Source organism: Scyliorhinus torazame, chromosome 22 (assembly GCF_047496885.1).
Source record: "Scyliorhinus torazame isolate Kashiwa2021f chromosome 22, sScyTor2.1, whole genome shotgun sequence".
Taxonomy (NCBI): Eukaryota; Metazoa; Chordata; class Chondrichthyes; order Carcharhiniformes; family Scyliorhinidae; genus Scyliorhinus; species Scyliorhinus torazame.
The window spans coordinates 40,398,209-40,669,592 of record NC_092728.1 but is presented as its reverse complement, the minus strand read 5'-3'; the positions used below and the strand labels follow the sequence as shown (position 1 = coordinate 40,669,592).

General features: G+C 50.3%; 1 protein-coding gene and 2 long non-coding RNA genes across 4 annotated transcripts; 2 read left to right on the top strand and 1 right to left on the bottom strand.

Moving 5' to 3' along the window:
- The first annotated feature begins 16,318 nt into the window (after positions 1–16,318).
- On the top strand, positions 16,319–65,053 carry sapcd2 (suppressor APC domain containing 2). 2 transcript variants are annotated; one of them, XM_072488088.1, is made up of 7 exons: positions 16,319–16,678; positions 20,080–20,424; positions 42,507–42,634; positions 43,668–43,811; positions 51,815–51,916; positions 56,319–56,444; positions 64,343–65,053. In XM_072488088.1, the coding sequence occupies exons 1-7, from the start codon at positions 16,339–16,341 to the stop codon at positions 64,469–64,471; spliced, it is 1,314 nt and encodes a 437-aa protein (XP_072344189.1). In that variant the 5' UTR covers positions 16,319–16,338; the 3' UTR covers positions 64,472–65,053. The 2 variants fall into 2 exon arrangements, with proteins under 2 accessions (XP_072344189.1, XP_072344190.1); XM_072488089.1 differs by lacking the exon at positions 56,319–56,444.
- A 13,395-nt stretch (positions 65,054–78,448) lies between these two features.
- Positions 78,449–185,676, bottom strand: LOC140399027 (uncharacterized). The gene is made up of 3 exons (XR_011937609.1): positions 185,419–185,676; positions 91,940–92,037; positions 78,449–80,860 (listed from the first exon to the last, which is right to left on the bottom strand). It is a non-coding gene; the product is annotated as an uncharacterized lncRNA (long non-coding RNA).
- LOC140399028 (uncharacterized) lies at positions 181,220–186,557 on the top strand. Its single transcript, XR_011937610.1, has 2 exons — positions 181,220–181,315; positions 185,289–186,557. It is a non-coding gene; the product is annotated as an uncharacterized lncRNA (long non-coding RNA).
- The last annotated feature ends 84,827 nt before the right edge of the window (positions 186,558–271,384 follow it).

Sequence of the window (271,384 nt, the reverse complement as noted above, 5' to 3'; positions counted from 1 at the left end):
GGCCGCCTTGGAGAACGCTTACCCGGAGATCAGAGGCTGAATGCCCTTGACTGCTGAAGTGTTCCCCGACTGGAAGGGAACATTCCTGCCTGGTGATTGTCGCGCGATGTCCGTTCATTCGTTGTCGCAGCGTCTGCATGGTCTCGCCAATGTACCACGCTTCGGGACATCCTTTCCTGCAGCGTATGTGGTAGACAACGTTGGTTGAGTCGCACGAGTATGTACCGCGTACCTGGTGGGTGGCGTTCTCACGTGTAATGGTGGTATCCATGTCGATGATCTGGCACGTCTTGCAGAGATTGCCATGGCAGGGTTGTGTGGTGTCGTGGTCACTGTTCTGAAGACTGGGTAGTTTGCTGCAAACAATGGTTTGTTTGAGGTTGCGCGGTTGTTTGAAGGCAAGTAGGGGGGGTGTGGGGATGACCTTGGCAAGATGTTCATCTTCATCAATGACGTGTTGAAGGCTGTGAAGAAGATGACGTAGTTTCTCCGCTCCGGGGAAGTACTGGACGACGAAGGGTATTCTGTCGGTTGTGTCCCATGTTTGTCTTCTGAGGAGGTCGGTGCGGTTTTTCGCTGTGGCGCGTTGGAACTGTCGATCGATGAGTCGAGTGCCATATCCCGTTCGTACGAGGGCATCCTTCAACGTCTGTAGATGTCTGTTACGCTCCTCCTCGTCTGAGCAGATCCTGTGTATACGGAGAGCTTGTCCATAGGGGATGGCTTCTTTAATGTGTTTAGGGTGGAAGCTGGAGAAGTGGAGCATTGTGAGGTTATCCGTGGGTTTGTGGTAAAGCGAAGTGCTGAGGTGACCGTCCTTGATGGAGACGAGTGTGTCCAAGAATGCAACTGATTTTGGAGAGTAGTCCATGGTGAGTCTGATGGTTGGATGGAACTTATTAATGTCATCGTGTAGTCGTTTCAGTGATTCTTCGCCGCGGGTCCAAATGAAAAAAATGTCATCGATGTATCTGGTGTATAATGTCGGTTGAAGGTCCTGTGCGGTGAGTAGGTCCTGTTCAAACTTGTGTATGAAGATGTTGGCGTATTGGGGTGCGAATTTGGTCCCCATGGCTGTTCCGTGCGTCTGGATGAAGAACTTGTTGTCGAAGGTGAAGACGTTGTGATCCAGAATGAAGCGGATGAGTTGCAGAATTGCGTCTGGAGATTGGCAGTTGTCGGTGTTGAGTACTGAGGCTGTTGCAGCAATGCCGTCGTCATGGTGGATGCTGGTGTAGAGTGCCGAGACGTCCATTGTGACGAGGAATGTTCCTGGTTCAACTGGTCCATGGTTGCTGAGTTCCTGTAGGAAGTCCGTCATGTCGCGACAGAAGCTGGGCGTACCTTGTACGATGGGTTTCAAGATGCCCTCGATGTAGCCAGAGAGGTTCTCACACAGGGTCCCATTGCCTGAAACGATAGGGCGGCCTGGTGTGTTGGCCTTATGTATTTTCGGGAGGCAGTAGAGATCTCCAATGCGGGGAGTACGTGGGATGAGCGCACGTAAGGTGCTCTGAAGATCTGGATCCAAGGTCTTGATCAGTCTGTTAAGTTGGCGGATGTGTTCCTTGGTCGGATCTGCGGGTAACTGTCTGTAGTGTTCTTGGTTGTTCAGTTGTCGGTATACTTTGCAGTAGTCCGCTCTGTTCAGTACGACAGCCCCTCCTTTGTCTGCTGGTTTGATGACGATGCTGCGGTTGGTCTTGAGAGCGTGGATGGCATTGCGTTGTGCTCGGGTGACGTTCGGGGCTGTCTTGTGAATGCGACTGATGAATCTGACATTGATGCGACTCCTGACGGCTTGAGCATACATGTCGAGTCTAAGGCAGCGGCCTTCCGGAGGGGTCCAATTCGACTCTTTGGGACACAGGGACACAACCGACAGAATACCCTTCGTCGTCCAGTACGTCCCCGGAGCGGAGAAACTACGTCATCTTCTTCACAGCCTTCAACACGTCATTGATGAAGATGAACATGAAGGGTGCTTTTCTGATTGGAGGGCTGTGAATAATGGTGTTCCGCAGGGATCAGTGCTGGGACCTTTGCTGCTCGCAGTATATCTAAATGATTTGGAGGAAAATTTAACTGGTTTGATTAGTAAATTTGCGGACGACACAAAGGTTGGTGGAATTGTGGATAGCGATGAGGACTGTCAGAGGATACAGCAGGATTTAGATCGTTTGGAGACCTGGGTGGAGAGATGACAGATGGAGTTTAATCCGGACAAGTGTGAGGTAATGCATTTTGGAAGGTCTAATGCAGGTAGGGAATATACAGTGAATGGTAGAACCCTCATGAGTATTGACAGTCAGAGAGATCTAGGTGTACAAGTCCACAGGTCACTGAAAGGGGCAACACAGGTGGAGAAGGTAGTCAAGAAGGCATACGGCATGCTTGCTTTCATTGGCCGGGGCACTGAGTATAAGAATTGGCAAGTCATGTTGCAGCTGTATAGAACCTTAATTAGGCCACACTTGGAGTATAGTGTTCAATTCTGGTCTCCACACCACCAGAAGGATGTGGAGGCTTTAGAGAGGGTGCAGAAGAGATTTACCAGAATGTTGCCTGGTATGGAGGGCATTAGCTATGAGGAGAGGTTGAATAAACTCGGTTTGTTCTCACTGGAACGACGGAGGTTGAGGGGTGACCTGATAGAGGTTTACAAAATTATGAGGGACATAGACAGGATGGATAGTCAGAGACTTTTTCCCAGGGTAGAGGGGTCAATTACTAGAGGGCATAGGTTTAAGGTGCGAGGGGCAAGGTTTAGAGGAGATGTACGAGGCAAGTTTTTTACACAGAGGGTAGTGGGTGCTTGGAACTCGCTGCCGGAGGAGGTGATGGAAGCAGGCACGATAGTGATGTTTCAGGGGCATCTTGACAAATACATGAATAGGATGAGAATAGAGGGATACGGACACCGGAAGTGTAGAAGATTTTAGTTTAGACGGGCAGCATGGTCGGCACAGGCTAGGAGGGCCGAAGGGCCTGTTCCTGCAAAACTGACCACGGCCCCGATCTTAGCTTTCTTTGATCCAGCAAAGGAGACCAAAATTTCGACCAATGCCAGTCAATCCGGCATTGGGGCAGTGCTCCTTCAACGTGATGAGGCCTCATCATGGGCCCCCGTTGCATATGCGTCACGTGCGATGACCCCCACGGAGCAGCGCTACGCACAGATCGAAAAGGAGTGCCTGGGCCTTCTGACCGGTGTTGTTAAGTTTCACGATTATGTCTACGGACTTCCTCAATTCACCGTTGAGACCGACCATCGCCCGCTGGTCAATATAATACAGAAAGACTTGAACGACGTGACGCCTCGCCTCCAGCGTATTCTTCTCAAGCTCCGGCAATACGACTTCCAGCTGGTATACACCCCAGGCAAAGACCTCATCATTGCTGATGCTGTCTCCAGGGCAGTCAACACTCCATGTGACCCAGCGGGATTTGTCTGCCAGGTTGACGCCCATGTGGCATTCGCGGCCTCCAATCTACCTGCCATGGATGAACGCCTCGTCCAAATTCGTCGCGAGACGGCGGCTCACCCCTTGCTACAGCGTCATGCACCACCTAACGGACGGGGGCTCAAGGGCCAATGCCCTCAATTCTATAATGTCAGAGATGATCTGGCGGTAGTAGACGGGGTTCTTCTAAAACTGGACCGCATTGTCATCCTGCATCCTAGCATGCGCCAGCTTGTCCTGGAACAACTACACGATGGCCACCTTGGCGTGGACAAGTGCCACCGACGGGCCCGAGAGGCAGTGTACTGGCCCGGCATCAATGAGGACATAGCCAACACAGTGCTCAACTGCCCCACTTGTCAGCGCTTCCAGCCGGCCCAACCACGTGAGACCCTGCAGCCCCATGAGTTGGTCACGTCACCATGGACCAAGGTGGGCATCGACCTGTTCCACACGCTGGGTAGTGTAGCCACCTGGGTTGGCCACTTTCCGACTTAAAATGGAGAACCGCAAAGGCTGAAGGGAAATTCAGCCAACACAGGCAAAGACTAGAAAGTGCAGAAATCATGTGTATTGAAACCTGCAAAACAACCAGACAGCACTGAAACCAGCAGCCATCTGCATAGTAATGTGCGATTCCAAGGCACAATTGCAACAGTTAAGGCGAATAAAGCCAAGCCAGACTCCTCGGCGCCAGCAGGAGCCAAGACAAAGGAAGGCCAATGGATATTTCGGGACACATCCAGTATTGGAGAAATCGATCCAAGTGATAGGACCGCAGTCCAATCACTTGGAACCAGGTACGGGGTCCGCTCCATAGGGCGGGAAGCCCCTGGGGATTATAAAGCAAAGCCCCCAAGTTCAAATCATCCTTCTTGGCAGGGTCACTCAGCAACTTGAATCAACCTGTGAGAGTGACCTGTCCAAGCTGCCGCATCAACCTAGTAACTCTCCAGTCAACGCTCGCTACGAGATAGGCGCTCCTAGCTACCAGTCCATACCAGCTTTTGAATCCTGCAGACTCAGGACCTGAACGAAAGGCCATTTGTTCCCCTGACCTGGTGGGCCAATTCCGAAGCTAAGTATAGGCCTTTTAGTGATAGGGAATAGTCTAGAAAGTAGAGTTTATGCATGAGTAGTGATTTACTGTGTATAATAAATGTGTTTTGATTTGAATCTTACTAATCGATGTGTTGAGTTACTGATCATTACTTGAACTTGAACCTCGTGGCGGTATCATAAAGATACCTGGTGACTCTAGAGCAAAGGTTAAACAAACAGAGCAAATTACGAATTAAGAGCCAACCAAAAGTTAGCAACAGTAGAGACTATGTCCTGATCGTGGACTACTTTTCGAATTACCCGAAGATGATCCGTTGAACAACCTCACCTCGTCTGCAGTCATTCGTGCATGTAAAGAAACCTTTGCTCGACACGGCACCCCGCTCACGGTTATGTCAGACAATGGCCTCTGCTTCACCAGCCAAGAATGGTCCAACTTTGCCAGGCGGTACAATTTTGCCCATGTGATGTCCAGTCCCCGGCATCCCCAATCCAAATGCAAAGCGGAGAAGGGAGTACATATCGTCAAACGGCTCCTATGCAAGGTTGCCGATGCTGGGTCTGATTTCTACCTTGGCTTGCTGGCCTATCGCTCTGCCCCACTATCCACTGGCCTGTCGCCAGCCCAGTTACTCATGAGTCGCACCCTGAGGACGACAGTGCCGTCCATCCATGTCCCAGGCCTCGACCACGTTCTGGTCCTTCGCCGGATGCAGCTGTCCCGTGCACAGCACAGGGCGGCTCATGACTCCCGTGCAGCTGATCTCCGTGCTCTGGCTCCAGGTGACACCGTCCGCGTCCATCTTCCGGATGGTGGCTGGTCTGCAACCGCTGTTGTCCTTCGGCAGGTGGTCCCCCGCTCGTTCCTGGTTCGTCTACCGGATGGCTCTATTCTGCGCCGCAATCGACGCTCCCTTTGTCTCATTCCACGCTCGCCACATGATCCTCCAGTGTCGCCTCGCCCTCCTGCTGACCCTGCCATGGACTATGCAGAGCTCCTTGTCACTCTGCCTCCCCCTGACTTTGACGCAGTCCAGCCCGCTCCTGAACCGACGGCTCTCGACCCACCCTTGAGGCGGTCAACCAGAATTTGTCGCCCACCTCAGAGACTAAATTTATGAACTTTTCGAATTTATGGACTCTCTGAATTGTTTTGTTGCTTTGTTTGATCGTTTCCCTGGTTTGTATATAGTGTTGATCTCGTTATTCTTGTTGCATACTGCTTCTCTGCACCAGGCACCTTCCCATGTAAATAGCTTAGTTCTCATGTACATAGTCCTGTAAATATGTCTTCGCACCCCACACGTAGTTAGGAACATTCTCACCACACATTATTTATTGCCACACACATACATTCTTTTATAAAAGGGGGGGGTGTCATGATATACACCAGTATATCATGGTGCAGACACACACACTGATGGACACACAGCAAGACCAATCAACACACACAACACCGCAGCCAATCACCAGTTAGAGCACACACACTATAAAGACAGGGGGCATCAGAGTTCCCGCTCATTCGGGATGCAGCCTCTCAGAAGGACAGAGCTTACAGCTTACAGCACAGATCTTCACCATGTGCTGAGTGCATAGACTGGTTAGGACAGGCAAAGGTCTTTAGTTTAATCCAACATCGTGTTAACCCACAGTGAAAGTATGTTCAACAGTTTCTAACTTAATACTATTTTAAGTGTTGGTGGCCTGTATGTGTTCCACGGATCCAGAGCACCCAACACATTAGTTTGAAGGCCATGGGGCAGTGGGGAAGGGGGAGTTCCATGAGGGGGCGTATGAGATCGGGGTCGGGCCCTAGAACTCCGTTCTGAACCACATAGCCGAGGATGGCTAATCGGTTTGTGCTGAACACACACTTCTCCTTGTTCGAGGTTAGGTTGAGGAGTTTGGCGGTATGGAGAAATTTGGAAAGGTTAGCGTCGTGGTCCTGCTGGTCGTGGCCGCAGATGGTGATGTTATCCAGGTACGGGAAAGTGGCCCGCAGTCCGTACCGGTCAACCATTCAGTCCATCTCCCGTTGGAAGACCGAGACCCCGTTAGTCACCCCGAAGGGAACCCTAAGGAAATGGTAAAGGCGGCCATCCGCTTCAAATGCGGTGTAGGGGTGGTCCACCTTGCGAATGGGGAGCTGGTGGTAGGCAGATTTCAGGTCCACTGTCGAGAAGACCCGGTACTATGCAATCTGATTGACCATATCAGGTATGCGTGGGAGGGGGTACGCGTCGAGCTGCGTGTAACGATTGATGGTCTGACTGCAGTCAACGACCATCCTGTTTTTCTTCCCCGTTTTCACCACTACCACTTGGGCTCTCCAGGGGCTGTTGCTGGCCTTGATGATACCTTCCTGCAGCAGCTGCTGGACATCAGACCTGATGAAGGTCCTGTCCTGGGCGCTGTACCGTCTGCTCCTGGTGGCGACGGGTTTGCAATCCGGGGTGAGGTTTGCAAACAGAGAAGGCGGGTCGACCTTAAGGGTCGTGAGGCCGCAAACAGTAAGGGGTGGTAGGGGCCCGCCAAATTTCACGGTTAGGCTCTGGAGGTTGCACTGGAAGTCCAGGCCGAGTAGCAGGGCAGCGCAGAGGTTGGGGAGGACGTAGAGCCGGAAGCCGCTGAACTCTATGCCCTGAATGGTGAGGCTGACGATGCAGAACCCCCGGATTGCCATGGATTTGGATCCAGAGGCCAGGGAGATTCTTTGCTTAATGGGGTGCACCGGGAGGGAGCAGCGCTTTACTGTATCGGGGTGGATGAAGCTCTCAGTGCTCCCGGAGTCCAGAATCTCATGCCCGTCGACCTTCACCTTTGTCGACGAGGTTGTGCGGTCAGGACTGGTCGATTGTGACGGAGGCGAGACGCGGCTGGTTGTCGGCGGTTGCAAGCGATGAGCGGCCCGATGAGGTGCCCGACAGGCAGGGGTTCTGAGGCGGGGAAGATGGCGGCGCCCTCGGGCCGCACGTGTCCTGGGGCAGGCAAGATGGCTCTGCCCATTGGTGGTGAGGCAAGACAGATGGCAGCGCCCACGGGCCACACGTGTTGTGAGGGGAGCAAGATGGCGGCGCCCATGGGCTGCACGTGGTCTGAGGCGAGGAAGATGGCGGCGCCCACTGGCCGCACGCGGGGAGTGCAGGGACAATAGCGGCGATTGAGCAGGCCTGGCACACTGCAGCAAAATGTCCTTTCTTCCCGCAGGCCTTGCAGAGCACGCTCCGCGCCGGGTCTGCAGAAGTAGCACTTGGGTCCCCCGGGGTTGGTTGGCTGCCGCGCGGTGCAGGCGTGGGGTTGGCTGTGGGTGGTCGCTGATGGGGTCCATGATGGGGTGGCCGCTGGCGGGGTCCATGATGCCCAGGAGGGGTGGGCAGTGCGGTCGGGGGCATACACCTGTACATTGCGTGAGGCGACTGTGAGCGAGAGCGCTAGTTTCTTGGTCGTCGTGAGGTCAAGCGCAGCCCCTTCGAAGAGGTGCTGGTGGATGTAGGCCGACCCTATGCCCGTAATGAACGCGTCTCTCATTAGCAGGTTAGAATGTTCAGCTGCCGAAACGGCCTGGCAATCACAGTCTCTCACCAGGGCTAGCAGGGCACGCCAGAAATATTCCACAGACCCACCGGGAAGTTGGTGCCACATGGACAGGAGGTGCCTGGCGTAAATCTTGTTGGTCTGCTGAGCGGAATTCTCCTTCAGTAGCGCCATGGCCTCTGCGTAGGTAGGCGCGTCCTGGATGAGGGTAAAGTCATCGGAGCTCAGCTGTGTGTACAGAATCCGGAGCTTCTGTGCTGGGATTGGGTCTGTCGCAGATCTGATGTATGCTTCAAAGCAAGCTAGCCAATGTGCGAAGTCCTTTTTGGCGTTGTCTGCTTGAGGGTGCAGCTGCAGGCGATCCGGCTTGATGCGGAGGTCCATCGTTGTAAAATCTCTGTGTAATAAATTGATGCACTATCAATTACGACGAGATGAGAGTAGAATGTAATCGAGGTTTTATTACACAGAGATGTGTGGCCTCCTACAGCTGCTGCCAAAATGGCTGCAGTTCGGAGAGCACACACATTTATACTCCGCCTACTGGGCGGAGCCAGCAGGCAGGGATCTACCCCCGTACCTGTAGTACAGGTGCCTTACCGTAATACCCATACATACAATATAATACAACAGTGGTGACTACCACAAGCCTATCAGGGGGAAACAACAGCAGCCAGAACAGTGGCACCACAACTGGCTCTGTTGCTCAGCAGAGGAGGGCAAAGTGCAGGAGAGCAATAGTTACAGGGGACTCTATAGAAAGGGGCACAGATAGGTGCTTCTGTGGATGTGAAAGAGACTCCAGGATGGTATGTTGCCTCCCTGGTGCCAGGGTTAAGGATGTCTCTGAACAAACACAGGGCATCCTGAAGGGGGGGGGGGTGGCGAACAGCCAGAGGTCATTGTACACATAGGTACTAACGACATAGACAGGAAGAGTGATGAAATCCTGCAGAAGGAGTTCAGGGAGTTAGGCAGTGAGCTAAAAAGCAGGACCTCTAGGGTTGTAATCTCAGGATTACTCCCTGTGCCACGTGCCAGTGAGGCTAGAAATAGGAGGATAATGCAGCTAAACACGTGGCTAAACCAGTGATGTAGGAGGGAGAGTTTCTCTTCCGGAGCAGGTGGGACCTGCACACAAAGGACGGGTTGCATCTAAACTGGAGGGACACTGATATCCTGGCTGGGAGGTTTGCTAGAGTCACTCGGGAGGATTGAAACTAGTATGGCAGAGGGGTTGGGAACCAGAGCGTCAGCTTAGAAGGTGGAATAACTGAAGGGAAAATAGAAAACAAAAATAAGACAACAATATCACCCTCAGGCAGAGCAAAAAAGGTGACAAGTGTGAAAAGGGAGATGGTCAATGCAGAACTGCGGGGTTGTACCTAAATGTGCCCAGTATACGGAACAAGATAAATGAGCTTGTTGCGCACATTGAAATTGGTCGGTATGATGTTGTGGGCATCACAGAGACATAGCTGCATTTAGGATCTAAATATACAAGGATATGTGTCCTATCGAAAGGACAGGCAGATGGGCAAAGGGGGATGGTTGCATTGTTAGTCAAAGATGAAGTTAAATCGATAGCAAGGAGCGAGAAAGGATCAGAAGGCATAGAATCTCTGTGGGGAGAGTTGAGGAATCGCAAAGGTAAAAACACCCTGATGGGAGTTATGTACAGGCCCCCAAGCAGTAGTCAGGATGTGCGGCAGAAAATAAATCAGGAGATAGAAAAGGCATGTAAAAAAGGCAATATCACAATAATCATGGGGACGTCAATATGCAGGTGGACTGGACAGCACGGTGGTGCAGTGGTTAGCACTGCAGCTTCACGGCGCCGAGGTCCCAGGTTCGATCCTGGCTCTGGGTCACTGTCCGTGTGGAGTTTGCACATTCTCCTCGTGTTTGCATGGGTTTCACCCCCACAACCCAAAGATGTGCAGGGTAGGTGGATTGGCCACGCTAAATTACCCCTTAATTAGAAAGAATGAATTGGGTACTCTAAATTTATTTTTAAAAATATGCAGGTGGACTGGGAAAATCAGGTTGATCGTGGATCCCAAGAAAAGGAATTTGTTAAATGTCTAAGCGATGTTTTTTTGGAGCAACTTGTGACAGAGCCTACTAGGGAACAGGCAATTCTGAATTTGGTGATGTGTAATGAGGTAGACTTGATTAGGGAACTTAAAGAACAAAGAAAAGTACAGCCCTCCAAGCCTGTGCCGACCATGCTGTCCATCTAAACTAAAATCTTCTATACTTCCGGGGTCCGTATCCCTCTATTGCCATCCTATTCATGTTGTTGCTTTCTTTGGTTGGCTCTGAATATGGCGGTCAATGTGGTCGCCTTCCTTAACTCTAATTACGTTTGCTCTAGAGTCGCCAGGTATCTTTCGATACCACCACAAGGTTCAAACCCGAATACTGATCAAAGACTCGATACACCAGTTAGTTAATTCAAAGTCAATACTTATTTATTTACACACACAGTTAAATATACTCATGCACGAAACTCTACAGACTAAATCACTACTGCTAAAGCCTATACTTAGCTTCGGGCGCCCACTCAGTCAGAGGAACAATGGCCGTTGTTCGGTTCTGAGGCTGCTGGGGTTGAACTGGTAAAGGGGATCAGCAAAGGACGTCTGTCTGGTAGTGTGCATTGACCTTGTTTCTGGTGCAGCTGGTGGACAGGTCTCTCCTCGGTGAGAGCCGGGTCCAAGAGAACGATTCTCTTTTGGGGGCTCCTTCTTATACCCAAAGGGGCTTCGCGCTCTTTTGGGCAGGCCTTGAACTTGGCCCCAATCAATTGGGCCATTTCTTGATCATTCATATTGATCTCGTCCAATAAAGGGGTGGGTGCCCTGATGGCTGGGCGTGTCCTAGGTGGCCGTTGGCCTGCTTTGTTTCGGTCTCCTCTGGCGCCGGGGTGTCTGCCTTAGTATCGGTTACTCAGATGTTACTCTTTTGTTCCCGGAGGTGGGCCATTAGTATGCTAATGGGCCTACAGTTTCGGTCTTGTCTGGGAGCTGCGGCTCCAATATAGAGACAAACCCTGAACCTGCTTGTTTTCTCAGTATTGTCCATTTTCCCTGCAATCTTTGCAAAGTGTCCATTTTGTAATCGGGAAGTGGCCATCCCAGATGGCTACAATGTATTTGTCAAGGTGCCCCTTAAATGTCACTATCGTCCCTGCTTCCACCACCTCCTCCGGCAGCGAGTTCCAGGCACCCACTACCCTCTGTGTAAAAAGCTTGCCTCATACATCTCCTCTAAACCTTGCCCCTCGCACCTTAAACCTATGCCCCCTAGTAATTGAACCCTCTACCCTGAAAGAAAGCCTCTGACTATGCTCCAAGAGTGGTCTAACTAAGGTTCTATACAGCTGGAACATGACTTGCCAACTCTTATACTCAATGCCCCGGCCAATGAAGGCAAGCATGCCGTATGCCTTCTTGACTACCTTCTCCACCTGTGTTGCTCCTTTCAGTGACCTGTGGACCTGTACACCTAGATCTCTCAGACTGTCAATACTCTTGAGGGTTCTACCATTCACTGTATATTCCCTACCTGCATTAGACCTTCCAAAATGCATTACCTCACATTTGTCCGGATTAAACTCCATCTGCCATCTCTCCGCCCAAGTCTCCAAACGATCTAAGTCCTGCTGTCTCCTCTGACAGTCCTCATCGCTATCCGCAATTCCACCAACCTTTGTGTCGTCTGCAAACTTACTAATCAGACCAGTTACATTTTCCTCCAAATCATTTATATATACTGTCATGTGAGAGTACCTTTAAGACAACAGGGATGTCAGAGAGTGGGTGGGGCTGAGCTCAGGTCAGCCATTTTGCAGTTTTGTTTTGCAGTTTTAAAAACAGCTTGTGTGTGTCTGTGTTTGCAGTGAGCTGTGATCTCTGCCATAAAAGACAATCTCTGGATCATTTGGGTGATTTAAACTCATAATAGTAAAACCTTTAACCTGATGTGATTTTGTTGAAAGGTGTTAAGTCTCTTGGAAGTTTGAAGGAACATTTTGAGGAATTATTTACTGTTGCAATATATTTTCTGAGTTATCTTTGAAGTAAGGGGTGTTAAGAGATCCAATGTTTATTTAAGATGTTAAGTTGGGTTCATGGAATAAACAGTGTTTTGTGTTTAAAAACCCACGTGTCCATAATTGTAATCCCACACCTAGGGAAAAAGCCGTGTGTTAGGAAAAGCAACAAATCCATTAAAGGGGGAGGTTGGTTGAACTCCATGATACATTTTGGGGTTCTGAAAACGCCTCGCCCATAACAATACTACGAACAGCAAAGGTCCCAGCACTGGTCCCTGCAGAACACCACTAGTCACAGCCCTCCAATCAGAAAAGCACCCTTCCATTGCTACTCTCTGCCTTCTATGATCTTGCCAGTTCTGTATCCATCTTGCCAGCTCACCCCTGATCCCGTGTGACTTCACCTTTTGTACCAGTCTGTCATGAGGGACCTTGTCAAAGGCCTTACTGAAGTCCATATAGCCAACATCCACTGCCCGCCCTGCATCAATCATCTTTGTGAAGGTGAAGGAACCCTTAGGGAGCCGTGACCACAATATGATAGAATTTACCCTGCAGTTTGAGAGGGAGAAGCTGGAATCAGATGTAACAGTATTACAATTAAATAACGGTAACTACAAAGGGCAGCACGGTAGCACAAGTAGCTAGCATTGTGGCTTCACAGCGCCAGGTTCGATTCCCCGCTGGGTCGCTGTCTGTGAGGAGTCTGCATGTTCTCCCCGTGTCTGCGTGGGTTTCCTCCGGGTGCTCCGGTTTCCTCCCACAGTCCAAAGACGTGCAGTTTAGGTGGATTGGCCATGCCAAATTGCCCTTAGTGTCCAAAAATAAAAGGTTAGGAGGGGTTATTGGGTTATGGGGATGGGGTGAAAGTGAGGGATTAAGTGGGTCGATGCAGACTCGATGGGCCGAATAGCCTCCTTCTGCACTGTACGTTCTATGTTCTATGAGGGAGGAGCTGGCCAGAGTTGATTGGAAAAGGAGCCTAGTAGGGGAGACAGTGGAACAGCAATGGCAGGAGTTTTGGGGAGTTATTCGGGAGGCACAACAGAAATTCATCCCAAGGAGGAGGAAACAGGGGAGGACAAGGCATCCATGGCTGACGAGGAAGTCAAGGACAGCATAAAAGCAAAAGAAAAAGCATACAAAATGGCAAGGATTAGTGGGAAGCCAGAAGATTGGAAAGCCTTAAAACGCATGCAGAGGACAACTAAAAAAGCAATAAAAGGGGAGAAGATGAAATATGAGTGCAAGCTAGCTAGTAATATAAAAGAAGATAGGAAGAGTTTGGACGTTAACCTTAAGAGAATCATGAACAAGGACTCCCAAGTCCTTTTGTGTTTCTGATTTCCTAAGCATTTCCCCATTTAGAAAATAGTCTGTGCCTTCATTTCTCCTTCCAAAGTGCATAAGCTCACACTTTTCCACATTGTATTTCATTTGCCACTTCATTGCCCACTCTCCTAGCTTGTCCAAATCCTTCTGCAGCCCCCTTGCTTCCTCAATACTACCTGTCCCTCTACAGATCTTTGTATCATCTGCAAACGTAGCAACAGTGCCTTCAGTACCTTCTTCCAGATCATTAATGTATACTGTGAAAAGTTGTGGTCCCAGCGCCGACCCCTGAGATACACCACTAGCCACCGGCTGCCATCCTGAAAAAGACCCCTTTATCCCCACTCTCTGCCTTCTGCCAGTCAGCCAATCCTCTATTCATGCAAGGATCTTACCCTTAACACCATGGGCTCTTAACTTATACACTGAACAATACTTTTCACTGCACCTTGGTACATGTGGCAATAAATGTTTATAGCCCCTTTCACTGCCTAATGGCATCTCAAAGTTCTTTACTTCTGAAGGGTTGTAAGATAAGAAACACAACACAAAAACTGCAGCAGTTCAAGAAGAGCAACCATAAGAGCCACCACCTTCTCAAGGGCAACTAGGGATGGACAATAGCTGCTGACCTGGCCAGTGACATCCACATCCCATGAACCAATTTTGAAAGATCAATTTGCGCAGCAAGGTCCCGACACAGTCATGTGATAGTGATCAGATTTTAGTAGATGTTGGCCAGGGGATAAATATTGGGTAGGACTTCAGAAAGGACTGTCCTGCTCTTTGTGGAAGTAGTGGCGTAGATATCACACAGCCACGAGAGGGCAGATGAGGTCTCAGGTGAGCGAAAGCACCTCTGAAGTGCATCACTCCCTCAGTGTTAGACTGGACCTCCTGACAGTGCAGCACTCCCTCAGTGTTAGACTGGACCTCTGACAGTGCAGCACTCCCTCAGTGTTAGACTGGACCCCTGACAGTGCAGCACTCCCTCAATGTTAGACTGGACCTTCTGACAGTGCAGCACTCCCTCAATGTTAGACTGGACCTTCTGACAGTACAGCACTCCCTCGGTGTTAGACTGGACGTTCTGACAGCGCAGCGCTCCCTCAGTGTTAGACTGGACCTTCTGACAGCGCAGCGCTCCCTCAGTGTTAGACTGGACCTTCTGACAGTGCAGCGCATGTAGAAGTGCACTGAAACGGCTGGTGATTTCAGTAAGATTGGGTTCGAAAGTTGAAAATTAGTCATGAACCACAGAGCAGGAATTGAATCTGTGACATTCTGCTTTACACAGCTCAGTTTAACTGAGCTGCCAGGATGGTGGCTGTGATGATGAGGAGTATGTTTGCAGCTTCCCGCTGCAGGTTCACAGGATGGAGTGGAGGAAGATACAGAGTTCCATTCTGTACTGGGCCGATGTCCATGTTTGTGTTTGTGGTTTTATGGACTGAAGTAATTCTCAGAGCTTCATCTGGCAGCCAACACACCTCCCAAATGAAAGGTCTGTTTGTTTGTGAAGGTGGCCTCCCAGGAAAGGCTCATTCCAGGGCATCTCCAGCTCCAGGGAACAGCGTACAAACATCAGAGAGCACAGTAGAGAGGGAAGAGGAGGATAAGCTCCGGTCCTTGTGGTTACCTCACTCAAATTCACAATAACTTCACTGCAGTGTTAATGTAAGCCTACTTGTGACACTAATAACGATTATTATTAAAACCCCCACCCCTCCTGAAGGTAGGAGACCTTGCTGTGGCATTTTGTTGCCTTGCACAATGAGGGGGCGGGCACGCAGGCAATCTCCATGTGTGTGTTGGAGTGCTATTTGACCACAAGAGGCATCACTGTGGAGCCATGCCCTAGCCTTGTCCAACTTCCAGCTGTGCAATTTTCAGCAAAGTTGTTGGATTGTGATCTGAAACAGATACCGTGCTTCATTTTACCCCTCCCCAATCCCAGGGGTCCCGAGTCAATCCCCCCGGAGCCCGTCTGTCGGTCTGGGCTGAGCTGTGCAGGGAGCTGAGCTGACCGGGGCTGGGAGCTGAGCTGAGCTGACCGGGGCTGGGAGCTGAGCTGAGCTGAGCTGACCGGGGCGGCGCTTGGGGACCGGGGGGGGGGGGGGGGACTGCTTCTTGTCCAGCTTCTTTTTGCCTCTTTCACGACAAACACGGAATCGATTTTTTAATTTAGGTTCCACCAATCACATTGCACGATTTAGCTCAGCAGCCAATCAGAGGGGAGGTGGCCGAGGCGGGAAAGGTTTTTGTTACAAAGTGAAACTAACCGGAAACTGAATGAAAAATGTGTGAACGACATAGGGGGAGTGAGGGGTAAGAGAGAGACCCCCCAGACAGGGGGAGTGAGGGGTAAGAGAGAGACCCCCAGACAGGAGGAGTGAGGGGTAAGAGAGAGACCCCCAGACAGGGGGAGTGAGGGGTAAGAGAGAGACCCCCCAGACAGGGGGAGTGAGGGGTAAGAGAGAGACCCCCCAGACAGGGGGAGTGAGGGGTAAGAGAGAGACCACCCCAGACAGGGGGAGTGAGGGGTAAGAGAGAGACCCCCAGACAGGGGGAGTGAGGGGTAAGAGAGAGACCCCCCAGACAGGGGGAGTGAGGGGTAAGAGAGAGACCCCCCAGACAGGGGGAGTGAGGGGTAAGAGAGAGGCCCCCCAGACAGGGGGAGTGAGGGGTAAGAGCGAGATCCCCAGACAGGGGGAGTGAGGGGTAAGAGAGAGACCCCCCAGACAGGGGGAGTGAGGGGTAAGAGTGTGAGGGGGGATAGGGGGGTGTGAGGGGGGATAGGGGGTGTGAGGGGGGATAGGGGGGTGTGAGGGGGGATAGGGGGGTGTGAGGGGGGATAGGGGGGATAGGGGGAGCGGCCGTGGGTTGATGGAGCTGCTGGTCCCGGGCGCTGGGCAGGCGGAGCCCGGGACTGGGCCTCTCCCCCCGGAGCTGCCCCGGGGTTTCCTGCACAGTCTCCGGACCCTGTTCGATATCCTGGACGATGAGCGGAGGGGTTCGGTTCACATCCTGGAGATCGAGTCCCGCTGGCAGGACGGCTCTGGCCGGGCACTACCCCCGGGGGTGCTGCAGTGCCTGCGGAGAGTGGCACCGGCCTCCGGGTATCTCACCTTCCACAGCTTCGTGTCCGGACTCCGCTCATCCCTGCTCAGCCCCGGGAACAACCGCTACCCGGGCCACAGCGGAGAGGCTGACAAACACCGAGAGGGTGAGTGAAGGGAGGGGGGAGTGAGGGACCGAACGACCCCCTTACCCTCATGCCCCCCTTACCCGCATACCCCCATACCCCTTACCTGCATGCCCCCATGCCCCCTTACCCGCATGCCCCCCTTACCCGCATGCCCCCTTACCCGCATGCCCCCCTTACCCGCATGCCCCCCTTACCCGCATGCCCCCCTTACCCGCATGCCCCCCTTACCCGCATGCCCCCCTTACCCGCATGCCCCCCTTACCCGCATGCCCCCCTTACCCGCATGCCCCCCTTACCCGCATGCCCCCCTTACCCGCATGCCCCCCTTACCCGCATGCCCCCCTTACCCGCATGCCCCCCTTACCCGCATGCCCCCCTTACCCGCATGCCCCCCTTACCCGCATGCCCCCCTTACCCGCATGCCCCCCTTACCCGCATGCCCCCCTTACCCGCATGCCCCCCTTACCCGCATGCCCCCCTTACCCGCATGCCCCCCTTACCCGCATGCCCCCCTTACCCGCATGCCCCCCTTACCCGCATGCCCCCCTTACCCGCATGCCCCCCTTACCCGCATGCCCCCCTTACCCGCATGCCCCCTTACCCGCATGCCCCCTTACCCGCATGCCCCCCTTACCCGCATGCCCCCCTTACCCGCATGCCCCCCTTACCCGCATGCCCCCCTTACCCGCATGCCCCCCTTACCCGCATGCCCCCCTTACCCGCATGCCCCCCTTACCCGCATGCCCCCCTTACCCGCATGCCCCCCTTACCCGCATGCCCCCCTTACCCGCATGCCCCCCTTACCCGCATGCCCCCTTACCCGCATGCCCCCTTACCCGCATGCCCCCTTACCCGCATGCCCCCTTACCCGCATGCCCCCTTACCCGCATGCCCCCTTACCCGCATGCCCCCTTACCCGCATGCCCCCTTACCCGCATGCCCCCTTACCCGCATGCCCCCTTACCCGCATGCCCCCTTACCCGCATGCCCCCTTACCCGCATGCCCCCCTTACCCGCATGGCCCCCGCCCCTCATGCCCCCTGCCCCCCCTTGCCCCCTGCCCCCCTGCCCCCCTTGCCCACCTGCCCCCCTTACCCACCTGCCCCCCTTACCCACCTGCCCCCCTGTAGCATCCTGGCCCCCCTTAGCCTCCTGCCCACCTCTCACCCCCATGCCAACCCTTCACCCGCATGCAGTACCTTTCCTGGAGTGTTTGATGGGGACAGTGTAGAGGGAGCTTTTCTCTGTATCTAACCCTGTGCTGTACCTATCCTGGGAGAATTTGATGGGGACAGTGTAGAGGGAGCTTTACTCTATATCTAGCCCCGTGCTGTACCTGTCCTGAGACTGTTTGATGGGGATAGTGTAGAGGGAGCTTTACTCTGTATGTAACCCTGTGCTGTACCTATCCTGGGAGAATTTGATGGGGACAGTGTAGAGGGAGCTTTACTCTATATCTAGCCCCGTGCTGTACCTGTCCTGAGACTGTTTGATGGGGATAGTGTAGAGGGAGCTTTACTCTGTATGTAACCCTGTGCTGTACCTGTCCTGGGAGTGTTTGATGGGGACAGTGTAGAGGGAACTTTACTATGTATCTAACCCCGTGCTGTACCTGATCTAGCTGCATTTGACCAAGTGTGGCATCAGGGAGCCCTAGCAAACTACGGTAGCACTATAGTTAGCATTGTGGCTTTACAGTGCCAGGGTCCCCGATTCGCTGCCCGGCTTGGGTCTCTGTCTATGCGGAGTCTGCACGTTCTCCCCGTGTCTGCGTGGGTTTCCTCCGGGTGCTCCGGTTTCCTCCCACAAGTCCCGAAAGACGTGCTTGTTAAGTGAATTGGACATTCTGAAATCTCCCATCTGTGTACCTGAAGAGGTGCCGGAATGTGGCGACTGGGGGATTTTCACAGTAACCTCATTGCAACCTAAGCCTACTTGTGACTATAAAGATTATTATTGTCAACCGGAGTCATTGGCAATCAGGGGGAAATTCTTCACTGATAGGTGTCATACCTGGCACAAAGGACAATAGATGGTTCTGGTTATTGAAAATCAATCATCCTCAGCCCCATGGAATTCCTACAATCCATTCGGATCATCGAGTCAGCACTGACCCTCCAAAAGAGGATTCTACAGAGGCCCACTTCCCCCATCTTATCCCCGTAACCCATTGACGGGGTTAACCATTGACCATGGCTAATCCACCTAACTTGCTCATCTTTGGAGGAAACCGGAGCACCCGGATGAAACCCACGCAAAGTGCAAACTCCAAACTCCACATAGACAGTCACTCGAGAGTCAAACCCGGGTCCCTGGCACTGTGGGGGCAGCAGTGCTGAACACTGCCACTGCTGCTTCATCAGTGACCTTCCCACCATCAATAAGGTTAGAAGTGGGGATGTTCTCTTGTTCAGTTCTGTTTGCGACTCCAGGGATACTTAAGCAGTTAATGTCCAAATGCAGCAAGACCTGGACAATATCCAGGTTTGGGCTGACCAGTGGCAAGTAACGTTCATGCCACACCAGTGCTAGGCAATGAACATCCCAATAAGAGAGAATCAAAACATCACCCCTTGACATTCAATGGCGTTACCATCACTGAATCCCCCACTATCAACAACTTGGGGGTTAACATTAACCAAAAACTGAATTGGACTAGCCATTATATACTATGGCTACCAGAGCAGGTCAGAGGCTAGCAAATCTGCGGCGAGTAACTCCCCTCCAGACCTCTTTCCCCCCCCGCCCGCCCACCTCCTCAAACCCTATCAACCACCTACAAGGCACATGCCAGGAATATCATGAACACTTTCCACTTGCCTGGATATGTGCAGCTTCAACAACACTCCAGAAGCTTGACACCATCCAGGCCAAAGCAGCCCACTTGATTTGCTCCCCTTCCACAAACCTTCACTCCATCCATGCACAGTGACAGCCCTGTTAACCTTCTCCAAGATGCACTGCAGGAACTTGCCAAGGCTCCTTAAGCAGCACCTTCCAAACCCACGACCACTACCATTTAAAAGGACAAGAGGAGCAGATACCCGGGAACCCCACATCCTGGATGTTACCCTCCAAATTACTCACTACCCTGACTTAGAAATATATCGCCGTTCCTTCACTGTCACTGGGTCAAAATCCTAGAACTCCTTCCCTAACAGCACGGAGGGTGTACCTGCACCTATGGACTACAGCTCAGGAAGGTTTCTCACCACCTTCTCGAGGGCAATTAGTGATGGGCCATAAATGCTGGCCGAGCCAGTGATGCCCACATCCCATGAATGAATATAGAAAGCTGCAGTTTCTGAGACTGAGCTGCAAGGTGTTGAGTTGTCATGTCTCTCAGTAATTGTGACCTGTGATGTTTGGTGAATCTCAGTGCTGCCTTGTGTAAACCCAGCTCTGTTGATGTGTTACAGTGTGGAAGAGAAATAAGACTGACCCAGGGAGGAGGAATGGACAGCAGCCATGCTCGAGAGGATCCAGTGTGTTGAAGCGGACGCAGCCAGTGATGATACATCACTGTCCGAAGTCAGATGTATATCGGGGTCATGGGGATCGGGCGAAGTCACCCCTGAGGATCAGATCCATGAACATTCCTGAGACGCGGACAGAGCTGGATGGCAGCCCACAGAAGCAGGGCGAGTGCAAACCTGCTGAAATTGGCAGGGAGCTGCGAGTGCAAGAGAGAAAAGCGAATGCAGATCCGCGGCTCCAAGTCATTGAGTCTCTTGCATTGGAGGGGCAGAGATATCTCAAAGCAGGTGAGGTCTGAGTTTACAGCACAGACACACCACCCACGACCCTGCTCACTGGCCCCTGGCAAGTCCACTGCCCCACTCACTCGCTATAGCCCTGTATCAAACCCAAACTAATCCCACTGCCCCGCTCACTCCCTATAGCCCTGTATCAATCCCAAACTAATCCCACTGCCCCACTCATTCCCCATAGTCCTGTATCAATCCCAAACTAATCCCACTGCCCCACTCACTCCCTATAGCCCTGTATCAATCTCAAACTAATCCCACTGCCCCACTCTCTCCCCATAGCCCTGCATCAATCCCAAACTAATCCCATTGCCCCACTCTCTCCCATAGTCCTGTACTAATCCCAATGCCCCACTCTCTCCCATAGCCCTGTATCAATCCCAAACTAATATTATGGGCCAGGGTTTAGAGAACCCCAAAGTATATCATGTAGTTCACGTGACCCACAACTGTTAATAGATTTTGGTTATATGAAACACAAGGGCCCACTTTACAGGTGTGATGTAACAGAGATCTAAGAAGTGTTTTTAAAACAAAGCAATGTTTATTCTATGAATCCAGTTAACATTTTATAAACACACAGTAAACAGTTTATCAACTACCAAACACACGTAACTCCACAGATAGAATACTCTATAGATAACCCTTAATAATTTCCCAAACAACATCCATAAGTTAAAATCTTTTTAAACAAAGACAGCAGGTTTCAATTCACTACAGAAACGGTATTACTTTGAAATCATCAATGAGCTGAAGACATTCTTTAGCTTGTAGCGAGAAAGATCATTTTACATATCTGCTTGCTTTGAATACAGCTCTCCAAATCTGAAAACGAAACTTAACACAGACTGCAGCTCCGAGCTCAAAACGAAAGTGAAAGTCAGACAACCCAGCTCCACCCATACACTGACATTTCTGCAGTTATTTGATAAACACCCATTTCTGAAAGATACTCTCACCTGACACTAATCCCACTGCCCCACTTTCTCTCATAGCCCTGTATCAATCCCAAACTAATCCCCCTGTCCCGCTCTCTCCCATAGCCCAGTATCAATCGTAAATTAATCCCACTGCCCTGCTCTCCCCCCATAGCCCTGTATCAATCCCAAACTAATACCTCTGCTCTACTCTCTCCCCGTAGCCTGGTATCAATCCCACTGCACCACTCTCCCCATAGCCCTGTATCAATCCCAAACTAATCCCACTGCCCCACTCTCTCCCCATAGCCCTGTATCAATCCCAAACCAATCCCACTACCCCACTCTCTCCTCAGCTCTGTATCAATCCCAAACTAATCGCAGTGCTCTGCTCTCTCCGCATAGCCCGGTATTAATCCTTAATTAATCCCACTGCCCCACTTTCTCCCCATATCCCAGTATCAATCCCAATTTAATTTCACTGCCTCACCCTCACCCCATAGCCCTGTATCAATCCCAAACTAACGCCACTGCCCGCTCTCTCCCATTTCCCAATATCAATCCCAATCTAATGTCACTGCCCCACTTTCTCCCCAGAGACCTGTATCATTCCCAAACAAATCTCATTGCCCCACTCTCTTCTCCATAGACTTTTATCAATCCCAGTCTAATACCACTGCCCCCCTTGCTCCCCATAGCCCTGTATCAATATCCACAGTTCCGTTTCAGCCCCAACTTTATTGCACTTCCTCATCTCTCCACATAGCCCTGTAACAATCCCGAAGCTAATCTCGTTTCCCCCAACATTCGCCCCATAGCCCTGATCCATTCCCAAACTAATCTCACTGCCCGCTGACTCCCTGTAGCCCTGTATTAATCCAAAACTTGTCCCACTGCCCTGCTCTCTCCCCTCGCCCCTGTATCAATCCCAAACTAATCCCACTGACCTCTCTCCCCATAGCCCTGGATCAATCCCAAACTAACCCCACTGACCTCTCTTCCCATAGCCCTGGATCAATCCCAAACTAATCCCACTGCCCCGCTCTCTCCTCCTAGACCTGTATCAATCCCAAACTAATCCCACTGCCCCGCTCTCTCCCCATAGCCCTGTATCAATCCCAAACTAATCCCACTGCCCTGCTCTCTCCCCCTAGACCTGTATCAATCTCAAACTAATCCCACTGCCCCACTCTCTGCCCATAGCCCTGGATCAATCCCAAACTAATCCCACTGCCCTGCTCTCTTCCCCCCTAGACCTGTATCAATCCCAAACTAATCCCACTGCCCCACTCTCTCCCCATAGCCCTGTATCAATCTCAAACTAATCCCACTGACCTGCTCTCTCCCCATAGCCCTGTATCATTCCCCAAATAATCCCACTGCCTCGCTCTCTTGCCATAGCCCTGTATCAATCCCAAACTAATCCCACTGCCCTGCTCTCCCCCTATACCTGTATCAATCCCCAACTAATCCCACTGCCCCGCTCTCTCCCCATAGCCCTGTATCAATCCCAAACTAATCCCACTGCCCCGCTCTCCTCCCATAGCCCTGTATCAATCTCAAACTAATCCCACTGCCCCACTCTCTCCCCATAGCTCTGTATCAATCCCAAACTAATCCCACTGCCCTGCTCTCGCCCTAGACCTGTATCAATCTCAAACTAATCCCACTGCCCCACTCTCCCCATAGCCCTGTATCAATCTCAAACTAATCCCATTGCCCCACTCTCTCCCCATAGCCCTGTGTCAATCCCAAACTAATCCCACTGCAGTGCTCTCTCCTCCTAGACCTGTATCAATCCCAAACTAATCCCACTGCCCCGCTCTCTCCCCAGAGCCCTGTATCAATCGCAAACTAATCCCATTGCCCTGCTCTCTCCCCCTAGACCTGTATCAATCCCAAACTAATCCCACTGTCCCGCTCTCTCCCCATAGCCCTGTATCAATCTCAAACTAATCCCACTGCCCCACTCTCTCCCCATAGCCCTGTATCAATCCCAAACTAATCCCACTGCCCTGCTCTCTCCCCCTCGACCTGTATCAATCTCAAACTAATCCCACTGCCCCACTCTCTCCCCATAGCCCTGTATCAATCCCAAACTACTCCCACTGCCCCACTCTCTGCCCATAGCCCTGTATCAATCCCAAACTAATCCCACTGCCCTGCTCTCTTCCCCCCTAGACCTGTATCAATCCCAAACTAAATCCACTGCCCCGCTCTCCCCATAGCCTTGCATCAATTCCAAACTAATCCCACTGCCCCACTCTTTGCCCCGAGACCTGTATCAATCCCAAACTAAATCCACTGCCCCGCTCTCTTCCCCCTAGACTTTTATTAATCCCAAACTAATCCCACTGCCCACTCTCTCCCCATAGCCCTGTATCAATCCCAAACTAATCCCACTGCCCCGTATCAATACCAAACTAATCACACTGCCCCACTCTCTCCCCATAGCCCTGTATCAATCCCAAACTAATCCCACTGCCTTGCTCTCTCCCCATAGCCCTGTATCAATCCCAAACTAATCCCACTGCCCTGCTCTCTCCCCATAGCCCTGCATCAATCTCAAACTAACCCCACTGCCCCACTCTCTCCCCATAGCGCTGTATCAATCCCAAACTAATCCCACTGCCCCGCACTCTTCCCATTGCCCTGTATCAATCCCAAACTAATCCGACTGCCCCACTCTCTTACCATAGCCCTGTATCAATCCCAAACTAATCCCACTGCCCTGCTCTCTCCCCATAGCCCTGCATCAATCTCAAACTAATCCCACTGCCCCACTCTCTCCCCATAGCGTTGTATCAATCCCAAACTAATCCCACTGCTTCATTCTCCCGATAGCCCTTCATCATTCCTTAAATAATCCCACAGCCCTACTCTTTTTGTCCCCCCCCATAGCCTTGTATTAATCCCAAACTAAATCCACTGCCCCGCTCTCCCCATAGCCCTGTATCAATCCCAAACTAATCCCACTGCCCCACTCTCTCCCCCTAGCCCTGTATCAATCCCAAACTAATCCCACTGCCCCGCTCTCCTCCCATAGCCCTGTATCAATCTCAAACTAATCCCACTGCCCCACTCTCTCCCCATAGCTCTGTATCAATCCCAAACTAAGCCCACTGCCCCGCTCTCTTCCCATAAACCCTGTATCAGGCTCAAACTAATCCCACTACGCCCTGCTCTCTCCCCATAGCCCTGTATCGATCCCAAACTAATCCCACTGCCCCACTCTCTTCCCATAGCCCTGTATCAATCCCAAACTAAGCCCAATGCCCCGCTCTCTCCCCATAGCCCTGTATCAATCGCAAACTAATCCCATTGCCCTGCTCTCTCACCCTAGACCTGTATCAATCCCAAACTAATCCCACTGTCCAGCTCTCTCCCCATAGCCCTGTATCAATCTCAAACTAATCCCACTGCCCCACTCTCTCCCCATAGCCCTGTATCAATCCCAAACTAATCCCACTGCCCTGCTCTCTCCCCCTAGACCTGTATCAATCTCAAACTAATCCCACTGCCCCACTCTCTCCCCATAGCCCTGTATCAATCCCAAACTACTCCCACTGCCCCACTCTCTGCCCATAGCCCTGTATCAATCCCAAACTAATCCCACTGCCCTGCTCTCTTCCCCCCTAGACCTGTATCAATCACAAACTAAATCCACTGCCCCGCTCTCCCCATAGCCCTGCATCAATTCCAAACTAATCCCACTGCCCCACTCTTTGCCCCGAGACCTGTATCAATCCCAAACTAATCCCACTGCCCCGCTCTCTCCCCATAGCCCTGTATCAATACAAAACTAATCCCACTGCCCCACTCTCTCCCCATAGCCCTGTATCAATCCCAAACTAATCCCACTGCCCTGCTCTCTCCCCATAGCCCTGTATCAATCCAAAACTAATCCGACTGCCCCACACTCTTACCATAGCCCTGTATCAATCCCAAACTAATCCCACTGCCCTGCTCTCTCCCCATAGCCCTGCATCAATCTCAAACTAACCCCACTGCCCCACTCTCTCCCCATAGCGCTGTATCAATCCCAAACTAATCCCACTGCCCGCACTCTTCCCATTGCCCTGTATCAATCCCAAACTAATCCGACTGCCCCACTCTCTACCATAGCCCTGTATCAATCCCAAACTAATCCCACTGCCCTGCTCTCTCCCCATAGCCCTGCATCAATCTCAAACTAATCCCACTGCCCCACTCTCTCCCCATAGCGCTGTATCAATCCCAAACTAATCCCACTGCCCCACGCTCTTCCCATAGCCCTGTATCAATCCCAAACTAATCCCACTGCCCCGCACTCTTCCCATTGCCCTGTATCAATCCCAAACTAATCCCACTGCTTCATTCTCCCGATAGCCCTTCATCATTCCTTAAATAATCCCACAGCCCTACTCTTTTTGTCCCCCCCCCATAGTCTTGTATGAATCCCAAACTAAATCCACTGCCCCGCTCTCCCCATAGCCCTGTATCAATCCCAAACTAATCCCACTGCCCCACTCTCTCCCCCTATACCTGTATCAATCCCCAACTAATCCCACTACGCCCTGCTCTCTCCCCATAGCCCTGTATCAATCCCAAACTAATCCCACTGCCCTGCTCTCTTCCCCCCTAGACCTGTATCAATCACAAACTAAATCCACTGCCCCGCTCTCCCCATAGCCCTGCATCAATTCCAAACTAATACCACTGCCCCACTCTTTGCCCCGAGACCTGTATCAATCCCAAACTAATCCCACTGCCCACTCTCTCCCCACTGCCCCGTATCAATCCCAAACTAATCCCACTGCCCCGCTCTCTCCCCATAGCCCTGTATCAATACCAAACTAATCCCACTGCCCCACTCTCTCCCCATAGCCCTGTATCAATCGCAAACTAATCCCACTGCCCTGCTCTCTCCCCATAGCCCTGTATCAATCCAAAACTAATCCGACTGCCCCACACTCTTACCATAGCCCTGTATCAATCCCAAACTAATCCCACTGCCCTGCTCTCTCCCCATAGCCCTGCATCAATCTCAAACTAACCCCACTGCCCCACTCTCTCCCCATAGCGCTGTATCAATCCCAAACTAATCCCACTGCCCGCACACTTCCCATTGCCCTGTATCAATCCCAAACTAATCCGACTGCCCCACTCTCTTACCATAGCCCTGTATCAATCCCAAACTAATCCCACTGCCCCGCTCTCTTACCATAGCCCTGTATCAATCCCAAACTAATCCCACTGCCCTGCTCTCTCCCCATAGCCCTGCATCAATCTCAAACTAATCCCACTGCCCCACTCTCTCCCCATAGCGCTGTATCAATCCCAAACTAATCCCACTGCCCCACGCTCTTCCCATAGCCCTGTATCAATCCCAAACTAATCCCACTGCACCGCACTCTTCCCATTGCCCTGTATCAATCCCAAACTAATCCCACTGCTTCATTCTCCCGATAGCCCTTCATCATTCCTTAAATAATCCCACAGCCCTACTCTTTTTGTCCCCCCCTATAGTCTTGTATTAATCCCAAACTAAATCCACTGCCCCGCTCTCCCCATAGCCCTGTATCAATCCCAAACTAATCCCACTGCCCCACTCTCTCCCCCTATACCTGTATCAATCCCCAACTAATCCCACTACGCCCTGCTCTCTCCCCATAGCCCTGTATCGATCCCAAACTAATCCCACTGCCCCACTCTCTTCCCATAGCCCTGTATCAATCCCAAACTAAGCCCACTGCCCGCTCTCTCCCCATAGCCCTGTATCAATCCCAAACTAATCCCACTGCCCCGCTCTCTCCCATAGCCCTGTATCAGTCCCAAACTAATCCCACTGCCGTGCTCTCTCCCCATAGCCCAGTATCAATCCCAAATTAATCCTGCTGTCCCACTCTTTCTGCCCTCCCCATAGCCCTGTATCAATCCCAAACTAACCCCACTGCCCTGCTCTCCTCCCCTAGCCCTGTATCAATCTCAAACTAATCCCACTGCCCCGCTCTCACCCCATAGCCCTGTAGCAATCCCAAACTAATCCCACTGACCTGCTCTCTCCCCATAGCCCTGTATCATTCCCCAAATAATCCCACTGCCTCGCTCTCTTGCCATAGCCCTGTATCAATCCCAAACTAATCCCACTGCCCTGCTCTCCCCCTAGACCTGTATCAATCTCAAACTAATCCCACTGCCCCACTCTCCCCATAGCCCTGTATCCATCTCAAACTAATCCCATTGCCCCTCTCACTCCCCATAACCCTGTGTCAATCCCAAACTAATCCCACTGCAGTGCTCTCTCCTCCTAGACCTGTATCAATCCCAAACTAATCCCACTGTCCCGCTCTCTCCCCATAGCCCTGTATCAATCTCAAACTAATCCCACTGCCCCACTCTCTCCCCATAGCCCTGTATCAATCCCAAACTAATCCTACTGCCCTGCTCTCTCCCCCTAGACCTGTATCAATCTCAAACTAATCCCACTGCCCCACTCTCTCCCCATAGCCCTGTATCAATCCCAAACTACTCCCACTGCCCCACTCTCTGCCCATAGCCCTGTATCAATCCCAAACTAATCCCACTGCCCTGCTCTCTTCCCCCCTAGACCTGTATCAATCCCAAACTAAATCCACTGCCCCGCTCTCCCCATAGCCCTGCATCAATTCCAAACTAATCCCACTGCCCCACTCTTTGCCCCGAGACCTGTATCAATCCCAAACTAAATCCACTGCCCCGCTCTCTTCCCCTAGACTTTTATTAATCCCAAACTAATCCCACTGCCCACTCTCTCCCCATAGCCCTGTATCAATCCCAAACTAATCCGACTGCCCCACTCTCTTACCATAGCCCTGTATCAATCCCAAACTAATCCCACTGCCCCGTATCAATCCCAAACTAATCCCACTGCCCCGCTCTCTCCCCATAGCCCTGTATCAATCCCAAACTAATCCGACTGCCCCACACTCTTACCATAGCCCTGTATCAATCCCAAACTAATCCCACTGCCCTGCTCTCTCCCCATAGCCCTGCATCAATCCCAAACTAATCCCACTGCCCCGCACTCTTCCCATTGCCCTGTATCAATCCCAAACTAATCCCACTGCTTCATTCTCCCGATAGCCCTTCATCATTCCTTAAATAATCCCACAGCCCTACTCTTTTTGTCCCCCCCATAGCCTTGTATTAATCCCAAACTAAATCCACTGCCCCGCTCTCCCCATCGCCCTGTATCAATCCCAAACTAATCCCACTGCCCCACTCTCTCCCCCTATACCTGTATCAATCCCCAACTAATCCCACTGCCCCGCTCTCTCCCCATAGCCCTGTATCAATCCCAAACTAATCCCACTGCCCCGCTCTCCTCCCATAGCCCTGTATCAATCTCAAACTAATCCCACTGCCCCACTCTCTCCCTATAGCTCTGTATCAATCCCAAACTAAGCCCACTGCCCCGCTCTCTTCCCATAGCCCTGTATCAATCTCAAACTAATCCCACTGCCCCGCTCTCTTCCCATAAACCCTGTATCAGGCTCAAACTAATCCCACTACGCCCTCCTCTCTCCCCATAGCCCTGTATCGATCCCAAACTAATCCCACTGCCCCACTCTCTTCCCATAGCCCTGTATCAATCCCAAACTAAGCCCACTGCCCGCTCTCTCCCCATAGCCCTGTATCAATCCCAAACTGATCCCACTGCCCCGCTCTCTCCCATAGCCCTGTATCAGTCCCAAACTAATCCCACTGCCCTGCTCTCTCCCCATAGCCCAGTATCAATCCCAAATTAATCCTGCTGCCCCACTCTTTCTGCCCTCCCCATAGCCCTGTATCAATCCCAATCTAACCCCACTGCCCTGCTCTCTCCCCATAGCCCTGTATCAATCTCAAACTAATCCCACTGCCCGCTCTCTCCCGAGAGTTTTCAGAATGTTGCAGTGGAGAGATCTGGGTGTCCTTGTGTGTGAATCACAAAAAGTCAATATGCAGATAGAGCAAGTGATTAGAAAGGCTGAGGAACGCTGGCCTTTATTGGAAGGGAGGATGAGGTATAAAAGTCGGAAGTCTCGCTCCAACTATACTGGCATTGGTGAGACCACATCTGGATACTGTGTACAATTCTGATCTCCTTACCCGAGGAGGGACGGAGTCGCATTGGAAACAGTTCAGAGAAGGTTCACGAAGCTGATTCCTGGGATGAAGGGATTGTTTTATGGGAAAGGTTCAGCAGGCTGGGGCCCGTACTCATTGGAGACTTTTATTGATTGAAAATTATAAAATACTGAGAGATTCGACAGGGCAGATTCTGAGAGGATGTTTCCTATTGTGGAGAAATCTAGAACAGTTTAGAACAAAGAACAATACAGCACAGGGACAGGCCCTTCGGCCCTCCAAACCTGTGCCGACCAGGGTACCTGCCTAAACTAAAACCGTACGCACTTAGGCAGTCCATATCCTTCCATTCCCACCCTATTCATTTTTGTCTAGATGCCTGTTAAATGCTGCTATCGTACCTGCTCCCACCACCTCCCCTGGCAGCGCGTTCCATATATTTACCACCCTCTGTGTTAAAAAAAAAAAAAAAAAAAAAGTTCCCTCGCACATCTGTTCTAAACTTTTCCCCACACTCTTTAAACCTAGTACTTGACTCCGACCCGAGGAAAGAGTATTTGACTATCCACTCTGTCCATGCCACTCATAATCTTGTAGACCTCTATCATATCGCCTCTCAATCTCTGCCTTTCCAGTGAGAACAGACCGAGTTTAACTAACCTGTCCTCCTAGCTAATGCCTTCCATACCAGGCAACATCCTATGTCTATGAGGAACGGTTGAGGATTCTGGGTCTCTACTCATTGGAGTTTAGAAGGATGAGGGGGGGATCTTATTGAATCATACAGGATACTGCTATGCCTGGATAGAGTGGACGTGGAGAGGATGTTTCCACTTGTAGGAAAAACTAGAACCAGAGGACACCATCTCAGACTAAAGGGATGATCCTTTAAAACAGAGATGAGGAGGAATTTCTTCAGCCAGAGGGTGGTGAATCTGTGGAACTCTTTGCCGCAGAAGGCTGTGGAGGTCAAATTACTGAGTGTCTTTAAGACAGAGATAGATAAGTTCTTGATTAATAAGGAAATCAGGGGTTATGGGGAGAAGGCAGGAGAATGGGGATGAGAAAATATCAGCCATGATTGAATGGTGGAGCAGACTCGATGGGCCGAGTGGCCTAATTCTGCTCCCATGTCTTATGGTCTTATGGTCTAAACTGCTTCTGTACCCTCTCCAAAGCATCCACATCCTTCTGGTAGTGTGGCAACCAGAATTGTACACAATATTCAAAGTGAGGCCTAGCTATGGTCTTGTACAGATGCAACATGATTTGCCAATTTTTATATTCAATGGTCCGACCGATGAAGGCCAGCATGCAGTATGCCTTCTTGACCACCTTATCCACATGCATTGCCTCTTTCAGTGATCGGTGGACAAGCACGCCCAGATCTCTCTGCCTGTCAGTACTTGCAAGAGTTCTACCATTTATTTATTTATTCATTTTTCTTTTTTTTTCTATAACTTTAGAGTACCCAATTCATTTTCTCCAATTAAGGAGCAATTTAGCGTGGCCAATCCACCTACCCTGCACATCTTTGGGTTGTGGGGGCGAAACCCACGCAGACACGGGGAGAATGTGCAAACTCCACAGAGACAGTGCCCCAGAGCCAGGACCGAACCAGGGTCCTCGGTGCTGTGAGGCAGCAGTGCTAACCACTGTGCCGCCCTTGTTCTACCATTTATTATGTAATTCCTACATGCATTGGACCTTCCAAAGTGCATTACCTCACACTTGTCCAGATTAAACTCCACCTGCCATTTCTCTGCCCAAGACTCCACCAATTGTTGTGTCGTCTGCGAACTTATTAATCAGACCAGCTACATTTTCTTCCAAATCATTTATATACACCACAAACAACAAAGGCCCCAGAACTGATCCCTGTGGAACACCGCCAGTCACAGCCTTCCAATCAGAAAAGCATCCTTCTACTGCTACCCTCTGTCTTCTGTGCCAAAGCCAGTTCTGTATCCAACTTGCCAGCTCTCCGCTGACCCCATGTGACTTCACCTTTTGTACCAGTCTACCACGGGGTACCTTGTCAAAGGCTTTACTGAAGTCCATGTATACAACATCTACTGCCAGGTCAGCATGGTGGCGCAGTGGTTAGCACTGCTGCCTCAGGTCCCAGGTCCGATCCCGGCTCTGGGTCATTGTCCCTGTGGAGTTTTCACATTCTCCCCGTGTTTGCATGGGTTTCGCCCCCACAACCCAAAAATGAACAGGGTCGGTGGATTGGTCACGCTAAATTGCACTTTAATTGGAAAAAATGAATTGGATATTCTCAAGTTATAAAAAAAAACATATACTGCCTTTCCCGCCTCTGTCATCTTTGTCACTTCCTCGGAAAACACGATCAAATTCGTGTGGCACGACTTCCCAGCATGATCGCAAAACCATGCTGTCTGTCACTAATAAGTCAAATTGTTTCCAAATGTGAGTAAATCCTGTCTTTTAGAATCTTTTCCAATAAGTTCCCCACCACTGACGTTAGGCGCACCGCCCTATAATTTCCTGGATTATCCCTGCTGCCCTTCTTAAACAACATTGGCTACTCTCCAGTCCTCTGGAACTTCAACTGGATCCTTCAATGAGGTTACAAAGATTACTGTCAAGACCCCAGCAATGTCCTCCCTTGCCTCCCGCAGTATTCTGGGGTAGATCCCATCAGGCCCTGGGGACTTATCTACTTTAATGCTTTTTAAGATGCCCAACACCACCTCTTTATTATTATCAATATGACTCAGAATATAGAACATAGAGTGCAGAAGGAGGCCATTTGGCCCATTGCGTCTGCACCGACCCACTTAAGTTCTCACTTCCACCCTATCCCCGTAGCCCAATAACCCCTCCTAATCTTTTTGGTCACTAAGGGCAATTTATCATGGCCAATCCACCTAACCTGCACATCTTTGGACTGTCGGAGGAAACCGGAGCACCCGGAGGAAACCCACGCAAGACACTGGGAGAACGTGCAGACTCCCCAGACAGTGACCCAGCGGGGAATTGAACCTGGGATCCTGGCGCTGTGAAGCAACTATGCTAGCCACTTGTGCTACCCTCCACACTCTACCCTATCTATACACTCTACCCTATACTCCTCATCGACCAAGTCCTCCGTTTTGGTGAATGCTGAGGCAAAGTATTCATTTAGTATCTCTGCCATTTCCTCTGGTTCCATACATAGATTCCCTCCAATATCTTGAATTATAGAATTTACAGAGCAGAAGGAGGCCATTCGGGACATCGAGTTTGTACCGATCCTTTGAAAGAGCAACCTACATAAGCCCACACCACCACCCTATCCCCGTAACCCAGTAACCCCACTTAACCTTTTTGGACACTAAGGGAAATTTTGCATGGCCAATCCACCTGACCCGCACATCTTTGGACTGTGTTAGGAAACCGGAGCACCCGGAGGAAACCCACGCAGACATGGGGAGAACAAGACACAGACAGTGACCCAAGCTGGGAATCAAACCTGGGACCCTGGAGCCGTGAAGCAACTGTGCTAACCCCAACCCTTTCTCTGGCTACCCTCTTGCTCTTTACATATGTATAAAACGCCATGGGATTTTCCTTAATCCTGTTTGCCAATGACATTTCATGACCCCTATTAGCCTTCCTAACTCCTACCTTAAGTTCCTTCCTACTTGCTTTATATTCTTCAAGGGCTTCATCTGTCCTAAGTCTTTTAGACCTTACGAATGCTTCTTTTTTCTTTTCGACAAGATTGATAATATCCCTCGTTACCCAGGGTTCCCTGTACTTGCCACGCTTATCTTTCGTCCTCACAGGTACATGCCGTTCCTGAATTCTAATCAACTGACATTTGAAGGCCTCCCACATGCCGGATGCTGATTTTCCCTCAAACAGCCTCGCCCAGTCGACACTCTCCAGATTCTGCCTAATGCTGTTGTAATTAGCCTCCCCCAGTCTAACACCTTCACCTGAGGACTATTCTTTTCCTTTTCCATAAGCAGCTAAAAACTTACAGAATTACGATCATTGTTCCCAAAATGATCTCCTACTGAAACTTCGATCACCTGTCGGAGGGAAGATGCTGGAATCTATCATTAAGGAAGAAATAGCGAGGCATCTGGATGGAAATTGTCCCATTGGGCAGAAGCAGCATGGGTTCCTAAAGGGCAGGTCGTGCCAAACTAATTTAGTGGAATTTTTTGAGGACATTACCAGTGCGGTAGATAACGGGGAGCCAATGGATGTGGTGTATCTGGATTTCCAGAAAGCTTTTGACAAGGTGCCACACAAAAGGTTGCTGCATAAGATAAAGATACATGGCATTAAGGGTAAAGTAGGTGCATGGATAGAGGATTGGTTAATTAATAGAAAACAAAGAGTACGGATTAATGGGTGTTTCTCTGGTTGGCAATCAGTAGCTAGTGGTGTCCCTCAGGGATCAGTGTTGGGCCCACAATTGTTCACAATTTACATAGATGATTTGGAGTTGGGGACCAAGGGCAATGTGTCCAAGTTTGCAGACGACACTAAGATAAGTGGTAAAGCAAAAAGTGCAGAGGATACTGGAAGTCTGCAGAGGGATTTGGATAGGCTAAGTGAATGGGCTAGGGTCTGGCAGATGGAATACAATGTTGACAAATGTGAGGTTATCCATTTTGGTAGGAATAACATCAAAAGGGATTATTATTTAAATGATAAAATATTAAAACATGCTGCTGTGCAGAGAGACCTGGGTGTGCTAGTGCATGAACAAAGAACAAAGAAATGTACAGCACAGGAACAGGCCCTTCGGCCCTCCAAGCCCGTGCCGACCATGCTACCCGACTAAACTACAATCTTCTACACTTCCTGGGTCCATATCCCTCTATTCCCATCCTATTCATGTATTTGTCAAGATGCCCCTTAAATGTCACTATCGTTCCTACTTCAACCACCTCCTCCGGTAGCGAGTTCCAGGCACCCACTATCCTCTCTGTAAAAAAAACTTGCCTCGTACATCTACTCTAAACCTTGCCCCTCTCACCTTAAACCTGTGCCTCCTAGTAATTGACCCCTTCTACCCTGGGGAAAAGCCTCTGACTATCCACTCTGTCTATGCCCCTCATAATTTTGTAGACCTCTATCAGGTCGCCCCTCAACCTCCGTCGTTCCAGTGCAAACAAACCAAGTTTATTCAACCGCTCCTCGTAGCTAATGCCCTCCATACCAGGCAACATTCTGGTAAATCTCTTCTGTAACCTCTCTAAATCCTCCACATCCTTCTGGTAGTGTGGCGACCAGAATTGAACACTATACTCCAGTGTGGCCTAATTAAGGTTCTATACAGCTGCAACATGACTTGCCAATTCTTATACTCAATGCCCCGGCCAATGAAGGCAAGCATGCCGTATGTCTTCTTGACTACCTTCTCCACCTGTGTTGCCCCTTTCAGTGACCTGTGGACCTGTACTCCTAGATCTCTCTATCTCTCTGTCTGTCAATACTCTTGAGGGTTCTACCATTCACTGTATATTCCCTACCTGCATTAGACCTTCCAAAATGTATTACCTCACATTTGTCCGGATTAAACTCCATCTGCCATCTCTCCGCCCAAGTCTCCAAACAATCTAAATCCTGCTGTATCCTCTGACAGTCCTCATCGCTATCCGCAATTCCACTAACCTTTGTGTCGTCAGCAAACATACTAATCAGACCAGTTACATTTTCCTCCAAATCATTTATATATACTACAAACAACAAGGGTCCCAGCACTGATCCCTGTGGAACACCACTGGTCACAGCCCTCCAATTAGAAAAGGATCCTTCCATTGCTCTTACTCTCTGCCTTCTATGACCTAGCCAGTTCTGTATCCACCTTGCCAGCTCACCCCTGATCCCGTGTGACGTCACCTTTTTGTACTAGTCTACCATGAGGGACCTTGTCAAAGGCCTTACTGAAATCCATATAGACAACATCCACTGCCCTACCTGCCTCAATCATCTTAGTGACCTCCTCGAAAAACTCTATCAAGTTAGTGAGACACGACCTCCCCTTCACAAAACCATGCTGCCTCTCACTCATACGTCCATTTGCTTCCAAATGGGAGTAGATCCTGTCTCGAAGAATTCTCTCCAGTAATTTCCCTACCACTGAAGTAAGGCTCACCGGCCTGTAGTTCCCTGGATTATCCTTGCGTTGCAAAAAATTGGTTTACAGGTGCAACAGGTGATTAAGAAGGCAAATGGAATTTTGTCCTTCATTGCTAGAGAGATGGAGTTTAAGACTAGGGAGATTATGCTGCAATTGTATAAGGTGTTAGTGAGGCCACACCTGGAGTATTGTGTTCAGTTTTGGTCTCCTTACTTGAGAAAGGACGTACTGGCACTGGAGGGTCTACAGAGGAGATTCACTAACTAAGAACAAAGAAAAGTACAGCACAGGAACAGGCCCTTCGGCCCTCCAAGCCTGTTCCGACCATGCTGCCCGTCTAAACTAAAATCTTCTATACTTCCTGGGTCCGTTTTCCTCTATTCCCATCCTATTCATGTATTTGTCAAGATCCCCTTAAATGTCACTATCGTCCCTGCTTCCACCACCTCCTCCGGCAGCGAGTTCCAGGCATCCACTACTCTCTGGGGAAAAAACCTTGCCCCTCGGACCTTAAACCTATGCCCCCTAGTAATTGACCCCTATACCCTTGGAAAAAGCCTCTGACTATCCACTCTGTCTATGCCCAATATAATTTTGTAGACCTAGGTTAATCCCAGAGCTGAAGGGGTTGGATTACGAGGAGAGGTTGAGTAGACTGTGACTGTACTCGTTGGAATTTAGAAGGATGCGGGGGGATCTTTTAGAAACATATAAAATTATGAAGGGAATAGATAGGATAGATGCGGGCAGGTTGTTTCCACTGGCGGGTGAAAGCTGAACTAGGGGGCATAGCCTCAAAATAAGGGGAAGTAGATTTAGGACTGAGTTTAGGAAGAACTTCTTCACCCAAAGGGTTGTGAATCTATGGAATTCCCTGCCCAATGAAGCAGTTGAGGCTCCTTCGTTAAATGTTTTTAAGATAAAGATAGATAGTTTTTTGAAGAATAAAGGGATTAAGGGTTATGGTGTTCGGGCCGGAAAGTGGAGCTGAGTCCACAAAAGATCAGCCATGATCTCATTGAATGGCGGAGCAGGCTCGAGGGGCCAGATGGCCTACTCCTGCTCCTAGTTCTTATGTTCTTATGATCACTTGGCCGGGCTCATTTCCCAGTACCAGGTCTAATATGGCCCCTTCCCGAGTTGGGCTATTTCCATATTGTTTCAAAAAACTTTCCTGGACGCTCCCTACAGATTCTGCTCCATCCATGTCTCTTAGCAGTAAGTGTATCCCAGTCAATATAGGGAAAGTTAAAATCATCCACCACGACAACCCTGTTGTTTATGCATCTTTCCAAGATCTGTCTGCATATCTGCTCCTCTATCTCCCCCTGTCTGTTACGAGGTCTGTAGTAGACTCCAACATTGTGACAGCACCCTTCCTATTCCTGACCTCTACCCAGATTGCCTCGCTGCCTGAACCCTCCAAGGTGCCTCGCTCAGCACAGCTGTGATATTCTCCTTAACCAATAATGCAACTCCCCCACCCCTTTTGCATCCCCCTCTATCCTGTCTGCAGCATTTACATCCTGTAATATTTAGCTGCCAATCCTGTCCCTCTTTCAACCAAGTTTCTGTAATAGCAACAACATCATAATTCCACGTACTAATCAAGCTCGAAGTTAATCTGTTTTACCTGAAATACTCCTCACATTGAAACCCCGCTGTGTTGACCAACCACACCCTGCCTGCTCTTCCTCTTAATCTTACTGGCCTTAGTCTGTAGCTCTCCCTCAGTTTCTCCCGCTGACCTTTTTGCTCTGGTTCCCACCCCCCTGCCTTACTCGGCAGTTCAATCTGTTTCTCTGCCTTCCACTGTTCTCCTTACCAGCTTTTGCTTCTGCCTTCTCTTTACTACCCTCGAACTTCCTGCATTGGCTGCCATCCCTCTGCCACATTAATTTAAACCCTCCCCAACAGCGCTAGCAAACAACCCCCCTCGGACATTTGTTCCAGTCCTGCCCAGCTGCAGACTGTCCGATTTGTAATGGTCCCACCTCTCCCAGAACTGGTTCCAATGTCCCAAAAATCTGAATCCCTCCCTCCTGCACCATCTCTCAAGCCACGCATTCATCCTGTCTATCCTGTCATTCCTACACGGACTGGCATGTGGCACTGGTAGCAATCCATATAAAAAAATAAAATAATTTGCAGTGCCTAATTCATTTTTCCCAATTAAGGGGCAATTTAGTGTGGCCAATCCACCTACCCTGCACATCTTTGGGTTGTGGGGGCGAAACCCACGCAAACACGGGGAGAATGTGCAAACTCCACACGGACAGTGACCCAGAGCCGGGATCGAACCTGGGACCTCGGCACCGTGAGGCGAGAGGGCGAACCCACTGCGTCACCGTGCTGCACCACTGGTAGCAATCCTGAGATTACTACCTTTTGAGATCCGACTTTTTAATTTATCTCCTAACTGAAATAAGGAATCTCCCGTTTAAGACTGAGATGAGGTGGAATTTGTTCTTGAGGGTCCTTTGTGTTTGGAATTCTCTTCCCAAGCGAGTGGTGTGGGCTGCGTCATTGAATATATTCAAGACTGAGTTGGACAGGTTTTGACTGACGTGAGTGAAGGGTTGTGGAGGAAGAGATCAGCCGTGATAGAACATAGAACAGTACAGCACAGTACAGGCCCTTCGGCCCTCGATGTTGTGCCAACCATTTATCCTAATTGAAGATCAACCGAACCCCCTTCAATTTACTGCTGTCCATGTGCCTGTCTAAGAGTCGCTTAAATGTCCCTAATGACTCTGACTCCACCACCTCTGCTGGCAGTGCATTCACCACACCCACCACTCTCTGTGTAAAGAACCTACCTCTGACATCTCCCCTATACCTTCCTCCAATCACCTTAAAATTATGTCCCCTCGTGACAGCCATTTCTGCCCTGGGGAAAAATCTCTGGCTATCCATTCTATCCATGCCTCTCATCACCTTGTACACCTCTATCAAGTCACCTCTCTGCCTTCTTAGCTCCAGTGAGAAAAGCCCTAGCTTCCCCAACCTTTCTTCATAAGCCATGCCCTCCATTCCAGGCAGCATCCTGGTAAACCTCCTCTGCACCCTCTCCAAAGCATCCACATCCTTCCTGTAATGAGGCGACCAGAACTGGACACAATATTCCAAGTGTGGTCTAACCAGGGTTTTATAAAGCTGCAGCAAAACCTCGCGGCTCTTAAACTCAATCCCCCTGTTAATGAAAGCCAACACACCATACGCCTTCTTAACAACCCTCTCAACCTGGGTGGCAACTTTGAGGGATCTATGTATGTGGACCCCAAGATCCCTCTGTTCCTCCACACTTCCAAGAATCCTGCCTTTAACCCTGTATTCCGCATTCAAATTCGACCTTCCAAAATGAATCACTTCACATTTTTCAAGGTTGAACTCCATCTGCCACTTCTCAGCCCAGCTCTGCATCCTGTCAATGTCCTGCTGTAACCTGCAACAATCCTCAACACTATCTACAACTCCCCCAATCTTCGTGTCATCGGCAAACTTACTAACCCACCCTTCCACTTCCTCAACCAAGTCACTTATAAAAACCACAAAGAGCAGAGGTCCCAGAACAGATCCTTGCGGGACACCACTGGTCACCGACCTCCAGGCGGAATACTTTCCATCCACTACCACTTGCTGTCTTCTTTCGGCCAGCCAATTCTGTATCCAGACAATAAAATTTCCCAGTATCCCATGCCCCCTAACTTTCTGAATGAGCCTACCATGGGGAACCTTATCAAATGCCTTACTGAAATCCGTATACACCACATCCACTGCCCGACCTTCATCATTGTGTCTCGTCACATCCTCAAAGAATTTAATGAGGGTTGTGAGGCAAGACCTGCCCCTCACAAAGCCATGCTGACTATCTTTAATCAAACTATGTTTTTCTAAATAATCATAAATCCTATCTCTCAGAATCCTTTCCAATATTTTGCTCACCACAGATGTAAGACTGATGGGTCTGTAATTCCCAGGGATTTCCCTATTCTCTTTCATGAACAGGGGAACAACATTTGCCTCCCTCCAATCATCCGGTACTACTCCAGTGGAGAGTGAGGACGCAAAGATCATCTCCAACGGCGCAGCCATCTCCTCCCTCGATTCCCGTAGTAACCTTGGGAATACCCCGTCAGGCCCAGGGGACTTATCTATCCTGATGCTTTTCAAAATTTCCAGCACATCCTCCTTAATATCAACCTGTTCGAGTCTATTAACCTGGTTCACACTGTTCTCATGAGCAACAAGGTCCCTCTCTCTAGTGAATACTGAAGCAAAATATTCATTGAAGGTCTCCCCCATCTCCTCAGACTCTAGGTACAAGTTCCCTCCAATCTCCCTGATTAGCCCTACTCTCACTCTGATCATCCTCTTATTTCTCATATAAGTGTAGAACGCCTTGGGCTTTTCCCTAACCCTTCCCGCTAGGGCTTTTTCATGCCCCCTTCTAGCTCTCCACAGTCCATTTTTGAGTTCCTTCCTGGCTGCCTTGTAACCCTCTAGGGCCGAGTCAGATCCTTGCTTCCTCAACCTTACGTCAGCTCCACTTGTCTTGTCAACCAAGGCTCCTTCACCTTACCATTCCTTTCTTGTCTCAGTGGGACAAAACTATCCGAAATGAAAATGAAAATCGCTTATTGTCACAAGTAGGCTTCAAATGAAGTTACTGTGAAAAGCCCCTAGTCGCCACATTCCGGCACCTGTTCGGGGAGGCTGTTACGGGAATCCAGCACTCGCAGCAAGTGTTCCTTAAACAACCCCCACATTACTGTTGTGCATTTCCCCAAGAACAATTGTTCCCACTTTATGCTCCTCAGCTCCTGTCTAATAGCAGTATAATTTCCCTTTCCCCAATTAAATACCTCCCATACTGTCTGTTCCTATCCCTCTCCATGACTATGGTAAAGGTCAAGGAGTTGTGGTCACTGTCACCGAAATGCTCTCCCATCTGACACCTGGTCTGGTTCGTTGCTGAGCACCAAGTCCAATATGGCCTCCCCCCTAGTTGGCCTATCTACATATTGAGCCAGGAATCCTTCCTGTACACACCTGACAAAATCTGCTCCATCCAAACCATTTGCACTAAGGAGGTTCCAGTCAATATTAGGGAAGTTGAAGTCACCCATGACAACAACTCTGTTACTTCTGCACTTTTCCAAGATCTGCCGCCCAATCTGTCCCTCTATCTCTCAGCTGCTCTTGGGAAGTCTATAGTAAACTCCCAATAAAGTGACTGCTCCTTTCTTGTTACTGACTTCCACCCATAATGACTCAGTAGACAAACCCTCTTCAACTACCTCCTTTTCTGCAGCTGTGGGACACTCCCTAATTAACAGTGCCGTTCCCCCTCCTCATTTACCTCCCTCCCTATTCTTCTGAAAACATCTAAACCCCAGAATATCTAAAAACCATTCCGGCCCCTGTGAAATCCATGTCTCCGTAAAGGCCACAACATCGTAGTTCCAAGTACTGATCCATGCTCTAAGTTCATCTCCCGTATTCCTGACCCTTTGCATTGAAACAGACACACCTTAACCCATTCCACTGAGTGCAACTTTGCCCTCTCAACTGTCTATCCTTCCTCACAGACCTGCTGCATACTACTTCTGCCTGTTCAACAGCTACCCTATCCTCTGATCCATAGCTCTGGTTTCCATCCCCCTGCCAAACTAGTTTAAACCCTCCCGAAGAGCTCTAGCAAACCTCCAGTTTAGGTGCAATTCGTCCTTCATGTACAGGTCCCACCTTCCCCAGAAGATATCCCAATGATCCACATATCTGAAGCCTTCCCTCCTCACCAGCCCTGTAGCCACGTGTTTAGCTGCACTCGCTCTCTGTTCCTTGCCTCACTTGCACGTGGCACCGGCAACAATCCTGAGATTACTACTCTGCTTGTCCTGCTCTTTAGCTTCTAACCTAACTCCCTAAAATCACTTTTTAGATCCTCATCCCTTTTCTTAGCTATGTCGTGTGCCAATGTGCACCACAACTTCCGGTTGCTCCCCCTCCCCCTTAAGAATCCTGTAGACACGATCCGAAACATCCCTGGCCCTGGCACCTGGGAGGCAACATACCTTCCCGGAGTCTCGCTCGCGACCACAGAATCTCCTATCCATTCCCCTAACCATAGTCTCCTATCACTATTACTTATCTATTCTTCCCTTCTGAGCCACAGAGCCAGACTCAGTGCCAGAGACCTGGCCACTAGGGCCTTCCCCGGTAGGTCATCCGAAATGGTATACTTGTTTTGAAGGGGAACGGCCATGAGGGATCCCTGCACTGTCTGCCCGTTCGTTTTCTTTCCCCTGACTGTAACCCAACTACTCTTGTCTTGTACCTTGGGTGTGGCTACCTCCCTGTAACTCTTAATGTGAGTTAAGGGAGGTAGCCACACCCGGGAGGGTTTGTCTGCTGAGTGATCTTAATGAACAGACTCGATCAGTGGAACTGCCTACTCATCCTATTTCTTATGACCGCACAAAAGTCTTAACTGTTTCCTTTGGCATTATTTGTTCTTTCCAGTTCCTGTCCAGTCTGTCTAATGTCCTTTCCCACCTGCCCACTCCCTCTGACTACTTCTGGCACTGCTTGCCCTCACTTTCTCACGTGCCTACATTTTAAGTTTCTTTATTTAATCTGTTCATCCAGCAAACTCCATTCTTTTGAGCATGTCCTTTTTACTCGTGGTGAGTGACTTGGAGGGGAACCTCCAGGTGGTGGGGTTCCCAGGTATCTGCTGCTCTTGTCCTTCTAGATGGTATCGGTGGTGGGTTTGGAAGGTGCTGACTAAGGAACCTTGGCGAGTTACTGCAGTGCCTCTTTTAGCTGGTACACACGGTTGCCACTGTGCATTGGTGTTGGAGGATTGACCTGTGGCAACCCGAGGAGATGTGGGCGCGGAGTGTTGGCACCTTGGACTTTGTGATAGTTTTAATTTGATCATCTTTCCACACCTGCAGATGGGAGGCCCATGGGCCGCTACCAAAGCGAGACCACCTGTGGCGGAATAACGTCGAGCCGGCGACAGGCCCGAAATCGGAGTGAGCTCAGGCGTCACACTATAACCAGTGGGGTCGATTATGACAGGGTGAGTCACAGCCCAGTCAGGGCTATCATCTCTCATCGTTATTCAGCTGCAACAGCCATGTACCTGGGTGTGGGGGAGGGGTCTGCAAGGGGCGGGCAGGCCCTCAGCCCAAGGATCTCACTGCTGGCTTCACTGCTGCATTCCCAAAATAACGTTTGTTATACTTGCAGCACCAAATTGGTTGTTAAAGAATTTGGGATGTCCTAAGAAATAGTTGCAGGGACAGGCCTCGAGCCTGCTCTGCTATTCATTATGACTGTGGCTCATTGTCTGCCTCAATTCACTTTCCCACCTGATCCCCATATCCCATGTTCCTCTGAGAGATGACACATCTGTCCATCCCAGCCGAGAATACAGCTGTGACAGAGAATTCCAAAGCGACTGAGTGAAGACATTTCTCCATCTCAATCTGAAGCAGTCAGCCCGTAATCCTGAGACTGTGCCCTCATGTTCTAAACCTCCAGCCAGGGCAACCCCCTGGGGTCTCCCCTTTCCAGGCCCTTGAAGGGAATGTGAAAGGTTCTATACGAATGTAAGTGGCTATATTCATTCACTGTCCCTGTCCCATAACTGACAGATATTTTATTTTCATTTAATACTCTGCTGTGATTGGCTGGTTTGGGGTACGGTTCCTGTGCTATGATTGGCTGGTTTGCGGTACGGTTCCTATGCTGTGATTGGCTGGTTGGTGGTACAGTTCCTGGGCTGTGCTGTGATTGGCCGGTTAAGTGGGTAGCACTGTTGCTTCACAGTGCCAGGGTCCCAGGTTCAATTCCCGGCTTGGGTCACTGGCTGTGCGGAGTCTGCACGTTTTCTGCGTGGGTTTCCTCCGGGTGCTCCGGTTTCCTCCCACAAGTCCCGAAAGATGTCCTGTTAGGTAATTTGGACATTCTCAATTCTGCCTCCCTGTATCTGAACAGGCGCCGGAATGTGGCGACTATGGGCTTTTCACAGTAACTTCATTACTTACTTGTGAGAATAAAGATTATTTAAATAAAAAAATATTCCTGACACTGTTTTGATGCTTCTGCAGCTCAAATGCATGAAGGAGCTGGAACGAGAGAAGGATGCCTTGCTGCAGGGTTTAGAGATGGTGGATTCTGCCCGAGGCTGGTACATCCAACAGATCCAGGAAACCTGGGAACGCCAGAGGAACATCAAGTCACCCGCTGGAAGTGTGAGTAGGTCCTGGATCTCTGTGCAGTGACTGAAGCACAGTGACGCAAACCAAACTCCTGGCACATTTCCTGCTCTTTGTATAAACTTTGAGGAATCTATTTTCTGCTTTGAGTACAATTAGCAAATCATTCTGCTGGTTTGAGATGTGTTTTTTCTCGTCTCCCCATCTTTCTCTAAATCTATCATCGAACCCTCCTCCTGCCTGTAACCTCCCTTAAATACATCAATAATATTCACTTCAGACGCTCCCTGTGGGAGGGGGGTTCCACATTCTCACCGTTCTCCGCATAAAGTGGTTTCTCCGGGATTCTACATACGAACGTATGAGCTCGGAGCACCAGGCCCCTCGAGCCTGCTCCGCCATTCAATAAGGTCATGTCTGATCTGATTGTGACCTCAACTCCACATTCCTGCCAATCCCCGATAATCTTTCACCCTATTGTTAATTAAGACTCTATCCAGTTCTGCCTTAAAAATATTTAAAGACTCTGCTTCCACTGCCTTTTGAGGAAGAGAGTTCCAGAGACTCACTACCCTCTGGGAGAAATGTCCTCATTTACATTTTAAATGGGTGACCCCTCATTTTTAAACAGTGACCCCTGGTTCTAGATTCTCGAACAAGAGGAAACATCCTCTCCGCATCCATCCTATCAATACCCCTCAGCATCTTAAAGGTTTCAATCAAGTCGCCTCTGACTCTGATAAACTCCAGTGGATACAAACTTAAACTCTCCAACCTTTCCTCACAAGACAACCCGCCCTTTCCTGGTATTAGTCAAAGAAAGTAAAGTCGCCAAAGTCCCAGATGACCATAGGCTGCTTTCCCCCTTGAGAGGGAGAGCCGATAGGTGATGATTAAACCGGAGGGTCAACACGCCTCCGGTGAGGGTCAAGGTTGAAAAGGCGTGGCCTTCATGAAAAACCTGAGCCGGTACGGGGATTGAACTCCCACTGTTGGCCTCATTCTGCATCAGAAGCCAGCTAACCATCCAACTGAGCGAAACCGACCCCCTGATTAGTAAACCGTCTATGAACGCCTTCTAACGCATTTATATATTTCCTTGAATAAGGAGACCAATACTGTACACAATACTCCAGATGGGAGGCATGGTGGCACAATGGCTAGCACTGCTGCCTCACAGCGCCAGGGACATGGGTTCAATTCTAGCCTTGGGTGACTGTCTTTGTGGAGTTTGCATGTTCTCCCCGTGTCTGCGAGGGTTTCCTCCCACAATCCAAAGATGTGCAGGTTTGGTTGATTGCCCATTCTAAGTTCTCCCTTATAAATGTTAGGTGGAGTTGTGGGGTTACAGGGATAGGGCAGGGGAGTGGGCTTGGGTAGGGTGCTCTTTCAGAGAGATTGAGTACATTTGATGGGCCGAATGGCCTCCTTCTGTACTTCTGTAGCAATTCTATGTGGTCTCACCAATACCCTGTACAACTGAACCATAACCTCCCTTACTTTTGTAATCAATTCCCTTTGCAGTAAACAATGACATTCTATTAGCTTTCCTAATCACTTGTTGTACCTGCATACCAGCTTTTAGTGATTCATGAGCTAGGACACCCAGATCCCTCTGCATCTCAGAGCACTGCATTCTCTCACCATTTAGATGCTATGCTTTTTGTATTCTTCCTGCCAAAATGGACACTTTCACATTTTCCCACATCGTTCTCCATTTGCCAGATTTTTGCCCTATTACGATCCTGGAACATTCCCCAACAGTGGCTAGGAGACCGGACAGAAACCCCAATATTTTATTTTCATTTTGTAAGACTGTGAGGAAAGGGATACCCCACTCCAGGAGTGATTTCACACAAAATAGGGATATGGACATTAAAACAAACTTTATTGCTGACACACTATTAAAATCTTTAACATCACACCAGAAAATAGCTTACAATTACCACTTAAACAATACTACTCAACACTGAATACAATACCCTTAATTGCTATCTTTATTCCCACTTAAACAACAAGAAAATAGACCATCTCAGCTCTCAATCCACCTTAAATACCAATGATACAGAGGAATACTTGCTTTACAGAGTTACTGTTTGAGAAACAGATCTCTTGACAATGCTTTAACGAATAGATCTGACTCCGGTCTGACAAGTCTGCATTGCTTTAAATACCGTTAATCTCTTTTAACTAACCTACAGTGAGAACAAACTGCCTTACTTGCTCTCCGTTTCAGCCAGATCAGACCTGAAAAAAGCTTTCTCAAAATACTTGATGCCTTAGTTCCACCCAGCAATTACATCATGTCACTCAATAATTACCTCCCAGGGAATCCCCTTAATCAAAGCACAATTGCATCTTCCCAAGTTTTTACGATAGTTAATTGTGCCTCAGGCTCCGAAAAGCTTTGTCGTCTTTCAAACCAAGATTACTTTAGAAACATGAATGCAGCAGTCAAACACACTGACCCAGGCTTTTAACCCTTCACTTCACCAAATACTTGCAAAACAGTATATCCAAAATCCTACCTTCATCACAGTCCACTCACTTCACCTCTCTATCTTGTTATGGGCCAGGGTTTAGAGACTCCAAAGTGTGTCATGGAGTTCACCTGACCGACAACTTTTAATAGATTGTGGTATGGGGAGCACACGGCACACTCTACAGGTGTGGTACAGCAGAAATGGAAAAGTATTTTTTTAAAGCAAAACAATGCTTATTCTATGAACTCAAGTTAACCATGTTAAAACATACAGTGAACATCTTAGCAACCATTAATTCAAATATTCAAATACAACCCCCAAAGAATACAACACTAAGTAATCCTTTAAGCTTTCCTTTTAACATCCATAAGACGTAAAACACCTTATACCAGAAGCACATCAGGTTAAAGTCACTACTGTTATTAGTTTTAAATCACCAGGATCGATTTACAGATTTTAGATTACAGAGAGACTCTAATACACCTTCTGGCTGTGACTGCAGCTATCCAGCTCTGAAAACGAAACTAAAACACACCCTGCAGCAAACAGCCTAAAACGAAAGTAAAAAGCTGACAGACAGCCCAGCTCCACCCACTCTCTGACATCACTGCAGTAATAAACACCCATTTCTTAAAGATACTCTCACTACAGATACTTATACACACACCCATTTATAACCCCCCATTTCCTAAAGGCACTCTCACATGACAATCTCCCTTTGTAGCCAACCTTTTTCGCAACTTACTTTCCTACCTGCTATTTGTGATTTTTATCGATGACTTGGATGATGGAGTTGAAGGTTGGGTTACTAAATTTGCTGATGACATCAAGATTGGTGGAGTAGTGGATAATATGGAGAGCTGTTGTAGGCTGCAAAGAGACATTGATAAGATGCTGAAAAGTGGCGGATGGAGTTTAACCCTGATAAGTGTGAGGTGATTCATTTTGGTAGGACAAATGTGAATGCGGATTACAGGGTTAACGGCAGGGTTCTGAAGAATGTGGCGGAGCAGAGAGATCTCGGAGTTCATGTCCATAGATCTCTCAAAGTTGCCACCCAAGTGGATAGAGCCGTGAAGAAAGCCTATAGTGTGTTAGCATTTATTAACGGGGGGATTGAGTTTAAGAGCCGTGAGGTTATGCTGCAACTATGTCTTTTGGTCTTATTCGAGGAATTAAGGGCTATGGAGAGAGAGCGGGTAAATGGAGTTGAAATCAGCCATGATTGAATGGTGGAGTGGACTCGATGGGCCGAATGGCCTTACTTCCGCTCCTATGTCTTATGGTCTAACTGTACAAGACCCTGGTTAGACCACATTTGGGGTATTGTGTGCAGTTCTGGTCACCTCATTATAGGATAGGAAGGATGTGGAAGCATTGGAAAGGGTGCAAAGGAGATTTACCAGGATGCTGCCTGGATTGGAGGGTAGGTCTTATGAGGAAAGGTTGCGGGAGCTAGGGCTTTTCTCATTGGAGCAAAGGAGGATGAGAGGTGACTTAATTGAGGTGTATAAGATGATGAGAAGGAGAGTTAGAGTGGACGTTCAGTGATTTTTTCCTCGGGTGGATGTAGCTGTTACAAGGGGGCATAAGTATAAGGTCCAGCGGAGATTCACACGGATGTCCCCAGGAATGGTAGGCCTAACATACGATGAACGTCTGAGGATCCTGGGATTATATTCATTGGAGTTTAGGAGGTTGAGGGGAGATCTAATAGAAACTTACAAGATAATGAATGGCTTAGATAGGGTGGATGTAGGGAAGTTGTTTCCATTAGCAGGGGAGATTAGGACCCGGGGGCAGAGCCTTAGAATAAAAGGGAGTCACTTTAGAACAGAGATGAGGAGAAATTTCTTCAGCCAGAGAGTGGTGGGTCTGTGGAATTCATTGCCACAGAGGGCGGTGGAGGCCGGGACGTTGAGTGTCTTTAAGACAAAAGTTGATAAATTCTTGATTTCTCGAGGAATTAAGGGCTATGGAGAGAGAGCGGGTAAATGGAGTTGAAATCAGCCATGATTGAATGGTGGCGGGGACTCGATGGGCCGAATGACCTTACTTCCGCTCCTATGTCTTATGGTCATATGGTTCATGGTGGAAGATGATAGGAGGGATGTCAGAGGTAGGTTCTTTACTCAGAGTGGTTGGGGTGTGGAACGCACTCCCAGCTATGGTAGTTGTCGTATTAGGTACACTGGTATAACACTGGCTGCAACTGGATGCAGCTTAGATCAAAAAGATTCTCCAGACCTTGAAATTAGTTCAATCAGGTTTATTGAACTAATAGCACAGTTCTCTGTGAGTTCGACTCTGCTAACTTAAGTGTGGTTACTCTGAACCAGACTAGCTCTTAGCCACGTGGTGGGGGTGTGAGATTGTAACAACACCCTTGACTGACACTCTAGATGTTCATCAATGGAAAGAGGCAGAGTGTGAGTGCCTCGTGTCTTTTATAGTCAGATCCCACCCCTGAGTGTCCTGCCTGCTTATTGGTCATGTCCTGTTCACTGTGTCCATTAGCTGCTTGTTTGTGCCTGCCTGTATATCATTATGTGTGCGTCTGCATATCATGACATCTCCCCTTTTTTTATGTTTGGATGACATATGTGAGTGTATTTACAAGAATAGGCCAATATTGCATATGTACATGTAAAAACCGCTGTCTAATGCGAGAACATAGAACATAACAAACAAAACAAATGTTCATAAGTCCAGTCTCTGTGGCTTGCATCTGATCCTGGTCGACCGCCGGAGAGGTGGTGGTGGGGACGACAGCGCCTTGATGGGTGGGATTGAAGCCCATCGTGAGTCGAGGTACCAGGAGGTGGCAAAACAACAGAAGGAAACGGAGAAGAATGTGGTTGCGGGCAGGCAACTTTGAGTGCAGTGCCCGTCTGTTTCGTCACACAACAGAACCATCAGCCAGACACACAGAGCGGGGGAGCAGCCTGTCGAACAGGTTCGATTCCTGGCTCGGGTCACTGTCTGTGCGGAGTCTGCACATCCTCCCCGTGTCTGCGTGGGTTTCCTCCGGGTGCTCCGGTTTCCTCCCACAGTCCAAAGATGTGCAGGTTAGGTGGATTGACCATGGTCAATTGCCATCCGTGTACTGGGTTACGGGGATAAGGTGAAGGTGTGGGCTTAAGTAGGCTGCTCTTTCCAAGGGCCGGCGCAGACTCGATGGGCCAAATGGCCTCCTCTTGCCCTTCTGAATCCACCTAACCTGCACATCTTTGGACTGTGGGAGGAAACCGACACAGACACGGGGAGAATGTGCAAACTCCACACAGACGATCACTCAAGGTCAGAATTGAACCCAAGTCCCTGTCGCTGTGAGGCAGCAGTGCTAACCACTGTGACACCGGGCCACAATGTAGTCTGAACTTAACTTTAATCTTTATCTAACTGGTGCTGAAACTACATGTTTGCAGCGAAGAAGAGGCCATTCAGCTCTTCGTGTCCATGCTGTCTCTCTTCAAGAGCAACTTGGTTAATCACATACCCCCGCTCTTCCCCAGTGGCCCTTCAGTTTTTCCCTTTAGCTAATTATCCAATTCTCTCTGAAAGCCACAACTAGCTTTGTCCGTCCAGTGTCTCAACTGGCTCCTCAGTCACTATGACTTCAGCAGCATCTTCCTGAATAAGACACGCAAAGCATTCTTTTAATGCCTCCAACATTCTTCCTTTTCCACACACACATCCCCCCCCTTTTTAGTCCATAATCAGCCGCCGCCGCCTCTGACAAGATCCTGTTACTATTGAAATACGGACAGAAAACTTTTCAATCCGTTTTTATGTCAGCTGCCAGTCTCTTCCCGTACTCTTACTTTGCTTCTCAATTCCATTTACCTTTCATGTTTCCCCTCTGAACTTTCTATAACCAGGCTGGTTTCACCTCTGTTCTCATCTTGACATCTGTTCTATGCATCTTTTCCTGTTCCACCGCAGTCTCTCACGTCATCCAGGGAACTCTGGATTTGTTTGCCCTACCTCCCTCACTGCAATATTCCTCGATTGTACCCAAGTAATCTTTTTTTATAAGGACAGCCCATCAATCTTTGATTCCAGTTTAATTGGGTAAAATACGTCCTCATCCCATTGACATCGGCTCTGACCGAAGGAATCATTTTTCCTTGTCCTGCACCGAGCCAACCGAAACTAAAACAAACCGCCCCTGACGTGTCCCCCCCCTTGACATTTAATCTATTTGATCCATTACATTCCCCAGAACCAGATCCCGAAATCTTCTTTTATCATTGGGCGGGAGACACATTGATGTAGAAAATTCTTCTGAACGGTCCTGGGAATGTTTGATGGGGACAGTGTAGAGGGAGCTTTACTCTGTATCTAACCCCATGCTGTACCTGTCCTGGGAGTGTTTGAAGAGGACAGTGTAGAGGGAGCTTTACTCTGTATTTAACCCGTACTGTACCTGTCCTTGGAGTGTTTGATGGGGACAGTGTGTAGAGGGAGCTTTACTCTGTATCTAACCCCGTGCTGTACCTGTCCTGGGAGTGTTTGATGGGGACAGTGTACACGGAGCTTATCTATGTCCCTCTGTAACTTGTAACATCCTTTCGCACTGTCCACAACTCCACTGACTTTAGTGTCATCTGCAAATTTACTCTCCCATCCTTCTACGCCCTCCTCCAGGTCATTTATAAAAATGACAAACAGCAGTGGCCCCAAAACAGATCCTTGTGGTACACCACTAGTAACTGGACTCCAGCCTGAACACTTCCCATCAACCACCACCCTTTGTCTCCTTCCAGCTAGCCAATTTCTGATCCAAACTGCTAAATCTCCCTGAATCCCATGCTTCCGTATTTTCTGCAGTAGCCTACTGTGGGGAACCTTATCAAACACTTTACTGAAATCCATATACACCACATCAACTGCTTTACCCTCATCCACCTGTTTAGTCACCTTCTCAAAGAACTCAATAAGGTTTGTGAGTCACGACCTACCCTTCACGAAACCGTGTTGATTATGTCTAATCAAATTATTCCTTTCCAGATAATTATACACCCTATCTCTTATAAACCTTTCCAAGATTTTGCCCACAACAGAAGTAAGGCTAACTGGTCTATAGTTACCGGGTTGTCTCTACTCCCTTTCTTGAACAAGGGGACAACATTTGCTATCCTCCAGTCTTCTGGCACTATTCCTGTTGACAAAGATGACTTAAAGATCAAAGCCAAAGGCTCAGCAATCTCCTCCCTAACTTCCCAAAGAATCCTAGGATAAATCCCATCCGGCCCAGGGGACTTATCTATTTTCACCCTTTCCAGAATTGTTAACACCTCCTCCTTATGAACCTCAAGCCCTTCTAGTCTAGTAGCCTGAATCTCATGTGCCACTGTCCTCACTGTGCCCGTTGCCCTGACAATGGAGTTGTCCGTGGAGTGTTTGCAAGGTTACAGCTCCTCTGAGTAGGATGAGATGGATTGTCAGTTCAGGCTGCCTTTGGTGTTTCTCTGCCGAGAGCTGAATCTCGAGTTGTGGATTGAGGACTTGAGTGCAGAGCAGGGATCACTTTTTCTTCATCTCCTCCTGCAGGGCGCCGATGCTGAGGGAAACTCGGTCCGATTGGAGCAATTACTGTCCAAGCTGCAGGAAGTGAAACGCTGCCTTGCTGACCTGACTTCCTGTTCTGCTAAGGTCAGTTCTGGTGAAATAATCCTCCCTGCCCCCACCTCACCCTCGCCCTGACCCTCCCTCCTGCTTCCTACCCCCCTAACCCTCCCATCACCAATCCCTGGATCTGTGCTCTGTCCCTGAGCCGCAGATTATCTCTGCATTGACTGTATCTGTGTCGCAGCAAAGCTCTCCCTCCCCTTCCAATTGCTCACTTCCCCAGGGTGCTGAGGTTAACTGCTAAGTTTAGCTGCTGCATCGTGTCTTCGTGCACCTTGCCCACTTAGAACCCATCTGAGAATCTAACTGATGAGTGATGGCTAACTATTTGACTACTAGCATCCCTGTGCGACCTACTCCATTCACCAGTGAGGAGATAGCGGAATGGGCTCTCAGAAGAAATAGTACAGGACGTGGTGAAGATTCACAGGATATGTTGGAATGGAAATCAGCTGGATATGATATGAATAGGTTTGAGGGGTGGTGGCAGCCGAGGTTTAATGTAACACATAAACCTCCCTGTTTGATCCTTCCCAATCACGTTGGAGTCCCAAAAGGAGGTATATGCTTTAAGAAACAGAAAACAAATGTGACTCATCCAGTAGGTGCGAGTCAGTGTAATCAGACCTTGAATTGGCAACCCCCCATAAACAACATCACAGCTAAAGGAATATTCACCTTTGATTGGTCAGGAATTGAAAACCAAACTAGTGGAGGCTCCTGGAAAGGGGAACCAACTAGACTAATGATGACTGATAGAAAAGGAAACCTGACTGCATATAATGGCACACCTTTTATCTATGGCCATAAGGCGTATCCTTGGTTACCAGAAAATTGGCATGGCTCCTGTTATTTGGGATACGTAGTCCCTTATGTGCATCATGTCCAGCAATTACAAGATCATCCCCATCACAAGACAAAACAATGGGCACAAATGATGGGAAACTCAGAAAAAATCGATAATCTGGTAGATCACATTCATTGGGCAGCACGGTAGCATAGTGGTTAGCACAATTGCTTCACAGCTCCAGGGTCCCAGGTTCGATTCCCCACTGGGTCACTGTCTGTGCGGAGTCTGCACGTTCTCCCCGTGTGCGCGTGGGTTTTACTCCGGGTGCTCCGGTTTCCTCCCACAGTCCAAAGATGTGCAGGTTAGGTGGATTGGCCATGCTAAATTGCCCTTAGTGTCCAAAATTGCCCTTAGTGTTGGGTGGGGTCACTGGGTTATGGGGATGGGGTGGGAGTGTGGGCTTGGGTAGGGTGCTCTTTCAAAGAGCCGGTGCAGACTCGATGGGCCGAATGGCCTCCTTCTGCCCTGTAAATTCTACTACAGGCATTGCAGCAGTGCTGACCTTTCTGTCTCAGTGAGCTGTTGTCAGTGAGCTCTGGGTTGTATGGGCCTCTGATACTTTTCCGTGTGCACTCGGCGGTTGTTTCCGTCCGACACAGATGCTTTGGGCCCCTCAACTCCCGAGTGTTTGAGTCCGAGAATCGCTGAGTGCCCCTGGGAATGCCGCGCACCCATGTTGAGCAGAGCGTTCAACAGCGAAGTGCCCGGTGACTGCGGTGGCGGCAGGTGGCAGCAGTGGGTCAATTCGCCACACCTCCGGGCCCAGGAAAGGAATCGAGGACCGTGGGATGGTGCTGACCGATTGGTGAAGAAATTGCAATCTCTCTCAGCTGAAACGTTAAACTGAACTCCCCCACCTGCCCGGTTGGGTGTAAAGGATCCCATGGCAATATGTCAAAGAAGAGCAGGCAAGCAATCCCTCGTGTCCTGGTCAATATTTATCCCTGAATCATCAGCTATCTGTGGTTCTGTGGGAGGTAGCTGAACGATTGAATGTTGTGTTTTCTGCATGTGAAGAGTGACTAACAGCAAAAATAATTCACTGCTCCAGAACCTTTACAAGGTGCTGAGCTTGTGAAAGGTGCGATGGAGAATGTTAGTCCATTCACCAGAGTCCAGATCCCTGTGGGTAAATGCTGATGAAAGGAGCCCACCCCCAGATGACCAGCCTCCATTCGAAGTGTTGCTGAAAGACTGGGTTAACAAGAAATAGTTCTTCCATGTTTACGGTTAAGATACTCGGCAAGAAATTCATTCTTTCTCCTTTTCTTGAGATGGACTGGGTAGACGGGACAGTGTAAGGTGAGCTTCGCTCTGTCTCTAACCCCGTGCTGTACCTGCCCTGGGAGTGTTTGATGGGGACAGTGTAAGGTGAGCTTCGCTCTGTCTCTAACCCCGTGCTCTACCTGTCCTGGAAGTGTTTGATGGGGACAGTGTAGAGGGAGCTTTACTCTGTACCTAACCCCGTACAATACCTGTCCTGGGAGTGTTTGACGGGGACAGTGTAAGGTGAGCTTCCCTCTGTATCTAACCCCGTGCTGTACATGTCCTGGGAGTGTTTGATGGGGGAAGATCTTATGAGGAAAGGCTGAGGGACTTGAGGCTGTTTTCGTCAGAGAGAAGAAGGTTAAGAGGTGACTTAATTGAGGCATACAGGATGATCAGAGGATTAGATAGGGTGGAATGTGAGAGCCTTTTTCCTCGGATGGTGATGTCTAGCACGAGGGGACATAGCTTTAAATTGAAGGGAGATAGATATAGGACAGATGTCAGAGGTAGGTTCTTTACTCAGAGTAGTAAGGGCGTAGAATGTCCTGCCTGCAACAGTAGTGGACTCGCCAACACTAAGGGTATTCAAATGGTCATTGGATAGACATATGGACGATAAGGGAATAGTGTAGATGGGCTTTAGAGTGGTTTCAGAGGTCGGCGCAACATCGAGGGCCAAAGGGCCTGTACTGCGCTGTTATGTTCTATGACAGAGTAAGGTAAGCTTCCCTCCGTATCAAACCCGTGCTGTACCTGCCCTGGGAGTGTTTGATGGGGACAGTGTAGAGGGAGTTTTACTCTGTATCTAACCCCGTGCTGTCCCTGTCCTGGGAGTGTTTGATGGGGACAGTGTAGAGGGAGTTTTACTCTGTATCTAACCCCGTGCTGTCCCTGTCCTGGGAGTGTTTGATGGGGACAGTGTAGAGGGAGCTTTACTCTGTATCTAACCCCGTGCTGAACCTGTCCTGGGACTGTTTGATGGGGACAGTGTAGAGGGAGCTTTACTCTGTATCTAACCCCGTGCTGAACCTGTCCTGGGAGTGTTTGATGGGGACAGTGTAGAGGGAGCTTTACTCTGTATCTAACCCCATGCTGTACCTGTCCTGGGAGTGTTTGATGGGGCCAGTGTAGAGGGAGCTTTACTCTGTATCTAACCCCGTGCTGAACCTGTCCTGGGAGTGTTTGATGGGGACAGTGTAGAGGGAGCTTTACTCTGTATCTAACCCCGTGCTGAACCTGTCCTGGGAGTGTTTGATGGGGACAGTGTAGAGGGAGCTTTACTCTGTATCTAACCCGTGCTGTACCTGTCCTGGGAGTGTGTGATGGGGACAGTGTAGAGGGAGCTTTACTCTGTATCTAACCCCGTGCTGAACCTGTCCTGGGAGTGTTTGATGGGGACAGTGTAGAGGGGGCTTTACTCTGTATCTAACCCGTGCTGTACCTGTCCTGGGAGTGTGTGATGGGGACAGCGTAGAGGGAGCTTTACTCTGTATCTAACCCCGTGCTGTACCTGTCCTGGGTGTGTTTGATGGGGACAGTGCAGAGGCAGCTTTACTCTGTATCTAACCCCGTGCTGTACCTGTCCTGGGAGTGTGTGATGGGGACAGTGTAGAGGGAGCATTACTCTGTATCTAACCCCGTGCTGTACCTGTCCTGGGAGTGTGTGATGGGGACAGTGTAGAGGGAGCTTTACTCTGTATCTAACCCCGTGCTGTACCTGTCCTGGGAGTGTGTGATGGGGACAGTGTAGAGGGAGTTTTACTCTGTATCTAACCCCGTGCTGTACCTGTCCTGGGAGTGTTTGATGGGGACAGTGTAGAGGGAGCTTTACTCTGTATCTAACCCCGTGCTGTCCCTGTTCTGGGAGTGTTTGATGGGGACAGTGTAGAGGGAGCTTTACTCTGAATCTAACCCCGTGCTGTACCTGTCCTGGGAGTGTTTGATGGGGACAGTGTAGAGGGAGATTTACTCTGTATCTAACCCCGTGCTGTACCTGTCCTGGGAGTGTTTGATGGTGACAGTGTAGAGGGAGCTTTACTCTGTATCTAACCCCGTGCTGTCCCTGTCCTGGGAGTGTTTGATGGGGACAGTGCAGAGGGACAATGTCTGTAATTTCTTGCGATTGTGTTTGATTGACGAGCATGCTGTTTGCTGTGAATTGGGAAGTTGTGGGAAGTGCGACTTGTCCAGTTTGTGTGATCCTGTGACAGCTTTCCCCTCTCTCTCTCTCTGATGGTTGGATGGTGACCGTAATCTCTCGTTCTGTAGTGTCTGTGTGGTTTCAAACACTGATCTCCTGTTTGACAGAGATTGGCGAGATCGTCCACCGCAGTAAATGTGCCCGAGTGCCATGCCCAATGCAGCATTCCGGCTCGCGGGAACACTCCACAGGTGGTCCTCATGCTGAAAGAGCAAAACCGGCAGCTCACCCAGGTAAAGTGTCAGCATCGGGAAGTGGGCCATTCAGCCCCTTGAGGCTACTCTCCGTTTCAGCTGGATTTGGGCGGATCCGTATCTTGCCTCATATACTTTCACACCCTCATTAACATCCGCCAATCGCTGATGTGAAATCTCCAACTGCCCTTCGCCTTCACAGCTTTTGGGGGACAGAACAGCTTGGGTCACTGTCTGTGCCGAGTCTGTACGATCTCCCAGTGTCTGCGTGGATTTCCTCCGGGTGCTCCGGTTTCCTCCCATAATCCGAAGATGTGCAGGTTAGGTGGATTGGCCATGCTAAATTGCCCTTGGTGTCCAAAACAAAAAGGTTGGGTGGGGTTATGGGGATAGGGTGGAGACATGGGGTGCTCTTCCAATGGCCGGTGCAGACTCGTTGGGCCGAATGGCCTCCTTCTGCACTGTAACTTCTATGATTGCCACTCGGGTATCGCCTCCAGTCCCCCCTGAATAGGGCCTGACTCTCATTTCAGGTTCTGCCCCTCCCCCTCCGTTAGCCTCTTTCATTATTATTTTTGTCGCTGCTGAATTGGTGAGGTTTAAACCAGAGCTCTATACAACTGGGACATAACTTACACCCTGTGTATCGCAGCCTGTTGAGATCAAAGCTAACATTCCCTGAGCTTCTCCAATTATTAATTTTGTACCTGCTCAATTGTTGTTGTTTTTTTTTCTTTACTTAGGCCTGTAAATCATTGCTCATCCACAGTCCAGCTTCTCCCCACTCAGAACAATTCCCTGCTCCATCTCTTATTGTTCAAAATGAATGAGCTCACACTTTGACCCAATAAACCCCGGCTCCCACAGTTAGACCCAGTCCCTTTGTAACCTGCTGTTCTCGTCCACACCAATTACTGACTCCTAACTTAGCGCTGTCAACAAACGTCAATATACAACTCTCTGTATCGACAGACAACTCTCTGTATCGCCAGACAACTCTCTGTATCGCCAGACAACTCTCTGTATCGCCAGACAACTCTCTGTATCGCCAGACAACTCTCTGTATCGCCAGACAACTCTCTGTATCGCCAGACAACTCTCTGTATCGCCAGACAACTCTCTGTATCGCCAGACAACTCTCTGTATCGCCAGACAACTCTCTGTATCGCCAGACCACTCTCTGTATCGACAGACAACTCTCTGTATCGACAGACAACTCTCTGTATCGACAGACAACTCTCTGTATCGACAGACAACTCTCTGTATCGACAGACAACTCTCTGTATCGACAGACAACTCTCTGTTTCGACAGACAACTCTCTGTTTCGACAGACAACTCTCTGTATCGACAGACAACTCTCTGTATCGACAGACAACTCTCTGTATCGACAGACAACTCTCTGTATCGACAGACAACTCTCTGTATCGACAGACAACTCTCTGTATCGACAGACAACTCTCTGTATCGACAGACAACTCTCTGTATCGACAGACAACTCTCTGTATCGACAGACAACTCTCTGTATCGACAGACAACTCTCTGTATCGACAGACAACTCTCTGTGTCGACAGACGACTCTCTGTGTCGACGGACAACGCTCCAGTCCGACATACAAATCATTTATAAATACAGTGAAACCCTACAGCTCCTGATACCTCGGGAACACCACTATTCCCATCTTGCCTACATGAAAACATCCTCATTAACCCTACACTCTGTCTCCATATGGGAACCAATTCCATTTTTATAAATTTAGAGTACCCAACTCATTTCCAATTAAGGGGCAATTTAGTGTGTTCAATCCACCGAGCCTGCACATCTTTGGGCTGTGGGGGCAAAACCCACACAAACATGGGGAGAATGTGCAAACTCCACACGGACAGTGACCCAGAACCGGGATCGAACCTGGGACATCAGCGCCATGAGGCAGCAGTGCTAACCCGCTGCGCCACCGTGCTGCCCCCTACCTAGGAATCAATTTCTGATCCAAACCAACAGGCTGCCTCCAATTCTATCCATTCTCATTTTTGACTTCAGTCTCCTAAATGGAAATTTGTAGAATGTCTTCTGGAAGTCCACATAAATAACATTGAAAAGACATTCCTTTATTTACCATAACATTTACCTCCTCAAAAAAATTTGAATGGTTCACTGGACATGAGTTACAAATCCACTCGCTCTCTCTGATCAAATTATATAGTTCCGTCGCTCTGTCCTTAATAACAAATTCCAGTAACTGCCCCAGAATTGACCTTTTGGATATAAGGCGCCTCATTTCCCAGTTTCCCTCTTCTGGTTCAGCTGAAGTTTATGGTGTATGATTATGGAGATGTCAGGCGAGTTTTTGGAGAATTGGAATAATTGACTGTGGCGTTTATAGAGACAGAGGAGATGGTTGATGTGATAGGTGGAGGGAGGTGATGGTGGGGAGCCGGAGCGCTGTGGCTGCGTCTAGCCGGGGCTCAGTGGCTGCGTCTAGCCGGGGCTCAGTGGCTGCGTCTAGCCGGGGCGCCTGGCTGCGTCTAGCCGGGGCGCCCTGGCTGCGTCTAGCCGGGGGGCCCTGGCTGCGTCGAGCCGGGGGGCCCTGGCTGCGTCGAGCCGGGTGGCCCTGGCTGCGTCTAGCCGGGGGGCCCTGGCTGCGTCTAGCCGGGGGGCCCTGGCTGCGTCTAGCCGGGGGGCCCTGGCTGCGTCTAGCCGGGGGGCCCTGGCTGCGTCTAGCCGGGGGGCCCTGAATGCGTCTAGCCGGGGGGCCCTGGCTGCGTCTAGCCGGGGGGCCCTGGCTGCGTCTAGCCGGGGGGCCCTGGCTGCGTCTAGCCGGGGGGCGGCACGCTCTGGCTGCGTCTAGCCGGGGAGCTCTGGCTGCGTCTAGCCGGGGAGCCGTGGCTGCGTCTAGCCGGGGCTGCGTCTAGCCGGGGAGCCCTGGCTGCGTCTAGCCGGGGAGCCCTGGCTGCGTCTAGCCGGGGAGCCCTGGCTGCGTCTAGCCGGGGAGCCCTGGCTGCGTCTAGCCGGGGCGCCTTGGCTGCGTCTAGCCGGGGCGCCCTGGCTGCATCTAGCCGGGGGGCGGCACGCTCTGGCTGCGTCTAGCCGGGGAGCCCTGGCTGCGTCTAGCCGGGGAGCCCTGGCTGCGTCTAGCCGGGGAGCCCTGGCTGCGTCTAGCCGGGGAGCCCTGGCTGCGTCTAGCCGGGGAGCCCTGGCTGCGTCTAGCCGGGGGGCGGCACGCTCTGGCTGCGTCTAGCCGGGGGGCGGCACGCTCTGGCTGCGTCTAGCCGGGGAGCTCTGGCTGCGTCTAGCCGGGGAGCTCTGGCTGCGTCTAGCCGGGGGGCGGCACGCTCTGGCTGCGTCTAGCCGGGGAGCCCTGGCTGCGTCTAGCCGGGGAGCCCTGGCTGCGTCTAGCCGGGGAGCCCTGGCTGCGTCTAGCCGGGGCGCCCTGGCTGCGTCTAGCCGGGGAGCCCTGGCTGCGTCTAGCCGGGGAGCCCTGGCTGCGTCTAGCCGGGGCGCCGTGGCTGCGTCTAGCCGGGGCGCCGTGGCTGCGTCTAGCCGGGGCGCCGTGGCTGCGTCTAGCCGGGGCGCCGTGGCTGCGTCTAGCCGGGGCGCCGTGGCTGCGTCTAGCCGGGGCGCCCTGGCTGCGTCTAGCCGGGGGGCCCTGGCTGCGTCTAGCCGGGGCGCCCTGGCTGCGTCTAGCCGGGGCGCCCTGGCTGCGTCTAGCCGGGGAGCCCTGGCTGCGTCTAGCCGGGGAGCCCTGGCTGCGTCTAGCCGGGGAGCCCTGGCTGCGTCTAGCCGGGGAGCCCTGGCTGCGTCTAGCCGGGGAGCCCTGGCTGCGTCTAGCCGGGGAGCCCTGGCTGCGTCTAGCCGGGGAGCCCTGGCTGCGTCTAGCCGGGGAGCCCTGGCTGCGTCTAGCCGGGGAGCCCTGGCTGCGTCTAGCCGGGGAGCCCTGGCTGCGTCTAGCCGGGGAGCCCTGGCTGCGTCTAGCCGGGGAGCCCTGGCTGCGTCTAGCCGGGGAGCCCTGGCTGCGTCTAGCCGGGGGGCGGCACGCATTGGCTGCGTCTAGCCGGGGAGCTCTGGCTGCGTCTAGCCGGGGAACTCTGGCTGCGTCTAGCCGGGGAGCCCTGGCTGCGTCTAGCCGGGGAGCCCTGGCTGCGTCTAGCCGGGGAGCCCTGGCTGCGTCTAGCCGGGGAGCCCTGGCTGCGTCTAGCCGGGGGGCGGCACGCATTGGCTGCGTCTAGCCGGGGAGCTCTGGCTGCGTCTAGCCGGGGAACTCTGGCTGCGTCTAGCCGGGGAGCCCTGGCTGCGTCTAGCCGGGGAGCCCTGGCTGCGTCTAGCCGGGGAGCCCTGGCTGCGTCTAGCCGGGGAGCCCTGGCTGCGTCTAGCCGGGGAGCCCTGGCTGCGTCTAGCCGGGGAGCCCTGGCTGCGTCTAGCCGGGGAGCCCTGGCTGCGTCTAGCCGGGGAGCCCTGGCTGCGTCTAGCCGGGGGGCGGCACGCTCTGTCTGCGTCTAGCCGGGGAGCCCTGGCTGCGTCTAGCCGGGGGGGCGGCACGCTCTGGCTGCGTCTAGCCGGGGAGCTCTGGCTGCGTCTAGCCGGGGAGCTCTGGCTGCGTCTAGCCGGGGAGCCCTGGCTGCGTCTAGCCGGGGAGCCCTGGCTGCGTCTAGCCGGGGAGCCCTGGCTGCGTCTAGCCGGGGAGCCCTGGCTGCGTCTAGCCGGGGCGCCTTGGCTGCGTCTAGCCGGGGCGCCCTGGCTGCATCTAGCCGGGGGGCGGCACGCTCTGGCTGCGTCTAGCCGGGGAGCCCTGGCTGCGTCTAGCCGGGGAGCCCTGGCTGCGTCTAGCTGGGGAGCCCTGGCTGCGTCTAGCCGGGGAGCCCTGGCTGCGTCTAGCCGGGGAGCCCTGGCTGCGTCTAGCCGGGGGGCGGCACGCTCTGGCTGCGTCTAGCCGGGGGGCGGCACGCTCTGGCTGCGTCTAGCCGGGGAGCTCTGGCTGCGTCTAGCCGGGGAGCTCTGGCTGCGTCTAGCCGGGGGGCGGCACGCTCTGGCTGCGTCTAGCCGGGGAGCCCTGGCTGCGTCTAGCCGGGGAGCCCTGGCTGCGTCTAGCCGGGGAGCCCTGGCTGCGTCTAGCCGGGGCGCCCTGGCTGCGTCTAGCCGGGGAGCCCTGGCTGCGTCTAGCCGGGGAGCCCTGGCTGCGTCTAGCCGGGGCGCCGTGGCTGCGTCTAGCCGGGGCGCCGTGGCTGCGTCTAGCCGGGGCGCCGTGGCTGCGTCTAGCCGGGGCGCCGTGGCTGCGTCTAGCCGGGGCGCCGTGGCTGCGTCTAGCCGGGGCGCCCTGGCTGCGTCTAGCCGGGGGGCCCTGGCTGCGTCTAGCCGGGGCGCCCTGGCTGCGTCTAGCCGGGGCGCCCTGGCTGCGTCTAGCCGGGGAGCCCTGGCTGCGTCTAGCCGGGGAGCCCTGGCTGCGTCTAGCCGGGGAGCCCTGGCTGCGTCTAGCCGGGGAGCCCTGGCTGCGTCTAGCCGGGGAGCCCTGGCTGCGTCTAGCCGGGGAGCCCTGGCTGCGTCTAGCCGGGGAGCCCTGGCTGCGTCTAGCCGGGGAGCCCTGGCTGCGTCTAGCCGGGGAGCCCTGGCTGCGTCTAGCCGGGGAGCCCTGGCTGCGTCTAGCCGGGGAGCCCTGGCTGCGTCTAGCCGGGGAGCCCTGGCTGCGTCTAGCCGGGGAGCCCTGGCTGCGTCTAGCCGGGGAGCCCTGGCTGCGTCTAGCCGGGGAGCCCTGGCTGCGTCTAGCCGGGGAGCCCTGGCTGCGTCTAGCCGGGGGGCGGCACGCATTGGCTGCGTCTAGCCGGGGAGCTCTGGCTGCGTCTAGCCGGGGAGCCCTGGCTGCGTCTAGCCGGGGAGCCCTGGCTGCGTCTAGCCGGGGAGCCCTGGCTGCGTCTAGCCGGGGGGCGGCACGCATTGGCTGCGTCTAGCCGGGGAGCTCTGGCTGCGTCTAGCCGGGGAACTCTGGCTGCGTCTAGCCGGGGAGCCCTGGCTGCGTCTAGCCGGGGAGCCCTGGCTGCGTCTAGCCGGGGAGCCCTGGCTGCGTCTAGCCGGGGAGCCCTGGCTGCGTCTAGCCGGGGAGCCCTGGCTGCGTCTAGCCGGGGAGCCCTGGCTGCGTCTAGCCGGGGAGCCCTGGCTGCGTCTAGCCGGGGGGCGGCACGCTCTGTCTGCGTCTAGCCGGGGAGCCCTGGCTGCGTCTAGCCGGGGGGGCGGCACGCTCTGGCTGCGTCTAGCCGGGGAGCTCTGGCTGCGTCTAGCCGGGGAGCTCTGGCTGCGTCTAGCCGGGGAGCCCTGGCTGCGTCTAGCCGGGGCGCCCTGGCTGCGTCTAGCCGGGGGGCGGCACGCTCTGGCTGCGTCTAGCCGGGGAGCTCTGGCTGCATCTAGCCGTGGGGGGCGGCACGCTCTGGCTGCGTCTAGCCGGGGAGCTCTGGCTGCGTCTAGCCGGGGAGCCCTGGCTGCGTCTAGCTGGGGCGCCCTGGCTGCGTCTAGCCGGGGGGGCGGCACGCTCTGGCTGCGTCTAGCCGGGGAGCCCTGGCTGCGTCTAGCCGGGGAGCCCTGGCTGCGTCTAGCCGGGGAGCCCTGGCTGCGTCTAGCCGGGGAGCCCTGGCTGCGTCTAGCCGGGGAGCTCTGGCTGCGTCTAGCCGGGGAGCCCTGGCTGCGTCTAGCCGGGGAGCCCTGGCTGCGTCTAGCCGGGGAGCCCTGGCTGCGTCTAGCCGGGGGGCGGCACGCTCTGTCTGCGTCTAGCCGGGGAGCCCTGGCTGCGTCTAGCCGGGGGGGCGGCACGCTCTGGCTGCGTCTAGCCGGGGAGCTCTGGCTGCGTCTAGCCGGGGAGCTCTGGCTGCGTCTAGCCGGGGAGCCCTGGCTGCGTCTAGCCGGGGCGCCCTGGCTGCGTCTAGCCGGGGGGCGGCACGCTCTGGCTGCGTCTAGCCGGGGAGCTCTGGCTGCATCTAGCCGTGGGGGGCGGCACGCTCTGGCTGCGTCTAGCCGGGGAGCTCTGGCTGCGTCTAGCCGGGGAGCCCTGGCTGCGTCTAGCTGGGGCGCCCTGGCTGCGTCTAGCCGGGGGGGCGGCACGCTCTGGCTGCGTCTAGCCGGGGAGCCCTGGCTGCGTCTAGCCGGGGAGCCCTGGCTGCGTCTAGCCGGGGCGCCCTGGCTGCGTCTAGCCGGGGGGCGGCACGCTCTGGCTGCGTCTAGCCGGGGAGCTCTGGCTGCATCTAGCCGTGGGGGGCGGCACGCTCTGGCTGCGTCTAGCCGGGGAGCTCTGGCTGCGTCTAGCCGGGGAGCCCTGGCTGCGTCTAGCTGGGGCGCCCTGGCTGCGTCTAGCCGGGGGGGCGGCACGCTCTGGCTGCGTCTAGCCGGGGAGCCCTGGCTGCGTCTAGCCGGGGAGCCCTGGCTGCGTCTAGCCGGGGAGCCCTGGCTGCGTCTAGCCGGGGAGCCCTGGCTGCGTCTAGCCGGGGAGCTCTGGCTGCGTCTAGCCGGGGAGCCCTGGCTGCGTCTAGCCGGGGAGCCCTGGCTGCGTCTAGCCGGGGAGCCCTGGCTGCGTCTAGCCGGGGAGCCCTGGCTGCGTCTAGCCGGGGAGCCCTGGCTGCGTCTAGCCGGCGAGCCGTGGCTGCGTCTAGCCGGGGAGCCCTGGCTGCGTCTAGCCGGGGAGCCCTGGCTGCGTCTAGCCGGGGAGCCCTGGCTGCGTCTAGCCGGGGAGCCCTGGCTGCGTCTAGCCGGGGAGCCCTGGCTGCGTCTAGCCGGGGAGCCCTGGCTGCGTCTAGCCGGGGAGCCCTGGCTGCGTCTAGCCGGGGAGCCCTGGCTGCGTCTAGCCGGGGAGCCCTGGCTGCGTCTAGCCGGGGAGCCCTGGCTGCGTCTAGCCGGGGAGCCCTGGCTGCGTCTAGCCGGGGGGCAGCACGCTCTGGCTGTGGTCTAATCATTTGTCTTGTTGCAGGAGGTGAGTGTGAAGAGTGACCGTATTACTCAGCTGGAGCAGGAGAAGTCCGCTCTCATCAAACAGCTCTTTACTGCTCGATCACGCAACCATCACGAAAGCAGCCAGCTCGACTCCACTTTCATCTGACACAAACCAAATTCTGTCTGGGTATGGGCTTCCCCCAGGAGAGCTGCCTGACTGACACTCCCGAGCTACAATCAGCCTCACTCACTCCAGCTTCAGCTAGTCCGGATGGACTGAGAGCAGCCGGCACTTTACAGGCAAGTCCCTTCCTGACTGTCAGTTCACACCTGGACTGGGCCTTCTGTACAAGGCCATCAAAACTGAACCCCACACTTGGTTTGACAGGGTACAAGGAGGTTCTGTCTGTCCATGGTACAGGAGAGGGATGGAGATTGGCTGTGATCCAATCCCTCTCTCTTTCGCTCTGTGTCTTTGTGAAGCCCAGACATTGTTTACACGCACATTTCTGAATGTCTCCACATTGTAGCCTCTCTCTACCTCTCTCTCTATCTCTCTCTCTCTCTCTAAGGCAGGTGATCACAACACTGCCGCGATACACTCCCCCGTTTTGAGTTTACGTTTTGTTATTGTTGTTAGAAACGGTACTGGACGAAACCTCCATCTCCTCATTGGTTGGAGAGACCTCAGGTGGAGATCCTATTGTAATGATCATCTGATTGATAATAAAGTTCCCCTTCCTATCTCTGTGTGTTTGTCAGTATAGATTATTCAGTGGAAACACGCTGCTTCCAGCTTTGGTGCCCGAGGTGCCTGGATTCATGTTGCTGTCAGTTCTGGAATGTCAGAATCCAGATTGAATCCAGTGCAGTAACGAGAGAGCTTTGCCCTGTTGTGGGGCAGTGCCCAGGGTGTGCGGCTCTGCGGAGGGGGCAGTGGCGTGGAAGCTCCGAGGAGGGGGGGACAAATTGTCTGGGACATTGGCACAGCAGAGGGATAGGCCCAGCCCTGCCTCATGTCAGGGTCTCTGGGAGAAGTGGTGTTTTATTATTGTAGGAAATAATTGTTATGGGAATGTTCATCGTGTGGTGGCCTGTTCACTGTCACTTTGCAATTGTGCTGTGTCGATGCGTCAGTCACGCGTCGAGCTGCAAGAAATGCTCCTGATGAAGCTCCAGAATTTTGAGTCCAAAGTGTGATTATTTCAAACTTGTGGGAATGAGAAGACACGACATGGTGGCCGTGGGGTTGTCTGTGAGTAAAAGCCCAACATTTTAAACCAACTGCTGAATTGGATCGAAAAATCAACCCAAAAGAAATAAAACTTTTTGCAGAAATAGTGAAAACCAAATGGAACGCTGCAGTGATAAGCCACCAGTTCGGTTCCTCACGAAGTGCGAGACTAGCGATGCTGTACAGCCGTTTCAGATGTTTAAACAAAAGTGCAGACTGACATTCAGTGAAGAGAAAATGTGGGCAGGAGAGAAAGGGTTAAATTAGTTTAACTGCAGATGAGTGAGAATGATGGTGATAACCATCTTGAAAAGAGCACGGGAGGAGCTGGGCGATTTTAAAAGAGCACAAGAGGATCCCTGACCTGTCTTGGAGTAAGCACACTCTGCCCCCTTCTGGAGTGGAGTAAGCACACTCTGCCCCCCTTCTGGAGTGGAGTAAGCACACTCTGCCCCCCTTCTGGACTGGAGTAAGCACACACTGCCCCCTACTGGAGTGGAGTAAGCTCACTCTGCCCCCCCCCTTCTGGAGTGGAGTAAGCACACACTGCCCCCTACTGGAGTGGAGTAAGCACAAACTGCCCCCTACTGGAGTTGAGTAAGCTCACTCTGCCCCCCCTTCTGGAGTGGAGTAAGCACACTCTGTCCCCTACTGGAGTGGAGTAAGCACACTCTGCCCCCCCCACTTCTGGAGTGGAGTAAGCACACACTGCCCCCTACTGGAGTGGGGTAAGCACACACTGCCCCCTACTGGAGTGGAGTAAGCACACACTGCCCCGTACTGGAGTTGAGTAAGCACACTGCCCATTGCTGGAGTGGAGTATGCACACACTGCCCCCTACTGGAGTGGAGTAAACGCACACTGCCCCCTACTGGAGTGGAGTAAGCACACTCTGCCCATTGCTGGAGTGGAATAAGCACACTCTGCCCCCCCCTTCTGGAGTGGAGTAAGCACACTCTGCCCTCTACTGGAGTGGAGTAAGCACACACTGCCCCCTACTGGAGTGGAGTAAGCACACACTGCCCCGTACTGGAGTAAGCACACTGCCCATTGCTGGAGTGGAGTATGCACACACTGCTCCCTACTGGAGTGGAGTAAGCACACTGCCCATTGCTGGAGTGGAGTAAGCACACTGCCCATTGCTGGAGTGGAGTATGCACACACTCACACGCTGACCCCCTTCTGGAGTGGAGTAAGCACACACTGCCCCCCTTCTGGAGAGGAGTAAGCACACTCTGCCCCCCTTCTGGAGTGGAGTAAGCACACACTGCCACCTACTGGAGTGGAGTAAGCTCACTCTGCCCCCCCTTCTGGAGTGGAGTAAGCACACACTGCCCCCTACTGGAGTGGAGTAAGCACACACTGCCCCCGACTGGAGTGGAGTAAGCTCACTCTGCCCCCCCTTCTGGAGTGGAGTAAGCACACACTGCCCCCTACTGGAGTGGAGTAAGCACACACTGCCCCCTACTGGAGTTGAGTAAGCTCACTCTGCCCCCCCTTCTGGAGTGGAGTAAGCACACTCTGTCCCCTACTGGAGTGGAGTAAGCACACTCTGCCCCCCCTTCTGGAGTGGAGTAAGCACACACTGCCCCCTACTGGAGTGGGGTAAGCACACACTGCCCCCTTCTGGAGTGGAGTAAGCACACACTGCCCCGTACTGGAGTTGAGTAAGCACACTGCCCATTGCTGGAGTGGAGTATGCACACACTGCCCCCTACTGGAGTGGAGTAAACGCACACTGCCCCCTACTGGAGTGGAGTAAGCACACTCTGCCCATTGCTGGAGTGGAATAAGCACACTCTGCCCCCCTTCTGGAGTGGAGTAAGCACACTCTGCCCTCTACTGGAGTGGAGTAAGCACACACTGCCCCCTACTGGAGTGGAGTAAGCACACACTGCCCCGTACTGGAGTAAGCACACTGCCCATTGCTGGAGTGGAGTATGCACACACTGCCCCCTACTGGAGTGGAGTAAGCACACTGCCCATTGCTGGAGTGGAGTAAGCACACTGCCCATTGTTGGAGTGGAGTATGCACACACTCACACGCTGACCCCCTTCTGGAGTGGAGTAAGCACACACTGCCCCCTACTGGAGTGGGGTAAGCACACTGCCCCCCTTCTGGAGTGGAGTAAGCACACACTGCCCCCTACTGGAGTGGAGTAAGCCCATTGCTGGAGAGGAGTAAGCATACTCTGCCCCCTACTGGAGTGGAGTAAGCACACCCTGTTGGAGCAGTGCAAGCATAGGCTGACCTCTGCTGGAGTGGAGGAAGCACACATCACTAAGCAGTAACAAAAGTAAAAATAAGTTTTCCACTCGCATCACTCGTGTTTCTTTGTATATAAAAAGAACCAATTTATTTTTCTAAAGTGCAACATGATCCCTTACAGTTTTCTCTGGATGCTACAGATGTGACCCGAGCATGTAAGATCCCTGATGGATAATTCACACTGCACCTCTGCCCTCCTATCTAACGGGTTGTTTTTAAACCAGTAGCGTAAAAATGCCACTTTTTGGGGGGAAATATCACCCCACTGCCATGTGAAAGTTGGTCCTTCCCCTGTCATCCGTTCCAAAAAATTAAAACCAAGTTCCTGAATCTGATGCAATAATATCACATTTCACCTGCACCGTGTGAACCCACTAGAAAAGGAGTCACTTGTGAGAATGGTTAATGACCCCCCCCCCCTCAAACAGTAATCGCATGGTAGGACATGTAGGGTATGAAAGAAGAAGTAAAGAGAGCTTGTCAGAAAGGAAGGGGAATTTTAATCTACATATAAATTAATTCCTACAGTGCAGAAGGAAGCCATTCGGTCCACTGAGCCTGCATCAACCCTCTGAAAAGTCATCCCCACCCTACCCTGACACCCAGTAACCCCACCTATGGACAATTTAGCATAGCCAAACAACCTAACCTGCACATCTTTGGACTGTGGGAGGAAACCCAAACAGACACGAGGAAGATGTGCAAACTCCACACAGACAGTGACCCAAGGCCGGAATCAAACCCCGGTCCCTGGTGCTGTGAGGCAGCAGTGCTACCCACTCTGCTACCATGCTGCCCTTAATTAATTGATTAATTTACAATTAATTAATATATTAATTAATTTCCAATTAAGGGGCAATTTAATGCAGCACGGTAGCACAGTGGTTAGCACTGTTGCTTCACAGCCTCAGGGTCCCGGGTTCGATTCCCGGCTTGGGTCACTGTCTGTGCGGAGTCTACACGTTCTCCCCGTGTCTGCGTGGGTTTCCTCCGGGTGCTCCGGTTTCCTCCCACAAGTCCCGAAAGACGTGCTGTTGGGTAATTTGGACATTCTGAATTATCCCTCTGTGTACCCGAACAGGCGCTGGAATGTGGCAACGAGGGGCCTTTCACAGTAACTTCATTGCTGTGTTAATGTGAGCCTACTTCTGACAAAGATTATTATTATTACACTACATCTGTGGGCTGTGGGTGTGAGACCCACGCAGACACTGGGAGAAGGTGCAAACTCCACAGGGCCAGTGACCCGGGGCCGGGATCGAACCCAGGTCCTCGGCGCCGTGAGGCAGCTGTGCTAGACGTGGATTATTACTGACCTCATAGCGAAGAGACCCAGAGATAGAAATGATCCTAATATTTTACATTTAGATTGAGAGAGAGTAAAGTAGGTCTAAGACTCGTATCTTAAACATAAACAAGGGCAATTATGAGGACATGAAAGCAGAGCTAGCGAGTGTACCAGCAAATGAGGCTGAGGGAAAGGTGATGCTCAAATACTCAAAGGGATATTTTAGAATACTCGGAAAAGAAAAATTCCAAGGGAGAAGCCACCACCAGTGGTTAACTGAAAAAGTTAAAGATAGTATCACATTGGCTGATTTTGGAGCAGCAAAGCTCTATCCATTCTGGAATGGAGAAATAAAATCCTGCCCCCTGCTGCAGTTGAGCCAGCACACACTACCCTTGTTGGAGCAGGGTAAGCGCACACTGTCCCCTGCTGGAGCAGGGTAAGCACACACTGGCCCCTGTTGGAGCAGGGTAAGTACACACTGCCCCCTGTTGGAGCAGGGTAAGCACACACTGGCCCCTGCTGAGCAGGGTAAGCACACACTACCCCCTGTTGGAGCAGGGTAAGTACACACTGCCCCCTGTTGGAGCAGGGTAAGCACACACTGGCCCCTGCTGAGCAGGGTAAGCACACACTGCCCCCTGTTGGAGCAAGGTAAGCACACACTGGCCCCTGCTGAGCAGGGTAAGCACACACTGCCCCCTGTTGGAGCAGGGTAAGTACACACTGCCCCCTGTTGGAGCAGGGTAAGCACACACTGCCCCTGTTGGAGCAGGGTAAGCACACACTGCCCCTGTTGGAGCAGGGTAAGCACACACTGCCCCTGTTGGAGCAGGGTAAGCACACACTGCCCCTGTTGGAGCAGGGTAAGCACACACTGCCCCTGTTGGAGCAGGGTAAGCACACACTGCCCCCTGTTGGAGCAGGGTAAGCACACACTGCCCCTGTTGGAGCAGGGTAAGCACACACTGCCCCTGTTGGAGCAGGGTAAGCACACACTGCCCCTGTTGGAGCAGGGTAAGCACACACTGCCCCCTGTTGGAGCAGGGTAAGCACACACTGCCCCTGTTGGAGCAGGGTAAGCACACACTGCCCCCTGTTGGAGCAGGGTAAGCACACACTGCCCCTGTTGGAGCAGGGTAAGCACACACTGCCCCTGTTGGAGCAGGGTAAGCATACACTGCCCCTGTTGGAGCAGGGTAAGCACACACTGCCCCTGTTTGAGCAGGGTAAGCACACACTGCCCCCTGTTGGAGCAGGGTAAGCACACACTGCCCCTGTTTGAGCAGGGTAAGCACACACTGCCCCTGTTTGAGCAGGGCAAGCACACACTGCCCCTGTTGGAGCAGGGTAAGCACACACTGCCCCTGTTGGAGCAGGGTAAGCACACACTGCCCCTGTTTGAGCAGGGTAAGCACACACTGCCCCCTGTTGGAGCAGGGTAAGCACACACTGCCCCTGTTTGAGCAGGGTAAGCACACACTGCCCCTGTTTGAGCAGGGTAAGCACACACTGCCCCCTGTTGGAGACCTCCCCATTCTGGTTGTTGGTAACATGCTGCTCTATGGCCTGTGATATCCATTCACAGAATGTCTTATCGGCCAGGAGGGCCGTGTCCAGACTCCGTGTAGTGTGGAGCGTGGTCAGTGATTACTATTGTGGAGTACTCGGCTCCTACCACACCTGGAATTGCTCCTTTTCCCGCTACAAAGAAGGCAATTCTAGTATATACCCTGTGCACCTGGGAGAAGAGTGGGAACTCCTTCTCCTCTGGCTGTGTGAACCTCCATGGGTCCACCGCCCCCATTTGTTCCATGAAAACATTCAATTCCTTTGCCATGTTTGACTTTTTTTCCGACTTAGAACATAGAACATAGAACAATAGGGCAGCACGGTAGCATGGTGGTTAGCACAATTGCTTCACAGCTCCAGGGTCCCAGGTTCGATTCCCCGCTGGGTCACTGTCTGTGCGGAGTTTGCACGTTCTCCCCGTGTCTGCGTGGGTTTCCTCCGGGTGCTCCGGTTTCCTCCCACAGTCCAAAGATGTGCAGGTTAGGTGGATTGGCTATGCTAAATTGCCCTTAGTGTCCAAAATTGCCCTTAGTGCTGGGTGGGGTTTCTGGGTTATGGGGATGGGGTGGAGGTGTGGACTTGGGTAGGGTGCTCTTTCCAAGAGCCGGTGCAGACTCGATGGGCCGAATGGCCTCCTTCTGCACTGTAAATTCTATGTAATACAGCGCAGAACAGGCCCTTCAGCCCACAATGTTGCACCGAAACAAAAGCCATCTAACCTACACTATGCCATTATCATCCATATGTTTATCTAATAAACTTTTAAATGCCCTCAATGTTGGAGAGTTCACTACTGTAGCAGGTAGGGCATTCCACGGCCTCACTACTCTTTGCGTAAAGAACCTACCTCTGACCTCTGTCCTATATCTATTACCCCTCAGTTTAAAGCTATGTCCCCTCGTGCCAGCCATTTCCATCCGCGGGAGAAGACTCTCACTGTCCACCCTATCCAACCCCCTGATCATTTTGTATGCCTCTATTAAGTCTCCTCTTAACCTTCTTCTCTCCAACGAAAACAACCTCAAGTCCATCAGCCTTTCCTCATAAGATTTTCCCTCCATACCAGGCAACATCCTGGTAAATCTCCTCTGCACCCGCTCCAAAGCCTCCACGTCCTTCCTATAATGCGGTGACCAGAACTGTACGCAATACTCCAAATGCGGCCGTACCAGAGTTCTGTACAGCTGCAACATGACCTCCTGGCTCCGGAACTCAATCCCTCTACCAATAAAGGCCAACACTCCATAGGCCTTCTTCACAACCCTATCAACCTGGGCGGCAACTTTCAGGGATCTATGTACATGGACACCTAGATCCCTCTGCTCATCCACACTTTCAAGAACTTTTCCATTAGCCAAATATTCCGCATTCCTGTTATTCCTTCCAAAGTGAATCACCTTACACTTCTCTACATTAAACTCCATTTGCCACCTCTCAGCCCAGCTCTGCAGCTTATCTATATCCCTCTGTAACCTGCTACATCCTTCCACACTATCGACAACACCACCGACTTTAGTATCGTCTGCAAATTTACTCACCCACCCTTCTGCGCCTTCCTCTAGGTCATTGATAAAAATGACAAACAGCAACGGCCCCAGAACAGATCCTTGTGGTACTCCACTTGTAACTGAACTCCATTCTGAACATTTCCCATCAACCACCACCCTCTGTCTTCTTTCAGCTAGCTAATTTCTGATCCACATCTCTAAATCACCCTCAATCCCCAGCCTCCGTATTTTCTGCAATAGCCTACCATAGGGAACCTTATCAAACGCTTTGCTGAAATCCATATACACCACATCAACTGCTCTACCCTCGTCCACCTGTTCAGTCACCTTTTCAAAGAACTCGATAAGGTTTGTGAGGCATGACCTACCCTTCACAAAGCCATGCTGACTATCCCTGATCATATTATTCCTATCTAGATGATTATAAATCTTGTCTCTTATAATCCCCTCCAAGACTTTACCCACTACAGACGTGAGGCTCACCGGTCTATAGTTGCTGGGGTTGTCTCTGCTCCCCTTTTTGAACAAAGGGACCACATTTGCTATCCTCCAGTCCTCTGGCACTATTCCTGTAGCCAATGATGACATGAAAATCAAAGCCAAAGGTCCAGCAATCTCTTCCCTGGCCTCCCAGAGAATCCTAGGATAAATCCCATCGGGCCCCGGGGACTTATCTATTTTCAGCCTGTCCAGAATTGCCAACACCTCTTCCCTCCGTACCTCAATGCCATCTATTCTATTAGCCTGGGTCTCAGCATTCTCCTCCACAACATTATCTTTTTCCTGAGTGAATACTGATGAAAAATATTCATTTAGTATCTCGCCTTTCTCTTCAGACTCCACACACAACTTCCCATCCCTGTCCTTGACTGGTCCTACTCTTTCCCTAGTCATTCGCTTATTCCTGACATACCTATAGAAAGCTTTTGGGTTTTCCTTGATCCTACCTGCCAAATACTTCTCATGTCCCCTCCTTGCTCGTCTTAGCTCTCTCTTTAGATCCTTCCTCGCTACCTTGTAACTATCCATCGCCCCAACTGAAACTTCACACCTCATCTTCACAAAGGCCTCATTCATCCTCTTAACAAGAGATTCCACTTCTTTGGTAAACCACGGTTCCCTCGCTCGACGCCTTCCTCCCTGCCTGACCGGTACATACTTATCAAGAACACGCAGTAGCTGATCCTTGAACAAGCTCCATTATCCAGTGTGCCCAACACTTGCAGCCTACTTCTCCACCTTATCCCCCCCAAGTCACGTCTAATGGCATCATAATTGCCCTTCCCCCAGCTATAACTCTTGCTCTGCAGTGTATACTTATCCCTGGGCAAGAGTTATAGCTGGGGGAAGGGCAATTATGATGTGTTTGATCTGTCTCTCCATGGGTCCTGTACACAGTTAAGTTCCCCCTCCCAAAATGAGTCGGTGTGAGTCTATGTCGGGAATTTCCTTTTAACAAACATTTAGAGTACCCAATTAATTTTTTCCAATTTAGGGGCAATTTAGCGTGGCTAATCCACCTACCCTGCACATCTTTGGGTTGTGGGGGCGAAACCCACGCAAACACAGGGCGAATGTGCAAACTCCACACGACAGTGACCCAGAGCCGGGATCGAACCTGGAACCTCGACGGCGAGAGGTAGCAATGCTAACCACTGAGGCACGATCAAAGTACAGTGAAAAAAAAATGTCTCTGGTCATCCAGCGGGTCGGTCAGAGGTTCAGCCAGTCCGGCACCTTGATTGTCCTCTGGGATCGACGAAGTGGAGCCGGCGATGTTGGTTCTGTCGTGGTCGAAGTTGACTCCGGGAGCGTGCCGAAATACTCTCCGTCAACGGGGGTGGGCAGGGGGAGGACGGAGAGTCCTAGGGGGGGTGATGGGGGCGGCAGGGGGGTGGGGGGGGGGAGGGGGTGCCGGGGGTGTTGTGGGGGCGGAACCTGCTGGTGCCAGGTCCCTGGGGGAGACGGTATCCTGGCGGCCATCGGGGAACGCCACGTAGGCGTACTGTGGGTTTGCGTGGAGCAGGTGCACCCTTTCCACCAACGGGTCCGCCTTGTGGAGCCGCACATATTTACGGAGAAGCACGGTTCCCGGAGCTGTGAGCCAAGTTGGGAGTGATACCCCGGATGTGGACTTCCTGAGGAAGGCAAAAAGACATTCATGCGGTGTACTGTTAGTAGCAGTGCAAAGTAATGAGCAAATGGAATGTGGTGCATCAGGGAGGACCTCTTGCCAGCGGGAGGCCAGGAGATGTCTGGACCGTAGGGCCAGCTGGACGGCCCTCCATACCATCCTATTCTCCCTTTCTACCTGTCCGTTTCCCCGGGGGTTGTAGCTCGTCATTCTGCTGGAGGCGATACCCCTGCTGAGCAGGAACTGATGTAGCTCATCACTCATTGAGGGTCCCCCGTCACTGTGGATGTAGGCTGGGAAGCTGAACAGAGTGAAGATAGAATTAAGGGCTTTAATCTCTGTGGCAGACGTCATGTCGGGGCATGGGATGGCAAAGGGAAACCGGGCGTGTTCATCGATCACACTGAGGAAATACGTGTGTCGGTTGGAGGAAGGGAAGGGGCCTTTGAAATCCACGCTGAGGCGTTCAAAGGGGCGTGAGGCCTTCACCAGGTGCGCGCGGTCCGGCCAGTAGAAGTGCGGGTTGCACTCCGCACAGACTTGGCAGTCCTTGGTGATCGTCCACTTCCTCGGCGGAGTAGGGCAAATTTTGTGCCTTAATGAAGTGGTACAACCGAGTGACCCCTGGGTGACAAAGGCTGTCGTGCAGGGCCCGGAGTCGGTCTACCTGTGCGCTGGCACATGTACCTCGGGATAGGGCGTCTGGGGGCTCGTTGAGTTTGCCAGGGCGATACTTAATCTCGTAGTTATACGTGGAGAGCTCGATTCTCCATCGCAAGATTTTGTCATTTTTGATCTTGCCCCGCTGTGTGTTGTTGAACATGAAGGCAACCGACCGTTGGTCAGTGAGGAGAGTGAATCTACTGCCGGCCAGGTAATGCCTCCAATGTCGCACAGCTTCAACGATAGCCTGGGCCTCCTTTTCGACAGATGAGTGCCGAATTTCAGAGGCATGGAGGGTGCGGGAAAAGAATGCCACGGGCCTGCCTGCCTGGTTGAGGGTGACGGAAAGGGCGACGTCCGATGCGTCGCTTTCTACTTGGAAAGGAAGTGTTTTGTCTACAGCGTGCATTCCAGCTTTGGCAATATCAGCTCTGATCCGGGCGAAGGCCTGTTGGGCCTCGGGGAAATGAGTGGACTGTATGAGTGGGCGGGCCTTGTCCGCATAGTTTGGGACCCACTGAGCGTAATACGAGAAGAACCGCAGGCAGCGTTTGAGGGCCTTGGGGCAGTGGGGGAGGGGAAGCTCCATGAGGGGGCACATGGGGTCGGGATCGGGCCCCAGAACTCCATTCTGGACCACGTAGCCGAGGATGGCTAAGCGGTCAGAACACACACTTCTCCTTGTTATACGTGAGGTTGAGGAGAGTGGCGGTGCGGAGAAATTTAGCGAGGTTGGCGTCGTGGTCCTGCTGATCATGGCCGCAGATGGTCACATTGTCTAGGTACGAAAAGGTGGCCCACAAGCCGTACCGGTCGACCATTCGGTCCATCTCCCTTTGGGAGACCGAAACCCCATTGGTGACGCCGAAGGGGACCCTAAGGAAGTGATATAGCCAGCCGTCTGCCTCGAAGGCGGTGTATGGCCGGTCCGATTTACGGATGGGGAGCTGGTGGTAAGCGGATTTCAGGTCCACCGTTGAGAAGACCCGGTACTGAGCAATCTGGTTAACCATGTCAGATCTGCATGAGAGCTGCGTGTACCTGTTGATGGTCTGGCTGTAGTCCACGACCATTCGATTTTTCTCCCCAGACTTAACCACGACCACGTGAGCTCTCCAGGGGCTGTTGCTGGCCTCGATGACTCCCCCCTGAAGCAACCGCTGGACCTCGGACCTGATGAAGGCCTTATCCTGGGTGCTGTACCGTCTGCTCCTGGTGGCGACGGGTTTGCAATCTGTAGTTAGATTGGCAAAGAGGGAAGGAGGATCGACCTTTAGGGTCGTGAGGCCGCACACAGTGAGGGGTGGTAAGGGTCCGCCGAATTTAAGGGTCAGGCTCTGGAGGTTGCACTGAAAATCCAGGCCAAGGATAAGTGCAGCGCAGAGGTTAGGGAGGACGTAAAGGCGAAATCCGTGGAACTCTACGCCTTGGACTGTGAGCGTAACCTTGCAGTACCCCCGGGTCGCTACGCGATGGGATCCGGAGGCCAGGGAGATACTTTGATTGGTAGGGTGTACCTTAAGGGAGCAGCGCCTTACCGTATTTGGATGTACAAAGTTCTCGGTGCTCCCGGAGTCCAGTAGGCAGGAGGTCACGTTTGCGCTGGTGGATGCGTTGGTCAGAGTGTGTGGTCTGGACTGGTCGATTACCATGGATGCGAGTCGTGGTTGATAGTCGTGTAGTGAGGCGGCCGCTGCGTTGGGGTCCTGAAAAGCCGTTGGTCTCCATGTGCTGCGGGCTGGATAAGATGGCGGCGCCCGGAGGTCCTGGGGGTCACAAAATGGCAGCTACCATGGAACTCAAGTTGCGGGGGTGGAGCAAGATGGTGGCGCCCATGAAACGCACGTGTTGTGCGGGGGAGAATATGGCGCCGCCCATTGCTCGCACATGGCCTGGGGAGGAGGGAGGATAGCGGCGCCCATTGTCCGTGACCGGGGGGGGCGGCGGGGCGACCGCTGCCGCTGAGCAGGCCTGGCACACCGCTGCGTAGTGGCCCTTCTTCCCGCTGGCGGGGAAGTCTTTGTTGGCCGCAAAAATAGCATCGGGGCTCCCCGGAGATCATTGGCTGGCGCATAGCGCAGGCGTACTGGGTGGGTAGCTTCCCGCTGGGGCGGCTGCCTGTGGGGCCCATGAAGCGTAGGAGGAGTGGGCCGCGCGGTTGGGGGCGTAGGACTGTACATTGCGCAGGGCGACCGTCATGGAAAGCGCTAGTGTTTTAGTCTCTGCGAGGTCGCGCGTAGCCCCTTCTAGGAGCCGCTGCCTGATAACATCGGACCCAATCCCAGTTACAAAAGCGTCCCCCATAAGGAGATCTGAGTGCTTCTTAGCTGTAACGTCCTGGCAGTCACAGTCCCGGACTAGTGGGATCAGGGCCCTCCAGAAGTCCTCGATTGACTCACCAGGTAGTTGAGTACACGTTGCGAGCATGTGTCTGGCGAAGAGCGTGTTCGTCTTCTGCTCATAACTCTCTTTGAGTCGAGTCATAGCGTCAGCGTAATTGGGCGCATCCTGGATCAGCGGGAAGATTTTAGAGTTGAGTCTGGAGTACAAGATTTGAATCTTCTGAGCCTCTGGATCAGGGGTCAGCGCCGCGTTGATATACGCTTCAAAACAAGCTAGCCAATGCTCAAAGTCCTTTCTGGCATCGCTTGCCTGGGGATCCAGCTGCAGTCGATCTGGTTTAATCCGGAGGTCCATCTTCTGAATCAGATACTAATAAATTGAGGCACGATTTTATTTTGGCTGGAGACGAAGTTGAATTCAAACTGAGGCTTTATTAGTATCTGAAGTGGGGCCTCCTACAGCAGCTGACGAAATGGCTGCGAGCTGGAGGCCACGCTTATTTATAACCCGGCTCCTGGGCGGAGCTAGCATGCAGGGGCCCAGGTGAACCTGTAGTGCAGATTCTACCGTACAACCCTTAATATAAGAACACAGTGGTTTACCACAACCACTGTGCCACTGGTAACAAAAGGTGAAGTCACACGGGATCAGGGGTGAGCTGGCAAGCTGGATACATAACTGGCTCGGTCATAGAAGGCAGAGAGTAGCAATGGAAGGATGCTTTTCTGATTGGAGGGCTGTGACTAGTGGTGTTCCGCAGGGATCAGTGCTGGGACCTTTGCTGTTCGTAGTATATATAAATGATTTGGAGGAAAATGTAACTGGTCTGATTAATACGTTTGCAGATGACACAAAGGTTGGTGGAATTGCGGATAGCGATGAGGACTGTCAGAGGAAACAGCAGGATTTAGATCGTTTGGAGACTTGGGCGGAGAGATGGCAGATGGAGTTTAATCCGGACAAATGTGAGGTAATGCATTTTGGAAGGTCTAATGCAGGTAGGGAATATACAGTGAATGGTAGAATCCTCAAGAGTATTGAAAGTCAGAGAGATCTAGGTGTACAGGTGTCAAATCCTAAGTTTCTTTACCCGTCAGGCTGGCCTCAATAAAAGTCGAGATGGATTTGCAGGTACAGCATTAGTTATTTTATTTAGCTTGCAAGCTTTCCTCAATTCTCAGGAGCACGAAGCACATCCTGCTCCGTAGACCTCTGGAATCAAGTGAGGATGTAGAACAAAGGAGTCTGTACTGATACATTCAAATGGCATCAAGTTTCACATACACGATGCCCATAGGTCATCCTATATCCCTCCTGACCTGTTGATATATTCTGATTGGCTCACTTCCAATCCCTTCCTCTGGCCCCTATTACCCAGCATCCTTTTCTCCTCCTTTGGTGGACACACCTCTTCCTTTGCTTTGCCATGCGTTCTGAAATCCTTTGTCTGTGAACTCACCAGAATGAGACTGGCCTATCTCTACATTACATTAACTAATATCTCTAAAGTAACTATTTTATATCACATTCGTCATTCCCTCCTTTTATCATTCCATGATAACCGGACTATCCAATCCATAGCTACAGTTCCTCATCTAAAAAGATCCGTCGCTGCATTTCCAATTCCTGGCTTAGCCCCCCCTCATCTGCTTCACCCTCATGGATTTTAACAGATTAGGGGTTAAGATTTTAGGGGCGTTGATCTGTTCCAGTGCACCCCGCATTGTACCCATCACACATTTAAGGATGGCTAGGCCCACAAAGATGCAGCCGATAGCCACCACTAGATACATGGCCATATTTATCAACCAGTCCTTCCAACCTCCAAATCCCCAGTTACCCCAAGAGCCAGGATCCTGCATTCCGTCCAGGTGATCCCGTATGTGATCCATAAATTTAGTGATGTTAGCGGTCAAGTCCTGAACTCCCATGATACACTTGCCCTGCACTATGGCGCATACCCCACCCTCACGGGCCAGAAGATAGTCAAGAGCATACCGGTTCTGCATTGCAAGCAACCGCAGCTGAGACAATTCCTTGGTTATTGCCCCGAGGGCTCCCAAGGTTTCATTTCCCAAGATGGTAAGGCCACAAATAAAATAATTCCTATTGCTGACAACCAAGGAACCCCCCACACCTCCCAGTGTCAATACGCTCAGAATCCCCCACCCGGCTGAGTGGCCCCGGTTGGGTGCGAGAACCTGAGGTTTTTTCCAGTTCTCGCAAAATTCAGCCGAGACTGCCCGACGTGCTAACTGATTATGCAGCTTCCACGCCGAAGGGCAGGGGACTGTGATAGGGACTAAAGTCCCAATAGCAATTTGGCGGGGAAATGGGGGTGACAAAACATTGGCCGCTGTGCCATTAAATAAAAAGTAGTATCCTTGTTCCGTGTGCAGGCTAGCATCACAATCAGTATATCGGTTGCGTAAGGATCCCCCAGTAGCCCAGTTTATCCAGCTTCGAAACACCCATTCGGGCCGCCTAGCATTGCGGAAAGCCCTAGTCCCAACAGTGATATGAGAGACATTCGCCCAGCCACAAAGGAGCTGGAGGCCGGCGTTCAATGGAACGCAAGTGGTGTTGTAACAAACGCATTGGCCAGACGCCTGGGTGATATGGCACCTCCTGTCCGTACAGGTGGGGAACGGACATGTTATATTCGTTTCCACCTCTACCAGCAAACAGCCGCATCCTTCACTGCTGAAACAATTCTCGACCGGGAATCCCTATTGGGAGTGAAGTGGCTAGGTGTGTACGCCCTCCACCGTCGCAGCCTATCGTACTGTGAGTGGGAATTATCCCGAGGAAGGGGAAGGCAAATAGCCGGTGGTGCTGAACCCGGATCGTAAGGAAGAGTGACTTGATCGGGCAGTGGCTCGGAATGCTGACAATGAACCACCTTTTGGGGAGTGCCCCAAAGCGGTGAAACAGAAAATAACCTAGACACTACTGCGGGGTTCGGGTAGCAGACAACCCGTCCCTGTCCATACAAGCAATGGTAAATCTGGTAGAAGAGATTCATACTACCCAGGTTTTCCTCAGTTTGGCCTTTAACTAACTTAAGTGTATCTCCCGGTAACCTACGTTCTAGCTGGACTTCCCTTCTCACACGCCCCGTCCTCTCTCTAGTCCCTCTCTCTCACAGCCTCTTCCTACGCTCTCCTGACGGCCTGATGTTACCTTTATTGCACCAATCTTAACACATCCAAAATCAAATTTACATGTACTCCAAAAACAAGGCAATGTCCATATAATGTTCCCTTCCCATCGCCGGGACCGGTGCAATTGCTTCATGAGTCCTGCATTCTCCTTAACTTTGACGACCTTCCATGAGTCGATACCATGTCCTCGTATATGGGGGCAGCGAAGAACATCACCTTTGCATAGGTGATGTATCCTTGTAGATTGGTTGGAGCTACACAGATACATAATATTCCCCTTTTCCATGTCCATCGCCAATAACACGCCAAGTGAAGTGAGGCCAAATATCACTCAGACGGTGCGTAGCCACCCCATCATGCTCCACACCTGTAAAATAGCACTGGAGAAGGGTGGCAGGTTAGTATCCGACCTTTTACAGTAGTGGAGATGGACTCAATTTACAGTGATGTAGGTGGACCCAAGCACTTCGCCCCTCCACTTTAACTGCTGTGGGGGTGGTAAGGAGAACTTGGAAGGGCCCGTCCCATCGCGGCTCCGACCCCTTCCTAGTCCAATTTTTGACCATGACATAACTGCCGGGCTGGACTGAAAGTGAGCTAGGTACTGGGGGCGATGGCTGGTAAGCCGCGCGGACCCGGCCATGGAGCTCCTTGAGCACTTGCGTGAGGGCTAGAACATAGGTGGTCATCTCTTCAGTCATCTGATGAAACTGAACCAGTCTGGGAACCTGCAGGCTCCAGGGAGTTCTAAGAGGCCTGCCATAAAGAATCTCGGCAGGAGAGAGCTGGGCCGGTCCCGTAGGTGTAACCCGCAGCTGGAAGAGGGCAACGGGGAGCAACTTAAGCCATGTCAGTCCCGTGTCTGCTCTTAATTTAGCCAATTTAGTTTTGAGGGTCTGATTGTGTCTCTCAACCAACCCGGCCGCCTGCGGTCTGTAAGCACAGTGTAACTGCTGGCGTATGCCCAACTGGGAGCAAAACTCCTTGTTAATTTGTCCAATAAAATGAGGCCCATTATCAGAACTTAACTGAGCTGGTATACCGTACCGGGGAATGATTTCCCGCATCAAGACTTTAACCACAGTAGCAGCTTTATTATCGATAGTCGGATACGCCTCGACCCATCTGCTGAACACATCCACAATGACCAAAACATATTTATAACATTGACACCTTTCCAACTCAATGTAATCCATTTGGAGCGTCTCAAAGGGACCACTGGGCAACGGGGTTTGCCCCATCCCACAAGGGATACCTTTTCCGGTGTTATATTGCTGACAAATCAAACACCGATTACTGATACTCTGGGCCAACCCCTGCATTTTAGGGTGCCACCAAGTGTCCAGCAACAAATCACTAGTCCCTCGAGCCCCACAATGAGTTGCAAAGTGTACACATTCAATGACCCATAAAGCCAGTACATCAGGCATACAAGTCTGATGTGCTGGCGTGGTCCATAAAGAGGAAACAGAATCATATGTACAACCTAACCGTTTCCACATTTGTTTATCACTCTCAGGAGCGTCCTCCTGTAACCTTATGACGTCTTGGATGGTTGGCATTGACTTGTCAGAAGCAGACATATTTATAGTAGATCGTTTAGTCTGACTTAACATTTTAGGCACCATCACTTGCTGAATTTGCGCGGCTGTCCGCGCTGCACAATCTGCTCGTTCATTACCAACGTCAACTGGGGTCTTACCATTTGTGTGGGCAGCGCATTTAATAACGGAAATCTGCGCGGGCATAAGGAGGGCCTGCAGTAGGTCATTAACTAAACCCCGGTGGGATATTTCCATGCCTGCCGAGGTAAGGAATCCCCTATTCTTCCAGAGTTGTCCGAAGTCATGAACTACCCCGAAAGCATATCGGGAGTCAGTGTAAATATTTACCCGACGATCTACCCCAAGTATACATGCACGGGTGAGGGCAAAAAGTTCGGCTTGTTGAGCTGAATAAGGGGTCTGGAAAGCTGCCGCTTCTAGAATCAGACCATCCTGATCTATGATTACATAACCGGACAGTCTCCGGCCAGTGGGGCTTACTAATGCACTGCCATCAACATACATAATCATGTCAGGTTGTTCTAACGGAATATCACTCAGATCGTCCCTTATTGTGGTAGTTTCCTGAATCAAGGCTAAACAGTCGTGACCAGGTGCGTCCTCATGGACAGGGGGACCGCTAAGAAAACAGGCTGGATTGATAATGGTACAGTATTTAAATGTCAGACGTGGATTGTTCAAAAGGTATACCTCATACCTATTCTGACGAGCTGCGGTAAGATGCTGAGTCTGCAGTTGCCCCAATAGTGCGATTACCGAGTGGGAGCTATACACCGTAATATCCTGTTGGAGAGTGATATTGGCAGCAGCCTGCAAACTATTGTATATCGCTGCCAAGATCTGGGTGCAAACAGGGTGGCCCAAAGCCACTGGGTCGAGTTTGGAAGAGTAATATGCTACGGGCCGGTGCTTGTCCCCATGTTGCTGGGTGAGTACCGCTGTTGAACATCCTTCCAGAACAGTACAGTATATCTGGAATGGTCGGTCGAACAAGTCCTGCTTCAGGCAATGGAAGGCCTCGAATGCCTCGGTGGTGAGAGTAAAGTTCCCCTCTTCACTAGTGTAAGGCGTCAGCAGCTTTGTATAGACAGCGATGTTTGGTATCCACTGCCGACAATAATTCACCATACCCAGCCAATGACGAACCTCCTTGGCTATTGTAGGGGCGGGGAATTGGTTGATTGAACGTAAATCCTGTACTAATCGGTACTGGTCTGGTTTGGCTGGTTTAGGCACAGCAAGTATGGGGGTGTTACATTCTGATTGGCAAGGGACCAAAATACCCTGTTGCAACAGCTCTTGAATTAATTTGTCTATAGATGGAGCAGCTTGGGATTTCAGGGGGTATTGCCGAATGGAAGGTAGCTTTACATGATCCTTAATCATTACCTTAATAGGTGTAACATTTGTCTTTCCCACTTGTGAGGGGTATTCCGCCCAGACCTGTGGATTGACATATTCCAAAACATCATGTCCCCAGTGATGCTGCAGTCGAGTGTTAATTGTTTCAGGGACCTCAAAATATTTTATGGCAGTGCCGTCCGGCATGACTTGAAGTGCATACTCTGTTGGATCCAAATGATCCACTGCCCTCCTTACCATTTGCCCCAGATCCCTGGCATGGTACTGGTCGTGGACCTGACGTGTAATATGAGGGCTTACCGAAGCTGACTGTGGCCATAAATGTGGTGATATTGTAACAAAATCGGCTGTACCTTCTTTTCCCGTGACTGTGGCTGTAACCTTGACTGGCCATTCGGTCCCAATTAATGGCCGGTATTTGTCCTCCAACTCCCTGTTTTGTCCAGTTCTGTCGTAGGCCAGGGTAACGTGATGCAGTGAATGTTCAATGTCTAACGTCCACCACTGGGGGGTGATAGAAATATAGCACTGTTGTCTCATCCTCCATGATTTAACCGTTACCCCCTCGTCTCCGCACTCTAGCTGTAGCTGGAAGATACACAGTAAATCTCGGGCCAACAAGTTACAGTCCAATCCAGTAGTCACTACAAACTGATGGTCTGCAGACTTATTCTCGTAAGTGACTGTCACAGGTTCAGAAATAGGATACTCACACACCTGTCCTTGGAACCCCGACAAATGCCGGGTGTGGTCGGATAGTGGTAGTCGAAGTTCTGATTGCACAGAAGACATGGCTGCTCCAGTGTCGATTACAAATGAGTGATGTTGATCTCCTATCTGCAGAGAGATAATAGGTTCCCTGTCCGATTGGAGAGTCCTTATGACTAAATTAGCTAGTCAATCCTGTGTTGGGAAAGGGTTTGCCTGGGAGAAGTCAGTGTATCTCGTCTGTCCTCCCCTTGGTGGGTACCCCCTCCTTTGGGTCGGATAATCTCCTTCTACTGCCTGTCTTTTAAAGGGGCATTCCTGTTGCCAGTGATCTGCACGGCCGCAATTAAAACATGCATTGCTCCCTCTATATCTGCCCCGTCCTCTTCTCCCAGTAGACCAATGGCCCCTCAGAGGGGGCGGCGGTTGTAAAGCTGTTGATGCATATGGTGGGCCATAAAAAGGAGCTGAGGGTCCCTTTGGGTGGGTTTGGTATCCTCCCCCTCGCTGATCCACCCACCCAAAGTCACAATATTGGGGCTCCTGCTGGTAAACTACCATTTCTGCCGCTTGTTGGGGTCGCAGATCATCCTTTTTCATTACATACTCAGTCTTAACCTTTGTAACTGAGCCTCCTTCCTGGCCTACACCCTCCTTCCAATAAAATCTGACTGCCCTTGCCATCTGGGAAGGGTCGTTCTCTGTCCAATTCATGTTATTACATTTCACAGCAGTAGCCACAGAAGGTGGTAGGCAATGCATTAACATAGCACAATATTGAGGGGAATTCTGACCATTTTGATATGGCAAGTCGCCTGACTGCCCACGGTAGATTTCATTAAAACGCTCCAGAAATTCCTCTGGCTCTTCAATCTTCTTAGGTTTTAGGTCTAAGATCACAGAAAAATTTATGGGCTTTTGAAATGTGCTATTCAACGCATTCAGGATCTGTGTCCTTCTATCGTCATCTAACGCATGGGCTTGCTGAAGTGCGGCGTGGCTAGCATAATTCAAGTGATTAAGATAATTGCGGTACTCTGCTGGGGTTAAAACCTGCTGGACTAGGGCCCAGAGGTCCCTAGAATCAGCTTGATAAATTGAGATGGTAGTTCTCAAGGAATCCACGAAAGCAGCAGGAGATTCTTTTCCATCTGGGATTGTAGCCATAATAGCCATCATCTCACTGGGTGTCCATGGGAAGTAGACGTCTATCGTGGGTTGCGCCCCGGCAGTCACCGCGTCCGGGTTTGGTATCTTCCTAATCGGCAACTGTCTCTGAATCTCACCAGGGGGCACTCTAGCTATTTCCTCTGGTTCTTCCAAGACTTCGACGTCTCTCCCTGTCACTAGTGGGAGTTCTTTCTCTTCAAAATCATCTGTTGCAGCTCCCTTTGTTCTCGAACCTTGCGGTTTCTCCTTGGTTTGGAGGGATTTAGGTGGTATGCTTAATTGTTTCTGGTTAGGATCAAGCCCTTCTCTCGCTGTCCGAGATCTGGTCCTAGAGCTAACTGGGCTTGCGGAACAGAGCTCCTGTTCTCTACTGATCGTGAAGATGGTAAATCAGGACCCACACTATCACCCAAAAGGGCTTGAGTTACTGGCATGATTGGAATCTGGGGAGCAGTGACTGGATATAAATTATTATACTCTGGTGGTTCTGGAATTAGTGCAGACAATGCTACAGGTGCAGTCGGAACTTTTAGTGACTTTTCTAAATTATTGAATTTATCATTTTCTGTCAATTCAAGGCCAGCCATTGAACTACGTAGCTCATCTTTTGTTTGACCCGTGCCTTTCCTGTCTCTACTTGCGCGTTTTTTGAATGCACATTCCTTTTTCAAGAGCTGTAATGTTTTTTGATTACCCTGTTCACTAATTGGAATTCCCATTTTAAGGGCATTGTCCTGCCAACTTGATAACATGATCTTATCTCTTTCCTCTTGACAATATTGCTTCCATAATCCAATTAATTCTTTTGCTTTCATACTTTGACTCTTTTTCCAGATGTGTCCCTGGATTTTCTTAATCATCTCTAGGTCTTTGGTGCCCCCTAGTGGCCATTCATCCCCCATTTTACTTCTTCACTGTGCTGACATTTTCCTAAAATCCTTTGCTTTATCCGGATACATATCGCATAATATTTGCAGTGGCATGCCTGGATCATTTGTGCTATCCAGGTAATGCATTTTGGAAGGGCTAATGCAGGTAGGGAATATACAGTGAATGGTAGAACCCTCAAGAGTATTGAAAGTCAAAGAGATCTAGGAGTACAGGTCCACAGATCACTGAAAGGGGCTACACAGGTGGAGAAGGTAGTCAAGAAGGCATACGGCATGCTTGCCTTCATTGGCCGGGGCATTGAGTATAAGAATTGGCAAGTCATGTTGCAGCTGTATAGAACCTTAGTTAGGCCACACTTGGAGTATAGTGTTCAATTCTGGTCGCCACACTACCAGAAGGATGTGGAGGCTTTAGAGAGGGTGCAGAAGAGATTTACCAGAATGTTGCCTGGTATGGAGGGCATAAGCTATGAGGAGCGATTGAATAAACTCGGTTTGTTCTCACTGGAACGAAGGAGGTTGAGGGGCGACCTGATAGAGGTATACAAAATTATGAGGGGCATAGACAGAGTGGATAGTCAGAGGCTTTTCCCCAGGGTAGAGGGGTCAATTACTAGGGGGCATAGGTTTAAGGTGAGAGGGGCAAAGTTTAGAGTAGATGTACGAGGCAAGTTTTTTACGCAGAGGGTAGTGGGTGCCTGGAACTCACTACCGGAGGAGGTAGTGGAGGCAGGGACGATAGGGACATTTAAGGGGCATCTTGACAAATATATGAATAGGATGGGAATAGAAGGATACGGACCCAGGAAGTGTAGAAGATTGTAGCTTAGTCGGGCAGTATGGTCGGCACGGGCTTGGAGGGCCGAAGGGCCTGTTCCTGTGCTGTACATTTCTTTGTTCTTTGTTGTTCTTTGAATGAGGCATTCAAGGCCTTTTACGAGGAGCTGTATAGGTCCCAGCCCCCAGGGGGAAAAGAGGGGATGCAACGATTCTTGGACCAACTGCGGTTCCCGAGGGTGGAGGAGCAGGAGGTGGCTGGTTTGGGGGCACCAATTGGGGTGGAGGAGCTGGTTAAAGGACTGGGGAGCATGCAGGCAGGGAAGGCCCCGGGGCCGGATGGGTTCCCGGTGGAATTTTATAGGAAGTATGTAGACCTGTTAGTCCCGTTGCTGGTAAGGACCTTCAATGAAGCAAGGGAGGGGGGGACCCTGCCCCCGACAATGTCGGAGGCGACGATCTCTTTGATCTTGAAGCGGGATAAGGACCCACTGCAATGCAGGTCGTATAGACCGTTCTCGCTCCTCAACGTAGATGCTAAGTTGCTGGCAAAAATGTTGGCTACGAGGATTGAGGACTGTGTCCCCGAGGGTGATTCATGAGGACCAGACGGGATTCGTAAAGGGTAGGCAGCTAAATACCAATGTGCGAAGGCTCCTAAATGTGATAATGATGCCATCGGTGGAGGGAGTGGCGGAGATAGTGGCAGCTATGGACGCGGAGAAGGCCTTTGACCGAGTAGAGTGGGAGTATCTCTGGGAAGTGTTGAGGAGGTTTGGGTTCGGGGAGGGTTTATTAGTTGGGTTGAGCTCCTGTATAGAGCCCCGGTGGCGAGTGTGGTCACGAACCGGCGGAGGTCGGAGTATTTCCAGCTGTATCGAGGGACGAGGCAGGGGTGCCCCCTGTCCCCTCTGCTGTTTACATTAGCAATTGAACCTTTGGCCATGGCGTTAAGGGAGTCGGGGAAATGGAAGGGGGTGTTCCGAGGGGGAGAGGAACATCGAGTGTCGCTGTACGCAGATGACCTGTTGCTGTATGTGGCGGATCCAGTGGAGGGGATGGTTGAGGTCATGCAGATCCTAGGGGAGTTTGGAGACTTCTCGGGCTATAAGCTCAATGTGGGAAAGAGTGAGCTCTTTGTGGTGCATCTGGGGGATCAGGGAAGAGGGATAGACAACCTACCGTTGAGGAGGGCGAAAAAGAGCTTTTGATACTTGGGGATTCAGGTAGCTAGGAGCTGGGGGGCACTGAACAAACTTGATTTGACGTGGCTGGTGGAACAGATGGAGAAGGATTTTAAAAGGTGGGACATGTTGCCACTCTCGCTGGTGGGCAGGGTACAGTCGATTAAAATGGTGGTCCTCCCGAGGTTTCTTTTTGTATTCCAATGCCTCCCAATTGTGATTACCAAGGCCTTCTTTAAGAGGGTAAGCAGGAGCATTATGGGATTTGTCTCGGCGAGCAAGACACCGAGGGTAAGGAGTGGGTTCCTAGAGCGTAGTAGAGATAGAGGAGGGCTGGCGTTGCCGAATTTGGGTGGCTACTACTGGGCAGCCAACGTGGCGATGATCCGTAAGTGGGTGATGGAGGGAGAGGGGGCAGCGTGGAAGAGGTTGGAGATGGCGTCCTGCAAAGGAACGAGCCTGGGGGCGCTGGTGACGGCACCGCTGCCGCTCTCGCCGACAAGGTACACCACAAGCCCGGTGGTGGCAGCAACGCTAAAGATCTGGGGGCAGTGGAGACGACACAGGGGAGCAATGGGAGCCTCGGTGTGTTCCCCGATCAGGGATAACTATCGGTTTGTCCCAGGAAGGATGGACGGGGGGTTTCAGACCTGGCATCGGGCAGGGATTAGAAGAATGGGGGACCTGTTCATCGATGGGACGTTTGCGAGCTTAGGGGCGCTGGAGGAGAAATTTGGACTACCCCTGGGAAATGCCTTCAGGTACATGCAAGTGAGGGCATTTGTGAGGCGGCAGGTGAGGGAATTCCCACTGCTCCCGGCACAGGTGATTCAAGACAGGGTGATTTCGGGCGTATGGGTCGGAGAGGGCAAGGTGTCGGCGATATACCAGGAGATGAAAGAAGAGGGGGAGGCTTTGGTAGAGGAGCTGAAAGGTAAATGGTAAGAGGAGCTGGGGGAGGAGATTGAGGAGGGGCTGTGAGCTGATGCCCTAAGTAGGGTTAATTCCTCTTCCTCGTGTGCCAGGCTTAGCCTGATATAGTTTAAGGTAGTTCACAGAGCGCATATGACGGGGGCGAGGCTGAGTAGGTTCTTTGGGGTGGAGGACAGATGTGGGAGGTGCTTAGGAAGTCCGGCAAACCATGTCCATATGTTTTGGTCATGCCCGGCACTGGAGGGGTTCTGGAGGGGAGTTGCGGGAACAGTATCTAAGGTGGTGAAAGTCCTGGTCAAGCCAAGCTGGGGGCTAGCACTATTTGGAGTAGAGGACGAGCCGGGAGTGCAGGAGGCGAAAGAGGCCGGCATTCTGGCCTTTGCGTCCCTAGTCGCCCGGCGAAGGATCTTGTTAATGTGGAAGGAGGCGAAGCCCCCCAGCATGGAGGCCTGGATAAATGATATGGCAGGGTTTATCAAGTTGGAGAGGATAAAGTTTGCCTTGAGAGGGTCTGTGCAGGGGTTCTACAGGCGGTGGCAACCGTTCCTAGACTATCTCGCGGAGCGTTAGATGAAGGTCGGACAGCAGCAACAGCAACCCGGGGGGGGGGGGGGGATATCTTTCGTGTGGGGGGGGGGGGGGTGGAGGGAGGGAGGGGGAAGGTTTTTTTTTCTGGGGGGCATTTGAGCAAGAAAACACATGAATGATCCGGAAAACTGACATGTACGGGAGGAATCCAATGTACAAAGTTTTGTATCATTTTGACTTGCCATGTTCGTGTCTTGCTATGCGAGCTTTCTTTCTTTTTTGTTACGGGGGGTGGGGGGTTTGTTTGTATGGTTGAAAATTTTGTTAAAAAATTCTTAATAAACATATTTTTTTTAAAAACCCTCACATCGATTCTCCACCCCAGCCTCTGAGCCACCCTCTTTTCCAGTACCACATCCACCCAGTGCGGAGTATGATCCAAAATCACAATTGCTGAGTACTCCGATCTCTGAATCTCAGCCAATAGTGCCTTTCCCACCCCAAAGAAGTCAATTCTTGAGTACTCCTTGTGCACTGGGGAGAAAAAAGAATGCTCCAGTACCTCTGGATGTAGGAACCTCCATGGATCTACTCCTCCTAGCTCCCCCATAAGCCCAGCCAACGCTTTCACGCGTCCCCTCCCCGCCCGCCCAATTGGGGCAGCGAGCGCAGCTGGCACTTGTCCACTTTCGGATCCAACACCATGTTCCAATCTCCCCCAAATCAGCTCATGGGTATCCAGATCCAGGATAGCACCCAACACCTGTTGAAGTGGAAGGTACTGGAGCAGTTTGGGCTGGGGATGGGGTTCACCTCATTGGTGAAACTCTTGTACAACGCCCCTTTTGTAAGGGCCCCGAAGAATCCAGCACGAGTTTTAAGGATACAAAATAATAACGTTTATTTACTATAACAATATATACATAACAGTAGCAGTAACTTCCCTTGCTACCTTCTCCTTCCTGCTGGTTCCTGAACTGGCCAGCTTATTTATAGTAGGAGTTTCTCCGCCCCACTCATTGGGGAAGTTCATACTCCCAGAGGATTGTGGGATAGTCATTAGTCCCCAGCTAATCATCAGTAGGCAGGTTGTAACAGCCCCAAAGGCGAGCATACACACCACCAGCTCTGAATACTTCCATCTGCACAGAGGCACACACAAGGCAGGGATGCATTCTGTCCCTCCACGATGGAGCTGGAGCGTAGCAACTCTGTGTGAGCTCTCTCACACAGATCCTCTTCTTACATCTCCGATAACCGTACTAATCTCTTACAGCTTAATTCTAACACTAAAACTATCACTAAACTTCCTCTTTTACGTTCTCTTGGTGGGTTTGAAGATCCTCAGAGGCCCGTGGAATGGGCCAGATGACCCGACCCGACCTGGCAGGACTCTTCCAACGACCCGACCCGGAAGTTCCAGAGGCTCAAAACGGAAGTCCGACCCTGACCTCAATTTGGACCCACCCCGGACCGCTCGATCCAGCCACCGGAGCACCCGACCAGGACCCCGACCCAACCCGGAGAGGCTGACCCATCGACCCGACCTGGAGAAGCCCACCCAGCGACCCGACTTAGAAAGACGGAAATTGAGGGTGACCCGATAGAGATCTACAAGATTATGAGAGGCATTGATAGAGTGGATGGACAGGCACTCTTTCCCAGGGTGGAGGGGTCAGTCACCAGGAGGCATAGGTTTAAGGTCTGTGGAGCAAAGTTTAGAAGAGATGTGAGAGGCAGGTTTTTTACACAGAGGGTGGTGAGTGCCTGGAACGTATTGCCAGGGGAATTTGTGGAAGCAGATACATTAATGGCGTTCAAAAGGCATCTTGATAAATACATGGATAAGATTGGTATAGAGGGATACGGCACAAGAAAGTGCTGAGAGTTTTGGCAAAGGTTGATATCATGACTGGTACAGGCTTGGAGGGCTGAAGGGCCTGTTCCTGTGCTGTATTCTTCTTTGTTCTTTGTTAACAGAGGATGGAAGGATGAATCCACATGGAGGCCCGGCCAGATTACTCCAAGGCCCGACTCCAGGAGCACCCAACCAGACCACCAACCCTGGAGCAGAACACGAGACTCAGCCCAAGTTGACACAGGAAGCCCCTGCCTGTGACCCAAACCCGGATTAAAGCTCCCTCAAACGGCGGAGATCCCGCGCAAGGAGCTGAAGGCACCGCAAAGTAGGCCCTTCCTCACAGAACTCCGAGGTCCAAACCGACCGCAAACATGCCCGCCCCCCGGCAACCCCAAAATCGCAACCAGTGCCCGGGATCCTGCCAGGCGCGATCCCGAAAACGGAACCATCGCCCCGGCTCCCGCCAGACACAACCACCTACCTTCCACACAGTCAGACTTCTCCCATCAGATCCTGGGACCATCCAAACTCAACCGCCGACCGAGGAAGCAAGGGAAACGTGGCGATCTGCAGGTGAGACTAAAGCAATGTGGTTTCAAGACTCCTCTCCCCAACATACTCCTGGCAAATGTCCGAGCGATCGAAAACAAGCTGGACAAACTTAACGCTAGACATACCTCTCACAGAAATTGACTGCTGTGTGCTCTGTTTTATAGAATCATAGAAATTACAGTGCAGAAGGAGGCCATTCAACCCATCGCGTCTACATCGGCCCCTGAAAGCACCATACCTCCCAGCAACCCCACTTTTGGACACTAGGGGCAATTTAACATGGTCAATTCACCTAACCTGCACATCTTTGGACTGTGGGAGGAAACCGGAGCACCCGGAGGAAACCCACGCAGTCACGGGGAAAATGTGCAGACTCCGCACAGGCAGTCACCCAGCCGGGAATTGAGCCCGGGTCCCTGGCACTGTGAAGCAACAGTGTTAACCACTGTGCTACCGTGCCGCCCACAGAGACATGGCTCACTTCTGCCTCACGGGTCTGTGCCATACAACCTGAAGGCTTCTCAATACACCGGACGGACCGCATCATCAGGCAAAGCGAAGGGTGAAGGGGTTTGCCTCCTCCTCATCTCCTCCTAGTGCTCGGATGTGGCGACCCTGGTGACCTACTGCTCCCCGGACATTTAATGCTTGACCCTGAAGCGCTGGCCGTACTACCTTCCAAGTGAGTTCACTTCAGCCATTATCACAGCGGTCTACATCCCACCCCAGGCAGAAGTGACGAAGGCGCTGGACGAACTGTACACAGTTAGAAATAACAATGAAACAGAACACCCGGAGGACTTGTTCATCGTGGCCGGGGGCTTCAACAAGGCCAACCTCAAGAGTGTACTACCAAAATTCCACGAACACATCTCCTGTCCCACCAGGAGCGCCAACACTCTCAACCACTGCTACACAAAAATCAAGGGTACCTACCGAGAGTTACAAGTTAGCTGAGAAGAACCTAAAGAGAGAGCTAAGAAGAGCAAGGAGAGGACATGAGAAGTCTTTGGCAGGTAGGAGCAAGGATAACCCTAAAGCTTTCTATAGATATGTCAGGAATAAAAGAATGACTAGGGTAAGAGTAGGGCCAGTCAAGGACAGTAGTGGGAAGTTGTGCGTGGAGTCCGAGGAGATAGGAGAGGTGCTAAATGAATATTTTTTGTCAGTATTCACACAGGAAAAAGACAATGTTGTCGAGGAGAATACTGAGATACAGGCTACTAGACTAGAAGGGCTTGAGGTTCATAAGGAGGAGGTGTTAGCAATTCTGGAAAGTGTGAAAATAGATAAGTCCCCTGGGCCGGATGGGATTTATCCTAGGATTCTCTGGGAAGCTAGGGAGGAGATTGCTGAGCCTTTGGCTTTGTTCTTTAAGTCATCTTTGTCTACAGGAATAGTGGCAGAAGACAGGAGGATAGCAAATGTTGACCCCTTGTTCAAGAAGGGGAGTAGAGACAACCCTGGTAACTATAGACCAGTGAGCCTTACTTCTGTTGTGGGCAAAGTCTTGGAAAGGTTTAAAAGAGATAGGATGTATAATCACCTGGAAAGGAATAATTTGATTAGAGATAGTCAACACGGTTTTGTGAAGGGTAGGTCGTGCCTCACAAACCTTATTGAGTTCTTTGAGAAGGTGACCAAACAGGTGGATGAGGGTAAAGCAGTTGAAGTGGTGTATATGGATTTCAGTAAAGCGTTTGATAAGGTTCCCCACGGTAGGCTATTGCAGAAAATACGGAGACATGGGATTCAGGGTGATTTAGCAGTTTGGATCAGAAATTGGCTAGCTGGAAGAAGACAAAGGGTGGTGGTTGATGGGAAATGTTCAGACTGGAGTCCAGTTTCTCGTGGTGTACCACAAGGATCTGTTTTGGGGCCACTGCTGTTTGTCATTTTTATAAATGACCTGGAGGAGGGCGTAGAAAGATGGATGAGTAAATATGCAGATGACACTAAAGTCGGTGGAGTTGTGGACAGTGCGGAAGGATGTTACAAGTTACAGAGGGACATAGATAAGCTGCAGAGCTGGGCTGAGAGGTGGCAAATGGAGTTTAATGCAGAAAAGTGTGAGGTGATTCATTTTGGGAGGAATAACAGGAAGACAGAGTACTGGGCTAATGGTAAGATTCTTGGCAGTGTGGATGAGCAGAGAGATCTTGGTGTCCATGTACATAGATCCCTGAACGTTGCCACCCAGATTGAGAGGGTTGTTAAGATCGAGGGCCGAAGGGCCTGTACTGCGCTGTAATGCTCTATGAAGGCGTACGGTGTGTTAGCTTTTATTGGTAGAGGGATTGAGTTTCGGAGCCATGAGGTCATGTTGCAGCTGTACAAAACTCTGGTGCGGCCGCATTTGGAGTATTGCGTGCAATTCTGGTTGCCGTATTATAGGAAGGATGTGGAAGCATTGGAAAGGGTGCAGAGGAGATTTACCAGAATGTTGCCTGGTATGGAGGGAAGATCTTATGAGGAAAGGCTGAGGGACTTGAGGCTGTTTTCGTTAGAGAGAAGAAGGTTAAGAGGTGACTTAATTGAGGCATACAAGATGATCAGAGGATTAGATAGGGTGGACAGTGAGAGTCTTTTTCCTAGGATGGTGATGGCTAGCACGAGGGGACATAGCTTTAAATTGAGTGGAGATAGATATAAGACAGATGTCAGAGGTAGGTTCTTTACTCAGAGAGTAGTAAGTGCGTGGAATGCCCTGCCTGCAACAGTAGTGGACTCGCCAACACTAAGGGCATTCAAATGATCATTGGATAGATATATGGACGATAAGGGAATAGTGTAGTTGGGCTTTAGAGTGGTTTCACAGGTCGACGCAACATCGAGGGCCGAAGGGCCTGTACTGCGCTGTAATGTTCTATGTTCTACCGTTCCATCACCTGTCCGCACTTTGGAAAATCAGACCGTAACACGATTTTCCCTCTCCTGGCATACAAGCAGAAACCTAAGCAGGAGAATCCAGTTAAGCAGGTCATGCAGTGCTGGTCCAAGGCAACAGAAGAACTCCTACATGACTGCTTGGAGTCAGTGGACTGGTTCAGATTTAAGAACTCAGTGACCAATCTAAACGGTTATGCCACCACCATCACAGACTTTATCAGCAAATGTGTAGACAACTGCGTGCCAAAGAAAGACGTACGTACGTTCCCCAACCAGGGAGCTGCAGCTCCTAAAGTTAGGTTGCTGAGTATTCCTTTAATCTCTGCCCTTTTACTTGTATTTGGAACTAAAATGAGTTCCCCTGAGGCCTGCCCTTCCTCCCTATTTGCTAGTTTAAAGTCCTTGAGACCACCCACTTTATCCTTTCCGCTAGAACACTGGTCCCAGACCGATTCAGGTGAAGACCGTCCCAATGGTACAGATCCCTCCTGTCCCAATATTGATTCCAGGCCCATAAAATGGAATTCTTCTGTCCTGCACCACTCCTTTAGCCACATGTTTACTTCCCTAATTTTCTCACCCCTATGCCAATTTGCACATGACTCGAGTAGTAATCCCGATATTATAACCTTGAGGACCTGTTCTTTCATTTTGTTCCGAGTTCCTCATAACCCCCAAACAGGCCCTCTTTCCTAGGCAAATGTTATTCATCCCACTGTGGACCCCAACAACTGGATCCTCCCCCTCACACTCCAATATCCTTTCAAACCGGTCAGGGATATCCCTCAGCCTGGCACCGAGCGGGCAACATACCACCCGGGATTCTCGATCCTGCTTACAGAGGATTCCATCAGTTCCCCTGATTATAGAATCCCCGACAGCTGCCACTTGTCTTTTATCAGAGTGAGAGGGGACTTGATCGAAATCTTTCAGATCCTGAGGGGAATTGACAGGATGGATGTGGAGAGGATGTTTCCTCTTGTGGGAGAATCTAGAACCAGAGGATCATTGGGCGGTATGGTAGCACAGTGGTTAGCACAGTTGTTTCACAGCGACAAGGTCCCAGGTTCGATTCCCGGCTTGGGTCACTGTCTGTGCGGAGTCTACATGTTCTCCCCGTGTCTGCGTGGGTTTCCTCCGGGTGCTCCGGTTTCCTCCCACAAGTCCCTAAAGAAGTGCTGTTAGGTAATTTGGACATTCTGAATTCTCCCTCTCTGTACCCGATCAGGCGGCGGAATGTGACGACTGGGAGATTTCCACAGTAACTTCTTTGCAGTGTTGATGCAAACCTACTTGTGACAATAAAGATTATTATTATTGTTCAAAAATAAGGGGTCGCTCATTTAAAACGGAGATGAGGAGAATATTTTCTCTCTGACGATGGTGAGTCTCTGGAACTCTTCCTCAAAAGGCAGCTGATGCAGAATTTTTTAATATATTTAAGATTGAGGTGGATCGATTCTTGATGAACAAGAGGGTGAAAGGTTATAGAGGGGGGTAGGATGTTCATATGAGCTAGCTCATGTGGCCTGAACACATTCCTGAGTAAATATGATGATTGGGAAAGTGCAACTTGAAGATCACCTCCGGAGATAGCTCCGTGCTCCATGTCCTCCATTACCTCCTCCCTCTTCTGGTAACTCCTCGTGTCCTGAGGTATCTCCCTTGCTGCTGACTCTCATCGCCCTGTGTGGAGTGGACCACCCAGCCTACTTTCGAGACAAAGAGCAGTAACAGTGCGAGAGTCGCAGGAACCCTCTCCTTACACCAGAAATCAGCCATAAATCAGGCAGAGTAACAGATAACACATCAGGAATGCTGCCGGATTCCTTTCAGCACGATTGGTGATCACCAGGTCGTACATTGTAAGGTTGCATGATCCAAACTGGGAATCCTAATTCATAAATGTTTTTTAGAGTTCAGAATGTTATCGTCTGCCCTCCTGCCCTCAGTGTAACCTCCTGCACCAACATGACGAGTGATAAACCTCCAGCCTTAAGTGAATGTGTAACCGTGGGCATTTACTGGCAGCTGAAGTGAGGTCAGGTTGTGAGGTAAGACCTTGGTCCTTCCTTTACTTTTTAAAATTATATTTATTAAGATTTGACCAATACAACAAGAATGATATAGCACAGCAGAGAAAACAAGGCTCTGCAGACATATATACGGAGGGAGAGAGGAGAACATCAGTATACTCAACTCCGTGGGGGTGGCACAGTGTTTAGCACTGCTGCCTCACAGTGCCAGGGACCCGGGTTGAATTCCCACCTTGGGTGACTGTGTGGAGTTTACACTTTCTCCCCGTGTGTGTGTGGGTTTCCTCCGGGTGCTCCAGTGTCCTCCCGCAGTCCAAAGATGTGCAGGTTAGGTGGATTGGACATGCTAAATTGCCCTTTTGGGTGAGGTTGCAGGGCAGGGCCTCGGGCCTATGTAGGGCGCCCTTTCAAATGGTGGGCACAAACCCGATGGCCAAATGGCCTCTTTCTGCACTGTAGGGATTCTATGAATCATGTAGAGGGATACGGCACTAGAAAGTGCTGAGGGTTACATAGATACATAGAACATACAGTGCAGAAGGAGGCCATTCGGCCCATTGGGTCTGCACTGGCCCACTTAGGCCCTCACTTCCACCTATTCCCATAACCCAATAACCCCTCCTACCCTTTTTGGACACTAAGGGCAATTTAGCATTGTTTTGGTTTTAGTAAGGGTGGTATCATGACCGGTACAGGCTTGGAGGGCCGAAGGGCCTGTTCTTGTGTTAGAACAAAGAACAAAGAAATGTACAGCACAGGAACAGGCCCTCCAAGCCCGTGCCGACCATGCTGCCCGACTAAACTACAATCTTCTACACTTCTTGGGTCCGTATCCCTCTATTCCCATCCTATTCATGTATTTGTCCAGATGCCCCTTAAATGTCACTATCGTCCCTGCTTCCACCACCTCCTCCGGTAGCGTGTTCCAGGCACCCACTACCCTCTGTGTAAAAAACATGCCTCGTACATCTACTCTATACTTTGCCCCTCTTACCTTAAACCTGTGCCCCCTAGTAATTGACCCCTCTACCCCGGGGAAAAGCCTCTGACTATCCACTCTGTCTATGCCCCTCATAATTTTGTCGACCTCTATCAGGTCGCCCCTCAACCTCCGTCGTTCCAGTGAGAACAAACCGAGTTTATTCAACCGCTCCTCATAGCTAATGCCCTCCATACCAGGCAACATTCTGGTAAATCTCTTCTGCACCCTCTCTAAAGCCTCCACATCCTTCTGGTAGTGTGGCAACCAGAATTGAACACTAAAATCCAAGTGTGGCCTAACTAAGGTTCTATACAGCTGCAACATGACTTGCCAATTCTTATACTCAATGCCCCGGCCAATGAAGGCTAGCATGCCGTATGCCTTCTTGACTACCTTCTCCACCTGTGTTGCCCCTTTCAGTGACCTGTGGACCTGTACTCCTAGATCTCTCTGACTTTCAATACTCTTGAGGGTTCTACCATTCACTGTATATTCCCTACCTGCATTAGACCTTCCAAAATGCATTACCTCACATTTGTCCGGATTAAACTCCATCTGCCATCTCTCCGCCCAAGTCTCCAAACAATCTGAATCCTGCTGTATCCTCTGACAGTCCTCATCGCTATCCGCAATTCCACCAACCTTTGTGTCGTCTGCAAACTTACTAATCAGACCAGTTACATTTTCCTCCAAATCATTTATATATACTACAAACAGCAAAGGTCCCAGCAATGATCCCTGCCGAACACCACTGGTCACAGCCCTCCAATTAGAAAAGCATCCTTCCATTGCTACTCTCTGCCTTCTATGACCTAGCCAGTTCTGTATCCACCTTGCCAGCTCACACCTGATCCCGTGTGACTTCACCTTTTGTACTAGTCTACCATGAGGGACCTTGTCAAAGGCCTTACTGAAGTCCATATGGACAACATCCACTGCCCTACCTGCATCAATCATCTTTGTGACCTCCTCGAAAAACTCTGTCAAGTTAGTGAGACACGACCTCCCCTTCACAAAACCATCCTGCCTCTCACTAATACGTCCATTTGCTTCCAAATGGGAGTAGATCCTGTCTCGAAGAATTCTCTCCAGTAATTTCCCTACCACTGAAATAAGGCTCACTGGCCTGTAGTTCCCTGGATTATCCTTGCTACCCTTCTTAAACAGAGGAACAATATTGGCTATTCTCCAGTCCTCCGGGACATCACCTGAAGACAGTGAGGATCCAAAGATTTCTGTCAAGACCTCAGCAATTTCCTCTCCAGCCTCCTTCAGTATTCTGGGGTAGATCCCATCAGGCCCTGGGGACTTATCTACCTTAATATTTTTTAAGACACTCAACACCTCGTCTTTTTGGATCTCAATGTGACCCAGGCTATCTACACACCCTTCTCCAGACTCAACATCTACCAATTCCTTCTCTTTGGTGAATACTGATGCAAAGTATTCATTTAGTACCTCGCCCATTTCCTCTGGCTCCACACATAGATTCCCTTGCCTATCCTTCAGTGGGCCAACCCTTTCCCTGGCTACCCTCTTGCTTTTTATGTACGTGTAAAAAGCCTTGGGATTTTCCTTAACCCTATTTGCCAATGACTTTTCGTGACCCCTTCTAGCCCTCCTGACTCCTTGCTTAAGTTCCTTCCTACTTTCCTTATTCTTTGTTCTTTGTGTAACTTTATTCCTCTAGAAGCCCAACCAAAGAACAAGGGGGAAAGAGAATAATGCCATGAAAACATGCCCACCTTCCCACACGATTGCTCACAATTGGTACCCGAGTTCAGGATAAACTTTCCGCGTCATGTTTGGGCGCAAATCAATGTCCATCTCCCTCAACTCCACCAGAGACACCAATAACACACCAACATCGGCTCTCCTCAGATACCAGACCCGTCTACACCCCTGCAGGAACCAATCACAGATTCTTTATACCCACCCTTTAAAAAATGAAACATAAAACGAAAATACTCGAGAATCCCAGATCTAAATATATGTTTAACACAACATAACCCCAGTCTCAGGCCCAGTACAGAAATAACATCATTCCATATATTTACACAGAGAGGACCAGCAGCAACATGCTCAGATTATGATCGGTGTCATCAACACCTGCCATGATAAACAACAAGTGAGGAGAGTTAGAACTACCAGGAGTGGATCACAGGATAACAAATGATCAAATCCCTACCATAGGTCTAAATCACCCATTAATAAAGAGAACAAGCTGCTCATACAAACAGGAAAGTGCCTGACCAACAGGGGGAGCAACAGGATATCAAGTGAAGTACAGGGCTCGGCCCTGTGTACAGAAGAATCCTAATAAGTGCCTTTGAGATCCTGGCAACAGGATACCAACCACAGCACCGGAAAACATAGAATTTACAGTGCAGAAGGAGGCCATTCAGCCCATCGAGTCTGCACCGGCTCTTGGAAAGAGCACCCTACCCAAGGTCAACACCTCCACCCTATCCCCATAACCCAGTAACCCCACCCAACACTAAGGGCAATTTTGGACACTAAGGGCAATTTATCATGGCCAATCCGCCTAACCTGCACATCTTTGGACTGTGGGAGGAAACCGGAGCACCCGGAGGAAACCCACGCACACACGGGGAGGATGTGCAGACTCCGCACAGACAGTGACCAAGCCGGAATCGAACCTGGGACCCTGGAGCTGTGAAGCAATTGTGCTATCTTGTGGTGTTGGGTGCTCTGAGGTACAGACGAACCAACACGGTTGCGATTGGTACAACGCAGTTTTATTCCAACTAGTTATTTACACATCTGACTTGGTACTCAGCACGTGGTGACGGCGTGAGTGTCTTGTTAATGAGGTCCTGGCCTTGTCCTGTCTCTAGATGGACTGACCAGCAGGTGTCGTGTTTCTTGTCTTATACTGTGTCTGCTCTTGTCTGTGATTGGCTGTCGTGTTATGTGTGCTAATTGGTCTGTTGGTCTGTCTATCATGATGTGTGTGTTGTGATGTGTGTTTAAATATCATATCAGCGGGAGCATTGCGGAAGGAGGTTGCTGGGAGGTAAGTCAACCTTTAAAAGCACTTGTCTTTGCAGGGGCAGGCCAGTCGATTTTGGCGTGAGAACAGCTGGTGAGTCAGTTTCAGCGGGAGCATTGCGGAAGGAGGTTGCTGGGAGGTAAGTCAACCTTTAAAAGCACTTGTCTTTGCAGGGGCAGGCCAGTCGATTTCGGCGGGAGTGGAGCTGGCTGGTTAGTCAATTTCAGCAGGAGCTGAGAATTTTTCTTTTTTTTTAAATTAGTTTTTTAGGCGGGAACAGGAAGTCGACCCGCGGACGTCTGGGAAGACCCTCACCAATAAATTCTGGTGGAGAGGAAACCCGAGACACTACACGTGTAGTGTCTCCCACCCACCCTCCTCCTCTAACCTAATAATAAAACCCATTGGTCTGAGGTAAGTACCATATTTTATTATATTATTATTATTTTTTATAAAAATTTAATTTAGTTGTTAGCCAGATCTTGGTAGAAAGTTAGAGGAATGGCAGGGAAGGGAGTGCAATGTTCCTCCTGCAGGATGTTTGAGGTGAGGGATGCAGTTAGTGTCCCTGCTGATTTTACCTGCAGGAAGTGCTGCCATCTCCAGCTCCTCCAAGACCGAGTTAGGGAACTGGAGCTGGAGTTGGAAGAACTTCGGATCATTCGGGAGGCAGAAGGGGTCATAGATAGCAGCTTCAGGGAATTAGTTACACCAAAGATTGGAGATAGGTGGGTAACTGTAAGAGGGACTGAGAAAAAGCAGTCAGTGCAGGGATCCCCTGCGGTCGTTCCCCTGAGAAACAAGTATACCGCTTTGGATACTTGTGGGGGGGGGGACTTACCAGGGGTAAGCCATGGGGTACGGGCCTCTGGCACGGAGTCTGTCCCTGTTGCTCAGAAGGGAAGGGGGGAGAGGAGCAGAGCATTAGTAATTGGGGACTCTATAGTCAGGGGCACAGATAGGAGATTTTGTGGGAGCGTGAGAGACTCACGTTTGGTATGTTGCCTCCCAGGTGCAAGGGTACGTGATGTCTCGGATCGTGTTTTCCGGGTCCTTAGGGGGGAGGGGGAGCAGCCCCAAGTCGTGGTCCACATTGGCACTAACGACATAGGTAGGAAAGGGGACAAGGATGTCAGGCAGGCTTTCAGGGAGCTAGGATGGAAGCTCAGAACTAGAACAAACAGAGTGGTTATCTCTGGGTTGTTGCCCGTGCCACGTGATAGTGAGATGAGGAATAGGGAGAGAGAGCATTTAAACACGTGGCTACAGGGATGGTGCAGGTGGGAGGGATTCAGATTTCTGGATAACTGGGGCTCTTTCTGGGGAAGGTGGGACCTCTACAGACAGGATGGTCTACATCTGAACCTGAGGGGCACAAATATCCTGGGGGGGAGATTTGTTAGTGCTCTTTGGGGGGGGTTTAAACTAATGCAGCAGGGGCATGGGAACCTGGATTGTAGTTTTAGGGTAAGGGAGAATGAGAGTATAGAGGTCAGGAGCACAGATTTGACGTCGCAGGAGGGGGCCAGTGTTCAGGTAGGTGGTTTGAAGTGTGTCTACTTCAATGCCAGGAGTATACAAAACAAGGTAGGGGAACTGGCAGCATGGGTTGGTACCTGGGACTTCGATGTTGTGGCCATTTCGGAGACATGGATAGAGCAGGGACAGGAATGGATGTTGCAGGTTCCGGGGTTTAGGTGTTTTAGTAAGCTCAGAGAAGGAGGCAAAAGAGGGGGAGGTGTGGCGCTGCTAGTCAAGAGCAGTATTACGGTGGCGGAGAGGATGCTAGATGGGGACTCTTCTTCCGAGGTAGTATGGGCTGAAGTTAGAAACAGGAAAGGAGAGGTCACCCTGTTGGGAGTTTTTTATAGGCCTCCTAATAGTTCTAGGGATGTAGAGGAAAGGATGGCGAAGATGATTCTGGATATGAACGAAAGTAACAGGGTAGTTATTATGGGAGACTTTAACTTTCCAAATATTGACTGGAAAAGATATAGTTCGAGTACAATAGATGGGTCGTTTTTTTGTACAGTGTGTGCAGGAGGGTTTCCTGAAACAATATGTTGACAGGCCAACAAGAGGCGAGGCCACGTTGGATTTGGTTTTGGGTAATGAACCAGGCCAGGTGTTGGATTTGGAGGTAGGAGAGCACTTTGGGGACAGTGACCACAATTCGGTGACGTTTATGTTAATGATGGAAAGGGATAAGTATACACCGCAGGGCAAGAGTTATAGCTGGGGGAAGGGCAATTATGATGCCATTAGACGTGACTTGGGGGGGATAAGGTGGAGAAGTAGGCTGCAAGTGTTGGGCACACTGGATAAGTGGGGCTTGTTCAAGGATCAGCTACTGCGTGTTCTTGATAAGTATGTACCGGTCAGACAGGGAGGAAGGCGTCGAGCGAGGGAACCGTGGTTTACCAAGGAAGTGGAATCTCTTGTTAAGAGGAAGAAGGAGGCCTATGTGAAGATGAAGTGTGAAGTTTTGGTTGGGGCGATGGATAGTTACAAGGTAGCGAGGAAGGATCTAACGAGAGAGCTAAGACAAGCAAGGAGGGGACATGAGAAGTATTTGGCAGGAAGGATCAAGGAAAACCCAAAAGCTTTCTATAGGTATGTCAGGAATAAGCGAATGACTAGGGAAAGAGTAGGACCAGTCAAGGACAGGGATGGGAAATTGTGTGTGGAGTCTGAAGAGATAGGCGAGATACTAAATGAATATTTTTCGTCAGTATTCACTCAGGAAAAAGATAATGTTGTGGAGGAGAATGCTGAGCTCCAGGCTAATAGAATAGATGGCATTGAGGTACGTAGGGAAGAGGTGTTGGCAATTCTGGACAGGCTGAAAATAGATAAGTCCCCGGGACCTGATGGGATTTATCCTAGGATTCTCTGGGAGGCCAGGGAAGAGATTGCTGGACCTTTGGCTTTGATTTTTATGTCATCATTGGCTACAGGAATAGTGCCAGAGGACTGGAGGACAGCAAATGTGGTCCCTTTGTTCAAAAAGGGGAGCAGAGACAACCCCGGCAACTATAGACCGGTGAGCCTCACGTCTGTAGTGGGTAAAGTCTTGGAGGGGATTATAAGAGACAAGATTTATAATCATCTAGATAGGAATAATATGATCAGGGATAGTCAGCATGGCTTTGTGAAGGGTAGGTCATGCCTCACAAACCTTATTGAGTTCTTTGAGAAGGTGACTGAACAGGTAGACGAGGGTAGAGCAGTTGATGTGGTGTATATGGATTTCAGCAAAGCGTTTGATAATTTTCCCCACGGTAGGCTATTGCAGAAAATACGGAGGCTGGGGATTGAGGGTGATTTAGAGATGTGGATCAGAAATTGGCTAGCTGAAAGAAGACAGAGGGTGGTGGTTGATGGGAAATGTTCAGAATGGAGTACAGTCACAAGTGGAGTACCACAAGGATCTGTTCTGGGGCCGTTGCTGTTTGCCATTTATATCAATGACCTAGAGGAAGGCGCAGAAGGGTGGGTGAGTAAATTTGCAGACGATACTAAAGTCGGTGGTGTTGTCGATAGTGTGAAAGGATGTAGCAGGTTACAGAGGGATATAGATAAGCTGCAGAGCTGGGCTGAGAGGTGGCAAATGGAGTTTAATGTAGAGAAGTGTGAGGTGATTCACTTTGGAAGGAATAACAGGAATGCGGAATATTTGGCTAATGGTAAAGTTCTTGAAAGTGTGGATGAGCAGAGGGATCTAGGTCTCCATGTACATAGATCCCTGAAAGTTGCCACCCAGGTTGATAGGGTTGTGAAGAAGGCCGATGGAGTGTTGGCCTTTATTGGTAGAGGGATTGAGTTCCGGAGTCGGGAGGTCATGTTGCAGCTGTACAGAACTCTGGTACGGCCGCAGTTGGAGTATTGCGTACAGTTCTGGTCACCGCATTATAGGAAGGACGTGGAGGCTTTGGAGCGGGTGCAGGGGAGATTTACCAGGATGTTGCCTGGTATGGAGGGAAAATCTTATGAGGAAAGGCTGATGGACTTGAGGTTGTTTTCGTTGGAGAGAAGAAGGTTAAGAGGAGACTTAATAGAGGCATACAAAATGATCAGGGGGTTGGATAGGGTGGACAGTGAGAGCCTTCTCCCGCGGATGGATATGGCTGGCACGAGGGGACATAACTTTAAACTGAGGGGTAATAGATCTAGGACAGAGGTCAGAGGTAGGTTCTTTACGCAAAGAGTAGTGAGGCCGTGGAATGCCTTACCTGCTACAGTAGTGAACTCGCCAACATTGAGGGCATTTAAAAGTTTATTGGATAAACATATGGATGATAATGGCATAGTGTAGGTTAGATGGCTTTTGTTTCGGTGCAACATCGTGGGCCGAAGGGCCTGTACTGCGCTGTATTGTTCTATGTTCTATGTTCTATGACATCTCTGACACACAGGGATCAGTACTCCCAGTATATCCCAGCCGATCCTGCACCTCACCAATCACTAGCCAAGGCAGTGCACCACCCCCATTTACATGAAAATAAATTAAGCCAGTCCCAGCTGGGGAGACCCCCTCACCAAAGAGAAGAATCGTCAAGACAACCAATAATTGGGTCTCCTGGGATGGGGGGGGGGAGGGGGGGGAGGCAAATCCCTCCCCCCATACAATAAGGAGGAGCTCCCATAGACCTTGGGTCCAATCCAGGATTTATAACAGCACATTGCTCACCCAGACGAAAAGAAGAGGGAACAAAACCCTAAAGGAAGAATGCCCGAGCTGATCCAGGAATATTAGCCACCGCCCCGCACAGCACACTATCACAAGTAGGATATTAAGGGAAGCCACAGCTTCCCTTCCTCAAAAGAGACACAAACATTGCTTCTACATGGAAAACCCAACCACAACAAGGAGGTCACTCAGGAAATCACCATAAAAGACCACTTGGAGGATGGCGACTAACTCCCCCATCAAACCTACCCCCACACGAGGGAAGAGCTCCAACAAGATAGAGGCATGGCATCTATCTTTGGGCAGCACGGTAGCATTGTGGATAGCACAACTGCTTCACAGCTCCAGGGTCCCAGGTTCGATTCCGGCTTGGGTCACTGTCTGTGCGGAGTCTGCACGTTCTCCCCGTGTCTGCGTGGGTTTCCTCCAGGTGCTCCGGTTTCCTCCCACAGTCCAAAGATGTGCAGGTTAGGTGGATTGGCCATGCTAAATTGCCCTTAGTGTCCAAAATCGCCCTTAGTGTTGGGTGGGGTTACTGGGCTATGGGGATAGAGTGGAGGTGTTGACCTTGGGTAGGGTGCTCTTTCCAAGAGCCGGTGCAGACTCGATGGGCCGAATGGCACTGTAAATTCTATGAAAACAGTCTCTCTCTTCAACAGACCAGTCTAGGATTGAGCAAACCCACCTCAGTTTGCGCCGCTACTCAATTCCTCCTATTCTAACAGCGGTAAAGAAAAAATACCCCAGAACAACACTCCAACCTCAAGGAAAAGTCTGCAAGAACCCAGTCCTCCCCAGGATGCATAACCTGCCCAGGCCATTGAAGGAGACAGCACAGATTCTTCAATTCAAAATAATAAAAAACTAAATAAAGATCCGATACGGTTAGCTGTAACTGGGAGCATTCCCCAATCTCAGTCAGGATTTAACGAACCGTACACCCCAACTCCAACCAACCAACCACCCATCACCCTGCTGTGGCTCCACTCATCTTCATTATAAATGAGATAAGGGGTGTCCAAAAAGCATTGCTTCCCTTAACCACGAGAATTATAGCACATTATTTTAAAAGAGGTGTAAAACTGCACATTTCACACAATCAACTCAATATGGCTTTTGCTGGAACAGGATAACAGGCGACTCTCGCCCTCGTGCTCACACCTTGCATGGCATTTCAGGAGAAAGGACAAGAGAAAATAATCAACAACATAATCAGAAGTGTGCAACGTCCAGGATTATTGAAGAATTGCAGGATAATAACACCGGGCGAGATTCTCCGACCCCCCGCCGGGTCGGAGAATCGCCGGGGGCGGGCGTGAATCCCGCCCCCGCCGGTTGCCGAAGTCTCCGGCACCGGATATTCGGCGGGGGCGGGAATTGCGCCACGCCGGTTGGCGGGCGCCCCCCCGCGCGATTCTCCGGCCCGGATGGGCCGAAGTCCTGCCGCTAAAATGCCTGTCCCGCCGGCGTAGACTAAACCACCTCTCTTACCGGCGGGACAAGGGCAGTCTCCGGGGTCCTGAGGGGGGGCGCGGGGCGATCTGGCCCCGGGGGGGTGCCCCCACGATGGCCTGGCCCGCGATCGGGACCCACCGATCCGCGGGCGGGCCTGTGCCGTGGGGGCACTCTTTTCCTTCCGCCTTCGCCACGGTCTCCACCATGGTGGAGGTGGAAGAGACCCCCCTCCACTGCGCATGCACAGGAATGCCGTCAGCAGCCGCCAACGCTCCCGCGCATGCGCCGCCCGGAGATGTCATTTCTGCGCCAGCTGGCGGGGCACCAAAGGCCTTTTCCGCCAGCTGGCGGGGCGGAAATTCCTCCGGCGCCGACCTAGCCCCTTAAGGTTGGGGCTCGGCCCCCAAAGATGGGGAGGATTCCGCACCTTTGGGACGGCGCGATGCCCGACTGATTTGCGCCGTTTTGGGCGCCAGTCGGCAGACATTGCGCTGTTTCCGGAGAATTTCGCCCCAGATCTATATTGCTCAAAAAGGCCAAAGCCACGACGGGATCTTCAAACACTCCTCAGGATCTCTCTAGGATACCAATGAACAGAGCATTCCAACCCGATGAGCAAGTGATCCACAGTCAAGGCCTCTGCTGGGGGGGTTGACTCCACACAATTGGCCACATCCAACTACGAGCATCAAGAACAGAATAATACAGGGCCAGTGGTCAGGGGGCCCACAAACCCAGGCCTTGAAGACCAGGTACACTGTGCTCCGTCGAACCAGATAGGCCCAACCTCCAGATCAGGATTACTAAAGTCCCAGGTCAAGATTTCAAATTCAATCGGGAACTTTCCTTCCATTTCTGACCAGGGAGCAAGGCTCACGGACACACCCGTTGTCCGGTCCCTACCTCCGAACCCATCAGGATAGACGACACACCATGCTGCAGGATTTCTACGAATCAAAGGTGGGTCCTTACCAGGGAAAGTGTTCTATAGAATAGAAGGATTCTCTCCGGAACCTCCACCATTCTCCCATGGATACCTGGCAGTCCTCAAAGTGATCTCCAAAGACCTGCACCATGGAGCTGAGATCCTCATCAACAATAACATTTCCAATGCTGGCCATCATCCCGATGTACACAGCGCTACTGAGGTGAAGGTTCACTCCAACACCACTGCGAGCTGGGCCCCAACCCAGCCAACTCCGACCGCCATGGTCAAACGAGAATTCTCTCCAATTTAACTCTGCTTCGCATCGCAAAATGGATAAAAGAAAGGATCGAAGGGTGAGCAGATCCAGAGCTCGCACACTCACATCACGTGACCCCCCCCCCCCCCCCCCCCCACCACCCTTCCTTTACACTTGCTGCATGTTTGTGTTCGATGTGAAGTATCCATAATAATTTTCCAGACTCTTCTGGCCTGGAGTTTTCACTCAGTGGGTATATTGGGAAATAACGGCTGGAATGTTCCAGGCACAGTGCTAGTTTCATTGTGGCGATGTTGGCCGGAATTTTCCCACCGTTGGGATTCTCTTTTCCCCACAGCGCCACCCCTCCCCGCCTATGGGTTTCCCGGCAGAAGAGGGCATCCCGTCGCCAGCGAAACAGCACACCCCCGGGAACAACGCGGCTGAGGTACCGGAGAATCCCGCCCGCTATGTCAAAGATCCATTCCAACATGACGAGCATCAGCCCCTTCCCGATGGCTGCATTTTCCAGTCCCGCCAAAGTCAATAGAATTTTGAACGGTTTGCTGCATTTTCTGGCCCTGCCCCCACTGGGACAGGACTGTAAAACTCTGGCCCATAACTCCCATCAATCAGCAGAATGGGGGCAGCGGAAATGACTGCAATCAAATAGTGACCGGAAGAGGATATTCCTCACTATTACAAATCGGCATATGGGGACCAGAGGATGAGTGAATGCTCAACTTTATCTCCTGCAGGAGAATCCCTCATATGTCCTGAGATGGGCTTCTTTTCAAAGTCAGGGACTGTTTCGGGAAAAGGGACCATCAGGCCACCATAAGATAAATCACAGAAACTTGGACATAAGGGTTACATTACTGGGTCCAGTGATATGTATCATTACTAGTTGCTGCCGATGGTCTGCTGGTGAGATCCTGAAGAAACCACCGAGTCTTCAACGTAGAGGGATACGGACCCAGGAAGTGTAGAAGATTTTAGTTTAGTCGGACAGCATGGTCGGCGCAGGCTTGGAGGGCCGAAGGGCCTGTTCGTGTGCTGTACTTTTCTTTGTCCTTTGTTCTTTAAGCAAACTAATTTATTTCAAGTAATGATTAATTATATCTGAGTTCAACACTCTACAGAACTATTTCTAGAAATCAAGTAATCAAATATTGATGTATTAACTGATTGACAACTATAAATACTAACTATATTGAGAGCTTTTTAAATACACAACTAAACACTCCTGGGTAGAAAGAGACCAAGATCCTTTAGAAGCTGATATTTATGCTGGATCTAGTGGTGCCCCTTAGTGGTAGTGTTACAGCTAGATGTTATAATTAACCCTTTAGTTATATACACATATACATATCATTACAATAAGGTCATTGTACAACTCTTTCTGCACAACTTGACTGATTGCTGTTCCAGATAAATCAGTTTCAGTGGTGGAAACTCCAGGCCTCACAGTCCAACAGGGTTTAAGCTCTATTGTTTTGTTTCAAAATCCAGTAATGAGGCTCTCTGCCTGTCTGCGGGTCCCTTTGTGAATTGACTGTCACTGAGTTCTTTATAGCCTCCCTCAGAATCTAACAATAGTTGATTTTTCTCTCAGGCTCTTTGCTTTTGCCCCTGAAGCTAACGATTCTGCCCCCTCCTCTGTCACTTTCTAACTGAACTTTAAACACATCCCCAATCTGGTCACATCTCCTCTCTCTACAGTTTTTTCCTGTTCCCTTTTATTGGCCTAACAAAGCAGGGGTAAGCATTGACAGACCACTTGACTCGGTTGCCTGGAGACACTTCTAAGCTTCAATAATGACTTTGAAGTACGGGTGACTTGTTAGGAGCCCAAAAAAGCAGCAAAATCTCACAGACAGCAATAAGATGTATAAGTGTCAATTAAACTATATATCATTTATTGTTGGAATCTGGGTGTGGCTGACATTATCCGCCCATCCCTAGTTGCCATGAGAAGGTGGCGAGCTCTGCCTTCCTGAGTGGCTGCGGCCTGTGTGTGCCGATGCTGAGGGTGTTTTTATGTCACTGGTTCAGGAGATTCCCTGATCGACGGAGGGTGTTATAGCCATTCGCTTGAAGCAGCTGAGAGACTGGGAACTGGCTAAACGCCTGTTTGGGAAATCAGAGCACGGCCCAATCCTGTCAGAGTGAAACTCAGAACAAAGAACAATACAGCACAGGAACAGGCCCTTCGGCATTCAAAGCCTGTACCGGTCATGATACCAAACTGGTTACTGTGGTTCGTTCATTACCCTCTAACCTGTGGACCCAGCCCTAACACTATCTTGCAGAGGCACTCAGCACATATTCACTCAGGAAAAAGATAATGTTGTGGAGGAGAATGCTGAGACCCAGGCTATTAGAATAGATGGCATTGAGGTACGTAGGGAAGAGGTGTTGGCAATTCTGGACAGGCTGAAAATAGATAAGTCTCCGGGGCCTGATGGGATTTATCCTAGGATTCTCTGGGAGGCCAGGGAAAAGATTGCTGGACCTATGGTTTTGATTTTTATGTCATCATTGGCTACAGGAATAGTGCCAGAGGACTGGAGGATAGCAAATGTGGTCCCTTTGTTCAAAAAGGGGAGCAGAGACAACCCCGGCAACTATAGACCGGTGAGCCTCACGTCTGTAGTGGGTAAAGTCTTGGAGGGGATTATAAGAGACAAGATTTATAATTATCTAGATAGGAATAATATGATCAGGGATAGTCAGCATGGCTTTGTGAAGGGTAGGTCATGCCTCACAAACCTTATCGAGTTCTTTGAGAAGGTGACTGAACAGGTAGACGAGGGTAGAGCAGTTGATGTGGTGTATATGGATTTCAGTAAAGCGTTTGATAAGGTTCCCCACGGTAGGCTATTGCAGAAAATACGGAGGCTGGGGATTGAGGGTGATTTAGAGATGTGGATCAGAAATTGGCTAGCTGAAAGAAGACAGAGGGTGGTGGTTGATGGGAAATGTTCAGAATGGAGTTCAGTTACAAGTGGCGTACCACAAGGATCTGTTCTGGGGCCGTTGCTGTTTGTCATTTTTATCAATGACCTAGACGAAGGCGCAGAAGGGTGGGTGAGTAAATTTGCAGACGACACTAAAGTCGGTGGTGTTGTCGACAGTGTGGAAGGATGCAGCAGGTTACAGAGGGACATAGATAAGCTGCAGAGCTGGGGTGAGAGGTGGCAAATGGAGTTTAATGTAGAGAAGTGTGAGGTGATTCACTTTGGAAGGAATAACAGGAATGCGGAATATTTGGCTAATGGTAAAGTTCTTGGAAGTGTGGATGAGCAGAGGGATCTAGGTGTCCATGTACATAGATCCCTGAAAGTTGCCACCCAGGTTGATAGGGTTGTGAAGAAGGCCTATGGAGTGTTGGCCTTTATTGGTAGAGGGATTGAGTTCCGGAGTCAGGAGGTCATGTTGCAGCTGTACAAAACTCTGGTACGGCCGCATTTGGAGTATTGCGTACAGTTCTGGTCACCGCATTATAGGAAGGACGTGGAGGCTTTGGAGCGGGTGCAGAGGAGATTTACCAGGATGTTGCCTGGTATGGAGGGAAAATCTTATGAGGAAAGGCTGGTGGACTTGAGGTTGTTTTCGTTGGAGAGAAGAAGGTTAAGAGGAGACTTAATAGAGGCATACAAAATGATCAGGGGGTTAGATAGGGTGGACAGTGAGAGCCTTCTCCCGCGGATGGAAGTGGCTGGCACGAGGGGACATAGCTTTAAACTGAGGGGTAATAGATATAGGACAGAGGTCAGAGGTAGGTTCTTTATGCAAAGAGTGGTGAGGCCGTGGAATGCCCTACCTGCAACAGTAGTGAACTCGCCAACATTGAGGGCATTTAAAAGTTTATTGGATAAGCATATGGATTATAATGGCATAGTGTAGGTTAGATGGCTTTTGTTTCGGTGCAACATCGTGGGCCGAAGGGCCTGTACTGCGCTGTATTGTTCTATGTTCTATGTTCTATGGTGAATGTCTGAGTGGCTTGCTGTGAGTTCTGTGCCCTGAGCTGTCTCCTGCTGGAATGAATCGGAAGTGTCGTGTTCCCCGTTTTATAGTGTGTCTGCTCTTGCTTGTGATTGGCTGTGGTGTTGTGTGTGTATTAATTGGTCCGTTGATCTGTCCATCAGTGTGTATGTGTGTTTGCACCATGATGTTTATCTGAATATCATGACAGGCGGCACAGTGGCGCAGTGGTTATCACTGCTGCCTCACGGCACCGAAGACCCGGGTTTGATCCTGGCCCGGGCCACTGTCCGTGTTTGCGTGGGTCTCATCCCCACAACCCAAAGATGTGCAGGGTTGGTGGATTGGCCTCGCTAAATTGCCCCTCAATTGGAAAAAAATAATTGGGTACTCTAAATTTATTTTAAAAAAACAAAATCATAGCCTGAACATCACCCTGTTCACACTCCAGGCTAGCGCACGGTGTGGGTTTACTGACACACCTCCCTCTCCCTCCCTGAAAGGGATCCTCAATCAAGCTGAAGTTTTTGGAAACAGTGGGTTATTTGGTCTGCTGACTGTGGGGGATTGAAATGTGTGAAAATGATAAAACACAGCAAAGCCCATGTCAATCTCACTCCTGCACCTCTGATATCCTCTTCACAAAGAGGTTTTACGTACAAACTCCACACACTCTCACTTTATCTATTTTGCAAAAATGCTGACTAACCAGGGAGGAAATTACTTTAAACTTTACAGACATTTCACCAAAATTGTTGTGTTTTAAGCTCCACATGAGCCTTTGCTGCCCCTCCAGTATCGCCCCCATCAAACATCCTTCCATTCCTTTCAATGTCCCCTGTGTTTACCACTCTCCCCTTCAATGTATCTGTACCACTCTCTGTGCAGCCGGTCGGACTTCTATATTCTCACACTTTCTTAATTAATAAAGACATTTCTCCTGAATTCCTTGTTGCATTTATTAGTGAATATCTTGGGCAGAATTATACGTTTCAGGGACTATGTCGCCACCCCGTTGTGAAAACTGTGGCCTTCCACACCTGAAAAACTGGCATCAAAAGGCCCCATATTCACAGCACTGCAGGGGGCTAGCAGGGACCTGTCGTGAGTACGGGCCCCCGCACTTCCAGGTCAGAGGCTGTGCATGCGCAGGGCAGCGGCCTCCCACGGCCCTAGCGGGGTGGGCCTCTGGCAATGGCCAGGTAGGGGATAAGCGGCACGGCGTACGTCCGGGGTACGCTGCTTTTCGGGGACCAGAGAATCGAGGAATCGCCACCGGTCCCAATTCCATGCGAGGAACTGGATTCTTCACCCTGCAACAGATGCAATTTTGCCATCAGGGTGCAGAGAATCCAGCCCCTTATCTTTATAGTTCCTTCTTCTGGTCTCCCCACATCATTTCTACACCTCTCCTATCAAACCCTCCATGTCCTGAAAATTGTCCCTCTGTGGTTCCTCGCGACACAAGCTGGAGGCTTCCAGCAGCTAACAAGGGGTTTATGGATGAAAGACAGAGGCAGTTAAGTAAGAGCGGCATGGTAGCCCAGTGGTTAGCACTGTTGCTTCGCAGCGCCAGGGACTCGGGTTCGATTCCCGACTTGGGACTGTTGCGTCTGCCGCACAGTGCTGTGCGGGTCTTTAACCCTTATACGGTGGACAAATTAATAATCTTTATTTACACACACATACACAATGCCAATGTCAATCAATCAAACCATCAATATAAGTTATACTACAGATTGCTCAAGTTCAATACCAAACCTTGACTTAACTTTGAGTGACTGACAAGTGCCCAAACAGATATTGGCCTTTATCTGTGCTTTGGTTTCTGTCTTCCTCGATGTTTGGTCTTCGGTCTGGGCTGATGCTCTGGCTCTGATCTTCCTTCTGTTGATAGTGTGATGGTCCTCCTCGTGGTGGCCGGTGAGGATCACCGTTGTTCCGTTCCTGTTGCTGGCTGCTGCAGAGAGAGGATCCAGGATGGTGCAGCATCTTTAAACCTTCCTGGATTTCGCTCCCTTCTGGGCGGTGCCTGGGTCATTGCCTGTAACCCTGATCGACTAAGTCCAATCAGGGTCCGCCACACCAATTTCCGGGTCTGCACTCAACGGCCATGCCTGCAGGTGTTGGGGGTCACGTAGGCTTTCCAAGTAAGGAGTTTAGGCGCCGCTGTGTCTGGTAAACAAGGGTGATTGACAGTGTAGTTCCATTGTCCCTGGGATGGCCTGGAGAGGCCTTTTTCCTGTGCATTGCAATGTCCAGGGTACAGCTTGCTCATCAATATTTATTCAGACTGCAGCCTTTGGCTAAATTTCCCAGTATGTCTTGCAGAACGCCATCTTAGGTGGCCGTTCGGCCACAGGCCATTGCCTGTGTGGAATCTGCACGTTCTCGCCGTGTGTGCATGGGTTTCCTCCGGGTGCTCCGGTTTCCTTCCACAAAGTCCCGAAAGATGTACTGTCAGGTGAATTGGGCATTGTGAATTCTCACTCCGTGCACCCGACCAGGCATCGGTGTGTGGCGACTAGGGGATTTTCACAGTAACTTCATTGCAGTGTTAACGTAAGCCTACTTGTGACAATAATAATGATTATTATTAGAGACTATAACAGGCACAGAACACAATACAACAGGCCCAATCACTTCAGCTCAGGTGTCCAAGCTGCCCAGTGTCCTGCTCCCAGCGCCCTGTGCAGACCTCTTATTGGCCAGGGTGATGCACGATCAATGACCACTAAAGCGAGGTTGTAGTCCAACTGAAGGCTTTAATAAGCTAGATGTTTCCCCCAGCAGCTCAGGTACAGAATGAAGGCTGCTGGGGCGGCACTGGTTCTTATACCCCGCCTAGCAGGGCGGAGCTATCATACATTCTAACCAATAGAAAGCATACAGTTTCCACCAATGGTGCTTTAGCTTATCAGGTACCGTAATACCTACAATACCACATTCACTCCCTCTTAAAAAAGGAATCCAGCGGGGGTGGTGGCCTGAAACTACAAAACGTGACAACGTGGTATAATTAGTTATGGAGGTACCGTAATACCTCCGTACTACGTTACGTTTAGTAACTATTTACAATTCTGATAGCTATGTACATTTGATGGTTTATATTTACAGTTTACAATTAAAATGAAGCAATCAGTCGATCGGGGACCCTGGTCGTGCTCCGTGATCGTCGGAGCTTCGGTGGTGACTCCTGTGGAGGCTCGGGCATCTGTAACTCCGGGAGCGTGGCTTCGGCACCCCTAGCCGGCGGTGGTGGGGAAAACGGTTGACCTAGGAAGGGAGTGCCTGTGGGGGGCGTCGGTGGGTGTGGGGGCGGGGCCGGCAGAAGGACTGATCCTCCTGTAAGGTGCTGCGGTGGAGGGGAGGGTGGGACTGGTGGCTGGGATGTGCGTGGGGTTCAGGCGGGCGCCAGGTCCCGTAGGGAGACCGTATCTTGTCAGCCGTCGGGGTACGCCACATAGGCGTACTGGGGGTTAGCATGGAGCAGATGGACCCTCTCGACCAACGGGTCCGACTTGTGCGCCCGCACATGTTTTCGGAGCAGGATGGGTTCCGAAAGACGTACTGTTAGGTGAATTGACTGCCAGCCAGGTCTGGAGCGAGGTCCCAGAGGAGGACTTCCTAGGGAAGACAAGGAGATGTTCATGAGGTGTCTGATTGGTGGTCGTACAAAGTAGTGACCGGATGGAGCGGAGGGCATCCGGGAGGACTTCTTGCCAGCGGGAGACTGGGAGGTTCCTGGACCGTAGGGCCAGTAGGACGGTCTTCCAGACCATTCCGTTCTCCCTCTCTACCTGTCCGTTACCACGGGGGTTGTAACTGGTTGTCCTGCTCGAGGCAATGCCCTTGGTGAGCAGGAATTGACGCAGTTCGTCGCTCATAAAGGAGGACCGCTATCACTGTGAATGTAAGCGGTGCAAAGATGCTATGGAGGGCCTTGATGACGGTGGAGGCGGTCACGTCGGGGCAGGGGATGGCGAATGGGAACCGGGAGTACTTGTCAATCACGTTCAGGAAGTACGTGTTGCGGTCGGCGGAGGGGAGGGGGTCTTTGAAGTCCATGCTGAGGTGTTCAAAGGGACGGGAAGCCTTTATCAGATGCGCCCTCTCTGGCCTGTAGAAGTGCGGTTTGCACTCCGCGCAGATTTGGCAGTCCCTGGTGACTGTCCTGACCTCCTCGATGGAGCAGGGCACGTTGCGGGTCTTGACAAAATGGAAAAAGCGAGTGACCCCCGTATGGCAGAGGTCCTCGTGGAGGGCTCAGAGGCGGTCCACTTGTGCGGTGGCACATGTGCCGCGGGACAGGGCGTCAGGAGGCTCGTTTAGCTTCCCGGGACGATACAAGTTCTCATAGTTGTAGGTGGAGAGTTCGATCCACCACCGCAAGATCTTGTCGTTTTTTATCTTGCCCCGCTGTGCATTATCAAACCTGAAAGCAACCGACCGTGAGGAGAGTGAATCTCCTGCTGGCCAGGTAATGCCTCCAATGTCGCACAGCTTCTACTATGGCCTGGGCCTTCTTTTCGACTGAGGAGTGGCGGATTTCGGAAGCATGGATGGTACGAGAGAAGAAGGCCACGGGTCTGCCCGTTTGGTTGAGGGTGGCCGCCAGAGCTACGTCGGACGCATCGCTCTCGACCTGGAAGGGGAGGGACTCGTCGATGGCGTGCATCGTGGCCTTTGCAATGTCTGCTTTGATGCGGCTGAAGGCCTGGCGGGCCTCTATCAACAGGGGAAAAGCTGTGGATTGGATCAGGGGACGGGCCTTGTCCGCGTAGTTGGGGACCCACTGGGCGTAGTAGCTAAAAAATCCGAGGCAACTTTTCAGGGCCTTGGAGCAGTGAGGGAGGGATAACTCCGTAAGGGGGCGCATGCGTTCAGGGTCGGGGCCTATAACGCCATTTCGCACTACGTAGCCGAGGGTGGCTAGGCGGTCGGTGCTAAACATGCATTTATCCTTGTTGTATGTAAGGTTAAGGATTTTAGCGGTCTGGAGAAATTTTCAGAGGTTGGTGTCGTGGTCCTGCTGGTCATGGCCGCAGATGGTGACATTATCGAGATACGGGAATGTTGCCCGTAAACCGCATCGGTCAACCATTCGGTCCATCTCGCGCTGGAAGACCGAGACACCATTAGTGACACCGAAGGGAACCCTAAAGAAGTGATAGAGCCGCCCATCTGCCTCGAAGGCAGTGTATTTGCGGTCACTAGTACAGATGGGGAGCTGGTGGTAGGCGGACTTGAGATCCACCGTGGAGAAGACCTTATAATGCGCGATCCTGTTTACCAGGTCGGATATGTGGGGGAGAGGGTACGCGTCTAGCTGCGTAAACCTGTTGATGGTCTGGCTGTAGTCGATGACCATCCTATTCTCCTCCCTGGTCTTTACCACCACTACTTGAGCTCTCCAGGGGCTGTTACTGGCTTCAATGACCCCTTCCCTCAGTAGCTTTTGGACCTCTGACCTAATAAAGATCCGGTCCTGGACACTGTATCGTCTGCTCCTGGTGGCGACGGGTTTGCAATCCGTGGTGAGGTTCGCAAACACGGAAGGCGGGTCGCAAGGCCACAGACAGTAGTGGGGGTATAGGGCTGCCGAATTTGAAGGTCAGACTTTGAAGGTTACACTGGAAGTCTAAACCCAGGAGTGTAGCCGCGCAGAGGTGGGGAAGGACGTAGAGACGGAAATTTTTGAACTCCCTTCACTGGACTGTGAGGTTTGCTACACAAAACCTCTTTATCTCCACTGAGTGTGAACCGGAGGCCAGGGAGATTTTTTGATTAATGGGGTGGATGAGGAGAGAACAGCGCCTTACCGTGTCAGGATGTATGAAGCTCTCCGTGCTCCCAGAGTCGATTTGGCAGGACATCTCGTGCCCATTGATGAATACAGTCGTCGTAGCAGTTGAGAGTGTTCGAGGCCGAGACTGATCCAGAGTTACCGAGGCTAATCGCAACAGTTGAGAGTTCTCATTGGGCAGTGCGTGGTCAGCCATGCTGAGGTCTTGGGGGTTCATCCAAGATGGCGGCTCCCATTGGTCGCACATGGCCTGGAGTGCACAAAATGGCGGCGCCCATCCCTCCAATGTGGCGTCCGCGGAACACATCCCTCCAATGTGGCGCCCGGGGTCCGCACGTGGCCCTGGAATATGAAGATGGCGACGACCGCTGCCCGCACGGGGACCGTGGAGAAGTTTGTGGTTGCGGTCCGCATTCGCTGCCGGAGACCGCGGCAACCGCACGGGCCTGGCATACCCCCACAAAATGGCCCTTTTTGCCGCATCCCTTGCAGGTGGATGTGTGGGCCGGGCAGTGCTGGCGGGTGTGCTTGGCCTGCCCGCAAAAGTAGCAGCGGGGCCCCTCGGGGTTGCCAGGCCGCCTTGCAGTGCAGGTCTGTGGGGGAATGGGGGAAGTCTCTGGGTCAGCCGTGGAGGGGTTCCAGGCTGCCCAGGGGGCTGCCGCGCGGTCGGGAACATAAGCGCGGGCGTTCCTGGAGGCCACGTCCAGGGAGACTGCAATGGCCCGTGCCTCCCTGAGACCCAGAGTGTCCTTTTCTAACAGACGCTGGCGGATTTGTGAAGAAGCATACCTGCCACAAAAGCGTCCCGGACAGAGTTCCGTGTGTTCGCTCGCCGAAACTTGCGGGCAGCTGCAGCTTCTTCCCAACACCAGGAGTGCATGGTAGAATTCCTCCAGCGATTCCCCAGGGGTTTGTCGCCTTGTTGCAAGCAGGTGCCGGGCGTAGACCTGGTTTACCGGGCGAATATAGTTTCCTTTTAACAGCTTTATTGCTGCATCGAAGTCTTCCGCTTCCTCGATGAGGGTGTAAATCTCTAGGCTCACCCTTGAGTGCAGATGTGCAGTTTCTGCTCTCCCGTTTTCGGCCGTCCCGAGATACCCTTTAAAGCACGCCAGCCAGTGCTTAAAGATTGCCACTGAGTTCGCCGCGTGGGGGCTAAGATGCAAATCCGGCTTGATTTGGAGCTTCATCCTTTCTTCTTAAACAACTAGCTTATTAAATTGATGCACGATCAATGACCACTAAAGCAAAGTTTTAGTCCAACTGAAGTCTTTAATAAGCTAGATGTTTCTCCCAGCAGCTCAGGTACAGAATGAAGGCTGCTGGGGCGGCACTGGTTCTTATACCCCACCTAGCAGGGCGGAGCTATCATACATTCTAACCAATAGAAAGCATACAGTTTCCACCAATGATGCTTTAGCCTATCAGGTACTGTAATACCTATACTACCACACAGGGTTCATGTGCTCCCACACGATTGGACCTGAACCGGTCACGTGGTCTGTCAAGCCACCCCACCCTTAAAGGGGCTGCACTACAACAGCCCAGTCCCCACCCCCCCTTTAAGTCCCTTGTAACATACTATACAAAAAAAACAATGTACAGGGTTTACAAACACAACAAAGGACAACAGGGGAAAGAGAATCCAACAAAGAGTCACTTGGTCCTGAGACCCCCCCAGTTCTCCCGGACCTCCGCAGTCCGCCCACAGGCTCAGCATCTTCTTTGAGGTAGTCAAGTTGTCGGCAGCCAGTGACATTTCAGGAGGCACTGCCTCAATGACAGGAGAACCACTCTCGCCAGCTTCCATTGGTGCAGCTGGCTGAGCGGATTCTGGAGTCCTCGGCACCCATTGGTCAGAAATATTTCCAGGAGTGTCCGCAACACCGGTGGAACTTGTTGGCTCCAAATTAGGAGTCATCACCCCTGACTCCTCAAGAGGTCACCACCCCCCCCCCCATTCCAACGCACAAGGGCCCCGGAAACTCGCCCTGGCCCAAACACTCGTCGTTCACCTGGACGATAATCCTAATAGGGGAAACTCGCACGGCATTGCAATGCAATTGCAAATATTCCTCATCATAAGAACATAAGAACTAGGAACAGGAGTAGGTCATCTGGCCCCTCGAGCCTGCTCCACCATTCAATGAGATCATGGCTGATCTTTGTGGACTCAGCTCCACTCTCCGGCCCGTACACCATATCCCCGAATCCCTTTATTCTTTAGAAAGGTATCTATCTTTTTCTTAAAAACGTTTAAAGAAGGAGCCTCAACTGCTTCACTGGGCAAGGAATTCCAGAGATTCACAACCCTTTGGGTGAAGAAGTTCCTCCTACACTCCGTCCTAAATCTACCTCCCCTTATTTTGAGGCTATGCCCCCTAGTTCTGCTTTCCCCGACCAGTGGAAACAACCTGCCCGCATCTATCCTATCTATTCCCTTCATAATTTTATACGTCTCAATAAGATCCCCCCCCGCATCCTTCTAAACTCCAATGAGTACAGTCCCAGTCTACTCAACCTCTCGTCATAATCTAATCCCCTCAACTCTGGGATCAACCTAGTGAATCTCCTCTGCACTCCCTCCAGTGCCAATATGTCCTTTCTCAGGTAAGGAGACCAAAACTGAACACAATACTCCAGATGCGGCCTCACCAACACCCTATACAATTGCAGCATAACCTCACTAGTCTTGAACTCCATCCCTCTAGCAATGAAAGACAAAACTCGATTAGCCTTCTTAATCACCTGTTGCACCTGCACACCAACTTTTTGCGACTCGTGCACCAGCACACTCAGGTCCCTCTGCACAGCAGCATGTTTTAACATCTTACGTTTAAATAATAATCCATTCTGCTGTTATTCCTCCCAAAATGGATAGCATCACACTTGGCAACATTGAATTCCATCTGCCAGACCCTAGCCCATTCACCTAACCTATCCAAATCCTTCTGCAGACATCTGGTATCCTCTGCCCTTTTTGCTTTACCACTCATCTTAGTGTCGTCTGCAAACTTTGACACATTGCACTTGGTCCCCAACTCCAAATCGTCTATGTAAATTGTGAACAACTGCGGGCCCAACACTGATCCTTGAGGGACCCCACTAGTTACAGGTTGCCAACCAGAGAAACACCCATTTATCCCCACTCTCTGCTTTCTGTTAGTTAACCAATCCTCTACCCATGTTACCACTTTACCCTCAATGCCATGCATCTTTAGTTTAATGCGCAAACTTTTGTGTGGCACCTTGTCAAAAGCTTTCTGGAAATCCAGATATACCACATCCATTGGCTCCCCGTTATCTACTGCACTGCTAACGTCCTCAAAAAATTCTACCAAATTAGTCAGACATAACCTACCCTTTGTGAACCCATGCTGCGTCTGCCCAATGGGACAATTTCCCTCCAGGTGCCCCGCTATTTCCTCCTTAATGATAGATTCCAGCATTTTCCCTACAACCGAAGTTAAGCTTACCGGCCTATAATTACCCGCTTTCTGCCGACCTCCTTTTTTAAACAGTGGTGTCACGTTTGCTACTTTCCAATCCTCTGGGACCACCCCAGAGTCTAGTGAATTTTGATAAATTATCACTAGTGCGTTTACAATTTCCCTAGCCATCTCTTTTAGCACTCTGGGATGCATCCCATCAGGGCCAGGAGACTTGTCTACCTTTAGCCCCATTAGCTTGCCCAATACTGCCTCCTTAGTGATTATAATCATCTCAAGGTCCTCACCTATCATATCTTTATTTCCATCAGTCACTGGCATGTTATTTGTGTCCTCCACTGTGAAGACTGACCCAAGAAACCTGTTCAGCTCCTCAGCCATTTCCCCGTCTCCTATTATTAAATCTCCCTTCTCATCTTCCAAAGGACCAATATTTACCTTAGCCACTCTTTTTTGTCTTATATATTTGTAGAAGCTTTTACTATCTACTTTTATGTTCTGAGCCAGTTTACTTTCATAGTCTACCTTACTCTTCTTTATGGCTTTTTTAGTAGCTTTCTGTTGTCCCCTAAAGACTTCCCAGTCCTCTAGTCTCCCACTAATTTTGCCACTTTGTATGTTTTTTCCTTCAATTTGATACTCTCCCTCACCTCCTTAGATATCCACGGTCGATTTTTCCCCTTTCTACCGTCTTTCTTTTTTGTCGGTATGAACCTTTTCTGAACACTGTGAAAGATCGCTCGGAAGGTTCTCCACTGTTCCTCAACTGCTTCACCATGAAGTCTTTGCTCCCAGTCTACCTTAGCTAGTTCTTCTCTCATCCCATTGTAATCGCCTTTGTTTAAGCACAAAACACTAGTGTTTGATTTTACCTTGCCATCCTCCAACTGTATTTTAAATTCCACCATATTGTGGTCGCTCCTTCCAAGAGGATCCCGAACTATGAGATCATTAATCAATCCTGCCTCATTACACAGGACCAGATCTAGGACCGCTTGTTCCCTTGTAGGTTCCATTACATACTGTTCCAGGAAATTATCCCGGGCACATTCTATAAACTCCTCCTCAAGGCTGCCTTTACCAACCTGGTTAAACCAATCGATATGCAGATTAAAATCTCCCATGATAACCGCTGTACCATTTCTACATGCATCTGTTATTTCTTTGCTTATTGCCTGCCCTACCATCCTGTTACTATTTGGTGGCCTATAGACTACTCCTACCAATGACCTTTTCGCCTTACTATTCCTGATTTCCACCCAAATTGATTCAACCTTGTCCTCCATAGCACCAATATCATCCCTTACTATTGCCCGGATGCCATCCTTAAACAACAAAGCTACACCACCGCCCTTACCGTCCATTCTATCCTTTTGTATAGTCTGATACCCTTGGATATTTAACTCCCAGTCGTGACCATCTTTTAACCATGTTTCAATAATGGCCACTAAATCATAGTCATTCACGGTGATTTGCGCCATCAACTCATTTACCTTATTTCGTACACTACGAGCATTCAGGTAAAGTACACTTATGCTGTTTTTTATGTCTTTGTTATGAATCCTAACACCTTGATCAGTAACTTTTCGCAATTTATTTTTCCTCTTACCCTTTCTCCTAATTTTCCTTGTCTTTGATAAGGTTGTTTGAAGTTGAGAGTCCTGGCTCTGGGCTGGTGTCCCCCTCGGGTGGGGTGGCGTCTTTCCTTCTTCAGATGTTCCTTCCTTCGCCCCTCAATTAACGATATACTGTTGGCTTCGATTTAACCTTCCACCTCATTGCTAATGTGATGGCTCAAGACACACGCTGAAGGCTTCCAGTAATTAGGAAGGGGTTTAGAATTATAGAATTATAGAATTCTAATTCTAAAATAAATATAACAGGTTTAGCCACTTCAGCTCTCATGTTCTCAGGGCTCCGCGCAAATGCCCTATGGGCTGGGGTTCAGGCACTCCCACGTGATTGGCCCTGAGCAAGTCACATAGTTCATCAAGCCCAACCTCTATCACCTCAGAAAAAAACAGCCTATTCAAACTCCTCTGAGAGTTATAACCTGTCAGTTCTGATATTATCCGTAGAAATCTTTTTGCATCTTCCTTTAGAACAGAGAATATAGAACATACAGTGCAGAAGGAGGCCATTCGGCCCATCGAGTCTGCACCAACCCACTTAAGCCCTCACTTCCACCCTATCCCCTATTTATGTGTCTTGTAATGGTGCGGTGAGACTGTGCGGTGTCTGATCAGAGCCTTATAAAGATCTGACAAGCTTCTCTAGGTTCTTAAATAAATCCCAGTGATTTATTAACTATTTTAATTGCTTTTCTGACCATGCAATGATGCTTTTAATGTTAACCTGAATCACTAGGTTCTTTCACCCCGTTATGACTTTTTATGAATAACTGAAAATTCACCAACAGTAAAATCCTGCAGATACTGGAAATCTGAAATAAAAACAGAAAATGCTGAATGTCCGCAGCAGTCTGGCAGCGTTGTACAGTTAATGCTTCAGGTTATCAGAACTTGGAAGAAGTTATAAGTCTGATAGGTGAGAGCAAGGGGAGGGGAGGAAAAAGGACAACAGGGAAGATCAGTGATAGGGTGGAAGTCGAGGGAGATGAAATGACCGAAGTTGTACATGGCCTAAGGGAGTAGTCATGGTGCTAGAAAATAAACAGAAGATGTGCCTCGAATAAGTGTACTTGGCTGAAAGCAAAAACAAGAGAAAAAAACAAAACATGCAAAGAAAATAGAACAAAATGGCAGTAGAGATGACAAACTAATTTTGTGGAACTCAATGTTGTTCCGGAAGTCTGTACATTACCTAATCAAATGGTGAGGTACAATTCATTGAGCTTACTAGCTTCTCTGGTATAGTACATGATGCACTATTAATTACGACGAAACGAGAGTAGAGTGTAAGCGAGGTTTTATTACGCAGAGATGTGTAGCCTCCTGCAGCTGCTGTCGAAATGGCTGCAGCTCGGAGAGCCCACACATTTATACTCCGCCTACTGGGTGGAGCCAGCAGGCAGGGATCTACCCCCGTACATGTAGTACAGGGGCCTTACCATAATACCCCTTGTGTGCGGTACATACAATACAAAGAACAAACAAAGAACAAAGAAATGTACAGCACAGGAACAGGCCCTTCGGCCCTCCAAGCCCGTGCCGACCATACTGCCCGACTAAACTACAATCTTCTACACTTCCTGGGTCCGTATCCTTCTATTCCCATCCTATTCATATATTTGTCAAGATGCCCCTTAAAGGTCCCTATCGTCCCTGCTTCCACTACCTCCTCCGGTAGCGAGTTCCAGGCACCCACTACCCTCTGCGTAAAAAACTTGCCTCGTACATCTACTCTAAACCTTGCCCCTCTCACCTTAAACCTATGCCCCCTAGTAATTGACCCCTCTACCCTGGGGAAAAGCCTCTGACTATCCACTCTGTCTATGCCCCTCATAATTTTGTATACCTCCATCAGGTCGCCCCTCAACCTCCTTCGTTCCAGTGAGAACAAACCGAGTTTATTCAATCGCTCCTCATAGCTTATGCCCTCCATACCAGGCAACATTCTGGTAAATCTCTTCTGCACCCTCTCTAAAGCCTCCACATCCTTCTGGTAGTGTGGCGACCAGAATTGAACACTATACTCCAAGTGTGGCCTAACTAAGGTTCTATACAGCTGCAACATGACTTGCCAATTCTTATACTCAATGCCCCGGCCAATGAAGGCAAGCATGCCGTATGCCTTCTTGACTACCTTCTCCACCTGTGTTGCCCCTTTCAATGACCTGTGGACCTGTACTCCTAGATCTCTTTGACTTTCAATACTCTTGAGGGTTCTACCATTCTACAACAGTGGTGACTACCACATTCACCCCCTGTTAGAAAAGAGTCCAGCGGGGGTTGTGGAAAACTATTTACATTCAGGTGTTTAACATTTTAAGGAAAAGTTTACAAATTCAGACGATCGGGCGCCGTCGTTGCGAGCGCCGCAGTTCTGGTGGCGATTTTGGCGTCGGTTCGGTCGTTGGTGACTCCGGGAGCATGCCGACCTCATCTTCATCCCCGGGTGGGACCAAGGGGAGGACGGATCGTCCTGGAGCAGCAGCTGTGGTGGGGTGCGCTGGGGGAGGGAGGGTGGCGCCGAGGCGGGGGGTGGGGGTGGGGGGGACCCAGCTGGTGCCAGGTCCCTGAGGGAGAAAGTGTCTTGGCGGCCATCGGGGTACGCTACGTACGCTGCGGGTTCGCATGGAGTAGCTGTACCCTCTCAACCAACGGGTACGCCTTGTGTAACCGCACGTGCTTGCGGAGGAGAACGGGTCCTGGAGCTGCCAGCCACGTTGGGAGCGAAACCCCGGAGGTGGACTTCCTGAGGAAGGCAAAGAGACGTTCATGGGGGGTTTCATCAGTCGCAGTGTAAAGGAGCGACCGAATGGAGTGAAGGGCATCAGGGAGGACCTCCTGCCAGCGGGGAGGCCGGGAGATTTCTGGACCATAGGGCCAGCTGGACGGCCTTCCAGACCGTCCCATTCCCCCGCTCCACCTGCCCATTTCTCCTGGGGTTGTAGCTGGTTGACCTGCTCGAGGCAATGCGACTGATGAAACTCCCCAGTTGAGCAGGTACTGGCGCTGCTCCTCGCTCATAACTGAGGATACCCGGTCGCTGTGGACGTAGGCGGGGAAACCGAACAGAGCGAGATGGAGGCGAGCTGTGGCTGGTCGGCGGCGGTTGCAGGCGATAAGCGGCCCGATGAGGTGGCCGACGAGCAGGGCTCCTGAGGCGGGGAAGATGGCGGTGCACACGGGCCACACGTGGTCTGAGGCGAGGAGGTTGGCGGCGCCCACGGGTCGCACGTGGGGGGTGCAGGGACAATGGTGGCGATCGAGCGGGCCTGTCACACAGCAGCGAAATGTCCTTTCTTCCCGCAGGCCTTGCAGAGCGCGCTCCGCGCCGGGCAGCGCTGCCAGGGGTGTTTTGTCTGTCCGCAGAAGTAGCACTTAGGTCTCCCGGGGTTGGTTGGCTGCCGCGCGGCGCAGGCCTGGGGTTGGCTGGGGGCGGTCGCTGATGGGGTCCACGATGGGGTGTTAGCTGGTGGGGTCCACGGTGTCCAGGAGGGGTGGGCGGTGCGGTACACCTGTACATTGCGTGAGGCGACTGTGAGCGAGATCGCTAGTTTCTTGGTCGCCACGAGGTTGGGGGTAGCCCCTTCTGAGAGGCGGTGGCGGATGTTGGCCGACCCTATGCCCGTAATGAACGCGTCACTAATTAGCAGGTCAGAATGTTCAACGGCCGAACGGTCTGGCAATCACAGTCTCTCACCAGGGCATGCAGGGCACACCAGAAATCTTCCACAGACTCACCGGGGAGTTGATGCCGCGTGGACAGGAGGTGCCTGGCGTAGATTTTGTTGATCTGCTGAGTGTAGTTCTCCTTCAGTAGCGCCATGGCCTCAGCATAGGTCGGTGCGTCCCGGATGAGGGGAAAGATATCGGAGCTCAGCCGCGTGTAAAGGATCTGGAGCTTCTGTGCCTCTGACGGTGGGTCTGTCGCAGATCCGATGTAGGCTTCAAAGCGAGCTAGCCAATGTGTGAAGGCTGACTTGGCGTTGTCTGCTTGAGGTTGCAGCTGCAGGCGATCAGGCTTGATGCGGAGATCCATCGTTGTAAAATCTTTGCTTAATAAATTGATGCACTATCAATTACGACGAGACGAGAGTAGAGTGTAATCGAGGCTTTATTAAGCAGAGATATGTAGCCTCCCGCAACTGCTGTCGAAATGGCTGCAGCTGGGAGAGCCCACACATTTGTACTCTGCCTACTGGGCGGAGCCAGCAAACAGGGATCTACCTTACCGTAATACCCCTTGTATGCGGTATATACAATACAACAGTGGTGACTACCACAGTACAGCGGGCCAAGGACAGAGGAGGGTGCCGTCTTCCACACTGAACTCTGCAATTTTGGTCAACTCACTGGGTAATTTCTGATGCTGAACCCTGTGCAGTATTGTATAGTGAACTTTGAGGGGGACCATTTGAGTCCACTCATGTATTTGGGCCGCCGTAACCGGAAACATATTTCTGAAGTGCAACGCAGCAATGACTTTGTCGACTCTGGTAGTCTCGTCAGCAGCGGGAGTCGACTCAAAGCGTTTGCGATCTGCGTCCCCAGCCGATGCGCCAACGTGTACTTATACGCCCTCAATAGGAGGGGCCGACCTCTGGATTCTAGCCGATGTGGTTTGTGGTCCGTCAACACCATACACCTACTGATGGAAGTTTTTTACAGCAAAGACCATGGCTAAATCTTCTTTCTCAATTTGCGTATAGTTGCTCTCAGCCGCGGCTAGTGTTTTCCAGGCGAATGTGATCGGCCTCTTCCGACCGTCATCCATCCGATGTGACAGAATGGCGCCAATGACGTTTGGCGAGGCATCACATGTGACGAGGAGTGAACCGGCAGGATCATAGTGCGTCAGCAGGCCGGTGAAGTCAGCTGCTGTTTCACGTTAGCAAACGCTTTTTCCTGCGCTCTCCGTGCCTACTCCAGATTTTCTTTAAGCAGGGCCTGCAGGGGAGCTAGAATGGTTGTGAGACCCGGGATAAATTTGCCGTAGTAGTTTACTCCATCCGCCTGTGACAAAAGTGTCGTCCAAATAAACTGTGACACGTGGCAGACTCCACGGAATATTTTCCATAACTCTCTGGAAAATGGCGTAAGCCGATGATACCCTGAAAGGCATCACAATCCCCGGTGGGTATTTATTGTCACATATTGCTGTGATTCAAGATCCAATTCCAATTGGACGTATACATGGCTCATATCGAGCTTTGTGAATGAGAAACCTCCAGGCAATTTTGTATATAAATCCTCAATGCGGCATCGGCTATGGGTCCAATCTGGAGGCCCTATTCACAGCCAGTTTATAATCGCCAAATATCGCCGAATATGTTCTGCCTCCAGCTTTGGTAGCAGTGCGTAGGGAACTGGATGAATCTGAAAATATTTTATTTGTACGTCAGGGAGGGTCTACATGATTTTTCACCATGGCTCCCTTAATTTTCCCCATGTTGGCCTGGAAAATTTCAGGGTACTTTCCCAGTATCTCGGAGAGGCCTCCGGAACCCTACTGGAAAATTTGCTGCCGATCAAGGCGGAGACACTGCAGCCAATTGTGTCCGAGAAAACTGGTGCCATGTCCTTTGACGACAATCAGTGGTAACCTTACTGATTGCTGTCTATAGACTACTGGGGTCACCGTAGTCCCCGCTATGGCCAGCGGTTCTCCTGTACATGTGGCCAATCTTGCTTCAGTATCCCGGAACTGCAGGCATTGTACTCCCGATTTAATTTTCTCAAATGTTTGCCTGCCAATGATCCCATTTCCAAGGAATGGCCGTTTACTTGAACGGTGATTCTGATGGAGCAACTTTGGGTGCTGCGATGTAATTGAGTTGCATACACTCGACTTCAGGCTGTTCTAAGACAAAGGTGTTGGACCTGGGTTGACACTTACCTCCAGTAAAATGGCGGGCTGACTGTCCGCCTGTGGTTTCTGCTCGCTGCTGCTTCTCCGGCCGCATGCCCCACATCATCTAGGGTCTTCCCCTTAGGGTTTGGGGGATGGGTGGTGCCTGGTCTACTTGGTCCGAGGTAGGATTTTGCAAGGATTCCTGGTGGGCGGAGCCGGAGGCGGAGTCCCCCAGGGTTCCAAACCCGGTCTTAAAGGGGCATCACCTACATGGTGTTAAGGGTACGATAACCATTCATCACAAGAGGCTAAAGAAACTGTTTGTTTATCGAAGAAGAAGCTATTTACATGTTGTAAGCAGGTCTCAGTTGTGACTTCCCTGCTCGGCTCTCACTCAGGCTTTTACACACAGTGTCCATGGCTCCGCTGATGGGGCCCTGCCCCTCAGTGGGGAAGCTCGTACTCAACGAGACTCATGGGGAGATTTGGTAGGATTGGTAGGATTTGGTAGGATTGGCCTCAACCGAGACCTGGGATTCATGTCACATTACATTCATCCCCCACCATCTGGCCTGCAAAATCCTACCAACTGTCCTGGCTTGATACAATTCACACCTCTTTAAAAACCATCTCTGGATCTTTAAAGATTTAATCACCTACTAATGCTCGCATTCCTAGCATTGTTTGGCATCTTTGAATTTGTCTATATATGTGTTTCTGGAACAGACCTCTTCATTCACCTGATGAAGGAGCAGCGCTCCGAAAGCTAGTGACATCGAAACAAGCCTGTTGGACTTTAACCTGGTGTTGTAAGACTTCGTACTGTGCTCACCCCAGTCCAACGCCGGCATCTCCACATTAAAACCCAAATAAAGTGTTATTTATCAATATAGTATGTTAGCTTCAACTGATGCCAAAGTCAGATAATTTCACATCAATCTGCCCCACTTTGCTCATTCTGAGCCTCAGGAGCTGAAAGATTTTAACCTTTTTACTCCCAGGAAGACAGAGTGCGCGTAACAAGGAACACCCTCCTTAACTAATCACACCAGCCAAGCACAGAAACTGACAGAGCCATGTAATAACTAAAAGGAACCGATCTTAAGAAAATATCACAGGAATAGACTGCGGGGCGAAACCACGGGATCTCGAAAGAACTCACAAAAAGCGATTGCAGTAAGGGATCACATGAAGATATCACATGTCGAGATCCAGGAAGTGATCATAGAAAAAGATCACAGGAAGAGATCACAGCATGTAATCCTGGGAAGAAATCACTGGCACAATGGTTAGCACTGCTGCCTCACAGAGCCAGGGACACGGGTTTGATTCCGACCTTGGGTGACTATTTGTGCTGTGTTTGCACATTCTCCCCGTGTCTGCGTGGGTTTCCTTCGGGTGCTCCGGTTTCCTCCCACAGTCCAAAGATGTGCAGGTTAGGTGGATTGGCCGTGCTAAGTTGCCCCCGAATGTCCAGGGATTTGCAGGTTACTGGGGTGGGGTGATAGGGATTGGGTGGGGGTGGATTTGGTTAGAGTGCTCTTTCGAAGGGGTTGGCGCAAACCCAACAGACTGAATGGCCTTTTTCTGCACTGTAGGGATTCTATAGTTGGATTTGAAGCTGACTCTGCCAGATCAACGGTTACAAGATTCACCGCTGGTATTACATAAGTCGTAACGCAATCGCAAAACCTCTGACAGACTTTCATATAGGTAAGACATTACTTTTGTTGTATTTCTGTCTTCATGAGGGATTGAAATTTAAGGACGGAGAAGTGTGTTACAACACCCTGGGCTAGTGTGTGGTCAATTCCAGTCCCACAGGCCCTGGAGTCCCAGGGCCAAGTGAATTAGCCAAGAATTTGTATATAGTTTCTGAGATCTTTGGCCCTTGACTGCTCCAATGACTTACAGGCACCAGACTTGTAAGCGAAACATAACAACTGTTTATTTATAACAACAATTGAGATAAGGCATGCAACAATGATACTAGAATAATGGCCAGCTAATCTACCCCCCTTTCACCGTCCCACCCTCTACACAAGAGGTGCACATGCAGAGGGAAGGGGAGGGGAAAAATAAAAGAAGATTGGCGCTGTGGCTTAGATGGTTAAAGCGCCTGTCTCGTAATCAGGAGATCCTGTGTTTGGGTCTAGTGCTAGGCTTAACATAGCATCAACTCGTCACATGGTGAACATTAGTATAATGTCACTTGCATCTCCACTATGGATGGGACTGTCTGTTTCAGAAGTTCGAGACGTCTGGACGGCAGCTAGTCTCTGAGGTCAGCCTGCCCTCCGACACGTCCGCCCCCTCAACCTGCTGTACTGGGTCACCAGTATTGTGTGCACCAGGTAGTGTCCCAGGAGCCTCTTCACTAACATGCCCAGCCGAGGTGAGTGTCTCTGGGATGGTGGCGGGTGTAGAAGACAGCTGTGACGGAAAATCACTGTCATCCTCCGACCCGAGCTCCGGGGTCTCCTGAGTCTCGGGGGCGGAGGGCTGGTGTCTGAGCTGCTCTCAGCAGCACTGCTCGCCTCGAGGAGCTGAGGCTCCGGCTGTGGTACTGGCTGGGGGCGAGGTGGCGCCTGATGGACCCCCAGCGGTTCCTGCAAGACAAGATGCATGGTTAGACCGCAGGCTGGAGGGGAATGGGGGTGGGCGTGTGGGTGGGGGCGGGTGGTGGTGGTGTGGGGTGAGGCTGGTGGTGGTGTGGGGGTGAGGTTGGTGTAGGGTGAGGGTGGTGTGAGGTGTGTGGGGTGTGGGTGGTGTGGGGGTGCGAGTGGCGGTAACCGACATGTGGTGCAGGGTGAGGGTTTGGTGCCCTCCGGGTTGGGAGAGGGGAAGGGTAGGGTTTTGGGTGTGTAGGGCAGCATTGGTGCGAGGGGCACAGTGCTGCCTACTCACCCTGGCCACACTGAGGAGGTTGTACTGTTTTTTCCGGCACTGCTGGCCGGTCCGGACTACATTGCCCACGGTACTGACCACCTCCGCCAAGGCAAGACGAACTGCAGCAGCTGGCAGCCTCCTTCCAGGGCTGGGTTACAGGGTCACCCTCCTCTCCTCCATGGCATCCAGGAGGGTCACCAGCCTAGCGTTAGTGAAATGGGGTGATGCTCTCCTTGCTGCCATCTTTTTGGCCGGGATGGTGTATGTGGGGAGCGAAGTGTACATATGTGGCTGCAGCTTGTTAACCTCCGGAACGTCAATCGTGAAACCAGCGAATCTGGCACCGTTTCTCATCAGAATCGATTGTGTTCCATGTGGCACTGGTGCGAGTCCCTTAACAGCAGCAGAATCGGTCCAGGTGCGGAGCCAGTTTTTCTGTCATGAAAGTCCATGGATTCTGCGTAGGCGTCAACACTTACTCTCAGAGACGGAGAATCCTGCCACAGGGCTTTGACCCTCCAGTTTCTTGATCAAAATAAAACTAAAAGCCAGATGAAGCCTTCTGGCCCTTTGCAGAACCTTCCAGAATGGTCAGCTCCAATCAGCATAGATTATCAGCTGAGAGCCTGGCAAAGTAAACAGCTCATTGGCCGATAGGCAAGTCCATCAAGGTGAGTCATCACTGATGTCAGAGCAAGCAGCACATGCTGCTGTAGATCCCTTTTTAAAAAAAATTAAAGGTGACATCCATCTTAAAGGCAGAGGCGAATTTTTGTCCATGTACAAAAATTGAAAAAGCAGAATAATGGAAATTAAAAGGAAGAAACAAGGGACAGATGTTGAGTACAGCGTGTTCACAGAATTACAGAATCACAGAATACTACAGTGCAGAAGAGGCCCTTCAGCCCATCGAGTTTGCACCGACGCATGAAAGGCCGTGCCCTGCCCACCTAATCCCACTTGCCAGCACTTGAATGTTATGATGTGCCAAGTACTCAGCCAGGTACTTTTTGAAGGATGTGAGGCAAACTGCCTCTACCACCCTCCCAGGCAGTGCATTCCAGACCGGCACCGCCCTCCGGGTAAAAAAGATTTTCCTCAAATCCCCCCTAAACCTCCCACCCTCATAACTAACCCTTCAACTAAGGTGAACAGCTGCTCCCTAGTGACCCTGTCCATGTCCCTCGTAATCTTGTACACCTCAATCAGGTTGCCCCTCAGTCTTCTCTGCTCCAGAGAAAATAACCCAAGACTATCCAACCTTTCTTTATAACTTATATGTTCCATTCTAAGCAACATCCTGGTGAATCTTCTCTGCACCCCCTTTGTAGCCATCTGGGATGGCCACTTCCCGATTACAAAATGGACACTTTGCAAAGATTGCAGAGAAAATGGACAATACTGAGAAAACAAACAGGTTCAGGGTTTGTCTGCATATTGGAGCCGCAGCTCCCAGACAAGACCAAAACTGTAGGCCTATTAGCATACTAATGGCCCACCTCCGGGAACAAAAGAGTAACATTTGAGTAACCGATACTAAGGCAGACACCCCGGCGCCAGAGGAGACCGAAACAAAGCAGGCCAACGGCCACCTAGGACACACCCAGCCGTCAGGGCACCCACCCCTTTATTGGACGAGATCGATATGAATGATCAAGAAACGGTCCAATTGATTGGAGCCAAGTTCAAGGCCCGCCCAAAAGAGCGCGAGGCCCCTTTGGGTACAAGAAGGAGTCCCCAAGAGAGAATCGTTCTCTTGGACCCGGCTCTCACCGAGGAGAGACCTGTCCACCAGCTGCACCAGAAACAAGGTCAATGCACACTACCAGACAGACGACCTTTGCCAGTACCAGTTGCACCCCAGCAGCCTCAGAACCGAACAACGGCCATTGTTCCTCTGACTGAGTGGGCGCCCGAAGCTAAGTATAGGCTTTAGCAGTAGTGATAGTTTAGTCTGTAGTATTTGTGCATGATTATATTTAACTGTGTGTGTAAAAAATTAAGCATTTGACTTTGAACTAACTAACTGGTGTATCGAGTCTTTGATCAGTATTCGGTTTGAACCTTGTGGCGGTATCGAAAGATACCTGGCGACTCTAGAGCAAACGTAATTAGAATTAAGGAAGGTGACCATATTGACCGCCATATTCAGAGCCAAATAAATATAGCAACATTTAGCAACTCCCTCCAGTGCAATCGCATTCGTCCTATAATGTGGCGACAGAATTGCACATAGTACTCTAACTGTGGCTTCATCAAAGTTCCATCATGACCTCCTTGCTTTTGTAATCTATGCCCTGATTTTTCACCACCCTATAAACCTGACCTATTAACCTTGGGTGTGACCACGTCTCTATAGCGCCTGTCTGTAACGCTTTCCGCCATCTGCATGCTCTTAAGTGCATCCAACTGCTGTTCCAACTGAACCATTATAAGCCTTTCTCCTATGTAATTATTTTACCGGTGCCTGTTGAGGGTTCTGAGCATGTGCGAGCTTTGTGTGGTCTTTTTGAGTCTGCTAGAGGGTGCCCTGTAGGCAAGACCTGTTTTAACAGTTATCGCTGTTATTGTTAAACTTTGTTAATTATTTAAGATGTTTCTACTTTTTAAAAATAAATTTAGAGTCCTAATTAATTTTTTCCAATTAAGGGGCAATTTAGCGTAGCCAATCCACCTAGCCTGCACATCTTTGAGTTGTGGGGGCGAAACCCACGCAAACACGGGGAGAATGTGCAAACTCCACACGGACAGTGAAGATGTTTGTTCTTTTAAACAATGCATTTGACTACCTGCTTTGTGGTCTCACGTTACCACAGCAACCATTCACCACAACTCTCTGTTTCAATCCTTTATCCAATTTTATATCCAGCTTGTTATTGCTCTTTTATCCCAAGAGTTTCAGATTTGCTAACAAGTTGAACTTGTGTTTTTTATCTACAGCCTTTTGTGGATACACCCAGTTGGGTACAGTAACCTGGTGGTTATGTTAATGGACTAGTAATCCAGAGAGCTGGAGTAATGATCGGAGATATGAATTCAAATCCCACTCTGACAGCTGGGGAATTTAAATTTAGAATAATTAAATAAATCTACGATAAAAACTTCAAATCAGAAACAATGACAATACCAGATTGTCATTAAAAAGCATCGGATTCACGAATATCCTGACATCAGAATGTGTCTCCGGTCCCAGAATAAGGACCAGCAGGGCCACCCAGTTGTATCAAACTGCTACAGAGAAAATAAACCAGGATGGACCACTCAACATTGACCTAGGCACCAGAAACAACAACAGCACATCTTACAGATAACGTCCCAGACATCACCATCATCGTCCCTGGGTATGTCCTTGATATGCCATCAATGACGACAGACGAGAGTCGGAAGAGTAAACTGTGGCTTTAAAGAGCTAAAAGACACCTGCTGGCAGCCGGTCCCAGGATGAGGGCAGGGCTGGAGGTTAGCTACCTTTATACTTGAGCCCGAGGGGCGGAGCCAGCAGGGACAAACCCAGACATGTAACAAACAGTAAGTACCATAAGTAAGAACAGTATGTCCAATATAATACAGTGGTTCACCACAGTCCTGTTCCACTTGCAGGACAGATGCAGCAGAGGTGGTGGTACAATGGTATACAGTCAGGAAAGAGTCGCCATGGGAGTCCTCAACATCGATTCTGGACTCCATAAAGTCTCATGTCTTCAGGTCAAACATGGGCAAGGAACCCTCCTGCTGTTTGCCACATACATAAGGCAGCACAGTGGTTAGCACTGTTGCTTCACAGCGCCAGGGTCCCAGGTTCGATTCCCGGCTTGGGTCACTGTCTGTACGGAGTCCGCATGTCCTCCCCATGTCTGCGTGGGTTTCCTCCGGGTGCTCCGGTTTCCTCCCACAAGTCCCGAAAGACATGTTAGGTAATTTGGACATTCTGAATTCTCCCTCTGTGTACCCGAACAGGCGCTGGAAACTGTGGCGATTAGGGGCTTTTCACAGTAACTTCATTCCAGTGTTCATGTAAGCCTAATTGTGACAATAATAATAAAGATTATACCGGCCACATCAGCTGATGAATCAATACTCCTCCATGTTGAACGCCACTTGGAGGAAGCACTGAGGGTGGCAATGGAATGGAATGTAATCTGGGTGGGAGACTTCAATGTTCATCACGAAGAGTGGCTCAGTTGTACCACCACAGACCGAGATGACCGGGTCCTAAAGGATATAGCTGCTAGACTGGGACTGCAGCAGGTGGCGAGGGAACCAACAAGAGGGAAATACATACTTGACCTCATCCTCACCAATCTGCCTGCTGCAGGTGCATCTGTCCATGACAGTGCTGGTAGAAGTGAGCACCGCACAATCCTTATGGAGATTAAATCCTGTCTTCATATTGAGGATACCCTCCATCGTGCTGTGTGGCACTACCACTGTGCTAAATGGGACAGACTTCGAACAGATCTAGCAACTCAAGACTGGGCATCCATACGGCACTGTGGGTCATCAGCAGCAGCAGAATTGTGTTCAACCACAATCTGCACTCTCATGGCCCGGCACATCCTCCCCTTTTCCAACATGCCGCCCTTTATTACCACATGACTATTTGCAGCTGCTCGTTAACCATACAAACCACATTTTCTGCAAGTATACACATGCACTCCAAACTGAATTTACACCTCTTTATATTTTTATGGCCTTAAGTCTCTCCTCAATAACTAACCCTTGACCTCCTCTATTCTTGAAAACTACTCCCCTCAATCCTATAGTCCCAGAGTGTGTTGTCACCTCTCAGTTCCGTGCTATCTTTCCCTGCGCTCCATGTTTGAACCCCTTCAATCAGGTTTCCACCCCCGATATTTGTAGATTGTCAGAATGGAAATTGAAGCTCGCTCTCACACAATGAACAAGAGACGCTGCTAGAGGAAGCTGTGGGCAGCTTGGCTTTCTCCAACAGCGACACTGTGTGAGTCAGTGAATTCGGGGGCCGTGCTAGTTAGTCGCTCCAGTGTTCACATCAAAGGCAATCTCCACTCCATACCCAGTGGTTTCTGAGAGCTCAAACTCTCCACTTCTTAGTATCAGGCCATGTGTTAATTCTCAAAATGGGGAACATGAGTGCTGACTGCCAAACTTCTCCAGTTCTGCTATCATTCACATGACAGCACTAGCTACCACACAGGCATCCACCCAGCAATGTGGAAAATGGTTCAGGTAGGCCCTGTACACAGAAATCAGGATAAATCCAACCCGGCCAATTACCGCCCCATCAATCTGCTCTCCATCATCAACAAAGTGATGGAAACGGCCATCAGTGCTATCAAGCAGCAATAACCTGCTCACAGGCGTTCCGTTTAGGTTCAGCCAGGGTCAGATCTCATTCAAGTCTTGGTTCTAATGTGGACAAAAGAGCTGAACTCCAGAGGTGAGGGGACGATGACTGCTCTTGACATAAATACAAACAAAGAACAAAGAACAAAGAAATGTACAGCACAGGAACAGGCCCTTCGGCCCTCCAAGCCCGTGCCGACCATGCTGCCCGACTAAACTACAATCTTCCACACTTCCTGGGTCCGTATCCCTCTATTCCCATCCTATTCATGTATTTGTCACGATGCCCCTTAAATGTCACTATCGTCCCTGCTTCCACCACCTCCTCCGGTAGCGAGTTCCAGGCACCCACTACCCTCTGCGTAAAAAACTTGCCTCGTACATCTACTCTAAACCTTGCCCCTCTCACCTTAAACCTATGCCCCCTAGTAATTTACCCCTCTACCCTGGGGAAAAGCCTCTGACTATCCACTCTGTCTATGCCCCTCATAATATTGTAGACCTCTATCAGGTCTCCCCTCAACCTCCTTCGTTCCAGTGAGAACAAACCGAGTTTATTCAACCGCTCCTCATAGCTAATGCCCTCCATACCAGGCAACATTCTGGTAAATCTCTTCTGCACCCTCTCTAAAGCCTCCACATCCTTCTGGTAGTGTGGCGACCAGAATTGAACACTATACTCCAAGTGTGGCCTAACTAAGGTTCAATACAGCTGCAACATGACTTGCCAATTCTTATACTCAATGCCCCGGCCAATGAAGGCAAGCATGCCATATGCCTTCTTGACTACCTTCTCCACCTGTGTTGCCCCTTTCAATGACCTGTGGACCTGTACTCCTAGATCTCTTTGACTTTCAATACTCTTGAGGGTTCTACCATTCACTGTATATTCCCTACCTGCATTAGACCTTCCAAAATGCATTACCTCACATTTGTCCGGATTAAACTCCATCTGCCATCTCTCCGCCCAAGTCTCCAAACAATCTAAATTCTGCTGGATCCTCTGACAGTCCTCATCGCTATCTGCAATTCCACCAACCTTTGTGTCGTCTGCAAACTTACTAATCAGACCAGTTACATTTTCCTCCAAATCATTTATATATACTACAAAGAGCAAAGGTCCCAGCACTGATCCCTGTGGAACACCACTGGTCACAGCCCTCCAATTAGAAAAGCATCCTTCCATTGCTACTCTCAGCCTTCTATGACCTAGCCAGTTCTGTATCCACCTTGCCAGCTCACCCCTGATCCCGTGTGACTTCACCTTTTGTACTAGTCTACCATGAGGGACCTTGTCAAAGGCCTTACTGAAGTCCATATAGACAACATCCACTGCCCTACCTGCATCAATCATCTTAGTGACCTCCTCGAAAAACTCTATCAAGTTAGTGAAACACGACCTCCCCTTCACAAAACCAAATGGCGGAATTCTCTGGTCGTGCCCACCTAGCGACCGCCAATTCCCGTCCGAGGTCAATGGACCTTTACCTGGTCCGTGTCCCACCCATGGGTGAAGTGGAGGATCCAGCCCATAATCCCTATAATGCAGAAGCAGGCCATTCAGCCCATCGAGTCTGCACCGACCCTCCGAAAGGGCACTCTACTTAGGCCCATCCCAGAAGCCCCACCGAACCTGCACAACTTCGGACACTAAGGGGCAATTTAGCATGGCCAATCCACCGAACCTGCACAACTTCGGACACTAAGGGGCAATTTAGCATGGCCAATCCACCTAACCTGCACATCTTTGGACCTGATCTTGTATTGTAGCCCTCTCGACATGAATGCGAACATTGCATTTGCCTTCCTAACTGCCGACTGAACCTGCACATTAACCTTAAGAGAACCGTGAACAAGGACTCCCAAGTCCCTTTGTGCTTCTGATTTCCTAAGCATTTCTCCATTTAGAAAATAGTCTATGCCTCCATTCCTCCTTCCAAAGTGCATAACCTCACACTTTCCCACATTGTATTCCATCTGCTACTTCATTGCCCACTCTCCTAGCCTGTCCAAGTCCTTCTGCAGCCCGCCTGCTTTCTCAATACTACCTGTCTCTCTATAGATCTTTGTGTCATCTGTAAACTTAGCAACAGTGCCTTCAGTTCCTTCTTCCAGATCATTAATGTATATTGTGAAAAGTTATGGTCCCAGCACAGACCCCTGAGATACACCATTAGCCACCGGCTGCCATCCTGAAAAAGACCCCTTTATCCCCATTCTCTACCTTCTGCCAGTCAGCCAATCCTCTACTCATAGAACATAGAACATAGAACATTACAGCGTAGTACAGGCCCTTCGGCCCTTGATGTTGCGCCAACCTGTGAAACCACTCTTAAGCCCATTTTATCGTCCCTTATCGTCCATATATCTATCCAATGACCATTTGAATGCCCTTAGTGTTGGCGAGTCCACTACTGTTGCAGGCAGGGCATTCCACGCCCTTACTACTCTCTGAGTAAAGAACCTACCTCTGACATCTGTCCTATATCTATCACCCCTCAATTTAAAGCGATGTCCCCTCGTGCTAGACATCACCATCTGAGGAAAAAGGCTCTCACTGTCCACCCTATCCAATCCTCTGATCATCTTGTGTGCCTCAATTAAGTCACCTCTTAACCTTCTTCTCTCTAACGAAAACAGCCTCAAGTCCCTCAGCCTTTGCTCATAAGATCTTCCCTCCATACCAGGCAACATTCTGGTAAATCTCCTCTGCACCCTTTCCAATGCTTCCACATCCTTCCTATAATGCAGCGACCAGAATTGCACGCAATACTCCAAATGCGACCGCACCAGAGTTTTGAACAGCTGCAACATGACCTCATGGCCCGAAACTCAATCCCTCTACCAATAAAAGCTAACACATCGTACGCTTTCTTAACAACCCTCTCAACCTGAGTGGCAACTTTCAGGGCTCTATGTACATGGACACCGAGATCTCTCTGCTCATCCACACTGCCAAGAATCTTACCATTAGCCCAGTACTCTGTCTTCCTGTTATTCCTTCCAAAATGAATCACCTCATACTTTTCTGCATTGAACTCCATTTGCCACCTCTCAGCCCAGCACTGCAGCTTATCTATGTCTCTCTGTAACTTGTAACATCCTTCCGCACTGTCCACAACTCCACCGACTTTAGTATCATCTGCAAATTTACTCACCCATCCTTCTACGCCCTCCTCCAGGTCATTTATGAAAATGACAAACAGCAGTGGCCCCAAAACAGATCCTTGTGGTACAACACTAGTAACTGGACTCCAGTCCAGTTCCCATCAACCACCACCCTTTGTCTTCTTCCAGCTAGCCAATTTCTGATCCAAACTGCTAAATCTCCCTGAATCCCATGCTTCCGTATTTTCTGCAGTAGCCTACCGTGGGGAACCTTATCAAACGCTTTACTGAAATCCATATACACCACATCAACTGCTTTACCCTCATCCACCTGTTTGGTCACCTTCTCAAAGAACTCAATAAGGTTTGTGAGGCATGAGCTACCCTTCACGAAACCGTGTTGACTATGTCGAATCAAATTATTCCTTTCCAGATGATTATACACCCTATCTCTTATAAACTTTTCCAAGATTTTGCCCACAACAGAAGTAAGGCTCACTGGTCTATAGTTACCGGGGTTGTCTCTACTCCCCTTCTTGAACAAGGGGACAACATTTGCTATCCTCCAGTCTTCTGGCACTATTCCTGTAGACAAAGATGACTTAAAGATCAAAGCCAAAGGCTCAGCAATCTCCTCCCTAGCTTCCCAGAGAATCCTAGGATAAATCCCATCTGGCCCAGGGGACTTATCTATTTTCACCCTTTCCAGAATTGTTAACATCTCCTCCTTATGAACCTCAAACCCTTCTAGTCTAGTAGCCTGAATCTCAGTATTCTCCTCGACAACATTGTCTTTTTCCTGTGTGAATACTGACGGAAAATATTCATTTAGCACCTCTCCTATCTCCTCGGACTCCAAGCACAACTTCCCACTACTGTCCTTGACTGGCCCTACTCTTACACTAGTCATTCTTTTATTCCTGACATATCTATAGAAAGCTTTAGGGTTATCCTTGATCCTACCTGTCAAAGACTTCTCATGTCCCCTCCTGGCTCTTCTTAGCTCTCTCTTTAGGTCCTTCCTAGCTAACTTGTAACTCCCGAGCGCCCTTACTGAACCTTCATGTCTCATCTTTACACAAGCCTCCTTCTTCCTCTTGACAAGTGTTTCTACTGCCTTAGTAAACCAAGGTTCCCTTGCTCAACCACTTCCTCCCTGCCTGACAGTTACATACTTATCAAGGACACACAGTAGATGTTCCTTGAACAAGCTCCGCATTTCCATTGTGCCCATCATCTGCAGTTTTCCTCTCCATCTGATGCATCCTAAGTCTTGGCTCATCGCATCATAATTGCCTTTTCCCCAGATATAACTCTTGCCCTGCGGTATATACCTATCCCTTTCCATCACTAAAGTAAATGTAATCGAATTGTGGTCACTATCACCAAAGTGCTCACCTACCTCCAAATCTAACACCTGTCCTGGTTCATTACCCAGTACCAAATCCAATACGGCCTCGCCTCTCGTTGGCCTATCTACATACTGTGCCAGGAAACCCTCCTGCACACATTGGACAAAAAAGTACCCCTCTAAAGTACTTGAACTATAGCGCTTCCAGCAATATTTGGAAAGTTAAAGTCCCCCATAACAACTACCCTGTTGCTTTCGCTCCTATCCAGAATCATCTTTGCAATCCTTTCCTCTACATCTCTAGAACTTTTCGGAGGCCTATAGAAAACCCCTAACAGGGTGACCTCTCCTTTCCTGTTTCTAACCTCAATCGACGATTCCTCATCAAACGTCCTTTCTGCCACCGTAATACTGTCCTTGACTAACAATGCCACCCCTCCCCCTCTTTTACCACCTTCCCTGAGCTTAGTGAAATATCTAAACCCCGGCACCTGCAACAACCATTCCTGTCCCTGCTCTATCCATGTCTCCGAAATGGCCACAACATCGAAGTCCCAGGTACCAACCCATGCCGCAAGTTCACCCACCTTATTCCGGATGCTCCTGGCATTGAAGAAGACACACTTTAAACCACCTTCCTGCCTGCCGGTACACTCCTGCAACTTTAAAACCTTACTCATGACCTCACTACTCTCAACCTCCTGTATACTGGAGCTACAATTCAGGTTCCCAAGCCCCTGTTGAACTAGTTTAAACCCTCCCGAAGAGCATTAGCAAATTTCCCCCCCAGGATATTGGTACCCCTCTGGTCCAGGTGTAGACCATCCCATTTGTAGAGGTCCCACCAACCCCAGAATGAGCCCCAATTATCCAGAAATCTTAAACCCTCCCTCCTGCACCATCCCTGTAGCCACGCGTTCAACTCCTCTCTTTCCCTATTCCTCGTCTCGCTATCACGTGGCACGGGTAACAACCCAGAGATAATAACTCTGTTTGTCCTAGATCTAAGTTTCCACCCTAGCTCCCTGAATTCCTGCCTTACATCCCTATCCCTTTTCCTACCTATGTCGTTGGTACCTATGTGGACCATCACTTGGGGCTGCTCCCCCTCCCCCTTAAGGATCCCGAAAACACGATCCGAGACATCACGCACCCTGGCACCTGTAAGGCAACACACCAACCGCGAGTCTCTCTCATTCCCACAGAATCTCCTATCTATCCCCCTAACTATGGAGTCTCCAATGACTAATGCTCTACTCCTCTCCCCCCTTCCCTTCTGAGCAACAGGGACAGACTCTGTGCCAGAGACCTGCACCCCATGGCTTACCCCTGGTAAGTCGTCGTCCACAACAGTATCGAAAGCGGTATACTTGTTACTAAGGGGAACGACCACAGGGGATCCCTATACTGGCTGCTTCCTCCCAGCCCCTCTCACCGTCACCCATCTATCTGGATTGGATTGGATTTGTTTAGTGTCACGTGTACTGAGGTACAGTGAAAAGTATTTTTCTGTGAGCAGCTCAACAGATCATTACGTACATGAGAAGAAAAGGGAATAAAAGAAAATATATAATAGGGCAACACAACATATACAGTGTAACTACATAAGCACTGGCATCGGATGAAGCATACAGGGTGTAGTGTTAATGAAGTCAGTCCATAAGAGGGTCATTTAGGAGTCTGGTGACAGTGGGGAAGAAGCTGTTTTTGAGTCTGTTCGTGCGTGTTCTCAGACTTCTGTATCTCCTGCCCGATGGAAGAAGTTGGAAGAGTGAGTAAGCCGGGTGGGAGGGGTCTTTGATTATACTGCCCGCTTTCCCCAGGCAGCGGGAGGTGTAGATGGAGTCAATGGATGGGAGGCAGGTTTGTGTGATGGACTGGGCGGTGTTCACGACTCTCTGAAGTTTCTTGCGGTCCTGGGCCGAGCAGTTGCCATACCAGGCTGTGATGCAGCCTGATAGGATGCTTTCTATGGTGCATCTGTAAAAGTTGGTAAGAGTCAATGTGGACATGCCGAATTTCCTTAGTTTCCTGAGGAAGTATAGGCGCTGTTGTGCTTTCTTGGTGGTAGCGTCGACGTGGGTGGACCAGGACAGATTTTTGGAGATATGCACCCCTAGGAATTTGAAACTGCTAACCATCTCCACCTCGGCCCCGTTGATGCTGTGGAGCTATCTTTATTATTCGGAGTAACTACATCCCTGAAGCTTCTATCTATGACCACCTCTGCCTCCCGAATGATCCGAAGTTCATCCAGCTCCAGCTCCAGTTCCCTAACGCGGTTTCTGAGGAGATGGAGATGGGTGCACTTCCCACAGATGAAATCAGCAGGAACACTGTCGGCGTCCCTCACCTCAAATATTCTGCAGGAGGAACATTGCACTACCTTCCCTGCCATCCCCTCTAGATAAAAAAAGAAAAAGAAAGAAAGAGCTTACCTGTTGTTCACTCCCCTTCTCAGCAAGCACTCACTCAGCAACCTCTGCACCCTGCACGATAACACCTGAGGGAAAATAAAAGAAAAACTACTTACCAGTCACCAGCCAATCCCTTACCTGCAGGCTGTGGCACCACGGTTCAACTTCTACCTGCCCCAAGCCTTCCTCTTGATCTTTACAGCGGTTGTTTTTTTTTGGTTAGAGGAGGGGTTAGGGAGGGAAACACTGAAGAAGTGTTTCGGGTTTAAGTGTCACTTGACAACAGCTCCTCCACAAACCACCTTCAAGTTAGGGTGACCACAACGGAGGTATGCAAATTTCCCTTGCAACTTTTTTTTTTAATTCAAAAAAATATACTTTATTCATAAAATTTATCATAAGCATTACAGAGCATTTCGAATTGTCTTGACTGTACATTTCCGGCAGAGCTACATATTGCCTTGACTTTCTTCCATTCAATTTTGATATTATTATACACATATCACTCTTTACATTACAATTCCTTCTTAAATATTTACATTGTCATGTTTGTTTTATACATTGGAGTGTTGGTTGCCCAGACCGAGGGGGGTTTACACTGTTACCCGCCCCTCGGTGTACATTTGCTGGAAAGACCTTACACAGTGGTCTTTCCCCATTGCGCCTTGGCGGCAGCTGCCCCAAGCTTGAGTGCGTCCCTCAGCACATAGTCCTGGAGTTTGGAATGTGCCAGTCTGCAACACTCGGTCGAGGACAATTCTTTGCACTGGAAGATCAGCAAGTTTCGGGCAGACCAAAGAGCGTCTTTCACCGAGTTGATGACCTTCCAGCAGCAGTTGATATTTGTCTCGGTGTGTGTCCCTGGAAACAGTCCGTAGAGCACAGAGTCCTGTGTCACAGATCTGTTCGGGATAAACCTTGACAAATACCACTGCATCTCTCTCCAGACGTTCCTTGCAAAGGCACATTCCACAAGGAGGTGTGTGACCGTCTCATTTCCCCCACAGCCACTCCGAGGGCAGCGTGCATTGGCGCAGAGCCTTCGGGTGTGCATGAAGAATCTGTCAGGGAGGGCCCTTCTCACCACCAGCCAAGCTAGGTCTTGGTGCTTGTTTGAAAGTTCTGGTGATGAGGCGTTCTGCCAGATGACTCTGGCAGTCTGCTCATGGAACCATCCAACGTCCTCCACGGTCTCCTTTTCCCTGAGGGCCTCGAGGACATTACGTGCTGACCACTGCTTCATTGCCTTGTGGTCAAAGGTGTTTTTCTTCAAAAGCTTTTGAGCGAGGGACAGGTGGTACGGCACGGTCCAACTACTTGGAGCGTTCCGCGGCAATGAGGCCAGGCCCATCCTTCGTAACACCGGGGACAGGTAGAACCTCAGTATGTAGTGACACTTGGTGTTTGCATACCTGGGGTCCACACACAGCTTGATGCAGCTGCACACAAAGGTGGCCATCAGGATGAGGGAGGCGTTGGGTACGTTCCACCCTCCCTTCTCCAGAGGTTTGTACATGGTGTCCCTTCGGACACGGTCCATCTTGTATCTCCAGGTGAATTTGAAGATGGCTCGGGTGACTGCTGCTAGGGCCGGGTTATGGCCAGACCTTCGCCACGTGCAGTAGCACCGAGAGTACCTCACACCTGATAGCCAGGGTTTTGCCCGCAATGGAGAGGGAGCGTTGCTCCCACCAGCCCAGTTTCTGCCTTGCCTTTGCTATGCGCTCCTCCCAGGTTTTGGTGCATGCCCCAGCAGCTCCGAACCATATCCCCAGCACCTTCAGGTAATCTGGCCTGACAGTGAAGGGAACAAAGGACCGGTCGGCCCAGTTCCCAAAGAACATGGCCTCGCTCTTGCCACGGTTTACCTTGGCTCCCGAGGCCAGTTCAAACTGGTCGCAGGTGGTCAAGAACCTGCATACAGACGCAGGATCCGAGCAGAAGACGTCAACGTCGTCCATGTACCTTGCAACAGCCAATCAGCAGCTCCACTCTACTGCCCTCTGCTGGATGCTTGTCTTCACTCGAACAGCTAGGGTCTCTAGCTCAGGTACACCTTCAAGTTAGGGTGACCACAACGGAGGTATGCAAATTTCCCTTGCAACAGCCAATCAACAGCTCCGCTCTACTGCCCTCTGCTGGAATTATGCCAGGACCTTCCCGTAACTCCATGAACTCTCAAATTATTTAACAGTAACCTATGCGGCACCTTGTCAAAGGCCTTCTGGAAATCTAAATAAATCACATCGACTGGTTCTCCTTTGTCTAACTTCCTTGTTACCTCCTCAAAGAACTCTAACAGATTTGTCAGACATGACTTTGACTTGATGAAGCCATGCTGACTCAGTCCTATTGGTATTCCCCCTAACCACTGGCACCCCCCTTACCCACTGGCATCCCCCTTACCCACTGGTATTCCCCCTTACCCACTGGTATTCCCCCTTACCCACTGGCATCCCCCTGACCCACTGGCATCCCCCTTACCCACCGGTGTTCCCCCTAACCACTGGCATCCCCCTAACCACTGGCATCCCCCTTACCCACTGGTATTCCCCCTTACCCACTGGCATCCCCCTTACCCACTGGTATTCCCCCTAACCACTGGCACCCCCCTTACCCACCGGTGTTCCCCTAACCACTGGCATCCCCCTAACCACTGGCATCCCCCTAACCACTGGTATTCCCCCTTACCCTCTGGCATCCCCCTTCCCCACTGGTATTCCCCCTAACCACTGGCATCCCCCTAACCACTGGCATCCCCCTAACCACTGGTATTCCCCCTAACCACTGGCATCCCCCTAATCACTGGCATCCCCCTTACCCACTGGTGTTCCCCCTAACCACTGGCATCCCCCTAACCACTGGTGTTCCCCCTAACCACTGGCAACCCCCTAACCACTGGCATCCCCCTAACCACTGGCATCCCCCTTACCCACCGGTGTTCCCCCTAACCACTGGCATCCCCCTAACCACTGGCATCCCCCTTACCCACTGGTATTCCCCCTTACCCACTGGCATCCCCCTTACCCACTGGTATTCCCCCTAACCACTGGCACCCCCCTTACCCACCGGTGTTCCCCCTAACCACTGGCATCCCCCTAACCACTGGCATCCCCCTAACCACTGGTATTCCCCCTTACCCACTGGCATCCCCCTTACCCACTGGTATTCCCCCTAACCACTGGCATCCCCCTAACCACTGGCATCCCCCTAACCACTGGTATTCCCCCTAACCACTGGCATCCCCCTAACCACTGGCATCCCCCTAACCACTGGTATTCCCCCTTACCCACTGGCATCCCCCTTACCCACTGGTATTCCCCCTAACCACTGGCATCCCCCTAACCACTGGCATCCCCCTAACCACTGGTATTCCCCCTAACCACTGGCATCCCCCTAATCACTGGCATCCCCCTTACCCACTGGTGTTCCCCCTAACCACTGGCATCCCCCTAACCACTGGTGTTCCCCCTAACCACTGGCAACCCCCTAACCACTGGCATCCCCCTAACCACTGGCATCCCCCTAACCACTGGTATTCCCCCTACCCACTGGTATTCACCCTAACCACTGGCATCCCCCTGACCCACTGGTATTCCGCCTAACACTGGCATCCCCCTAACCACTGGCATCCCCTAACCACTGGCATCCCCCTGACCACTGGTATTCCCCCTAACCACTGGCATCCCCCTAACCACTGGCATCCCCCTTACCCACTGGTGTTCCCCTCTAACCACTGGCATCCCCCTAACCACTGGTGTTCCCCCTAACCACTGGCATCCCCCTAACCACTGGCATCCCCCTAACCATTGTTCGAGGTGAGCGTTAAGGTCTGGTGCTTGGCCAGTAGGAATTATGAACAGTAGAACGTCTAGTTCTTGGCTAGTTAAATTATTTTATTATAAAACAAATGTGTGGTAAAGATAACTGTAAGAAATATATTACAAACTACTAATACTGACAAATTATCCTAGAGCTACTGCAAGTATGACTATCCACTAACACGACTATCTCCCAACTCCCTGAGGTACAGAGTCACATGGTAGATTTACACTGCCACCTGCTGGTCGGAGGTTGTTTACATCATTATGTACATGATTGCTTCTGCACATCTTCACATCCGCTTTCCATCTGAAATGTAATTATTTACATTCATGACTTTGTTTTACAATAGAATATGGTACACATTTACCTCTTTACAGTCCATCACAAATTCAGTCTTTCAGGTTTATATCTTTGTCTTGTTGATCTCCTTTCATTTTCATTTGTTGTTGCCGAAGTTTCTTCTTGTTGTTCTTGAATTTGTGCATTTTTACTTTGTTCTGGCTCTGTATGCTGAAATGTTTCTTTTTTAACTGCCTTAGAATTGCTCACAATGTCCTCTTGCGTTTGCATTACAAAAGGTTGCTTAACCTTCAGCAAAGCTCTCCTGTTTCTCCTTAAGACTGTTCCGTCATCGGGATGATCAGATATGAATGAGCACCTGCCTGTTGCAGTACCTTAGCGTACTTTAACCGCCCGTTCCTACCTGGATCTTCCAGCCTGACTGTATCATCTGTTTGCAACAGTTGGAGCCTTCTTGTGGATTTGTCGTCAAATCCCCTCTGCCTCCTTTGTTGAAAGATCAGAGGCTGGATTCTCTGTTTCAGGGACTATGTCCCTACGCCAGTGTGAAAACTGTGGTCTTTTATGCCAGAAAAGCCTAGTCCTGAATGCGGACCCCCTGCCCTCCGATTGGCTCGCCCCCGACTGTGGCGGCCGTGGACCCGCGAGTATCCCGAACGGCAGGACCACATTAGAAATACGCTGTCGGGAATTAGGCCAGTCTGGAGTGGAAAATAGCAGGGCGGGCCTCTGGGAATGGCCTCAGGTGGTGGATATTCTGCGTGTCGTACGCCGCTTTTTGGGGGCGGAGAACCGCCGAACTGGTGCCAGTCCCGATTTCACGCGGGAAACTGGATTCACCGCCCCGTCGTCGAACGTGATTTCGGCGTTGGGCGTCGGGGTGCGGAGAATCCAGCCCCAGTTTCCTCTCTAATCTTTGAGTAACTGGTTCTTTCGGCAGTTTGAACTGAAGCTTCCTACACAATGCTCTTTCCTCGGGTAGGAGAGCCAAGTACTAGGGGACATAGGTTTAAAGCACGTGGGGAAGAGTTGAGAACAGATATGCGAGGGAAGTGTTTTACACAGAGGGTGGTAAATATATGGAACGCGCTGCCTGGGGAGGTGGTGGGAGCAGGTACGATAGCGGCATTTAACGGGCATCTAGACAAATATATGAAAGGGTGGGAATGGAAGGATACGGACTCCGTAAGTGCAGAGGGCTTGAGTGTAGGCAGGTACTATGGTCGCAGGCTTCGAGGGCCGAATGGCCTGTTCTTGTGCTGCATTATTCTTTTTTTTTTGTATGACAAAAGGCTTCTCAAGGTGCTGACGAGTATTAAAAAGAATGACTTAAAGTTGAATAAGGCCAAATGTCAATTTGGTGTTGACAATATCACATTCTTGGGAGATAAGCTTTCTGCAAAAGGTATACAATCTGATCCAGAAAAAATAACGGCAATCTTGAATATGCCACGTCACAGTGACAAAAAAGGCATATTAGAATCATAGAATCATCGAATTTACAGTGCAGAAGGAGGCCATTCGGCCCATCAAGTCTGCACAGGCTCGTGGAAAGAGCACCCTACCCAAGGTCAACATCTCCACCCTATCCCCATAACCCAGTAACCCCACCCAACACTAAGGGCAATTTTGGACACTAAGGGCAGTTTATCATGGCCAATCCACCTAACCTGCACATCTTTGGACTGTGGGAGGAAACCGGAGCACCCGGAGGGAACCCACGAACACACGGGGAGAAGGTGCAGACTCCGTTCGGACAGTGACCCAAGCCAGGAATCGAACCTGGGACCCTGGAGCTGTGAAGCAATTGTGCTAACCACTGTGCTACCGTGCTGCCCAAAGAATGTATTAAGAATGTTAAGAATGATAAAGTCCGTTGGAAAATTTATCCCTAATCTTGCAGCTAAAACTTCACACCTTAGAGAAACAATCAAGAAAGACACGATTGAAGCCTCAGGGCGGCGAGGTCCCAGGTTCAATCCCGGTTCTGAATCACTGTCCATGAGGAGTTTGCACATTCTCCCCGTGTTGCGTGGGTTTCGCCCCCACAATCCAAAGATGTGGATTGGCCAAGCTAAATTGCCCCATAATTGGAAAAAATGAATTGGATACTCCCAATTTAAAAAAACGAAGAAAGACATGATACAGACATGAACAGGAATGACAAGCATTACAAGAAGCATTGGCAACAGCGCCAGTGCTTAATTATTTTGACCCTGCGAAGAAGACAAAAATATCGACAGATGTGCCGAAAGATGGGTTGTGGGTGGTGTTATTGCAACAAGCCAATTGCCTATTCTTCCAGGTCAATGTCGGACATAGAGCGATGGTATGCTCAAATTGAAAAAGAATGCTTAGGTTTAATTAATGGTCTTACTAAGTTCCATGACTACGTATATGTTTTTTGTGGAAACTGACCACAGACCACTGGTTGCAATAGTTAAAAAAAATATGAACGAGATGTCGCCGAGGACCCAGCACATGATGATGAAACTACAAAGATATTCGATCTAATCTACACACCAGCAAGCACCTCATTGTAGCTGATGCACTATCTCAAGCCACAGACATAAAAGAGATACATCAGATGGATGAGGACATTCAAGTCCATGTGACTCTTGTCACTGAGTCCCTTCCAGTATCTGATGACAAATCAAGATTAATAAAGGAAGAAATGACCAAAGACACAGTCTTACAAAAGGTGATAACATATCTCCACAATGGATGGCCTAAAGGCTCCTGTTCCAGCTATTATAGTGTTGGGGCAGAGTTAAGTGAAGCAAATGGGTTTTTGTCTCAACAACAAAAGATTGTAATTCCGCAATCACTGAGGCCGATGATTCTTTAACAAAATCGATGAAGGGCACTTGCGAATAGAAAAGTGCCAAAGAGCCAAGGACACAGTTTATTGGCCGGACATCAACCGCGATATTCAAGCATTTTCTACAAATACATAAAACAAAAAAGAGTGGCTAAGGTAAATATTGGTCCTTTAGAGGATGAGAAGGGAGATTTAATAATGGGAGATGAGGAAATGGCTGAGGAACTGAACAGGTTTTTTGGGTCGGTCTTCACAGTAGAAGACACAAATAACATGCCAGTGACTGATGGAAATGAGGCTATGACAGGTGAGGACCTTGAGAGGATTGATATCACCAAGGAGGTAGTGATGGGCAAGCTAATGGGGCTAAAGGTAGACAAGTCTCCTGGCCCTGATGGAATGCATCCCAGAGTGCTAAAAGAGATGGCTAGGGAAATTGCAAATGCACTAGTGATAATTTACCAAAATTCACTAGACTCTGGGGTGGTCCTGGCGGATTGGAAATTAGCAAACGTGACACCACTGTTTAAAAAAGGAGGTAGGCAGAAAGTGGGTAATTATAGGCCAGTGAGCTTAACTTCGGTAGTAGGGAAGATGCTGGAATCTATCATCAAGGAAGAAATAGCGAGGCATCTGGATGGAAATTGTCCCATTGGACAGACGCAGCATGGGTTCATAAAGGGCAGGTCGTGCCTAACTAATTTAGTGGAATTTTTTGAGGACATTACCAGTGCGGTAGATAACGAGGAGCCAATGGATGTAGTATATCTGGATTTCCAGAAAGCCTTTGACAAGGTGCCACACAAAAGGTTGTTGCATAAGATAAAGATGCATGGCATTAAGGGGAAAGTAGGGGCATGGATAGAGGATTGGTTAATTAATAGAAAGCAAAGAGTGGGGATTAATGGGTGTTTCTCTGGTTGGCAATCAGTAGCTAGTGGTGTCCCTCAGGGATCAGTGTTGGGCCCACAATTGTCCACAATTTACATAGATGATTTGGAGTTGGGGACCAAGGGCAATGTGTCCAAGTTTGCAGACGACACTAAGATAAGTGGTAAAGCAAAAAGTGCAGAGGATACTGGAAGTCTGCAGAGGGATTTGGACAGGCTAGGGTCTGGCAGATGGAATACAATGTTGACAAATGTGAGGTTATCCATTTTGGTAAGAATAACGACAAAAGGGATTATTATTTAAATGATAAAAAATTAAAACATGCTGCTGTGCAGAGAGACCTGGGTATGCTCGTGCATGAGTCGCAGAACGTTGGTTTTCAGGTGCAACAGGTGATTAAGAAGGCAAATGGAATTTTGTCCTTCATTGCTAGAGGGATGGAGTTTAAGACTAGGGAGGTTATGCTGCAATTGTATAAGGTGTTAGTGAGGCCACACCTGGAGTACTGTGTTCAGTTTTGGTCTCCTTACCTGAGAAAGGACGTACTGGCACTGGAGGGTGTGCAGAGGAGATTCACTAGGTTAATCCCAGAGCTGAAGGGGTTGGATTACGAGGAGAGGTTGAGTAGACTGGGACTGTACTTGTTGGAATTTAGAAGGATGAGGGGGGATCTTCTAGAAACATATAAGATTATGAAGGGAATAGATAGGATAGATGCGGGCAGGTTGTTTCCACTGGCGGGTGAAAGCAGAACTAGGGGGCATAGCCTCAAAATAAGGGGAAGTAGATTTAGGACTGAGTTTAGGAGGAACTTCTTCACCCAAAGGGTTGTGAATCTATGGAATTCCTTGCCCAGTGAAGCAGTAGAGGCTCCTTCATGAAATGTTTTTAAGATAGATAGTTTTTTGAAGAATAAAGGGATTAAGGGTTATGGTTTTCGGGCCGGAAAGTGGAGCTGAGTCCACAAAAGATCAGCCATGATCTCATTGAATGGCGGAGCAGGCTCGAGGGGCCAGATGGCCTACTCCTGCTCCTAGTTCTTATGTTCTTATGTAATGGTGAAAAACTGCATACAGAACAAAGAACAAAGAACAATACAGCACAGGAAACAGGCCCTTCGGCCCTCCAAGCCTGCACCGACCATGGTACCTGCCTAAACTAAAACTGTACGCGCTTATGGAGTTCGTATCCTTCCATTCCCACCCTATTCATATATTTGTCTAGATGCCCACTCTGTCCATGTCACGCATAATCTTGTAGACCTCTATCAGGTCATCTCTCAACCTCCGTCGTTCCAGTGAGAACAGAGTTTATCTGACCTCTCGTCATCCATACCAGGCAACATCCTAGTAAACTGTTTCTAAACCCTCTTCAAAGCATCCGCATCCTTCTGGTAGTGTGGCGACCGGAATTGTACACAATATTCCAAATGAGGCCTAACGAAGGTCCTGTACAGTTGCAACATGACTTGCCAATTTTTATATTCAATGCTCCGACCGATGAAGGCGAGCATGCCGTATGCCTTCTTGACCACCTTATCCACATGCTTTGCCACTTTCAGTGATCAGCGGACATGCACGCCCAGATCTCTCTGCTGGTCAGTACTCGCAAGAGTTCTACCATTTACTGTGTAATTCCGACATGCATTGGACCTTCCAAAGTGCATTACCTCACACTTGTCCGGATTAAACTCCATCTGCCATTTCTCCAACCAGTTTATATCCTGCTGTATCCTCTGACAATCGTCTTCACTATCCGCAACTCCACCAATTTTTGTGCCATCTGCAAACTTACTAAATCAGACCAGCTACATTTTCTTCCAAATCATTTCTATATACCACAAACAACAAAGGCCCCAGAACTGATCCCTGTGGAACACCGCTAATCACAGCCTTCCATTCAGAAAAGCATCCTTCTACTGTTATCCTCTGTCTTCTGTGCCTAAGCCAGTTCTGGATCCAAATTGCCAGCAATCCTCTGATCCCATGTGAATTCACCTTTTGTACCAGTCTACCATGAGGTACCTTGTCAAAGGCTTTACTGAAGTCCATGTATATAACATCTACTGCCTTTCCCTCATCTATCATCTTTGTCACTTCCTTGAAAAACTCAATCAAATTAGTGAGGCATGACCTCCCCTTCACAAAACCATCACTAATAAGTCCATTTGTTTCCAAATGTGAGTAAATCCTATCTCTAAGAATCTTTTGCAATAATTTCCCTACCACTGACGTTCGGCTCTCCGGCCTATAATTTCCTGGATTATCCCTGCTGCCTTTCTTAACCACCATTGGCTACTCTCCAGTCCTCTGAAACTTCACCTGTAGCCAATGAGGATACAAAGATTACTGTCAAGGCCCCAGCAATTTCCTCCCTTGCCTCTCACAGTATTCTGGGGTAGATCCCATCAGGCCCTGAGGACGTATCTACTTTAATGCTTTTTAAGGTGCCCCTCTTTATTAATATCAACAGGACTCAGGATATCATAGAATCATAAAATTTACAGAGCAGAAGGAGGCCATTTGGTCCATCAAGTCTGCACCGGCCCTTGGAAAGAGCTCCCTACCCAAGCCCACACCTCCACCCTATCCCCATAACCCAGTAACCCCAGCTAACATATTTGGAGACGAAGGGCAATTTAACATGGCCAATCCATCTAACCTGCACATCTTTGGACTATGGGAGTAAACCGGAGCACCCGGAGGAGACCCACGCACACACGAGGAGAATGTGCAGACTCTGCACTGACAGTGACCCAAGCCGGGAATCGAATCTGGGACCCTGGAGCTGTGAAGCAACAATGCTAAACACTGTGCTACCGTGCTCTCTACCCCATACTCCTCATCCACCAAGCCCTTCTCTTTGGTGAATACTGAGGCAAAGTATTCATTTAGTATCTCTCTCATTTCCTCTGGTTCCATACATAGATTCCCTCCAATATCCTTGAATGAACCAACCGTTTCTCTGGCTACCCTCTTGCTCTTTACGTATGTATAAAACTCCTTTCGGATTTTCCTTAATCCTGTTTGCCAATGACATTTCATGACCCCTTTTAGCCTTCCTAACTCCTATCTTAAGTTCTTTCCTACTTGCTTTATATTCTTCAAGGGCTTCATCTGTCCTAAGTCTTTTAGACCTTACGAATGCTTCTTTTTTCTTTTCGACAAGATTCATAATATCCCTCGTTACCCAGGGTTCCCTATACTTGCCACGCTTATCTTTCGTCCTCACAGGTACATGCCGGTCCTGAATTCTAATCAACTGACATTTGAAAGCCTCCCACAAGCCGGATGTTGATTTTCCCTCAAACAGCCTCGTTCCAGATCCTGCCTAATGCTGTTGTAATTAGCCTTGCCTCAGTCTAACACCTTCATCTGAGGACCACTCTTGTCCTTATCCATCAGCAGCTTAAAACTTACAGAATTATGATCACTCTTCCCGAATTGATCTCCTACTGAAACTTCGATCACCTGGCCGGACTCATTTCCCAGCACCAGGTCTAATATGGCCCCGTCCCGAGTTGGGCTATTTACATATTGTTTCAAGGACGCTCCTTATAAAATTCTGCACCATCCATGCCTCTAGCAGTAAGTATGTCCCAGTCAATATAGGGAAAGTTAAAATCACCCACTACAACAACCCTGTTGTTTATGCATCTTTCCAAGATCTGTCTGCATATCTGCACCTCTATCTCCCGCTGGCTGTTTAAGGTCTCCCATTGCGACAGCACCCTTCCTATTCCTGACCTCGACCCAGATTGCCTCGCTGCCTGAACCCTCCAAGGTGCCTCCCTCAACACAGCTATGATATTCTCTCCTTCCTGAAGCATCTAAATCCTGGAATGTTTAGTTGCCAATCCTGTCCCTCTTTCAGCCAAGTTTCTGTAATAACAACAACATCATAATTCCACGTACTAATCCAAGCTCTAAGTTCACCTGTCTTACCTGAAATACTCCTCGCATTGAAACTAATGCACTTCAGCCCACCAGCCCCGCTGTGTTGACCAACCACATCCTGCCTGCTCTTCCTCTTAATCTTACTGGCCTTAGTCTGTAGCTCTCCCTCAGTTTCTCCCGCTGACCTTTTTGCTCTGGTTCCCACATCACCCTCCACACTCGGCAGTTCAATCTGTTTCTCTGCCTTCCACTTTTCTCCTTACTAGCTTTTGTTTCTGTCCCCTCTTTACTACCCTCGAACTTCCTGCATTGGTTCCCATCCCCCTACCACATTAGTTTAAACTTGTCCTTCTTCGGTCGATCCCCAGACGTCAACATAGACTCTGACTCCTGGAATTCCATCAACGATTGGGGTCCATACAGATTTGTAGGTTGTTACTTCTCATTTTAATGCAGACCATAAAGTTTACCCATTCTGTAGATTCTTCTGTGCATTTGATTACGCTTAGAGCTGTCATCCTTTTTAGCTCATCCTTCAATCTGTCTTTTAATGGAGCTGGTTGAAGTCTTGGTGCGTGTATTATTGATCGCGCGTTCTCTTTTAACTGAATTCGATACGTGAAATGTAAAGTGCCAAAGCCTTGAAACATCCCAGGAAATCGGTATGGAATCTACTGAGATATTTTGTCTGATTACAGTGCAGTTTGCACTGTAACTCACTTAACTAGATCAAGTGCTTCACATGCTTCCACTCATAGTAGAGATTCACGTTCCGCCTCGACAATGGAAATTTTAACTGTGTGAACTTTGTTCTTGGGGCAGCACGGTGACACAGTGGTTAGCACCGCTGCCTCACGGCACCGAGATCCCAGGTTCGATCCCGGCTCTGGGTCACTGTCCGTGTGGAGTTTGCACATTCTCCCCGTGTTTCCCACAACCCAAAGATGTGCAGGGTAGGTGGGTTGGCCAGGCTAAATTGCCCCTTAATTGGAAAAAAAATGAATTAGGTACTCTAAATTTATTTTATAAAAACTTTTTTCTTCACTGTAACATTGAGCTTGCTTGCTCCTAGTGTAGTAATTTAAAAAAAATAAAATCTTTATTGTCGCAAGTAGGCTTACAGTAACACTGCAATGAAGTTACTGTGAAAAGCCCCTAGTCGCCACATTCTGGCACCTGTTTGGGTACACAGAGGGAGAATTCAGAATTCTCAACTGGTACGGGAATCGCTGCTGGCCTTGTTCTGCATCATAAACCAGCTGTCTCGCCGACTGAGCTAAACCAGCCCCATTAATTTCATTTCTGTTGTAGTATTTCAGCAGTACTGCTTTAGTTAACACTTGCGGTTTAATTCTCAGCTCTTTTAAATCTGACAAATTGATAAGGTTGTCCTTTGCTTCCGTGTCTTGTTTGAAGATAATTAGTGTGTCATTAATCATTAATGGAACTGTCCTTTTATGTTTTGGAGTATTTGCATTTTCTTCACTGTTGCTGTAAATCGTCATTAAAACGAGGATTCGGTCGGCCACCTAAAATGGCCGCCGGTGCTGGGACCACATTTTATACTTGAGTGTGTTACTAATGTAATGGCGCCGGCTGCCTCTCCTATCTTTGCAGCAAAGTGTTTGAGATACAGTGTGCTAATCTGCTGTGCAACTAGCTCGCTGGCACGACAAATATTGATGGCATCATCACGCTGAAACTCATTTGCTCTTAACAGCCTCTTGCTTACCTTGTCGTTAAAAATCCAGAACACGATCTGATCGCAGATCATCGACGACTTTCGGGTAGCAAAATTACACGACTGCGCCATCAATCCCAAATTGGTCAGAAAACTATTGAACAATTCGCCTGCCGTCTGGGTGTCCTTGCAAAATATGTAGCGCTCAAACGTCTCATTTATTTTTGGAGTGCAATGCCGATCAAATTGCTTTACAACTTCCTTGAAGTTCTTGCGAAACACCTCGCTATCGAAAACAAACATATCAAATATTTCTATTGCTTGTGGACCTGCTACAGTGAGCAGCAATGCTATGCGCCTCTCATCAGGGTGGCCTGCAGACCAAGGGCCGCATCACAGAGTTTGAATTGCTGTTTGAATACACTCCAATTTTCATCTACATTACCAGTGACTCGAAGCTGGTGTGCTGTCTTCAGACCTTCCATTCTGGACATCGAAGTCCATCAGTGCGTTGAGTACTAGTCGCCAGCAGTTCATGAAGTTAATAGAAGGTTTTTTTCTTTTTTACCTTCTTCTTCTTTGGAGTTATCTTTAGTTGTTCGGATCTTTAAAGAATCTTGTTTTCTTAGTCGATCTTTAGGCCTGGTACCATGTTACGTTCTGGTGCTTGGCCAGTAGGAATGATGCACAATAGAATGTCTAGTTCTTGACTCATTAAAGTATTTTATTATGAAACAAATGCGTGGTAAAGATAACTATAAGAAATATATTACAAACTACTAATACTGATATATTACCCTGGAGCTACTGCACGTATGACTATCCACTAACACTGTGATGATATGCATAATGTAAGTTTGCACATAATGTTATGCATGACCTCTGACCACCAGGTGGCATCGTAAACCCATCACGTCACCATGTGACCTGAGAGTTGGTCACGCTGGGAGATAAACGTATTTGCAATGGTTCCACAAGAGTCGTTTAGTGTTAGTTGTTTGTTTAATTTATAGTTTGTTCGCTAATAAATTATTTTAAACTACATGTTCTGTAGTTCATCATTCACTTCATCCAGTCTACAGGACATGACAAGCACGACTAACTCCCAACTCCTCAAGGTACAGAGGAACATGGTAGATTTACACTGCCACCTGCTGGTCGGAGGTCATTTACATTGTTATCTCCATGATTGCTGATGCACATCTTCACAGTGAGCTTGCTCATAGCACCTAAAGTCAGATTGCACCTCTTACTCGGTGTACATTTTGTCTGGAGCCAGTGCTAGATGACAATTGAGAAGTCAGTTTGAGCTGGGAAAGACACAGGGATGATTCAGGATGGCAGAGACTAGGTTCCAGGCTTCTCCAAACCAACAGTAGGGTTCTTGGTGTACGAGGACAGGGAGATTCCCAGGGGGCCTTCCGACAAACTAATGGGAGCAGATAGCTTGTGCAAGTCAATGCCAGCGGTGTTTCCCCTCAGGACACGGACACAGCGTGAAAAAAAGTTCAATGTTCTCACACAAGTCATCAAGGTTCATGAACTTATGCTCAAAGACCATATCCCACCAGCGGCACCTTGAGCTTCACACCCTGCTGAATGTACCACAGCCCATCGCCTCAAGTAACAGTCTCTATAGATCGTGACTCGTACCTCAAACTCACTGCATCACTTCACCCTCTCACACACAGCACTGCTCAAAGCCTCACACCAGCAACTCCCACATCACAACTTCTACCCACCACAACAATTCAATTGCCCAAACATTTTGTACCCACATTCATTGACCCCCCCCCCCCCCCTCATTCTCATGCAGCACAAGACAGGGCAACAGCAGAAGCAGCAGGAGCTAGCTGGCAGGACACTGGCACAGCAGGAGCTAGCTGGTAGGACACTGGCACAGCAGGAGCTAACCGGCAGGACACTGGCACAGCAGGAGCTATCTGGCAGGACACTGGCACAGAAGGAGCTAGCTGGCAGGACACTGGCACAGCAGGAGCTAGCTGGCAGGACAGTGGCACAGCAGGAGCTAGCTGGCAGGACACTGGCACAGCAGGAGCTATCTGGCAGGACACTGGCACAGCAGGAGCTAGCTGGCAGGACACTGGCACAGCAGGATCTAGCTGGCAGGACACTGGCACAGAAGGAGCTAGCTGGCAGGACAGTGGCACAGCAGGAGCTAGCTGGCAGGACAGTGGCACAGCAGGAGCTAGCTGGCAGGACACTGGCACAGCAGGAGCTAGCTGGCAGGACACTGGCACAGAAGGAGCTAGCTGGCAGGACACTGGCACAGAAGGAGCTAGCTGGCAGGACACTGGCACAGAAGGAGCTAGCTGGCAGGACACTGGCACAGCAGGAGCTAGCTGGCAGGACACTGGCACAGCAGGAGCTAGCTGGCAGGACACTGGCACAGAAGGAGCTAGCTGGCAGGACACTGGCACAGAAGGAGCTAGCTGGCAGGACAGTGGCACAGCAGGAGCTAGCTGGCAGGACAGTGGCACCGCTGCAGACCCTCACACTGATGGAGGAATCAGTGCTCCCCAACATTGGAGCTGCCTTGCCTGAAGCTGTGGTGAGCAGCAAATCGAAAACCCATCGAATAACAGGAAATCCAAACCTCATCGTCCGTCTCACATCCCATTTGTCCCTCATTCATTGAAAAGCTGTCGATGGTGTAATTATGTCCGTGTTGTTTCACAACGCTACCCACCAGCCTTTCCTCTTTCAGATACCCAGGTTCACCAGGCAGTGTCGGAGGAGACTGGTGAAGAAACCTGTCACACACTGCCACTCGGCACTGTGACTGCAGCACACGGCATGCAGCGGTTCAAGAAGGCAGCTCACCACCACCTTCTCAAGGGAAATTAGAGATGGGCGACAAATCTCAGCCTTGCCAGACGCCCACATCCCATGAACAAAAAAAACAAGTCACCAGTTTGGATACTGGCTACGTTGGCAGGATCACCCGCACCGCCCATGGAGGTAGCCCGCCATTAGCAGGTGGCAGGACCTGCTGGCTCTGTCGGGAAACCCGTGGCAGGGGTTCGCCGTCGCCAGGAATGGAAGATCCCACCGGTGGGAATGACTGGAATATTCCGCCCTGTGTGTATTTTAGAAGATAATGAAAAGTCGAGATCTAGAGTTAGTGAGACACCAGCCAGCCAGGTTACCCACTGCTTCACAATAATAATAATCGCTTATTGTCACAAGTATGCTTCAATGAAGTTACTGTGAAAAGCCCCTAGTCGCCATACTCCGGCGCCTGTTCGGGGAGTCCGGCACGAGAATTGAACCCGCGGTGCTGACAGTGTTCTGGATTGCAAGCCAGCTATTTAGCCCCGTGTGCTAAACCAGCCCCAAGGCCTCCTGCACCACATTATCTACCTGCCCTGGTATCTTCAGGATCTGTGGACACGGTGCTCTATCTTTCTTCACTTCTCAGTTTCCTACATTTATAAGGCACAACATGAAAGGTTGCTACACAAAATAAAAGCTCATGGTGTAGGAGGAGCATCTTAGCACATCTTACTTAGGAAGGCAAGGTAGCACAGTGGTTAGCACTGTTGCTTCACAGCTCCAGGGTCCCAGGTTCGATTCCCGGCTTGGGTCACTGTCTGTGCGGAGTCTGCACGTTCTCCCCGTGTCTGCGTGGGTTTCCTCCGGGTGCTCCGGTTTCCTCCCACAAGTCCCGAAAGACGTGCTGTTAGGTGAATTGGACATTCTGAATTCTCCCTCTGTGTACCTGAACAGGCGTCGGAATGTGGCGACAAGGGGATTTTCACAGTAACTTCATTGCAGTGTTAATGTAAGCCTACTTGTGACAATAAAGATGATTATAAGATGATGTGGTGGGAAAGGCCGAATCTGATTGTTCACTGTCCGGAGCTCGGAACATTCTCCACTCAGTCTCCTGCCTGAAATTCCTGCTGACTCACACAGGGCATTGAATCAGCACAGGGGACAAGGAAAGCAGTGTCAAGAAGAGAAAGGATTGCACGGGCTGGATGGGGTCTTTGAACAAAATCTCTTTTACACACGAATGTCTTTTACTCCAGGCCCGGCTTGTCAATGCCTTGTGTGAGTCACAAGTAGAAGGGATTTGTGACTAACTTCTCTCTGCATTGTTGCTCAGTGGGCCCACACATGGCAACCATCCAGTGATTGAGAACACATTGGCAGTTTAAATGTCACGACTTTTACTGTCTGTTGAAGGAAGAGAGGCAAGGAATTGTGATTCAAAGCTTTAATCGAGCAATTACATTGAACCGACATATCGCACTGCCTTCAGGGTATGGGTGAGTCCACATTGTGAGCTGCCAGTTTCTCTCTGGCAGGAGCGCACTGAAGACATCACCTTTACATTTCCATTCAAGTCAGGTGCCATCTATGACTTGCACATATTCCACCACTCCTTCACTCAAATGCTCTCCCAAACAACACAGTTCCAAATCAAAACATTCCACAGCTTTTCTCAGAGTGACTGGGAATTAGGGCTGTTGGTGGTATTCCTGAAGGTTAGGTCACATGATGCCTGACCACATGACTTCAACAGCTGTTCCTGCATTTACTGTAACACGTTAGATCCCCATCATGTGTTAGTTAAATATTAACTGTGTTTAATTGTATGTATTTGGTGGACATTACTAGGCAGTCACCTGGGACACCTCAAAATAGACACAGAATTAAGTTGTAGTTGCGGACTTGGAGGTGTATGCTTGTGTTGTATAGCTTGATAAATAAACATGAAAGTGTGTAAATATTGGCTCTGGTTATATCCTTCACCACAGGCATTCTGCAATACAACATAGTAGCAGAGAATGGCCACCTAAAGGTGAATGTTGGAGGCGAAAAGAAAATCCGATCCGGGACAAGAATGCTCGTGAACCTGGCGGGAAATGGCAGAAGGCAAATAGAAATTTCCGGGGATTGATTACGCTCCAATGTTTTCGAAGTCTGAACCAGATGACCAGTGGTAGAATGTACTGGATGTGCAAATGCAAGTCACATTCCTACCAAAGAGCATATCAGGATCCTATCATGGAATCGTCGCTTCCGACAAGGAATCCAATCAGATATGAAGTATTAAGTGAGCTGAATGGCAGGCAGCACGGTGGCGCAGTTGGTTGGCCCTGCTGCCTCACGGCACCAAGGTCCCAGGTTCGATCCCGGCTCTGGGTCACTGTCCGTGTGGAGTTTGCACATTCTCTCCATGTTTGCGTGGAATTTGCCCCCACAGCCCAAAGATGTGCCGGGTAGGTGGATTGGCCACACTAAATTGCCCCTTAATTGGAAAAAATTAATTGGGTACTCTAAATTAAAAAAAAAAAGTGAGCCAAATGCCTGTCAGTCAGACAATGAGGGAAGTTTGGAATTTCATGTTCTTGGATGAAATTTAAAAAAGAGAAGATCTGTGAGCCATGGCCAGACTTCCATAGATTTATCATAGAATTTAGAGTGCAGAAGGAGGCCATTCGGCCCGTCGAGTCTGCACCGGCTCTTGGAAAGAGCACCCTACCCAAGGTCAACACCTCCACCCTATCCCCATAACCCAGTAACCCCACCCAACACTAAGGGCAATTTTGGACACTAAGGGCAATTTATCAAGGCCAATCCACCTAACCTGCACATCTTTGGACTGCGGGAGAAAACCGGAGCACCCGGAGGAAACCCACGCACACACGGGGAGGATGTGCAGACTCCGCACAGACAGTGACCCAAGCCGGAATCGAACCTTGGACCCTGGAGCTGTGAAGCAACTGTGCTATCCACAATGCTGCCCGATGGTCAAAACCTGATGGTCATTCAATGGAGGAATACAGACTTATATTGGTGCACTTGAATTTGAGGATCACGACGTCCGGGGGCAGTCATGGAGCAAGTGGCCACGCACAAGGTGGCTCCTGCCCTTTGGCCTTTTGTGCCCGATTTTCAGGGATGATCCAAGTGGAAAAAGTAACAGGATTGAAGATCTCCTTCGGCGGGGATGTCAAAAAGCAATAAAACGAGGAGTGCGTCGAGCAAAAGGCATTCCTCAGACCAGGATAACGTGCGTGGCACTGGAAAGAAAATGATGGCGGAGGGACCTGCGATGTCTCTACCTACACAGTGGTCAACGGAGCAGTCGATCAAATTTATCTCAGCCGAATTCAAGGTGGCCTCAGAGGAATTTGCAGGAGCTGTAGAGCTGTCAAAGATGGCCCTGGAAAGCGTAGAACACGATCTGGGGATCCAGCAGGTGTTGATCCAGAAGGTGGGGGAATCAGTGGCCGACCACGAGGATCGATTGCCTCTTTAGAGGCCGAAATGTCGGTAATGGCGGAGGGGCAGAAAACATTGAGAGAAAAGGCTGTCGGCCTTGAGAACCGCTCACTGAGGCAGAACTTGAGGATTGTGGGGCTACTTGAAGGCACTGAAGGAACGAAGGGCATGGAATCTGTGGCCAAAATGTTCGAGAAGCTGGTGGGGGAGTCTTTGACCGTATCCTGAAGTGGATCGAGTTCATTGGATGTTGGGGAGAAGGCCGAGAGCGGGAGAGCGGCCATGTGCTATTATCGTGTGGCTACACCGATATCTCAACAAGGAGAGGATCCTGAAATGGGCGAGGGAGACCCGTAAATGTACCTGGGAAAGCCACACAGTCCATATTTTCCAAGACCTGGGAGCAGAGCTGATCAAGAGAAGGGCTGGTTTTAATAAGGCCAAGGCTGTTTTTTTCATGAACACGATTCAGTTTGGCATGATGGACCCAGCTCGTTTGTGGATCACATATGGCGGGAAGGAACATTATTTTCACATGCAGGAGGACATGAATAAATTTATAAAAGATCATCAATTCGATGTTTGAGGCGGTTGGTTCTTGTGTGGGTTCATCTGCAAGGCTGAACTGATCGTACGCAGGGGGGTGAGGGATCGTACGTTTCCAAGTCTGATTGTTATTGCTGTTATTGCTATTCACTTTGCACTGTTAATATGTAGTTATAGAGTTTTGCAACATTTGCCACCCCATGTTCGGGGTAGAGGTATTAGGGGTCTTGAACAAATTTGGAGTTTGGTGGGATATGCGGGGGTGGGGGGTGTGAGGGAGGGAAGGTAAGGATGTAGGAGTTGGGCATTGCGGGTGTGTAGTGATAGGGCAGAAGAGGATGCTTAGAAGTTTTGATTTTTTCATAGAATTTACAGTGCAGAAGGAGGTCATTCGGCCCATCGAGTCTGCACCAGCTCTTGGAAAGAGCACCCTACCCAAGGTCAACACCTCCACCCTATCCCCATAACCCAGTAACCCCACCCAACACTAAGGGCAATTTTGGACACTAAGGGCAATTTATCATGGCCAATCCACCTAACCTGCACATCTTTGGACTGTGGGAGGAAACCGGAGCACCTGGAGGAAACCCACGCAGACACGGGGAGGATGTGCAGACTCCGCACAGACAGTGACCCAAGCCGGAATCGAACCTGGGACCCTGGAGCTGTGAAGCAATTGTGCTATCCACAAGGCTACCGTGCTACCCTTTTAACGATGTTAGTTTTTAACCTCTGGTAAGGGGTCACCCAGCTAACAGAAATGCTGGTTAACGGAAGTGAAGTGGAGGAGAGAGCTAAGGTTGGCTATGGGGGGTAGTGGGGTGCAGTAGGAGTAAGTCTTTCTGTTTTTTCTGTTTTTCAATTTGGGTGGGGTTAATGAGCCTGGGGCAGTGGGTCTTTCTTTGGGAAGGACGGGTGGGGGTGGGGGGTGGGGGGGGGGGGTGGGGTGAACAGGTTGCTGATGTCGAAGGTCTTTCTATGGAGTCATTGGGCAGAGGAGGGTGGGGGCGGCCACCTTGAGGGGACCTGGAAGATGGGCGAGAGAGGGGTCGGGCGAAGCTCATTGGGTTCTGGATATGGCGGATCAGGGTGGGGGGGAGGGGCGGGGAGGTGGAATGTGGACCCCCCCCAACCAGACTGATATCGTGGAATATGGGTGGATTGAATGGACCGATCAAGAAGTCTCGAGTGTTTTGCCCGCTTAAAAAGTTTTAAGACGGACATGCCTTTTATGCAAGAGACTCACCTTAGGATCAAAGACCAAATGAGGTTGAGGAAGGGTGTGTGGGACAAGTGTTCCATTCAGGGTTGGACTCGAAGATGAGAGGGGCGGCATTGCTTATTAACAAAAGGGTAGTGTTTCTGCCAATTAACATAGTGGGAGGCCCGGGGGATAAGTGTAGATCGGAGGGAATGTTTATGCCCCCAATTGGGATGACGCAGATTTTGTGAAGAAGCTGTTGGCTAAGATTCCAGATTTGGATACACATCGGTTGATCATGGGTGGGGATTTCAACATGGTGCTTGACCCTGTGCTGGACTGGTCGTGTCCCAAGTCACTGAAGGTGTCCGGAGTAACGAAGGAGTTCTTGGGGTTCATGGAGAAGGTGGCGGGGTGGGGGGGGGGGGGGGGGGGGAGGCGGGGTGTATGGCGGTTGGGGCACCCGAGAGCCGAGAGAGTTATCCTTTTTTTCACACGTACAGAGGGTGTACTTCCGTATCAATTCATTTGTTTCGGATAAGACATTCCAGGCGGGAGTGGTAGGATCGGAGTATTTAGCGATCGTTGTGTCGGATCACGTGCCTCGTCTTGTGGATCTATGCGTGGAGAAGGGGGGATCCCAACGACCCAGTGGAGGTTGGATTTAGGCTTCCTGGTGGATGTACTCAGCGTCTCCTTGAGAGGATTTGTTAAAGGAGAGAAAGAAGATCCAGATGGCATTTGAACTTATGCCGACGGGGAAAGCGGTGGGACAATAGCGGCGGGTTAGGGGTGTACCTTACGAGCACGGGGGAAAGGCCAGTAGACTGTTCGCACACCAGCAAGCAGATAAAGGACTCTGGGTGCAGGGTGGTCACTGAGCCAAGGAAGGTGAATTGAGCGTTTGGAACCTTCTGTCAGGGGCTATACAGATTGGACCCTCCGGGGGGAACTCGGTTATGATGCAGTTTCAATACGGTTTAAAACTCCCGGTGGTGGGGGAAGGGAAAGTGTAAGAGTTGGGAGCCCCACTTAGATTGGAGGAGGTGATGGGAGGCATTAGGCTGATGCAAACTGGGAAGGCTCCGGGACCATATGGATTCCCAGTGGAATTCTATAACAAGGTTTGCTACTATCGACCAATTTCGGCTTCTAAACGTGGATGTAAAGTTGTCGGTCAAGGTGTTGGCCATACGCCTGGAGGATCAGTTACCAGTTTGTGAAGGTGTAGAATTTAACACAGAGACACACAGGAACGCAAGGTAGGATAAAATGAACACAGGTTTATTTAGGTACACACAACTAACACAACTAACTCTCTTCTCCCCTAAGGATCACCCTCCCCGACCTGCACACAGGTTGGGGTTTTTATACAGTGAGGTTCCCCCTCATTAAGGAGAAACCCCACCCTGTTTGACCGGCAGAGTTCATACTCAGTGTTTGTCATGGGAAACTGGATGGTCCGTGGCCTCCAAGGGGGTCGTACCAAAGGGGCGGTAGTTATCTCTTCACCCCCTTGTTAATTAAGAATTTAGCTAACTCTGCATAAAATATTTAAAGACTCTGCTTTCATTGCCTTTTGAGGAAGAGCGTTCCAAAGTATCACAACCCTCATGAAAAACAGTGTCCGGGATTCTCCGACCCTGCGCCGGATTGGAGAATCCCCGGGGGGAGGCGCGAATCCCACCCCGCCGTCCTGACGCCGGCTTCCCTATTCTCCGGCACCATCTTCTGGGCGGCGGCAGGATTCCCACCACGCTGGTCGGGGGCCGTTGACAGCAGCCCCCCCCCCCCCGGCGGTTCTCCGGGCCCCGATGGGCCGAGTGGTCACAGGTTTTGCGCAGCCCCGCTGGCGTGAATTACTCACCTCACACATGTCGGGACCTGGCAGGTAAGTGTGTGGGGGCTGTCCTGGGGGTGTGGGTGGGGGAAAATCCGACCCCGGGGGCTGCCCCCACAGTGGCCTGGCCCACGATCGGGGCCTACCGATCGGCGGACGGGCTGGTTCCGCGGGGGCCTTCTTTCCTCCGCGCCGGGTCCCTGTAGGGAGCCGCCATATTGCCCGGGGGCCGGCACGGAGAAGGGAACCCCCGTGCATGCACGGAAATACGCCGGCCGTTCTGCGCATGCGCGGAAATACGCCGCCTGTTCCGCGCATTCGCGAACTCGTGCCTGCCCTTCGGCACCAGCTGGAGCTGCGGGAACCACTCCGGCGTCAACCTAGCCCCCTAGAAGGTGGAGAATTCCTCACTTCCGGGGGCCGTTGACGCCGGATTGGTTGGCGCCAGTTTTCACGCCGGCGTGGGGACATCGCCCCATTATTGGAGAATCCCGCCCATTATTCCTCATCTCTGTTTTAAATGGGTGACCCCTTATTTTTAAACAGTGAAATGAAATGAAACGAAAATCACTTATTGTCACAAGTAGGCTCCAAATGAAGTTACTGTGAAAAGCCCCTAGTCACCATATTCCGCCGCCTGTTCTGGGAGGCTGGTACGCTGCTAGCCAATGTGCGCATGTGCAGTGGCACTGGTGCCAACGTGCGCATGCGCAGTGGCTCCCTTCTCTGTGCCAGCCCGGACGCAACATGGCATAGGGCTACAGGGGCCGACGCGGAAGAAAGGAGGCCCCCAGCCCGAGAGGCCGACCCGCCAGGTCAGGCCACAATGGAGGCTCCTCCCGGGGTCGGACCCGCCCTCCCCTCCCACAGGCCGCCCCTGGACACGACCACGACGAAGTCCCACTAGGAGCAGGTTAGAATGGCACCAGCGAGACGCGGGATTTTTGTTGCGGCCGCTTGGCCCATCCTGGGCCAAGAATCGGCGGGGGCGCCGCGCCGACCACGCCGGCGCCAATGGAGCTGATTCTCCGCTCTGCGAGGAATCGCATCCCAGCGTCGAGGCGGCGTGGCACGATTCACGTCGGTCACAGCGATTCTACGGCCCGGCCCCGGGCTGAGAGAATCCCACCCAAAGACTATTCCCTTTGATTATGATTTTTACCACTTTCCACCCCTCTGTGTTTGTCTGGCTTGTGTGTGTATGTGTGTGTGTGTATAGAGAGGGTGGGGGTAAGTTAAAGTGGGGATTAGGAACTAGGTAATAGTTAACCAGTTGTATTTGCTGCACATTACATTATAGTTCTTGTGATAGATAAACAGTAATTGTGTTTGCATGTGCAAACCTCACTAGGTTTTTACTGTAATTATTGGGCAGCCAAGGGCCGAAGACTTCAGGTATTTTAATAATAATTATTGGTTAATTCACTTGTGTTGTGACACCAGGGCATGTGGGGCTGGAATTGACTGTGCACTAGTCCAGGGTGTGGTATCAGTTCTGCGATGAATGTATTAGTCACTGACTTAGTTAACTGTGTTGTGCTAGATAGTTCTTGCACTTCAACAGTATGTGGAACAGATTGGTTAAAATGTTACCTTGATTCATGAAATGGTGATTATCGACAGGGGATTAAGGAATAGAAAAGTACTGTTTGCTTTAGATTTGGTGATGGCAACACTTGAGGACACTAAAGAGTGTTGTAATTCCATGTAAAATTGTCAGAGTGATCCATTGTATAGATGCAGTCTCTAGTGAAACACCGATCCTGTTGAGTAAACTTTTGCGTAAAAAAGCACAACTGAAACTGAACATGGAGCATCATAAAACAATTGTAGATCTGCAGCTCACCCAATCAGGGCATTGCTTAATTCCTTTAACAAAACCTAATGTTTCTCATCAGAATGATAGAGAAGTATTAATGTCATGCGATCAGAATCAGGGAGAGAAAAGGCATATTGTCCCAAAGTTACCCAGACAATCTCCTCACCCTTCTTGTTAAAGATTTAAAATCCTGCCAAAGCATGCATGTCTGGTTGATGAAGAGCATTTGAGGTGACTAGAAAAGATTAGCGAGAAGTATGAAATCTGTAAAAATATATCGGAGGCCACCATCACATCCTATTGTCAGCCTTTCCTTGACACGTGACTTTGATGAGGTAGTCAACATGGATTTAAATGTACGGACCAAAGCCAGAAGTATTTTTATTTGATATTTTGTAGACCTGGAGACTCGGATTTATTCTTTGTAAAGACTTAGTAAAGACAATTGGGTGAATATGGACAAAATCATGGTGAAATGGATAGGGATTGGACTTGGGACGCTGGTGAATTATCTGACAGATAATGGAGGGGATTTTGCTAACGACAAGTTCAATGACATGCATGAAAACATGAACATTGTGGTCATGAATATCGCAGCCGAAAGCCTTGGACTCTGTGAAAGGAATCACATGGGATCGATGAAATGTTACATCAAATCTTTGCAGATAAACCGACTGCAAGTTGATAGCTGCGCTGGCCTGGATGATTCATGCAATTGGAGTGCTGAAATCACAGCCGGTATTTTATCAATCAAGTTAATTAAATTAATTGATTTGCCTTCAAAAAATCTGTGCTGGCTTTCCCTAATTAATCCACGTTCATCTAAACAACTGTTCATTATGTCCAGAAGGATCACTTTGAAAAGCTTTCCCAACACCGAGGTTAAACTAACTGACCGATAGTTGCTGGGTTTATGTTTGCACTCTCTTTTCAATTCTCCTGCCTCTGGCACCACGCCTCAGCAGGATTGGGAGATGTCTCCACAACTCCCCTCAGTATCTACAGTTGTCTTGCATCCAGTTCTGGTGACCTAGACATAGAATTTACAGCGCAGAAGGAGGTAATTCGGTGAATCGAATCTGCACCAGCCCTTGGAAACAGTACCCCACTTAAGCCCACACCTCTGCCCCATACCCGTAACCCTGCAACCTCACCCAAACTCTTTGGACACTAAGGGCAATTTAGCGTGGCCAATCCAGCTAACCTGCACGTCTTTGGACAGTGGGAGGAAACCTGAGCTCCCGGAGGAAACCCACGCAGACACAAGGAGAACGTGCAGACTCCGCTCAGACAGTGACCCAAGCCGGGAATCGAACCTGGGACCCTGGACCCTGAAGTGACAGTGCTAACCACTGTGCTACTGTGCCGCTTTAACTTTAACTTTCCAATACTCCTTCTTGAACAATCTTTAGCCCATCCAGTATCTCAGTAACCTCCTCTTTCACATTGAGGCTGGGTCCAAATTGTCTCAGTGACTGGAAACAAAGGTTAAAGATAATAATAACCTTTTATTGTCACAAGTATGAAGTTACATTGAAAAGCACCAAGGCGCCACATTCCGGCGCCTGTTCGGGTAAGCTGGTATCATCATAGATGAATCATCATCATAGAATTTACAGTGCAGAAGGAGGCCATTCGGCCCATCGAGTCTGCACCGGCTCTTGGAAAGAGCACCCTACCCAAGGTCCACACGTCCACCCTATCCCCATAACCCAGTAACCCCACCCACCACTAAGGGCAATTTTGGACACTATGGGCAATTTAGCATGGCCAATCCACCTAACCCGCACATCTTTGGACTGTGGGAGGAAACCGGAGCACCCGGAGGAAACCCACGCACACACGGGGAGGATGTGCAGACTCCGCACAGACAGTGACCCAAGCTGGAATCGAACCTGGGACCCTGGAGCTGTGAAGCATTTGTGCTATCCACAATGCTACCGTGCTGCCCTTGGGAATTGAACCCACGTTGCTGGCCTTGTTCTGCATCACAAACCAGCTGTCTAGCCCACTGAGCTAAACCAGCCCTGTAATGGTCGATAGATGTTTTTGCGAACAGTAAACAGTTTCCAGTTATGTTCCACAGGGTCCAGTGTTGGGCCCCTTGCTGTTTGTTGTATATATTAATGATTTAGACTTAAATGTGGGAGGGGTGATTGGGAAATTTGTAGATGACACAGAAATTGGCCATGTAGCTGATTGTGAAGAGGATCGCTGGCGAGTCCAGAATGATATCAACGGTTTAGATGAGTGGGGAGAGAAGTGGCAAATGGAAGTCAATCGAGATAAATGTGATTTGGGCAGGGCAAACAAAACAAGGGAATAGTCAATAAACAGGAGGAGATTGAGAGGCATTGAAGAAGTAAGAGCCCTTGGAGTGCAGTCCGCAGGTCCTTGAAGGTGGCAAGTGTTGTGTTGGGTGCTCTGGATCCGTGGAACACATACAGGCCACTAACACTTAAAATAGTGCAACACTATTTTATTAAGTCAGAAATTATTGAACATACTTTCACTGTGTGTTAACACGATATTAGATTGAACTAAAGACCTATGCCTTGTCCTAACCAGTCTATGCACTCAGCACATGGTGAAGATCTGTGCTGCAGGCTGTGAGCTCTGTCCTACTAGGAAGCTGCAGCTCGAATGAGCGGGAACTCTGATGCCCCCTGTCTTTATAGTGCGTGTGCTCTAACTGGAGGTTGGCTGCAGTGTTGTGTGTGTTCATTGGTTCCACTGCGTGTCCATCAGTATGTGTGTGTCTGCACCATGATATACTGGTGTATATTATGACATCTCCCCTTTTATAAAAGAATGTATATGTGCGACAATAAATAGTGTATGGTGAGAATGTTCCTAACTACGTGTGGGGTGCGAGAGACATATTTACAGGACTATGGCATCGAGGGCCAAAGGGCCTGTACTACGCTGTAATGTTCTATGTACATGAGAACTAAGCTATTTACATGGGAAGGTGCCTGGTGCAGAGAAGCAGTATGCAACAAGAATAACGAGATCAACACTATATACAAACCAGGTAAACGATCAAACAAAGCAACAAAACAATTCAGAAAGTCTATAAGTCCGCAAAGTTCATAAATTAAGTCTCTGAGGTGGGCGACGAATTCTGGTTGACCGCCTCAAGGGTGGGTCGGGAGCCGCCGGTTCAGGAGCAGGCTGGACTGCGTCAGAGTGAGGAGGATGCAGAGTGACAGGGATCTCAAAATAGTCCATGGCAGGGTCGGCAGGAGGGCGAGGCGACAGTGGAGGATCACGTAGCGAGCGTGGAACGAAACGAAGGGCGTGTCGATTGTGGCGCAGAACGGAGCCATCCGGTAGACGAACCAGGAACGAGCGGGGGGCCACCTGCCGAAGGACAACAGCGGTTGCAGACCAGCCACCATCCGGAAGATGGATGCAGACGTTGTCATCTGGAGCCAAAGCAGGGAGATCAGCTGCACGGGAGTCATGAGCTGCCTTGTGCTGTGCACGAGACAGCTGCATCCGGCGAAGGACCGGAACGTGGTCGAGGTCTGGGACATGAATAGACGGCACCGTCATCCTCAGGGTACGACCCATGAGCAACTGGGCTGGCGACAGGCCAGTGGACAGTGGGGCGGAGCAATAGGCCAGCAAGTTGAGATAGAACTTGGACCCAACATCAGCAGCCTTACATAGGAGCCGTTTGACTATATGTACCCACTTCTCCGCTTTGCCGTTGGATTGGGGGTACAGGGGACTGGATGTCACATGGGCAAAATTGTACCGCCTGGCAAAGTTGGACCATTCTTGGCTGGCGAAGCATGGGCCATTGTCCGACATAACCGTGAGCGGGATGTCATGTCGAGCAAAGGTTTCCTTACAGGTACGAATGACTGCAGACGAGGTGATATCGTGCAACCGTATCACCTCCGGGTAATTAAAAGTAGTCCACGATCAGGACATAGTCTCTACCCAGCGCGTGGAACAGGTCGATGCCCACCTTGGTCCATGGTGACGTGACCAACTCATGTGGTTGCAGGGTCTCATGTGGTTGGGCCGGCTGGAAACTCTGACAAGTGGGGCAGTTGAGCACTGTGTTGGCTATGTCCACATTAATGCCGGGCCAGTACACTGCCTCTCGGGCCCGTCGGCGGCACATTTCCACGCCAAGGTGGCCCTCGTGTAGCTGTTCCAGGATGAGCTGGCGCCTGCCATGCGGGATGACAATGCGGTCCAGTTTTAGAAGAACCCCGTCTACTACCGCCAGATCATCTCTGACATTATAGAACTGAGGGCATTGGCCCTTGAGCCACCCGTCTGTTAGGTGGCGCATGACACGCTGTAGCAAAGGGTCAGCCGCCGTCTCACGACGAATTTGGACGAGGCGTTCATCCGTGGCAGGTAGATTGGAGGCCGCGAATGCCACATGGGCATCAACCTGGCAGACAAATCCCGCTGGGTCACATGGAGTGTTGACTGCCCTGGAGAGAGCGTCAACAATGATGAGGTCTTTGCCTAGGGTGTATACCAGCTGGACGTCATATCGCCGGAGCTTGAGAAGAATACGCTGGAGACGAGGCGCCATGTCGTTCAAGTCTTTCTGTATTATATTGACCAGCGGGCGATGGTCGGTCTCGACGGTGAATTGAGGAAGTCTGTATACATAATTGTGAAACTTCACCACACCGGTCACCACACCACACCAGGCACTCCTTTTCTATCTGCGCGTAGCGCTGCTCCATGGGGGTCATGGTGCGTGACACATATGCAACGGAGGCCCATGATGAGGCCTCATCACGTTGAAGGAGCACTGCCCCAATGCCGGATTGGTTGGCATCGGTCAAAATTTTGGTCTCCCTTGCTGGATCAAAGAAAGCTAAGACCGGGGCCGTGGTCAGTTTTGTTTTGAGTTCTCTCCATTCGCGCTCGTGGGCAGGGAGCCATTGGAAGTCTGTCGTCTTCCTGACCAAGTTCCGGAGAACCGTAGTATGAGAGGCGAGGTTAGGGATAAATTTCCCTAAAAAATTGACCATGCCCAGAAATCGGAGGACCGCCTTCTTGTCCTCTGGCATTTTCATAGCTGTGATGGCAGCCACCTTGTCCGCATCCGGCTGCACACCCAATTGGGAGATGTGGTCCCCTAGGAACTTGAGATCCGTCTGACCAAAAGAGCAATTGGACCTGTTGAGGCGGAGGCTATGCTCACATATACGTTTGAATACGCGCTGGAGGCGACTAACATGCTCCTGCGGGGTGGTGGACCAAATGGTTATGTCATCGACATAGACGCGAACACCTCAATGCCTTCAATCATTTGTTCCATAATCCTATGGAACACTTCTGAAGCAGCTATGATCCCAAACGGCATCCTGTTGTAACAATATTAAATGTACACAGTTTCCTGCTGGATTTGTCGAGCTGGATTTGCCAGAATCCTTTTGAGGCGTCGAGTTTGGTGAAGAGCTTGGCGCGAGCCATCTCGCATGTGAGCTCTTCACGCTTGGGAATAGGATAATGCTCCCTCATGATATTGCGATTCAGATCCTTGGGATCAATGCAAATTCTCAATTCGGCGGAAGGCTTTTTTACACATACCATGGAACTGACCCAGTCGGTTGGTTCCATGACTCTGGAAATCACTCCTTCGTCCTGGAGGTCCTGCAGCTGCTGCTTGAGGCGGTCCTTGAGGGGTGCTGGGACCCTGCGAGGTGCGTGCACCACAGGCATGGCATTCTGTTTCAATAAGATCTTGTAGGTGTATGGGAGCCCATGCCCTCGAAGACGTCGTGGTACTGGTTGATGATGGCATCGCGTTGCGCCCTGAAGTCGGTGTCCTGAAAGGCAGACGTGTCATCAGGAGAGAGAGAGTGAACTCTCTGAACTAGGTTCAACAGCTTGCATGCCTGTGGCCAAACAGGGAGGCTTTCGAGGAGCCCACGATTTCAAAAGGAAGGATGGCTTTGCGTGACCTGTGCGTCACTTCAAGTTGGCACGAGCCGCTGGCAGCAATGGCATTGCCATTGTAATCTAATAGCTGGCAGGCTGATGGAAGGATGGCTGGTTTAACACGAAGGCTTTGGAGGTCAGACTGCGCAATGAGATTGGCGGAGGCACCAGTGTCCAGGCGGAATTGTATTTGGGACCGGTTGACCGTCAGGGTGGCACACCACTCATCGTCTAGATCTATGCTGTATACCGACAGCGGCTGGTGTCTTTGCTTCGGGGACACCCTGTTTTTTTGTCAAGATACCGACTCAAAAAGGCGCCTTCGGGTCCTCGGTGTCAATGTTGTGTGGCAGGACCGCATCGGACTCAGTGACCATGGGTTGAATGGCCCGGACATTCCTGTGAGGCTGGGTGAAGCGATATGAGTTGGCAGGCTGAGCTGCTCGGCAGAAGGCAGCCTAGTGGCCAAGTTTGCCACATCTCAGGCATTGTCGAGATTTTGCGGGGCATTGCCGTTTTAAATGGGCGGAGCCACAGTTGCCGCACGTCGTAGCGTCAGCACATTCGCTGCGCCACCGCGCATGCGCGGTGCGGTCGTATGTTGTGCGCGCCTGCGCGGGTGTCCGTGAAAAGCACGCAGAATGGCCGCCCTCACCCAGGCTGAGGCCCTGGAGTTGCTTGATTGCTTGGACCCCTTCCGCCTCGTGGGGACCTTGCCGCGCCGTTTCAGTCGCTTGGATGTGGGAATACCGACTCGCGGCGTTTTCGTGTACGACGCAGGTCTCGATGGCGGTTGTAGGGTCAGCTGCTTTACCTTAAGGAGCTGCTGTCGTAGGGGGTCCGACTGAACACCGAAAACAATCTGGTCGCGTATCATGGAGTCGGAGGTGGGCCCGTAGCTACAGGACTGCGCAAGGATGCGGAGGTGGGTGAGAAAGGACTGGAAAGGTTCATCCTTACCCTGCAAACGCTGCTGGAACACGTAGCGCTCAAAACTTTCATTCACCTCTACGGTGCAGTGAGTGTCAAACTTGAGGAGGACCGTCTTGAACTTTGTTTTATCTTCATCATCCGCAAAGGTGAGAGAATTGAAAATGTGTATGGCAAGGTCCCCGGCCGTGGATAGGAAGAGAGCAATCTTCCTGGTATCCGAGGCGTCCTCGTGGTCTGTGACCTCAAGGAAGAGCTGGAAGCGTTGTTTGAATATCTTCCAGTTGGCCCCGAGGTTGCCGGTGATGCGGAGCAGCAGCGGCGGGCTGATGTTGTCCATTTTGCAGGATGACGGAATGCTGGCGGAAGACAGATCACTTGCAGGTAGGTCTAAGAAGTGCTAATATCCCTCAACTCCTGGTATCATGTTGTGTTGGGCGCTCTGGATCCGTGGAACACATACAGGCCACCAACACTTAAAATAGTGCAACACTATTTTATTAAGTCATAAATTGTTTAACATACTTTCACTGTGGGTTAACACGATATTAGATTAAACTAAAGACCTATGCCTTGTCCTAACCAGTCTATGCACTCAGCACATGGTGAAGAATCTGTCCTGTAAGCTGTAAGCTCTGTCCTACTCGGAAGCTGCTGCTCGAATGAGCGGGAACTCTGATGTCCCCTGTCTTTATAGTGCATGTGCTCTAACTGGTGATTGGCTGCAGTGTTGTGTGTGTTGATTGGTCCCACTGTTGATTTGTCCATCAGTGTGTGTGTGTCTGCACCATGATATACTGGTGTATATTATGACAGCAAAGATAGCTGGACAAGGTGGTCAAGAAAGCTTATGGAATGCTTTCCTTAATTGAGTGAATTACTGAATACAAAAGCAAGGCTGGAATGATGGAACTGAATAAAATGCTGGTTAGGTCACAGCTGGAGTTTTCTGGATGGTTCTGGTCACTAAAAGGACATAATTGCTCTGGAGAGAGTGCAGAGGAGGTTTACAAAAATGTTGACAAGGCTGTAAAATTGCAGCTATGAGGAGAGATTGAATACATTAGGTTAGTTTTCCTTAGAACAGAGGAGGCTAAGGGGTGACCTAATTGGGGTGTACAGAATTATGAGGACCCAAGTCAGAGTGGACAGCAAAGACTTGTTTCCCCCCCGCTGAGGGGGTCAATAACCAGGGGGCATAGATTTATGATAATTGGTCGAAGGATTAGAGGAGACATGAGAATCATATCATAGAATCCCTACAGTGCAGGTGGAGGCCATTCAGCCCACCGAGTCTGCACCAACCCTCTGAAAGAGCACCCTAACCCAGGCCCAATCTCCCACCATATCCCGTATCCCCATCTAGGGACAATGTAGCACGGCCAATCCACCTAACCTGCACATCTTTGTACTGTGGGAGGAAACCGGAGCACCCGGGGAGAATGTGCAAACTCCACACAGTCACCCGAGGTCGGAATCGAACCCGGGTCCCTGGTGCTGTGAGGCAGCAGTGCTAACCACTGTGCCACCGTGCGGGTGGTGGGCATCTGGAATCTGTTGCCTAAGTTGGTGGTTGGGGCTGAAACACTCAGCGCATTGAAAAGGCACCTGGACTTGCATCTGAAGTGTCGTAACCTGCAAAACTACAGTCCGGCACTAGATCATGGGATTAAAATGAACGGTTAGTTTCCTTTTTCTCTCACTCTTGGCCGGTGCAGACATGATAGAACATAGAACATAGAACATTACAGCGCAGTACAGGCCCTTCGGCCCTCGATGTTGCGCCGACCTGTGAAACCACTCTAAAGCCCATCTACACTATTCCCTTATCATCCATATGTCTATCCAATGACCATTTGAATGCCCTTACTGTTGGCGAGTCCACTACTGTTGCAGGCAGGGCATTCCACGCCCTTACTACTCTCTGAGTAAAGAACCTACCTCTGACATCTGTCCTATATCTATCTCCCCTCAATTTAAAGCTATGTCCCCTCATGCTAGACATCACCATCCGAGGAAAAAGGCTCTCACTGTCCACCCTATCCAATCCTCTGATCATCTTGTATGCCTCAATTAAGTCACCTCTTAACCTTCTTCTCTCTAACGAAAACAGCCTCAAGTCCCTCAGCCTTTCCTCATGATATCTTCCCTCCATACCAGGCAACATTCTGTTAAATCTCCTTTGCACCCTTTCCAATGCTTCCACATCCTTCCTGTAATGCGGCGACCAGAATTGCACGCAATACTCCAAATGCGGCCGCACCAGAGTTTTGTACAGCTGCAACATGACCTCATGGCTCTGAACCTCAATCCCTCTACCAATAAAAGCTAACACACCATACGCCTTCTTAATCATAGAATTTACAGTGCAGAAGGAGGCCTTTGGCCCATCGAGTCTGCACCAGCTCTTGGAAAGAGCACCCTACCCAAGGTCAACATCTCCACCCTATCCCCATAACCCAGTAACCCCACCCAACACTAAGGGCAATTTTGGACACTAAGGGCAATTTATCATGGCCAATCCACCTAACCTGCACATCTTTGGACTGTGGGAGGAAACCGGAGCACCCGGAGGAAACCCACGGGGAGGATGTGCAGACTCGGCACAGACAGTGACCCAAGCCGGAATCGAACCTGGGACCCTGCAACTGTGAAGCAATTGTGCTATCTGCAATGTTACCGTGCTGCCCCACAACCTTCTCAACCTGAGTGGCAACTTTCAGGGATCTATGTACATGGACACCGAGATCTCTCTGCTCATCCACACTGCCAAGAATCTTACCATTAGCCCAGTACTCTGTCTTCCTGTTATTCCTTCCAAAATGAATCACCTCACACTTTCCTGCATTAAACTCCATTTGTCACCTCTCAGCCCAGCGCTGCAGCTTATCTATGTCCCTCTGTAACTTGTAACATCCTTCCGCACTGTCCACAACTCCACCGACTTTAGTGTCATCTGCAAATTTACTCACCCATCCTTCTACGCCCTCCTCCAGGTCATTTATAAAAATGACAAACAGCAGTGGCCCCAAAACAGATCCTTGTGGTACACCACTAGTAACTGGATTCCAGTCTGAACACTTCCCATCAACCACCACCCTTTGGCTTCTTCCAGCTAGCCAATTTCTGATCCAAACCGCTAAATCTCCCTGAATCCCATGCTTCCGTATATTCTGCAGTAGCCTACCGTGGGGAACCTTATCAAACACTTTACTGAAATCCATGTACAGCACATCAACTGCTTTACCTTCATCCACCTGTTTGGTCACCCTGTCAAAGAACTCAATAAGGTGTGTGAGGCACGACCTACCCTTCACAAAACCGTGTTGACTATGTCTAATCAAATTATTCCTTTCCAGATGATTATACATCCTATCTCTTATAAACCTTTCCAAGATTTTGCCCACAACAGAAGTAAGGCTCACTGGTCTATAGTTACTGGGGTTATCTCTACTCCCCTTCTTGAACAAAGGGACAACATTTGCTGTCCTCCAGTCTTCTGGCACTATTCCTGTAGACAAAGATGACTTAAAGATCAAGGCCAAAGGCTCAGCAATCTCCTCCCTAGCTTCCCAGAGAATCCTAGGATAAATCCCATCCGGCCCAGGGGACTTATCTATTTTCACACGATGGATTGAATGGCCTCTTTCTGCAGTGTAACCTTTCTATGGTTCTCTGTACTTTGGTAGCATCCTTTTCCTTGGTAAAGACAGGTGCAAAGTATTAATTTAATACCTCAACCATGCCTTCTGCTGTCATACATTAATTCACTTTGCGATCTCCAGCCAGCCCCCCCACCCTCCTTTTACCACCTTTCACTATTTATATGCCCATGGAAAATGTTTTGATTCGCTTTTATGTTAGCTGCTAGTCTCTTCCCATAGTCTCTATTCGCTTCTCTTGTTTCCTTTTTCACTTGCCCTCTGAACTTGCTGTATTCAGCCTGAGTTTTGAAACAATTATCACGTTTATTAGATTTTTATTTTTTGGGACTGTGTTTAAGTTAAGGTAAAATGAATTGGTCATGCGACCTGTTCTGAAGTCTGCCTTACAGAAAACCTGCGTAGTTTGAAATTAAGGGTCCAGATTGTTTTATTCGGAAGAAGGTGAAAGGTGATTATGTTTGGGACAATGGCAGCAGCTGCGTGCTGACAGTAGATAGACTGTCAGTCTCCAAAGTGCCAGAAAAGTGTTCAGAAGATCAACTTGCAAACAGCCATGCTTTAAACTGTCCATTTAGTCACAAGGTGAAGGAAAGTTGGCTCTCAAGAATAGCTCTTCAGCATCTCTACCCAGACACAAGGCCCATGTGATTCATGGTGCTCTGGTGGTGGGCTTTAAGATTGGAAGAGTACAGCGAAAACCATTGTGACATTGGGTTAAGGGTTTTCTAAAATATCACTGAATATCACTGGCAGGTTAGCCTGCCAGGAAAGAGACAGCAGCCAGAGGTCAAAAGTTTCTATGGGTCACTCTGTCTGAATGCAGGTGGCGACTTGTACTCAGATTGAGAATGCCAAATTCGTAAGGGGCTCAAACAAAGCTGGAATATTTGTCCAGCTTGTGCTCAGGGAGGACTTTAAGTAATATTCTCACCATGAAGGTCAGTTATCAGGCTAAGAAAAGGACAGAAGTAAGCACTCAGGAGCAAGAACTCATTTTGGCCTGATTCTGGGAGAATTAAGTGTCTACCTAGGGAGAGTGCAACATATACCTGATCATGTTTCTTGATTGTCCTAAAATAAAAAGAGTATTTGTCTGTCTGGCGTGTTCCATTGTGGGAACCCCCACGACGTCGGGAAATCCGCAGGCGTGAATGTGTTGCCAACGAAGTGGAGGATCACGCCGACGGAAAATCAAAAAGATTTACCAGCTTTTGCTACAGTATATGTCTTCAAACAGTATGGGCAACTTAGGCTAGTGAGTGGGCTGTATGAGTGGCCCTCCTTCATCTCAGTGGGCCGCACGATTGAAATCAGGCTTTGTTCGCTAACCGTGACCCCATGAATAAGAGCAAATACATTTAATACATGCCAAGTATTTCATAACGAGTTATAGGAAATGTTTAATAATTTATATGTTAATAGAACTATCATTAACTTCAAATTGTAATAGCACAAGAAATGTCTGCACTTTGGAAGCAGAGGGAGCACAAAGCTCTCAGTCAATGTTGTGTGAAATCAGCACGCCTCACTTGCCCTTATTTTATGTGCTTTTCATTTCAGTCATACTGCTGGGAAAAAAATACATGTCAGAAATCAGAGGAATGTGGCAACCCTACTCGTGGGCAACCGTCAACAAAATGTCCTGTGAGTTGCATTTAGAACCTAGACAGTTGCCTGTAGCAAAAATGTCAAATCTTGTCACATACTCTTTGTCCTATGAACTGGAAATTCACATTTCTTCTTTTAAATGCTATCGCTCTCTGCAGGGATTGTAACACATAGGACATACAGTGTAGAAGGAGGCCATACGGCCCATCGCGTCTCCACCGACCCACTTAAGCCCTCACTTCCACCCTATCCCTGTAACCCAATAACCCCTCCTTGATCATTAAGTCAACTTTGTCTACAGGAATAGTGCCAGAAGACTGGAGGATAGCAAATGTTGTCCCCTTGTTCAAGAAGGGGAGTAGAGACAACCCCGGTAACTATAGACCAGTGAGCCTTACTTCAGTTGTGGGCAAGGTCTTGGAAAGGTTTATAAGAGATAGGATGTATAATCATCTGGAAAGGAATAATTTGATTAGAGATAGTCAACACGGTTTTGTGAAGGGTAGGTCATACCTCACAAACCTTACTGAGTTCTTTGAGAAGGTGAGCAAACAGGTGGATGAGGGGAAAGCAGTTGATGTGGTGTATATGGATTTCAGTAAAGCGTTTGATAAGGTTCCCCAAGGTAGGCTATTGCAGAAAATACGGAGGCATGGGATTCAGGATGATTTAGCAGTTTGGATCAGAAATTGGCTAGCTAGAAGAAGGGTGGTGTTTGATGGGAAATGTTCAGACTTAAGTCCAGTTACTAGTGGTGTACCACAAGGATCTGTTTTGGGGCCACTGCTGTTTGTCATTTTTATAAATGACCTGGAGGAGGGCATAGAAGGATGGGTGAGTAAATTTGCAGATGACACTAAAGTCATAGATTATCAGAGAATTTACAGTGCAGAAGGAGGCCATTCGGCCCATCGAGTCTGCACCGGCTCTTGGAAAGAGCACCCTACCCAAGGTCAACACCTCCACCCTATCCCCATAACCCAGTAACCCCAGCCAACACTAAGGGCAATTTTGGACACTAAGGGCAATTTATCATGGCCAATCCACCTAACAGGTGGAGTTGTGGACAGTGCGGAAGGATGTTACAAGTTACAGAGGGACATAGATAAGCTGCAGCACTGGGCTGAGAGGTGGCAAATGGAGTTTAATGCAGAAAAGTGTGAGGTGATTCATTTTGGAAGGAATAACAGGAAGACAGAGTACTTGGCTAATGGGAAGATTCTTGGTAGTGTGGATGAGCAGAGAGATCTCGGTGTCCATGTACATAGATCCCTGAAAGTTGCCACCCAGGTTGAGAGGGTTGTTAAGAAGGTGTACGGTGTGTTAGCTTTTATTGGTAGAGGGATTGAGTTTCGGAGCCATGAGGTCATGTTGCAGCTGTACAAAACTCTGGTGTGGCCGCATTTGGAGTATTGCGTGCAATTCTGGTTGCCGCATTATAGAAAGGATGTGGAAGCATTGGAAAGGGTGCAGAGGAGATTTACCAGAATGTTGCCTGGTATGGAGGGACGTTCGTATGAGGGAAGGCTGAGGAACTTGAGGCTGTTTTCGTTAGAGAGAAGAAGGTTAAGAGGTGACTGAATTGAGGCATACAAGATGATCAGAGGATTAAATAGGGTGGACAGTAAGAACCTTTTTCCTCGGATGGTGATGTCTAGCACGAGGGGACATAGCTTTAAATTGAGGGGAGATAGATACAGGACAAATGTCAGAGGTAGGTTCTTTACTCAGAGAGTAGTAAGGGCGTGGAATGCCTTGCCTGCAACAGTCGTGGACTCGCCAACACTAAGGGCACTCAAATGGTCATTGGATAGACACATGGACGATAAGGGAATAGTGTAGATGGGTTTTAGAGTGGTTTCACAGGTCGGCGCAACATCGAGGGCCGAAGGGCCTGTACTGCGCTGTAATGTTCTAAGCAATTTATCGTGGCCAATCTACCTATCCTGCACGTCTTTGGACTGTGGAAGGAAACCGGAGCACCGGGAGGAAACCCACGCAGACGCGGGGAGAACGCGCAAACTCCGCACAGACAGTGAACCAGTGGGGAATCGAACCTGGGACCCTGGCGCTGTGAAGCCACAGCTAACCACTTGTGCTACCATACTGCCCACAACACACTTGGATTAGCAACGTGACATCTGTTACATGCACCCCTTTGTCCACATCCTCTTATTCTCTCTCTCTTCCATCATCCAGGGGGTGCTGTATTTGTTTTTCCGACCATTCTCCCTCATGGGAAAGAGCCTTGACTATACCCAAATGATCTCCTCTTTAAAGGCAGCCAATTGTTTAGTTATAGTTTTGCTTTTTTGCCAGTTACCCTGGGCAAGATCCATTCTCATGTCACTGAAATTGGCTTTTCCTCAATTCATTATTTTTACTCTGGCTTGTTCCGTGTCCTTTCACATAGCCTAACTGAACCTTATGATATTATGATCACTGTTTACTATATGTTCCCCTACTGATATTGCTCGAGAGTGCATCTCAGTAATTTCCCTGCAAATGTGTTCCTTTGTATCTTTCCCATTAGTTGGTGCCCTATACTTTGGTCTAAATCACTGATACAAAGAACAAAGAGCAAGATAGCACAGGAACAGGCCCTTTGGCCCTCCAAGTCTGTACCAGTCATGATACCACCCTTGCCAAAACTCTCAGCACTTCCTTGTGCCGTATCCCTGTCTATCCATCCTATCCATGTATTTGTCAAGATGTCTTTTGAACGCGTTAATGTATCAAGGGGCTGGTTTAGCACAGTGGGCTAAACAGCTGGCTTGTAATGCAGAACAAGGCCAGCAGCGCGGGTTCGATTCCCGATTCCCGTTCGATTCGCCTCCCCAAACAGGCGCTGGAATGTGGCGACTAGGGGCTTTACACAGTAACTTCATTGAAGCCTACTTGTGACAATAAGTGATTATTATTATCTGCTTCCACAACCTCCCCTGCCAACGGGTTCCAGGCACTCACCACCCTCTGTAAAAAACCTGCTTTGCTCATCTCCTCTAAACTTTGCCCCATGGACATTAAACCTATGCCCCCTGGTGACTGACCCCCTCCACCCTGGTAAGGAATGCCTGCCCATCCACTCTATCCATGCCCCTCATAATCTTGCAGACCTCTATCAGGTCACTCCTCAACCTTCATCGTTCTAATGAAAACAGTCCAATCTATTCAGCCTTTCCACATAGCTAACACTCTCCAGACCAGGCAACATCCTGGTAAACCTCCTCTCCAAAGCCTCCACATCCTTCTGCTAGTGTGCGACAGAATTGTGCGCAATATTCCAAGTGCTGCCTTACTAAGGTTCTTTACAAGTGCAGATACATACCATGAACATCAAGGGATCGAGACTGAGCTCTGGGTGACCCCACTGGACACAGCATTTCAGTCACAAAACACAGGGGGTATGCTCCGTCCCGCCGCGTCACAGTTCTACCTCACCCCGCTGGTGGGCTGCTCCATTAATCCGGCCAATCAATGGGGTTTCCCATTGTGGGACAGCCTCATGCTGTCAGGAAACCACCGGGCTGCCGGCAAAATGGAGCCAGCGGAGAATCCCGCCCCACATATTGGACATTTGCTTCCTGTCATTGAGCCAATTTCAGATCCAACTTGGCCGCAAATCCTATGAATTTTAAAATTTTTGACCAGTCTGCGATGTGAAAAGCCTTTCTAAATTTAATATAGACTGTATAAAACACATTAACCTCATTGATCCTCTTCACAATATTCAATAAAGTTAGGCTGTCATGACTTTCCCTTAAATCAATGCAGAATACCCTTGATTACTTAATTGATTAATTAGTGTCTTTCTGAATGTCGATTTATACTGTTATAATTAGCCCTCGCCCACCACTGCAATGTGTTTTTGTGTGTGTGAGCTTGTGCGTGAGTTTATATGTGGTATTGCATGTGTGTTTCTGTCAATGCACACACGTGTTTGTGCTCATGTGCGTGACCTTGTGCGATTGAGCTCCTTCCATTTACAACATCTGGTTTGTCTACACAGCTCAACACAAGTGAACAGGTCCGAACAGGAAAGAGACTCACAGCTCCTGGGGCGTTTGTTTGCTACGAGAGAGGCCAGGCAATCCCCAATGACACATAAAGGCATGAGGGCAGAAAGAGAAGCCACAAACCTTCCTCAAACTCAGAAGTGATGGCATTCAGTTCAAATCTTGTGCTCTCTGCTGTTTCACTCTGCCACCAACCTCACGCACGGTATGTAGAAGTACAAGTTCCTGTTTGAAAGCACCGGAGAGCAAACGCTCAAATATCTGCTGTACATGTTCCACAATGTGTCGCAGTAACTGTGGGCTGGAACAAGGCAGCTGTGTTCCTTTCACTGAGGTTTACAAGCACCGACAAAGCTGCACACCCATCCAAAAGGACGAAGGGAGTGAGCTGGAGGAGGCAGTCACTGGATCACCACGTGCACTAGCAGTGACTCTTATTTCCAGAGAACTTCAAACATTTTACAAAGTGCAAGGCGTGGTTATTATACAAAATAGCCACCCGAGCCACATAAAGAGATCAAGACCCAGATTTTCGAGCCTGGAATTGCCCAGGTAATTTCTATTTAATTTCTAATGGGCAATTCCTCCCGGGACGCTACAAAAAAGTTTCCATCTCTGACCTTGTGACAGCGGCTTCAGCCAGTTCAGATGTACTTACCCTCATTACCCAGAAAATGTTAGGCAGAGGTAAACCGTTCTAACTCCTGCGTAACGAGACAACTGCCACTCCCATCTCCTCATTGCAAATCCTCCCCCCTCCCCTCGATTCCCACAAGCCTTCTGACCACTGCATCAATCCCTCTAAACAATCCACCTTGACCTCGGAGTCTCTCTGACCCGCCAACAGACCCTCTGACCTAATCAGACTCTATCACCCTGTCAGCCCTGCCACCTATCTTAGTGGTACCTTCAGCACCACCACCCTACTCTCCCTACCTGTTTACTCACTTACCTCACACACACTCATTGACTAACACACTGTTATGGACAGAAGACTGGTCTAGCTCACTTGGCTGGACAGCTAGTTCGTGATGCAGAGCAAGGCCAGCAAAGAACCATCCCCTGAAGTAAAGATCTTATCATTCATTTACGCTTTTTCTCTATTCGTTCCCTCTGTGTTTGTCTGTCTGGTGTGTTTGGAGGCTGGGGTGGTCAGTTAAAGTAGGAGTTAGGTACTTATTAATATTTAACCAACTGTATCTGCCGCATATGTCACCATTATTCGTGTTATAAATAAACAGTAATTGTGTTTCGACTTACAATACTGGTGACTGTAATTATTCAGCAGCCAAGGGTCAAAGACTTTTGGAATTTGTTTAAGAATTATTGGTTAATTCACTTTTGCTGTGACTCCGGGGCATGTGGGGCTGGAATTGATCGCGCACTGAGACCATAAGACATAGGAACAGAATTGAGGCCACTTGGCCCATCGAGTCTGCTCCACCATTCAATCATGGCTGATATGTTTCTCATCCCCATTCTCCTGCCTTCTCCCCTTGCCCAGGGTGGTGTAACAATGGGGATAATGAGTTTCAATGGCTGTCTCTCTGTTATACGTCCAGGCTGGTGAGACAGACTGCCTGCTGCTCTCTTGTTGTGTTGATTGTAATGGGTCCATACAAAGATGGGCATAGATCAGGGGCGGGATTCTCCCCTACCCGGCGGGGCGGGGGGTCCCAGCGGGATGGAGTAGCAGGAACCACTCCGGCGCGGGCCGCTCCAAAGGTACGGATTTCTCCGCACCTTTAGGGGCCAAGCCCTCACCGTGAGGGGCTAGGCCCGCGCCGGAGTGGTTGGCACGCCGTCGACCGGCAGGAAAGGCTGTTGGCACCACGCCAGCCGATGCCGAAAGGACTTCGCCGGGCGGCGGAAGTCCACGCATGCGCGGGAGCGTCAGTGGCTGCTGACGTCATCCCCGCGCATGCGCAGGGGGGGGGGGGGGGGTGCTTCTTCCGCGTCGGCCATGGTGAAGACTGTGGCCGAGGCGGAGGGAAAAGAGTGCCACCACGGCACAGGCCCGCCCGCGGATCGGTGGGACCCAGGCCAGGCCACCGTGGGGGCACCCCTCGGGGCCAGATCGCCCCGGGACCCGCCCGCGCCGCCAGTCCCGCCGTTAATGTAGGTGGCTTGATTCACGTCGGCGGGACTGGCATGACAGCAGCGGGACTTCGGCCCATTGCTGGGGGGGGCCCGCCGACCGGCGCGATTCCCGCCCCCACCGAATTTCCAGTGCTGGAGAATTCGGTGGCCGGCGGGGGCGGGATTCACGCTGCCCCCGGCGATTCTCCGACCCGGTGGGGGGGTCCGAGAATCCCGTCCCTGGAGTGTGAAGGTATACTCTCTACTTGCCTGGACAAGAAAACCATCCAGGATAAAGTAATCACTTGGCTTCTATCACTTGGCTTCCACCCAATGTGCTACTTTAAACATTCACTCCCTTCACTTACAATGCACTGTGTGTACTATTAAAAGCTCAAAGGGTACAATGCTTCTCATACAATATTTTTACTGAAATTGGCTATAGCCTGGCTGCCTCAGCCTGTCCTCATGGAAGAGTGCCACTATTCTACAGGAATAGTGCCAGAAGACTGGAGGATAGCAAATGTTGTCCCCTTGTTCAAGAAGGGGAGTAGAGACAACCCCGTTAACTATAGACCAGTGAGCCTTACTTCTGTTGTGGGCAAAATCTTGGAAAGGTTTATAAGAGATAGGGTGTATAATCATCTGGAAAGGAATAATTTGATTAGAAATAGTCAACACGGTTTTGTGAAGGGTAGGTCGTGCCTCACCAACCTTATTGAGTTCTTTGAGAAGGTGACCAAACAGGTGGATGAGGGTAAAGCAGTTGATGTGGTGTATATGGATTTCAGTAAAGTGTTTGATAAGGTTCCCCACGGTAGGCTACTGCAGAAAATACGGAAGCATGGGATTCAGGGAGATTTAGCAGTTTGGATCAGAAATTGGCTAGCTGGAAGAAGACAAAGGGTGGTGGTTGATGGGAAGCGTTCAGACTGGAGTCCAGTTACTAGTGGTGTACCACAAGGATCTGTTTTGGGGCCACTGCTGTTTGTCATTTTTATAAATGACCTGGAGGAGGGCGTAGAAGGATGGGTGAGTAAATTTGCAGATGACACTAAAGTCGGTGGAGTTGTGGACAGTGCGGAAGGATGTTACAAGTTACAGAGGGACATAGATAAGCTGTAGCGCTGGGCTGAGAGGTGGCAAATTGAGTTTAATGCAGAAAAGTGTGAGGTGATTCATTTTGGAAGGAATAACAGGAAGACAGAGTACTGGGCTAATGGTAAGATTCTTGGTAGTGTGGATGAGCAGAGAGATCTCGGTGTCCGTGTACATGGATCCCTGAAAGTTGCCACTCAGGTTGAGAGGGTTGTTAAGAAGGCGTACGGTGTGTTAGCTTTTATTGGTAGAGGGATTGAGTTTCGGAGCCATGAGGTCATGTTGCAGCTGTACAAAACTCTGGTGCGGCCGCATTTGGAGGATTGCGTGCAATTCTGGTCGCCGCATTATCGGAAGGATGTGGAAGCATTGCAAAGGGTGCAAAGGAGATTTACCAGAATGTTGCCTGGTATGGAGGGACGTTCGTATGAGGGAAGGCTGAGGGACTTGAGGCTGTTTTCGTTGGAGAGAAGAAGGTTAAGAGGCGACTTAATTGAGGTATACAAGATGATCAGAGGATTGGATAGGGTGGACAGTGAGAGCCTTTTTCCTCGGATGGTGATGTCTAGCATGAGGGGACATAGCTTTAAATTGAGGGGAGATAGATATAAGACAGATGTCAGAGGTAGGTTCTTTACTCAGAGAGTAGTAAGGGCGTGGAATGCCCTGCCTGCAACAGTCGTGGACTCGCCAACACTAAGGGCATTCAAATAGTCATTGGATAGACATATGGACGATAAGGGAATAGTGTAGATGGGCTTTAGAGTGGTGTCACAGGTCGGCGCAACATCGAGGGCCGAAGGGCCTGTACTGCGCTGTAATGTTCTATGTTCTAGGTCTCATGACTACGGCAAGCCAGGTAGGACATTTAGCATAAGATTACATTTCAATTCACATGTACCATCTACATGATTCACTGATGCAACTCACCAAGGTTCCTTCAACAGCCTCTTCACAACCCGTAACCTCTGCCAACGAGAAAGACAAGAGCAGCAGATGAATGGGAACACCACCACCTTCAAGTTCCCCTCTGAGTCATTCACCATCCTAACTTCGAAATGTATCACACCGTTCCTTCACTGTCGCTGGGTCCAGATCCTGGAACTCCCTCCCGAATAGCACTGTGGGTGAACCTACACAACAAGGACTGCAGTGGCTCAAGAAAGCAGCTCACCACCACCTTCTCAAGGACAATTTGTGCTGGGCAATAAATGCAGGCCTAGCTAGTGACAGCCACATCCCGGAAATGAATAGAAATTATCAGGATGACTTCCGGTGACGGGGATGTGCTGAGCAGTTGCACATCAAGTGGCTCTCCTCCAGAATACAATAAAATGGGCACTTCTGGACGAATTTAGCCCAGAAATTCGGACTCATTTTACCCACAAACAGGAAAGGAAGAGGAAAGGTACAGCAGGCCAGCGAATGGGAGCTCGAGAGGCCGCAGAGAAAGTAGAAGCGGAGGAAAAGGTCAGGAAAAGCGAGCGAGTCGGCGGACCCACGAGACAAGGTGACCCAGCCACCCCGGAGAGAGGGAAACTGGTGACCCGAACAACAGCCTCCCCCCCCCCTCCCCCCTAACCCCCCACCCCACCCCCCGCCAACTCCGTCGGGTTCTCAGCTTCTACAAACAATTTGCACCGGCTGTCGCCCAGCATCTAAGGGAGATGTTCACAGACCCGCTAGCGAGGGGCGCCCTGCTAACACAGGCCACCATATCACTGATACTCAATAAAGATAAAGACTCGACGGAATGCGGATCATATAGACCCATTTCGCTGCTTAACGTATATGCGAAAATACTTGCGAAAGTCCTGGCTAAGAGACTGCAGAACTGCATACCAGAAGTGATCGTAGAGGGCCAGACAGGCTTTGTCAAGGGCAGGAACCAGATGAGACAGCACTTCGGTTTAACTGAGGTGTCCATCATGGCCCCCTTCTGTGGCAACCACAGGTTTCCATCAGCCATGCTAGATGCCACATTTAAGAGGTGGAGACGGAACAGGGGACTCTAGCGGTTAGGGATTTGTACACGGGGAAGACTTGCGACCCGGGAAGAGCTGACAGAGAGACTGGAACTACCGAATGGACAGGAACTCCGACATTTACATGACAAAAACTTTATCCGCAAGGAAATGACGAGGTACCTAGGGCCACAAGAGGCACAATGTTGGAGGAGCTACTAGACGGGGACAGTCTGGGAAACGGGAACTGCGGGGACATATACAGACGACTTCTAAAAAGGGTCGGAACACCATTAGACAGAGCAAGACAGAAATGGGAAGATGAACTAGGGATGGAAGTAGGGTGGAAACTGGAGCAAAGCATGGTGCAGGGCCAACTCCACCTCCTCTGCGCAAGGCAGCCTCATGCAGTTTAAAGTGGTGCACAGAGCTCACCTGACCAGAACCCGAATGAGCAGGTTCTTCCTGAAGGTGGAGGACAAATATGAACGGTGCCAGGGAGGCCCAGCCAACCACACCCACATGTTCTGGGCTTGCCCCAGACTTGTCGGGTTCTGGACAGCCTTCTTCGAGGCGATGTCCAAGGTTGTGGGGGCGAGGGTGGAGCCCTGCCCGAGAGGCAGTCTTCAGGGTGTCGGACTAGCCAGAACTTCATATGGGGAAGAGGGCCGATGCCCTTTCATTAGCTTCCCCAATCTTCCACCGGAGAATTTTGCTCAGCTGGCGATCAGCAGCACCACCCACAGCTGCAGATTGGCTGGCAGATTTATGGGAATTTCTCCATCTGGAGAAGATCAAATACACCGGTCGAGGGTCGGACGGTGGCTTCCCCAAATGGTGGGGGGATGTATAGGAACCACCAAGGCCACAGAAAGCAGACAGGAACAAGAAGAGGGGAGGGGGCTACAAGGGAGAGACCCAAGCAAAAGCTAGGAGGGTACCCAGGGAGAGACAGATGCAGGGCCAGAGGCCTCCACACAAAGCTATAAGAGCAAAATAATACATCTACGGCGGAGGAAAAGGCCTCAGACAGGGCCTGAAAATAGTAGATAAGGGGAGGAGGGGTGAGGGAAACAAAGGGGGGGGGGGGTGAGAGAGAGGATATCAAGAAGGAACAACATGTAAATTGTAAATAATAACCGTTTCAATCATCTCCTGTACAGTGTATAAATGTAAACTTCAATAAAAATATTTATTTAAAAAAAATCAGGATGATGGGGTGTCAGAATGATGTTTTGCAGTTGGCCACTTTGTGCCCAGGATGTTGGCACGATGTAAGCACCTGGCACCTGACCCGTCTCACCTGGATGGTGGCATTTCCCATCTTTCTGGCTTTCAGTATGTCCTCTTCTGGTTTGACCAAGATATTTTCCTGCTGGGTTTTCACCCTCGCACTTCTCCACGTTAATGGAGTGCTGAATGGGGCTGATCCTCTCAGGCTGATAGAAGAGATTCCTTGGCACTAATTTGAAGAAGAGCAGGGAAGCTCTTCCCAATGTCCCGGCCAATATTCCTCACTCAATCCCAACAGACTACCTGGCCGTTATCACACGCTGATTGTGGGAGCTTGCTGTGCATAGATTTGGCTCCTGTATTTCCTACATTACGATGGTCAAATGCACTTCATGGGCAGGGATGTTCTGGGGCTGTGGAAAGTGCTGTTGAAATGTGAACCTCTTTCTTCCTTCTGCGACTTGTGTGTTGCTGTGAGTGAGAAACCCATTGCACAGACTAATGGTGTTGATCATAGACCGAGATGTGGAGCAGAGAGGGTTGTGTGATGCTGTGTAAGTATTGACTGCCGAATTCCTTTTTTTTAAATCATGGAATTTACAGTGCAGAAGGAGGCCATTCGGCCCATTGTGTCTTCACTGGCCCTTGGAAAGAAAACCCTACCTAAGCCCACACCTCCACCCTATCCCCACACCTCCACCCTACCCCTGTAACCCCACCTAACCTTTTTTGGACACTAGGGGCAATTTAGCCCAGCCAATCCACCTAACCTGCACATCTTTGGACTGTGGGAGGAAACCGGAGCACCCGGAGGAAACCCACGCACACACGGGGAGAACGTGCAGGCTCCGCACAGACAGTGACCCAAGCCGGGAATCGAACCTGGGTCTCTGGAGATGAGAAACAACTGTGCTAGCCACTGTGCTACCATTCCTGACATTAAAACAACTCAAAAAGCACTTGATTATCAGGAAAGCATTTGTGGTGGCTGTGAAAAGTGCTTTATAAAAGCTGGCTGAGAAAAGCGAGGCCTGCACAGTTTCAGCAGGTGCTACGCACACTGGCTTTATTGTCATGCTGACAACACTGTGAAGTGTGAAACAATCGAATTACTGACGGCCGTAGAATTTGGCGCATTGGGGAGGGGGGAGGGGCGGTGAGAAATCTAAATGACCCCGGGGGTTTGTCTGACAAATGATCTTTTCCCCTTCTCCAGTCAACCCCAGCATCCCCTGTAATCAATCCCCAAACCCACAGCCCATCTGATGGAGAGGATCTGTGGGAGGGAGCTCGCACCCACATTGACTCTTACCAATTTTTATAGATGCACCATAGAAATCATCCTATCTGGCTGCACCACAGCCTGGAATGGCAACTACTCGACCCAAGACCATAAGAAACTACAGAGAGTTGTGAACACCGCCCAGTCCATCACACATTCCTCCCACTGCCTTGGGAAAGCGGGCATCATAATCAAAGTCCCTCCCATCAGACTCGGGAAGTGACTATGAAAGGCTGAAATCAGTTGCCAGACCTGGATAGGTTGTAAGGATGGTGGGGAAGGGGTTGATGAGTCAGGTCAGGAGCTCTAATGGGCAGGATTCTCCCGACCCTGGTTCCTCCGTTGGGCAGTTGGGAAGCTTGGTGGGATTATTGGAGAGAAGCTGGGTGAGAGGTGGACAACATGTCTCGTGACACCAGATGGTTAACAGTTGAATCACTAGATTAGATTTGGAGGTACGGTGAAAAGTATTGTTCTGCGTACAATCTAGGCAGATCATTCCATACGTGAAAAAAAACACAGGGTATATGGTAAATACACAATGTAACGAGATAGACATAGACATCAGGTGAAGCATACGGAGTGCAGTGCTACAACAGTAGAGTAGATGCATGGAGCAATCAGTTCAGTCCATAAGGAGGTCATTCAGGAGTCTGGTAACAGTGAAGAACAGTGGTAACAGGGAAGAAGCTGTTTTTGAACCTGTTAGTGAGTGTTAGAACATAGAACATAGAACGATACAGCGCAGTACAGGCCCTTCGGCCCACGATGTTGCACCGACATGGGAAGTCAAAAAACAAAAGCCATCTAACCTACACTATGCCATTATCATCCATATGCTTATCCAATAAACTTTTAAATGCCCTCAATGTTGGCGAGTTCACTACTATTGCAGGTAGGGCATTCCACGGCCTCACCACTCTTTGCGTAAAGAACCTACCTCTGACCTCTGTCCTATATCTATTACCCCTCAGTTTAAGGCTATGTCCCCTCGTGCCAGCCATTTCCATCCGCAGGATAAGGCTCTCACTGTCAACCCTATCTAACCCCCTGATCATTTTGTATGCCTCTATTAAGTCTCTTCTTAACCTTCTTCTCTCTAACGAAAACAACCTCAGGTCGATCAGCCTTTCCTCATAAGATTTTCCCTCCATAACATCCTGGTAAATCTCCTCTGCACCCGTTCCAAAGCTTCCACGTCCTTCCAATAATGAGGTGACCAGAACTGTACGCAATACTCCAAATGCGGCCGTACCAGAGTTTTGTACAGCTGCAACATGACCTCATGACTCCGGAACTCAATCCCTCTACCAATAAAGGCCAACACACCATAGGCCTTCTTCACAACGCTATCAACCTGGGTGGCAACTTTCAGGGATCTATTTACATGGACACCGCGATCCCTCTGCTCATCCACACTTCCAAGAATTTTACCATTAGCCAAATATTCTGCATTCCTGTTATTCCTTCCAAAGTGAATCACTTCACATTTCTCTACATTAAACTGCATTTGCCACCTCTCAGCCCAGCTCTGCAGCTTATCTATGTCCCTCTGTAACCTGCAACATCCTTCCGCACTGTCGACAACACCACCGACTTTAGTGTTGTCTGCAAATTTACTCACCCACCCTTCTGCGCCCTCCTCTAGGTCATTTATAAAAATGACAAACAGCAACGGCCCCAGAACAGATCCTTGTGGTACGCCACTTGTAACTGAACTCCATTCTGAACATTTCCCATCAACCACCACCCTCTGTCTTCTTTCAGCTAGCCAATTTCTGATCCACATCTCTAAATCGCCCTCAATCCCCAGCCTCCGTATGTTCTGCAATAGCCTACCGTGGGGAACGTTATCAAATGCTTTACTGAAATCCATATACACCACATCAACTGCTCTACCCTCGTCTACCTGTTCAGTCACCTTCTCAAAGAACTCAATAAGGTTTGTGAGGCATGACCTACCCTTCACAAAGCCATGCTGACTATCCCTAATCATATTATTCCTATCTAGATGATTATAAATCTTGTCTCTTATAATCCCCTCCAAGACTTTACCCACAACAGACGTGAGGCTCACCGGTCTATAGTTGCTGGGGTTGTCTCTACTCCCCTTCTTGAACAAAGGGACCACATTTGCTATCCTCCAGTCCTCTGGCACTATTCCTGTAGCCAATGATGACATAAAAATCAAAGCCAAAGGCTCAGCAATCTCTTCCCTGGCTTCCCAGAGAATCCTAGGATAAATCCCATCAGGCCCCGGGGACTTATCTATTTTCAGCCTGTCCAGAATTGCCAACACCTCTTCCCTACGTACCTCAATGCCATCTATTCTAATAGCCTGGGTCTCAGCATTCTCCTCCACAACATTCTCTTTTTCCTGAGTGAATACTGACGAAAAATATTCATTTAGTATCTCGCCTATCTCTTCAGACTCCACACACAACTTCCCATCCCTGTCCTTGACTGGCCCTACTCTTACCCTAGTCATTCTTTTATTCCTGACATACCTATAGAAGGCTTTTGGGTTTTCCTTGATCCTACCTGCCAAATACTTCTCATGTCCCCTCCTTGCTCGTCTTAGCTCTCTCTTTAGATCCTTCCTCGCTACCTTGTAACTATCAATCGCCCCAACTGAAACTTCACACCTCATCTTCACATAGGCCTCCTTCTTCCTCTTAACAAGAGTTTCCACTTCTTTGGTAAACCACGGTTCCCTCGCTCTATGCCTTCCTCCCTGCCTGACCGGTACGTACTTATCAAGAACACGCAGTAGCTGTCCCTTGAACAAGCTCCACATATCCAGTGTGCCCAACACTTGCAGCCTACTTCTCCAACCTACCCCTCCCAAGTCATGTCTAATGGCATCATAATTTCCCTTCCCCCAGCTATAACTCTTGCCCTGCGGGGTATACTTATCCCTTTCCATCACTAACGTAAACGTCACCGAATTGTGGTCACTGTCCCCAAAGTGCTCACCTACCTCCAAATCTAACACCTGGCCTGGTTCATTACCCAAAACCAAATCCAATGTGGCCTCGCCTCTTGTTGGCCTGTCAACATATTGTGTCAGGAAACCCTCCTGCACACATTGTACAAAAAACGACCCATCTAATGTACTCGAACTATATATTTTCCAGTCAATATTTGGAAAGTTAAAGTCTCCCATAATAACTACCCTGTTACTTTCGCTCATATCCAGAATCATCTTCGCCATACTTTCCTCTACATCCCTAGAACTATTAGGAGGCCTGTAGAAAACTCCCAACAGGGTGACCTCTCCTTTCCTGTTTCTAACCTCAGCCCATACTACCTCGGAAGAAGAATCCCCATCTAGCATCCTCTCCGCCACCGTAATACTGTTCTTGACTAGCAGCGCCACACCTCCCCCTCTTTTGCCTCCTTCTCTGAGCTTACTAAAACACCTAAACACCGGAACCTGCAACAACCATTCCTGTCCCTGCTCTATCCATGTCTCCGAAATGGCCACAACATCGAAGTCCCAGGTACCAACCCATGCTGCCAGTTCCCCGACCTTATTTCGTATACTCCTGGCATTGAAGTAGACACACTTCAAACCACCTACCTGAACACTGGCCCCCTGACCTCTATACTCTCAATCTCCCATACCCTAAAACTACAATCCAGGTTCCCATGCCCCTGCTGTATTAGTTTAAACCCCCCCAAAGAGCACTAACAAATCTCCCCCCCAGGATATTTGTGCCCCTCAGGTTCAGATGTAAACCATCCTGTCTGTAGAGGTCCCACCTTCCCCAGAAAGAGCCCCAGTTATCCAGGAATCTGAATCCCTCCCGCCTGCACCATCCCTGTAGCCACGTGTTTAATTGCTCTCTCTCCCTATTCCTCATCTCATTATCACGTGGCATGGGCAACAACCCAGAGATAACAACTCTGTTTGTTCTCGTTCTGAGCTTCCATCCTAGCTCCCTGAAAGCCTGCCTGACATCCTTGTCCCCTTTCCTACCTATGTCGTTAGTGCCAATGTTGACCACGACTTGAGGCTGCTCCCCCTCCCCCTTAAGGACCCGGAAAACACAATCCGAGACATCACGTACCCTTGCACCTGGGAGGCAACATACCAAACGTGAGTCTCTCTCGCTCCCACAAAATCTCCGATCTGTGCCCCTGACTATCGAGTCCCCAATTACTAATGCTCTGCTCCTCTCCCCCCCTTCCCTTCTGAGCAACAGGGACAGACTCCGTGCCAGAGGCCCGTACCCCATGGCTTACCCCTGGTAAGTCGTCCCCCCCACAAGTATCCAAAGCGGTATACTTGTTACTCAGGGGAACGACCGCAGGGGATCGCTGCACTGACTGCTTCTTCCCAGTCCCTCTTACAGTTACCCATCTATCTCCAATCTTTGGTGTAACTAATTCCCTGAAGCTGCTATCTATGACCCCCTCTGTTCTCAAACTTTTATATCTCCTGCCTGATGGAAGAGGTTGGAAGAACATAGAACATAGAAAATACAGCACAGAACAGGCCTTTCGGCCCACGATGTTGTGCCGAACCTTTGTCCTAGATTAATCATAGATTATCATTGAATTTACAGTGCAGAAGGAGGCCATTCGGCCCTTTGAGTCTGCACCGGCTCTTGGAAAGAGCACCCTACCCAAACTCAACACCTCCACCCAACACCAATTGCAATTTGGACATTAAGGGCAATTTATCATTGGCCAATTCACCTAACCCGCACATCTTTGGACTGTGGGAGGAAACCGGAGCACCCGGAGGAAACCCACGCAGACACGGGGAGGACGTGCAGACTCCGCACAGACAGTGACCCAAGCCGGAATCGAACCTGGGACCCTGGAGCTGTGAAGCAATTGTGCTATCCACAATGCTACCGTGCTGCCCTTAAGAACAAATAAATCTACACTATATCATTTTACCGTAATCCATGTACCTATCCAATAGCTGCTTGAAGGTCCCTAATGTTTCCGACTCAACTACTTCCACAGGCAGTGCATTCCATGCCCCCACTACTCTCTGGGTAAAGAACCTACCTCTGATATCCCTCCTATATCTTCCACCTTTCGCCTTAAATTTATGTCCCCTTGTAATGGTTTGTTCCACCCGGGGAAAAAGTCTCTGACTGTCTACTCTATCTATTCCCCTGATCATCTTATAAACCTCTATCAAGTCGCCCCTCATCCTTCTCCGTTCTAATCAGAAAAGGCCTAGCACCCTCAACCTTTCCTCGTAAGACCTACTCTCCATTCCAGGCAACATCCTGGTAAATCTTCTTTGCACCTTTTCCAAAGCTTCCACATCCTTCCTAAAATGAGTCGACCAGTACTGTACACAGTACTCCAAATGTGGCCTTACCAAAGTTTTGTACAGCTGCATCATCACCTCACGGCTCTTAAATTCAATCCCTCTGTTAATGAACGCGAGCACACCATAGGCCTTCTTCACAACTCTATCCACTTGAGTGGCAACTTTCAAAGATGTATGAACATAGACCCCAAGATCTCTCTGCTCCTCCACATTGCCAAGAACTCTACCGTTAACCCTGTATTCCGCATTCATATTTGTCCTTCCAAAATGGACAACCTCACACTTTTCAGGGTTAAACTCCATCTGCCACTTCTCAGCCCAGCTCTGCATCCTATCTATGTCTCTTTGCAGCCGACAACAGCCCTCCTTATTATCCACAACTCCACCAATCTTCGTATCGTCTGCAAATTTACTGACCCACCCTTCAACTCCCTCATCCAAGTCATTAATGAAAATCACAAACAGCAGAGGACCCAGAACTGATCCCTGCGGTACGCCACTGGTAACTGGGATCCAGGCTGAATATTTGCCATCCACCACCACTCTCTGACTTCTATCGGTTAGCCAGTTCATTATCCAACTGGCCAAATTTCCCACTATCCCATGCCTCCTTACTTTCTGCATAAGCCTACCATGGGGAACTTTATCAAATGCCTTACTAAAATCCATGTACACTACATCCACTGCTTTACCTTCATCCACATGCTTGGTCACCTCCTCAAAGAATTCAATAAGACTTGTAAGGCAAGACCTACCCCTCACAAATCCGTGCTGACTATCCCTAATCAAGCAGTGTCTTTCCAGATGCTCAGAAATCCTATCCTTCAGTACCCTTTCCATTACTTTGCCTACCACCGAAGTAAGACTAACTGGCCTATAATTCCCAGGGTTATCCCTAGTTCCTTTTTTGAACAGGGGCACGACATTCGCCACTCTCCAGTCCCCTGGTACCACCCCTGTTGACAGTGAGGACGAAAAGATCATTGCCAACGGCTCTGCAATTTCATCTCTTGCTTCCCATAGAATCCTTGGATATATCCCGTCAGGCCCGGGGGACTTGTCTATCCTTAAGTTTTTCAAAATGCCCAACACATCTTCCTTCCTAACAAATATTTCCTCGAGCTTACCAATCTGTTTCACACTGTCCTCTCCAACAATATGGCCCCTCTCATTTGTAAATACAGAAGAAAAGTACTCGTTCAAGATCTCTCCTATCTCTTCAGACTCAATACACAATCTCCCGCTACTGTCCTTGATCGGACCTACCCTCGCTCTAGTCATTCTCATATTTCTCACATATGTGTAAAAGGCCTTGGGGTTTTCCTTGATCCTACCCGCCAAAGATTGTTCATGCCCTCTCTTAGCTCTCCTAATCCCTTTCTTCAGTTCCCTCCTGGCTATCTTGTATTCCTCCAATGCCCTGTCTGAACCTTGTTTCCTCAGCCTTACATAAGTCACCTTTGTCCTCTTAACAAGACATTCAACCTCTCTTGTCAACCATGGTTCCCTTACTCGACGATCTCTTCCCTGCCTGACAGGGACATACATATCAAGGACACGTAGCACCTGTTCCTTCAACAAGTTCCACATTTCACTTGTGTCCTTCCCTGCCAGCCTATGTTCCCAACTTATGCACTTCAATTCTTGTCTGACAACATCGTATTTACCCTTTCCCCAATTGTAAACCTTGCCCTGTTGCACGTACCTATCCCTCTCCATTACTAAAGTGAAAGTCACAGAATTGTGGTCACTATCTCCAAAATGCTCCCCCACTAACAAATCTATCACTTGCCCTGGTTCATTACCCAGTACTAAATCCAATATTGCCCCTCCTCTGGTCGGACAATCTACATACTGTGTTAGAAAAGCTTCCTGGACACACTGCACAAACACCACCCCATCCAAACTATTTGATCTAAAGAGTTTCCACTCAATATTTGGGAAGTTAAAGTCGCCCATGACTACTACCCTATGACTTCTGCACCTTTCCAAAATCTGTTTCCCAATCTGTTCCTCCACATCTCTGCTACTATTGGGGGGCCTATAGAAAACTCCTAACAAGGTGACTGCTCCTTTCCTATTTCTGACTTCAACCCATACTACCTCAATAGGGTGATACTCCTCGAACTGCCTTTCTGCAGCTGTTATACTATCTCTAATTAATAATGCCACCCCCCCACCTCTTTTACCACCCTCCCTAATCTTATTGAAACATCTATAACCAGGGACCTCCAACAACCATTTCTGCCCCTCTTCTATCCAAGTTTCCGTGATGGCCACCACATCGTAGTCCCAAGTACCGATCCATGCCTTAAGTTCACCCAACTTATTCCTGATGCTTCTTGCATTGAAGTATACACACTTCAACCCATCTCCGTGCCTGCAAGTACTCTCCTTTGTCAGTGTTCCCTTCCCCACTGCCTCATTACACGCTTTGGCGTCCTGAATATCGGCTACCTTAGTTGCTGGACTACAAATCCGGTTCCCATTCCCCTGCCAAATTAGTTTAAACCCTCCCGAAGAGTACTAGAAAACCTCCCTCCCAGGATATTGGTGCCCCTCTGGTTCAGATGCAACCCGTCCTGCTTGTACAGGTCCCACCTTCCCCAGAATGCGCTCCAATTATCCAAATACCTGAAGCCCTCCCTCCTACACCATTCCTGCAGCCACGTGTTCAACTGCACTCTCTCCCTATTCCTAGCCTCGCTATCACGTGGCACCGGCAACAAACCAGAGATGACAACTCTGTCTGTCCTGGCTTTTAACTTCCAGCCTAACTCCCTAAACTTGTTTATTACCTCCACACCCCTTTTCCTACCTATGTCGTTGGTACCAATGTGCACCACGACTTCTGGCTGCTCCCCCTCCCCTTAAGGATCCTGAAGACACGATCCGAGACATCCCTGGCCCTGGCACCCGGGAGGCAACATACCTTCCGGGAGTCTCGCTCGCAACCACAGAATCTCCTATCTATTCCCCTTACCATTGAATCTCCTACAACTATTGCTTTTCTATTCTCCCCCCTTCCCTTCTGAGCCCCAGAGCCAGACTCAGTGCCAGAGACCTGGCCGCTAGGGCCTTCCCCCGGTAGGTCATCCCCCCCAACAGCATCCAAAATGGTATACTTGTTTTGAAGGGGAACGGCCACGAGGGATCCCTGCACTGTCTGCCTGTTTGTTTTTTTCCCCCTGACTGTAACCCAGCTATTCTTGTCCTGTACCTTGGGTGTGGTTACCTCCCTGTAACTCTTCTCAATCACCCCCTCTGCCTCCCGGATGATCCGAAGTTCATCCAGCTTCAGCTCCAGTTCCCTAACACGGTCTTTGAGGAGCTGAAGTTGGGTGCACTTCCCGCAGGTATAGTCAGCGGGGACACCGGTGGTATCCCTCACCACCCACATCCTACAGGAGGAGCATGTAACTGGCCTAGCCTCCATCCCCTCTTACCTTACAGAATATAGCTGCCGTGTGGACTAACTAGATCTCCGTCCTCCGACTCTGCTCCCAGTCAGCTACACTTTCTGTAAACTCCTGGCTCTCTTCTCACTCTTTGCGGAAATGTCGGAAACAAAATGAAAGGAGCACCTTACTCCCTCCTCACCTAACATAAGTCAAGGGAGAATAACCCGGGTGGGAGGGGACTTTGATTATGATGCCCACTTTCCCAGGGCAGCGGGAGGTCTGGATAGAGTCAATGAATGGGAGGCAGGTTTGTGTGATGGACTGGGCGGTGTTCATGACTCTCTGTAGTTTCTTACGGTCTTACGGCCGAGCAGTTGCCATACCAGGCTATGGTGCAGCCAGATAGGATTCTTTCTATGGTGCATCTGTAAAAATTGGTAAGAGTCAATGTGGCTGCGAGCTCCCTCCCACAGATCCTCTCCCTGTCATGATATCCACATCAGCCTATCATGGTGCAATCACACACACACTGATGGACAGGCACACACACAACATCGCAGCCAATCACCAGTGAGAGCACACGCACTATAAAACAGGGAACACCACAGTTCCCGCTCATTTGTACCAGGAGATGGCTCAGAGCACAGAGCTCACAGCGTGCCACTCAGACATAGTCCATGTGCTGAGTGCCTCACTAAGATAGTGATAGGGCTGGCCACAGGTTAGCTGGTGAAGCACATACCCAAGCCAGCAGTTAGTTGTAACCGTTGTTAAGATAATAAAACAGAGTTTTACCATCTACAGCCGTGTTGGATCATTTGTGCAGCAGAACACCCAACACGACACTCCCTACATCGAGTGATGCAGAATGGAAGGAGGCCATTTGGCCCCTTCTGTTGCGGCTGGTTCTTTGAGAGAGCTGTCCAATAGCAACTTAGAATGACATTGTGCTGGTAACCTAATGAAACATCTCAGGATGCTTCGCAGAGCTTCATAGAATAGTGTATGCCATGGAGCCACACGAGGGAATGAGCAGAAACCTGGTCAAAGAGGTAGGCTTTATATATCATCCTAAACGGTGGAAAGTGAGGTGGAGGGATTTCCAGAGCTTGAGGCGGAATGATGGAGTAATTATAATTGGGAATGTGCAAGGGCCAGAATCTCAGAGGATTGAGGGGCTGGAGGAGTTTACAGATATAGGGAGGGGTGAGGCTATTGTTGGGATACCAGACCAGACCCCCAATTAGGCCACAAACAGACTAAGGAACCAGTAACTTTTGTTTTAAAGTAAATGGAATTAGAAATCCCAGTTACTCACTAAGAGAATAAAGCCTCACGATCCCACTGCTTTAACAAACAGAGGAACTTTCACTGTCCAAGTCAGCAAAATCAGCCACTGTCTGTGGTGATCTGTATATCTGCTGGTATGTAAAGGGTTAACATCTGTATTATAGTGCTAGACAACCACTAGATGGCAGCACCAGATCCATGTATATAAACTGAACTCAGAGGATCTTCCTGCCTCTTTCTATCAGGAGTGACTAGATATCAGAGTGTTAGAGCGATATAGCTTAGTTGGCATGTGTAGTTAAACATTATTTATATTTCTTATTTACTTAATCATCAGTTATAGTTGTAGAAGAGTGAAATAACTCATTGATATTTAGATTCGTTATTCATTAAATGTTATTTTCTTAATTTGAAGACTGATAGTTTCATTGAACTAAACCATCAGACCATCCTGGGAGTAAGCAAAAGAGTAACAACGTATTACAATCACGTAATATAACACTGTCTATCTTATACTCTAACAAGTGTGTTTTTCAAACCTATTTGCCCATTTTTACTAACTGCCCATCCTTCGCGACCCACGCTGGCTGACCTTCGCGACCCACGCTGGCTGACCTTTGCGACCCACGCTGGCTGACCTTCGCGACCCACGCTGGCTGACCTTCGTGACCCACGCTGGCTGACCTTCGCGACCCACGCTGGCTGACCTTCACGACCCATGCCGGCCGACCTTCACGACCCACCATTTTCACTTACCTTTAATTGTGAGAGGTGAGACTGCTTGGTCCTCACGATCTCACTTATATTTCATAGAATCATAGAAACCTTACAGTGCAGAAGGAGGCCATCCAGCCCATCGAATCTGGCCCGATCCATGTCCCACCCTATCTCTGCAACCCATAACCTAACCTTCTGGCAGATGGAATACAATGTTGACAAATGTGAGGTTATCCATTTTGGTAGGAATAACAGCAAAAGGGATTATTATTTAAATGATAAAATATTAAAACATGCTGCTGTGCAGAGAGACCTGGGTGTGCTAGTGCATGAGTCACAAAAAGTTGGTTTACAGGTGCAACAGGTGATTAAGAAGGCAAATGGAGTTTTGTCTTTCATTGCTAGAGGGATGGAGTTTAAGACTAGGGAGGTTATGCTAAAATTGTATAAGGTGTTAGTGAGGCCACACCTGGAGTATTGTGTTCAGTTTTGGTCTCCTTACCTGAGAAAGGACGTACTGGCACTGGAGTGTGTGCAGAGGAGATTCACTAGGTTAATCCCAGAACTGAAGGGGTTGGATTACGAGGAGAGGTTGAGTAGACTGGGACTGTACTCGTTGGAATTTAGAAGGATGAGGGGGGATCTTATAGAAACATATAAGATTATGAAGGGAATAGGTAGGATAGATGCGGGCAGGTTGATTCCACTGGCGGGTGAAAGCAGAACTAGGGGGCATAGCCTCAAAATAAGGGGAATTAGATTTAGGACTGAGTTTAGGAGGAACTTCTTCACCCAAAGGGTTGTGAATCTATGGAATTCCTTGCCCAGTGAAGCAGTAGAGGCACCTTCATTAAATGTATTTAAGATAAAGATAGATCGTTTATTGGAGAATAAAGTGATTAAGGGTTATGTTGTTCGGGCCGGAAAGTGGAGCTGAGTCCACAAAAGATCAGCCATGATCTCATTGAATGGTGGAGCAGGCTCGAGGGGCCATATGGCCCACTCCTGCTCCAAGTTCTTATGTTCTTATGTACATATCCCTGGACATTAAGGGGCAATTTAGCATAGGCAATCCACTAACCTGCATATCTTTGGACTGTGGGAGGAAACCGGAGGAAATCAATGCAGACATGGGGTGATTATGCAAACTCCACACAGACAGTCATCCGAGGTTGGAATTGAGCCCGGGTCCTTGGAGCTGTGGAGCAGCAGTGCTAACCACTGTGCATTTCTACTGAGGACATCAGATGATGAATCAAGATCTCCCTGCATTCGTTGAAAAAAATCAAGAGGTTTGTCCTTGAACTCGCCTTGCTTCGTCTTGAAATGTCTTTGACGTTTTGAAGGCTTTAATCTTTAATTGTCAGGACTTCCCTGCATACAACACACAAGCTTTGCATCCTGATTTGCATTGGCACAATTTATAAACCCATACCTCAAGAAATGATCTTTATGCTGCTTTGTTCCGGTTTTCAGCTTCTTCTTCATGGGTTGTTCACCAGAGACCCTGGAGCACACACCAGCACTGCTGGCAGCTACAAAATGGAGGAATCTCTCTTGCGTTCACAGCACGTAGCTGTCAGTTTACGGGAGCGCGCGACCTAGGCTCTGCCGCCAATCCTGGAAAGGAGATTCCAGCGATTTTGGAGAAGAATCTGCTCCTGGGTCAGCGCGCTGATGTCAGGCAGAGGCGGGACTACCTTGTTGGGGCCCAGGCCTGCGTACTGCTGAGGGGGCATGCATGCGCAGGATTGACGGCATTCTGGAAGCCGGTTGCGGAATTGGGCACATCTTCCAGCGATCGGGAACGCCGCGACTGATGGCTCCGTGACCCTCCCGACACCCGTCGTGACCCACCCAGGGGTCACCGCCCTGACTTTGAAAATGGCTGCTCTAACATCCCGAATTAATATGAGGTAAACATGAATTAAAAGGCAAACTTTAGTCAAACACGCTCCAAGATGTACATTAAATGCAGGCACGATCAAGACAGATCCCATGAATTTCTCACCACCCCTCCCAGATAGTCGCAAAAAATTCTAGAAATCCCTGTCTTCCTTCTGAGAGGTTTCAACTCCTCTCTTTTGAAGGTCTGGCTCAGGCTTCCCTCAAAGGTCACTTCAACTCAGACATCCCCAATAACCGCTCACCTCCCACTTGCTCAATCGCTTCTCCTGAGACTGCATCCCACTAGATTCTCAAGGTTGCACCCCAACATAGAGGGGGGGGGGGTCAGAGTATGGGCAGCATGGTAGCACTGTTGCACTGTTGCTAATCACAGTTCCAGGGTGTGGTAAACACCACTGGTAACACACTACGCGTATTACGATACTGCCACTGTGCTACAGGTAATACAGTTAATCCCAGCCTGCTGGCTCCTCCCAGCAGGCGCTGTATAAAAGTGTACGCTCTCCTGCGCTGCTCCCATCCTGGTTCCAGCTGCAGGAGGCTCAACATCTTGTGCAATAAAGCATCAGTTGTTTCACCATTCTCGTCTCGTGGTCATTGATGTACATCAATTTATTGCACAAGATTTTACGAGATGAACGTCTTAATCAAGCCTGATCGCCTGGAGCTGAACCCTCACGCAGCCGACGCCACAGCCACCTTCGGGCACTGGCTAGCCTGCTTTGAAGGATACCTCGGAGCGGCCACCGAAGAACTCTCAGATCCGCAGAAGCTCCAGATCCTCTACTCACGGGTGAGCCCACAAGTTTTTCCCCTCATCCGGGACGTGCCCACCTACACAGAAGCGATGACGCTACTAAAGGGACAGTTCATCAAGTCTGTGAATCAAGTGTATGCCAGGCACCTCCTGGCCACGAGACGGCACTCCCGGGGGAGTCTCAGGACGATTTTTTGTGGGCTCTATGGATACTCGGTAGGAGATGTAACTGCCAGGCAGTTTCGGCAGTCCAACACACCAAACTATTAATCAGAGACGCTTATGTCACGGGCATTAAGTCTACTTACGTTCGCCAGCGGCTATTGGAAGGGGATACGCTCTACCTTGCAGAGACTGTGCAGCTTGCTAACTCCCTAGAGGTGGCCTCCCGTAATCTGGAGGCCTACACCTCCGACCGCGCGGCACCCTCGTGGGCATCGTGGGCCCCACCAGTGGCCGACTCAAGTACACCGCAAGCCTGCGCCGCGCGGCAGCCGACCAACTCCGGGGGGGCCAAATGTTACTTTTGTGGCCAGAGCAAACATCCCAGGCAGCGCTGCCCGGTGCGGAGCGCGACCTGCAACGGGTGTGGGAAGAAGGACCCTTTGTTTCCGTTTCCAGGCCCGGTCGGTCGCTGCTGTTTCCAAGCCCAGCATTGCTACACCCCCCACGTGTGATCCAGGGGCGCGGCCATCTTCTCCACCACAAGCCACGTGCGGCCTGTGGGCGCCGCCATCTTTCATGTCGCCCGCCATGTGCGCCCCCCGTCGGCGCCACCATCTTGGACCGCGCCTCAGGACCCCTGCTCGCCTGGCCGTTCGCGGCCCGCCGATACCTCCACCACCGCTGATCAGCCCGGGATCTCCCAGCATCTTCCGCAGCTCGCTTCCATCACACTTGATCAATCTCGGCCCTGCAACCTCGCGACCGCTACAACGACGGTAAAGATCAACGGGTACGAGACGACCTGCCTCTTTGACTCCGGGAGCACGGACAGTTTCATCCACCCTGCTACAGTAAGGCGCTGCTCCCACTCGGTACTCCCCGTCACCCAGAAAATCTCCCTGGCCTCCGGATCCCATTCCGTGCAAATCCGGGGGTGATGTGTTGGGTAAGCTGGGTCTGCGAGGACTGCATTTACTGTAGAAGAGAGAGAGACAGGCTTCCAACACTTGAAGAAATGCAACTCTATTTTATTAAACTCTTAACTAATAAACATGCTTAAACTGTGGGTTGACACTATGCTGAGTTGACTGGAGACCTGAGTCTAACCTGACCAGACATGGTGGATGTTCTAGTTGTTGCTCACAGACTCTGACTGTCTCAGAGGCTGCATCCCGAGAGAGCGGGAAAACTAGTGCCCTCTGGTTTTATAGTGGCCATGTCCTGTCTGGTGATTGGCTGCTGTGATCTGTATGTTCATTGGTCATCCTTTGTGTCACTCACTGTCTGTCTGTGCACCATCATATACTTGTGTGTATATTATGTCGCGACCCGCACCATTCAGGGCTTAGAGTACAGCAACTTCAGGCTCCACGTCCACCCCATCTCTGCGCTGCCCTGTTACTAGATCTCGATTTTCAATGTCACCTCCAAAGCCTTACTCTGAAATTCGGCGGACCCCTGCCCCCCCTCGCCGTTTGTGGCCTCACGACCATTAAGGTCAAGCCGCCTTCACTGTTTGCAAACCTCACCCCGGACTGTAAGCCCGTCACCACGAGGAGCAGACGGTACAGTGCGCAGGACAGGACCTTCATCAAGTCGGAAGTCCAACGGCTTCTGCGGGAGGGGATCATTGAGGCCAATAACAGCCCCTGGTGAGCTCAAGTGGTGGTAGTCAAGACTGGGGTGAACACAAGATGGTCATTGACTACAGTCAGACCATCAACCGGTACACACAGCTCGATGCGTACCCTCTCCCACGCATATCTGACATGGTCAATCAGATTGCGCAGTATTGAGTCTTCTCCACAGTTGACTTGAAGTCCGCCTAACACCAGCTCCCCATCCGCTCGGAGGACCGCCAATACACTGCATTCGAAGCAGATGGCCGCCTCTATCACTTCCTTAGAATTCCCTTCGGCATCACCAATGGGATCTCGGTCTTCCAGCGAGACATGGACCGAATGGTTGACCAGTACGGTCTGTGGGCTACGTTCCCGTACCTAGGTAATGTCACCATCTGCAGGACCACGACGCAAACCTCCAAAAATTCCTCCATACCGCCAAACTCCTTACCCTCACCTACAATAAGGAGAAATGCGTTTTCCGCACCAACCGCTTAGCCATCCTTGGCTACGTTGTGGAAAATGGAGTCCTCGGGCACGACCCCGACCGCATGCGTCACCTTCTGGAACTCCCCCTTCCCCACTGCCCCAAAGTCCTGAAACAATCCCTGGGGTTTTTCTCATATTACGCCCAGTGGGTCCCCAATTATGCGGAAAAGGCCCGCCTACTCATCAAGTCCACTGTTTTTCCCCTAACGGCTAAGGCCCGCCGGGCCTTCAACCACATCAAGGCGGACAGCGCCAAAGCCATGATGCACGCGGTCGACGAGTCCCTCCCCTTCCAGGTGGAGAGCAATGCATCGGACATGGCTCTGGCTGCCACCCTCAGCCAGGCGGGCAGGCCCGTGGCTTCCCCCCCCCCCCCCACCCCCCCCCCATGCCTCCGAAATTCGGCGGCATCCTCTGTTGAAAAGGAGGCCGAAGCCATTGTGGAAGCTGTGCGACATTGGTGGCATTACCTGGCCAGCAGGAGATTCACTCTCCTCACTGACCAATGGTTGGTTGCCTTCATGTTTAGCAATACACAGCGGTGCAAAATCAAGAATGACAAGATCTTGAGGTGGAGGAGCGAGCTCTCCACCTACAATTATGAGATCTTGTATTCACCAGGGAAGCTCAATGAGCCCCCAGATTTCCTATCCCGCGGTATCCCGGAGTTGGTCCACTTATAGCCAGCGCACAAGTGGACCAACTCTGGGCTCTCTATTATGACCTCTGCCACCTGGGGGGGTCACCCGGTTCTTCCATTGTATCAAGGCCCGCAACCTACCCTACTCCATCGAGGAGGTCAGGACCGTGACCAGGGACTACCCAGTCTGCGCGGAGTGCAAACCGCACTTCTACCGGCCAGATAGAGCACACTTGGTGAAGGCCTCCCACCCCTTTGAGCGCCTCAGCATGGACTTCAAAGAGCCCCTCCCCCCCACCGACCGTAACATGTACTTTCTCAATGTTATTGATGAGTACTCCCGATTCTCATTCGCCATCCCATGCCCCGACATGACTTCGGCCATGGTTATCAAGGCCCTGCACAGTACCTTCACCCTGTTCGGTTTCCCCACCTACATCCACAACGATCGGGGATCCTCCTTCATGAGTGATGAGCTGCGTCGGTTCCTGCTCAGCAAGGGTATCGCCTCGGGCAGGGTGACCAGCTACAACCCCAGGGAAATGGACAGGTGGAGAGGGAGAACGTGATGGTCGGGAAGGCCGTCCTGCTGGCCCAACAGTCTAGGAATCTCCCGGTCTCCCTCTGGCAGGAGGTCCACCCCGACATGCTCCACTCCATCCGGTCGCTCCTGTGCACCGCTACTAATGAGACCCCTCACGAACGTGTGTTTGCCTTCCCTAGGAAGTCCACTTCCGGGGTCTCACTCCCAACATGGCTGACAGATCCTGGACCCGTCCTCCTCCGGAAGCATGTGAGGAGCCATAACTCGGATCCCTTGGTTGAGAAAGTCCACCTCCTCCATGCGAACCCACAGTGCCCTGACGGGCGACAGGACACAGTCTCCCTCCTGGCACCCGCTGGGTCCCCACCCACAACCCCCTTCCTTGAACCGCTTCTCCCCCCTCCGGTTGCCTCCCTTACCCCTGAACGCCTCAGCGTGGGCTTCAAAGGGCCCCTCCCCTCCACCGACCACAACACGTACTTTCTTAATGTGGTCGACGAGTATTCCCGATTCCCCTTCACCGTCCCATGCCCCGATATGACGTCTGCCACCGTCATCAAAGCCCTCAACACCATCTTGCTCTGTTCGGTTTCCCCGCCTACGTCCACAGCGACCAGGGATCCTCATTTATGAGCGAGGAGCAGCGCCAGTACCTGCTCAACAGGGGCATTGCCTCGAGGAGGACGACCAGCTACAACCCCAGGGGAAACGGGCAGGTGGAGCGGGTGAATGGGACGGTCTGGAGGGCCGTCCAGCTGGCCCTACGGTCCAGAAATCTCCCGGCCTCCCACTGGCAGGAAGCCCTCCCCGACGCACTTCACTCCATTCGGTCACTCCTGTGCACTGGGACTAACGAATCCCCCATGAACGTCTCTTTGCCGTCCCCAGGAAGTCCTCCTCCGGGGTTTCGCTCCCAATGTGGCTGACAGCTCCAGGACCCGTTCTCCTCCGCAAGCACGTGCAGTTACACAAGGCGGACCCATTGGTTGAGAGGGTACAGCTATTCCATGCGAACCCGCAGTACGCCTACGTAGCATACCCTGATGGCCGCCAAGACACAGCCTCCCTCAGGGATCTGGCACCAGCTGGGTCCCCACACACTGCCCCGGCGCCACCCTCCCTCCCCCCAGCGCACCCCACCGCAGCCCCCGCTCCAGGACAACCCGTCCACCCCTTGCTCCCACCCGGGGATGAAGAGGATTTCGACATGCTCCCAGAGTCACCGAAGACCAAGCCGATGCCTGAGTCGCCACCAGCGCTGCGGCGCTGTCAACGACAGATCAAGACGCCCAATCGTCGAAATTTCTAACCGTCTCTGTAATTTTAAAACCAATCTGTATGTGTATAGTTTTCCACCACCCCCGCTGGACTTATTTTTAACAGGGGGTGAATGTGGTAGTCACCACTGTTGTATGATATTGTATATATGGGTATTAGGGTAAGGCCCCTGTACTACAGTTACGGGGGTAGATCCCTGCTTGCTGGCTCTGCCCAGTAGGCGGAGTATAAATGTGTGAGCTCTCCGAACAGCAGCCATTTCGTCAGCTGCTGTAGGAGGCCACACATCTCTGTGTAATAAAGCCTCGATTACTCTCTACTCTCGTCTCGTCGTAATTGATAGTGCATCAGGGAGTATGAGCTCCCCCAATGAGGGCGGTGTGGGGCAATCTTTAGTAGTTGCAGCTGTATAAATAGAGCTGGCCAGTGTTATACCGGCTGGAGAAGGAAGCTGTGGTGAATTACTGCTGCTGTGTACATATTGTTGTAAATAAAGTTACTTTCTGTATGACTCTGCAAACTGGTGCCGGATTCTTCGTGGCCCTTACAAAACAGAGGCACGGACGAGAGTCAGAGGAACAGCTGAGCTGAGACAGGGGTGAAGTCGGGTGTGGGTGGTGGTCTCAGCGATGGCTCAAGTATGAGGTTGGAAGCTCATCTTAGAATCAAATAAGACACCGAGGTTGTGAACAGACTGGTTTAATCTCACACTGCTTCCACAGAGAGGGATGTAGTCAGCCGATAAGGAATGGAGTTTGGAGTGAGGACTGAGAACAATGGTTGCGGTCTTCCCAATATTTAATTGGTGGAAATTTCTGTTGATCCAGTACTGAATGTTGGCTAAGCAATGTGATAATCCAGAACAATGGAGTAGGTGAGAGGGGTGACGATGAGGGGGAGCTGTGTGTAGTCAGTGTACACTTGAAAACTAATATCGTAAGTGGGGAGCATGTCGAGGCCAAGGATAAATCCTTGTCAGACACCAGAGGCAACAGTGCAAGAGATAACAGGAAACAACACAACAGATAAGGGAAGCGATTAGAGGCCCTTTTCTGCTCCGATTATATGGATGGGTGAGCACAGTCCCACCCAGCTGGACGACAGATGTTGGAAGAGGCTGGAGTGGTCGACCACGTCAAAGGCAGCAGGCAGATCGAGAAGGATGAAGAGGAAAAGTTTACTTTGTCACAGTCACAGTCACGGCGGGTATCATTGGTGACTTTGATACCAGCTGTTCCGGGGCCAGAATCCTACCTGGAGCAATCTAATTATTCCTATTCTGACCTTATCCAAAAGATAAATGTGCATTTTTTTTTGTTGCTTTGGAATTATTTATCCAATTCTTTTTTGAAACGTTATTTTTGAAGCCTTTCAGGGAATGTAACTGGGAACGGGCAGCACGGTAGCCTTGTGGATAGCACAATTGCTTCACAGCTCCAGGGTCCCAGGTTCGATTCCGGCTTGGGTCACTGTCTGTGCGGAGTCTGCACATCCTCCCCGTGTGTGCGTGGGTTTCCTCCGGGTGCTCCGGTTTCCTCCCACAGTCCAAAGATGTGCAGGTTAGGTGGATTGGCCATGCTAAATTGCCCTTAGTGTCCAAAATTGCCCTTAGTGTTGGGTGGGGTTACTGGGTTATGGGGATAGGGTGGCGCTGTTGGCCTTGGATAGGGTGCTCTTTCCAAGAGCCGGTGCAGACTCGATGGGCCGAATGGCCTCCTTCTGCCCTGTAAATTCTATGAAAAAAAAAACAACGGCACGACAAAACCTGAAAACTATCACAACCAACTATTGGTCAAGATGATGGTGTCCATGTAAAATACAGCGCAAGACTGAACAATAACAGTTAAGCTTGAGTGGGCTATGGAGTACCGATGGTGTTGGGGCATACAAGACATCACAACCCAGGACACCAGGTATTCAGCTGTCCAATATCAGGCGTACAGCAGCAAATGCGATTTCCCCACCAATCTCTTAACCCGTGCAAAATGCCACCAAAATCTTCAATGTGAGCCCAGTCAGTGAGGCTGCACCCTGGGAGAGTGAGGCAAGATATTGCACCGCTCCCACCACCCCCTCCCCCATCACCCTCCAGTCATCCCTCTCACAGCTACAAGGATGCAGGCTTCAGTTTTGCAGGATTCTAGATTTTAGAAACTGTGCAGTAAGAAGTCTTACAACACCAGGTTAAAGTCCAACAGGTTTGTTTCAAATCACTAGCTTTCGGAGCGCTGCTCCTTCCTCAGGTGAAAGTGCTCCGAAAGCTAGTGATTCGAAACAAACCTGTTGGACTTTAACCTGGTGTTGTAAGACTTCTTACTGTGCTCACCCCAGTCCAACGCCTTAGAAACTGTGAATAGCCAGGCGATTCTGACTGGAAGAAAGAGGAAACAGACTGAAATTTCTCCAGCCTTTTTTACAACCCCAGGATGCCCCGGAGTGCTTTACAGCCAATGAGGGACTTTTGAAGTGGAGTCACTGTGGGAGCCGATTAGCACACAGACTAAAATAGTGCAATGGGATTGTTTCTGTCCCAACAGGGCATTTTTACAACTGATCTGAAACTGGAATTCTCTGGATACTGCACTGCAACGCTAGTGTTTATGTCTCTGGAGGGGGGGGGGGTGCTTGAGCCCCGCTTAATTGACCAAGTGGCGAGAGGGTCACCCACTGAGTCACGACTGACACTATCTCCTGGAATGGGCCTGGAAAACAGGCTTCGTTCCAGCTGGAAATGGAGCATGTTTCTGGTTTCACTTGAATGAACAAGGAAGTTCTCTGTTTAATCCCTGGTTTCATCAATTAGACAATTACAGCACTGCAGAAATATCGTTTTTGGAAAGGGCACAGGTTGAGGCAGCCCTTGTCCCAGAGCACTGGAGGGGAATTCAAGAGTCAGGGTTAAGTTGCTTGAAGGCAAAAACGGAGAGCCATGTGGAAATGTGGTAAATAATGAAGCTTTGTATTCCAGAAACAGACTGGTGTGAAACAGAGGCTGGGCGTTTAAACATCATCCATCTTCTTAGAAGCTTACCATTTATTTCCCACTTCTGTGATTCTCTCTGCCTCCGTCCTCCTTTCTCATCCCAGTGCAAAAACTAGAGGCCTGGAGCCTGGGGCCTCAACTGGGGCCTGAGGCCTCACCTGGAGCTTCACTTGGGGCTTGAGGCCTCACCTGGATCCTGGGGCCTGAGGCCTCACCTGGGGCCTGAGGTCTCACCTGGGGCCTGAGGTCTCACCTGGAACCTAATCTGGGGCGTGAACCTGCAACACAAAGGCGAAGATGGGTGATATTTGTAGAAGGGGCAGCACGGTAGCACAGTGGTTAGCACCATGGCTTCACAGCTCCAGGGTCCCAGATTCGAATCCCGGCTTGGGCCACTCTCTGTGAGGAATCTGCATGTTCTCCCTGCGTCTATGTTGGTTTCCTCTGGGTGCTCCGGTTTCCTCCCAGAATCCAAAGATGTGCACTTTAGGTGGATTGGCCTTGCCAAATTGCCCTTAGTGTCCAAAAAGGCGTAGGTGGGGTTACAGGAATGGGGTGGGGGTGGGGGTGGGTTGGATGGGGTGCTCTTTCCAAAGGCCAGTGCAGACTCAATGGGCCGAACGGCCTCCTTCTGCACTGTAAATTCTAATATTCTATGAAGTAGGCTGGGGTATTAAAGGGTTTCGGAATGAGTGGGAGAGAAGAGAGTAAAACGGTAAAAGTTGGAAATGAAGGATGCCAGTAAAACAGTAAAACATGTCAAAATAGGTTTACAAGGATGTTGCCAGGGCTAGAAAAGTGTGGCTTGAGGAGAGATTGGATAGGTTGGGGTTATTTTCCTTGGAACAAAATAGGCCGAATGACCTGTGCTGTAACTTTTCTATTATTCTATATCTCCTGTATTCCTTAACATGGAACTCCAGTATTACTAATGTTTACCATGATTCCTAAAGAGTAGGGGTGGCACGGTGGCGTAGTGATTAGCACTCCTGCCTGACGGTGCTGAGGACCCGGGTTCGATCCTGGCCTCGGTTCACTGTCCGTGTAAAGTTTGCACATTCTCCTTGTGTCTGCGCGAGTCTCACCCCCACAACCCAAAGATATGCAGGGTAGGTGGATTGGTCACGCTAAACCGTCCCTTAAAAAAAAGGATTCCTCAAGGGTTTGGGGGAAGTGAGCGGGAGAGTGGGATGAGTCTGGATAGGATATCAAAAATTTAATCAGGGTGGATAAGGGGTTTTCATATTTCTATTTCTGATTACCACAGAAATGTTTCCCGTTTAAAAAAAAAATCAAATATTATTATTAGAGGCAGTGGCATTGTGGTATTATCTCTGGAGGAGTAATCCAGAGACCCAGAGTCATGCTCTGGGGACCCGGATTCAAATCATAGAATCATCATAGAATTTGCAGTGCAGAAGGAGGCCATTTGGCTCACCGTGTCTGCACCAGCTCTTGGAAAGAGCACCCTACCCAAGCCTACACCTCCACCCTAACCCAGTAACCCCATCTAACCTTTTGGACACTTAAGGGCAATTTAGCATGGTCAATCCACCTAACCTGCACATCTTTGGACTGTGGGAGAAAACCGGAGCACGCAGTGGAAACCCACGCAGACACGGGGAGAGTGCCTTTAAGAAATGGATGTTTAAACAATATACCATTAAGAAATGCAGTGATGTCAGAGTGTGGGTGGAGCTGGGTTTTAGATCAGCCATTTTGCAGTTTTTAGTTTCAGTTTGAAAGAGCTTGGGTGTGTCTGGGTTTGCAGTGAGCTGGATCTGCTGTGATCTCTGCCATGAAAGACTATCTCTGGATCATTTGGGTGATTTAAACTCATAAAAGTAATGTTTTTTAACCTGATGTGTCTGTTCAAACGTGTTAAGTCTCTTGGATGTTGAAAGGAGTAACTGAAGGATTATTTAGTGTTGTATTATTTTCGGGGTTATCTTTGAAGTAAGGGGTGTTAAGTAATCCAATGGTTTATTTTAAAAGTTAAGTTGTGTTCATGGAATAAACATTGTTTTGTGTTCTAAACCCACGTGTCCATAATTGTAATCTCGCACCTGGAGAACAAGCCTTGTGCTTCAAAAGCAGCAATCCATTAAAGGGGGGGGGAGGGTTGGTTGGACTCCATGATACATTTTGGGGTTCTGAAAACACCTCTCCCATAACAATTGGGGGCTCGTCTGGGATAAAAGTCTATCTATTGGATTGGCTTTTGTGAATTTAAAGACAGTGAAGGATTGTTGCTTTTCCGGTGTGGTATTTTAATTTAAGTGGGGAGAGTGTTGTGAACAATGGTTCTTTCAGAGGCTCAGAGGTTTTTGGGGGTGGAGACTGTCACACGCAGTACCTTACGTACAGAGACTAAAAGCAGACTGTTGGGTCTGGCAAAAACATTGGAGTTAACAGTTCCTGACAAAATGCGAAAAGATGAGGTAATTATGGCAGTGGTTAAGCATTTAAAGTTGCCTGAGATGCCGTTTGACTCGGAAATGGCAAAAATTCAGATGCAAATTGAACAAATGGAACATGAGAAAGAATTAAAACAGCTTGAATATGAAAGAGAGAGAGAGCGGAAAAAGAAAGAGAAAGAGAGAGGGAGGAAAAAGAAAAGGAGAGAGAAGAAAGGAGAAAAGAAAGAATAGCCCTAGCAGAACAAAAAGAAAAAGAAAGGGAGATACAGATCAGGGAAAAAGATAAAGAGGGGGAGTTTGAACTTCAGAAAATGGCCGTGAAACATGAAAGTCAGTTAAAATTGGCAGACATAAAGGAAAATGTACAGTTGGAGGATAGTGATGAGGATAGCGAGAAAGAACGTCATAGTCGAAGGCTTGGTGGGAATCTATGTAAATATGTCCAAGCATTGCTAAGGTTTGACGAGAAGGAAGTGGAAGCCTTTTTCATTTCATTTGAGAAGGTATCTAAACAAATGAAATGGCCACAGGACATGTGGGTATTACTGATTCAAACAAAGCTGGTAGGTAGAGCTAGTGAAGTGTTTGCATCACTACCGGAGGAGGTATCTGGAACGTATGAACAGGTGAAGAAATCCATCTTAAGTGCATATGAGCTAGTGCCTGAAGCTTACAGACAAAGGTTTAGAAATTTAAGAAAGAATTTGGTCAAACATACATGGCGTTTGAAAGGCTCAAACAGAGTAATTTTGATAGGTGGATAAGGGCTTTGAAAATAGACCAAACGTATGAAGCTCTCAGAGAAATTATACTTTTGGAGGAGTTTAAAAATTCAATTCCTGATGTAGTGAGAACTCATGTGGAAGAGCAGAGGGTTAAAACTGCGAGATCAGCAGCAGAAATGGCAGATGATTATGAATTAGTTCATAAATCAAAGATTGGTTTCCGACATCAGTTTCAGCCGGTGAGGGATAGAAACTGGGGACATGAGAAATACTCAAGTGATAAAGGTAAAGGTGATCTGATGGGAGATAATAAAGAGAGTGTACCTCAGATTAAAAAAGAAATCCAGGAGGGTGGAAAAGAAATGAAAAGTTTCAAATGTTTTCACTGTAATAAACCATGCCATGTAAAGTCACAGTGTTGGTGGTTGAAGAAAAGCACTGGAAAGGCTGATGTGATAAAACAGGATAAGACAGTGGGATTTGTTAGAGTGGTAACGGAAAGCCCAAGGGAAGCGAAGGAGGTGCAAACGATTGTTCAAGAAATAATTGTTAAGAAGGTGCCAGATGTCTTTAAAGAATTTACTTGTGTGGGTAAAGTTTACTCATGTGTATCAGGAGGAGCAGGTAAAGAAGTCACAATTTTAAGAGATACAGGGGCTAGTCAATCTTTAATGGTAAGAGATGAGGAATTATGTAGTTTGGGAAGAATGTTGCCAGAAAAGGTGGTGATATATGGAACTCAGGGTGAGAGGAGTAGCGTTCCATTATACAAGGTAAGGTTGGAAAGTCCAGTGAAGAGTGGTGAAGTGGTAGTAGGAGTACTAGATAAACTATCTTGTCCAGGAATACAGTTTATCTTGGGTAATGATATAGCGGGATCGCAGTTGGGAGTGATGCCTACTGTGGTTGCTAAGCCAGTGGAAAATCAGACAACTGAAGGGTTGAAGGACGAATATCCTGGGATTTTTCCGGATTGTGTAGTAACCAGGTCGCAAAGTCACAGGTTAAGACAAGTGGAGAAATCAAAGAGTGAAGATGAAGTTGAAGTACAATTATCAGAAACCATTTTTGATCAGATGGTTGAAAAAGAACAAGAACAGGTGGAGGATGAGGCGGATATTTTTAGCTCAGGAAAATTGCGGAGTTACAACAGAAAGATGTAGAAATAAAACGGATATATCAGAAAGCATATACGAAAGAGGAATCTGAGAGTATACCAGAGTGTTATTACCGTAAAAGTGATGTCTTGATGAGAAAATGGAGACCTGTACATATGCAGACGGATGAAAAGTGGGCAGATGTTCATCAAGTGGTATTGCAGGTAGGGTATAGAAAGGATGTGTTGCGAGTTGCACATGAGGTACCAGTGGGGGGTCATTTGGGAATAAGGAAAACTCAAGCTAAAATCCAGAAACATTTTTATCGGCCTGGACTACGTAAAGATGTAGTTAAATTTTGTCAATCATGTTACACATGTCAAGTGATAGGGAAACCTCAAGCAGTGATAAAACCAGTGCCCTTAATAGCCATTCCAGCATTTGAGGAACCTTTTACGAGGGTCATAATTGATTATGTAGGACCTCTTCCTGAAACAAAAAGTGGGAATCAATATCTTTTGACTATAATGGACGGGTCTACTAGGTTTCCAGAGGCCATTCCAGTACATAATATTGCAGCTAAAAGGATTGTGGAGGAGTTACTTAAATTCTTTACGAGATATGGACTACCCACAGAAATTCAATCAGATCAAGGATCGAATTTTACTTCAAAGTTATTCAAAGAAGTTATGGATAGTTTAGGAATAAAATAATTTAAATCAACTGCATACCATCCAGAATCGCAGGGGTATTAGAAAGGTGGCATCAGACATTAAAGACAATGTTGAGGGCGTATTGTCAAGATTATCCAGAGGATTGGGATAAAGGAATCCCATTCGGATTGTTTGCAATTAGGGATGCACCTAATGAGTCTACCAAATTTAGTCCTTTTGAACTAATTTTTGATCATGAGGTAAGAGGACCACTTAAATTGATGAAGGAAAAATTGGTGGGTGAGAAATCGGAAATTTCACTATTGGATTACGTGTCAAATTTTAGGAACGATTAAATAGAGCAGATGAATTGGCTAGACAACATTTGAACGTTGCACAAAATGTGATGAAACGGGTAGCGGACAAGAAATCCAAAGTTCGTAGTTTTGCCAGTGGGGATAAAGTGTTAGTGTTGTTACCAGTGGTAGGTGAGCCTTTAAAAGCTAGGTTTTGTGGACTGTATCAGATTGAAAGGAAATTAAGTGAGGTGAATTATGTGGTAAAAACACCAGATTGAAGGAAGACTCACCGAGTGTGTCATGTGAATATGCTTAAAAGGTACTTTGAAAGGGAAGGAGAGAAAAAGGAGGTTTTAATGATTCTAACTCAAAGTGACAAACCAAATCCAGATGACTGTGAATTTGACATACCTCAAATTAAATTGGAAAATGAGGATGTTCTTAAAAATTGGGATGAATTGTTAAGTTACCTTCCAGAGGAAAAACAAACTGACCTGAAAGGGTTATTGATATCACATGGGCAAGTCTGTAGAGATAAGTTGGGAAGTACTAAAATGGCTATACATGATGCAGATGTGGGAAATGCTGTTCCTATCAAACAACATCCAGATAGACTTAATCCTTGAAAATGGCACAGGTTAACAGAGAGATTGAGAGTATGCTGAAGCATGGCATAATTGAAGTGGGTTGCAGCCAATGGAGCTCACCCATAGTGATGGTACCTAAACCAGATGGTACCCAATGGTTGTATGTGGACTATCGAAAGGTGAATGCAGTTATAAGAATGGACTCTTATTCTATCCCACGTTTGAAGGACTGCATTGCGAAAGTGGAACAATCTGCTTTTATTTACAACTTCCAGACATGGAAAGAACATTTAAAATATCGTATGGAGTTCTTCAACGACTTCAGGTGGCGGGTTTGGTGATGAACCTGGCCGAAAGTGAATTTGGAGAAGCCTGAATCACTTTCCTTGCGGAGTTTCCGATACCCTCAAGATGAAGGGAAATAATGCGATTTCTTAGCATGAGTGGATTTGATCGAACAGTTGTGTAAAAGTTTTGTGGCGTGATTACTCCACTGATGGAATTGCTGAAGAAACGTAAAAAGATTTAATGGACAGCGGACTTTCAACAGGCATTTGACTGCCTGAAAGCTGTGATCACCAATGCTCCTGTATTGAAGAATTGCAGGGGACTCTGTGGTCAGATTGAACTAAATTATCTGATTCTAAAGAGAAATGTCAAGGAGTAGAGGAATGGGTGGATCGTGCAGAGTCTTTGTTCAAAGAGACTGTCAATCGCGAAGGATTTCGGTTGGAGGAAGAAGAATGGGAAAAATGGGCTGTTTGCGTGTGTTTTTTTTGTGAAACGAAAATGTATTTTTACTGTGTGCATTTTTTAGTGGATGGTGCAAAAGTGAAAAATGTGACCATCTTGAAGTTGATGGTTTATTTTTTTTTCTTGGGGGGTGTCATGTGAGAGTGCCTTTAAGAAATGGATGTTTAAGCAATGTACCTTTAAGAAATGCAGTGATGTCAGAGTGTGGGTGGAGCTGGGTTTTAGATCAGCCATTTTGCAGTTTTTAGTTTCAGTTTGAAAGAGCTTGGGTGTGTCTGGGTTTGCAGTGAGCTGGATCTGCTGTGATCTCTGCCATGAAAGACTATCTCTGGATCATTTGGGTGATTTAAACTCATAAAAGTAATGCCTTTAACCTGATGTGTTTCTGTTTAAAGGTGTTAAGTCTCTTGGATGTTGAAAGGAATAACTGAAGGATTATTTAGTGTTGTATTATTTTCGGGGTTATCTTAGAAGTAAGGGGTGTTAAGTGATCCAATGTTTATTTTAAAGGTTAAGTTGAGTTCATGGAATAAACATTGTTTTGTGATTAAAAACCCACGAGTCCATAATTGTAATCCCACACCTGGAGAGCAAGCTGTGTGCTTCAAAAACAGCAATCCATTAAAGTGGGGAGTTGGTTGGACTCCATGATACATTTTGGGGTTCTGAAAACACCTCTCCCATAACAGCACAGACAGACAGTGGCCCAAGCTGGGAATTGAACCCGGGACCATGGAGTTGTGAAGCCACAGTGCTAACCACTGTGCTACCACACCGCCTCTACCGTCCTGCTGTGGCAGATGAATTTGAATTCAGTAAAAATCTGGAATTAAAAATCTGGAATTAATGATGACCGTGGAACCATTGTCAATTGTTGTAAAAACCCATCTGCTTCACCACTGTCCTTCAGGGAACAAAATCTGTCGTCCTTACCTGGTCTGGCTTACATGTGACTCCAGAACCACAGCAATGTGGTTGACTCTTAAATGCCCTGAGGGATGGGTAATAAATGCTGGGCCCAGCCAGCGACACCCACATCCCATGAACATCAAGTCGCTCGTCCAAACCCCACTTTAGGCGACACCAGGACAGCCATCCCAGCAATATCCGCCTCCGGGCTATCAGGGAGGCAAAGGCCAACACGTCAGCCTCTCCCCAGCTGCACTCCCGGATCCTCCGAATCTCGGAATATTTCCACCCACGGGCTCGGAGCCACCTTCAGCCCTCAAATCTTTGACATTGTCTCTACAAAAGCTTTCCTGAACCCCTCCAACTTTGGACATGCTCAGAACATGTGGATGTGGTTCGCTGGCCCCCCCTGCAGACTCCGGGAAAGAACCATCTCATCGTGACACCATCATGTGTGTCCTACCCACCATTTTGAACTGAATTAGACTAGGTCTCGCACATGACGATGTTGAATTAACCCTTCGCAGAGCCTCACTCCAGCTCCTTCCTAACAAAGTGCCGGATTTGCAGGTATCAAAACCCATTCCCCTTTGGCAGCTGGTACTCCGCCTCCAACTCCCCTAACTCCACAAACTTCTCCCATATGAACAGGTCCCTGAAGCATTCTATCCCCGCCCGCTCCCACGTCCTAAATATAGAGTCTACTCCGGCCCCCACAGCGACATGCCTTCCATCTTGAAATGTTGTCGGCATTGATTTCAGTGATACCACAACAGGGCTCATGGAGTACCTAGCCGGCGAGTACAGAAGAGGCCCCACCAACAATACCCCAAACTTGACGCTTTGCACACGGCCACTCCCATCCTCCCCACACCCACCTCCCCACACCCACCTCCCCACACCCACCTCCCCACTGCCCACCTCCTGACTTTTGCGAGGTTCGCTGCCCAGTAATAATTCAGCATGCTCGGTAACGCGAACCCCCCTCCCCACCTATCTCACTCCAGGAACACCCTCCTAGTCCGAGGCACCTTACCCGCCCATATGAACTCTGAAATCATTTCTTTGATCTACTGAAAAAATATTTGGGCACAAAGATCGGGAGGTTCTGGAAGACGATCAGAAACCTCGGCAACACCATCATCTTTACCGACTGGACCCTTTCAGCTAACGATCACGACTAAACGTCCCAACTATTAAAATCTTCCTTCATCCCCATCACCAAATTTACCAGATTTAACTTGTGCAGCTGGTCCCAACCATATGCCACTTGTAATCCCAGGTATCAAAAGCTCAACTGAAATGGAAGTGTCTCCAAACTCTTCCCCTACCTCCGCACATTGATCGGAAATACCTCGCTCTTCCTCATGTCGAGCTTATACCCCAAAAATGAACTAAATTCCCCGTTTCCCCATAATCTTGTCAAGGCTCACTATCGGGTTTGAAAAATATAACAGGAGATCGTCTGCGTCCAGGGACACTCGATGTTCCACCCCCCCGCCCCCCCCCCCCATGATCCCCCCCCCCCTCCCCCCCCCCCCCGGCACAGTTGCCCCACCGCCTTCCCATTTCGAGCTTCTTCCTTTATTCTAACAGCAGCCCCTCAAGGGCGGCCGAGTACCTCCGATCCACCGTTAAGATGGCCTCCACCAACCCTCTGCCACTCCAACCGCTCCCCCTTCTCCCTATGCGCCCGGATTGAAATGAACTCCCCCTTATCACTGCCTTCAATGCCTCCCACACCACGGAGGCAAAGACCTTGCCCATCGTATTGTGCTCCACAGGTTCGAATAGCCACCCCTATCTTTTCGCAAATCCCTTTGTCGGCTAACAACCCCACAACTAACCTCCTCTGTGGCCGCTGGGAACACCCCCTTTCCACCTGCAAGTCCACCAAATGTTGCATGTGGTCAGTCACTTCTGACTGATCGCCGAATATTCCGACCCAACCACACCCGCCAACAACGTTTTGTCCAGGACAAAAAAAATCAACCCAGAATACGCCCAATGGATATGCGAAAAAAATGAAAATTCCTTTGTGCTCGGCTTTCCAAACTGTCATGGGTCCACCCCTCCCATCCATTCCATAAACCCCAAGAGCTCCTTCGCCATCATCGATACCTTCAGGACCCAGGACACGACCGATCTGACCTAGGGTATGATGCTATATTAAAATCCACACCATAATCAGCTGATGCATGTCCAAGTCCGGAACCTTTGCCAGTACCCGCTTTATAAATTTAACATCATCCCAATTTTGAGTGTATATATTCACCAGCAGTATGGGCTTCAGCTTCCCACTTACCATCACAAACCTGCCTCCAGGGTCCGTCACTATACTCTCCACTGCAAAAGCCACCCTCTTACTATCCAGCACCGCTACCCCCACCACCCGCCCGCATTCATGTCCTGCCCCTGTGCTGATATGCAGAAACAATCTTGTATAAAGTAATGTACAAGACCTCCAACCAGCAGGTGGCAATGTAAACCTACCATGTAACTCTGTGCCTGGGAAGTTGGGAGTAAGTTGTGTTGGTGGATAGATGTATTTTGCAGTAGTTCTAGGATAGTTAGTTAGTGTTAGTAATTTGTATCATATTTATTCCAGTTATCTTTACCACGCATCTGTTTTAGAATAAATTATTTTAACTAGTCAAGAACTAGGTGTTCTGTGGTGCATCATTCATACCGGCCAGTCTACAGAATATGATATGGTACCAGGACTGAAGATCGACCAAGAGCAAAAAAGATTTTGCAACGATCCGAACATTTAAAGATAACTCTGAATCAGAAGAAGGTACAATAAGAAACCAAATTTTTTCTACTAACCTTGGAAGCTACTGGCAACCAGTATTCAATGCAGACTTCAAAGCCCAGGATGGAAGGTCTCAAGGCATCTCAACAGCTTTGGGTTACCAGTAATGTAGATGAGAATTGGCGGGTGATCAAGCAGCAGTTCAAACTCTATGTTGCAGCCCTTGGTCTGCAGGCACAGCCTGACAAGAGGTGCATAGTTTGGGACCCACTGAGCGTAATACGAGAAGAACCCAGTACCCCAGGCAGCGTTTGAGGGCCTTGGGGCAGTGGGGGAGGGGAAGCTCCATGAGGGGGCGCATGCGATTGGGATCGGGCCTCAGAACTCCATTCTGGACCACGTAGCCGAGGATGGCTAAGCAGTTTGTACGGAACACACACTTCTCCTTGTTATACGTGAGGTTGAGGTGAGTGGCGGTGCGGAGAAATTTAGCGAGGTTGGCGTCGTGGTCCTGCTGATCTACGGAAACGTGGCCCACAAGCCGTACCGGTCGACCATTCGGTCCATCTCCCTTTAGAAGACCGAAACCCCATTGGTGACGTCGAAGGAGGCCCTAAGGAAGTGATATAGCCGGCCGTCTGCCTCGAAGGCGGTGTATGGCCGGTCCGATTTACGGATGGGGAGCTGGTGGTAAGCGGATTTCAGGTCCACTGTTGAGAAGACCCGGTACTGGTTAACCATGTCAGATATGCGTGGGAAGAGGTACGCGTCGCGCTGCGTGTACCTGTTGATGGTCTGGCTGTAGTCCACGACCATTCAGTTTTTCTCCCCAGACTTAACCACTACCACTTGAGCTCTCCAGGGGCGGTTGCTGGCCTCGATGACTCCCTCCCAAAGCAACCGCTGGACCTCGGAACTGATTAAGGCCTTATCCTGGGTGCGATACCGTCTGCTCCTGGTGGCGACAGGTTTGCAATCTGGAATTAGATTGGCAAAGAGGGAAGGAGGATCGACCTTGAGGGTCGCGAGGCCGCACACAGTGAGGGGCGGTAAGGGTCCGCTGAATTTAAGGGTCAGGCTCTGGAGGTTGCACTGGAAGTCCAGGCCGAGGAAAAGTGTGGCGCAGAGGTTAGGGAGGACGTAGAGGCGAAAACCGTGGAACTCTATGCCTTGGACTGTGAGCGTGACCGTGCAGTACCCTCGGATCGCTACGCGATGGGATCCGGAGGCCAGGGAGATACTTTGATTGGTAGGGTGTACCTTAAGGGAGCAGCGCATTACCGTTTTCGGGTGGACAAAGCTCTCGGTGCTCCTGGAGTCCAGTAGGCAGGAGGTCACGTGGCCGTTGACTTTCACGCTGGTGGATGGGTTGGTCAGAGTGTGTGGTCGGGACTGGTCGATTACCATGGATGCGAGCCGTGGTTGATCGTCGGGTAGTGAGGCGGCCGTTGAGTTGGGATCCTGAAACGCCGTTGGTATCCATGTGCTGCAGGGTGGACAAGATGGCGGCGCCCGGAGGTCCTGGGGATTACAAAATGGCGGCGCCCATGGAACGCACGATGCGGGGGTGGAGCAAGATGGCGGCGCCCGTGAAACGCACGTGTTGTGCGGGGAAGAAGATGGCAGTGCTCATTGCTCGCACATGGCCCGGGGGGGGAGAGGATAGCGGCGCCCATTGTCCGTGACCGGGGGGGTGGGGGCAACCGCGGCCACTGAGCGGGCCTGGCACACCGCTGCGAAATGGCCCTTCTTCCCGCAGGCCTTACAAAGAGCAGCGCGGGCCGGGCAGCGTTGGCAGGGGTGTTTTTGCTGGCCGCAAAAATAACATCGGGGCCCCCCGGAGATCACTGGCTGGCGCGTAGCACAGGCGTATTGGGTTGGTAGCGCCCCCGATGGGCCAGCTGCCCGTGGGGCCCAAGAAGCGTAGGAGACATGGGCCGCGCGGTTGGGGATGTAGGACTGGACATTGCGCAGGGTGACCGTCATGGAAAGCGCTAGTGTTTTAGTCTCTGCGATGTCGCGCGTGGCTTCTAGGAGCCACTGCCTGATAACATCAGACCCAATTCCAGTTACAAAAGCGTCCCTCATAAGGAGATCTGAGTGCTCCTTAGCTGTAACGTCCTGGCAGTCACAGTCCCGGACTAGTGGGATCAGGGCCCTCCAGAAGTCCTCAATTGACTCACCACGTAGTTGAGTACGCGTTGCGAGCGTGTGTCTGGCGAAGAGCGTATTCGTCTTCTGCTCATAATTTTCTTTGAGTCAAGTCATGGCATCAGCATAATTGGGCGCATCCTGGATCAGCGGGAAGACTTTGGAGCTGAGTCTGGAGTACATATAATGCTGTGGAGAGTAAATGCCTCGACTCTGTGTGCAAGGCCGGGGCTGATACAACTAAAGGTAGTGTACAGGGCGCACCTCACAACCCTGAGGTTTGTGATGAGCCAGCTGTTCGAAGGGGTGGAGCGTGCCTGTGAGCGATATGGGAGGGCCCTACGAATCATGTTTGGGCAGCACGGTAGCAAAATGGTTAGTACAGTTGCTTCACAGCTCCAGGGTCCCAGGTTCAATTCCTGGCTGGGCCACTGTCTGTGTGGAGTCTGCATGTCCTCCCCGTGTCTGCGTGGGTTTCCTCCGGGTGCTCCGGTTTCCTCCCACAATCCAAAGATGTACTGGTTAGGTGAATCAGCCATGCTAAATTGCCGTTAGTGTCCATAGATACGTGGGCTTGAGTAGGGAGCTCTTTATAAGGGCCGGTGCAGACTCGATGGGCCAAATGGCCTTCTTCTGCACTGTAAATTCTATGATCTATGATCTATGATCTACAATATATGAATCTTCTGAGTCTCTGTAACAGGGGCCGGCGCCGCGTTGATATACGCTTCAAAACAAGCTAGCCAGTGCTGAATGTCCTTTCTGGCATCGCTTGCGTGTGGATCCAGCTGCAGGCGATCTGGTTTAATCCAGAGGTCCATCTTCTGAATCTGATACTAATAAATTGAGGCATGATCAATTTGACTGGCGATGATTTTGAATGCAAACTGAGGCTTTATTAGTATCTGAAGTGTGGCCTCCTACAGCAGCTGACAAAATGGCTGCTAGCTGAAGGCCGTGCATATTTATAACCCGGCTCCTGGACGGAGCTAGCAGGCAGGGGCCCAGGTGAACCTGTAGTGCAGGTTCTACCGTACAACCCTTAATATAGGGACACAGTGGGTTACCACAGACAGGAAGCTCAGTAACTAGAGGACAGGAAGCTCACTAACTAGATGACAGGAAGCTCAGTAACAAGAGGACACAGGAAGCTCGGTAACTAGAGGACAGGAAGCTCACTAACTAGAGGACACAGGAAGCTCGGTAACTAGAGAACAGGAAGCTCAGTAACTAGAGGACAGGAAGCTCGGTAACTAGAGGACACAGGAAGCTCGGTAACTAGAGAACAGGAAGCTCAGTAACTAAAGGACAGGAAGCTCGGTAACTAGAGAACAGGAAGCTCAGTAACTAAAGGACAGGAAGCTTGGTAACTAGAGACCAGGAAGCTCAGTAACTAAAGGACAGGAAGCTCAGTAACTAGAGGACAGGAAGCTCACTAACTAGATGACAGGAAGCTCAGTAACAAGAGGACACAGGAAGCTCGGTAACTAGAGGACAGGAAGCTCAGTAACTAGAGGACACAGGAAGCTCGGTAACTAGAGGACACAGGAAGCTCGGTAATTAGAGAACAGGAAGCTCAGTAACTAAAGGACAGGAAGCTCAGTAACTAGAGAACAGGAAGCTCGGTAACTAGAGGACAGGAAGCTCAGTAACTAGAGAACAGGAAGCTCGGTAACTAGAGAACAGGAAGCTCGGTAACTAGAGGACACAGGAAGCTCGGTAACTAGAGAACAGGAAGCTCAGTAACTAAAGGACAGGAAGCTCAGTAACTAGAGGACAGGAAGCTCAGTAACTAGAGGACAGGAAGCTCAGTAACTAGAGGACAGGATGCTCAGTGACTAGAGGACAGGAAGCTCAGTAACTAAAGGACAGGAAGCTCGGTAATTAGAGGACAGGAAGCTCAGTAACTAAAGGACAGGAAGCTCAGTAACTAGAGGACAGGAAGCTTAGTAACTAGAGGACAGGAAGCTCAGTAACTAGAGGACACAGGAAGCTCAGTAACTAGAGGACAGGAAGCTTGATAACTAGAGGACAGGAAGCTCACTAACTAGAGGACACAGGAAACTCAGTAACTAGAGGACACAGGATGCTCAGTAACTAGAGGACACAGGAAACTCAGTAACTAGAGGACACAGGATGCTCAGTAACTAGAGGACAGGAAGCTCACTAACTAGAGGACACAGGAAACTCAGTAACTAGAGGACACAGGAAGCTCAGTAACTAGAGGACAGGAAGCTTGATAACTAGAGGGCAGGAAGCTCACTAACTAGAGGACACAGGAAACTCAGTAACTAGAGGACACAGGAAGCTCACTAACTAGAGGACACAGGAAACTCAGTAACTAGAGGACACAGGATGCTCAGTAACTAGAGGACAGGAAGCTCACTAACTAGAGGACACAGGAAACTCAGTAACTAGAGGACACAGGATGCTCACTAACTAGAGGACAGGAAGCTCACTAACTAGAGGACAGGAAGCTCAGTAACTGGAGAACAGGAAGCTCAGTAACTAGAGGACACAGGAAACTCAGTAACTAGAGGACACAGGAAGCTCAGTAACTAGAGGACAGGAAGCTTGATAACTAGAGGACAGGAAGCTCACTAACTAGAGGACACAGGAAACTCAGTAACTAGAGGACACAGGAAGCTCACTAACTAGAGGACACAGGAAACTCAGTAACTAGAGGACACAGGATGCTCAGTAACTAGAGGACAGGAAGCTCACTAACTAGAGGACACAGGAAACTCAGTAACTAGAGGACACAGGATGCTCACTAACTAGAGGACAGGAAGCTCACTAACTAGAGGACAGGAAGCTCAGTAACTGGAGAACAGGAAGCTCAGTAACTAGAGGACAGGAAGCTCAGTAACTAGAGGACAGGAAGCTCAGTAACTAGAGGACACAGGAAGCTCAGTAACTAGAGGACAAGAAGCTCAGTAACTAGAGAACAGGAAGCTCAGTAACTAGAGGACAGGAAGCTCACTAACTAGAGGACACAGGAAGCTCGGTAACTAGAGGACAGGAAGCTCAGTAACTAGAGGACAGGAAGCTCAGTGACTAGAGGACAGGAAGCTCAGTAACTAGAGGACACAGGAAGCTCAGTAACTAGAGGACAGGAAGCTCAGTAACTAGAGGACATAGGAAGCTCAGTAACTAGAGGACAAGAAGCTCAGTAACTAGAGAACAGGAAGCTCAGTAACTAGAGGACAGGAAGCTCAGTAACTAGAGGACAGGATGCTCAGTGACTAGAGGACAGGAAGCTCAGTAACTAAAGGACAGGAAGCTCGGTAATTAGAGGACAGGAAGCTCAGTAACTAAAGGACAGGAAGCTCAGTAACTAGAGGACAGGAAGCTTAGTAACTAGAGGACAGGAAGCTCAGTAACTAGAGGACACAGGAAGCTCAGTAACTAGAGGACAGGAAGCTTGATAACTAGAGGACAGGAAGCTCACTAACTAGAGGACACAGGAAACTCAGTAACTAGAGGACACAGGATGCTCAGTAACTAGAGGACACAGGAAACTCAGTAACTAGAGGACACAGGATGCTCAGTAACTAGAGGACAGGAAGCTCACTAACTAGAGGACACAGGAAACTCAGTAACTAGAGGACACAGGAAGCTCAGTAACTAGAGGACAGGAAGCTTGATAACTAGAGGGCAGGAAGCTCACTAACTAGAGGACACAGGAAACTCAGTAACTAGAGGACACAGGAAGCTCACTAACTAGAGGACACAGGAAACTCAGTAACTAGAGGACACAGGATGCTCAGTAACTAGAGGACAGGAAGCTCACTAACTAGAGAACACAGGAAACTCAGTAACTAGAGGACACAGGATGCTCACTAACTAGAGGACAGGAAGCTCACTAACTAGAGGACAGGAAGCTCAGTAACTGGAGAACAGGAAGCTCAGTAACTAGAGGACACAGGAAACTCAGTAACTAGAGGACACAGGAAGCTCAGTAACTAGAGGACAGGAAGCTTGATAACTAGAGGACAGGAAGCTCACTAACTAGAGGACACAGGAAACTCAGTAACTAGAGGACACAGGAAGCTCACTAACTAGAGGACACAGGAAACTCAGTAACTAGAGGACACAGGATGCTCAGTAACTAGAGGACAGGAAGCTCACTAACTAGAGGACACAGGAAACTCAGTAACTAGAGGACACAGGATGCTCACTAACTAGAGGACAGGAAGCTCACTAACTAGAGGACAGGAAGCTCAGTAACTGGAGAACAGGAATCTCAGTAACTAGAGGACAGGAAGCTCGGTAACTAGAGGACAGGAAGCTCAGTAACTAGAGGACAGGAAGCTCAGTAACTAGAGGACAGGAAGCTCAGTAACTAGAGGACACAGGAAGCTCAGTAACTAGAGGACAAGAAGCTCAGTAACTAGAGAACAGGAAGCTCAGTAACTAGAGGACAGGAAGCTCACTAACTAGAGGACACAGGAAGCTCGGTAACTAGAGGACAGGAAGCTCAGTAACTAGAGGACAGGGAGCTCAGTGACTAGAGGACAGGAAGCTCAGTAACTAGAGGACACAGGAAGCTCAGTAACTAGAGGACAGGAAGCTCAGTAACTAGAGGACATAGGAAGCTCAGTAACTAGAGGACAAGAAGCTCAGTAACTAGAGAACAGGAAGCTCAGTAACTAGAGGACAGGAAGCTCAGTAACTAGAGGACACAGGAAGCTCAGTAACTAGAGGACAAGAAGCTCAGTAACTAGAGAACAGGAAGCTCAGTAACTAGAGGACAGGAAGCTCAGTAACTAGAGGAGAGGAAGCTCAGTAACTAGAGGACAGGAAGCTCAGTAACTAGAGGACACAGGAAGCTCGGTAACTAGAGGACACAGGAAGCTCAGTAACTAGAGGACAAGAAGCTCAGTAACTAGAGGACAGGAAGCTCAGTAACTAGAGGACAAGAAGCTCAGTAACTAGAGGACAGGAAGCTCAGTAACTAGAGGACAAGAAGCTCAATAACTAGAGAACAGGAAGCTCAGTAACTAGAGGACACAGGAAGCTCAGTAACTAGAGGACACAGGAAGCTCGGTAACTAGAGGACAAGAAGCTCAGTAACTAGAGGACAGGAAGCTCAGTAACTAGAGGACAAGAAGCTCAGTAACTAGAGGACAGGAAGCTCAGTAACTAGAGGACAAGAAGCTCAGTAACTAGAGAACAGGAAGCTCAGTAACTAGAGGACAAGAAGCTCAGTAACTAGAGGACACAGGAAGCTCGGTAACTAGAGGACACAGGAAGCTCAGTAACTAGAGGACAAGAAGCTCAGTAACTAGAGGACAGGAAGCTCAGTAACTAGAGGACAAGACGCTCAGTAACTAGAGGACAGGAAGCTCAGTAACTAGAGGACACTGGAAGCTCAGTAACTAGAGGACACAGTGATGCACGATCAATTGCACAAATACTAAAGTTGGGTACAACTGTGGCTTTATTACAGTCAGTTGCATGGCCTCCTGCTGCAGTTGGCGAAATGACAGGGCACTGGAGGTCATGCATATTTATACAGTTCTCCGTGGGTGTAGCCAGCCTGCAGGAGCTACCGGTGAACCTGTAGTGCAGGTCCTACCTTACATCTCCTATTACAGGGTTCACCACATTCACCCCCTGTTAAAAATGAGTCCGGCGGGGGTGACGTGAAACTATATACAATTAGTGCAATTATATACAGTGGTAGGGAAGGAAAAGTCCATGTTGACGGTCCGGAATCCGTCAAAGGTTCAGCTGGCCCAGTGATTTGGTGCTTCGTTGGGAGCGGCGTAACGGTGGCGGCGAAGTCGGTGCTGGCGGTGGTGGAGGTGGCACCGATGGCGGTGGTGGTGGTGCTGATGCTGGCCAGTCACCAGGGAACTCTGGGAGCGTGCCGAAGTTCTCTTCAGCCTCTTGTGCGGAAAAGGGGAAGGGGGGGTGGTCTGGTGGGGTCAATATTGGTGGCGCGGTGGGAGGTGGGGGGGGGGGTGCATTGGTGGGGGGGGTGCTGGGGTGGAACCTGACGGTGCCAGGTCCCTGAGTGAGACCGTATCTTGGCGGCCTTCGGGGAACTCAACGTAGGCATATTGAGGGTTGGCGTGGAGCAGGTGAACCCTGACCATCAAGGGGTCCGCCTTGTGTAGTTGGACGTGCCTACGGAGAAGGACCGGTCCTGGAGCAGCGAGCCAAGTCGGGAGCGACACTCCAGATGTGCACTTCCTGGGGAAGGTAAAAACACGTTCATGGGGTGTGTTATTAGTGGCGGTGCACAATAGTGACCGGATGGAGTGCAGAGCGTCAGGGAGGACCTCCTGCCAGCGAGAGGCTGGGAGGTTCCTGGACCATAGGGCCAGCTGGACGGCCCTCCAAACCGTCCCATTCTCCCGTTCTACTTGCCCGTTTCCCCGGGGGTTGTAGCTGGTCGTCCTGCTAGAGGCTATACCCCTGCTGAGCAGGAACTGACGCAGCTCATCGCTCATGAATGAGGATCCCCTGTCACTGTGGATGTAGGCGGGGAAACCGAACAGAGCGACCCTCAAGGTCGATCCCCCCTCCCTTAGTGCGAATCTAACTGCGGATTGCAAGCCCGTTGCCACTAGGTGCAGACGGTACAGCACCCAAGACAAGACCTTCATCATGTCCGAAGTCCAACGGCTGCTTAAGGTGGGTATTATCGAGGCCAGCAACAGCCCCGGAGAGTCCAAGTGGTCGTGGTTAAAACTGGGGAGAAACACAGGATGGTCGTGGACTACAGCCAGACCATCAATCGGTACACGCAGCTCGGCGCGTTCCCGCTCCCACACATATCTGATATGGTCAATCAGATTGCGCAGTATCGGGTCTTCTCAACAATTGACCTGAAATCCGCTTACCACCAGCTCCCCATCCGGAAGTCGGACCGGCCATACACTGCCTTTGAGGCGGACGGTCACCTCTATCACTTCCTTAGGGTCCCTTTCGGTGTCACAAATTGGGTCTCGGTCTTCCAAAGAGAGATGGATCGAATGGTCGACCAGTCAAGAAGGCATCGCGCATTAGGAGGTTCGCGTGTTCGGCGGCCGTAACGGCCTGACAGACACAGTCCTGGACGAGTGGAATTAGGGCCCACCAGAAGTCTTCGATGGACTCACCAGGTAGTTACGAGCGGTTGGCGAGTACATGCCTGGCGAAGAGCGTGTTCGCCTTCTGCGCGTAGTGTTCCTTAAGGAGTTCCATTGCTTTTGTGTAATTCGTGGCATCTTGGATCAACGGGAACACGCTGGAGCTCAGTCTGGAGTACAGGACGTTTATCTTCTGAGCCTCTTTTGGCACGGGGTCCGCCGCGTTGATGTAGGCCTCGTAACATGCTAGCCAGTGAGTAAAGTCTTTCCTGGCGTCGGGCGAGTGCGGAACCAGCTGCAGGCGATCGGGCTTAATTCGGATATCCATTCTGTGGAAAATCTGACTGTAATAAATTGATGCGCGATCAATTGCACAAAGACTAAAGTTGGGTACAACTGTGGCTTTATTACAGTCAGATGCGTGGCCTCCTGCTGCAGCTGACGAAATGGCAGGGCACTGGAGGTCATGCATATTTATACAGTTCTCCGTGGGTGGAGCCAGCCGGCAGGAGCTACCGGCGAACCTGTAGTGCAGGTCCTACCTTACATCTCCTATTACAGTGGTTCACCACACACAGGAAGCTCGGTAACTATGGGACAGGAAGCTCACTAACTAGAGGACACAGGAAGCTCAATAACTAGAGGACAGGAAGCTCAGTAACCAGAGGACAGGAAGCTTGGTAACTAGAGGACAGGAAGCTCACTAACTAGAGGACACAGGAAGCTCAGTAACTAGAGGACACAGGAAGCTCAGTAACTAGAGGACACAGGAAGCTCAGTAAGTAGAGGACACAGGATGGTCAGTGACTAGAAGACAGGAAGCTCAGTAACCAGAGGACACAGGAAGCTCAGTAACTGGAGGACAGGAAGCTCAGTAACTAGAGGACAGGAAGCTCAGTAACTAGAGGACAGGAAGCTCTGTAACTAGAGGACACAGGAAGCTCAGTAACTAGAGGACACAGGAAGCTCAGTAAGTAGAGGACACAGGATGCTCAGTGACTAGAGGACAGGAAGCTCTCTAACTAGAGGACACAGGAAGCTCAGTAACTAGAGGACAGGAAGCTTGGTAACTAGAGGACAGGAAGCTCTCTAACCAGAGGACACAGGAAGCTCAGTAACTAGAGGACACAGAAAGCTAAGTAAGTAGAGGACACAGGATGCTCAGTAACTAGAGGACAGGAAGCTTGGTAACTGATGTGTTGGGTACTCTGCTACACAGACGAACCAACACGGTTGCGAATGGTACAACTCAGTTTTATTGCGAACATTTATTTACAGTGGTAAACTGGTTACTGAGGTTCGATCATAACCCTAGAATCTGTGGACCTATTCCTAATACTATCTTGGAGTGGCATTCCGCACATGGTGGATGTCTGAGTGGCTTGCTGTGAGCTCTGTGCCCTGAGCTGTCTCCTGCTGGAATCCCTGGGAAGTGTCGTGTTCCCTGTTTTGTAGTGTGTCTGCTCTTGCCTGTGATTGGCTGTGGTGTTGTTTGTGTGTTGATTGGTCCGTTGATCTGTGCATCAGTATGTATGTTTATACCATGATGTTTACATGAATATCATGACATCCCCCCCCTTTTTTTACAAGAATATGTGCCTATGTGGTAATAAATATAGATGTGTACTGAGTGCAGCTGGATGTGTGTGTGTGCAATATCTACAGCATGTACATGGGGCTAAACTATATACAAGGGGCGATGTCGGGTGCGACATAGCAACGAGGTTGTACCATGAACAAAGAATGGGGAAATGTTGAACGACAAAACGAACTCCTGTAACGACAAGGAAGAACAGAAACATATTAACACAGTGGTATTATGAGTTCAATGTACAAACAGGCTCATAAGTCCAGTCTAGTAGGTGGGCGACGAATTCGGGTTGACCGCCTCAAGGGTGGGTCTGGATCCACTGGCTGAGGAATGGGCCTGGCCACGGGCGATGACGGAAGGGGTATGGTGGCAGGAAGCTCCACAAAGTCGATATCAGGAACAACAGGAGGGCGTGGTGCCGGTGTAAGTTCCCGTCGCGAGCGTGGAAGTAGGCGAAAAGCCCGGCGATTGCGCCTACGAATAGACCCATCAGGCATGCAAACCAGGAACGAGCGGGGAGCCACGCGTCGGAGAACTTCGGCAGGTGCTGACCAGCCACCTTCTGGTAGGTGGATGCGGACGTCGTCGCCAGGCGCCAGGGCGGGAAGATCAGTTGCCCGTGTGTCATATGCCATCTTCTGGCGAACGCGCTGCTGTTGCATTCTGTGCAGTACCGGAGCATGGTTGGTTGTGGGTACCAGAATGGATGGCACAGTGGTCCTGAGGGCGCGACCCATCAACAGCTGGCCTGTGAGAGGCCGGTGGCTAGTGGGGCCGAGCGATAGGCCAGCAGGGCGAGGCAGAAATCCGATCCGGCAGCAGCAGCCTTGCAGAGGAGCCGCTTGATGATGTGAACGCCCTCCTCAGCCTTTCCATTGGACTGGGGGTGCAGAGGGCTGGACGTCACGTGTGTGAAGCCATACGAAGCAGCAAAGGACGACCATTCCTGGCTGGCAAAACAGGGCCCATTGTCCGACATGACAGTAATCGGAATGCCGTGGTGAGCGAAGGTGTCTTTGCAGGCCCTTATGACAGCGGACAATGTCAAATCGTGCAGGCGTATGACCTCTGGATAGTTTGAAAAGTAATCAATGATGATTACATAGTCCCTGCCAAGCGCGTGAAAAAGGTCCACACCTACCTTCGCCCAGGGGGACGTCACCAGCTCATGGGGCTGAAGCGTCTCAGGAGGTTGCGCCGGCTGAAACCTTTGGCAGGTGGGGCAGTTGAGCACCATACTGGCAATGTCATCACTGATGCCCGGCCAGTATACCGCCTCTCGGGCCCTCCGTCTGCACTTCTCAACCCCGAGATGGCCTTCGTGTAATTGTTCGAGGACCAGCTTGTGCATGCTGTGCAGAATCACAATCCGGTCCAGCTTTAGGAGGACACCATCAATGACGGCCAAGTCGTCTCGGACATTGTCGAACTGTGGGCACTGTCCTTTGAGCCACCCTCCCGTCCTGTGGCGCATCATGCGTTGTAGAAGGGGGTCAGCCGCAGTCTCCCGGCGAATACGGGCCAGACTGGAGTCGTCAGCTGGCAGATTTGCCGATGTGAAGGCCACCTGCGCTTCGACCTGACAGACGAACCCCTCCGAATCAGGTGGTGTGCTCACTGCTCTAGATAGGGCATCCGCAATGATAGGGTCCTTTCCCGGGGTGTCGACCAGTTGGAAGTCATGCCTCCTGAGTTTAAGTAGGATGCGCTGGAGGCGAGGGGTCATCTCGTTCAGGTCCTTATGTATGATGCTGACCAGGGGGCGATGGTCAGTCTCAACGGTAAACTGGGGGAGACCATACACGTAGTCATGGAACTTGTCTATTCCGGTCAGCAAACCCAAGCACTCCTTTTCGATCTGCGCGCAGCGCTGTTCTGTGGGGGTCATGGCCCGCGAGGCATAGGCGACTGGGGCCCATGACGCAGTGTCATCCCGCTGTAGGAGTACCGCCCCAATGCCGGACTGGCTGGCATCAGTCGAAATTTTAGTGTTACGAGATGTGTTGAAAAACGCCAATACCGGGGCTGTGGTGAGCTTAATTTTGAGCTCTTCCCATTCCTTCTGGTGTGCGGGCAGCCACTGGAACTCCGTGGATTTTCTGACGAGGTGGCGAAGAGCTGTCGTGTGGGAGGCAAGCTTGAGAATGAACTTCCCCAGGAAGTTGACCGTGCCTAGGAAGCGTAGCACTGCTTTCTTGTCTGCCGGCTGCGGCATGGCTGTAATGGCGCTCACCTTGTCTGCATCCGGACGGACCCCTGACCGGGATATGTGGTTCCCCCATAAACTTCAGCTCGGTTTGGCCGAAAGAACACTTGGCTCGGTTGAGGCGCAGGCCGTTTTCCCGTATGCGCGCAAAGACACGCTGGAGACGATTGATGTGCTCCTGTGGTGTGGTGGACCAGATGATGACGTCATCCACGTAGACGCACACCCCTTTGATGCCCTCCATCATCTGCTCCATGATCCTGTGAAAGACCTCGGATGCCGAGATGATGCCAAATGGCATTCTGTTATAGCAGAACCTGCCGAAAGGGGTGTTGAAGGTGCACAGCTTTCGGCTGGACTGATCCAGTTGGATCTGCCAAAAACCCTTCGAGGCATCCAGTTTTGTTAAGATTTTAGCCCGGGCCATTTCGCTCGTGATCTCTTCCCGTTTGGGTATGGGGTAGTGTTCCCTCATTATGTTGTTGTTGAGGTCTTTTGGATCAATGCAGATCCAATGCAGAGACGGAGCTCGCCGGAGGGCTTCTTAGCACAGACCATGGAGCTGACCCATGGCGTGGGCTCCGTGACCCGGGACAGCACCCCTTGGTCCTGGAGATCCTGCAGCTGCTGCTTGAGGCGGTCTTTGAGTGGCGCTGGGACCCTGCGTGGTGTGTGAATGATCGGGGTGGCGTCTGGTTTGAGCCGAATTCTGTAGGTGTAGGGCAGCGTTCCCTTGCCCTCGAATGCCTCCTGGTTGTGGGCGAGGAGCGATTGGAGCTGTGCCCTGAATTCTGCATCCGGGAAGTCAGATGTGCCTTCTGGAGACAGAGCGTGGACTCGTTGCACGAGGTGGAGAACCTTGCATGCCTGTGCGCCTAGCAGGGAGTCCTTTGATGATCCGACTATTTTGAATGAGAGTGTGGCCGTGTGTGTGTTGTGTGTCACCTGGAGCTGGCAGGATTCCATAACCGGGATAACGTTCCCATTGTAGTCGACCATCTTGCAACGGGATGGCCGAATTGGTGGTCTGACCTTCAAGGCGTAGAAGGCTGACTATGCTATGAGGTTGGCGGAGGCGCCAGTGTCCAGACGGAATGTTATCGGTGATCGGTTGACCGTTAGGGTGGAACACCATTCATCACCCAGATTGACGCTGTTCACTGGCATCGGCTGGTGGGTCCTGGCTGGAGACATCCGGTTCCTGTCAATGACCGCAACACGGAAGGCGTCCCGGTCGTCTGTGTCACTAGTCTGGATATCGTCTGGGCACGACTCGTAGTACGGAGGCTGAATGGTCCGCCCGTCCCTCCGAGGTTGTCGGAATTGGGGAACATTGGCAGGTTGAGCTGCTCAACAGCAGGCAGCGTAGTGGCCCATCTTGCCACATCAGAGGCATTGTCGGTTTCTTGCCGGACATTGCCGCTTTAAATGTGCGGCTCCGCAGTTGCCACACGTCGCGACGTCATGACGTTCGTTGCGCCACCGCGCATGCGCAGTTCGGTCTTGTGTTGAGCGCGCCTGCGCATCACGTCCCACTGTGTCGACGTCTTTTTTGGCGCGCACAAACGCGGGAGGCCCCGGAAAGCGCGTGAAATGGCCGCCCTCATCCGGGCTGCGGGCCGGGAGGAACTCGATTGCCTGGACCCGTTCAGTCTCGTAGGACGCCGGCCTTGCCGATCCGGCCACGTAGGACCCCTGCCGCACCGATTCGGCCGCTTGAAATTGGGAGTAGCGGCTGGTCGCGTTTTCATGAAGGACGCTGGCTTCGATGGCGGAGGCTCGGGTGAGGCCTTTAATTTTTAATAGCTGCTGGCGTAGGGTGCCCGAGGTGACCCCCAAAACAATCTGGTCCCGAATAATTGAATCGGAGGTGGTAACCGCAGGACTGCGCGAGGATACCGAGGTGCGTAAGGAAAGATTGAAAGGGCTCATCCTTACCCTGCAGGCGCTGCTGGAAGAGATACCTCTCGAAACTCTCGTTGACCTCGACGTTGAAGTGTTGGTCGAGTTTGAGAAGGACCGTCTTGTACTTGGTCTTGTCCTCACCTTCCGCGAACACCAGGGAGTTATAGACATGGATGGCGTGTTGACCTGCCGTGGAGAGAAGGATGGCGATCTTTCTGGTGTCCGAAGCGCTCTCCCTTTCGTTGGCTTCCAGGAAGAGCTGGAAGCGCTGTTTGAGCAGCTTCCAATTGACGCCGAGGTTTCCAGCGACTTGTCGCGGCTGCGACGTGCTGACGGTGTCCATGGCGCAGGATGCAGATTCCGGAGGATTCGGAGGTAGGTCCCACAGTTACTCCTGGTACTATGATGTGTTGGGTACTCTGCTACACAGAAGAACCAACACGGTTGCGAATGGTACAACTCAGTTTTATTACTAACATTTATTTACAGTGGTAAACTGGTTACTGAGGTTCGATCATAACCCTAGAATCTGTGGACCTATTCCTAATACTATATTGGAGAGGCACTCAGCACATGGGGATGTCTGAGTGACTTGCTTTGAGCTCTGTGCCCTGAGCTGTCTCCTGCTGGATTGCCCGGGAAGTGTCGTGTTCCCTGTTTTGTAGTGTGTCTGCTCTTGCCTGTGATTGGCTGTGGTGTTGTGTGTGTGTTGATTGGTCCGTTGATCTGTCCATCAGTATGTATGTATGTTTGTACCATGATGTTTACCTGAATATCATGACAGTAACGAGAGGACAGGAAGCTTGGTAACTAGAGGACAGGAAGCTCAGTAACTAGAGGACAGGAAGCTTGGTAATGAGAGGACAGGAAGCTCAGTAACTAGGGGACACAGGAACCTCACTAACTAGAGGTTACAGGATTCTCAGTAACTAGAGGACACATGATGCTCAGTAACTAGAGGACACAGAATGCTCCGTAACTAGAGGACACAGGATGTTCAGTAACTAGAGGACAGGAAGCTCGGTAACTAGAGGACAGGAAGCTCAATAACTAGAGGACACAGGAAGCTCAGTAATTAGGGGGCACAGGAAGCTCAGTAACTAGAGGACAGGAAGCTCACTAACTGGAGGTCACAGGATGCTTAGTAACTAGAGGACACAGAATGCTCAGTAACTAGAGGACACAGTGATGCACGATCAATTGCACAAAGACTAAAGTTGGGTACAACTGTGGCTTTATTACAGTCAGATGCATGGCCTCCTGCTGCAGCTGACGAAATGGCAGGGCACTGGAGGTCATGCATATTTATACAGTTCTCCGTGGGTGGAGCCAGCCGGCAGGAGCTACCGGCGAACCTGTAGTGCAGGTCCTACCTTACATCTCCTATTACAGTGGTTCACCACACACAGGAAGCTCGGTAACTATGGGACAGGAAGCTCACTAACTAGAGGACACAGGAAGCTCAGTAACTAGAGGACAGGAAGCTCAGTAACCAGAGGACAGGAAGCTCAGTAACTAGAGGACACAGGAAGCTCAGTAACTAGAGGACAGGAAGCTCAGTAACGAGAGGACAGGAAGCTTAGTAACCAGAGGACAGGAAGCTCAGTAACCAGAGGACAGGAAGCTCACTAACTGGAGGACACAGGAATATCAGTAACTAGAGGACACAGGAAGCTCAGTAAGTAGAGGACCCAGGAAGCTCAGTAACTAGAGGACAGGAAGCTTAGTAACCAGAGGACAGGAAGCTCAGTAACTAGAGAACAGGAAGCTCAGTAACTAGAGGACAGGAAGCTTAGTAACCAGAGGACAGGAAGCTTAGTAACCAGAGGACAGGAAGCTCAGTAACTAGAGGACAGGAAGCTCAGTAACCAGAGGACAGGAAGCTCACTAACTAGAGGACACAGGAAGATCAGTAACTAGAGGACACAGGAAGCTCAGTAAGTAGAGGACCCAGGAAGCTCAGTAACTAGAGGACAGGAAGCTTAGTAACTAGAGGACAGGAAGCTCAGTAACTAGAGGACAGGAAGCTCAGTAACTAGAGGACAGGAAGCTCACTAACTAGAGGACACAGGAAGCTCTGTAACTAGAGGACACAGGAAGCTCAGTAAGTAGAGGACACAGGATGCTCAGTGACTAGAGGACAGGAAGCTTGGTAACTAGAGGACAGGAAGCTTGGTAATGAGAGGACAGGAAGCTCAGTAACTAGGGGACACAGGAACCTCTAACTCGAGGTCACAGGAAGCTCAGTAACTAGAGGACACAGGAAGCTCAGTAATTAGGGGGCACAGGACGCTTAGTAACTTGAGGACACAGAATGCTCAGTAACTGGAGGACAGGAAGCTTGGTCACTAGAGGACAGGACGCTCAGTAACTAGAGGACAGGAAGCTCAGTAACTAGAAGACAGGAAGCTTGATAACTAGAGGACAGGAAGTTGAGTATCTAGTGATGTGTTGGGTGTTCTGGATCACATACAGGTCACCAACACTTAAAATAGTGCAACACTATTTTATTTAATCATTATCTGTTTAAACTTACTTGGACTGTGGGTTAATATGATACTAGCATTAACTAATGACCTTTGCCTTGTCCTAACCAGTCGATGCACTCAGCACATGGTGAATGTCTGTGTTGCACGCTGTGAGCTCTGTCCTTCTAGCTAGCTGCAATTCGAATGAGTGGGAACTCTGATGCCCCCTTTCTTGATAGTGCGTTTGCTCTCACTGGTGATTGGCTGTGGTTTTGTGTGTGTTGATTGGTCCCACTGTGTGTCCATCAGTGTGTGTCTGCACCATGATATACTAGTGTATATTATGACATCCCCCCTTTTATAAAAAATGTACCTGCGTGACAATAAATAGTGTGTGTGGTGAATGTTCCTGACTACGTGTGTGCAAAATATTTACAGGACTATGTACATAAAAACTAAGCTATTTACATGGGAAGGTGCCTGGTGCAGAAAAACAGTGTGTCACAAGAATAACGAGATGAACACTATATACAAACCACTTGAACGATTAAACGGAAGAACAGAACAAATCAGAAAGTCCATAAGTCCACAAAGTTCACAAATCAAGTCTCTGAGGTGGGCGACGAATTCGGGTTGACCGTCAGGGTGGCACACCACTCATCGTCTGGATCGATGCTGTATACCGACAGCGGCTGGTGTCTTTGCTTCGGGGACAGCCTGTTTTTCGTTACGACACCGACTCGAAAAGGCGCCTTCAGGTCCTCGGTGTCACTGCTGTGTGGGAGGTCCGCCTCGGACTCGGTGACCGTGGGTTGAATTGCCCGAACATTCCTGCGAGCTGGCTGAAGCGATATGAGTTGGCAGGCTGAGCTGCTCGACAGCTGGCAGCATAGTGGCCAAGTCTTCCACATCGTAGACATTGTTGAAATTTTGCGGGGCATTGCCGCTTTAAATGGGCGGAGCCACAGTTGCCGCACGTCGTGACATCAGCACGTTCGCTGCGCCACCGCGTATGCACGGTGCGGTCGTGCGTGGTGAGCGCCTGCGCATTACGTTCCTCAACGTTGCCGTCCCCTCGTTTGGTGCGTACAAGCGCTGGAGTCCGCGAAAAGTGCGCGAAATGGCCGCCCTCATCCAGGCTGAGGCCCTGGAGGTGCTCAATCACTTGGACCCGTTCCGCCGCTTGGGGACCTTGCCGTTTCAGCCGCTTGTATATGGGAATACCAACTCTTGCCATTTTCATGTAAGACACAGGTTTTGATGGCGGTCGCTAGGGTGAGTTGCTTTACTTTGAGGAACTGCTGACGTAGGGGATCCGACTGAACACCAAAAACGATCTGGTTGCGTGTCATGGAGTCGACGGTGGGCCCGTAGCTGCAAGATTGCGCAAGGATGCTGAGGTGCGTAAGAAAGGATTTTAAAGGTTCATCCTTACCCTGCAAACGCTGCTGGAACACGTAGCGTTCGAAACTTTCATTCACCTCTACGCTGCAGTGAGTGTCAAACTTGAGGAGGACCGTCTTGAACTTCGTCTTGTCTTCATCATCTGCAAAGGTGAGAGAGTTGAAAATGTGGATGGCATGGTCCCTGGCCGTGGAGAGGAAAAGAGCAATCTTTCTGGTTTCCGAGGCGCCCTCTCTGTCCGTGGCTTCGAGGAAGAGCTGGAAGCTCTGTTTGAAAATCTTCCAGGGGCCCCGAGGTTGCCGGCGATGTGGAGCGGCGGTGGCGGGCTGATGTTGTCCATGTCGCAGGATGAAGGAATGCTGGCGGAAGGCAGGTCACTTGCAGGTAGGTCTAAGAAGTGCTAGTATCCCACCACACCTGGTATCATGATGTGTTGTGTGTTCTGGATCACATACAGGTCACCAACACTTGAAATAGTGCCACACTATTTTATTGAATCATTAACTGTCTAAACTTACTTAGACTGTGGGTTAATACGATACTAGCTTTAAATAAAGACCTTTGCCTTGTCCTAACCAGTCGATGATCTCAGCACATGGTGAATTTCTGTGTTGCAGGCTGTGAGCTCTGTTCTCCTAGCTAGCTGCAACACGAATGAGCGGGAACTCTGATGCCCCCTGTCTTTATAGTGCATGTGCTCCCACTGGTAATTGGCTGAGGTGTTGTGTGTGTTGATTGGTCCCACTGTGTGTCCATCAGTGTGTGTCTGCACCATGATATACTGGTGTATATTATGACAACTAGAGGACACAGGAAGCTCAGTAACTAGACGGCAGGAAGCTCAGTACAAGAGGACAGGAAGCTTGGTAACTAGAGGACAGGAAGCTGGGTAACTAGAGGACAGGAAGCTCAGTAACTAGAGGACAGGAAGCTTGGTAACAAGAGGACAGGAAGCTCAGTAACTAGAGGACAGGAAGCTCAATAGCTAGAGGACAGGAAACTCAGTAACTAGAGGACACAGGAAGCTCGGTAACTAGACGGCAGGAAGCTTGGTAACAAGAGGACAGGAAGCTCGGTAACTAGAGGACAGGAAGCTGGGTAACTAGAGGACAGGAAGCTCAGTAACTAGAGGACAGGAAGCTCAGTAAGTAGAGGACAGGAAGCTCAGTAACTAGAGGACACAGGAAGTTCAGTAACTAGAGAACACAGGAAGCTCAGTAACTAGACGACAGGAAGCTCAGTAACTAGAGGACAGGAAGCTCGGTAACTAGAGGACACAGGAAGTTCAGTAACTAGAGAACACAGGAAGCTCAGTAACTAGACGACAGGAAGCTCAGTAACTAGAGGACAGGAAGCTCAGTAACTAGAGGACAGGAAGCTGGGTAACTAGAGGACAGGAAGCTGGGTAACTAGAGGACAGGAAGCTCGGTAACTACAGGACACAGGGAGCTCAGTAACTAGAGGACAGGAAGCTCAGTAACTAGAGGACAGGAAGCTCGGTAACTAGAGGACAGCAAGCTCAGTAACTAGAGGACAGGAAGCTCACTAACTGGAGGTCACAGGATGCTTAGTAACTAGAGGACACAGGCAGCTCAGTAACTAGAGGACAGGAAGCACCGTAACTAGAGGACTGGAAGCGCAGTAACTAGAGGACAGGAAGCTCAGTTACTAGGGGACAGTGTGGTAAACCACTGTTACTGTATTATATATATTGTGGTAAACCACTGTTACTGTGTTGTATATATTGTTTGCTGTCTCTGCTGGCTCCGCCTGTGGCTCCTCCCCTCAGCCTCTGTATAAAGGTGGCCGACCTCTGGCCCTGCCCCAGTTCGGGATCAATTGCCAGCAGGTTCTCGTTTAGCTTATTAAAGCCACAGTTTTGTTCTACAACTCGTCTTTTATAATTGATGGCACATCAATTTAATAAGCAAAACGCTTAAGATGGATGCATCACTCAAGCCTAATCGCCTGGAACTGGACCCCCAAGCAGCCGACACCACTGCGACATTCGAGCACTGGCTAAGCTGCTTCGAAGCTTACTTCGAATCTGCCGCCGACGCCATCGCCGACATCCACAAGCTTCGAATCCTCAACGCCCGGGTAAGCACGCAGGTTTTCCTCCTTATCAGGGATGCTGCCTCGTACACGGAGGTGATAACGCTGCTGAAGGGGCAGTATGTAAGGCAGGAAATGAAGTGTACGCTAGGCATCTCCTTGCCACGAGGCGTCAACGTCCCGGAGAATCGCAGGCCGAATTCCTGCACACCTTGCGGGTACTCGGCCGGAACTGTAGTTGTCAGGCAGTATCGGCTGTCCAGCACACGGAGCTGCTGATCAGGGATGCCTATGTCGCTGGCATAAAATCTAACTTCATCCGCCAGCGCCTGCTAGAAGGGGGTACACTCGGCCTCCAAGAGACAGTGCAGCTCTCGAATTCGCTGGAAGTGGCCTTCCATAACATGGATGCCTTCACCTCCGACCACACGGCACCCTCGTGGACGTCGTGGGCGCCGCCATCACCCGACCCGGGTGCATCGCAAGCTTGTGCCGTGCATCAATCCGCCAACTCCGGAGGCCCGAGATGCTACTTTTGTGGCCAGGGTAAGCACCCCAGACAACGCTGCCCAGCACGGAGCGTGATCTGCAACGGGTGCCACTTCGCCAAAGTCTGCCAGGCCCGACATGTTCCTAAAGTTTCCTGACCCACAGCAGCAGCGCTGCGTGTTGCCTGTCGGGACTGCCCCCATCCACCACGTCAGCCTGTGGGGGCCGCCATCTTCGATGCCCCCCGCCACGTGCGACCCGTGGGGACCGCCATCTTGGAATCACCCGCCGCCTCCTGGAACCCCTCCTCACCCAGTCGTACGCTGGCCTCCGTTACCCTCGACCAGTCTCGACCTCATCACCTCACTAAATCCATGATGGGGGTCCAGATCAACGGGCACAAGACGACCTGCCTCTTCGACTCCGGGAGCACTGACAGCTTCATCCACCCAGATACGGTAAGACGCTGCTTATGCCGTTCATCGCGGAAGTGCCGTTCTCCATCTCGTTTCATGCCGCCCGATTTAGCACCTCGTGCAAATGGTGTCTGGCCTGCGGCAAAATGAGTCCGACGCCCTCCTTCGCCAGGTTCTTTGGTGGATCCCTTGGACTTTGGGGGGGAGGGATGTTATAGCCTGCCTGATTACTACTAGCTGGGGACTAATGACATTCCCACAATCCTTAGTGAGTATAAGCTTCCCCAATGAGGAGGGTGGAGAAATCATTAGCAGTCACCTGCATAAATAGAGCTGGCCAATGTGGAACCAGCTAGAGAGGAGTGAGCAGTAAGAGAGTGCTGCTGTTGTATATATGTAATTGTAAATAAAGTTATTTATTTCAATTCTACAAACTTGTGCTGGATTCTTCGTGGCCCTCACAAAACCGAGTTTTCTGTCCCTTAGATCCTGAGCTTCCTGTGTCCGTTACTTCCCGGGATTCCTGTGCCCCCCTTGTTACTGGGTTTCCTGTGCCCCCTAGTTACCTGGTTTCCTGTGTCCCCTAGCTACCGACCTTCCTGTGTCACCGAATGCGGATCCACACACCAAGCAGTCCTGGAGTGTCTCATTCAATGTCCCTCCGAATTCACAAATCTCAGCTAGTCTTTGGAAGTGGGCCAGGAAGTCAATCACTGACTCGTCCAGGGCCTGAGCGGCTGTGTGGAACTTGAAATAATAATATTAAGAATCTTTATTGTCACAACTAGGCTTACATTAACACTGCAATGAAGGCGACTAGGGGCTTTTCACAGTAACTTCATTGCAGTGAATATAAGCCTACTTGTGACAATAAAAAGATTATAATTATTATTAAAAGTTACTGTGAAAATCCTCGAGTTGCCACGTTCCGGCGCCAGTTCGGGAGGAAACCGGAGCACCGGAGGAAACCCACGCAGACAATGGGAGAACGTGCAGACTCCGCACAGACAGTGACCAAAGCTGGGAATCAAACCTGGGACCCTGGAGCTGTGAAGCAACAGTGCTAACTACTGTGCTACCGTGCCGCCCAATAAGGGGTGGTTTCGGGTCAAAATTCTCCCCCACAAGAGCCACCATGGCAGTGAATGACCAGTTATCTGAGGGTTTCGGGTGGGTCAGGCTCTTTACCACACTGTAGGTAGGCCCTCTGCAAGCCGTTAGCAATGTCACAGATTGTCTCTCATTGTAGTAATCATCAAGACAAGCAGCAGCTGGTGTTGACAACAGCTCCACTGAATCCTGATTGCCAGTGTTGAATCCATGGTAAACTGAATGCATAGATGGATTATGACGACACAATTCCAAAATTCCTCCGCTCCCCGAAGGGGCTGATCACGTGTGTGGTGTCCTTTATGTATGGGTTGGTGTAATGCCCCCCTGTGGTCGTGTCACCTCCTTGTGTATCGTGAATGTCCATTGGTCGTCTCCCATCTAACTTATCTATTGGTTGAGTGTGTATGTGTGATGTTTCTGGGGCTCCCTCTAGTGTCTGTCTAGCTTACATGTATTTACAGTGATGCACATCACCACATCCCCTCCTTTTTATATGTTCATATTTTCTGTACACATTAAGAAAAACTGAACAAAGAACAGGTAGAGAAGGTAAGGTATATACAAGTCATGGGAACGGTGATAAAACAATAAGTTCAAATCATTCGTGTGAGTCCATAAACCATCAATCATCATGGTCAAATGTCTCTCTTGGTTATGAACGCCATCAACAGGAACCAAGAAGAGGTCGAATCACTGCGCTGTCCGCTTTGGAGTCTTTTTCTTTTTATGTTTGTGGTGGTGCTGTCGGATGGCATCTTGTAGCTGATAGGTCATTGACATTGAAGAGGTAACATCAACAGTATCATTCAAGGTCATGGATGTGCCAGATGTTGAAGTCGGATGAGACTGTGCATACTGGTTCTGGCCACATGCTGTGCTGGAAGGGTGATTCTGCTGAGAAGCGGTGAAGCATGTTGATTTGGAGACAGAATTGCTGCTCGCATCAATGTCTGGTGATGGTGTGAAACTAGAACCTTGCATCTGATAGGAATATGCTATCTGGCCAGGCTGTGGTGCAGCAAATCCTGGGCAGTAACTAAGGCATCCAGTCTGTAGTGCAGATTGCGCTGGCGGTAGTCCTCCTTCGGTCTTGATTCCATTAGTGGGCAGTCCGCAGTGCTGGCCTGTTTGAGAATATGCTGCATAGACTGCTGGCTGCTGCAGGCTTGAATACTGGGTCTGTCCAGCATGAGCTGTCATTGGCCGCACTGTCGGTGTGGAACAAATGTGTGGACATAGCTGTGGTGTAAATTGGTGTATTCCTCTTGGACTGTCGCTGCTGCTTGTTATTGCTGACCCAGTGTGATTGTCACGTGATCCATCTCCTGTCGTTGTGACATCTGCTGTCACCCTGAGCGTGCCATCACTGAGGTTGCGACACTGCCTGTCTGGAGTAAAGTCTGGCTTACGTGAATCAGAGTCGGCGTTTGGTTGCTCCCCATCTGGAGTCTGGTCTGTTTTTTGTTGATGCTCCCCGTCCGGAGTCTTAGCAGGTTCACTGGAGTCAGTTGAGATTTCTTGAAGCTGCACGTCTGGAGTCGGAACATGCAGGAGTGCATTGACTAGTGGAGAGGTTCGAGCAATTGAGGGTGGAAGTAGTGTGGTGTCACCGGAGTCACCAGTGGTCTCACCGTGACCGTTGAGTGCCTCTGTACGCACTAGCTGAGGTCTGTCACTTTGCACCTTTTGCATGGGAAGTGGGATGCTGTCGTCACTCGTTTCACATACCGTGGGTAGATCCTCAGTAGCTGCTTGTTGTTCACTTGGGTTGGGTAAATTGTCAGAGTTTTCATCTGGTGGTGCAAACAATGTGGGTGGACTGTCATTGTCTTGCCGTTGTCCTTCATTTGGGCTTTTCTTCTTTGGGATTTTAAATCTTCCCCCAGACATTACAGAACCTTGTTCATTTCCCTCAATTTCTCCCATATGTAGGGCATCAAATGTTAGATCCAATGTTTCTTTCGTCATTGTACTAGTTTCCAAAGAACAGTCCGTTTCAATTTTCTGGAAGATTTGGCTGCAACAGGATAAACAGCATTTGCAGCAGTTTGCAGCATGCAAGCGGGGGAAGGGCAAGCTTAAAGCTGCAAACAATCCTGAGGACCTTTATCAAAAGTGAATTCTAACAGCAGAGGGAACAACTGTGAAAAGGTCTCACCAGGGCCACTGAAGAAGCGGGGACGAGGCTTCCGGTGGCGGCCATGGAGGAGTAGGTCACGCATTCGGCAGCTCCCGTCTGGAACGGACACTTAGACCTTTTTCAGGAGTTACATGGACATTTTGGGGCAGATTGGTGAAGCGAACACTGCCAAAAGGATTCCCTCTCGAGACTTTTGGGCTCTTTTCAGGGCCCCCAAGGGCACTTTTTCGACGTTTCCTGGTGTGGGAAGGAGTTAATAATAGTTCCCCGTCAGTATATGGCTTTAACTAGGAGCGGGGTGACAAAAAAGGTGGTGGTGGACCAGAAGAAGGGAGGGAAGAAGGACAAAATGGCGGCGGGCGGAGACCAGGCAGCGTGGAGGCAGTGGGCGGAGGAACAACAGGAGGGTATCCAGCGCTGCCTCAGAGAGATTAAAAAGGACCTGCTAGAGCTGATGAAGGCTTCTATTGATAAGCTGCTGGAGACACAGACGGCCCAGGGGGTGGCGATCCGAGAGGCTCAACAAAAGATCTCTGTCAATGAAGACGAGATCTTAGTCCTGGCGGTAAAGGTGGAGGCGCACAAGGCGCTCCACAAGAAATGGCAGGAGCGGTTCGAGGAGATGGAGAATCGGTCGAGGCGGAAGAATCTGCGGATTCTGGGCCTCCCGGAGGGGCCGGACGTGGGGGCCTATGTGGTCACCATGTTAAACTCGCTGATGGGAGCGGGGTCCTTCCAGGGGCCCCTGGAGCTGGAAGGGGCCCATAGAGTGTTGGCGAGGAGGCCCAAGGCTAACGAGCCTCCGCGGGCGGTGCTGGTGCGATTCCATCGGTTCGTCGATCGGGAGTGTGTGCTCAGGTGGGCCAAGAAGGAGAGGAGCAGCAGGTGGGAGAACGCGGAGGTTCGGATATATCAGGACTGGAGTGCGGAGGTGGCGAAGAGGAGGGCCGGGTACAGTCGAGTGAAGGCGGTGCTGCACAGGAAGGGGGTGAAGTTTGGCATGTTGCAGCCGGCGCGATTGTGGGTTACCTACAAGGACCGGCACCATTATTTTGAGTCTCCGGAGGAGGCGTGGGCCTTTGTTCAGGCCGAGAAGCTGGACACAGACTGAGGGTCGGGATGGGCGATTGGGGATTGCGGTGGATATGTTATGCCTATTTTTGGTTCGGTGGGGGGGGTCTTTGCATTGTTTTGGGTTTCTTTTTCTCTGTGTTTTTCTCTTTCGGGTTGGGGAGGGTGGATGGGGCGGGTTGGGCACTGTTTTGGTTGGTGGCGGGGCCTGGTAGGTGGAGACCGCAGGATTTTTTTTTCCCGCGCCGAAGACTGGGGGGGACGGGATCGGGGCGGGGAAGCGAGGATTATTTCCCGCGGTTAGAACGGAGGGGGAGAGCCTGTGGATGGGGAGCGGGAGAGGAGGGTGTGCCACACAATGGGAGGAGTCGAAGGGGAGGAGGGAGTGGCCGGGGTCAGCAGGAGTCAGCTGACTTGCGGAAGTGCAATGGGGGGAGTAAACCAGCTAGGATGGGTCCTAGCCGGGGGGGGGGGGAGGTGGGGGTGGAGTGGGGGGGGGGGGGGGAATCGAGTTGCTGCTGCTAAGATCAAGGAGGAGTTGGAGCGAGTGGGGGGGGTCGAGACAGGGGTATGCCGCTGTGGGGAACGGGCCGGGTGTGGGGTGCGGGCGCGTGGCTGGCCGAGGAGGGGTCATGGCTCGTCGGCGGGGGAGGAGGGCGGGTAGCCCCCTGATCCGGCTGATAACCTGGAATGTAAGGGAACTGAATGGGCCGGTTAAGCGGGCCCGCGTGTTTGCGCACCTGAAGGGGCTCAAGGCGGATGTGATTATGCTCCAGGAGACACACCTGAAGGTGGCAGACCAGGTAAGACTGAGGAAAGGGTGGGTAGGTCAGGTGTTTCACTCAGGGCTAGATGCCAAAAATCGAGGGGTGGCGACCTTGGTGGGAAAGAAGGTGTTATTCAAAGCGTCGAGCATTGTGGCAGATAATGGAGGTAGGTACATAATGGTAAGTGGTAAGTTGCAGGGAGAGAGGGTGGTACTGGTCAATGTATATGCTCCGAACTGGGACGATGCGGGTTTTATGCGGCGTATGTTGGGTCGGATCCCAGACTTGGAAGTGGGGGGCCTGATAATGGGGGGAGACTTTAACACGGTGTTGGATCCGGCACTGGATCGCTCCAGGTCTAGGACGGATAGGAAGCCGGCGGCGGCTAGAGTGTTGAGGGGATTTATGGACCAAATGGGAGGGGTGGACCCTTGGAGATTTGCAAGGCCAGGGGCTAGGGAATTTTCATTCTTCTCACATGTCCATAAGGCTTTTTCTCTAATCGACTTTTTCATTTTGAGTAGGGCGCTGATAGCGAGAGTAGAGGATACCGAGTATTCAGCAATAGCCATTTCGGACCATGCCCCGCATTGGGTGGACTTGGAGATGGGGGAGGAAAGGGACCAGCGCCCGCTGTGGCGCTTGGAGGTGGGGCTGTTGGCGGACGAGGAGGTGAGCGAGTGGGTCCGAGGAAGTATAGAGAGGTACTTGGAGACCAACGACAACGGGGAGGTCCGAGTGGGGATGGTATGGGAGGCACTGAAGGCGGTGGTGAGGGGAGAGCTGATCTCCATCAGGGCCCACAAGGAGCGGAGGGAGCGGGGGGAGAGGGAGAGGCTAGTGGGGGAGATGGTGAGGGTAGACAGGAGGTATGCGGAAGAACCTGAGGAAGGATTGTTGAGGAAGAGGCGCAGCCTCCAGGCCGAATTCGACCTGGTGACCACCAGGAAGGCGGAGGTGCAGTGGAGGAAGGCCCAGGGGGCGGTCTATGCGTATGGGGAAAAGGCAAGCCGGATGCTGGCGCACCATCTTCGGAAGCGGGACGCAGCTAGGGAGATCGGGGGAGTTAAGGACAGGGGAGGGAGCGTGGTGCGGAGTGGGGTTGGCATCAATGGGGTCTTCAGGGACTTTTATGAGGAATTGTACCGATTCGAGCCCCCACGGGAGGAGGGAGGGATGGGCCGTTTCCTGGACCAATTGAGGTTTCCAAAGGTGGAAGAGGGACTGGTGGCGGGACTGGGGTCCCCGATTGGGCTGGGGGAGCTGATCAAAGGGATAGGAAGCATGCAGGCGGGGAAGGCACCGGGGCCGGACGGTTTCCCGGTCGAGTTCTATAAAAAATATATGGACCTGTTGGGCCCGCTGTTAGTTAGGACCTTTAATGAGGCAAGGGAGGGGGGGGCTTTACCCCCGACGATGTCCCGGGCACTGATCTCCTTGATCCTGAAGCGGGACAAGGATCCCCTGCAGTGTGGGTCTTACAGGCCGATTTTGTTGCTAAATGTAGGTGCCAAGGTGCTGGCGAAGGTCTTAGCCACGAGGATTGAGGATTGTGTGCCGCAGATCATCCATGAAGACCAGACGGGGTTTGTGAAGGGGAGACAGTTGAATGCGAATGTGCGGAGGCTTTTGAACGTTATCATGATGCCGGCGAGGGAGGGGGAGGCGGAGATAGTGGTGGCAATGGACGCTGAGAAAGCCTTCGATAGGGTAGAGTGGGAGGTGCTGAAGAGGTTCGGGTTTGGGGAGGGGTTTGTCAGGTGGGTTAGGCTGTTGTACGTGGTCCCGATGGCGAGTGTGGCCACAAATAGGAGGCGGTCCGAGTACTTTCGGTTGCACCGAGGGACGAGACAGGGGTGTCCCCTGTCCCCCCTGCTCTTCGCACTGGCGATTGAACCCCTGGCTATGGCACTGAGAGAGTCGAGGAACTGGAGGGGGTTGGTGCGGGGTGGGGAGGAGCATAGGGTGTCGCTTTATGCGGACGACCTGCTGCTGTATGTGGCGGACCCGGTGGGAGGAATGCCAGAGGTAATGAGGATGCTTAGGGAATTCGGGGACTTTTCGGGGTACAAGCTCAATATGGGGAAGAACGAGCTGTTCGTAGTTCAGCTAGGGGACCAGGAGAGGGGGATTGGCGAGCTCCCACTAAAAAGGGCGGAGAGGAGTTTCAGATATTTGGGGGTCCAGGTGGCCAGGAGCTGGGGGCCCCTGCATAGGCTTAACTTGGGACGCGTTGCCGCTGTCCCTGGCGGGTAGGGTGCAGTCAATCAAAATGACGGTGCTCCCAAGGTTTTTGTTCCTGTTCCAGTGCCTCCCCGTGTTCATCCCGAAGGCTTTTTTCAGGCGGGTTAACAGGAGTATAATGGGGTTCGTGTGGGCGCGAGGGACTCCGAGGGTGAGAAGGGTGTTCCTGGAGCGGAGTAGAGATAGGGGGGGGGCTGGCGCTGCCCAACCTCTGTGGGTACTACATTGCCAATGCGACAATGGTGCGCAAGTGGGTGATGGGGGGGGGGAGGGGGCTGCATGGAAGAGGCTGGAGACGGCGTCCTGTGTGGGTACGAGTCTGGGGGCGCTGGCAACGGCGCCGCTGCCGCTCCCTCCAAGGAGGTATACCACGAGCCCGGTGGTGGTGGCGGCCCTCAAAATCTGGGGGCAGTGGAGGCGGCACAGGGGGACGTTAGGGCCTCGGCACTAACTTCTGCACTGTAAATTCAATGATAATCTATGATTAATCTAGGACAAAGGTTCGGCACAACATCGTGGGCCGAAGGGCCTGTTCTGTGCTGTATTTTCTATGTTCTATGTTCGGCGTGGACCCCATTACGGGGGAACCACCGGTTCGCCCCAGGAAGAACAGGTGGAGGGTTTTCGGGGTGGCACAGGGCAGGCACACGAAAGTTAGGGGACCTGTTTGTGGACGGGAAGTTTGCGAGTTTGGGTGAGCTGGAGGAGAAGTACGGGCTCCCCCCGGGGAACACCTTCAGGTGCTTACAGGTAAGGGCGTTTGCCAGACGGCAGGTGGTGGAATTCCCACGGCTACTGCCACACACAGTACAGGTCAAGGTGCTCTCGGGGGGGCGGGTGGGATTGGGGAAGATCTCGGAAACTTACCAGGTGATGCAGGAGGAGGAAGCCTCGGTGGTGGAGTTGAAAGGTAAGTGGGAGGAGGAGTTGGGAGAGGAGATCGAAGAGGGGATGTGGGCAGATGCCCTAGGGAGGGTGAACTCTTCCTCTTCATGCGCGAGGCTCAGCCTCATACAGTTTAAGGTGCTGCACAGGGCACACATGACCGGGACAAGGATGAGCAGGTTCTTTGGGGGTGAGGACAGATGTGTTAGGTGCTCAGGGAGCCCAGCAAATCACACCCATATGTTCTGGGCATGCCCAGCGCTGGAGGAATTTTGGAAGGGCGTAGCGAGGACGGTGTCGAGGGTGATAGGATCCAGGGTCAAACCGGGCTGGGGGCTCGCAATATTTGGGGTGGCAGAGGAGCCGGGAGAGCAGGAGGCGAAAGAGGCTGGAATTCTGGCCTTTGCGTCCCTGGTAGCCCGGCGGAGGATTCTCCTTCAGTGGAAAGATACGAGGCCCCCAAGTGTGGAATCCTGGATCAGCGATATGGCAGGGTTCATTAAATTGGAGAGGGTGAAATCCGCCTTGAGAGGGTCGGCACAAGGGTTCTTTAGGCGGTGGCAACCGTTCTTAGACTTTCTGGCAGAACGCTAGACATTGGTCAATGGCAGCAGCAGCTCGGGGGGTGGGGGGGGGGTTTACTTTATTTTTGTTTATGTTATTTACACTGGAGGGTCTGAGGGGGTGTATACACCTGTTGTCTTAAGTTGGGGTGTTAGTGTTAATTTATTATTTAGGTACGGGGGGGGAGGGGTTTGCGGGGTTGCTTTTTTTAGATTGTGTTTTGTACTTTGTTGGGTTCTTTTTTCTTTCTCATTTTGTTATTGATATTTTATGAAAACCTTTAATAAAAATTATTTTTTTTTAAAAAAGGATTCTTGCTCCAATGTTCTGCTCACTTATCAGTGGAGTGTGCAGAGGTTCAATGCGATTAATATTCCCATCAGGGGTTGAAGAGTCATTACTGACTAACTGCTGGTCTCTGTAGTTGGGACTTTGCGGTTTTGTGTTGAAGGGAGACAGTTGTCCCTGCTGTAGATATGATTCAGGTTGTGTTATTTCCATTCAATGAGGATCAATGTCTTGTCCATTTTTTCGATCCGTACTAAAGCAATGGCAATTTTCAGTCTGCTCCTTGCAAGTTAGACATACAAGCAATTTCTTTAGCAAATCCTCAGCATCCTTCTGTGACTGTGCAGCATTATTAATATCTCTTCGGCTAGAATGATCCTGAAGGTCAGCGCATAATCCTTTTTTCTTTGGGCTTGGAAGAGGCGATTCCTTTGGCTTGTCTTCATTTGGGCTTGAACAGTCATCAGCGCTGTGCCCTTCATTGTAGCATGAGAGACCATCATGGTCGACCTGCTGTGCATGGTCGTCCTGCTGTGCAGTGGAGCGTGGTAGACTGATATAGCCTTCTTGCTGTTTACGTGAGCATGGCAGACTTGCATCGTCTGCCGCTAGTTGGTCAGAGGAGGTTGCTAGACCCTCATGGTCTTGTTCCTGCAAGGACTGCGCATCGGAGTCATGCGTTTCTGCAATTGTGGAGTCTGTCCACGAGCTTGCTGTGGAGTCTTGTGACACTGGAGTCACGTCTTGTTCCTGCAAGGACTGCGGTGTGGAGTCTTGCGTGTCTTCTTTCGTAGGGTCAGGAACCCTGAGCGGTGTGTGGACCACGCTCTGTGTGGCAGCAGGCCGCTCTCTGTGGGCTTGTACCGCTCTCTGTCTCTTGGTTTCAGGCTGCAGCATCATCCTGCACTCACGAGCCGGGATGTCATATCTGCTGGGCTGAAGACCCTCAAATCCGAAAAATGAATCTGCATCTGCGTCGGATTCAATGTGGGGGTCGCCAATGTGCAACACGAAAGGTTCGTCCGAGTCGTAGTCGTCTAGGACCACGGAGCTATCATTGGGCTCGCGAGGTCCAGAAAAAATGTAAAGGTCGGTATCAAAGTATGCGAGGTCGGAATCATCGGTTTGTGCATAGGTAACTGCTTGTTGCAGGGTTCTTCGGAGATTAAATTCATTTCCTGGTTCAATTTGAGGCATTGTGCTGTCATTCCAGGTAAAGGAAGGTTGTTTTACAGCTTTAAAAGATTTTTTTCTTTGATTTGGGACGTTTCCCCTTTAAATTAGATTTGGGCCGTTTCCCCTTTAAATTGGTGCGGTCTGGGGCCTCTGACGTCATGACGCGCGTGACGTAGCATGTAGGAAGCGATTGCGCATGTGCAGATCGCTGTTCCTTTACCGATGGCCGTTTTCTTCATTGCACATGCACGACGTCTCGCGCATGCGCAAACGAACCTTCCGGTTCTGCGCACTTCTCGCGCAACTGCGCTAGTGTAGTCCCTTTAGCAAGATGGCCGCCGACCTCGACCCAAATCGCTCTGTGGTCCGGGATTTCGGCCTCGAGGTGAGTACTGGCGCTTCTCTTACCTTTCCTTGCCGATTGGAGTGTGTTTTCCTCACAGTATTTGCCGAATTTGTCCAGGACGGCCTGGAAGTCGTACCTGTTTTGCCCCTTGGAGAACTTGAATTTTTAAAAGATTTCTTCTGCTCTTGCACCGGCGATGGTGAGGAGAAACTCTGCTTTCTCTTTATCGGCCAGGTCTTTAGGTTCGGCAGCCACCCGGTAGAATTCAAACGCCTGCCGGAATCGCTGCCAGTTCTCGCGGAGATCGGCGTGGCACTGGAGCGGCTGCGGAACCGGGAGCATCTTGCCTGGGCACTGCCGGATGTCACTGTACGCTGAGGTATGGCTATCTGGATTTTAAGCAGTTCACTCGTGGTACCATGTTTTGTTGTGTTTCCTTTGTAACATAAGCGGCTTCCTTGTGTTGCATTTGTCAAGGAAGGTCGAGACGTGTAAATAACTTCAACTCATTTATTTACACTATGTACACTTTTAGAACTTGAGTTCGACACTACTGCTAATCCTATTGTAGCTACCTAAACTGACTAACCATCTGCTGTCTTCCACGTGTTGGGTGTGATAATGAATCAACCCTGTGCCGCTCCTCACTGACTGTCTCCACTGGCCTAAGGGGCCAGTGTGTGTGGTGTCCTTTATGTATGGGTTGGTGTAATGCCCTCCTGTGGTCGTGTCACCTCCTTGTGTATTGTGAATGTCCATTGGTCGCCTCCCATCTAACTTATCTATTGGTTGAGTGTGTGTGTGTGATGTTTCTGGTGCTCCCTCTAGTGTCTGTCTAGCTTACAAGTATTTACAGTGATGCACATCACCACAATGTCCTCTAGTTACTGAGCTTCCTGTTCACTAGTTACTGAGCTTCCTGTCCTCTAGTTACTGAGCTTCCTGTTCACTAGTTACTGAGCTTCCTGTCCTCTAGTTACTGAGCTTCCTGCCCTCTAGTTACTGAGCTTCCTGTTCTCTAGTTACTGAGCTTCCTGTCCTCTAGTTACTGAGCTTCCTGTCCTCTAGTTACTGAGCTTCCTGTGTCTTCTAGTTACTGAGCTTTCAGTGTTCTCTAGTTACCGAGCTTCCAATCCTCTAGTTACCAAGCTTCCTTCTCCACTAGGAGCAGGCGATACAGTGCCCGGGATAAGGCCTTTATCAGGTCAGAGGTCCAGCGACTCATGCGGGAAGGGATCATAGAGGCCAGTACCAGCCCCTGGAAAGCCCAAGTGGTGGTCGTCAAGACTGGGGAGAAGCACCAGATGGTCATCGACTACAGTCAGGCAGCTCGATGCGTACCCCCTTCCCCGCATATCTGATATGGTCAATCAGATTGCGCAGTATCGAGTCGTCTCCACTGTTGACTTGAAGTCCACCAGCTCCCTATCCGCCCGGAGGACCGCCAATACACTGCCTTCGAGGCAGATGGCCGCCTCGACCACTTCCTCAGGGTTCCCTTCAGCGTCACCAATGGGGTCTCGGTCTTCCAATGAGTGATGGACCGAATGGTTGACCAGTACGGGCTGCGGGCCACGTTCCCGTATCTGGATAATGTCGCCATCAGCGGCCATGACCAGCAGGACCATGATGCTAACCTCCGACATTTCCTCCACACCGCTAAGCTCCTTAACCTCACATATAATAAGGAGAAATGCGTTTTCCGCACAACCCACCTCGCCATCCTTGGCTACGTGGTGGAAAACGGGGTCCTAGTGCCCCCTCCTGGAACTTCCCCTCCCCCTTCCCCACCCCGACCCTACACCATCTCCCTCCACCGCTACTCGGCTACTTCAGAATTTGGCACCCGCAGGCCCCCCAGCGACCATCACCACCACCCCCGCCCCTACACCGTCTCCCTCTCCACCGACTCAACTACTGGACGAAGAAGAAGACGACACACTCCCGGACACGCAGGTCTCGACACCAGTGCCCACACCACAGCCCCGACTGAGGCGTTCGCGGCGGATGGTCAAAGCCCCGCCAGACTTGATCTTTAAGTCCACTTCACCCCCACCAGACTCTTTTTTTTTTAAAACAGGGGGTGAATGTGGTAAACCACTGTTACTGTATTATATATATTGTTTGTTGTCTCTGCTGGCTCCGCCTGCGGCTCCTCCCCTCATGCTCTGTATAAAGGTGGCTGACCTCTGGGTCTGCCGCAGTTCGGGATCAGTTGCCAGCAGGTTCTCGTTTAGCTTATTAAAACCACAGTTTCGTTCCACAACTTGTCTTTGTTATAATTGAAGGCACATCAGACAGGAAGTTCAGTAACTAGAGGACAGGAAGCTCAGTAACTAGAGGACAGGAAGCTCACTAACTAGAGGACAGGAAGATCGGTAACTAGAGGACACAGGAAGCTCAGTAACTAGAGGACAGGAAGCTCAGTAACTAGAGGACACAGGACGCTCAGTAACTAGATAACAGGAAGCTCAGTAACTAGAGGACAGGAAGCTCAGTAACTAGAGGACAGGACGCTCAGTAACTAGATGACAGGAAGCTCAGTAACTAGAGGACAGGACGCTCGGTAACTAAAGGACAAGAAGCTCAGTAACTAGAGGACACAGGAAGCTCAGTAACGAGAGGATAGGAAGCTCGGTAACTAGAGGACACAGGAAGCTCAGTAACGAGAGGACACAGAAATCTCAGTAACTAGAGGACACAGCAAGCTCTGTAACTAGAGGACAGGAAGCTCGGTAACTAAAGAACACAGGAAGCTCAGTAACTAGAGGACAGGAAGCTCAGTAACTAGAGGACAGGACGCTCGGTAACTAAAGGACAAGAAGCTCAGTAACTAGAGGACACAGGAAGCTCAGTAACTAGAGGACTCTGATCCCAAACTGGATCAGAGGCGGAGACCAGCCACCTTTATACCGGGCCCGGGGAGAGGCGGAGCCATCTGGCAGTGGTTTACCACATTACATATAATACAGTGGCCATTTACCACAATACCCATATTATACACTACAGTGGTTTGCCACAGTTACCGAGCTTCCTGTCCTCTAGTTACTGAGCTTCCTGTCCATCCACGGGCCGTGGGATCGAAGACTCTCCCTCGGAGGCGTCCTTGTGTCTCCATCTTGGAGTCGGAGTCCACTGCCTCCGTCATCTCGGCGTCGCTATCTCCACACGGTTCTGTAACGACCTGCACAGGCTTTAAGTGAGGCACCAGAGCAAGATTGTGAGGAATACCCTCCACAGTGTCTGGTCTCTGTGGCTGTAGACGTGAGCTCTGGGGGCAGGGAATCTTTGGAAGAGCCGGCCTTCTGGATCGAACGTGGTCTACATGCTTGCACTGGAGATGACCCTGGGCTTGTACCTGATAACAGATATGGCCCATTCGACGAAAGATAATGCCAGGGACTCACTGGGCACCACCAGCAAAATTTCGGACGAACACCAGGTCGGCAGGCGCAAACTGCTGAATTGGCCGATGCCGAGAAAGGCCATGCCCCTGCCATTCTTGAGTGCGGCGTACTTTTGCGCCAATGTCCGGGAAAACCATGCTAAGGCAGGTACGACGTTTCCGGCCCATTAGGAGTTCTGTGGGAGCTGTCCGAGTCACCGCATGTGGAGTGGTCCTATACGAAAACAAAAAACGAGCCTGTCTAGTGTCCATGGACCTGGAAGACTGTTTCTTTAGGCCCCGTTTGAACGTCTGCACTGCACGCTCCGCCAACCCATTGGAAGCCGGGTAGTATGGAGCGGTGCGGATATGGTGTATGCCGTTCATCTTCATGAACCTCGCAAACTCCCCGCTTGTGAAAGGAGTGCCGTTGTCCGTGACGAGCACCTCGGGGAGGCCACGTGTACTGAAAGTCAAATGCATCTTTTCGATCGTTGCACAAGACCTTGTGTCTACCATCTTATGCACCTCTAACCATTTAGATTGGGCATCGATTAATATAAGGAACATGGATCCTTGAAAAGGGCTGGCAAAATCTGCATGTAAGCGTGCCCAAGGCCGCCCTGGCCATTCCCAGTGATGTAGGGGCGCTGCCGGCGGAAGCTTCTGATGCTCCTGGCAAATGGAGCAGTTTTGGGCCACCTTCTCAATGTCTGTGTCGAGGCCTGGCCACCAGACATAACTCCGGGCCAACATTTTCATTTTGGTCACCTCCGGATGCCCATTGTGCAGGTCCTTTAGTATCAGCTCCTGTCCTTTTTCTGGGACGACCACACGCGTCCCCCACAAGAGGATGCCGTCTTCCACGCTAAACTCTGACACCTTGGAGGAAAATGCAAGTAACTCGCCTGGGAGCTGTCTATGCTGCCCACCATACAGGACTATGTGCCGAACCTTTGACAGGACTGGCTCCGTCTGGGTCCACTCACGGATCTGCGATGTTGTGACAGGCAAGGAGTCCATAAAATTTAGGATTGCAACCACCTCACCGGTTGTGGGGGTCGACATGGAGCCGGTCAACTAAAGCAATCAGCTCAGTGCATCGGCATTCGCTATCTGGGCCCCTGGTTTATGCTCTAGAGAATACCCGTAGACAGCGAGCAACAAAGCCCAGCGCTCGATCCGTGCAGAGGCAATGGACGGAATTAGCTTATCCTCTCGGAAAAGTCCAAACAGAGGCTTATGATCAGTCACAATAGTGAAATGGTGGCCGTAAACATACTGGTGGAAGCGTTTCACCGCAAAGACCACCGCCAGGCCCTCCTTCTCGATCTGCGCGTAACTCTTTTCCGCTGCAATCAATGTCCGGGAGGCAAAAGCTATCGGCCGCTCGGCTCCGTTCTCCACCTTGTGGGACAGGACAGCCCCAATACCATATGGGGATGCCATCACACGTGATGAGCAAAGGCTTTTCAGGATCACAGTGGTTTAGTAACCCAGACGACGACAATTGCTGCTTCTCCCGCCGGAAAGAGGTTTCTTGCGGCTGACCCCAAACCCAGGTGTGATTCTTCTTCAACAGAAGGTGCACCATAGTTGCCAGATTGGGGAGGAACTTCCCGTAATAGTTTACGAGGTTGAGAAAAGAACGAAGATGCGAAGTGTCAGTCGGGGCGGAGGCCTGTTGAATTGCGTGCACCTTCTCTGCGACGGGCTGCAAACCTTCGCGGTCCACCCGATAACCCAGGTGGACCACTTCCTTCGCCTGAAAGACCCACTCTGTACGACGTAAACGGACTCCAGCCTCTGAGAAGTGTCTAAAGACAGCCTCCAAATTTTCCAAATGTTCCTGCTCCGACGTCCCCGTAATCAAAACATCGTCTAAGTAAACAGCAACACGTGGCAAACCTCTCAAGATGCCCTCCATGACGCATTGAAAGATAGCGCAGGCAAAGGATACTTCAAAGGGCAACCGTGTATATTCAGGCCTCTGTGTTTATTAATAGTTGCATCTGGCTGGAAGGCAGGGTCCTGCTCCAACTGTAGGTAGGCGTGACTCATATCTAATTTTGTGAACGAGAGTCCTCCTGCAAGCTTCTCATAGAAATCTTCTATACGGGGCATTGGATATTGGTCGAGCCAGGAAGCCGTATTCATTGTAAGTTTATAGTCGCCGCAAAAGCGAACCATGGCATCTGGCTTCATTACCAGCACAATTGGTGCTGCCCAATCAGCGAAACGGATGGCCTGATAATACCCAAGGACTCCAAATGAGTGAGCTCCACTTCCACCTCCTCGAGCAAGGTGTAAGGCACTGGGCGCGCCCGGAAATAGCGCGGCGTGGCTCCTGGTTCAACCTGGATATGGACTACGGCCCCTTTTATCTTCCCCCAACCGGACTGGAATACATCTGGGTATCGTCCTAGTACCTCCGTCATCCCTCCAGAACCTGTTTGGAGGATGTGCTGCCACTGCAACCGCAAATGGCGCAACCAGTCCCAACCCAACAGGCTGGGCCCATGGCCGCGCACCACAATAAGCAGGAAATTACTTCCGGGTGCGGCGATGACCAGCTAAGTCGCACGTTTCGGCACCTCCCGTTATAACGGACTTTTGGGCTCTATCGGGAGCCCCAACGGCAATTGTCGAAGGCTAAACCCACTGTGAGGCGACATAGAAGGGAGTCCCCCCGGATGTGAATGGATAGAAGAGATAATAGTGACCAGATTGTGGAGGATCCTCTGGAGCAGCGGCAAAGAAGGGAAGTGAGAAGCAAGATGGCGGCGGAGGGCGGCCAGTTGGTATGGGTCCTGGAACAGCAGGAGTTCCTCCGGCGATGTGTGGAGGAGCTCAAGAAGGAGGTGCTGGCGCCGATGCTGCAGGCGATTGAGGGGTTAAAGGAGGCGCAGAAGACCCAAGAGATGGAGCTCCGTGGAGTGAAGGCAAAAGCTGCCGAAAACGAGGACGAGATACAGGGCTTGGTGGTGAAGACGGAGACACACGAGGCACTGCATAAGAGGTGTATGGAGAGACTGGAAGCCCTGGAAAATAGCTCGACGAGGAAGAACTTAAGAATCTTGGGTCTTCCCGAAGGGGCAGAGGGAGCGGACGTTGGGGCGTATGTGAGCACGATGCTCCATATCTTAATGGGAGCTGAGGCCCCGACGGGCCCCCTGGAAGTGGAGGGAGCGTATTGAGTCCTCGTGAGAAGACCAAAGGCAGGAGAAATACCTCGAGCAATAGTGGTGAGGTTCCACCGCTACAAGGACAGGGAGATGGTCCTGAGATGGGCGAAAAAGACACGGAGCAGCAGGTGGGAGAACGCGGTGATCTGCGTGTATCAGGATTGGAGTGCGGAGGTGGCGAGAAGGAGGGCGAGTTTCAATCGGGTCAAGGCGGTGCTCCACAAGAGGAAAGTGAAATTCGGAATGTTGCAGCCGGCAAGACTGTGGGTTACACACCAGGGTAAACACCACTACTTCGAGACGGCAGAGGAGGCGTGGACATTTATTGAAGAGGAGAAGTTGGACTAGATTTGAGAATGAGTGTTTGAAATGAAGTAGCGAGGTGGTGGCAAGGGACTGTGAATCAGATGGGGGCAAATTTTCTTTCCCCTCGAAGGGGGGACACACGAAGAAATGTGGGCGCCGGTGGGGAAGGGGAGGGGGAAGGAGAGAGGGAGCTGCGCCATCAGGGGCAGGGCCGAGAGGGAAGCGCGGGCTTTGTTCCCGCGCTATGGAAATTGTGGCGGGAAAAGGGGGCGCAGGAAGGAGGGGGCCTCACATAATGGGAGGCTGAGGATAAACAGGGGAAGCTGAGGTCAGCCAGAGTTTGCTGACTTCCGGAAGCAATATGGGGGTAGCAACTAAGCTAGAGAGGGATCTAGCGGGGGGGGGGCTAACTGGGTTGCTGCTGCTAAGGGGAAGGGGGAGCTGTTACGGGATGGGATGGTCGGGACGGGAGGGCACCGTCCGGGGGATAAGCGGGTGCGTGGGAACCGGGTGAGGAGCAGGTCTAAAAATGGGGATGGCTAGTCGATGAGAGGGGGGGGGGTAAAGAGCCCCCCAACCCGGTTGATCACGTGGAACGTGAGAGGGTTGAATGGGCCGATTAAGAGGGCGAGGGTATTTGCGCACCTAAAGAAACTAAAGGCAGACGTGGTCATGCTTCAGGAGACGCACCTGAAATTGGCGGATCAGGTCAGATTAAGGAAAGGATGGGTGGGACAGGTATTCCACTCGGGCTTGGATGCGAAAAATAGAGGGGTGGCAATACTGGTGGGGAAACGGGTATTGTTTGAGGCGAAGACCACAGTGCTGGACAGTGGGGGTAGATACGTGATGGTGAGTGGCAGATTGCAAGGTGAGGCGGTGGTGCTGGTGAACGTATATGCCCCGAACTGGGATGATGCGAACTTTATGAAGTGTATGCTGGGGCGCATCCCGGACCTGGAGACGGGAAAGTTGGTAATGGGGGGGACTTCAACACGGTGCTGGACCCAGGGCTGGACCGGTCCAGATCTAGGACCAAGAGGAGGCCGGCAGCGGCCAAGGTGCTTAAGGGCTTTATGGAGCAGATGGGAGGAGTGGATCCCTGGAGATTTACCAGACCAAGGAGTAAAGAGTTTTCCTTCTTCTCCCATGTCCACAAAGTGTACTCCCGGATAGACTTCTTTGTCCTGGGAAGGGCGCTGATCCCGAAGGTGGCAGGAACGGAGTATTCGGCTATAGCCATTTCAGATCATGCCCCACATTGGGTAGATCTGGAAGTAGGAGAGGAAAAGGAGCAGCGCCCACTCTGGAGATTAGATATGGGACTGTTGGCGGACGAGGGGGTATGTGTAAGGGTGAGGGGATGTATTGAAAGGTACCTAGAGATCAATGATGACGGAGAGGTCCAGGTGGGAGTGGTCTGGGAGGCGCTGAAGGCGGTGGTTAGAGGGGAGCTGATCTCCATAAGGGCCCATAAGGGGAAACAAGAGGGTAAAGAAAGGGAGAGATTGTTGGGGGAGATTTTGAGGGTGGATAGGCAATATGCGGAGGCTCCAGATGAAGGGCTATACAGGGAAAGACGGGGATTGCACACGGACTTTGACTTGTTGACCACGGGTAAGGCGGAGGCACAATGGAGGAAGGCACAGGGAGTGCAGTATGAATATGGAGAGGAGAGCCGGCTGCTGGCCCAACAACTTAGGAAGACGGGGGCGGCGAGAGAGATCAGAGGGGTTAGAGACGAGGAGGGAAAGATGGAAAGGGGAGCGGAGAGGGTGAACGGGGTGTTTAAGGTATTTTACGAGAGGCTATATAAGGCTCAACCCCCGGAAGGGAAAGAGGGAATGATGCGCTTCCTAGACCAGCTGGAGTTCCCGAAGGTTGAGGAACAGGAGATGACTGGACTGGGAGCGCAGATTGAGGTGGAGGAGGTGGTAAAAGGAATTGGGAACATACAGGCAGGGAAGGCCCCGGGACCGGATGGGTTCCCGGTGGAGTTCTATAGGAAATACGTGGACCTGTTGGCCCCACTTCTGATGAGAACCTTTAATGAGGCTAGGGAAAGGGGGACACTACCCCCGACGATGTCGGAGGCGACGATATCGCTGATCCTGAAAAGAGCCAAAGACCCGCTGCAGTGCGGGTCATACAGTCCTATTTCCCTCTTGAACGTAGGTGCCAAGCTTTTGGCCAAGGTGATGGCGACGAGGATAGAGGACTGTGTCCCTGGGGTGGTGCATGATGATCAAACGGGGTTTGTTAAAGGGAGGCAATTGAATGCTAATATACGGAGGCTGCTGGGGGTGATGATGATGCCCCCACCAGAGGGGGAGGCGGAGATAGTGGTGGCGATGGATGCAGAGAAAGCATTTGATAGAGTGGAGTGGGACTACCTGTGGGAAGTACTGAGGAGATTTGGATTTGGAGAGGGGTTCATTAGATGGGTTCAGCTCCTGTACAGGGCCCCGGTGGCAAGTGTGATTACAAATAGGCAACGATCTGACCACTTCCGACTATATAGGGGTACAAGACAGGGATGTCCCCTGTCCCCGTTACTGTTTGTGTTGGCAATTGAGCCATTGGCCATAGCGCTGAGGGGCTCTAGGAGGTGGAGGGGGGTACTTAGAGGAGGAGAAGAGCATCGGGTGTCATTATACGCGGATGATTTGTTGCTGTATGTCGCGGACCCAGTGGAGGGGATGCCTGAGATAATGCAGACACTCAGGGAGTTTGGAGAATTTTCAGGATATAAATTGAATATGGGGAAGAGTGAACTGTTTGTGATGCACCCCGGGGAACAGGGCAGGGGAAAAGACGATTTACCGTTGAGGAGGGTAAGAAGAGATTTCCGGTATTTAGGGATCCAGGTGGCCAGGAATTGGAGAACCTTGCATAAGCTTAACTTGGCACGACTGGTAGAGCAGATGGAAGAGGACTTTAGGAGGTGGGACATGGCGCCCCTGTCATTGGTGGGCAGGGTGCAGGCGGTTAAAATGGTGGTCCTTCCGAGGTTTCTTTTTGTGTTCCAGTGCCTCCCTGTGCTGATTACAAAGGCCTTTTTCAAGAAGGTGGACAAGAGTATTATGAGCTTTGTGTGGGCTGGAAAGACCCCAAGAGTAAAGAGGGGTTCCTGCAGCGCAGTAGGGACAGAGGGGGACTGGCACTGCCGAGTCTAAGTGATTATTATTGGGCCGCCAACGTGTCAATGATATGTAAGTGGATGAGGGAAGGGGAAGGAGCGGCGTGGAAAAGACTGGAGATGGCGTCCTGTAGGGGAACTAGCTTAAAAGCACTGGCGACGGCGCCATTGCCGTTCTCCCCGAAAAAATACACCACAAACCCAGTGGTGGTGGCAGTGGAGACGACATAAGGGAGTGACGGGTGCCTCAGTGTGGTCCCCGATAAGGAACAACCATAGGTTCGCCCCGGGAAGGATAGATGGGGGATTTAAATCTTGGCAGCGAGCAGGAATTGCGAAATTGCAGGACTTGTTCTTAGACGGGACGTTCACGAGTCTGGGAGCAGTGACAGAAAAATATGGGTTGCCACCTGGGAATGGCAACTTATGCAAGTGAGGGCATTTGTGAGGCAACAGGTGAGGGAATTTCCGCAGCTCCCGGCGCAAGAGATCCAGGACAGAGTGATATCGGGGGCATGGGAAGGTGATGGTAGGGTGTCAGATATATATAGGGAAATGAGAGATGAGGGGGAGATGATGGTAGAGGAGCTGAAGGGAAAATGGGAGGAGGAGCTGGGGGAAGAGATTGAGGAGGGGCTGTGGGCAGATGCCCTAAGTAGGGTAAACTCTTCGTCCTCGTGTGCCAGGCTCAGCCTGATACAATTCAAGGTTCTACACAGGGCGCATATGATGGGAGCTAGGCTGAGTAGGTTTTTTGGAGTGGAAGATAGGTGCGGGAGATGCGCGGGAAGCCCGGCGAACCACACTCACATGTTTTGGTCATGTCCGGCATTGCATGGGTTCTGGGTGGGTGTGGCAAAAGTGATCTCGAAGGTGGTGGGGGTCCGGGTCGAACCAGGCTGGGGGTTGGCTATATTTGGGGTTGCAGATGAGCCGGGAGTGCGGGAGGTGAGAGAGGCCGACGTGTTGGCCTTTGCGTCCCTAGTAGCCCGGTGAAGGATTCTACTTATGTGGAAAGAAGCTAAGCCCCCGGGTGTGGAGGCCTGGATAAACGACATGGCAGGGTTTATAAAACTGGAGCGGTTAACATATGCACTAAGAGGTTCGGCTCAGGGGTTCACCGGGCGGTGGCAACCGTTCCTCAACTATCTCGCAGAGCGATAAGGGAAAATAGGAAAGGCAGCAGCAGCAGCCCAGGGGGGAGGGGTGGCCCAGGGGGAGGGGTGGAGGGGGGGGGGGGGGAGGGCTCATTTGGGTCTTCAGGGGTTTTATGTGTGTGTTTATATATTAGTTATTTATATTTGATTTCACAAAGTTACTATTTTAGTTATTATTTCTGTTGTTTCTTATTTTGTTGTTGGCAGTTGCCGTTAGTTATCATATTATTTATTTAAAAAACGATCAATGTATATATTACTACAAAGTTGTAAAATGGGAAATTTTTGTTTGATCGAAAAACTTTAATAAAATATATATTTTTTAAAAAATAAGCAGGAAACGCCCCTCCTGGCGTCCATAAGCATTAGGAGTCATTGTAGCTCCAGCAGTGTCCGATGGTTCCCCCGTATTGGTGGCCAACCAGGCCTGTGTATCGGTTAATGTAAGGGTCTGTATACCCTGCTTGATGTGGTTGAATGTCCTCTGGGCGATCACAGAGACCGCTGCGTCAGTGTCCAACTCCATCTCAAGCGGGTAACCATTGACCCATACCGTCACCTTAATGAGGGCCACACGGGGAGCTGCCACACAATGCAGCTGCAGGCAGTCGTCCTCCATCTCCACGTCCTCGGGAGCAAGTTCATCTAAATGGAAGGTACGGCCCTTGGGCTGGCCCCAGTTTCTGTCGGAACGACGGCGCCTCTGGCGCCCCCAGGACCGGCGTCCATGATGGGGTCGGCACCTACAAGTCTGACACGGACATGGCTCCTCATCCATCGGTTCTGGAGAAGGCTCCCTTCGGGGAGGAATGTCCAGCGGTCACTGGCGTCGATCCGAACGCTGCCCTGCCCAAGGTATGGCAAGGGTGCGGGGAGAAGCTTTTGGATGGAAGGGGCTGCCCCCCAAGGCATGCACCTCCACTTCCTGTAGCTCCTGCACCCCCCGTTCTGCGCTCTCTTGGGACAACGCTATCTGAATGATCCGTTGAAAAGTCGATGTCGGCTCGGCTAACAACTTTCTCTGGATGGCCGCGTTAATACCGCAAACCCAACAGTCGCGTTACATTTCTGATAAAGTCTCACCATAGTCACAGTACTCCGCAATCCGGCGTAGCCTGGGGTTCTCCTGGGGTCCTCTCAGCGGTATTAAACAGGTAACGCTGGACTATCATGGACGGGTTTGGTTAAAATGTTGCCCCACCAAGGTCACAAGTTCATCAAACGTCTTGGTGTCCGGCGCAGCTGGGTACGTAATCACCCCAAACATATGCAGGCCAAAAGCGGTGAGCAAAATGACCACCTGCCGCTCGTTTTTGGTGATGTTATTCGCCCGGAAATAGTAATGCATCCGTTGTGCATACTGGTTCTAACTTTCTAGCGCAGCATCAAAGACATCCAAATGTCCATAAAGAGGCCTGGTGTAACAGAAAAAAACAGAAAAATAGGAAGGGTGCAGTAACATTGTTGGGACTTTACTACAGGCCTCCCAAAAGCGAGCGTGAAGTAGAGGTACAAATATGTAGATAGATTATAGAAAAATGTAGGAGCAATAGGGTGGTCGTGATGGGAGATTTTAACTTCCCCAGCATTGAGTGGGACTCATGTAGTGTTGGAGGCGTAGATGGAGCAGAATTTGTAAGGAGCATCCAGGAGAGTTTTTTAGAGCAGTATGTAATTAGTCCAACTCGGGAAGGGGACAACCTGGACCTGGTATTGGGGAATGATCCCGGCCAGGTGGTTGACGTTTTAGTCAGTGATTACTTTGGGAATAGCGATCACAATTCCGTAAGTTTTAGAATACTCATGGACAAAGACGAGAGTGAAACTAAAGGAAGAATGCTAAATTGGGGAAAGGCCAAGTATAACAAAATTTGCAAGAGCTAGGGAATGTGAATTGGGAGCAGCTGTTTAAGGGTAAATCCACATTTGAAATGTGGGAGTCTTTTAAGGAAAGGTTGATTAGAGTGCAGGACAGACATGTCCCTGTGAAAATGAGGGATAGAAATGGCAAGATTAGGGAACCATGGATGACGGGTGGAATTGTGAGACTAGCTGAGATGAAAAAGGAAGCATACCTATGATCTGGGCGACTTAAAACTGATGAAGCTTTGGAGGAATATCGGGAAAGTAGGACAAATCTCAAACGCACAATAAAGAGGGCTAAAAGGGGTCATGAAATATCTTTGGCTAACAGAGTTAAGGAAAATCCCAAAGCCTTTTATTCGTATATAAGGAGCAAGAGGGTAGCTAGAGAAAGGATTAGCCCACTCAAAGACAAAAGAGGGAATTTATGCGTGGAGTCAGAGGAAATGGGTGAGATTCTTAATGAGTACTTTGCATCGGTATTAATATAAATAGATTGGAGAGTTGGGCAGAGAAATGGCAGATGGTGTTCAAGGATAGGGACATGACGGATGTTGAGGCTAAGGATGGATGTTTAAATACTCTAGGTCAAGTCGGCATAAGGAAGGGGGAAATTTTGGGTATTCTAAAAGGCATTAAGGTGGACAAGTCCCCAGGTCGGGATGGGATCTATCCCAGGTTACTGAGGGAAGCGAGGGAAGAAATAGCTGGGGCCTTAACAGATATCTTTGCAGCATCCTTGAGCACAGGTGAGGTCCCGGAGGACTGGAGAATTGCTAATATTGTCCCTTTGTTTAAGAAGGGTAGCAGGGATAATCCAGGGAATTATAGACCTGTGAACTTGACGTCAGTGGTAGGCAAGCTGTTGGAGAAGATACTGACGGATAAATTCTATTCACATTTGGAAGAAAATAGACTTATCAGTGATAGGCAGCATGGTTTTGTGCAGGGAAGGTCATGTCTTACAAACCTAATAGAATTCCTTGAGGAAGTGACAACGTTAATTGATGAGGGAAGGGCTGTAGATGTCATATACATGGACTTCAGTAAGGCGTTTGATAAAGTTTCCCATGGCAGGTTGATGGAAAAAGTGAAGTCGTATCGGGTTCAGGGTGTACTAGCTAGATGGATAAAGAACTGGCTGGGCAACAGGAGACAGAGAGTAGTGGTGGAAGGGAGTGTCACAAAATGGAGAAAGGTGACTAGTGGTGTTCCACAGGGATCCGTGCTCGGACCACTGTTGTTTGTGATATACATAAATGATCTGGACGAAGGTATAGGTGGCCTGATTAGCAAGTTTGCAGATGATACTAAGATTGGTGGAGTTGCAGATAGCGAGGAGGACTGTCAGAGAATAAAGCAAAATATAAATAGATTGGAGAGTTGGGCAGAGAAATGGCAGATGGTGTTCAATCCAGACAAATACGAGGTGATGCATTTTGGAAGATCTAATTCAAGAGCGGACTATACGGTCAAAGGAAGAGTCCTGGGGAAAATTGATGTACAGAGAGATCTGGGAGTTCAGGTCCATTGTACCCTGAAGGTGGCAACGCAGGTCGATAGAGTGGTCAAGAAGGCATACAGCATGCTTGCCTTCATCGGATGGGGTATTTCGTACAAGAGTCGGCAGGTCATGTTACAGTTGTATAGGACTTTGGTTAGGCCACATTTGGAATACTGCATGCAGTTCTGGTCGCCACATTACCAGAAGGATGTGGATGCTTTAGAGAGGGTGCAGAGGAGGTT

Excerpts from the sequence above, each read along its gene's own strand:
- sapcd2 (XM_072488088.1), top strand. The coding sequence starts at position 16,339 with ATGGAGCTGCTGGTCCCGGGCGCTGGGCAGGCGGAGCCCGGGACTGGG. Across the intron at positions 20,425-42,506 it reads GCAGAGATATCTCAAAGCAG|ATGGGAGGCCCATGGGCCGC; the intron begins GTGAGGTCTGAG and ends CCACACCTGCAG. Across the intron at positions 43,812-51,814 it reads TCAAGTCACCCGCTGGAAGT|GGCGCCGATGCTGAGGGAAA; the intron begins GTGAGTAGGTCC and ends CTCCTCCTGCAG.